The sequence below is a fragment of the Miscanthus floridulus genome, chromosome 9 (assembly GCF_019320115.1).
Source record: "Miscanthus floridulus cultivar M001 chromosome 9, ASM1932011v1, whole genome shotgun sequence".
Classification (NCBI taxonomy): domain Eukaryota; kingdom Viridiplantae; phylum Streptophyta; class Magnoliopsida; order Poales; family Poaceae; genus Miscanthus; species Miscanthus floridulus.
The window spans coordinates 69,527,531-69,808,139 of NC_089588.1; the positions used below are offsets into that span (position 1 = coordinate 69,527,531).

At 45.5% G+C, this 280,609-nt stretch overlaps 2 protein-coding genes, 1 long non-coding RNA gene, 1 other non-coding gene and 2 pseudogenes across 4 annotated transcripts; 4 read left to right on the forward strand and 2 right to left on the reverse strand.

Annotated features, from left to right (window-relative positions):
• Positions 1-19,221: 19,221 nt before the first annotated feature.
• Positions 19,222-35,245, forward strand: LOC136483774 (receptor protein kinase-like protein ZAR1; annotated as a pseudogene).
• Positions 35,246-72,946: 37,701 nt separating this feature from the next.
• On the reverse strand, positions 72,947-73,357 carry LOC136480055 (uncharacterized). Its single transcript, XM_066477726.1, has one exon. It carries the CDS (start codon positions 73,355-73,357, stop codon positions 72,947-72,949), a length of 411 nt encoding a protein of 136 aa, XP_066333823.1.
• An 18,158-nt stretch (positions 73,358-91,515) lies between these two features.
• Positions 91,516-230,720, forward strand: LOC136480057 (protein PEP-RELATED DEVELOPMENT ARRESTED 1 homolog, chloroplastic-like; annotated as a pseudogene).
• On the forward strand, positions 166,855-171,057 carry LOC136482109 (uncharacterized). Its single transcript, XR_010764967.1, has 4 exons — positions 166,855-168,298; positions 168,716-168,756; positions 168,837-168,937; positions 170,008-171,057. It is a non-coding gene; the product is annotated as an uncharacterized lncRNA (long non-coding RNA).
• On the reverse strand, positions 191,078-191,734 carry LOC136484405 (uncharacterized). Its single transcript, XM_066481621.1, has one exon. It carries the CDS (start codon positions 191,732-191,734, stop codon positions 191,078-191,080), a length of 657 nt encoding a protein of 218 aa, XP_066337718.1.
• Positions 217,409-217,517, forward strand: LOC136484493 (small nucleolar RNA R71). Its single transcript, XR_010766013.1, has one exon. It is a non-coding gene; the product is annotated as a small nucleolar RNA R71 (small nucleolar RNA).
• Positions 230,721-280,609: the final 49,889 nt, after the last annotated feature.

The window sequence follows — 280,609 nt, forward strand, 5'->3', positions numbered from 1 at the left end:
AAGAGGAAGCAAAACTGGGATGCATGGAAACAACTATCTACTTTAAAACCAGCAAAACACAAAATCATAGAATAATGGTAAACAAACAGTAAACAATCAAGCATGCAAACAAACCATGCATTTTGTTCCAGATGCAAATATCACCAAATATTATCATCCACTATAGTTTATCCTCTGGACTGTAGATTAATATTTACGACCACCTTAGCAACAACTATTCTCATCAATGTAGCTGCTTCTTTACAAAGTACGATGCACTTATAGCATTAAACTACACCCTATATGACATCGACCTAAACACAACATCTAAAAACAACGCAACAACGCGCAGGTCATGTACGCTTGAAGTACTTCTCATAGACCTGAGGGAAAAAATTATCAATACAATACATGATGGAACTGTAACACCCTAAAAATTTCAATTTTGAAAATAGGATTAAAATGAGTTATTTGTGAATTTTTGTGCATATGAAATATAGGAAAAAGAATATTTTTCATTTTATTAAAATTCATCATAAGGAACAGCAACATGGATGTGCATACATGCCGGTGCATTTGATTTATTTGGTCGAGTGGTTTTGATTGAAATTCAAAATGGTTTAAATTGCTTTTGGAAATGAGTTTGAAAATGGCTTTGAAATAAAAGAAAAGAAAATTAGAGAATAAAAGAATTTAAAAATTTGTAAAATTTATTTTTGGAAAACTTACCAAAACTTCTCATTTTTATTTAAATTGAAAAGTGTATTTTGAACCATATTCGAATTTGATTTGGTTTACATTTGAATTTGGTTTTGAAAACAAAATAGAAAAGGATTTGGAAAATGGAAAACCTCTCTCTTCCCAATCTCTCCCGCTCGGCCCACTTCCCTGTTTTTCCCGTTCGGCCTAGCTCTCTTTCTTTCTCGCACAGCCCAGCAAGCCGCGCCTCCTTCCCACCGCAGTCGCTGCCAGGCGGGGCCTGCTGTTAGCGGGGGCATCTTCAACCTCTCGTGCTCTACATGGACTCCGCCGCCGCCGAGAGCCCCATGCCGCCACGACACCGCCTTGCCGTGCCGCCCACGTCACTCCGCCCCGATAAAAGCCAGAGACTCTGCGTCGCATCGCCCTCGCATAGCTCTAGCGCAAGTCACCGCCTCCACCCGAGCTCATAGCGCCGCCGCTGCTGCGAAACCTAGCGCCACCGTACGCCGTCACCCCGCCAAGCCACGCGTTGTCTCTGTGCATCCTCTGCCATCGAGAGTACCATAGGTGAGCTCGCCATCATCCCCTCGCTCGCCCGGTGCCCTTGTTTCATGCAATCATGAACCATAGACCGTTTTCCAAGAACGTCGATGAGCTCGGTCTCCATCGGCCATGTCCACCGCTGTCTCCTCTTCCTGTTCTGGCGCCGGCCATGTCTTCTCTCTCATCAATTTGTTTCCGGCCATCCGATCTGAGATCAACAGCCTAGATTAGAAGATACCCCTTCGCGGGTCGTTTGCTAAAGAGTCCTCCATGTTTTTAAGTATATAAACCGTCGTCCCTGATTTTATTCTAAATAGCCCCTGCCCTTTCTCCTATTAGTGCCCGCGGTCCACTGGCAGATTTAAAAATTAGGTTTTATTTATTTTATTTCGAAAAATAAGTTTCATCTATTTACAAAATTGCCACTATCATTGTTTTAGCCATATCTTCTCTGTTTTAACTCCGATTTGACCCGTTCAAGTTGCGTTAGATTCGTAACGACATAATCTATGCATTAGTATCAATGTCTTCCATGTCATGAGCTCTGGAATTTCATGGTTTAAATCATAATTTGATTAATAACTATGCAACTAGATTTATAAATAAAATATGCTTTATTCTACTCTCATTTTCAGATTTAAATCTAAATTTGACTTAATACCATTTAGATAATTCTTTGGAGTATCTTATATATGTTTTATAATTAAAATAAATGGAGTTTGTAGTTTTTCATATTCTCGAATAAAAGCAAATCTATCGGTAGTTGTACCTTGTTCACCGTAGCTCCGATTAGCGTGCCTCTCGTGACTTTGTGTTCGTAGCGATGCGTAGAATCATGTTTCAAACTCTTTGACTTATTTTTCTATGATTGATGTACTGTTTTAATTTAGATCTATTGTTTGCTTCATGTATGATTGCATGGATGCTTGTGTGGTGCTTTAAGATCATGTCCAGTCGGTTAGCTTTGCGTTGGTGATATAAAAGAAGTTGGTGATCCATAAGTTCTTTGGAGGCTACGAATCAATAGAAGAAGGATTTGAGTTTAAGGCAAGTATAGCATGGGATCTTCCTTGTTGTCCTATACACCTTTAATCATTTAATTCATACTGCATGTGTCTACCTTGACTGCCACTAAGGATTTCCTAGTACTTTGTTACCTTATACCTTGTCACCGATGGGGTATTGCATTGGGTAGTATGATGTTAGTGCTCAATTAGAGACCGTGATCTTGTAACTTAACTAATGGTATATGCAATAAACACTAAAAGATGTTTTTTAGCAACATGGAATCAGGGGGCTAGAGTATTGGGTTGTTTTTATGGTGCTCTAGATTCCTCTCCCTAAGGACTTATCTGTAAGCGAACATCTAGGACTTACAATACAGCTGTGAGGGCTACATGGCTCTGGTTTAGCTTAGTATGAGGACCTTTTCTAGCTTGTTAGAGGTTACCTTTATGGCATAAGAATGGCTTGACGAATCGGGTATAGGACAACCTCTACTCTTATGTGTTTAGGCTGCGTGTCATTGTGCCATTCGATAGGGGGGTTCCTATATCTATTTGCTGAGTGAATCTAATGGCCCTAACTTGTTAGATGAACCTTTGAAAGGCTTCATAGTAAACCCCTATTGACCTTCCTTGGAAGTGGGTCAAGAGATTAGCTACCTTAGGCGAAAGGGTATATCACGACTCATAATGAAAGTGTACAACCTCTGCAGAGTATAAAACTGGTATATCAGCCGTGCTCACGGTCATGAGCGGCCTTGGACCCTTACGGAATAGATGATGAACACTAATGATACGGATGATGAAGATGCTCATTAATGATTACTGTTTATGCTATTCATTATTCATGTTTACCTGATCATGTGTTATATGGGCTTCTGAATAAACTTGTTGCCACCCAATTGCTAAAAGATGACTCATTAAAAGCTAATCGCAGTTACACCAGTGTCAGCCTTTTGAGCCTCATGAACCCCATGTTATATTTGTTGAGTACGATATGTACTTACGCTTGCTTTATTTTTCACATATTTGAAAAAAATCCCAGATAGGTACCAGATTGCTAGAGTTTGGAGGAATTAGGCTTGCGATCAACCAGTCAGTTGTCCCTGTGGAAGTGGAGCATTACTCAAGACACGAACATAAAAGCTACTCACTTACTCATGCAGATGGAACAGCTCGTGAACAGTGATGCTGGCCACAAAAGTGTGCCCACCGTGGCTGGGGGATGTCTCTGACATATCATCAAAGTTTACAAACTGGCCAACCTCAGCACCAGAGACATGTGCGTAGAAGATGCAAAACAAATGCAGGAATGTGAAATAAGGAAATCAATTCAGAAGATCTTGTACAAATAAGCAAGTACAGGTCATAAGATTTTGACATAGAGGAAAATAAGGTGTCCAGGTCAACTTACCAACTAAAATGGCTCTTGTGCTCCTTTGGGAAACTGAAATTAAGTCCTATTTAAGAAGAGAATCAGAAGCATGTGTCATTAGAACATAGAGGACATTCAGCAAAGTATACCATGTTCAAACTAATAAAAATGGTAATGCACGTAAGATCACTCACCAGATCAGACCGTCCTCTTTAGAACAACAAGAAGGAGCTCAACAACCCTCATGCTTTGCCTTGTCTTCGCAAACAAAGGTTACAACACTGACACATACAGGACAAAAAAAAGAAACTAAAAAGAGGAAGCAAAACTGGGATGCATGGAAACAACTATCTACTTTAAAACCAGCAAAACACAAAATCTTAGAATAATGGTAAATAAACAGTAAACAATCAAGCATGCAAACAAACCATGCATCTTGTTCCAAATGCAACTAGCACTAAATATTATCATCCACTGTAGTTTATCCTCTAGACTGTAGATTAATATTTACAACAACTTTAGCAACAACTATTCTCATCAACGTAGCTGCTTCTTTACAAAGTACGATGCACTTGTAGCATTAAACTACACCCTATATGACATCAACCTAAACACGACATCTAAAAATAACGCAACAACGCGCAGGTCATGTACTCTTGAAGTACTTCTCATAGACCTGAGGGGAAAAAATTATCAATACAATACATGATGGAACAAATACAATAAGTGGCATTGGAACTAGTATTACCTCAGCATCATATTCCTTGACTTTAGACAGACCATCATCTGAACTATTGAAATAATTGAATATCATCTCATTAACATACTTGATACGAACATGCGGAATATCAGCTTCACAATACTTCTCCATCATTGACACACTCGGGTCCCAGAGCTCAAGATTCTTCATCGCAAAGATACCACTATCATTGCTAAAGCTGAATCAAGATTTGAGAAAGACAAGATAGAATACTATAAGGACCACAAAAAACAACTTCATCTATAAAAATCAAAAAGACTGCATTTAACCTACTCCTCGGACTGCTGAGGTACATCTACAAAGACAACGTCATATCTATGGAAACCCATGTCAATATGGACAACTTCTACCCACAGCGTCTAAAAGTTTGGTACCTAAAAAATAAGGTAGAGAAAATAAATTAGAATACAAATACATACATTTTCTTATTCGAACAAAAATGTACATTGCATTCAAACAAAAATGATGCGAGTCTATATGCTGCTGCTACTTACAAATTCATCACGGAAAGCTTTATGGAAATCTGAGTCTGCTCCAAAACGCAGTGTGCAAGAATCCATGATTAAGAACTTTCTTCGATTAAAATACACAACAACCACATACCAATGATCATGGAACAGAATTGGAAAATAAAGCTGACAAAATAACACACAATGAAAAAGAGGAGATTATTAGTAGAAGTGCAGTGCAAATAGCATATATGCTAAAACTTAGAAAATAAAAATAAAAACATGGGTTACTCACATATTGGTTGTTTGCTAATGGCCTTGCACGAGCAGCACCCCTAAAGCATTTCAAAGCATTATCATATAGCTCCTGCTCCTTGCTATCATTAGGACCATGATTTCCAATAAAATAGTCCTACACAAATAGATTGGTCAATATTATTTCATATAGTTACCGCATATAATTGAAAGAAAAAGAAATAAATCATACTTACACTAACTTTAGAGAAGAAAAAATGTTTGTATGAATTCTTGGGGGTGTTTCATATGGAATAACAATCTGCATAAAGCATTCACTACAAAGTAATGAACCTTTCCATCAGGTTTAAGAGAACTTGCAAGTGCACTTATTTTCACAATCACATGCCCATAATTGATTACTGAGACACTGAAACAAAAAGAAAAAATAATCATAAAGATCAAAACAACATGAATACCAAATTTAGATATACTTGATTAAAGTGTACTCACAAGTGGTGAAAAAGCTAAAGGAGGTTATAAAGATTCAAAGACTTACTCTGAATGTTTGCTATCAGCCATCCTCAGAACAACATCATACACGCCAGCTACCTTTCTCGACACTTGTATCTACGAATGAGGAACCATATAAGGACTCAACTAGTACTTGCTTGGCAACACAAACCTCCTTGGATGATGCACAACTAACTTCAGACAAGAAGAAAACCATTTATCTTCATTTGACAAAGACTTAGAGCTTCTTGATAAACCATAGGTTCCATTACTTTTTAGATACAAGTAACTCCCACCAACCGCTGAACATTTGGTTGCAATGGAAGAGGTGTTGCAACAGGTTCCTACAAAAAAGTAGGACAAAAAGACACATAAAATTGTTCAAAAATCTAAAAAAAATAACAAGGCTCATAATATTTCATCGTATTCTGCAACTACCTCACTAGCAATCACATGAAAAACAATCAAATAGAGATAGAAAGAAGGGGACAGAAGAAAATGCTTCAATTGCCTTTGTTCTGAATATATACAACACAAGACAAATAGTTCAAAAATGATAAGATTATGAGGTCCAAGTTACAATATCAAGTTTTTCTCTAGAAGGAGTTAATACAGCTAGAGGAATAGCAGCAGTTGAAACTTCAGCAACAGTTGGAGCTTGAGCAGTAGTTGAAGCTTATGGAGAATGTTCTAATCATAAAAAATTACCATGTTAGTGACAGAAAAAGAGATCACAAGATATTGAACAAAACAAACATTGACCTAAGATAATAAAGAAGCTTACAGTTTCAACATTGTCTTGTCTTTCTCCCTCTCCACTTTTTTCAAACTCATCAGTTTCTTGATTCCTAACATTACCACCTCCACATGATGGATCAGACCTCACCGGGTTAACAAAGACCCAGCCATCTCCATTTGATCCTTCCCAGAATATGTGCTTAATGTTGGTTCTAGATTGAACCTATGAAAAATTGCAAGTGAATCAGGTTATAATAGAAAGAACAAGGCAAACACAACTATAAGTAAGGGCAAAACATACATTTATAGGGACACCTCCATCGCATATATTAGCACCACGATTCTGATCTAAAGTAGAAGTTCTGTTCACCTGTAGCAACAAAAAAATGTATATGCATACAGTACGATGATTTGCCATGGAAAGAAGACAAAATGGGGAAAACATGTACCACATGATTAACTTCTTGATGCATGAGTGGATACAGCAAGTGGAATCACATAATTTGCTCTCTCATCAGGACAAGTTGTACCCGATACTGTACCAACAGGACGCCTCAGTTTAGGATCTTCAACATAATTACCTAAATTATCCTCATCATCTAACAATCTAAAAGAGGGTACACTAGGACTATTGAAGTAGGGAGTCTTTTTAGTACAAGGTTTCTCAATAGGTGCTTTGCCTGCTTAATCAAACAGCAAAAATGGTAAAGAAGATTTAAGCTTATAGGTGACAAGAATGGATATTGCACATATCAAATACCAAAATTGCATTAACTAAAATGTGCAATTCACTGCTAACAAATATGCAATCTAGAAATAGATACTAACCGGTACGATCCAAAGCGGGAGGTGCATTTTCAGCCAATTGATTCTCTTTAGAATGGTAGGGATTATCTTTGGACTCTAAGACATGCAAATCATGAACAGAAGAAGTTTCAACATTCTTCACTGCATCTGATTTCGCATTGTCTATGGACTAAAAACAAAAAAGAAAAATGGTTAACAAATAACACTGAAAAAGGCTACCAGATCCAAATGCAAACAATGGTGACCAGTAACCAAGGGGAAAAAGCCAAGATATACATCCACCATAGGTGCGCTAACAGAGAAAGGAAGTGTTGAAGATCAAAAAGGGGAAACTGCGAAGAGATCTATAACTTACAATTCCCTTTAATGATGTAGATACGGTCTCATGTGCTCGTTCTGCATAATTCTCACTCTGGTTAGCAGAACCACTAGGATTTATTCTGCTGGGCTCTTCTCCTGCACAAAAATCATGCTAAAACATATGTTTCATTTATATCAAAGATTTCGTACACATATTTTTAAAGAGCAGGATAAACCTGGGATGTTGTCAATCTTATCCATTGAGGGTCCAGCAACTGCACTAGTTATTTCCCCTGCCTAAAAAATGGCATACAGATGCAATAAGTCCAGCAACTCCACTAGTGATTTCAATAGCAGGAAAAAAGCACTTTAGCTCAAATAAAAACAGTCATCAAACAAGTTAAGCATTACAAAAAATAGAGGCATATCATACCATCGATAGAGCAGAGGTAGTAACGGGTGGCTGATACTCTGGAGTACGTGCAATGAAGAAAGAAACATCAAGTATTTCGACACCCTATGACAGTAATATAAAATTGGATTCATGTCAAACACAACACAAATGTTGCAAGGATTACAAGATTCCTAGCAATTTGGAAATTCTTCTACAGAGATCCACAAAAATTTCATTTCAATGAAAAATCAATTATAGCAGTACCACTATGGTGAACAATTATAGCACAGTAGTGAAAAAAATTCAAGAGTGAAGTATACTAAGGCCCCGTTTAGATGCAAGCCAAAAACCAAAAATTTTCAAGATTCCCCGTCACATCAAATCTTGCGGCACATGCATGAAGTACTAAATGTAGACGAAAAAAAACTAATTACACAGTTAGCCGAGAAATCGTGAGACGAATCTTTTAAGCCTAAATAGTCCATAATTGGACAATTTTTGTCAAATAAAAACGAAAGTGCTACAGTAGCCAAAAGCCAAAAATTTTCGAAACTAAACGGGCCTTAAGAACTACACTGAATCATACCAACGTACCTCCAGTTGCCTAAATTTCACAAAATACATTATTCAAGGAAATCAATTACAACTGTAATCAATATTAAATACAAAGAAACAAAATCATCATAACAAAAATTTGAATACACAAGGAAAAATCAGTGTATTGGCACAAAAAATAAGTAAAAAAGTTCAAGATTTATTAGCACAAATCACAAGAGACAATTCTTTTCTATGGAAGGACAAGGACAAATAAGATATGTGTGATGGCACAAATCACAATTAACAAAGCTCAACATGTGTCTTAGCACAAATCACAATACATTTTTTCCTATAGAAGGACAAGGAAAAATACTTGGAATGGGCAAACACAAATCACAATATACCTGAGCATCATCATTCTTTCTGCAGCCCAAAGGCGATTTGCCAAGATGTTGAGACAGACCACGTCGAGTCCTAGAAGCTACACCATCGGTGCTGGGAGATTGTGATGCAATGTTTCTCCTCTTCCTCTTCCTTGTGCCTGAATCTACACCATAAAAACAATCATAAGAGTATGATCAACAGAAACATAGAAAACTCAATGTTGTGCTGAAACAATGTTACAGAACACTTCATCTACCTTCAACTGATGAGTTATTAGAAGGAATAACTTTAGTTGCCTGTGAAACCGCACAATTCTCACTAGCAGAACCATTATATGTACCATGTGAATCAACTCTCTCAGTCACAGAAAATTTGTCATCAGCAATGTTAGTAGGACCAGATATTATGGGATCCACAACCTACTCATTGACTATAGTAGTAGCAGGCATTGTGGGAGCCACATCTTCCCCAATATTAGTAGTTGAACCAGCAGGCATTGGAATTCTAGCTCCTTGACCCATTGGTTCATAATCTTCATCACGCATTGGGGCTGCATGATCATCAAACATTGGTTGAGAATCTTCCTCACTAACATTAGCTGTAGAAGGGATTCTGCCATTAGAGTTCCTAGGTGTTGGATCATCCCAAACTCCATTACCATGGCGCTCGTACATTTCCTTGAACATTGAGATGACAAGTTTATTAGGGCTCCTAAAACCATTTGATGTGTGATGCTCTTGGAAAATATCACACTGAGCATCTTTATCCTGTCAAATTCATAGTACCCATATCAATCATGTAACCCAACACCCATTACAAAAAGAAGCAGCAACTAAACATATATTCATTAAGAAAAAAGCAAGTTAGGGAATGCTCATCAACATAATGAACAAGGCACCTACTTGTGGAGAAAGAAAATAGCAATCAGTATCTAGAGACTTCCTAAAAGAAGCACAAGCATCATCCGGTAACAATGATTTAGCATAACATGTTTCTTCAATAGATTTCAGCTACAAAAAACATATATTACAGTCAGCAAGGGACTCAGTAAGCTGAAGATGACCAAAAACAACAAAAAACACTCATAAGACCTCAAACACTTACCGGACGCTTTCCATACTTATCACTAGAAACACAATCATATGAAGAGTAATCTTTGATCATCAAACCTTTTCAACAAAGAATTCTTGGCAAATTTTGGGGGACAGGCTTACGAGATCCAAAGTTAACAAAATCTAGAAAATAAGCCTACAAACAAGTTACAAATACATCAGTAAATAAAATACATGTACATGACTGTGGGGGTATGGCCCCCAAGACATGGGCTGCGCCCCCAGGGGTGGCCCGGCGCACAAGGTTAAGGCGTGCACTACGCTACTTGGCGTGCACCGCAAGACATTGTATAGTACTAAATAGGCTACTTTACTTGTAACCCTACCTCCTCCAGAGTATATAAGGAGAGGTAGGGGTCCCCTAGCGGATAGGATCTATCAGATCGGATCTACATACAGATCAATACAATAACCAAAGACACAGGACATAGGGTATTACGTCGATCAGATGGCCCGAACCTGTCTAAATCGCTGTCTCTACGCCTTGTGTCACCATCCGGTTCCTGATCACGTGCACCCCCACCGACAAATCTACCATCGCGGGATACCCCTCGGTGGACTGCCGAGCATATTCTGTCGACAGTTGGCGCGCTAGGTAGGGGTGTGCGCTTGATCCATGGTGAGCCAGATGGTCCTCAAATCAACAACGCGTTCTCGTCGTCAATCTCGTGGAGATCCATGCCGGTCCACGACGACGATTCATCGCTGCTACACCAGCCCCTACGATAGCAGATCCGATCTCGGAACCACCTCCGAGGTCGCCTTCACCAACAACTCACCGCCCGCCAGGTGTTCGCCGTCAACGCCGACCAGATAATGCCATACGTCGCCGACCAGACGCTCCGTCCAAAGCTAAGTCACGCTTTAATATTCTTCTAAATATTCTCCAATCTTCATATATCGCCGCAATGTTTCTCCGAACTGTTTTCTCCATATTTGCTCTCCAAACGATTTTTCTAACCCTCGAACAGTCATGTTGATGCTTGGATGCCTCCAGAGACGGCCCTGTCTCTGGCTCCTCCCTACACATATACGAGCGTCTGCCCTCTGTGTTATGGGTGGTCGACAGCGGCTCCTTGGTCATGCATGTTCCTCCTACACGTGCACGGGCTCCGCGCTCGACGTTATGGACTATGGGCTAGCTAGGGCTGGAGACTCAGCTACACACTAACTGTTCGGGCGTTTATATTAAACATAAATATATTTTCGCTCCAACTGATCGCCGAACTGCATACACCGTTTCATCACCATTGCTGATTTTTCTCCGGAGTTTATTTATTTGTGCATCAAGTACTACCCGTTCTACATGTTTGTATTGCAGGATCATCGTCTAGGTGATCGAATCACCTAGTGCTCGGGCTTCTCCACCAATCAACTGGTTGGACCGCTTGGTTCATGGACTCCATCGCCGACCAGTTGATCGGACTGTTCGCTGGTCATTTCTACTCAATGTTCACTTCACCGCCGACCAGTTGACCAGACTATTCACCGCTCGTGCTTCATCGCCAGCTACGCCGGTTACTCCTCAGCGCTCGAATTCTTCGTGCTTGAGGACTAAGTGAGCACACTTCACCGCACGGACGTCATCAGCTACGTCGGTGCTTGAACCTCGCCGCCTACACCGAGGACTCCTCGGTGCTCGCACATCGTCGTCTACGCCGGGGACTCCTCGGTGCTCGGACATCGCCGCCTATGCCAGGGACTCCTCGGTGCTCGGACATCGCCGCCTACGCTGGGGACTCCTCGGTGCTCGGTCGTCGCTAGTGACGCCGGGGACTCCTCGCTCCTTGGTGCTCTGTCATCGCCAGCGACTCCTCGCTCCTCGGTGCTCGGACATCGCCGCCTACGTCGGGGACTCCTCGCTCCTCGGTGCTCGGTCATCGCCAGCGACGTTGGGGACTCCTCACTCCTCGGTGCTCGGACATCGCCAGCTTCACCGGGGACTCCTCGGTGCTCGGACATCACCGCCTACGCCGAGGACTCCTCACTCCATGGTGCTCGGACATCGCCGGCGACACCGGGGACTCCTCGGTGCTTGGTCATTGCCAGCGACACCGGGGACTCCTCGCTCCTCGGTGCTCAGTCATTGCCGCCTATGTCGGGGACTCCTCACTCCTCACTCCTCGGTGCTCGGTCATCGCCAGCGACGCCGGGGACTCCTTGCTCCTCACTCCTCGGTGCTCGGACATCGCCGCCTACACCGGGGACTCCTCGATGCTCGGTCATCGTCAGCGACGCTGGAGACTCCTCGCTCCTCAGTGCTCGGTCATCGCCGCCTACGCCGGGGACTCCTCGCTCCTAGGTTCTCGGTCATCGCCAGCTACGTCGGGGACTCCTCGATGCTCGGATCTTGTTACGTCTCGTCGGTGTGCTATCAAGCTGCTCTATGCTATTCAGATTAGGCTGCTGATCTTGGGCAGCACGTCTAGGGTCTTGATACGCACATGTCGGACAACGTCGGCAAGCTTTCAGACTTCTTTTTCTTTGACCCTGCTACCAGATTCATTCTTCATCTTCTAGCAGGATCGAGGACTAAGTGGGCACACTTCACCTTGCGGTGAATGTGCTTGTTCTCATCTCGAGGCTACGCCCGGGGACTGGCTGCCTGCTCGGCTGGTCTTCTACTTTCTGACCCTGGCACCACATGACTACGTCACCTACTGTCAGGCTCAGGGACTAGCTGTCGGGGTATGGCCCCCAAGACATGGGTTGCGCCCCTAGGGGTGGCCCGGCCCACAAGGTTAAAGCATGCACGGAGCTGCTCGGCGTGCACCGCAAGACATTGTATAGTACCAAATAGGCTACTTTACTTGTAACCCTACCTCCTCCAGAGTATATAAGGAGAGGTAGGGGTCCCCTAGCGGATAGGATCTATCAGATCGGATCTACATACAGATCAATACAATACACCAAAGACACAGGACGTAGAGTATTATGTCGATCAGACGGCCCAAACCTGTCTAAATCGCTGTCTCTACGCCTTGTGTCACCATCCGGTTCATGATCACGCGCACCCCCACCGACAAATCTACCATCGCGGGATACCCCTCAGTGGACTGTCGAGCATATTCTGTCGATAATGACAAAGGAATGAGTAGGAAAGAAAAGAGGAATGGGACAAGACTTACTGCAAAGAAGTATCGGCAGCCACCGATTGTTTGTCTTTTCTTTTTCCTGTAGGTCGAAATTGACGACCACAACCATTGAAAACAAACTTCGACCAGTCCTAATCTTTCACACTTTTCACATCAATCAAAGCTCCTAAGTACTTGGGGGCTAGGAAGAATACTTGAATTTAGGCAGAGGAAACTAGACAAAGCAACAACCTTGAAGTACCGAAAGACGTCATCATCGAACAAATTCCCATGTAACAACTTGTCACCAAAGGTCTTCGTGATAGGAAGAGAAGTCTTTTTTATTTCTTTAAGGAATCTGGACTTTGTAGAATCATCATAATGCTGGTTGATGTCTTCACCACCAATCGGGATCCCTAAGAATTGGTGGACTGACTGTGCAGAAAAAGGGATGATTTTCCCCCAAATAACTATATCACCACAGTTTAAATCAGCTTGATTGGCGAGCCATTGCGCAAATGCTTTAGGTGCATAGCAACCATCATATTCAAGTAAGATCCCAAACCCATGATCTCTGGTAATCTTATTTTTAGACTCATCCAACTCTCTTACTATGCCTCCAAAATACTTGCTATTACACCTACTGCTTGCTGAAGTTGATGGACTATCACCTACAGTTCCTTTTCCTTTGGCACTGGCTTTATCATTTCAAATATTGTGAAAACCGATGGAAAATTAGTTTCTAGTTACAAAAAAAAATTAATTCATTAAACATGGTGTCAAAGAAAGGCACTTGCTACTGAATTTACCTTTCCAGTATGCCTCTGATCTCTAGAGCGTTCTAACTTCTTTTTCTTCTTAAGATACTGAGCAAACTGAAAATAACAATATACAAAAAGATTAAAAAATTCAATACAAACAGCTATGCACAAGTAAACACATAATAATCCATGCATCTTACTACTGCTGCTGCTGCTGATTAGTTAATTAGTTCATAAAAAAAGTGCCATGGACTGATTGGAGTAAATTAACAACTGGATAAATGATACGTTAAGTAGATACACAAGACATAGAGAAAGTAACAGAGTAGCATAGGACTAGCATTAATTCTTCAGAAATTATTATATATTAATTGACTCAAGAAGGTTTGTATATTTTAACAATGATGAAGGCGTCACTCATTAAATACTAGTAGTAGCCTCCAAAAACTGGTGGCAAGTCATGACTGAACCAGCTGATACATGGCCTACTTCCATCTCTTAAATTATTTTAACAAACAATAACTGGCATTGATCAAAAGTAAAAACTCCTACACAAGAATAAGAACACATACACTTGATATGCACACAAGAATAAGAACAAATACAATTGGTATGCACAAAAAAGTTTCAGAACATACTCCTTTTATTTGCTCGAAAGCTTTCATAAGATCTACAAGATCAACATTATCCTCTGACAAATTTGGATCCTAAAAAGGGAACAAGATATATCATTTTATAATAAGCAACTACATAAACAACAAAAAATCAAGAAAACTTATTACCTTGCCCATATCAAGAGAAGCAGAGTTGTTATCTTCGCCAGAGTTGATATCATACTCTTCTTCACTTTGACCATTTGCAGATTCATCATCAGAAGGCAACTCGACATCATCCATTGCTATAAAACAAAAAATAATAAAGGTCAATCATATAGTGTTTGAAAAAAAAAGATGCAAGCTGATTGGATGACTCCACTCCAACCTCACTGTAATAATGAGATGCAGGTGAAGAAAATTATGCAGCTCAAAAAACTTATGAAGGACTGCTGAAGCAACAACATATTCACAATTAAATTCATACCAGTTCACATATTACTAAACACAAAAAGATAAACTGAGACCAACTAGAACATAGAAATGAATGCTCAGTGAAGAACACTGCTGCTAGGAGATCAGAGAGAGCAAGCAAACGCCATGTCCTCATATTCACAATTTTAGTTTCTGAATAATATTTCAGGCATTTCAGAGCAGTACAACAAAAACTAAATAGCCCAAATACAGATCGAAAAGGGATCAAGTACACACCTTCAATAGCGCACGACGGGGCAGCGTGAGTTTTTTTGGACCAATCGAGGCATCGCCAATGAAATCGCTTTGGGCAGGACAGGAGCAAACAAGCACTTAACCTGGTTAGAGGGAAATATATATATATATATATATATATATATATATATATATATATATATATATATATATATATATATATATAAGTGTCAGATGTTGCACATGTTAAACAATAAAATTGCAGAAATCAAACTGTGCAATTTACTACTAGTAAATGTGCAATGAAGAGATGCATACTAAACATAGCTTTATTGTACAGTATATGCAACACACAGTTCAAAGATATGAGCTCCTACTATCCAGATAGCAATGAAACTATCAATCAGAAGGATACAACTAGTCCAACCAAATTGTAGATTGAAAAAATGATATTGCACCAAGACACAAAAACCAAAATCACTCCAATCTATAGTACTTCTGAAGCAACACATAAAATGCAGATAGTGTTCACACTGCACTTCACCTACTCCATCACTCTAATAAATTATGAGTGGCCTGACCAATCCTAATTCCATTTTGACCAAATAGCCTACTGCCCTGCCTCCACCTTCAGAGCAACGAACAAATAATGACAACTGTCTTCTGAATCATCTCAAAAAGTCAAGCTCTGCAAACAACTGCTCTGAACTAGATTACTGAAACATACATGGAGCAGCAATGTTATAGTTTCTGAAGAATTTTTCAGACATTTCAGAGCAACACAGAAAGACAAACCATGGTAACACTGACAACAAATGTGGTCCTCAATAAACGATACCTAAGAACAACCAAAACGAGATCTAGCAGAAGAACAAGTAATGCATCAAAACGAGATACAGACACAAGCACCTGACTAACATGAAAAGGAGGACAACCTCACCCACAGCTCGCCGGAATGCTGGCCGAAGAAGCTTCGCCCCACCCACTGCCTGCAAGTGGCGCCACGGCACAATGGGAAGCGAAGTGCAAGGAAAATGCCCCCACCCACAACTCCGCCCCACCCGTTGCCTGCCGAGAACAACATCGGCCGCACCCGCTGCCTGCCCGACAACCTCCGCCCCACCCACCGCCTACGCGCGGCGCAAAAGCAAAACAATGGCGAGGAAACTGCCAGTGCCACCGCGCGATGCGGAGAGGATTGGGCTACAACCTAATCCTCAACCACATCCACTGCCGCAACCAAATTGACACCCACAACCCAAAAAACCCCAAATCCAAACCAAATCGGAACAGAATCAGTGAGAGGGAGGCGGCGCACAGAAACGGCAAGGGGCGAAGCACAAAGATCGCCTCTCAAATCGCCCCGATGGCGAGACAATCGACGCGGAAGAACACCTCTCCTCTTCCCTCAACACAGCACACAACAACGAAATCTACACCACCACCATGAAACGGAACCGAATATGCACCTTTGTCAGGAGTCCGCGACGGAGAAGAACGAGTTCGCTGTAGCACAACCTCTGGATCCAAAATTGCCTCTCAGATCGTCCCGGGAGCGCATGGGGAAGACTAAGCGAACTGGCGAAGAAGACTGAGCGGTGTTCAGTGGAGAAATGAACCGGCGCGATTTCCTATTCAAAACAGTGAAGGCACTACACCACAGTGGGCGACACCGACAAGATGACCCCACAAGGCAGAGACACAAAAAAAAATTATGTGCAAGGATGAGGAGAAACACGTGTACTCTATAGCAATCTCGTTAACCTTTCCTTCGGCTGCCTCTCCCCGGCTGCGGCATTCCTTCCTCCCTCGCCTGCCGTTTCCAAGTTCCTTGTCACGCATGCAACCCTGTGTAACCAACTTCGTTCCGCGGCCCCACCAACCATAACCACCTTCTCGAAAACGAAAGGGTAGCTATCTAGTAGCAGTGCCATTGCTGCCGCTTCCGCCAGCACCCGTCGCTGGCACACCAGCTCTGTTTGCCAATGCTACTGCCACCAACCCCTCTCCAACTGTGCCACGTGATGGGCCCTCGTGTCAGTGGGAAGAAAGGAAGAAGGAAAGAAAGCAATCATATTCATGGAGTTGCAGGTAGCGGCATGCAGTGGTAGATGCACAGTGGTGCGTGTGTGAGCAACATTTGTTTTTTTTTTTTTTGCTTAATTAATCACCCGACATGATTTATCAATGCCACTCGGACCCGCGTATTCTTTTCCATAAGAGAAGGAACTAAACACTATATTTTAGTTCCAATTAGTCTATTTTAACCAAACACCAGGGACTATGAACTAAAGTGTAGTAGTCTCTTGAGGGGCTGTTAATTGGGACTAAATAGCCCATACCCTTTCCTCGCAATCTCCCTCCTCCCTGTAGTCCTTTTTAATCCCTGGAAACACACACTTCCTGTTTTAGTCTAGAGTGAAATACACTGGCGGCCCTTTAACTTATCGGCCTGTGTCAATCCGGTCCACGAACTTACAAACGTGGAAAATAGACCCCTGAACTTGTCAAGTTGTTCACCGCAGGTCCATTTCCCATCCGGCGCGGCCTCCAGACGACGTGGCAGTGCCAGCGTGGCGGACGAAGCACGTGAGCTGCACGTTTCAATGGGCCTGCCATGCTCGCTTGCCGGTTGCGTAACACCCGCTCGGCCACGCCGGTCGTGTCGCGCCGCTCGTCTGCCGGCACCGCGTGCGCTCGGCCACGGCACCACACTCACCCGCTGGCTCCATGTGCTCCTTGCCGGAGCCGCCGCGCCGCCCGCCGGGGCTGCCACGCTCGCTCGCCGACACCGTGTGCGCTCCTCCGCAGCACGGCGCTCGCCCGCTGGGCGCTAGCTCCGCGCGCTTGCGTGCTTGCTGCCGCGTGCGCTTGCTGGAGCCGCCGTGCTGGCCCGCAGGTGCCGCCACGCTCGCCCAAGGCTTAGCAGCGCTCGGTGCGGCGGCGCGACGACAGACCAGCGACTACAGCATGGTAGGGGTTCGGCTAAGGACTCAAGTGGCACCAGGAGCTCACCATGGCGTCAGGGCACTTCTTGGTTGAAGCGGGGGCGGAGCGGACGTGCCTGCCGGCATCGGCAGCGAGAACGGCGGCAAGAACCGGCGGTGACGACTCATTCCGGCGTGTCCTATGGGGGAACAAGGAAACGGACAGGCCGATGAGCATAACCACCTAGCAAGGAAGCCAAAATAAAAACTAAGAGGGAAGGAGATGCAGCGAGACGAGCTGGCCACGGCGGAGCTATCCACGGTGGCCATGTCGGCTCGGCCGCGACGGAAATGGCGCGCGCGGCCGAATTAGTCTGCGAGGAGCGACGCGAGCAGGTCAATGAGGTGCGCGAGGAGCAGGCGAAGTCATGGCGTGAGCTATTGGGCGGGGGTGCTATGGTGGTGTTGAATTTTGCCGGCGACTGGAGCTCGGTCGGCGGCGACGTTTTGAGAGGAGAAAGAGGAGAGGTCGCCGGTGTCGCGTAAAAGAAGGCAAGGACGATTTCTCCAGCTGTGCCAGCTCGAGCTCAACATGCAAGCAGGTGCGTGCCCGCGCATGTTAAGGCGGCAAACGGAGGCGGCGGCCGTTGGCAAGCTGCTTGGTGGTAACTGTAGCAGCCAGACAACGCCTCTTCTACTCTCCATATCTCCCGATTTCTCTACTAAACACGATGAGATCCCTTAAACAAAGTTGTTCATCAACCAGTGCTGGCTGCCGCGTGCTTACTGCGGGCCAGCGCGGCGGCTCTGGCAAGCGCACGCGGCAACAAGCACGCGAGCGCGCGGAGCCAGCGCCCAACGGGCGAGCGCCGTGCCGCGGAGGAGCGCACACGGTGCCGGCGGGCGAGCGTGGCAGCCCCGGCGGGCGGCGCGGCGGCTCCGGCAAGCGCATGCGGCAGCGAGCACACGGAGCCAGCGGGCGAGCGCGGTGCCGCGACCGAGCGCACGTGGTGCCGGCAGGCGAGCGGCGTGGCCGAGCGGGTGTTGCGCGACCGGCAAGCGAGCGTGGCAGGCCTGTTGAAACGTGCGACTCACGTGCTTCGTCCGCCACGCTGGTACTGCCACGTCGCCTGGAGGCTGCACCGGATGGGAAATGGACCTGTGGTGAACAACTTGACAAGTTCAGGAATCTATTTTCCGTGTTTACAAGTTCGTGCACCGGATTGGCACCGACAAGTTAAAGGGCTGTATTTCATTCTTTAGTGTAAGAACACGCCCTAGATATGCTTCTTCCCCTACCTCACACTCTGTCACTCTGCCTGCATATCCATAGTGACACGATTATTATCGCACCTTCCCACTTCAGTTACCTGGCACAGCTCGGGCAGAGTAGGGAACCAATTGCAGAGACCAAGCATATCCATATCCAACGCAATTAAATGAGTGTGCTACACTCGCTCGGGATCCTACTCCTGCTCTCGGCGCCGGCGGTGGCGGCGACACTGTCGGCGGACGGGCTTTCGTTGCTGGCCTTCAAGTCGGCGGTGACCGAAGATCCGTCATCGGCTCTCTCGTCGTGGTCTGGCGCCGACGCGGACCCGTGCCGCTGGCTGGGCGTCACCTGCGTCAACACCTCATCCAGCGACGGACTGCGCGTCGTCGGGGTGGCCGTCGCCGGCAATAACCTATCCGGCTACATCCCCTCCGAGCTTGGGTCGCTCGCGTTCCTACGCCGGCTCAACCTCCACGGGAACCGCCTGTCGGGAACCGTCCCCGCCGCGCTCGCCAACGCCACCGCCCTGCGCTCCCTCTTCCTCTATGATAACCGACTCACTGGGCCGTTCCCGGCCTCGCTGTGCGGGATACCAAAGCTGCAGAACCTCGACCTGTCGCGGAACGCCATGACGGCGCGCTGCCGCCGGAGCTTGGGCGCTGCAAGCAGCTGGAGCGGCTACTTCTCGCCGAGAATGAGTTATCCGGCAACATACCGGCGGCTGTCTGGCAGGAGTTGGTGGGCCTGCAGATGCTGAACCTATCGTCCAACAACCTCACCGGCGTGATACCGAAAGACCTCGGCAAGCTCTCCGCGCTCGCCGTCACGCTTAACCTCTCCCACAACCACCTCTCCGGCGGGGTGCCCCTCGAGCTCGGTCGCCTCCCGACCACCGTCGCGCTCGACCTCCGCTTCAACAACCTCTCCGGCGAGATCCCGCAGTCTGGCTCCCTCGCCAGCCAGGGCCCCACCGCGTTCCTCAACAACCCGGGGCTCTGCGGCTTCCCGCTGCAGGTCCCCTGCCGCGCCGCTCCTCCGTCGTCGTCTTCGTCCCCAGCGCCTCCGTTGTCCTCTGCCGCCGCTTCCAACGGCGGCGCGGGTTGTGCACGGCAGCCGATCAAGACCAGCCTCATCGTGCTCATCTCGTTGGCCGACGCGGTGGCCGTCGCGTTGGTCGGTGTCATCGCGGTCTACGTGTAATGGAAGGTCTGGGACCGACGCCGGGCCGCCAATGACAAAGGCGACGACGAGTACGACGAGGAAGGGCGCGGCCTGTTCCCTTGCCCGTGCTGCATTCGTGCCGACGCGTGCGGCGACTTGTCCTCGGAGTGCTCCGAGCACGACGGGAAGTGCAATGGTGGCGGAGGAACAGGAGGAACCGGGGAGGCCGGTGACCTGGTGGCGATCGACAAGGGGTTCAGGATGGAGCTGGACGAGCTACTGAGGTCGTCGGCGTACGTGCTGGGCAAGGGCGGTAAGGGGATCGTGTACAACGTGGTGGTGGACAACGGCACGACGCCCGTGGCCGTGCGCCGGCTCGGCGGTGGCGCCGCGGCGCCCGAGCGGTATCCGGAGTTCGACGCGGAGGCGGGCGCCATCGGGCGCGTGCGCCACCCCAACATCGTAAGGCTGCGCGCTACTACTGGTCCGCCGACGAGAAGCTCGTGGTCACCGACTTCATCAACAACGGCAACCTCGCGACGGCGTTGCGCGGTGAGTGCCTACCCATCCTCTGCCAATGCCTTCGCGGTTACTAGCTTCTCTGGGCATTTCATATCCTCGGGCTCAGATGTCAAGGACACGGCTGGGCGTACCGGAAATACCAGTCCGGATGTGGACTCTAGTAGAACGTCGGTAGATCGTGCACATAATATGAACAAATCAAACCCAAGCGAGGTCGTTGGATTGTGGCTTCTTCGTTACCATCGATGGAGACGAATCCGTGGCCGAGGACGGGGTGGAACCGTGGAAGCGATCATGTCCTGTAGGACCCCAAGTCCCAAACAATTCACTGGAAGCTACTGTTTAGAGTGGCCCAAAGCCCCAGCTAGAAAGTGGTAGTCCCCACTCGACGCATTGGCCACGGAAGAAACGCATTGGTCCCATGCGCTCTGGCCGTTATAAGTTAGTTATTTGCTCTAAGCCACCTTCTCAATAGTGCTAGCTCATAGAAATGGCTCATAATATGATTAGACTCACGTGACATTCTCACATGATCTTAGAATGTGTGTATGAGACTAGCTCTTGATCAAAAGCTAGCTTTTCTCTCTTTTCTATTAAAATATGAAAAAAATACTAAAAGTCGGCTTATGAGTCAGCCATTGCGGATGCCCTTATATCCTACTCCATACAATTGTCACCTAGGTAAACCGGAGAGAGAACCGGATCAATGACTCATGTCCCCGTTTGTATCTATAGAGTTACTAATAGTTACTCTCTCCATTCCAGATTGATTTTTTTTATATATAGCTTTTGCTATGTACCTAAGTATACTTTGCACCTAAATACATAGTAAAAAACAATGTGTGTAAAAAAACAAAATATCTTATAATTTGAAACGGAGGGAGTAGCTGCTAATAATTAGCTTTTTAGATCCAAATGGATCTCATTAATAGTCTACCTAATTGTTATAGCTGAATACTCAACTAATACCTAGGTGAGCAAAACTAACCAATAGCAGTTAATTAGCAATTAGCTATTATTTAGGTGACTATTAGCAACTAATGGATCCAAATAGAACCTTAATCAATTGAATAACGTTAGCATAGGAACCTATGCAACATCTCTTTTTTTAATATAGACACTCAAAAAAAAGATTTTGTAACGTGTGAAATAATATCTAGTATCAAATTCTTGCACCCATTTATTATCCCTGAAAAAGGTACCTCTAAAACTTGGAATTGAATTGAACTAGAAAATCTAGGCAGGACCTTTTGTTTCGCATAGGGTGTTGGCAATGGGGGAGAGAGCGGATGGCATCGATTGTGCACATATGCCATCCGTTGGAAGGATGTCAGCAGAAATCGAGAGCGATGATAAGCTAGAACGGGTAACAAATGTTGTGTCGGTACCAACCAAATATAAAAGACAGTAGGGAGGGCTCACCTGTCAGTAATACGTCGAAAACTAATGGAGATGCGGTCTAAACATTTTCAATATTGTCCCAAAAGAAACTATCCTCTGAATCAGAATTAGGCATTGTACAATGAGGTGCCAAGCTAAACAATGTTAGAAGAAGACAAGACATTGAAAAAACCGAAATCCTCCAATAGCTACTGGAGAGGTAGGAAAGAGAAAACCCAGAGATAGAGAAATGTGGCTATGTTGTGTGGTGGGAAAAAAAAATTATTCGGTAATGGGTTCCACTTGTTCCTGTTGAAGAGGAGCTAAACAATTGCAGCATTTTTACTAAGTTTCAATAACAGAATACTCCGTATGTTAGTTCCTTGATGGATTGTACTCCTGCACCATCAGTACATGGCCTAACGATTAAGGGACAGGCACAGAGCCCTGCCGCGAATTGGCCATGGATTCGCCATAACGGTGCAGAGGCGAAACTGAGCTTAAAAAAAATCTTCTAAAACGACCAGCCGGGAGTGTCGATGCGGTTGTCCGTGCATCTGGCATGCCGTGCAAGGACCACAGTACTAAGCAGCAAATGTCACCTTTCTTGTCCCTGTCGTGCACGGTCATTAGCAAACGAATCCGAACAGTCTTTGGTCGATAGATGAGAATGTGGGAACCAGAGAATCAGGTATCACGTGAACTTGGTATCTGGACTTCTGGAGGATGTCCCTTTACCATGGTGCGGTAAATTGCAGTGCTCTACACACTCTACGAAACGAGCAAAACACCCAGAATTGCAGGGTTGGTCCGTCTGACTGAACCGGAACAGGGGAGGCCAAAAGGCCACCTCCCTCGGTGTTTCTGGCAAGAAACCATGTAGATACAGCAGGGTCATGGACTAACAGGTAGCTGCAACCATGTTGGCATGTTGCACGTCTAATAAAGCCTCTCAGAAGAGAGTCGGTAATTGGTAGAATGCGCGAACGAGAAGAGCGTCGGTAATTGGTATGCGCGGACGAGATTAGCGAGAGGAGAAAGGAGCTTGGACCGCGTGTACATTTTCTTTTAATTTAAAGCAACCAAGAGAAGATCTATCGGGCGTGTATATTAATAAAAAAGATGTTTTAACATTGCAAGTATTTGCAACAAAAATTGGAAAAGAACCACAACATAGTGCAGCGTCAAAAAGCCCGGAATGATCTGTTTTAGCAGTTTGCCGAGAAGCATGCATGTACTATCATATTGCATCGGTGGCCGATAGTTCTTCGGTTTTTTTCAGCTATGTACACAGTTCAAAGCTAACTCTGTTCAAATTCCGGGTGTTACGTAGTATGGATTATTAAATACTTCTATTCAATGATACTCCAAATATAGAGCCTGTTTGGAAGAGCATTTGGAGCAGTTTTTAGGAACAAGTCAGGAGAAACTATGCCAAACAGTTTATTCAAGAAAATCATAGACAAACATTTTTTATTCAAAGAATTATTTCTCTCAGAGAATCAATTTTCATAAATAATCTAGAGTATGAGGAGCTCGGGACCCGTAATTTTCTCTGAAATTTGTGGTGCAAAGCACTTCACGACCAGTCATGCTAGCAAATACGATGGTACGCTCCACCAAGTTTGAAATTTGGAATATCCACACCCTTTGCTGTGGCCGGCGGAAGCCATGTTTTAGACCAAAGGTATTCACCCAGCTTTACTAGAAAGCGTAACGAACACCATGGTCCAGCGCTGGGGCCTCCAGCTTACAATGACAGCATATTGAACAACTAGAAAAGCAACTCGACTTAGAGAGTAACTCAACAAAAGCTCAGCACACTCCGATTAACTCGACCAGACCTAACAAAGCAACCTGAGCAGATACATGACATCCAGGAGGGGGGTAAACTACACAGCAGTAGACGCTTGTGTTGAAAGCAGATTTAACATCTTCCGCCATTAGCTTCATCTTCGGCTTGAGGAGAGGGCGCCAGGTCTTGGATAACATCAGTTGTTCACCTGTGATCAACTTCTTTCGACTAAGGGGTAGTGGCGGAGCCTCACAGAGGCGAAACTGGACGTTGGCCCCCTTGCCTCTAACAAAAGAAGAGTGAAAGCTTACGAATCCCAGATGTTATTAAACTAACAATGTGATTTAGTGCAAGAAGGAAAGGCAGGGATGACAAAAAGACAGGAAATGTGAAGTGGTAGCCACATGCTGCTTCAGCTATGACTGAATGCAGGAGAAGAAGGCAGGCGATGGGAAGCCGTGCCTCCCTGCCACTACCAACTGCTACAGTAGCTTCTTTTAAAATTAGCCCCCTCAATTCTGGTTCACCCTCCGCCACTGCTAAGGGGGACTCCCAACTGAACAAGCCAAGATGGTCCGAGGCAAAGCTCGAACGGGTTCATGTTGTGGTCAATGCTCAGTGACAGACAACACTTGTCACTTTTCAACGAGCCTAAGAAATTCTAGTGAACCCAAACCTACACTAAGGATGTGTTTGGTTCCAAAGACATGGTGGGATGGGATTGCCCCGTTCCTGATTTTGGGGGTGGGATCATCCCATTTTAATGTTTGGTTAGGAGGATGGATTCGTCCCTGGCTTGTGTTTGGTTGGAGGGCATTAAAACACATTTCTTCCTCGTGTATAAGAAAAAGATGCTCGCGGCCGCTGCGCCTGAGGCCAGCGATCTCGAGGACGGTGAGCCCACGACATCGCTCCTGAGTCCGGTGAGCCCGCAGCCAACGTGCCCAAGGCCGGCGCTTCCGAGGTCAGCGAGCCCACGGCCATCGCTCCCAAGGTCGGCGAGCCCGCGGTCGTCGCTCCTGGGGCCGCCGTGCTAGAGGCCACCGCTCCCGAGGCCGGTGAGCCCAAGGTCGGCGCTCCCGCAGCCAAAGCGCATATGAGGCCGCCGAGGACGCTGCATATGAGGCCGCTGAAGGCTGCATTGCCACGTCCGAAGCCGGAGCGCTCGTTCTCACGCCGGAGCCGAGGCTGGTGCGCTCCCGTGGTCGCAGTGTCCGAGGCCGGCGAGCCTCGAGACTGGCTTCCTCACGCACTTCACTCGACTCGTCCCCGCTCGTTCCACTTTGTCCCTCCATATAATGAGAGAATATTCCCTCCATGAAAGGCTCCGTCCCTCTATGTCTCCCAACCAAACACTGGGACGAAGTATCTCTATCCTGCCCCAAACCAAACGCTACCAAAGTGTACACACCTTCAATTTAGGCTGAAATGAACTCTGCAATAGGATATATGGTTTGAGGAGCAGACGCCAAGAGAGGAGCGAAGCACATGGCCCGGGCTCTATATATATAGCATCCATTGGAAACATGGCAGAAAAAATCGAGAGGGGTGGTAAGCTGGACATGCAACAAAATATAGCATTGATGACAACCAAGGGACGTCCCTAGGCCTGTGGGGTAGTGCGACCGCTCGGGGCTTCGAAATCTTGTTAGAATTTGATATATCTAGTTATGTGTTGCAACCATCAGATCTCTAAAAGGATATTGTGAGCACAAAAGTTTATATCATATCAAGAATGATGTAGTCGAATCGCGTAGAAAATTCTTGACGACATTTGAAGCAACCACAACAATAGGTAAGGATTTGTCGAAGCTGACCGCAAATTATAAACACAACTCCAAATGAGTATAAGTGATTACCACTCTCACAACCCTATTTTTTGTGATTCTCTCACAACCCTCTATGATTCTTGTCCTATAGAAGAATGCATTGCAATAGAACTTCTAACCTAATCCTCTTGAACGCTCCTAATTGCTCTTTACAAGCCTTGGATGAGACCCTTGTGTTGGCTTGGTTGATACCTATGGCCTCTATCCCTTGTTATATAGTCCCCTTCAAAGCGTTCATACATGCAAATAGAAGTCCTATTTCTAGTAGGATTCTAGGTTCAAGTCCTAATAAAACTAGAAGTCATAGTAGTACACCTCTAGTGAGTCCTATTACAACTAAGATTTGAGTTACCATATAACAAATCTAATGGACCACATGCTAATATCTCCTACAACTAAAAAGAACAAAGTGTGGATATTTTTTGGTGCGACATTTGTTTTGGTTCGTCCGTCTGCCCACGCTTGCGATCCCACGACATCCCCCGCATGCTGTGTCTTTTGGTGCGGTTCTCCTTGATTGAATATTGCCTGTCATGTGATAGAGGAATCACGGTAAAATATGAAGTAGAAAATTATTGTGCTATCCATATACACATTGCATGTTTGCATGCACCAGCATACATGGCAACGAGCAAAAGGAAAGAGAATTAACACAGAAGGAAAGAGAATTAAGACAAAAGGAACCTCTTTGCATTTCTGAGAACCTTGACAAATCTGCCTACATTTAATTACTTCTCCTCTTTGCATTTGCAAAAGGGACAGCTTTTTCCCCCTTTCATTTGGTTTCACGCTCACGTGTTCCATCGCCCTCGCTTGCTGTTTCTTGCTGAAATTGCCCTTGGGTCTGTTCATTTTGAATCCTTTCTGATGAGGACATCGCCAAGATGGAGTCGAGGACGACTCCAATTCGAGAAGGGGAGGATGATGAGGACATCGCCACGCTAGACACACCGACGCCATGGTCTTCCCCAAGTTGCAATTCGTTCCCAACTCAGCTGCCACGTCACCCTCGGATTCAGCAGACACGTCGTCACTGTTTCGGTCATAACTTTCTCATATGACATCGAAACGGGCCGTTCTTGGATGCGTTGGAAAGGGGACGACGACGCCGTCGTTTTGGATCTGGTCCCAGCTCCAGAAGGTCCATGGATCATTCTGTGTGACCACGGCAAGGTGTTGCGTCACCTATTTGGGCCAACTTGGCCATGTATCGTGTCGGGCCTTAAGCCCAAGTTGTGGGCGCCCAACCCCTGGCCGTCCCCAACCCTAGGTCGAGTCTTAGACTATAAACACAGCCGCCGCCGCTGCTACACAATTGGGTTTTGTTTAGAGTTTAGTTTTTCATCGAGAAACTGAATCGTTCATTGTAACTGTGGTGACAAATTCTTTTACAGTGATCCAGGGCCCCCGTTCTTGATCTCCTCCACTGTGTCGATTAGTCCTTTGGAACCGAGTTCTTGAACCCTCTATTGATATTCGCGTCATTCATATTTGCAATTTCAGATTGCGTGTTTTACCTTCTTGCTTGTGCTCTTCGATTCGCTTGCAGGAAAAGCCTTCTTGGTGAGGTCAATCAAGTTGTGCTTGGTTGATAACCAACGGAGCAGTGGTGTAACGGTTGCAGGGTTCGAATCACGTCTGATTTGAAGCTGGATCGCCAACGTCGAGATCTCCACAAAATCGAACTTACCGGCTACCTCTCGGAAGATCGGGCCTGTACTCATCAATTGGTATCAGATATTTCAGGTTTACCGCGAGGTATAATCTCGTTTGCCTTAGATTCATATTTGTTCATTACCTAGAGTCCACAAAAAGCCCAAAAATATTTCAATTTCCGCTGTCCTATCGCCCTTTGTGCCTTTGCAATTTCGTTTCAGATTCGTGTTGTTGAGTTTGTGTCCGTGGTCGAGTCTTGTTGCTGGTTTAGGATTGTGTTCGTGGTCGTAGTTCAATCGCCCGTTGCTGTGATTTTTGTTTTCCGCCGCTATCCCATCCACTGTTTCCAAACAACAAGTCGAAGCCACCACATTACTCGACCCCGCTAGCCGCCTTGTGTAACTTCTCGCCGCCGCGCAAACCCTAGATAGGTTGCCAGCCGCTCTTATTTTGCCTGCATCGCAGCCCTCCTTACATCATTAGGCGAATACCTACTGCTGTTAGTCACAGTGGCGATCCTGTGATTGGTGTTAGAGTTTAGGGACGCTTTGCCCTAACTGCCGCCGCCGTGTTGTGCCTTCCGGAAAACATATCTTGAGATACCTTCGGTAAAACAGGCATAACTTTTCGCTCGTTTATCAGAAAAATCTGAAATTTTTTCAGCAGCTTCTTGACACCATTTGGAGCCGACCCAAACTTGGCTACGTCCTGTTTGGTTTCCTCAGAATTGCCAAAAAAATTCGGGAAAATATAGAAAAAATATTGTCAAAGTTTTTGCACGCTTTTCAGAGAACGTGCTGAATTTCTGTAGACCACATCCCACCTCAGTTGTAGGTGCCAATTTTTGTGGTTGCATCTTTTGTGATCCTTGTTCAGAGAAAAGTATAAAAAAATAGTAAGAAAAAAAAATTTGTTTCCTACTAGTGCCTTTTGGAAAAATCCGGGCAAAAATTCAGGAAAAAGGAGAAATCCGGGCTATTTGCTTGTTCTGTGAGTTCTTTCGATCGTCCTTTGTTTTTACCTTGTTGCGCTACGTCTCGACACATTTTAGCCAGCACCTGTGATTTGTACTTTGGATCCGGATTGAACAATCGTTACTCTGCACTCGTTAATTGCTAATCCTTGCTGTCATATTGTGTGCCTACCCATAGCTCGACATATTCTTCTGTCAGCACAGGTTCATCTTGCAACTGTTACCCACGCTCAATAACAGATTGCTTCGCCACTTTGGTTTTGCTCCTGTTTGGCGTTGGTAAGAATACAGGCAAGACGGTGGTAAGCCGCTTGTGATTTTGCATTCCACTTTCACCACCATCACCACCACTTGTTTCCTTTTAGTTGATAGGGATAATACTTTGGTGTTGTCTTTTTCTATCTTCTAACCATGGCAGGAACTCCGACGGACTTCAATGAGTGCGTGTCCAAGGGCGAGCTTGCAACGTTCATGACTGAACAACGCAATCTTATGACCGAGCTGACGCGCAACGTGAACAATCTGGTCACCCGCATTGAACAGCTTGAGCAACGCCCTCCACCTTATCGTGCTGATGATGAAGATGCGGATGCTTTTGGTGATGAAGATGCGTATGCTGACGGTGGTGCCCGTCGCCGCCTCAACTTCAATCGTCGCGGTATGGCAGGTAATAATCATGGTAATAATGATCCTTTTGCTAAAATTAAATTTAGTCTACCTCCTTTTGCTGGTAATGTTGATCCAGAGGCATATTTAGATTGGGAGCTTGCTGTTCAATAAAAATTTGATTCTCATAATGTTCCTGCTGAGCATAGAGTTAGACTTGCTACTAGTGAGTTTACTAATTTTGCTTTGTTCTGGTGGAGTGATCTTTGCAATGCCAATAATGCTGCTGCTGTGCCACAAACTTGGAATGTTTTAAAGCAACGTATGACATCTTGTTTTGTTCCTCCTTATTACCAACGTGATTTACGTTTGAAACTACAAACTTTAAAACAAGGTGATAAAGGAGTGGAAGCATACTATCAAGAATTGCTTATTGGTTTAGCACGTTGTGGTATAAATGAAGATGATCATGATGCTAGTGCTAGATTTTTTGGTGGTTTAAACCATGATATACAGAACATACTTGATTACAAAGAATGGCGCAATTTTTCCCAATTGTATCATCTTGCTATTAAGGCAGAACGAGAAGTACAGGGACGCAAACAACACCAGCCTTTCAGGTCTAACAATGGGAGGAATTTTCAACAGCGTTCCAAGCCGGAGACGCCCAAGCTTCCTGTTGCACCACAGCCATCTACACCTCCATTTTCTTCCGGGGTAAGTAAATTGTCTAATGTACAGTTTCCACAGCTGAAGAAAGGTGGCACTCCGGGTGCTTCTACTAGCTCCTCCTCGTCTAGCTCTAAAATCATTTGCCACCGATGCAAAGGCATGGGACATGTCATGAAGGAATGCCCCAGTCGTCGCGCTTTCATTGCTACCGAGGATGGATATGTAAGTGCTAGTGATGTTGAAGATGATTTAGCCCTTGCTGCTAACATTGATGCAGATCCCACCGAGGGCGATCAAGACAAGGAGGCCATCACCATTGACTCCGTGGCTGCTGCCGCGGACTACCCTAGCCTTCTTGTGCAGCGTGTGTTGAGTACACATGTGGGACATGAAGAAGAGATGAAGATCCAACGCCACAATTTGTTCCACATGTATCTCATTGTGCAGGGTTGTCGTGTTCTCACTATCATTGATAGCGGGAGTTGCAACAACTTGGTGAGTTTAGATTTGGTTGACAAGCTTGGCTTGACCATACGACAACATTCGTATCCATATAAACTTCAATGGTTCAATAATAGTGATAAGACTAAGGTAACTAAATCAGCACGCATTAGCTTTTTCACAGGCTCTTATCATGATACTGCTGATTTTGATGTTGTCCCTATGCAAGCTTGCTCCATTTTGTTAGGTCGCCCATGGGAATTTGATAATGATGCTTTACACCATGGTAGAACTAATACATACACTATCATACATAAGGACAAGAAAATTACATTGCTGCCTTTGTCTCCTACGGATATTATTAAACATGCTAATGAGATAAAAAATAAACCTCCAACAGACATTGCTAAAAATAATGGGATTAAGTTAAAAGGAGGTGCTTTTCTTGCTACAACTTCTGCTACTGCTGAGTTATGTGATAATCCTGATGCACCATGTTATACTATGTTTTGTCAACCTTTTATGTCTGGTGCATTGCCTGCTGTCACTAACCTTTTGCAGAAGTTCGTTGATGATGGGATGGAGTCGAGGACGACTCCAATTCTAGAAGGAGGGGATGATGAGGACATCGCCAAGATGGAGTCGAGGACGACTCCAATTCGAGAAGGGGAGGATGATGAGGACATCGCCACGCTGGACACACCGACACCATGGTCTTCCCCAAGTTGCAATTCGTTCCCAACTCAGCTGCCAAGTCACCCTCGGATTCAGCAGACACGCCGTCACTGTTTCGGTCATAACTTTCTCATACGACATCGAAACGGGCCGTTCTTGGATGTGTTGGAAAGGGGACGACGACGCCGTCGTTTTGGATCTGGTCCCAACTCCAGAAGGTCCGTGGATCATTCTGTGTGACCACGGTAAGGTGCTGCGTCACCTATTTGGGCCAACTTGGCCATGTATCGTGTCGGGCCTTAAGCCCAAGTTGTGGGCGCCCAACCCCTGGCCGTCCCCAACCCTAGGTCGAGTCTTAGACTATAAACACAGCCGCCGCCGCTGCTACACAATTGGGTTTTGTTTAGAGTTTAGTTTTCCATCGAGAAACTGAATCGTTCATTGTAACTGTGGTGACAAATCCTTTTACAGTGATCCAGGGCCCCCGTTCTTGATCTCCTCCACTGTGTCGATTAGTCCTTTGGAACCGAGTTCTTGAACCCTCTATTGATATTCGCGTCATTCATATTTGCAATTTCAGATTGCGTGTTTTACCTTCTTGCTTGTGCTCTTCGATTCGCTTGCAGGAAAAGCCTTCTTGGCGAGGTCAATCAAGTTGTGCTTGATTGATAACCAACGGAGCAGTGGTGTAACGGTTGCAGGGTTCGAATCGCGTCTGATTTGAAGCCGGATCGCTAACGTCGAGATCTCCACAAAATCGAACTTACCGGCTACCTCTCGGAAGATTGGGCCTATACTCATCACTTTCCTCATATTCTAATTAAACTACAAAATTTTGAATTAGGATACGAGGTAAGACATGCAAACAGATATTTCAAAACTACCTGTAGAGTCCAAAGAACTTAATAAATAAATCCTTCTGGAGGCAATGCAAATTCTCTCTAATCTTTCATTTGGTGTAGTTAGTGTTATCATAGTACCTGCATATATTCATGGGAAATAAATCGTGGACAAAACGTGAACACTTTTTGGTGCGACATTCTAACATGGGTCTATCGTCCTACCAATATCCTTGAGGCAGATCACATAAAGGATGAGAGTCCCTCTATGAGATTGCTCACAAGAGACTCAAACTTATATCTGATCATGGTAATGTTGAATTGCTTTGCATCAAAAGCATCGGCAATGATAAACGGAGACATATGTTTTAGTATGTATAGTGGAGGAAAACTCAACCTTGGCCTTCTCAGCAGCTTTTCTAAGCCTTTACAGTACTAACTTGTCCTTACTAAGATAGTCAAGAGGTGCACCATAAATTATGCACCACTAAGAAAAGTGTCACCATTGGTTGCCTTGACCTAAAAAATGTGTCGAAATTAAAAATTACTACACCTAATTCAATATTTTGGAACAGATACTCAAGTGGATACCTTATTCTATAATATATGTCTGTATGGAATAGTTCTAAAGCCACAAATATTTATACGGTGAGTGTAACATACTTTGTTTTAAAATTTTATGAGAGATTTTTTAAGACATGCAGTATTATCCATGTGGCAGACACTAATATTTACATATATACTCGAACCTGTGTGTACAGGATTATATGAAGATGCAGCAGAACTTATTCATGGATGTATTGGCGCATGAAAGAAATAGATATCGGAGAATTATTTCTGCCGATATAAAATATTATCTTAGCCATATCACGAAAAAGTCTATACAGTAGAGTTTGTGAGCCTACGACGCCGCGCTCTTTATGACTGTGTTAATTTCATGAACTTTGCTTTTTGAATTAAATGTCACTTTAACGTCGGTATTTAATTTAACAGTAGTGTTATCTTATCGTGCGATCCGTGTGTTTTTAGTACAAAAGATTTAGTTGTCCCGTAGCAACGCACGGACACGATACCTAGTAAGTACAATAAGTATAATATTATGTACTCTCTCCATCGTAAATTATAAGTCATTCTAACATGTTTTTGAGAGTCAAAGCATCTCAAGTTTGACCAAATTTTATATAATAAAATAATAACATTTATGATACCAAATAGATATCATTAGATTCTTCATTAGTTATATTTTCATAGTATACCTATGTGATGTCTTAAATATTTGTAAATCTCTCAATAATTTTGGTCAAATTTAAAATGTTTTAACTCTATAAAAAAAAGTTAAAATGACTTATAATTGAGAATATGGAAGTATTAGACTTTGTTTCAAGCATGCGTAAAGTTTAATAGGGCTATTCGTTTTCTTTAGGCAAAAGTTTAGTCCTGTCACATCGGATGTTTGATACTAATTTAGAGTATTAAACATAGAGTAATTATAAAACTAATTGCCTAGATTGAGGTTAATTTGCAAGACGAATCTATTAAGGCTAATTAGTCCATGATTTGATAATGTTGTGCTACAGTAAACCTGTGCTAATGATAAATTAATTAGGCTTAATGGATTCATCTCATAAATTAGTCACGACTTCTATAATTTGTTTAGTCGTCCTATAATTAACATCCAAACCTCACACGAACTAAACTTTAGCTCCTGGACACACAACCGATACATAGTCAATCATTCGCAGCCATCGGTGTTTTCTATGTCCGCGCATCGTGTTTCTGGGCTCTCGTGAACGTCGAATCCAGGAGACAGTTATTTGATGTCCAGTTCTAATTGATTGTTCGTCTTTCATGAGTGCATACGTATGCACTCATTATTTAGAGTTTCCAAATAGAAACCACCGATGGTATACCATTTTACATTTCTATACATTACATTATTTTCACGCTGTTTTTGTTTTTTATCATGTAGTTTAGGCTTTATTTAGAGTTTCCAAATTCCTTGGGACGTCACTCGTGACAGCCAAATAAAAAACGGACTGGGAGATCCACCTTTCGGACACAGAAAACCGGCCATCAGCGACGAGGGTGATCGAGTGAGAGAGAGACAGTAATCTTACCATGGTATTACCATGGTATGGCCTGGATTCAGCACACAGCTCGTACAGTGGTACTACGGGTATAGAAAACCGGCCAGCAGCGACGAGGGTGATGGAGCGAAAGCTTCCAAACCGACCATTCGGGAGCGTGCATGCGCTACGCGGTTGTCCGTGCGCTCCGCATGCAAATCCATCCCCCACCATCCCTCATCCCTGGACCACGGCGGTGACCGGTGAGGCAGCCTCCCTCGCTCCGCCTGCAAATGTTTGGGCGCTCTCGGCTTCAGTCCGCTGGGGCTCCCGAGGGTCCACTGGGCATTTGGTCCTCTCAGCCGTGCCTTGGCACAGTGTCAATGTCACCTTTGTACTAGTATCATGCAGAGCCATGGGTCAGTGAGCGTCTTTGGACAGGCTTTACCACTTTTCGGTCGGTCCACGAGGGTCAGACGCTGAGGGTTCAGTGTTTGTTGGGCTAGTAAAAAGATATATCTATAATCTGAAAGTAACAGCCAATAATTTTTTTTATACGAGCATGGTCTACATGTTCCCATATACTCTCTTTGTTTCAAATTATTAAATATTTTATTTTTTCTAGATATATTGTTGTTTTGTACCTAGAGATAATGTATCTAAATACATAGCAAACGATACTAATTAAAAAGTCAAAACATCTTATAATTTAGAACGGAGAGAGTACGCTAACATCTCCTTTTTTTAGAAAAAAAAACTGAGAGTTGTAATCAGATAACCATTGTGACATATGTTTTCGTGCAGGCCGGTCCGGGCAGCCAACCCTATCATGGACCCTACGACTGCGGATCGCCAAGGGTGCGGCGCGCGGGCTTGCGCACCTTCACGAGTGCAGCCCACGCCGGTTTGTCCATGGCGAGGTCAAGCCCTCCAACATCCTGCTGGATGCCGACTACAACGCGCTTGTCGCCGACTTCGGCCTCACTCGCCTCCTCACCATCGCCGGCTGCACCGATGTTTACTCCGTGGCGGGGTCCGGCGGCATCATGGGCGGCGCGCTGCCGTATGCTAGGCCCGCCGCTCTAATGGACAAGTCCAGCGCATATCGCGCCCCTGAGGCATGCGCGCTGGGGGGCTCACAACCGCCAAGCCAGAAGTCCGACGTGTACTCGTTCGGCGTCCTGCTACTCGAGTTGCTCACGGGGAAGTCGCCAGAGCATGCCTCACCGTCCGTATCGTCTTCGTCGGTGCCATCCCTGCCGGGTCACAATGGGCAGCGGGAGCTGGAGCAACAAGCTCCAGAGCTCTTGAGGTGGGTGTGGCAGGGGTTCGAGGACGTGCGGCCGCTATCGGAGTTGACTGATGCCACCTTCCTAAGGGCCGCCGCCGCACGGAAGGAGGTTGCGGCGTTCCACGTCGCGCTAGGGTGCGTTGAGGCAGACCCGGAGCGTCGACCACGGATGAAGGCCGTATCCGATAGCCTTGACAAGATTGTGGCTTGACTTTTCACTACTGGTCGAAAATGGTGATGATGATGGAGTTCTATATTTTTGCTCGTAATTATACCTACCATCGTTATTGCTTTTCTTTCTTTATTTTCATTTCCTCCCCTTGGATGCAAGGATGGTTGAAATATACGCTAGGGAACCAGGACCGGATTTGTTGCTTTGATATCCTCGATTTTGTGGAGTTGTATTCTTAGTTGACTACAACACGTGGGTGTTAATAACCAAAATTGTAAAAAATGTTAGATCTAGAATTCCCAACAAAAATAGGTTTAGCTGGTTTCCCAAATTAGCTACGTCGGTTTTGGCACTTAGGGCCTGTTTGGCACAGCTTACAACAGTTTCATGAGCTGTTGAACTGTTTTTTTTTTTTTTGCCAAACAGTCATTTTCAAAACAGCTTCATGGGTGAAGCTGTTTTTCTCCTCCCCTCACAAAGACATAAGTTGGGATGAAGCTGAAAATAGTAGCTTATCCTAGCTCTCTCCCTTCATGAGCTGTTTGTGAAGCTATTTGCCAAACACTTTTTCCAAAACAGCCCAGCTTCACTGAAAAGGCTACTTGTGAAGCTGTTTTAAAAAAAAACAGGTTCACTAGAATTTGAGTTGTGCTAAACAAACCATTAGTCAAAATGCATAACTGACTCTACCGTTACGTTCTTCTTGTTAAGGCGATCGAAAAAGATATGTAGATCATCCAATTTGGATTCCTATTTTTATTTATTTTGGGGAACAGATCTAGCAGAAACCGGCTAAGCTGGTTTTGAAAACTCATGCAAATTGAAGAGTGGACTTCACCATTGCATTTCTCTGGTTGAGATGATCGGAAAACACATAAATAGACCATTCAATTTAGAGTTTGGATGAGGAATTAGGGCCTCAAGAAGTTTTCACCCTGCACAAGCACAAACCGTCTAAGCCAGTTTCAGAATTCGCTTAAACCGGCTAAGCTAGTTTTGAAAACTCATCCAAATTGAAGAGTGGACTTCACCATTGCATTTCTCTAGTTGAGATGATCAGAAAACACATAAATAGACCATCCAATTTAGAGTTCGAATGAGGAATTACAGCCTCAAGAAGTTTTCACCCTTCAAACGCACAAATCGGCTAAGCTAGTTTTAGAATTCGGTTAACCGGTTTTCCTAGTCCGAGTCCAGTTCAATTCTAATTTGATGGGAACTCGCCTAATGTCATGGGAAACTTATAGATTTCATTCAAAAAAAGTTTTCTACTAGAATAAGATCATCCCTCTACATATACTAGAGAATGACAGCTGACTGAGACAATTCAACACACAATCGATCAAAAATTAATGTACTAGTCCTTTTCCTAACTTTTACTCATCCAACCTTCTATGGTCGGATTCGAGGTGGGCGTCCTCTAAAAGATATCGTTACTGTGATGATCGGTTGTTTGAGAGTAATAGAGAAAAACTAGACCAATGCAGGGATAACCTACCTTTAATGAACTTCCACCTTATTTCTTTGTATCTATTATTCATATCAACAATGATGTACCTTATTAAACTATTCAGGTGTTGTACGGTGGTGAAGCTACGTGAGTTTTGATGATTGGTTCGTGGATTGTAACTCTATTTTTCAGCGAAACCAACATTGTTTTCCTCTCACAGTATTTCAGCATAAGCATCAGCATAAGTTAAATTTCAGCGAAACGAATAGGGCCATGATGTCGTCTCCCGGGGATTATCGAGGCTGGTTTGCTTAAATCGGGTCAGTCGAAGTGAATGGACACTTGATTTAGGTAAATCAACACGATGGATCCCCCACACATTTCATCAATTGCATTTGCATTGTTATCTTTTTGCCTTGAATCTCCACAACAATACATCACTTTGGCTATTCATTTTAACACAATACGAAAAATCACAAGTTTGCCTTTATCATTGAATCATTGAGCACTTCAAATAATACAACATTTCGTATCTCAAGTGTATGTAATATTATCAATTACTTGTTCAACACTTAGTAAATTTGTATGTTTTCTTTTTTAAGAATTTATCTTAGTCAGCCTTCTGTGAAGGGTATGAACTTCCGGTCCAAATAAAAGTTTAGAGAGGTTGATTTTATTTTGATTTTGATATTAGAGTTCGCGAGGAACATAGATCCATTTAAGGGGCACCAAGAATGGAATGGATAAGTTCACCGTCCCTCCACCCAGAACCTCAGACTTTCCTTCCTCCCATCGCTTCGAGCTCATTTGGTAGAGCTCCGGCTCTAGCCAAAACAACTTTAGTTATGGCTTTCCCTGTAGAGCAGATTCAGATTTATTTGAGGAGCTAATGCTGTTTTTTTGACGGTTTGGCAAAACAGCTCAGCTCTTCCTCATGGTGAAAAGGATGAAAGGTCCAAAATGCTCTTTTTTTCTCACCTTCTATTTCTCTTTATTTATTTATTCTCTCTCTACCTTATCTCTACTATAATGGACCAATGAAAACTATACTAGGTCCCCTAAGAAAAACATCGCTCGCAGAGAGCCTTCAACCATCGTGCACATAGAAAATGTACACAGAAATTTGTCTCCATTAAGATCAAGGGCTAATAGAAGAAGTTTGATCACCCCAACCCCGCGCGCCCCTCCACCCACGCACGCAACTCAAACACGGGTTTGAAGTCTGCCCACCGCCACACCGTTTGCATTTTTTTCTTTGGGAAAGCCGTTTGCATCTAATACCGCCTGCTATCAGCATAAACATCACGCGATCAACACAGAGCCCACGATCAGCGCAAACATCACGCGACACCCACCCGAGTCCTCGCACGGCGTAGCCGCGACGACTCCCAGCCGCGATCAGCCGCTATCCAGTTCTTTGTCAGATCCTTCTCTATCGAGACGACCATCCTCTACGGCAGGTATGATGGCCCCTCTCTTGCCTTCCGCTGCTAGCCTGCTGCGACTGCACCTTCACCGTCCGCGGCCACGCTGTCCCGCGCCCCCGCCGCTGGCTTGCTGCGGCAGACGACAGCGCCGCCGTCGCCGAGGAGTAGGAGAGGACAGACGAGGGCTTGCGAGGTCGGGGGCGAGGACCTCGGCTCGGGTTTGCAACGATTCGCAAGTGCCTGGGTTCGCAATGATTCGCAAGTGCCCTGATGCGGTATGGTTGCACGACATCTGTTCGTGTGTAAAATTCCGTAACCTAGATCCTGATTCAGTCGCGGAGGCATGGGCGGGGTGTGCCATTCGGTTCGGGTTGTGTGGCAGGTTCACAAGTAAAATTTCTTGGCCGATCCACACACCTAGTGGCGGTGATTTGCCGAGAGCACCAATTGGGGAGGTTTCTACTTTCTAGGCGTGGCTTTCTTAGTCGTTGTTCCATGTGATTGGTTCAGTTCGTCACAACGACGCCCCCAAAGCCCTCTATCCAGACTCAGTTTGTTCTCAATTAAGTGGAGCAGGTGGCAAAGCAGGATGATGACCGTAAGCTGATCTGCTCCACCAAGTTTGATCGCATTTCCTACATGTATTTACAGTTTGATTACCTTATCTGGGTCTAATTCTTATTGCATTATGTGAATATGATTGTTTAATAATAAAGCTTTGTTCTGTGCTTCTGATGTTTCAAATTATGATCCAACCTGCTCAGCATCTTGTGCTCGTGCGTTATGATTAATAAAATGAACGAATACATTTGTTGCCGAACTTAGTAGCCTTTGCCTTTGGTGTTGGGAGCCTGCTGTCAGAAATATTGTTAGGGGACTTGGCAAAACAGTCCTGATTGGCTGATATCGGTGGACCGCATTGGCGTTGTGCGGAAGCGGTGTGGGGTGCGCACACGGCGAACGCGACACGGGCGGCGTGGTGTGTTTGGGCGGACGCCGCACGGCGGCGATGCACGTGGCGGTGGACCTCGACCGCGCGGGAGTGACTGAGTCCATCAAGGTTTGTAAGCATATCTCATCATGGAAGAATGATGAAGCCTGCACATTAATTTCGTTCTTTCAATGGCTATGGATTGATATCTAGACATTATTTTTTAGCCTTAAAGGTCTTTGTTCGATTTTGGTAATTGAGTGACAACCTAGGTGGACTAATTGTATTTAATGTGAGATACATAGGTGATTAGTCCACATGTACATGTGTGTGAGCAACATATGCCATAGAGGTGAAGATGGCTTGGATTTGTTGCAAGGCTCACACATGTGATGAAGGAGCTTATTGCATATGAGACATGACATGGAGTCATGTGATTAAGGTGGAGAAGATCAAGACAAGACTTGGCTAGACAGACCGGTTGCAAGAGTGAAGGGCAAGTTGAGTGATGACTTGGTGCCGATGGACCGATGCAATGGTGAAGAGCAAGATCGATGAACCAATACGGTCACGTGATGATATGAAGTGGATCATATCATTTGGTGTTTGGTAGGTGCATGTGTTGCATCGACATCGAAGGAGATGGAATGGAATGGAATGCGCAAGGCAAAGGTATATTTGTAGGGTATTTCATTTCACCGGTCAAAGGTTGCGTAGAGAAGTGCATGACCGGGTTTAGGATATATGGCCGTACTATTAAGAGGAATAAACTTGTTTGCATATCGGTCATCTAGTGCCACTTGAGCGATCTAACCTTGCATACGTGTTAGGATCGAGTGGCGTGGTGAATTGAGTGACTAATCCTTTGGGAAATGTTTGTGAAAAGATAACACATGTGCACAAGTTGCTGAACACTTGGTGGTGTTAGCTTATTTGCAAAGGTGTTGAAAAAGGTGAAGAAATGGAGTCGAAACCGGTCTCGGGGTGCTGCCCTGGGGGCACCGCCACCCCCTGTCCGGTGCACCACCACCCCTATGGCGGTACCCGGCTGAGGAGGCCGAGAGCAGCAAGTTGAGCCTGGCACCGCCAGTGGTGGTCCGGTGGCACCGCCTCCCCTAGGGCGGTGCCCACCTGGACTTGGCCGAGAAGGGCAGCGTGAGCGCGATCACCGGAGTGTTCGGTGTGCACCGCCACGACGAGGGCGGTGTAGCGCCTGGTCACCAACGCTGGTGGGGCAGTGCCACCGCCATAAAAGTCCAGAGAGGGGGTATTTCGGGTGACTGGCTGGGTGGTCACTGCCCTCCAAAGGGCGGTGCCACCGCCACCTTGTTCGGTGCCCCTGCGCTAGGCAAACTAGCCGTTGGGGGGCACCACCACCCCTAGGGCGGTGCCACCACTGCCATGTCCGGTGCCCTCGCAGAAAGGTGAACTTTGCTCCAATGGTTCTATTTGGCTTGGGGGCTATAAATAAAGGTGGACCTCGGGCATTGACTGGTTGAGCACCCTTGGGACTGAGTGTCCATGCTTGGGGAGTGCTTAGGAGCCCTCTAACTCACTTGTGCTTGATAGTGATCATCCGATCGAGTGAGTGAGCGATTCTAGTGCGATGGCTTCGTGAGGTTGCATCGTGTGGCATAGGTGATCGAGTTGCAAGCCGGTGGTGCTTGTTACTCTTGGAGGGTTGCCACCTCCTAGATGGCTTGGTGGCTTGTGACTTCGTTGAAGCACGCGACAAGACTGTGCGGTGCTCTGGTTGAGGATTTATGAGGGGGATTGTACTCACCCCGCGGGGATCATGAAGAGCAACTCTAGTTGAGTGTGTCATTGAGCTACCCTCACTTTATGGGTAGGTTCTTGCTGTGCCCGACGTGCGGGCTTGGCGGGTGATACCAATTAGCCACCGAACTACCAAGTGAGAGGTCGACACAACGGGGATGTAGCTTTGTGGCAACCAAGTGAACCTTAGGAGAAAATCACCTTGTCAACATTGTATTCATCATCTTCTCAGTGGTTTGCATTCCGTAAAACACAAGCTTGAATTACTTTTATATACATTATGCTTGTGTTGTTGCTCTTGTGATTAGTTTAGCTTTAATAGCTTGCTAGTTGCCTTCTTGCTTGTGTAGCATAAGAAGTAGCTCCCTTGAGTGGCTAATTTGGTTTTAATAACCTTGTTAGTCACATTGCTTAGTTTGTGTAGCAAAGTAATTTGTGTTCTATAATTTGGCTTGTGTAGCCTTATTATTAAGCATTGCTAGTAAGCTTAGGTGGCTTTGTGCTTTTGCTTACTAGATTGTGTAGGAGCTCCCTCGGTTGTGTGAAGTACTAGTTGCATAGGTTTTTTTGACCTTGCAAGCTACATTGGTTAGGTGAGCTCTAGCTAGCCTGGCACCTTAATTGCTTGTTTAGGATCTTTTCAAGGTGCTTAATAACTTAGATAGAGGGGTGTAGTCTTGGCTCGACCGATAGTTTTAATTTCGCACTTATATCTGTTAGCCGGTGCGATTAAGTTTTATAAAGGACTATTCACCCCCTCTAGTCCACCATCTCGACCCTACACGTGGTATCGGAGCTTGGTCTCTCATTTGTGGTCTTCACCGACCCGAGAGGATGGCAAGCTTCGGGCTAGATGAGTGTGATACACATTTTTGATGGCACACACTTTGCACGGTGGAAACACCATATGCTTGATCATTTTCGTGTAAAGGGACCTAAGTTTTGGTGGGTTGTCACAAGTGGTCTCACCCATATTTTGGACCATAAAAATCTAACCAAAGCTCAAAAGGATCTCTTTAAACTTGATTCCGATGCTTATTTATTTCTAATGGATGCTTTGAGCTTTGAGTTATTTTACAAGGTGAACCACAAAGGAACCGCCCATGAGTTGTGGGAATCAATCAAGCACACCTTCGATGACTCCTCCACATGGGACGATGGCAAATTCAAGGAGGATGAGCCCAAGGATGAGGTTACACATGAGTGTGTTGAGCATGACCACAATTTGGTGATTGTGGAAGATTGCTCCACCTCATGGTCAAGTGATGAGGATGATCGATCCACTACAAGTTCACTTGACAAGATTGATGATGATGCCTCAAGTGATGCTGATGATGATGGATCATGCTCGGATGACATTGCTACCACAGACTCTCCTACATCACCACATTGCTTCATGTCACAAGATGACACTAAGGTATCAAATACTAATGTGGTTGATCATGTTGATTCATATGATGAGCTTGTTAGTAGACTTGCTAGCATGACCATGTCTTTAGAAAATGAGAAAGCTAAAACATTGAAATTGGAAAATGAAAACTCATTTCTAAAGAACTCATGTGAAGAACATAAGAAATTACTTGATGTTCTTAAATCTTCACATGCTGAGCTAAAATTGACTCATGAGACACCACTTGCATCTCATAAAGAATTATTAGATCAATATACTTCTCTCATTAAAGTATTTACAAAGAAACTTAAAAATAGTGAGGGCTCATCACATGGGTCACATGATCAATCACATATTATTGCTAACTCTTGTGATGTAGGGAAGAAGTATGTATCCATCTCTTGTGATAATTTATTAGAAATGCCATGCTCTTCACATATAGATGCTTGTTCTACTTCCTTGTCTTGTGAGACTAACCTTTTGAAGGAGAACAATGACCTCAAGAATGAAGTGAAGAAATTGAGCAACAAGTTAGAGAGGTGCTACAACTCAAAAGTCACCTTTGAGCACATGTTGAAGACTCAAAGAAACTTCAGTGACAAGAGTGGCCTTGGCTTCAACAAGAAGATGACAAAGGGTGAAAGAAAAAGGGCAAAGAAGATGAAGAAGCAACTACAATTGAAGTTGTCTCACTTCATGTGCTACCAGTGTCATGAAGTGGGCCATCTTGCAAATGGTTGCCCAAACATTAAGAAGCTCAAGAAGATGAAGGAAGAAGAGAGGCTCAAGCTTGTGAAGTGCTTCAAGTGGCGCACTTGGGGTCACCTTATCTCAATGTGCCCAACCAAGCAATTGGTTAAGCAACAATAAGAGCCTCAACCAAAGCCACAAGATGAGCAAGAGAAAACACCCCAAGAGCAAATCAAGATCAACTATGAAGATGATGGTGACTTGATGATGATGAAGAAGAAAACAAGAAGGGGTGGAAAGGCAAGGCATCCAATGCAAAATCAAGATGCCAAGATGATGAGCAAGAATCAAGAAGAGAAGAATGTCTATGCTCACATCAAGTGCTTCAAGTGTGAAGATTTGTGACACTTTGCCTCGAAGTGTCCTACCAAGCTTGAGAAGAAGGCTCAAGCAACTCATGAGAGGCAAGGCAATGAGAAGCACCATATGAGGAAGGAAGAGAAGGCTCAATCAAAGAGAAAGTGCTACTCATGCCGAGGAAGGGGACACATGGCACATTCATATCCCCTAAGTGAGAATCCTAAGCCTATTTTAATTGATGCAAATATTATGCTTAGAAAGGATGTTAATGGTACCTCTATGGTTGCTATTACAAAACATCCCACTACTCATACTAAGGCTTTGCCTAAGTATGTTGCACCTAACTTGAGAGGACCCAAACTAGTTTGGGTACCATCAAAAAGTGGATGATTGTTTGTAGATACCATGGGCATTGGAGGCTTGGTTCAAGTGGTATTCATTGTGTTGATCATGTGAATGAGCTAAGTATTGATAAGTGATGATTATTATCCCAATGCCATGACAAGTTAGTGAAGTCCAAATATGCTACAACATACAAGTATCATTTATCTAGTTGCGATGATTCATTGATATATTTGATGGCTTGCAAAGATATGAGTTGAAGCTTGCTAATTGGATGATCATGAGCTAACCAAGGTATATCTCTTCTTGATCATTTCATTTGGGTGCATATGAGTCGATTGAATTGGATATACGTGCATTTGTTGCTTGCTATGAGATGATTGAATGGATTGAATGATTAGTAATCAAGTTTGATTAATTTGTGTTGGATAAATTTGTAAGATGACCTTTAGTAAGTGGATTAAATGGATATATATCTTGTGAAAGTATTTAAACAAGTTAGTTTCAAGCTTGATTCGCATTTGATGAAGTATAGATCAAGTGATTGAAATTTGTCCTATATTGCAAAATCTAAGTGAGCTGTGTTAGCCATGTTTGAGTGATAAAATCTATTTGGATTGGCTTGAAATTTGGTATACATGCTCTAGACTTATGGTATAAGATTCTGTACAAATTTTATGAGAATTGGATAAGAGATGCTTCGGTTTTGGAGAGGATATTGTCAGCTATAGTGCAGCAGTTTTCAGCATGTAGCAGTGGTGGAAGATTGAAATCTGGTAGCAATCTAGAAGTTAAATGGAGCTCAAATTTTTATAGACGATAGATGACTTAGTGAATCACGTCTCCACCAAATTTAGTGGTATTTGAATTTGTATATTGTGAGATATGGATTATTCTTTGAAGAGTACAAAATCTGCCAGAAAAGTGACATCTATTGGATTGATCAAGAGTCACTTTGATTAAAAGGTCCTCAAGTTGGAAACATATTTATAATTGATTGGGGTACCTAAGTTTAGTTTTGGATTAATCTAGAAGCATGACAAGTAAAGCGTACAAGACCATTTGATTGTGGAGTGTACCTAGCACATATTTGGTACTCAATTGAAGATCAAGACCAAACTCAAGATAAAGATGAAGTTTAAGTTCTAATGCTTGTTGGAAATCATTTGGTAGAAAAAAGGACTTAAACATATAGAAATAAAAGGACTTAAAGAAGGATTCAAAATTATTCATCAAGATAAGTCCATCACTTGGATCAATCAACAAGTCATTTCAAGTGAGTATTAAGGATGGTTCTTTGGAGAGATGTCACTTCTCCCTAATGTAGGGGCTTGCCGCCTATGTGTAGGTAAACCAAGTGTGGTACTTGGAAGGCTAATATGGAAGTGGTGATCCGAGGAACATTTGAGATGCTTAGTTGAAGCAATCAAAAGGATTGATTAAGAAAAGTAAGCAACACCCAAAAAAGAGCTAATCATGACAATTCAAGTGGCATTCTCATTCTTAGTTCTCTCATGCAATCATTGATAAAATGATAAAGCTAGCCAACCACAACAAGAAAGTGCACTTGATCACAAGTGGTTCTCAATTTATATGGGTGAAGAATGGACTCTATCTATGATGATTGGTCTTCACCTAGCTTATAATTGGACTTTACATTGCTATTGGAGTAATGAATTGGAATCTATGTGACTATCCTCTACTTCAACATAGCAAAGGTATCACTGTAATGTGTATGATCATTTTATCCCTTACTAGTATGCCGTTAGTGCATATAGTACATGCTTATGAGGATCATGCATGACAAATGAAAATGTTTAAATTCATAACCTACCACTATTGCTTGAATAATTAATTGATTTAGTGGTTAGTATATGAATTTGTTCATGAGCTAGTAAACCCATGTACTTGATTTAATTTGGATTGCTAACAAGTGACAAATATAACGTTGGCAAGATAACCCTGGTAAGAGGTGTGAAAAAGCTTGTCATTGGTTCAAACCGGACTTGGAAGCTTAGACAAATCAATTTAGTTCATATTAACTTAGAAGCTCATGATAAGTAACAAGAGTACAAGCACAAGACAACAATGCAAATGGATATCTTGTTTGATTGTTTCAAGTGGTATCTAGACAAAAGTATTTCATCAAATTCACAAGTGGTGTCTAGATCAACTTACAAATGATATCCTACATGTGGTACTCATGAACATAGCAAATGTTCAAGAAATGATTTTTATTGACAAATCAATTATACACGTGGTATCACATCTCTACATATGGTATTATTCATATAAGATGGTGCTTCCACAAGTGATCCTCCACTTTAAGTGATCATGAAATGAAGAATGCTTTCCTCATCTAGAAGAGCTCAAGATTATCAAAAGAATGACCCATGCATGGACATATGATGAGGACATCACTACTTCATCGCATACAAGCCAAGGAGAGGAGGAGGTCCAGTATGAGCGTCCAATTCATCTTTTTCATGGTGGAGGCCCAGTCCAACTGAAGTTGGAGGCCATCTCGGATTCCAGGACCAGTCTGCCTTAAACTGGTCACCCAGGATGCATCCGGACTCCGTTTTCGACGATCCACATATGGATGGAAAGCTAATTTGATAAGGAAGCCAATCCAAGTAGTTTCACATCAAAAGCTGTTAGGAATCAATGGGAATCGTGGTCACAAGTCAGCATCCAGAATCTACCAGGGTGCTGCGACACCGTCTTTTGGTCCGTTGGACCATGTATCGTGCTTGGGCCCATTAGGGGCGCATCCAGGGGTCTTGCACGACCCTAGAGTCTTCATAAACAGCTGCCACCCCTCCATTAGGGTTTGGGATTTGTTTAGTTCTTGATTTCCTCGTGAAACAGACATCGTTTTGCTGCAACTGTGCCGTCAAGGCTACTTGCTGTGAACCATGGCCCCAGTTCTTGATCTTGTTCGCCTGTGGCGATTAGTCCTTTTGAATAAAGACTTGAACTCCTTGTTTTTATAAGCCTCATATTTGTTTGCAATTTTAGATTGCGTTCATCCCATTCTTGCTTATGTTCTCGATTCGCTTGCAGGAAAGCCTTCTCGGCGAGGTCAATCGCGTTCGCGTGGTTGATAACCAATGGAGCAGTGGTGTAACGGTTGTGGGGGTCCGAATCAGTCTTGGTTCGAAGCCTAGATCATGAACGTCGAGTCTCCACCAATCGACACTATCATACCTATCAGAAGATCGGGCCTAGTCTACATCAAGTGGTATCAGAGACCTTGTTACTCGTTAGGTATAACTTTGTTTTCCCCTTTAGATTGTTTCTATTTTTGCATTACCTATATGTCCACTTGGTCCTACTCCTAGTGCTATGCCTCTTGTTGGTACTAACCTTTTGCAGGAGAAGGAGGATGAATTCCCAGCAGGGAAGCCACCATGGCAATCGCCTTTGCGAAGGATGGGGCGCCAAGATGAACGTCTTCTTCCGAAGCCATCGTTGCTGTCATCCAATGGAGGAGACGATCTACTTCAGTCAAGGACGACTTCAATTCAAGAAAGGGAGGATGATGAGGACATCACTACTTCGTCGCATACAAGCCAAGGAGAGGAGGAGGTCCAGTATGGGCGTCCAATTCATCTTTTTCATCGTGGAGGGCCAGTCCAGCTGAAGTTGGAGGCCATCTCGGGTTATAGGACCAGTCTGCCTTAAACTGGTCACCCAGGACGCATCCGGACTCCGTTTTCGACGATCCACATATGGATGGAAATATAATTTGATAAGGAAGCCAATACAAGTGGTCTCACGTCAAAATCTGTTCGGAATAAATGGGAATCGTGGTCACAATTCAGCATCTAGAATCTGCCAGGGTGCTGCGACACCGTCTTTTGGTCTGTTGAACCATGTATCATGTTTGGGCCCATTAGGGGCACGTCCAGGGGTCTTGCATGACCCTAGAGTCTTCATAAACAGCGACCACCCCTCCATTAGGGTTTGGGTTTTGTTTAGTTCTTGATTTCCTCGTGAAACAGAAATTGTTTTGCCACAACTGTGTCGCCAAGGCTGCTTGCTGTGAACCAGGGCCCCAGTTCTTGATCTTGTTCGCCTGTGACGATTAGTCCTTTCGAATAAAGACTTGAACTCCTTGTTTTTATAAGCCTCATATTTATTTGCAATTTCAGATTGCGTTCATCCCGTTCTTGCTTGTGTTCTCGATTCGCTTGCAGGAAAGCCTTCTCGGCGAGGTCAATTGCGTTCGCGTGGTTGATAACCAACGGAGCAGTGGTGTAATGGTTGCGGGGGTCCGAATCAATCTTGGTTCGAAGCCTAGATCGTGAACATCCCCCGCCAATCGATGCTATCATACCTATCGGAAGATCGGGCCTAGTCTACATCAACATAGGGGGAGGAGCCCCACTACAATTGGTATCAAGGTCACAAGATCCTACACATGGTGTCTAAAGAGCTATACAAGTGGTGTCATTCCAACATATGAAGTGGTGTCCATAAAAAATGCAAGATTCAAGTGTCAACCATCTATCCCTAAGTACCACCCCTTGTATTAAGTGATGCACACCTTTTATGGAAATTGATGACAAATGGGGGGAGATTGGTACAAAGATATGAAATATGCAAGCATTAGGGAGAAATTGGATTTGGACATGGACATAGACCAAGAGGGAACAACATTGAAGAATGAAGGAGGATAAACAATTCTTGGACAAGAGAAGCACACAAGTAGGGGGAGCAAGCTCATGAACTTTGATTGATTGCATTTCATATGTGCATATTCATGTGCTTGCTTGCATTGCATAAGTTTTTAAATTTGATATGCATGCTTGTGTGTTGTATGCTAGTTATAGAACATGAATGATAATTTGATAACTAGCATGCATAGGATGGTAGCTAGACTTGTGTGTTTTACAAGTGGTACTAGAACCTTACTTATAATGTTGATCTCATGGGATTTCTAGTGTTTTTGTTGTCTAGCTACTCATGATACTAAGGATGGTGTTAAAAGTGCAACTCCAATTGGTATCACGCTTCAAAGGTTAATCTATACACCTTATCATCACTTAGTAGTGGTAACACTCCCACAAATTTCATATTTATGCATGTGTGCAAACTTGAAACCAAATCATTTGAGCACATATGTAGGGGGAGTTATCACTATCAAGTCAGGTTTTATGATGCTTTGTCCAAATCTTAACATAGAGCTTAAATGTTGGATAAGTAGCATAATCCAAATCAAGATAGCAATTTACACTTGTGTGAAGTGCTAGCTTGAAATGAGCTTAAATTTCATATCTTTGTAGAGTTATCATCAATTACCAAAAAGGGAGAGATTGAAAGGTCCTTGTTTGGTTTTGGTAATTGAGTGACAACCTAGGTGGACTAATTTTGTTTAATGTGAGATACATAGGTGATTAGTCCACATGTACATGTGTGTGAGCAACATATGCCATAGAGGTGAAGATGGCTTGGATTTGTTGCAAGGCTCACACATGTGATGAAGGAGCTCATTGCATATGAGACATGACATGGAGTCATGTGATCAAGGTGGAGAAGAACAAGACAAGACTTGGCTCGATGGACCGGTTGCAAGAGTGAAGGGCAAGTTGAGTGATGACTTGGCGCCGATGGACCAAGGTAACGGTGAAGAGCAAGTGTAGTCAAGATTGATAAACCAATATGGTCACGTGATGGTATGAAGTGTATCATATCATTTGGTGTTTGGTTGGTACATGTGTTGCATCAACATCGAAGGGGATGGAATGGAATGCGCAAGGCAAAGGTATATTTTATAGGGCATTTCATTTCACCGGTCAAAGGTTGTGTAGAGAAGTGCATGACTGGGTTTAGGATATATGGCCGTACTATTAGGAGGAGCAAACTTGTTTGCATATCGGTCATCTAGTGCCACTTGAGCGATCTATCCTTGCATATGTGTTAGGATCGAGTGGCGTGGTGAATTGAGTGACTAATCCTTTCGGAAATGTTTGTGAAAAGCTAACACACGTGCACAAGTTGGTGAATACTTGGTGGTGTTAGCACATTTGCAAAGGTGTTCAAAAAGGTATAGAAATAGAGGCGAAACTAGGCTCGGGGTGCTGCCCTGGGGGCACCGCCACCCCTATGGTGGTGACCGGCTGAGGAGGCCGAGAGCAGCAAGTTGAGCCTAGCACCGCCACTCCTGGGCGGTGCCCACCTAGACTTTGCCGAGAAGGGCAGCGTGGGCGCGGTCACCGGAGTGTTCGGTGTGCACCGCCACAATGAGGGTGGTTGTGGGGGTATGGCCCCCGGTACCCACTGGACAAGACATGGGTCGCGCCCTAAGGTGGCACAGCCCACAAGATCAAGGCGTTTACTTCAAGACTACATGAAGATGTGATTTATTGTATAATACCAAATAGGATATTTTCCTTGTAACCCTATCCCTCTAGAGTATATAAGGAGAGGCAGGGGTCCCCTAGACGGGATATCGAATCTTATACACAATCAATACAAAATAACAAATCACAGGACATAGGATTTTATGTCACATTCACGGCCTAAACCTATATAAATCTTGTTTCTTGTGTCTCTGTTACCATTCGGTTCCTGATCAAGCGCACCCTCATTGATCATTTAATACTGTGGGTATACCCCTCGGTAGACTGCCAACTAGATTTCATCGACAATGACACGCTAGGTAGGGGTCGTGCATGCTGATCCATGGCAAACTAGATGGCGTACCTCAAGATCAGCATGACGTTCTCCGCAAAATCATTCTTCGGTTTTGCATGGGAACTTCTTCATTGTCATCTTTGGCGATTTGGCTTCTTGCGTACCTTGAGCTATAGAGCCCTAGGGCCCAGTGCGATCACCTCATCCTGCTCGTGGAGCACTCTGTGAAATCATCAATAGCGTCATCGACAAGCACCGTGTCCATGCTGAGCCTAATTCTGATACGCGGGCAATCTGCCTCGATCAAGTTCGATCCCAGCATCCAACCTCTGCTGACTCCAAGACCGATCAAGCCTAACTCCGACTAGTATGCAAGACCAGACTCTGTCCTAGGTCCTCACATCGCCGCAGCATGTGGCCAAGGAGGAGGCCTAGGCTACAGATCGGCAAATGCCTTGACAACTAAGTTTTGGCGTGGATTCTCCGATGACACGCACATGGCTCCAGGCAATCACCAAAGAAGGCAATAAGCATCGACCGAGCAAACAAGGATTTGCATGTATACATGAACAGATGCATCTATCAAGCATGCTAGCTAATCTTCGACAATCAAGAAAATGATTGCATGTATTCATGCATATACATCTATAGAGCCATGACGCACACACGTACAACATACGTGTGCATGCATCATGCCCAGTTTCTGCATTTGAGCTGAATACTATAGCAAGTATTGGAGCCGAGTATGTGACAACAAAGCTCTTCGATGTCGACATGATCGCCGAGATGATCTTCTGAGGCACGGATGCGGCGTCGGAACTCCATCGAGCGAGCCGCTAAGCGTGCCATCTGAGCCATCAAGCGAACCCCCAAGTCGTAAGTGAGCCGTCCACGCAACATCCACCTACTCAGAAATTGTGTCACGCCGACTACTCCGCTCGGTCATCTTTCAAAGTGCCAGTCAGCATCGCTTCTCCAATCAGTCAATGATCTCTCCGAATCTAGTCTGCCTAAGGCCAACCATCGACATAAGGACAACATCGCTCGAACTACTCGCTCCGACCGCCTGCTGCGTCGCAATTATGATCGCCGCATAGAATGCCGCTATGATGACCACAACCACCGCCATGACGATAGGCTAGAAAGCTTGAGGGTCGGGCAATTTCGTCGATGCCGACCATATAACGTCATACGCCACCGATCAGACGTTATGTCTAAAGATAAGTACCTTTTTATATATGAATATTTAATAAAGTTTTTGCCATGATATTTCTTCATACTATTCTCTACATGATTATTCTCTAAATGACTTTTCTCCATGCTAAACATCTTTAAGATGACGCATACTATCGCCATTCAAATCAGACTGTGCCCTCGCCTCAGTCAGATACGCTCAAGGGCTTTGCCTCCCCACGCGAATTGACCCCGTTAGGCTCCGATTACGCTCGTTTGCCTATGACTCCGCATAGCCGCTCGAGCCACCGAGCCACCGAGCTGCCCGAGCCGCTGAGCCGCTCGAGCTGCTGAGCCGCTCGAGTCGCCGAGCTGCTCGAGCCATCGAGCCGCCCGAGCCGCCTGAGCCGCCAAGCGAGCTGCTAAGCGAGCCGCCTGAGTCGTAAGCAAGCCGTGCCGCACCGTGATGATGACCACCACAAAGAACGGCATTGTGACAACAGCGACCGCCATCATGACGATAGGCCAAAAAAGCTCGAGGGTTGGGCAATTTCGTCATCATCGACCAGTCATGTTTTCATTTGTGTTATCTAGAAACAGCCCTGTCCTCGACTAAGCACCTAAATGTGCACGAGCAGTAGCGCCCTACGGCATGAGCGGGCGGCAGTGGCTCCTCGGTGATGACCATATTCCTAAGCGTGCACAAGAATCTTGGGATAGAATGCCCCACATGTCTTGTCGGTATAGTGCTAAGCACTCTCCATGTTCTCCATGTTTGCCACGGTATAGTGCTAAGCACTCTCCATGCTCTCCAATGTTCGGCACAGTTAAGTGCTAAGCACTCTCCAAATTTCTCCACGTTTAAGTGCTAAGCACTCTCCATGTTCACCATGGTATAGTGCTAAGCACTCTCCAAATCTCGCCACGGTATAGTGCTAAGCACTCTCCATGGTCTCCAATGTTCGCCACGGTTAAGTGCTAAGCACTCTCCAAATTTCACCACGGTTAAGTGCTAAGCACTCTCCATGTTCACCACGATATAGTGCTAATCACTCTCCATTCTCTCCAATGTTCACCACGGTTAAGTGCTAAGCACTCTCCAAATTTTGACACGGTTAAGTGCTAAGCACTCTCCATGTTCGCCACGGTATAGTGCTAAGCACTCTCCATGTTCGCCATGGTATAGTGCTAAGTACTCTCCAATTTCTCCATGGTATAGTGCTAAGCACTCTCCATGGTCACCAGAGTGTTCGGTGTGCACCGCCACAACGAGGGCGGTGCAGCGCCTGGTCACCGCCGCTGGTGGGGTGGTGCCACCGCCATGAAAGTCCAAAGAGGGGGTATTTTGGGTGACTATCTGGGTGGTCACAGCCCTCCCTAGGGCAGGGCCACCACCATGTCCAGTGCCCCTATGCTAGTCAAACTAGCCATTGGGGTGACCGTTGGGGGGCACCGCCACCCCTAGGGAGGTGCCACCACCACCATGTCTAGTGCCCTCGCATAAAGGTGAACTTTGCTCCAATGGCTCTATTTGGCTTGGGGGCTATAAATCGAGGTGGAGCTCGGGCATTTGGCTAGTTGAGCACCCTTGGGACTGAGTGTCCATGCTTGGGGAGTGCTTAGGAGCCCTCTAACTCACTTGTGCATGATAGTGATCATCCGATCGAGTGAGTGAGCGATTCTAGTGCAATTGCATCATGAGGTTACATCATGTGGCACTAGGTGATCGAGTTGCAAGCCGGTGGTGTGTTGGTATTTATTAAGTGCAAATAGAATATGAAGGATTCTGCAAGTGCACAGAACACCATTGTAGCATTTTACCGGAAGTATTCTAGGTATCGTTATTTATATTATACCACAAGGAAACAATGGAGTAAAGATTTATTTGATAACAAAGGAATGTCTACTAATCAACATACCCGCATAGCTAAAGTAAGGGTGAATGTAATGATAGGAATAAAGCATAATGACACTCAGGGGATAGATCACTAAGATAATGTAAACTAGTGAACTTGGGAGAACAACAGGTGAGGTAGATTCCTATGATATTCCTATTACATGGTCAAAGTATATATACATCCAACTATAGCTAAGACTAACTCTACTCTTGTGCACTTCAGGACGCCACTTAGACAGTAGAGCACCCACAATAGATAACTCTACTGATGCGACTATGGTCCTACAAGTTAAGAACCTGCTCAATTTGGAGTGAACTACAAAGGATAGACGGGGTTGTCACCTCCCACTGCTACCACCCAACTAGAGCACATGATGCACTCATAGGCAGAGCATCGTATAAGCACCTTGCTTACACGAGACTCGGCTACTTAGCCTAACCGGTAAACTAGCAGACTAAGCGCTCTATGAACCCAAACACAAAAGTAATGATAACCATAACAAAGCAAGATATATATTCAATGTAAGCATAGCCATGTAGATAGGAATATGACAAATTGATAATAAGTCTTACAAGATGTAGAAGTGAAGATACAAGGCTTTACCTAGCCTCCAAGACTGGATCCAGAACTTGAGCATGAGCCCAACTCGACCCGAACTCCTGAGCTACTAATCTACTACATTGGAGAGCTCTAGACCTAATCCTCCTAATGTGTGTTGATCTGAATGAGGGATATCAATTAGAGTTTTAGGGATACCTCCAGGGAGGGGGTAGGGGCTGCTATATATAGGCTTGAGCATCAATTCTAGACCCTTGAATCAAACCGACTTGAAAGAACGGTGGAGACGCAATCCTTAAGGCGGTGGAGAACCGACATAACAACGGGAGACTAACAGGTGGGCCTCAAGGGCTGGCTGGCCTATAGGTGGGGCCAGGTGGCGCCTCGCCCTTTGCTTCGGTGTGGTGTCTTCTTGAGTCTTTTGGAACCTTGTGGGGTTGTTTTCGCTATGGATAAGTGTGATTAAATCTGACATCTAGGTCCACCTTGATGGTTTTCTGGATAAACCCTGCTCAGAAATCATAGATTCACCAAAACTCATGGAATTTGTTAGTTTAAACCCCTAGACCTATGTTTGGTGATGGAATTAAGTATATATGCATGATATATGGACGATTTATGATTGATGTTAATGACCATCAGCAAGCTCCCCCACACTTAACCTTTGCTCATCTCTGAGCAAAGCTAAATTCAGCAATGGATCAGGAGTTGCTATAATGTTTTCACACCTCAAAAGTACACATGCGTTCAATTAGAAATTCTCCTCTAGATTAGAATAAACTGTTCTGACTTTCAAACTTACCCCTATTACCTTCAATCATGGGGCTTCTTAGCCTTCACTTGGGTCTTGAGCAATTGAAAGACAGAACAATCAAGTCGAGCACTATGTCTCAAGTTCTTTGTTCCACCATTGTTTCAGAGTTTTTATAAGTTTTCAAAATAAAACTCAGAGATTCCATTGTATGACACTCTCAAGTCTCTCAATATATGTGATATTTGTGGATCCTCACCAAGGCAATAAAGATGTTATGCCTTTTCTCTTCCTACTACTAAGGCTTATGTGGAGTCCTTGGTAGGGAGAAAGCTAGAGCATACTTCCAATGCATATATTGTAAAGTCAAACAACGGATCCAAAGGGAGTTGAGTCATACAATCAAATCAAGACATGCATGTGTGTGGATGTATGTGTGGTGGGTATATATATATGGTGGCTAACCTAATCCTACTTTGCTCCTTGAAAACATATCTCTCTTTTGAAACTTGGAAACATTTACTTGAGAGTAGGGGCTATCTTATTCATCTCTTTTTTAGGCGGGCATCTAAGTACCCATTATTTTAGATATCTCGGACACTTTTATGTCCATTTTTTTCAATTTTTTCTTTTCTTTTATGAATAACTTTTGCATAGCCCCCTGTCTCTTTTCTGCAACAAAACTTTTTGAGAGATAGCAATAAGAACTTGGAGCATTTATTTGAGGTATGGGAAAACCTATCAAGAATATTTTTGGTGTTTACTCCTAGTGTAGGAGTAAAACATTTTTGGGTGGATCTAAATGGAATGACATGTTTTTGCGCCTACTCCCAGTGTAGGAGTAGTGCATATGTGGGTGGTGTGCACGTGATCTTGATTTTAAGAGTATGACAAACCTCTCATAAGGGTCAACAAAGCTTGACAAAACTCAATGCAAAACAAGCAACATATATGTGGAAGTTTTCCTAGCCTAAATAACATGTATGGCTCTGGTGGGAATTCAAGCTTTGTCATACAGGAACTCATCATATCATTTTTATGTTCTCCAAAAGATAAATCTCTAGAACTTTAGTGCCACTTGGAACAAGATAGACAACAGCTCAGACCTTCTCATATCATATCCATCAATTACCTAGACTTAGATCAAGCATATGCTACCCACGAGTTTCAAGTTCAGAGTAAATCCTTATATCAAAACAATCTTATCCAAAACTTAGGAAAATTCAAGGCTAAAAACTAGGTACTTAAAAGGAATTACAACAGAGCAACTATTCATCATTTCCATTTTAAGAGATTATCTTAAGAGCCCCTTATTATTTAATTAGCTCTTAAAAGAAATTAAAGCAAACTAGACACTCTTTTTATTTTGTTTTCATTTTTTAGATCGCACATTATAACTATATATATATTTCCACAAAGATAACTTTTTATTTTGTTTTTAGTTATTCATCTTTTTTCTAATATATATATATATATAAAGCAAACTAAGAATAATAAAAGGAAAAGAAATACTCATCTAGATACACTGGGGATGCCTTTTCCCCCAAACTAGTTGTTGTCGTGGTTGCTCAACGAGGTGGCCGGATGTGGAGGTGCTGGAACAGAGCCTCCCAATTTTGATTTTGCTGTTGCTGTTGTTGCTAGAGGCTGGCCATCTTGTGTCCCATGCTTACCTGCCATTGTGCATGATTATGTAACGTACCTTGTATGGCAGTTGTCCTCTCATCAATGGTTGTGAGCCTATTGTCGATTCAGAATTTCCACTTGTAGAATTTGGAGGATTGACTCCCCCACACTTTACTCGAAGTGTGTTCTGCTCATAAAGACAAGGTAGAGATCAAATGCATGGGCTATGTTGGTGGGAAGACACCAACAGAACCAAAACCTTATTTATTCTTCTCCAGCCTTAGGCACATTGAATTATGATAAGATTGATGTTGTGTGCATTGTTCATTTATAACACGGGTGATAAGATTAGAAGGATGAGCATGAATGTAGCATTTTGACTATGACAAAAAGAGTGGAGTTGCTTAACCTATGGAAGGATTGTCCATCTTTATATAATGTCTCAAACTTTTCATGACTATGACTATCATCTTCCAAAGATAAGATATGAAACATTTTAGCTCATTTGGTTAAAACCGAGATCAAGAAAGTGGTGCTATGAACAAACTTAAGGAACAAGTCATGTTGAGTTAATCAGGTTGGATCAAGTAAAGTTGTAACTCAAACATGTTTGTGTCTTCATTTATGTGCATACCAAGATCAAGAGGAAAACAATGACCACTTACCTTAAGATGTTACCTTCATCATTGGAGCATGATGACACCATGTGATGAAGGGTAGACGACTTTCAGTGGTCCTTTCCTTCCTTGCATCTTGAGTTGTTCATGAGTATCTTGTCTGATATGTTGCACTCCTTCTTTCTCACTCTTCCATCATGCTATCTTTTGTTCTTTCTTGGCATTTTGATCGGACCTTCTGCTCCTCTCATTTCTTCGCTGCAAGAGATTAGTAGACAACATATACCCGAAGGAGTATACAAATGATTCAAAGCAAGGACAATGTTGTCATAGAGATGAAAGTCATCCTCTATGCTATAACAGAGTTGGTTTTAACATTTTAATTAGCATAGAATCTTTACCCCATGTTTTAAATAATGTGCCTTTATTGTTCACCACTACTTCAAATTTTCAATAAGGTTAAGGCAAAGATGTGTGAAATTGTTTTGAAGAATTCCTCAAACCTTGATTTGTTTCTACAAACAATCTCCTAACATTCCCTATCTGTATAACTGAATTCTATACAAGTATATTTTGATCCAATGATTATGTTCGAATAGTATTCCAAAGCATACTTATAACAGAACAAGGAAGCTTGAAAGGCTCAATAGATTTAAGTAGAAACAAGAATATGTATGGTGAACCAAAGGAGCATGATTATTTAAATTTTTACTTGTTAGAGATTTAACAAGTTGAGCTCATCATAAAGGTAGGGATGACCAACACAAATTAGCAACATGACATGCGATGATTTGAAGAACTCCATCCCCATACTTGAATTTTGCAGAATGTAGAATCAAGTTGGATGATAGAATTCTCCTGTGAATGTGATATACCCTATGTTTTCCTTCGTTTTATTGAAGTGATTAATGACAAACATACCTGAAGGAGGCTTATCCGATTTACCTATTGGCGAGAGCTCATAGTCCATTGAGCAGGACCTTTCCTTACATTAAGCTTTGTCTTTGCACCATCCGATGAGGATACGGACAATTGCATGCTTTTCTTCCATCAACCTTTGTTGTTTTTTGTTGCTTCTTGGTTGATGAGTTGGGGTCCATTGGAGACATAAACTCAAGTTCCTCCTTTGTTGTCTTTGTCCTCTAATGGCATGGTAGAGAGTTCTTCTTCTTTGTTTGTTAGTGATACGCCAGCCATCTTGATAGTCGAGGAAGGAACCTCATTGGAATTTGCATGAAAGCTTCATCTCCGATGACTTAGGGATGTCTTCTTTTGCCTATGGTTGTTCATGATTCCATGAGACATCGTCGATAGACCACCACTGATTGATGACATTTTGTTGACACAAGATTGTATGCCATGATGTAGTGGCATCTCGTTGTCCTGGTTCTTGCTGTCGACGTGTGAATCGATGTCACCAAAGATGATGGGAGCAGACATATTCTGGATAATACAAGTGGGTTGCATCCTGCTTCTCATCAACATCCAAGCTTGAAACTTAGGAAAGCTTAATGCTAGGTTGTCATTTGATGTTGCTCTTAGCCTATCAATTTGTTCATCCACTTTCCATAGCTGCAGTGGTGGTTTGGTAGGTTCATACCAAACATTGAATAGGCATAGCTTATTTTCATTCTTCTAGCAAAATGTTAATGGACACATACCCGAAGGAATACAATGAATTTGAAACACGGGCTGTTGTCCATGACTTCTGTAATTTTCCTCTATGCTAATGAAAGGATGGTTTTAGGATTACTTTAGCAAATATTTTATTCTTGTAGCAAATTTTATGTGGTTGCTGCATTCTAACATGGTTCAAGGCACAGGTAACTTGCAACAAAAGATAAGTGAATAAATTTTTGATACTCACAGTTCATCCTTCCATGAAGAATGAGTTGTGTCTTCTTTTGCATAGAGTTGTTGGAGTTCATCGCATGCCTTGATTCATCTTTGATGTGAATTCATCTCTTTCACTTACCCAGATTGATTTTTAGAGTTTTCTGCAGGGCTTAGTGAAAGCTCTAGTTTGGTTTTGGTGAATTGATGAAACCCTAAGTGCTAATCTAATTTATCTAAGTTATCATGAGATAGGTAGCACTATTCCAAGTGGCGGAGCAATGATGAAGATCATGATGATGGTGTGACCATGGTGATGATCAAGTGCTTGGACATGGAAAAGAAGAAAGAGAAAAACAAAAAGCTCAAGGTAAAGGTGAAATTTGATAGGAGCTTTTTGGTTTGGTGATCAAGACACTTAGTGAGTATGATCACATTTAGGATTGATAGCCGTACTATTAACATGGGTGAAACTCATATCGAAATGCGGTTATCAAAGTGCCACTAGATGTTCTAATTCATTACATATGCATTTAGATCTAGTGGAGTGCTAACACCCTTAAAAATGTTTATGAAAATATGCTAACACACATGCGCAAGGTGATACACTTGGTGGTTGGCACATTTGAGCAAGGGTAGAGGAGTTAGTGAAGTAAAGGAGGTGATTGTCACTGATTTTCAGTGACCGAATGCTGCTCTCGCAGTGACCGAACGCAGGGCTGTGAGTCCGGTCAGTAGAGGCCGAGGTAGTGTAACCTAGGGTATTGCACCGGACGCTGTGAAGGGTCCGATCGAGATGCACCGAATGCATCCGGTCATGATTTGGGTGCTCTAGAACCTCTCTGGAAGTGACCAGACTCTAGGCATAGATGTGTCCAGTCATATCAGTAGAACGTCCGATCACGGTGTAGCAGTGGCGCGCGCATGGCTAACTTGGCACCGGTGCATCCGGTCATGGACTGTGGTGCATCCGGTCATTCTTTAACATGCGTGAGGAAGTGAGTTGACCGTTGAAATTGTACGTGCGAGGTTGAACGCAGGGGACACGTGGACGACGATCAAGGACTGGACGCTGGGGCAGGTGTGTCCGGTCGATCTGTTCGACACGTCTAGTCACCTTGAGTTGGGCTACAGTGATAACCCAACGGCTCTATTTCGTAGGGGATTCTATTTAAGCCCCATGGCCGGCTCAAGCTCACCCTCTTAGCCATTTGCATTGATATAGCAACCTTGTGAGCTTAGTCAAAGCCCTCCCACTCATCTCCATCATAGATTTATCATCTTTGTGAGATTAGGAGTGAATCCAAGTGCATTGCTTGAGTGATTACATCTAGAGGCACTTGGTATTCATGTTTTGCTGCGGATTTTGCTTGTTACTCTTGGTGGTTGCCACCACCTAGATGGCTTGGTGCAGTGAGGATCATCGAGCGGAGGAAGGTGCTTGTCTTCGGCTCCGATCGTGGTGATTGTGAGGGGTTCTTGACCTTTCCTGGTGGAGAGCCAAAAGGTACTATAGTGGATTGCTCATGGCTTGTGTGATCCTCATCTTGTGTTGGTTGTGCGGCACCCTATTGAGGGTTTGGTGTGTGATGCCAATTAGCGCGTGAACCTCCAAGTGAGTGTATCACAACAACGGGGAGTTGCTTGCCGGCAAGCAAGTGAACCTCGGTGAAAAATCATTGTGTGACCTCTTGTCACTAAGACTCTATTATAATTGATTGGTTTCATCTTGTGATTGGCACATCTCTCTACATGGCGGTATAAACGTCTCAACCACTTGTGTATTTATATTCATAGTGTAGCAAAGCTCTTTAGTGTAATTTGTTTTGAGAGCTAGCTTGTGTCATATCTAGTGGTTAGTGAGTCTCTTTAGTTAGTCATTGAGAGCTCACTAACTTAGTGTAGTGACATAGCCTTTGTTTGTCTAGAGATCATAGAGACTAGAATTGTGGTAGGTGGCTTGCAATTTAGTAGGCTAGCGCAACATTTGCTTCGCCTCATAATTGTCTAACCATTTTGTTTAGTGGTTTTGTAGAAATTTTTATAGGCTATTCACCCCCCTTTAGTCATTAGGACCTTTCAAGTTGTATCAGAGCCATGGTCATCATGATTTGAGGCTTAACAACCTTCGGTGTCAAAATGGCTCAAATCAACAACACCAAGAAACCACCCCAATTTGATGGCTCCAACTATCCTTATTGGAAGGCTAAGATGACAACATATATCAAGTCAATCAATAGAAAGGTGTGGAGGGTGGTGGAGACCAAGATTGCGATTGCCGATGAAGAGGCTCCCACCGCCCCCGAAGAGATGCTACTCTAAAACAATGACATTGCTCTTAGTGCCATTCATGATGCTTTAGATGAGAGAACATTTGAGCAAATCAAGAACATTGAGATGGCTCATGAGGCATGGAAGAAGTTCGAGGAATCATTTGAGGGCACTCAAGCCATGAATGGTGCCAAGGAATACATCCTCAAGGAGAAGTTTGCTAGTTTCAAGATGAAGGATGATGAAAGTGTGCCGGAGATGTTCCATAGGCTTCAAGTGCTTGTCAATGATCTCAAAGCACTTAAAGAAGTGAAGGACAAAGATTTCTCCCATAAGTTCTTGAGATGCTTACCCGCAAGGTTTGGCATGTTGGTCACCTTGTTAGTGAGGAGTGGTTTGGACACCATGACACCAAACCAAATGTTAGGAGATGTGATGACCGATGACACTTATAGAGATGATGAAGAGAAGGAAGAAAAGAAGGAGAAGAAAGATGAGAAGAAGGATGACAAGAAGAAGAGTGTGGCATTCAAAACCATATCATCTAACGGGAAGGCCAAGCAAGATACATCAAGTGAAGATGATGGCTCATGGGATGATGATGATGATGAGAAGATGACTCTCTTTGTCAAGAGATTTAGCAAGTTCACGGTGAAGAAAGGCTACCGTGCAAGAAGAAAGAAGTCTTCATCTAAGAACAAAGAAGAGTCAAGGAGGTGCTTCAAGTGTGGAAGCAAGGATCATCTTGTTGCTCAATGCCCATACAATAGCGACAATGATGATGAGGACAAGAAGAGCAAGAAGAAGGACAAGAAGGAAAAGAAAGAGAAGAAGGACAAGATAACCTTTAAGAAGTAGAAGAAGGGTGGTTCATATGTGGTCACTTGGGATAGTGATGCTTCCTCAAGTGATGATGATGATGATAGTGATGATGACAAGACCACCAACAAGAAGGCTCTTGCAGACATTGCTATCAATGAGAAGCCTTCTCTCTTTGACACTCCATCATGCTTCATGACTAAGGCCACTATGGTACAATCCGATGATGAGTGTGATGATGAGGAACATGATAACGAAAATGAAAATGAAAGTGATAGTGATGATGATGAACCTACTAAAGATGAACTACTTGACATGTTAGATGATGCTAAGGAACATTTTGACATTAAGAGAAGGAAATGCAAAAGCATGCGTAAGGAACTAAAAGCCCTTAAGCAAGCCTTTGATGAGCTCAATGCATCTCATGAGAGTCTAAAGGAAGACCATGAGGAGCTTGGTAAGGTTCACAAGAAGTTTGAAAAAGCTCATTCCTCTCTACTTAATGAGTAAAATGAGAAGAAGCATGTTGTAACATGTGAAGTAGGCTTAACATGTGACATAATTGAAGAATCATCATATAAGCCTATCATTGTTGTTTCCACTAACCCTTCTTGTAGCACATCCACTTCTACCTCATCCAGTAGTGATGGTTTCACTTGTGATGCCTCACTAATGGTTGAGAATGAGACACTCAAGAAGGATGTAAAAGAGCTCAATCACACCTTGGCTAAAGCCTATGGTGGTGAGGATCACATGCTTATGTATTTGGGTAGCTAAAGAGCTTCTCTCTACAAAGAGGGATTGGGCTATACCCCCCAAGAAAGGCAAGGCAGCCTTTGCTCCTCACAAAACTAGTTTTGTGAAGAACAATAGTCGGTTTTGCACTAGTTGCAAGCAAGTTGGCCATGTAGAGCAAAAGTGCATGAAAAAGAAGCCTGAAGCCAATGTATCCTCTATTAAGCTTGATTCTTTCTATGTGCTTACCAAGGGTATAAATGGTGTGAAGGCTAAGTTCATTGGTGCACCATGGATGGGCTCAAAGAAAAAAGCCATTTGGGTGCCAAAGAGCCTAGTAACTAACCTTCAAGGACCCAAGCAAGTTTGGGTACCTAAAAGGAATTGATCTTCTTTTATAGGTCAATTACAAAGCTAGAGGAAGGCATTGGGTTCTTGATAGTGGGTGCACTCAACACATGACCAGTGATGCAAGAATGTTCAACTCAATCAATACCAAAGGCAATGATGGTTATGATAGTATTACATTTGGTGATAATGGCAAAGGCAAGGTCAAAGGGCTCGGTAAGATTGCAATATCCAATGACATGAGCATATCCAATGTATTGCTAGTTGAAAGCTTGAACTTTAATTTGCTATCTGTGGCTCAATTATGTGATCTTGGATTCAAATGCATATTTGGGGTAGATGATGTAGAGATCATAAGTGTAGATGGCTCTAATTTGATCTTCAGAGGCTTTAGATATGAGAATCTATACTTGGTTAATTTCAATGCTAGTAAAGCTCAATTGTCAACATGCTTGTTCACTAAGTCTAGTATGGATTGGTTATGGCATAGAAGGCTTGGTCATGTTGGAATGCAACAATTGAATAGATTGGTTAAGCATGACTTGGTTAGAGGCTTGAAAGATGTTGTGTTTGAGAAGGACAAGCTTGGTAGCTCTTGTCAAGCCAGCAAACAAGTTGGAAACACCCATCCAAAGAAAAGCATGATGAGCACTAGTAAAGCATTTGAGTTATTGCACATGGATTTGTTTGGGCCAACACAATACACTAGCATCGGTGAAAACAAATATGGCTTTGTGATAGTGGATGACTATACAAGATACACTTGGGTATTCTTTCTAGTGGACAGGAGTGATGTTGTTGGTGCAGAAAGTGACCAACACGTAAATATTTGTAGTTTTGCTGTACGTTGTGATCGGATGTGGCCTAGCACTCAATGACACAGTGTTTATACTGGTTTAGGCAATGCGCCCTACATCTAGTCTGAGTCGGTCGATGACTTTATTCCTGAGCCCAGGTGCTCGAAGTTTGCTATGGGGTTACAAATGAGAGGGAGAAAGATGGGGGGTGCAAGAGGTCCGATCGAACTCTGGTCTAAAGGGCCGAGAGTGATGGGAGCTCCGCTATGTGCTAAGTGTTTGAATGTCTATTGTTCATTGGAATCCTTGGTCATTCAGATCATTGGAGTGTGTTTTAGTTGTCGTGAGATTGATCTTGGAGTTTATCCATCCTCCATTGGGATAGAACGCATCCCCTTTTATAGATGAAGGAGACGGCCTTACAAGCAAGAGAGAGAAAGAGTATGTATGCTGGTAAGTCTTGTTGCCTACGCCGTTGGGTACAAGATGATTGTAGGCGCCTACAACACTATTGATGTCAGACGCATATGAGAGGTTTTACCGCATTCACCATATATGGTAAATGACGGCGCCCACAACACTATTGATGCTCAGAGGCATGTGGGGGGGTTTTACTGTGTTTGCCTAGTATGGGAATTGATGGTGCCCATAACACTATAGGGCAAAACATCGGCGCCCACAACACTGCTTGGGTTCTGACATGCCTAAAAGGTTGTAGGGCACCCTCCTAACATGTCCTGTCGGTACTGTCCTGCAGGTGTACAGGGTACGGTCCTTGGTATTGTGGTTGACTTGAGCACCATGTCTTACTTGCTCTGCCCGTTGCCTGGGTCCTTACCGAGCGGGCATCCCCAGTCGGTTGGTCCCCAGTTGGCTCTGACTGCGCCAGTCGGAGAAGAGTTGTAAGCAGAGGTTCGGTGCATCCCCGGTCGGAAAAGCGAGTCAGAGTCAGAAGCGGCGCCTTCCGATCGGAGAGGCGGGCCAGGAGTTGCGCATCATTCGCAATGTTGTCTGTCGGGTCGAGCTTTTGTTGGGAAGCAGGTCCATGAGGGACCCTGAGTTTATGAACCCGACAGGAGCCCCCGAGCCTCCGGGCGATTTGGGTATAATCGTCAGGGGGATTTTTGTCTTAACGGCGAGTGCGCGCGAGCGCACCCGCGGGTGTAGCCCCGAGCCCCCAGGCGATTCGGGTAGAATCGTCTAGCGGTTTTTCCGTGTTGCCAGCGGGGGAATTTTTGTTTTGACAGCGGGTGCGCGCGAGCGCACCTGTGGGTGTAGCCCTCGGGCGATTCGGTTAGAATCGTCTAGGGGGTTTTCTATCAGCGGGCGTGTGTGTGTGCACTTTGGTGAGCGTGGCCTCCTCTTTCTAGTTTCTGTCCCATCATTTCTAGGAGCATGGTCCCAGGTGTTTGGTCGTGGATGAGGGATCGGGTAAGTCAGAGTCATGGATCTAGGTGTCGGGCGCAATGAGGGATCGGGTGAGTGGCATCGCAGATCTAGGCGCTAGGCGCAATGAGGGATTGGGCGAGTTAGAGTCATGGACCCAGGCGCTTGGCGCAACAAGGGATCGGGCGAGACGGAGTCATGAACCCAGACGTCGGGCGTGCTGAGGGATCGAGCGAGACAGAGTCACGGATCCAGGCGTCGGGCGCAACAAGGGATCAGGCGAGTCGGAGTCATGGATCCAGGCGTCGAGCGCAATGAGGGATCGAGTGAGTCCGAGTCATAGATCTAGGCACTGGGCACAATGAGGGATTGGGCAAGTTGGAGTCATGGACCCAGGCGCTGGGCACAACGAGGGATCGGGCGAGATCGGGTGAGTCAAAGTCATGAATCCAGGTGCAGCTGAGGTCGTGCCGAGGTGTTGTGCATCTCGAGCCCTCGAGCTCCATTGGGCTCGGAAGGGGTTGTTTGAGTTTTGTGCATTACCCCATCCGCGGTTTCCACAACTGGAGGGGCTGAGCTAACATCCCTTGCCTCGATGGCTCGAGTGACGCGCTCGGTGAGCTCGCTAACGGGCACGTTCGAGTGAAATCTGGGTCCGTCATTCGCAAACGGGGTCAGCATAGCCCTCATGTGGCATTCCACTGCTCCTTAACCTGTGTCCTGGCAGATGCCTGGGTCATTCTAGAGACTGACCCGAGTGGCCCGCTGGCCTCCCCTCGATGGAAATTCTATGGGCATGGCTCGAGGTTAGGATCGAACAAGAAGGTTGAGATGACCCTATCTGCTTCAGAGTAGACTGGGCGAGGGCCGCTCGGGGCTCATCTGCATTTTCTCCCCTGGCTCTGTTTGACACGAAACAACCTCGAGCCCTTCGTGGGCCATCCTTCAAATCCTGGTCGGTCATTGCTCATGTTGAATGAGGCAACTGCCGCTTCGTGATGTAGCACAGAGCATTGTGATGCATTTGACTGCATATGTGATGCTTCAGATGTATGGGATGAATGATTGATTTGTAATGAGTGAAAGTGTGAATGCATGCATGAATGTATGAATGACAGCAGATGAATGAATGATCATATAATGAAATAGTGGGGGTTGGTAATGTTACCTTGATGACTCGAGTGACGGGGTTTGAAGGAGCTCCTATTATATATGTCCGACCAGGATCCACGCTCGTCGTTCGTGACATAGTCAGTATGGCCCACATGGGGCATCTCTCCACTCCTCACCTGTCTCTCGGCGTTTGCCTGAGCCGTCCGATCAACTCAGGAAGCCCATTGGTCTCTCCTGGGTGGAGATCCCGTAGTTGGGCCTTTCCAAGTCCCGCATCGGAAGGTGGAGGGCCGCCTGGGGGCGGTTGCGTCTTGTTTCCTGCACCCGGCATGCGGTAGTGGTGGGCCATGCCTAGGCCATGTCCTATATGACTAGGTGATGTCTTATCGGGCAGGGTGCGTCCCATTGGTTAGGGCATGTCCCATCGTATCCCATTCGCATTGAATGGGAGAAGGGAGAGGGTTTCTCACCCCAATCTTTCGCCTTTCCTCAACTGTTGTGCCTCCTCTTTAAATAGGGGAGGGAGAGGGTGTTCATCCTGTTCCTTCGCCTATTCCCCAACTGCCACCTTTCCTCCTTCTTCCTTCTCGCTAAGAGCGTTCGTGTGCCACGGTGGTTCCTAGGAGAAAAAGGGGAGAGCGAGGGAGAGGGGAAACTCACTAATCCATTCACGAATCCAGAGCGCAATGTCGAGCTGGAGGTCATCCATTGCGACCAAGTCGGTGCTGGCTGCCTTCGCTGAGATGGGGGTGCTGCCACCGAAGGAGGTGTGCACTAGAGGGCTCCTACGGGGGAGGCTTTTCCGTGACCTTGGGAGGGCAAGGTTGTCTCCTTCCTTGCTTTCCATGAGCGCATGTTAGGATACCCCATGCACTAGTTCCTACGCGGGCTCCTCAACAAGTGGGGCTTGGAGCTATAGCCCCTCAACCCAACTGGGGTGCTGCACATCACCGGCTTCGTCACCGTGTGCAAGGCCTTCCTCAGGATGGAGCCACATGTGGACTTCTTCCGGTGGCTATTCCCTAGGCAAGCCTTGTCGGAGGGGGACCCGCCTAGGACCGCGCCCGTGGGGGCTTCACGCTGCAGAAGAAGCCGAGTGCGTCGGGCACCTACCCCACGTACACCCCCTATGACTCCAATCGGGGGTGGCATGGGGAGTGGTTTTACATCAGGAACCCGGTGGAGGCGCTGTTCCCGCCATTCACCGGAAGGAGGCCAGAGAGGCGGGATAGCTGGTCGTGGGGGCCCGCCAGCGTTTAGCGGAACAAGTTGGAGACCATCAGGGTGAAGCTCCAAAAGTTGGTGTAGCAGGGCCTTGACGGGGTGCGGGTGTTCCACACCTTCTTCCAACATTGGGTCGCTCCACTAGTGGAAAGGGCGCAGCCGATGTGGTTGTACAATGGCCCTACAGACCCCGACCATGCGTCGCCGGAGGAGTTAGCGAAGGACAAAGTCTGGAGCTGACTTGATCGGGTGCTGCGACTGTGGCCCAAAGAGTCCCTCGATGGAAAGCCTGGAGCTCTTCACGCTTCGAAGCTGTCCAACCTAGTATGTTTTCCTCTCCCTATTTTGTGTCCCTTTTGATACTGCTCTCTTGTAATCCTGATTTCAAGTCATCCGTTTCATAGGGACTCAAACATTACAAGTCCTAGCCGCATCTTCCAAAGGGACCAGAGGGCATGGCTCGGCAAGTCACCCTAGAGGTGGCGGCATACGCCAAGAAGAAGAAGAGAGCTAAGAAGGCTCGGAGGAAGCACCAGAAGGAGGTGGATAGCGCCCAACGTGTGCGGGTCGGGGAGAATAGGAGTGACGTCGAGGCGGAGCTTGATTCGGAGGACCCCACGGAGGTGGGGGATGGTGCGAGTTCTTCTGAGGATGGTGGAGGCTAGGAAGCCATTGCGACCTCAGTAGTGCGTTGCAAGCCTGCGGCTGCATCTGCTAGCGGCGGGCGGGATGCAGAGAGGTGCGGCAATGTTCCTGCACCAAGGAAGCGTGCTATGAGCTCGGACGCCATCGGCAAGCGGGAGGCGAAGCGGACGAGGTCGCCACACTCTTCGGATGCGTCGCTGGCCTTGTCCCCACCTGCTGTGGGCGTGGCGGGGTAGGCTAGGCGATCGAAGGAGTAGGCTCGCACCCACGCATCGTCGGGGCCAGCGCTAGCGTGCAACCCACAATGATGGGATGCCCCGCTAGTTGCTCCAATCGGTGCGCCTCAGGCCAGAGGTCACGGCAATTTGTGGGCCGATCGGGTGCTGGCCGGATCGACTCCCCCCGGTCGAAGTGAGGGGGCGTGGGTCGCATCCCACGAGTGGTCCCCATCCGATAGGCCCATTGCTAGTGGGTCGGGGCGTCATAGCCCTACCACTTGCATCCTAGTATGTATTCTTTGTTTGTTCTTGATCTCATAGTTGAGTTTTTGGAGTGTGACTGACCTGTTCTTTTCGACAGCGACCATATGCTGATGAGACTGAGCATCGCCCCAACTTTTGTACAGGAGGAGTGGAGGCCCACCTTGCAGCATGCCATGTCGAGTGGCGGGGAGAGCAGGGTGGTTGTGGCGCATCCTTCCCCTTAGGGGGCAGTGCCTTCATAGCCGGTCGTAAGTACGGTGGCGGCGGTGGAGGTGATGGTGGAGGCTATGTCGGAGGTGACCCTCGCAATCCCTCCAGCACTGGCTATGGTGGAAGAGGAGAGGTAGACCAGGCTCCTTGCCTCACTGGGCGGAGGGCCGCATGACTCACTATAGAGTAACACCGCACACCCTAATCAGGGGGGTGACCTTCATTATATAGCCTAATAGGCTAGGGTTACAATGTACACAGGCCAATGGGCCATACGCCCAATATGGGCTTATTATATATTCTAACACCCTCCCTCAGTCTAAGCGGGAGTGTCACGAACACAAAGACTGGACCTAAAGTCAGTGAACAACTGTATAGGTAACCCTTTGGTCATAATGTCCGTGAACTGATGAGATGAAGGAACATGGAGCACCCGAACCTGTCCCAAAGCAACCTTCTCACGGACAAAGTGAATATCTATCTCAATATGCTTCGTGCGACGATGATGAACTGGATTGGCGGTCATGTAGACAGCACTAACATTGTCGCAGTAGATGGGTGCGTGGAGCTCCTGAAGTAACTAACGAAGCCAACAAGTCTCAGCCACAGCGTGTGCAACAGCACGATACTCAGCCTCCGCACTCGAACGAGAGACCGTAGTCTATCGTTTAGAGGACCAAGAGACTAAATTGTCGCCGAGGAAGACGTAGTACCCTGAAGTGGAGCGCCGAGAGTCGGGACAGCCAGCCCAATCAGCATCGGAGTAGGCAGTCAAGCTTGTGATGCTGCCAGTGCCGATGTGAAGCCCGGTGGACAGGGTGCCTTTAACATACCGCAGGACACGCTTGAGCATCGCAAGATGAGGCTCTCGCGGGTCGTGCATGAAGAGGCAAACCTGCTGAATGGCATAGGCAAGATCCGGACGAGTCAGCGTGAGGTACTGTAGAGCACCGGCGAGGCTGCGGTACTGAGTGACATCCGCCACCGGAGCGCCGTCCATAGCTGAGAGCTTGGCCTGAGTGTCAACAGGAGTCGCCGTAGAGTGAGACTCAGCCATGTCGGCGCGCTGGAGCAGGTCCACAGCGTACTGGCGCTGAGCCAAGAAGAGGCCAGCAGCAGAACGCGTGACAGAGATCCTGAGGAAGTGATGAAGGTCCCCGAGATCTGTCATGGCGAACTCGGAATGAAGGAGCTCGGTGATGCGATGAAGAAGCGTAGTTGACGAGGCTGTCAGAATGATGTCGTCGACGTAGAGCAGCAAGTAGGCAATGTCGGCACCCGCTTTGTAAACAAAGAGGGACGTGTCGGAGGTCAAAGCAGTGAAGCTGGACCGCCGAATGAAGCCGGAGAACCGCTGGTGCCACGCCCTAGGCGCCTGCTTGAGTCCATACAAGGACTTTTGCAGGAGACAGACGTGGTCGGGAGCCGCTGGGTCGACGAAGCCGGGCGGCTGCTGGCAGTAGACGGTCTCGTTCAGATGGCCATGAAGAAAGGCGTTCTTCATGTCCAGCTGATGGATCGGCCAGGAACGAGAGGCGGCGATGCTGAGGACGACCCGGATGGTGGCCGATTTGACAACCGGACTGAACGTCTCGTCGTAGTCGATGCCGTACTGCTGCGAGAACCCATGAATGACCCATCTGGCTTTATGACGAGCCAGAGAGCCATCAGCATGATACTTGTGCTTGAAGACCCACTTGCCGGTGATGACGTTGGCTCGAGGCGGTCGAGGAACGAGATGCCAGGTGCCATTGTCCATGAGCGCCTTGTATTCTTCAGCCATCACCGCACGCCAATTCGCATCGGCGAGCGCGGCGCGAGAGTTGCCTGGCAACGGAGAAGCCGGACCGGAGGCCGCTGCGGTGAAGCCATACCGCTGCATGGGCGGCGGCAGGGAACCTGTCTGGGAATGAGTCGCCCACGCAGGAGGCTCCTGCGGTGCTGGAGCCTGGGGCAGCACTGCCTGCTGCAGTGGGGCCGAAGGTGCCGCCGCTGCCTGCTGCAGTGGGATCGAAGGTGCCACCGGCGGTGGAGCTGAACGATGACCGTAGTGGATGCCGAACCGCTGCTGGGCAGGGGCAGGGGTGACAACACCTGCTGGCAGAGGAGGTGCTAGAGCCGCAGCCTGCCGAGGAGCTGAGGGCAGCCGGTGAGCAGCGCCATGCCACATGATGGCAGGGTCAAGTCCGACGGGATCGCCGGCATCACCAGCGTCGTCTGAGCCAGACGAGGCAGGCGCCACCGAGGTCCGCGAGTGCCGAACGTCTGAGGTAGACGGGGCCGGCGCGGGAAGTAAGTCCTGTAACAAAAAATCAAGAGAATCCGGTCGAGGCTTGGAGGCCGCAAACGGAAAGTGAGTCTCATCAAAGATGACGTGTCGCGAGATGATAATCTTGCGAGTGGAGAGGTCAAGACACCGGTAACCCTTCTGTGATGGAGGGTAACCGAGGAAGACACATGCCGTGGAGCGAGGAGACAGTTTGTGGCGAGTCGTGGCACTAAGGTTGGGGTAGCATAGGCAGCCAAAAACCCTAAAGATGGAGTAGTCTGGCATCTTGTGGTGGAGAAGATGATATGGTATACCGTTATTTTTGGACGAGGATGGCCGTCGGTTCGTGAGGAACACAGCGGTGGAGAGAGCTTCGATCCAATAGGATGGAGGCATGGCGGCATGAATTAGAAGCGTGCGAACACCATTGTTCAGAGTCCGGAGCATGCGCTCAGCCTTGCCATTCTGAGCGGATGTGTAGGGGCACGAGGTGCGAAGGAGAATGCCACGGCCAGCCAAGAAGGTGGCGGTGGCATTGTTGAGGAACTCGGTGCCATTATCTGCCTGAAAACAGTGGACAGAAAAACTGAACTGTGTGTGAGCGTAAGCAACAAATTGAACAATGTGTTCATGAACTTCAGATTTATGACGAAGAGGGAACGCCCAGCAATAATGTGTATAATCATCAACTAACACAAGATAAAATTTATAACCAGAAATACTCGCAACTGGAGAGGTCCAAACATCACAATGAACAAGTTCAAAAGGTGTTGATGTACTAGAGACCGAACTAGCAAAAGGCAGCCTAGCATGTTTACCGAGCTGGCAAGCATGACAAATGCGGCGAGCTGCTTTATTACACTAGATAGCTGATAGCTTATTTAGAGTAACGACGACAGCAGGGGTAGGATGACCAAGGCGGGAGTGCCATAGCTCCGGGGAGATGACAGCGATGTGACAGCGAGGTGGCATGCGATGTGGAATGGTGTAGAGGTCCCCATGGCTATTGCACCGAAGGAGGACTGTCTTGGTCTTGAGATCCTTAACAGAAAAACCAGAGGCGTCAAACTCAATTGAACAATTATTGTCGCGAGTAAGCTGTCGAACAGATAACAGGTTACGGGTGAGGTGCGGAGCGACAAGAACATTATCAAGATGAAAGGAACGATCAGCTATTTGTAAGGAAGATGTGCCACGACTAAAGACAGGAATAGATTGCCCGTTACCAACCGTAATGGAGGACGGTGGTGACGGGAGACGGGAAAGAAGTATACCGTCGTTGGAGGACATGTGGGATGTCGCTCCGCTGTCCATGACCCAGGGGGAAGACCCCTGAACCGCCATCTAATTGAGGGCGGCAATCAGGCTGGTCGCGTCCCAGGAGCCGTACCCGTACCCTGGCGACGCGGTGGAGTACTGGGCCGGCGCGAAGGCAGTGTGTGCCTGCGGAGGGGGGCGGCGGTGGAGGAGGCACGGATGGCGCGCCCCACTGCTGCTGCTGAGGAGGCCACTGCTGGATGGGCCAAGGGTTATAGCAGACCCAAGGACCAGCCGGCTGAGGAGCCTGACGTCCGCCTGGAGCGCCCTGGTTGGCGCCATGCTGCTGGTTGCGCCCGCCGCCTCCGTTGTTGCCGTTGCCGCCATGTCCTCCTTTGCCCTTGCCCCCCTTGCCCTTGCCGCCACCCCATGGTTGGATGACGCGGGAGTGGGCCGGCAGGATGGCGAAGTGCAAGAGGAGGTGGAGGAGGCGACGAGTGCTGATGCCGAAGCCTCCTTGCCCTCGGAGCTGAGGCGAAGCTCCTTGACACAGAGCATGTTGGTGGCAGCCTTGAAGTCCGGGAGCGGCGACGTGTTGGCGATGATGTCGGCGGTGGTGGCAAAGCGAGGATTGATGCCGCGCAGGAGGTTGAGCACAAGCTGCGTGGGAGAGATGGTGTGACCAACCTCCCACAGGGCATCAGCAGTATGCTTCATCTGCTAGGCATAGGCATCGACCGAGAGATCACCCTGTAGCATGCTGTGGAACTCCTGCCCAAGGATGACAGCGCGAGGCTCCTTGTTCGCTTGGAACAGGGCCTCGATGGAGACGTACAGGGCACGCGCGTCTTGATCAGGCTCCATGGCGAGGTTGAGGACGGTGTCGTCGCAGGAGCCGTACATCCAGCCACGGATGCAAGCGTTGGGCTGAGACCACGTGGGATCAGCCGGGCGTGCAGCCTCCGTGCCATCGATGTGGCCGAGCAGCCTGTACTTGGCGCAGAGGGCGGTGAAGAACGCCTTCCACTTGGAGTAATTGGGGCGCTCGAGGCTAAGGGTGATCGGGACGTGTTGCTTGACGTTGACAGCGGCATAGGCGGCGTAGAAGGCAGGGGCGATGCCGTCCCCCATGGCGCCGGAGGTTCCGGAGCCGAGAACACCGGAGGTAGCAGAGGAAAGCGTCGAGGACGTCATGACAAAGTCGACGCGCGCGGCCTGTTCGCTAGAAGCAGGGGCGCGGGTGGCAGCGGCCTGTGCGGTGCAACTCGCGTCGGGCGGCAGAGGCGGCGGCCTGCAGGTGCGTCGCACGGCTGAAGGCAGCAGCGAGCGGCGCGGCCTGAGCGACGCGGTGAATCACATGCGGAGGCGGCAGCGGCTGGAGCAGGCTAGCACGGCAGTGGCTGGAGGGGCGCGCGGGGCAGAGGCGGCGGCAGCCCTATGGTGCGGTTGCGCGTCCCCTCGAGAAGGAACACGGGCAGCGGAAAAGGAAAGGGAAGACCCGGGATCAGGCCCCCAGAACTCGTGATACCATGTAGAGTAACACCGCACACCCTAATCAGGGGGGTGACCTTCATTATATAGCCTAATAGGCTAGGGTTACAATGTACACAGGCCAATGGGCCATACGCCCAATATGGGCTTATTATATATTCTAACACTCACCCGCTTAGTCAGAGCCATAGGTGTCGGGGGGATGCGGCCAGGCCAGAGGCGGAGAGTCCATTAGCGGGTTGTGAAATTGAGGTAGTGGAGGTCTCCTCCAAAGGCGAAGCGAGTGATAGGGTGGAGCCGTCGGTGCCGTCGCAGGAGCTGGTGGTGGTCTAATCGTTGGTTGGGCCTTCCAGCGGGCTAGGGGCGACCAACTTGGTGTGGCCCTACCTTGAGGACCCAAAGAAGGTTCAGTTCGTCCTTCGAGATGAGCAGGAGGATTAGCTCTAGGAGAGGACTCGCTATGGAGTCCGATCTCGGCCAAACCAGGGTGAAGCTCGAGGAGGCCCTAGAGCGGGTCAAGTCTGTCTAGCAGGCGGTCATGGTCGACCTACCCCATGTCATAGAGGTCAGTTTTCTGCGGCCGTCCTTGACTCCTTGGTCTTTCGTTGGTTGCTTCAGCATGCTGCTTCTCGTTTTGCAAGGTCTAGAGGAGATGTCGAGCCGTAAGTCCCGTTTCCTCTGGATGGAGCATGCCCGGATGGAGCGGGAAGCCATGACATCATGGTGGGTCGCTGAGCTCGAGCATGAGCTGGAGTCCTCCTACTTTGAGTCCCAAGACCAAGCAGCGGAGGCGATCGAGGCGAGGGCGGTGGAGCTACTTGTGGTGGAGCGGGCGACCGCGACCGAGCGAGGGCTTGAGGCAGCAAAGGTCCGCCAGGCGGAGACTAAGGTGGCTCTCTAGAAGTCCTTGGCCTATACCGAGGCGGTGCTCTAGGGTTCCCTAGAGGTCGTAGAGTTGGAGCGAAAGGCCCTAGAGTTGGAGCGGAAGGCCCGATCGGAGGTCGATCAGGAAGTGCTCGCGCTCTGAGGCTGGGTGCTCGAGATGGAGGAGGCAAATGCTCGGCTACGCGAGCTGGTGACTCAGTAGGAGGAAGGGCTCTCCATCCTTGAGAACACCCACCTTGGTACGTACCTTTTCCACTTTTGGTTGATGTCTTTTTTCTTTTAACTTGCTTCTGAGCTCGTCATCCTTCTTCCAGAACTGGGTGGAAAGGTTGGGCTGCTGGAGCAAGGCCTGGAGACGGCCAGGGCGACAATTGGCTGGAATGCGGAGGCACTGGCCAAGTCCCATGAAGAGCGACATGCTCTCAAGGGGGAGCTTGACCAACTTCACAATGTCGCCCAGGTCGTCGTCTCAGAGGTCTTCGAGTTGGCGCCAAGTACCAGCATGCCCACCATCCAACTGGCAGAGGTGCCACATGAGGTTTGGGCCCTCATCTCCAATAGGATGTTCTATGGAATGTTAGGGGTGCTAACATCGATGGTGATGCACGACTCGGAGCTGGACTTCGCCGCTATCTGCAGCGGTTATGCCTATGGCTGGAGCCCGGAGGCCATCCATGAGCTCAGGGAAAGCTTGCTGCCACATACACAGTTGGTGCTGAGCAAGTCTCCATGCAGTGGGTGATGGATGTCCGCCATGTGAATGTGGCCGAAGGCGCGCACCAGGAGGATGTCGCCTAGACTGCGGATGGTGTAGGGCCTAGGTCAGAAGCGAACATCACCCCGCCTCAGTTCGCACCAAGTGTCACCCAGCCAGAGAGCGAGCAGCCCCTACCTTCACCGGTTGCGCCATCAGCCGATGCCGCTGGGCAGCCATAGTAGGAATTAGAGTAAAAGTAGTTTAGCAGATGTAAAAGTTAGGTTCATGGGGGAGCCCCCGTGTAAACATTTTTATGTATTTAATGAATACAATCCGTTTGTTTTTTGTGATGGAATCACTTCGTTCGGGGAAGCTTGTCCCATTCGTTCCTTATTTTTACCTTAGCATAATTTTGTTTTTTATTCTTTTTTTCGCACCTGCCTGTTCGTCCCATAGGCTGCAACCTTAAGAGCTTAGGCATGGCCCGTGAGGCTCAGCTGCTCGTAACCATAAGTAGAGGCGGGGTGCGATCGGTCAGAATATTTAAAGCAAAGCTACGTAAGGTAATTAAAGCAACGAACTACCCTTTCGTTCAGGTAGAAAGGTATTTTACCATATGATAGTAAACAAAAAGAGAGGTGGTACCACACCTCCATGGAGCCCCCAAGCGACCCGGGCCAAAAGTGTTTGGGGCCGGGGTGCTATGTAGGAGCGAATGTTGAATGAAAAAATGGTAAGACCTAATTTCTAAGGAAAGGAACGACGTAACTGTTCGATGTTCCAAGCGTTGGTGAGAACATCGATGTTGTCATCCTTCAGTCGGTAGGTGCCTGGTCAGATCACTTCGGTCACCGTATAGGGTCAGTCCCCTCTGCCTTAGTTTCCTCAAGTGGGCGGAAGGCAGTCAAAGAGGTTGGCTTGTTGCAGTCCGAGACTGCTGGGGTCGACAACTCCCCGAGCCACGGGAGCTCGGAAGAGTTGATGACGGCAGTGGTGAGCTCGTAATGCTCGTGGTCGCACATGAAGGCATGCAAGAAGGTGATACCCACATTGATGATGCCGTTTGGCCCCGACATCTATAGCTTTAGGTAGGTGTAGTTGGGGACCGCCATGAACTTGGCGTAGCATGGCCGCCCCAAGATGGTGTGGTAAGACCCCAGGAAGTCCACCACCTCAAAGGTGAGCACCTCTGAGCGAAAGTTGGCTCGGTCACCATATGTGATGGGTAGGTCGATCTGCTCGAGCAGGTATGCCTGCGCTCCTAGGATCATGCCGTGGAAGGGAGAGCTCGCCGGTTGGAGCTCCGACCGGGGGATACGCATGGCGTCGAGGGTGTCGATGTAGAGGATGTTGAGGCCGCTGCCATCGTCCATCAGCACCTTGGTGAGGAGCTTCTTGCGGACAATGGGGTCGACGACGAGTGGGTAGCGCCCTGATCTGGCAACATGGGATGTATGGTCCCTCTGATCAAAAGTGATTGGAGATTCTGACCAGCGAAGGAAGGAGGGGACGGCCGTTTCAGTGACGCACGCCTCTCGGTAGCGCACTTTGTGCTGGCGCTTGGAGTAGACGACATCAGATCCCCCGAAGATCATGATGCATTCCTTAGGGTTGGGTAAGCCGTCCCCATCCTTGCCCGCCGTGCCTCCTTTCTTGGCTGCTGTCTCCTTGCCCTTTCCTTCTTTTGGCCCGCCGGCCTGTTGCAAGAAGCGCTTGAGGAGCTCACAGTCCTTGTAGAGGTGCTTGACGGGGTAAGTGTGGTTAGTGCAGGGGCTATCCATGAGCTTGCCAAAGTGGTCAGGCAAGCTCGGCTAGGGCTACTTGCCCGCGCGATCAGCTACGGTGACCAACGTAGAGTTGGCCAGTCAGTGCCGATCCTTCTTATTCTTCTTTCCCCTCTGCATGGAGGGGCCCTCGTCTTGGTCCTCACGCTTGGCCTTGACCTTGTCCTGGCCTCCATTGAAGACCACTCTGACCGCCTCCTCGCCGGAGGCATGGTTTGTGGTGACGTTGAGCAGGTCACGGGTGGTTCAGGGCTTCAGGCAGCCAAGCTTGTGGATCAGGGACTCATAGGTCGTCCCGGAGAGGAATGCGCTGATGACGTCCATGTTGATGACATTAGGAAGGGAGTTGCACCGCTTCAAGAACCTATAGATGTAATCCCACAGGGACTCGTTGGGCTCCTGCTGGCAGCTCTTGAGGTCCCAGGAGTTCCCAAGGTGGACATAGGCCCCCTAGAAGTTCCCAACAAAGATCCTCTTGAGATTCGCCCAGTCGTGGATGCTATTGTGCGGGAGGAATTCAAGCCACACTCGAACATGTTCCCCCACGCAGATGGGGAGGTACTAAATGATGAAGTGATCATCATCCACTCCTTCGGCTCGGCAAGCGAGCCAAAAGTCTTTGAGCCATATTCTGGGGTTCGTCTCCCCGGTATAGTTGGCAATGTTGGTAGACGGTCAAAAGCACTGTGGGAATGGTGCTCTCTGAATGTGTTGGCCAAAGGCCCATGGTCCCAGGCCATCTGGGCTAGGACTCCGATTGTCCGATCGTCGACCATGCCTAGGGTGCGTCTCCCTGATTTCCTTAATGGTCTGGTCGAAGCCCGTGTCATCTGCTCTCACTATCACCCGATGGATGTCATCATCATGCTGAGCCTGGCATCGGTTGCTGATGACACTGCGAGCATCTTGGTTTGGCCCGAGGTGTTCATGCACAGGCGGTCGGTGTGGAGTGGGTGCCAGGTCAGGCTATGGCACAGCTGCGCCCTCTTGTGCCACGCTCGGTGGCTGTAGCGGTGAGCGGATGGAGCGATTCGTCTGGTGTGTCCCCACTCCCCTGGTGGGGAGAGAGGCTGTGAGTCGGTGTCGTGATGCGGAGCTCTTCGCCTGTTGAATGGCGGTGGTTTCCACTAGTGCCTGGAGGTTCCGATAGATCACCTGTTCCTAGGGGTTGTCCGGCTCGAGAAGGCCACGCAGAAGCATCACCGCCGCGGTGATGTTTTGGCCAGCCCGAGCAAACTATGGGTGATCATTCCCCTCATCCATGATGTTGCGCTGGACCTAGCGGGCGTGACCCTAGGTGCCACTCACCAGGTTACGCACGCGGAGCACATCATGGTGCGTCGAGCACGTTGGCACAGTTGGCGGCTAGTTCTGCCGCCTTTGTTGTAGCTCCTCGCCATGCGCCTAGGTCCAGAGGGGTGTGGGTCTGAAGAGACTCCACTACCACCAGTGGCTGTCCTAGAGCATCCACCATAGCGTACTCCCAGGACAGAGGGTGGCTAGGTGCCACGACATCGCCGATGTTGGAGCTGTCGCTCTCAACATCGTCATCTAGGAGGTCGTGAAAAGAGGCGAGAGCATAGCTCGCCATCCCCACAAATTTGGATGTGATAGGGGGTGGCGCCAGCATCCTTCGGAGTCCCCGAGCATATGCGTCTGCGGGGGACACGAGGCTGTAGGGGAACCGGTCACATGGCGGTCACGGTAGGGACAACGGGGTCCCTCCGGAGAATCAGTGAAAATAGTAAAAAGCGAGTAAAGAATAGTACGTACATTACTCATAGTGGGGTTTGAGCAGAGCGTATGCTCGGAACGAAGCGCAGGCACCTCGCCGTTGAAGTGACCGGGAGTCCCGGAGCCGACGGAGGATGCACCTCCTCTGACGGGTGCCGGAATAAGTGCCACCTCATGGAGGTGTAGTACGTCGAGCCAGTCAGCGATGAAGTCCAGGCTTCCAAAGAGGAAGGCCTGCGATGGCTCATAGATGGGTGGAACCCACATCCCAATAGGTGGGTGTGTGGGAAACTCTAGTGAGCCGAAGCGAGTCATATCACTTGAGCCCGCCATGGCGGAGGTGGCGGAAAAGTGGACCATCAGATGACCAAAAAGCATGAACGTACAGTGTCTTCCCACAGACGGCGCCAACTGTCGTTGCAGAAAGTGACCAACACATAAATATTTGTAGTTTTGCCATACGTTGTGATCGGATGTGGCCTAGCACTCAATGACACAGGTTTTATACTAGTTTAGGCAACATGCCCTACGTCTAGTCTGAGTCGATCAATGACTTTATTCCTGAGCCTAGGTGCTCAAAGTTTGCTGTGGGGTTACAAATAAGAGGGAGAAAGATGGGGGTGCAAGAGGTCCGGTCAGACTCTGGTCTGAAGGGCTGAGTGATGGGAGCTCTACTATGTGCTAAGTGTTTGAACGTCTGTTGTTTGTTGGAATCCTTGGTCATTCAGATCATTGGAGTGTGTTTCAGTTGTCATGAGATTGATCTTGGAGTTTATCCATCCTTCATTGGGAGAGAGCGCATGCCCTTTTATAGATGAAGGGTACGGCCTTACAAGCGAGAGAGAGAGTACGTATGCTGGTAAGTCTTGTTGCCCACGCCGTCGGGTACAAGATGATTGTAGGCGCCTACAATACTGTTGATGCCAGACGCATGTGGGAGGTTTTACCGCATTCATCGTGTATGGTAAATGACGGCGCCCACAATACTGTTGATGCTCAGAGGCATGTGGGAGGTTTTACTGTGTTTGCCTAGTATAGGAATTGATGGCGCCCATAACATTGTAGGGCAAAACGTCGGTGCCCACAACACTGCTTTGGTTCTGACATGCCTGGTAGGTTGCAGGGCACCCTCCTGACATGTCCTGTCGGTACTGTCCTGCAAGTGTACAGGGTACGGTCCTTGGTATTGTGGTTGACTTGAGCGCCCTATCTTACTTACTCCGCACATTGCCTGGGTCCTTACTGAGCGAGCGTCCTCGGTCGGTTGGTCCCCAGTCGGCTCCAACTATACCAGTCAGAGAAGAGTTGTAAGCAAAGGTTCGGTGCATCCCCGGTCGGAGACGTGGGTCGGAGTCGGAAGCGGCGTTGGCCAGGCCTTCCGGTCAGAGAGGCGGGCCAGAGTCAGAAGCGAGCGCTATTCCTCCTTGGCTAGGCCTTCTGGTCGGAGAGGCGGGCCAAAGTCGGAAGCGAGCGTTGTTCCTCCTCGGCCAGACCTTCCGATCAGAGAGGCGGGCCAGAGTTAGAAGCGGTCGCTGTTCCTCCTTGGCCAGACCTTCCGGTCAGAGATTAGATCACCCTTCTGGCCTATCGTTAGGTATTCGGGCCGGCCTAGGAGTTGCGCGTCGTTCACAATGTCATCTACTGGGCCAAGCTTTTGCTGGGAAGGAGGTCCATGAGGGACCCTGGGTTTATGAACCCGATAGATGTATTTGCAACATTCAAATCATTTGTCAAGGGCATACACAATGAGTTTGAAACAACCATCAAGAGGGTTAGAAGTGACAATGGTAGTGAGTTCAAGAACACTAGAATTGATGAGTTTTGTGATGAGTTTGGAATTAGACATCAACTCTCGGCCAAGTACACTCCACAATCAAATGACCTTTGTTGATAGATTATCATCGGCAGTCCTCCGAGGGGTATCCCATGAAGGTAGATTGATCGGTAGAGGAGCATGAGATCAAGAACAAGAAGGCAACAGAGACACATGAGTTAGATAGGTTTAGGCCATCAGTATGACGTAATACCCTACTCCTGTGGTCTGTTGGTTTGTATTAGCTATCGTATGATATGCCGTGATTTTAGAGGGGGTCCCTGCCCACCTTATATAGTCCAGGAGGTAGGGTTACAAGTCGGTTAGATCTAAGAGATAACCGGAAAGTAATAACTGATTACAGGAATCTTGGGATCATATATATCCTAACAGATCTCGTAGTATCTTCAAGATATCTTCCCGATGTCTTGCGGAAGGTGCCGAGCAGAGTCGTGCCTCGCAAGGCTTCTTCTTGTGGGCTGGGCCACCCCTAGGGGCACAGCCCATGTGGTCTGTCATGGGTATCCAGGGTTGTACCCCCCACAGCTAGTCCCCGAGCACCTTGTACCCATTGTGCAACGCCGCCTTGAGCTTGTCCGAGTAGTGTGAACCGTTGCAGAGCAAAACGACCTGTCATCGAGCAGCGTGAACCGTCGCCGAGCAGTGTGACCTGTCACCGAGCAGTGTGACCCAAGTACAGCTTGCCATAAGGATGTAAGGAGCTCAAGTATAGAATCGAAAATTTCTCTGCAGTGAACCAAGTGTGCCCACTTAGAGTCCGAACAAAATTGTAGGAGTCAATCTTCCTCTATAGGCATGCAGTCTTCAAGAAAAAATCCCGCACACTCACCATGAGGTGAAGTGTGCCCACTTAGTCCCCGAGCCTGACAGTAGATGATGCAGTCTTGTGGTGCTAGGCTCAGAAACTAGAAGAAAAGCAGAAAACCAGATGAGCAGGCAGCCAATCCCCATGCGTGGCCCAAAAAGAGACACAACACATTCACCGCAAGGTGAAGTGTGCCCACTTAGTCCCCGAGCCTGACAGTAGGTGACGCAGTCATGTGGTGCTAGGGTCAGAAACAGAAAACAACCTAAAATCAACAGAAAAGACCACCAGTCCCCGAGCTACATGCGGAGTTATAGGAGTTATCCAACCGTGGAGGAAAAACCGGAGTAATAGCTGGCCAGTGTCAGTTACTAAGCCTCAATAAATGGCGGAGAAGTCGGCGATATTTAGGCTAGGAGCAACTAAAGGCAGCCATAAATGAGCGCCGTGGGTTGCGGTTTGCGCCGAAGCCCATGTAACGGCCCATTTGGCGCATCGGAGAAATCGCAGCGGCGTAGATCACGGGAACGGTTTCCCAAAAACTCTTGAGTTATAAAGGTGGGGAAAGTGCTTTGTAACAGTACCACCGCCCCCATTCTCCCACCTTTGCCACTTCGCCATTTCATCTTCCATCTCAACCACCACACCTCCAGATGAAGAGCCTGCCATGATGAAGAGTGGATGCCATCGCGCACTAGAGAACCAGAGCTCAAAAGAATGGTGACGGCGGGCGTGCTTCCTTACCGCGTTACCGGCGGATGGCGTCTAGCCATTGGTGAGCCCTTTCCAATGCCTAACACCGATGAAGTTGTAGTCTTTGAAGATTATTTTTGGTGTGGATTGGGGTTCCCTGTTCATCCTTTCTTGTGAGATCTATTGGTATTTTGGTCGATCAGTCTGTGCAATCTCCACCCCAACACTATACTACACATCTGGATCTTTATTCACTTCTGTGAGGCGTTTCTTGGAATTCTTCCGCACTTCAACCTCTTTAGACATTTATTTTGGTTAAAGAAGAAAGGCGGCGGCGGCTCCAAGGTGGTCGGCGACGTATATCTGTAGCTCCGGGATGGAATGGCCAGCGATTATATCAGCATACCACTGAACACTTCCTTGAAAGGGTGGAATGCCAAGTGGTATTACATGAAACAGAACCACCTGGCCGTCCGCTGCGATGTCCACCATATCCCGGAGAACCAAAGAAGCTGGTCGGAGAGACCAAGGAGTGTCGATATGGAGCAAGTGAAGGAGCTCCTTGACTTGATTCAAAGGGTGGAGTTGAGAGGTGAACTTGTGGTAGCAAGCTTCATAGTACACCGTGTCTAGCCCTGCAAGGAAAGGGCCTACCCTGCTTTTGACTACAAGGGCGACGACGATGGAACTCGAGAGAGACCTGAACGGCTATCAAGGAAAGAAGTAATATGTCGCGCCACAGAACTATTCACCTCCAGCGCCTCATTTAGTTGGCCAAAAGAAACGAAGGCCTTCAACTGTACCAATCCGCCTCTTCAGGTAATAATCTTGCCCTGCATTGTTCAATTATCGATTCGCCGAGCAGGGAACTAACTTACTTATACAAAGATCCATTCACAGGACAGAGCAGTATACTTTCTGACATGCCGAGAGCTAAATGGCCGCCAGCGGTGGACGTCCGACCAACAGAAAACCCTGAAGAAAGTTCCATCGGTATCTCATCAGAATCCAGAGAGTCGGATGTTGATCATACGGCGCATCCCCCCCCCCCCGTTATCAGAGAAATCTCGGGGAAAACAGGCAGCGGTAGACAAGCCAGCCCGGAAGAAGAGGAAAACAGCGACGATCGCTCCCCGCAAACCGGGTAGTATATCACTGGGCGGCGACCAGACCAGCCATCCATGGAGGGCTGTGGTGATGGAGTGGTCTGATGATGATGATGATAATACAATTCCTCCTCCCCCAAGCGTGCAAACAACTTCACACAGAACACGCGTGGAGGAGCAACCAAAGGGAAGCGACGAAGTCCCCAAGCAGCAGGCGACAGGAGTCCCTGAGCATCAGACGATGGTGGTATAGGCTGAGGAAACATCGGAACAACAAGCAGAGCAGAGGCCAACTGTAGAGGAGGATAGACCTCCACCCGGTACTACGGAGGTCGACCCCACAGCCACACCCGGGGGCTCAAACAGGCCTCGACGATTCAAAAAAGCACACCGGCAGACCAAACGGTAAGTAACCTCGTATTGTTATTGTTTTGCTATTTGACCTCTGTTGTTTGGGCGATTGACCAAATGTTCTGATGCAGCGAAAGGCACATGGAGGATCCGAAGTCACCCGCCCAGACTGTCAAGCAGTCTCAAGCTGATCTAAGGCGGAGGAAGCGCCTGCTGCCCACATGTCAGGGTCCCCCAGTGCTCGGCGATTGGTGGAACAAACAACAACCGCTGCAGGTGGAACTGGAGACGGTGAGGGACCGACACCAGCAGAAGCCGGCTCAGCAACAATACCTAGAGCAACGTCGGGTAGCGCCGGACCCTCAGGAGCTGAAACTGTAGTATCCAGCGAGGCAGTAGAGTCTGGGTCGGTGAGACCAGGGGTGCCCGAGGAGCTAACAGTGTCCCCTGAGGGGTCGTGTGTCATGCTCGGACCCACTGTCCGGCCATAGAGCCCCCCTGCGGTGAGCCCTACTGCTGTGGAAGAGGAGGACGAGGTCGAGGAGATCGTTCGTGATGAGCCTCGAACCCAATCCGTTCAGATCATTCACAAGCACGGTGACGAAGTGGTAGTTGTCGAGGAAAAGGACACCCCTAGAGAAATGAGGAGGCTAAATCCGCCCTCGGCAGAGTAGTAAAACAAATTGAGGTTGATACTGAATCCCGAAAATTCTTCGTTGTCATTATTTATTTCCTTCTGTCATTGTCATTGTGCATTTCCAGGGGATAACTCGAACTACCGAGCACCATTACCAGTTAATTAAGAGGATGGAGCCCCTCGCCGAGGAGAACAAAAAACTCAAGGAGGCGATGAATCTTTCGGAGAAGAATATTCAAAGGGCCCAGCGCGAGCGAGACCTTGCCGAGTCCAACGCGCGGGACCTAGAATACCAGAAGGGGGTCCTATCTGGACTACTGGCGACTGCAAAAGAACAACTTCAGAGCAAGTCCGAGCAGCTGATCACTGTCTCTACACAACTTAAAGATGCTTCCGAGCAATTAGAAAAGCTACAAAAAGTCTCTGAGGAGAAGAGAGGTACGTTCGATCCAGAAAAATGCCTCACATAGTTGGATTCAATTTCTTTTATTGATGAATGATGTACTTGTAGAACAAGACGCAGAGCTCGGTCAACTACGCCAGTCCCTCGAGCAACTCTGGGAGGAGAAAGCGAAGGAGACAGAGTGAGCGAACAAACTGATCGAGGAGCTAGACGGTGAGTACCCCGTGGTCGGGTTTTCTGTTGAGGTTAATGTCTTTCCTGATGGATTTTGAAATGCATGCAGACTACCGTCAGAGGGTCAAGGCACAATTCAATGTCTTGGAGCAAGACGCCCGTACCCAGAGGAACAAATTTGACACCGTAGTTGCTGGAATCAAACCAGTGGTTGACTGCGTCGACCCAGAAATGGCACCCCGACTTGACGGTAGGAGGCAAGGGTCAGATACCATCATCCAGAGGTGCAAGGCAGCATGGGAGAATTTCAAGATCTTCAACCGCGATGCCATTATGACCGTTGCTACTCATGTCCTTGTGGTTGCTCGGTCCCACTACCCAACCATCGATGTTCAGTCGATAGGGGGCGGTTTCACCGAAGGACTGAGCGATGCGGAGACCCAGAAGCTGGAGGATGAGGTGGAGGACGCAGCGAAGAAACTGGCCGGTGACATAGATCTATTTGGTGAGACGGATGGCAGTGACATAGCCCAATGATCTGCTTGACTGACATCATCTGTAATTTCTGCGCAATGCAATTAGAACGCGCGAAAGCGCAAGAACACTTATATATATGATAAATGTTATAAAGTGCATGTGTATGCAGCTAGATTGTATTTCGGTGAGAAAATCTTCATAGTTATGACCATAAGATATTTATAGTAGAGTCCGAGCAGTTAGTTTGCTACTAACCCCCATGGCCTCAGCTAGCCCATAGTCCATGATGTCGAGCACGGAGCCCGATCACGTGTAGGGGGAACAGGCGTGACTAAGGAACCGTAGCCGACCACCCATAACGCAGAGCGCGGTGCCCGTTGCACTTGCAGGGAGAGATCAGAAACTAGGCCTTCCCCATAGAGAAAAAGCAAAACGTATGCTGCTCGGCAGTTATTGAAATGACTATAGATGGCATAAACGTCAACCGAGCAATAAATTCTACTCTAAGCTCTCGGCCTCAGATAGCCCATAGTCTATAACGTCGAGCACAGAGCCCGTGCACGTGAAAGAAAAATAGGCATGACCAAGGAACCACAGCCGACCACCCATAACGTAGAGCGCGGAGCCCGTGGCACGTGTAGGGAGAGATCGGAGGCTGGGTCTTCTCCGAAGAGAACAGAAAAGAAAGTAGGCTGCTCGCTGATCGGCAAAATATCTTTAAAGGTTTACATCGAATTATTCAGCGGTTTGGAGAAAAACATGTGGCGAGACACGTTGACGATTTGGAGGAGACGTGTTTGGAGAAAAAATATTCGACGTTTTTTGGCGAAAATGTGTCGGCGTTTTGGAGAAAACATTCGGCGTTTTTTTGGAGATAACCGTTCGGAGATTTTCGAGATTTGGAGAACTTTATTTGGCGAAATCGTGGTCGGTGATTTGGAGAAATCGTTTGGCGATTTGGAGAAAACCGCTCGGCGATTTTGGAGAAAACTGTTCGGCGATTTTGGAGAAAACCGCTCGGTGATTTTGGAGATCGTTATGGAGTATCATAATGCTTCGGCGACCGTACACGGAGATCGAAAGATAAAGGAGAAAAAATGGAGATAAATTATGGAGACCAAAACTTTATTCATCATAAAATGGAGAGTACATATCTGGAGCGTTTCAAGGGTAGAAACGTATAAGGTGCTCGATGTGTCATGAGTTTGGAACATCAATCCCATCTAAGTCACATAAGCGATAAGATCCTGGTTGAGTGACCTCTTTGACGACGTAGGGCCCTTCCCAAGGGGAAGACAGCTTGTGCAACCCTTCGGTCTTTTGTTTTCTACGGAGAACGAGGTCGCCGACGGTGAATGAATGACCTTTTACGTTGCGGTTATAGTACCTTCGTAGATCTTCTAGATAATTGGTTGTGCGGACGTAGGTGATCAGACGTTCTTCCTTGGCCCGGTCAATGTCCTCTGTCCGAACAGCCATGGCCTGCTCTTCAACATAATTTTCCACCCTGGGTGCTCGGAAGGCAACATCTGCTGGTAGTATGGCTTCCGAGTCGTAGACCAAAAAATATGGAGACACACCGGTACTGCGACTAGCTTGAGTGCGCAGTCCCTAGACCACAGCCGGTAGTTCTTTGAGCCATCTGCCCGGATGCTTTTCTTCTTTCTGATACAGCCTCTTTTTGAGGGCATCAAGGATCATACCATTAGCCCGCTCAACCTGGCCATTAGCTCTAGGATGAGCAACAGAAATGTATTTAACGAAGATGCACCGGTCTTCACAGAAGTCCCAAAAATGATGGGCGGTAAACATGGTTCCGAGGTCGGTGATAATGCTATTCGAGAGACCGAACCTGTGTATGATATCTTCAAAGAGGTCGACTGCTTTCTTTGCAGTAGTTAAAACAAGCAGTTTGTACTCGATCCACTTGGAGAACTTATCAATGGCGATGTATACATACCTGAAACCTCCTGGTGCTGGCTTGAAGGGCCCAATCATGTCCAGTCCCTAGCATGCGAAAGGCCAAGAAGCTGGGATGGTCTGCAATTCCTGTGCCGGTACATGTATTTGCTTAGCGAAGAACTGACATCCTTCACAGCGCCGGACAAGGTTTTCTGCGTCGGAGATGGCCGTGGGCCAGTAGAAGCCAGCTCGGAAAGCTTTGCCAACTAGATTTCTCAAGGCCGTGTGATTGCCATAGGAACCAGAATGAATTTCGTGAAGCAGCTTCACTCCTTTGTCTTGAGGGACGCACTTCTACAATACCCCTTCCTTGGCACTCTTCCTCATCAAGTTATCGTCTACCAACACGTAGTGCTTACTTCGGTGGATTAGGCATTCGGTGTCGGTCTTGTGGCGGGTACTTCAGAGTTGGTGAGGTACTTGATGAATTGCTCCCTCCAATCGGCGACCGGCGAAGGCACCGCGAGTACCAACTGCTCGGCAGGGGGAACCTCCTCAACTTCCTTTTCTTCTTTAATGGATGGCCCCAAGAGATCTTGCAAGAAGACCTCCGGTGGAACCACGGCACGAGATGATCCTATTTTTGAGAGTTGGTCGGCTGGTTGATTTTGATCTCGTACCACGTGGTGGTACTCGATACCGTAGAACTTCCCTTCAAGCTTCCTGATTTCGGCGCAGTATGCGTCCATCTTCTCACTAGAACAGGACCAGTCTTTGTTGAGCTGGTTGATAACCAGTGCAGAGTCTCTGTACACCATGAGGTGTTTGACGCTGAGCGCGATGGCTATATGAAGACCATGGAGACATGCTTCATATTCCGCGGTGTTGTTAGAGGGCGGGAAGTGTATCCGAAGAACGTAACGTAGCTTATCCTTGGTCAGCGTAATGAACAGAATGCCCGCACCGGCATCGTTGATGTTAAGGGTGCCGTCAAAGACATCACCCAGTGCTCGGGGCAAGCGGCGGCGATGGGCTCTTGGATCTCGGTCCATTCAGCGACGAAGTCAGCGAGCGCCTGCGACTTAATGGTAGGTCTACTTCTGAACTCAATGGAATAGGTGCCGAGCTCAATAGCCCACTTAATGATGTGGCCATTGGCTTCTTTGTTGTGAAGAATGTCCCCCAGGGGAAACTCAGTGACCACGACGATCTTGTAGTATTCGAAGTAATGCCGGAGCTTGCGCGACGTAATCAGAATTGCATATAACAGCTTTTGTACCTGAGGATAATGAGTTTTTGGCTCATTGAGTACTTCACTGATAAAGTAGACCGGACGTTGGACCCTGTAAGCGTGCCCGACTTCCTCGCATTCGACGATGATAGCTGTACTCACGACGCGAGAAGTGGCGATGATGTAGATGAGCAGAGTCTCATCTGGCCTTGGCGCTGTCAAGATCGGTGGCTTTGTCAAGAACAACTTGAGCTGCTCGAAAGCTGAGTCTGCCTCCTCCGACCAGGAAAAGTGCTCGGAGGCCTTGAGGAGCTTAAAGAAGGGTAACCCTTTTTCACCGAGGCGTGATATGAAGCGGCTTAAAGCAGCCATACAACCTGTAAGCTTTTGTATATCCTTGACACATGTTGGCTATTTCATATTGGTGATGGCGGAGACCTTGTCCGGATTAGGCTCGATGCCTTGAGCACTAACGATGTAGCCCAGCAGTATACCGGATGGAACTCCAAAGATGCACTTTGAAGGGTTCAGCTTCCATCGGTACTTGTTCAGATTGGCAAAGTTTCTTTGAGGTCGGCGATAAGGTTGTCGGATGTCTTGGTTTTGATGACCACATCATCGATGTATGCTTCGACGTTGCGGCCGATTTGCTATTCGTGGCACATCTGAATGGCCCTTTGATAGGTAGCCCCATCGTTCTTGAGTCCGAAGGACATAGTTTTGTAGCAGTATGCTCCGAAAGGTGTAATGAATGACGTCTTTATCTAGTCTTCTTCCTTGAGGGAGATCTGATGATAGCCAGAGTAACAGTCAAGAAAAGAGAGTAGTTAAGAGCCGGCGGTGGAGTCTACAACCTCGTCTATCTGAGGCAAGCCGAAGGGGTCTTTAGGGCAGTGTTTGTTAAGATCAGTATAATCAACGCACATTCTCCATTCTTTATTCTTTTTTTGAACGAGAACAGGGTTTGCTAACCAATCTGGATGATACACTTCTTTTATAAACCCAGCAGCTAAGAGTCGTTTTATTTCTACCCTAATAGCCTCCTTCTTGTCTGGCGCGAATCGGCGAAGTTTCTGCTTGATCGGTTTGGCGGTCGGTGAGACATTCAAGGAGTGCTTGATCTTCTCCCATGGTAAACCCGGCATGTCTGCAGGTTTCCAAGCAAACACATCGGCGTTGGCACGTAGGAAGGAGACGAGCGTGCTTTCCTATTTGGGGTCAAGGTGAGCCCCAATCTTCATGGTCTTCGAAGCGTCATTGAGGCCGAGGCCGACCTCCTTAATTTCCTTGGACTTGGCAGAGGAGTAGGGAAGCTCTAGCTCTAGAATCTCCATGTCATCGGTGGGTATTGTCTTGGCTTCGGCGACCACGCTATCCATCTGGAAGGAGAGGTCGGTGGCTTCGGCGAGGGCAAGACTCTCTGTCTCGCAAGCGTAGGTGACGGAAAGGTTGGACCACAGAGCCAGGACTCCTGTAGGTGAAGGCATCTTCAATACCAGATATGCGTCGTGCGGTACGGCCATGAATTTGGCCAGAGCTAGCCGGCCAAGTATGGCGTGGTAGGCGGTGTCGAAGCCGGCGATGTAGAAGTTGATATGCTCGATGCGGTAGTTGCTTGCCGTACCGAACTGTACTGGCAAGGTGATCTCTCCAAGTGGCTTGGATGCCCTTCTAGGTACCACGCCCCAGAAGGAGGAGTCTGAGGGTGGAGATATGATATCATGAGGCCCAACTCCCTTAGGGCTCCGGCGAAGAGTAGATTCAAAGCACTGCCACCGTCAACAAGGACTTTTCTGAATAGCACCTTCTGGATGGTTGCGTCGAGGACAAGGGGGAAACATCCTGTGTATGGTATGTCTGCCCACTGGTCGGCCCTGCTGAAGGTGATGGGGATCTCGGACCATGGGCGATAGCTAGGGTCGGCAGTAGTTTCTTCTGAAGCGACGGCGAGCACTCGTCGAGCGGCACGCTTTTGTTCCCTTCGACTCTCAATGGAGGCGAGGCCCCTGAAGATGGTGGCGACCACCTTGTCGTGGTCCTGAAAGGTGTTGTTGTTGTTCCTAGGCAGTCGCCGACCTCCTGTTCTGTTGTTGGCATCATCGTCGAGCCTCTTGTCCTGGAACTCCCTGGCTAGACCAATGTAGTCCTTCATCTTGTGTTTGCCGTTCTTGTGAAGAGGGAATGGGCCATCGAGTATCTTTTGGTACTACTCGTCGTAGTTACGCTTGGCGCAAGGTTGACTAGCGGCGGTGAAGATGTGTTCTAGCCGGCGGCGGTGATTTTGGCCAGGCCTTTGTCCTCCTGTTCGATCACGACCGCTATCGCGACGATAGCTGCAGTCGTCTGGGCGGCGGTCATTGTGACATCGGTCATCGGGGCGATCATCGTTTCATTGGGGTGGTCACTGAGTGCCTGCATCCTCGTTGAAGCACACCTCGGCTTCCTCTACACTGGCGTACTGGTTGGCGGTAGTTATCATTTCGCCGATACCGGTTGGTGGCTTACGGTTGAATTTTGAGCGAAGTTCGCGATGGTGGAGTCCTCGGATAAAGGTGGTGATGACTTCAGCTTCCGTGATGTTGGGGATAGAATTCCTCATCTCAGAGAAACACCAGATGTAGCTGCGGAGGAGCTCGGATGGCTTCTGGTTGATGCGGCTGAGATCATGCTTCATGCCGGGTCGAGTACACATGGCCATATAGTTGTCGGTGAAGACTTTCTTCAACTCTTCCCATGAGCCGATGGAGTCCGGCACAAGGCTGGTGAACCAGCTCATGGCGGGTGGCATGAGCATGACAGGGAGATAATTTGCCATAACGCCGGTGTCTCCTCCCGCGGCCTGGACGGCAATGGCATAAGCCTGCAGCCACTGAGTTGGGTTCATTCTTCCTTCGTAGGGCTCGACCCCGGTGATCTTAAAACCATGGGGCCATCGAAGCGTTCGGAGATCCTTTGTGAAAGACAAAGGCCCCTCAGGATTGTCGACACTGTAATCTACAGCGTTGTGGTCAGGGATAGGCTCGAGGGCTGAGTCCGGGTTGCCGTACTCCCTCTCGTAATCCTGGCGGCGACGTACTTCGTCTTCATGGCAACCAAAGCAACATTGCTCGATACGCCGCCGTGCATCCCGGAGGTTGCTGAGATCTACTCTAGCATCCTGTTCAACCTCCTAGTCGTGTTGGCGATGGTGTTCGGCGCGATGCCCCCTAGGTACCCCTTGGAGAGGTAATGACTGGTCGGCAAAACGGCTTTGACTTAGGCAGCGGTTGAACCTCGGCGCAGCTGATCGGTGAATCGTGCTCGTAGAGCACGAAGGTCTCTAGTCCTCGCGGATCTCATTGACCTGACAGTGAGCCACTTTAAGCATGGCGGCAATCTTGGTGAGTTCGGGCATTTGAGGGAAACGAGCGAGCTCGTTGGCGGCTACTGCCAAATTGGCGCTTGGAGTCTTGAAGACGTCGTGGCCGTCGACACGAAGAAATTCTTCGTCGAGGTCGTGGTAGAGCAGGAGCGATCTTCCTTGAGAGTCAAGCCGATTATTCCAAGTAGCCTCGGCCCTTGCGATGGCTGCCTCATTCTCTCGCTGCTGCGCGCGGTTGACGTTTCAGCTTTCCCAAGCAGCGCACTCCTCCTCGATTTCACCGTTCCGAGGAGGGCTGTCGATGTTGACGTTGAAGATTGCACCACCCCAGAAGGGTGGGAGGAGAAATTGATCGGAGAAGGTTTCTGCAATGGTCTCCATAGAGCCCTGAGACTTGGAGCCCGGAGTTTCTTCCGGGATGGTCTGGAGGTGCGCCCTAGGGCTCTGGCCTAAGTGTAGCATGTTGACAGTCGGTGGGAGCTAGACAGCGATCTGGTCGGCAAGTTTGCCCCCTAGGGCATGCTGGTAAGCGGCGACGGTGTTGGAGAATCCGAAAGGTAGGGCCATAGCCCTTGTAGTTTCCTGAGCACCCTCCGATAGATCTGGATCGGAGGGTGGTCGGCGCTGAACCAGAGTGTCCATTGCCGATTCGGCGACGGAGAGACAATCGGCGAGCTTCCGTCCGACCCGATCGATAGATTCGATCAGATCGTCGTTGTTGATCGGCCTCCTCTGGTAGCGAGGAAGTGGACGGCGAGTTGTTGCTGAAAGAGATCTCGGAATCACCTCCGAGATTGGATCTATAGTTGTAGGCGCAGGGGTGGCCGGCGCAGAAACAATATGCTCCGGCTCGAGGAGCTCTCCGACTCCGTCAGCGTTGATGACCCATGAGATGGATCCGACCGTGAAGATCTGGCCAGGCTATCGAAGGAATGAAGAGCCTATGGAAAAAGCCATCTTGTTTGACAAGGAAACAGCACGCACACCCCTACCTGGCGCGCCAACTGTCGACAGATTATCGTCGGTAGTCCTCTGAGGTGTATCCCATGAAGGTAGATTGATTGGCAGAGGAGCGTGAGATCAAGAACAAGAAGGCAATAGAGACACACGAGTTAGACAGGTTCAGGCCATCAGTATGACGTAATACCCTACTCCTGTGGTCTGTTGGTTTGTATTAGCTATCGTATGATATGCCGTGATTTTAGAGGGGGTCCCTGCCCGCCTTATATAGTTCGGGAGGTAGGGTTACAAGTCGGTTAGATCTAAGAGATAACCAGAAAGTAATAACTGATTACAGGAATCTTGGGATCATACATATCCTAACAGATCTCGTAGTATCTTCAAGATATCTTCCCGATGTCTTACGAAAGGTGCCGAGCAGAGTCATGCCTCGCAAGGCTTCTTCTTGTGGGCTGGGCCACCCTTAGGAGCGCAGCCCATGTGGTCTACCGTGGGTATCCGGGGTCGTACCCCCCATAGCCTTGTTGAGAGAAAGAATAGAACACTCATTGATATGGCAAGGTCTATGCTTAATGAGTACAATGTGAGTCAATCCTTTTGGGCCAAAGCTATCAACATGGCTTTCTTTTGTAGCAACCGCTTGTATTGTCACCCATTGAAAGAGAAGACACCCTATGAGCTCTTGAATGGTAGAAAACCCAACATTGCATATTTTTGGGTCTTTGGTTGTAAATGCTATATCTTAAAGAAAGGCACTAGATTAGGCAAGTTTGATAAGAAATGTGATGAAGGGTTCTTACTTGGATACTCCACTACTAGTAAAGCATATAGAGTTTGGAATTTGGAAAGTGGTACTCTTGAAGAAGTGCATGATGTTGAATTTGATGAAACCAAGGGTTCCCAACATGAGAATGAGAACTTGGAAGATGTTAGAGGTATTCAATTTTCAAATGCCAAGAAGAACATGGATGTTGGTGAATTAAGGACTAGACAAGTGAATGATGATGAAGATGATCAAGTGCAAGTGTTCTCTAACTCAAATGTGCAAGTTGATACTAATCAAGCAAGTACAAGTGGCTCTCATGATAATGAACAAGATCAAGTGGCTAGTACATCATCTCAACCCAATGATCAAGCAAGTGCAAGCAATCAAGTTCCAATACTCGAACCAACTAATATTGCAAGAGATCATCCATTGGACACTATAATTGGAGATATTTCTAGATGTGTGCAAACTAGATCAAGATTGGCATCATTTTGTGAGCATTTCTCATTTGTGTCATCCATCGAACCAAAGAAGATAGAAGAAGCATTAAAGGATGTTGATTGGGTGAATGCTATGCATGAAGAATTAAACAACTTCACAAGAAATCAAGTATGGGAATTAGTGGAAAGACCAAAGAACCACAAATGTGATTGGAACCAAATGGGTCTATAGAAACAAGCAAGATCAAGATGGGATAGTAGTAAGGAACAAAGCAAGATTGGTAGCACAAGGCTATACACAAGTTGAAGGTCTTGACTTTAGAGAAACATATGCCCCGGTTGCTAGATTGGAAGCAATTAGAATCTTGCTAGTCTATGCTTGTGCCCACAACATCAAGCTCTATCAAATGGATGTCAAGAGTGCATTTCTAAATGGCTACATCAATGAAGAAGTATATGTTGAGCAATCTCCCGGTTTTAAAGATGACAAGAAACCCAACCATGTGTACAAGTTGAAGAATGCATTGTATGGCTTGAAGCAAGCACCTAGAGCATGGTATGAGAGGTTGAGGGATTTCCTACTCTCTAAAGGGTTCATAATGGGCAAGGTTGACACCACTCTTTTCACCAAGAAGATTGGAAAGGACTTGCTTGTGTTGCAAATCTATGTTGATGACATCATATTTGGATCAACCAATCAAGACTTTTGTGAAGAGTTTGGAAAATTGATGGCTAATGAGTTTGAGATGTCCATGATTGGAGAGTTGAGTTACTTCCTTGGTCTTCAAATTTAGCAATTGAAGAATGGTACATTTGTGAGTCAAGGCAAGTACATAAAAGACATGCTTAAGAAGTTTGGCATGAATGAAGCAAAGGCCATTAACACACCAATGGGAACAAATGGCAATTTGGATAGTGATGCAAGTGGCAACATGGTGGATCAAAAGTTGTATCGGTCTATGATTGGAAGCCTACTCTATGTAACTGCATCAAGGCCAGATGTCATGTTTAGTGTGTGCATGTGTGCAAGATTTCAAGCCATTGGATGAGAAGAGGTTATGCAAGCTAAGGAATGAGTTGAACATATTGGATTTCTCAAATATGTGTTGATGCACCCCCACTTATATGACATGCCTCTCCTTCGAGCAATTCAAGGTAAAAGTTGATTGGCATGGCATACATCCTTTGCTAAGGACTTGTTTAGTGCATCTAGTCATTCCTCACATGTTATAGGCTCATTCATGAAAATCAAATGAATTTGATGCGTGTATGATACCACTATTGTTTCTATGCTTGACTTGATCTCGTGGTAGCATATGACATGTTTGTGGGCTTGTGAACCTAATATTTGATCTAGAAAATGAGCTATAAGTGTTTAACTCAACATGGTACAAGATAACCCTTGAAATGAGGTGTGAAGAAGCTTGTCCTTGGATCAAACCGAGTTAAAAATCTTTGGCAAGTGTTCTAGATTGGACCAGATTTGGTAAAATAATCCTCACCCCATTGATTGACATTGATAATCTTACCCTATCTAAAGTTGTACCTTTGTGGTCATTGATGACAAAGGGGGAGAAATTGCACAAAGATAGTGAAAAGTTGACAAAGGGGGAGAACTTTGACATAGGGGGAGAAATATGACAAAGTAAGGGGATCAATTAAAATTTTAAGCACACAAGTAGGGGGAGCAAGCTCATAAACTTGATTGACGCATTTGAGTGTGCATTTCATATGTTTGATTGCATGAAACAAGTTTTAAATTTAAAATTCCATGCTTGTGTGGTGTATGCTAGTTGTAGGTTTGAATGATGAAATAAAAAAACTAGCATGTTTAGGTTGAGTAACTAGACTTGTGTTTATAATGTAAAAACTAGACCCTTGCTTCTAATATTGATCTCACGGGGTATTCTAGTTTTGTGTATGTCTAGTTATTAATGGTGCTACGGATGGTATATTGGTGCACTCCGATTGGTATCGCGCTTCAAAGGTCCATCTCTTATACCTTAGCATCATTTGGTAGAAATTGACTCCTACATTTCCTATCTAAGCATATGTGCAAGCTTCAATCCAAACTCTTAGCACATGTAGGGGGAGCAATTGCTACCAATTAGGGTTCATGAAACTTATCCATATTCTTTTACACATGGTAAATATGCTTGGGCAAGCAACATGGATTCAATTAAAATTTAATTCATATCTTTGTGAAAGGGTTGTCATCAATTATAAAAAATGGGAAGATTGAAAGCTCTAGTTTGGTTTTGGTGAATTGATGAAACCCTAAGTGCTAATCTAATTTATCTAAGTGATCATGAGATAGGTAGCACTATTCCAAGTGGTGGAGCAATGATGAAGATCATGATGATGATGTGACCATCGTGATGATCAAGTGCTTGGACTTGGAAAAGAAGAAAGAGAAAAACAAAAAGCTCAAGGCAAAGGTTAAATTTGATAGGAGCTTTTTGGTTTGGTGATCAAGAGACTTTGTGAGTGTGATCACATTTAGGATCGATAGACATACTATTAAGAGGGGTGAAACTCGTATCGAAATGTGGTTATCAAAGTGCCACTAGATGCTCTAACTCATTGCATATGCATTTAGATCTAGTGGAGTGCTAACACCCTTGAAAATGTTTGTGAAAATATGCCAACACACATGCACAAGGTGATACACTTGGTGGTTGGCACATTTGAGCAAGGGTAGAGAAGTTAGTGAAGTAAAGGAGATGATTGTCACTGATTTTTGGTGACCGGGCGCTGCTCTCGCAGTGACCGAACGCAAGGTTGTGAGTCCGATCAGTAGAGGCCAAGGCAGTGTAACCTAGGGTATTGCACAGGATGCTATGAAGCGTCCGGTCGAGATGCACCGTACGTGTTTAGTCACAACTTGGCCCCTCTAGAACCTCTCTAAAAGTGACCGGATTCTAGGCGTAGATGCGTCCAGTCATCTCAGCAAAATGTCTGGTCACGGCGTAGCAGTGGCGCGCGCGCATGGCTGACTTGGCACTGGTGCGTCCGGTTGTAGACTATGGTGTGTCCGATTGTTCTTTCACACCCTCGAGGAAGCGAGTTGACCATTGAAATCATATGTGTGAGGTTGAATGCAGGGGACACGTGGACGACAATCAGGGACCAGACGCTGGGGCTGTTGCATCCGGTCAATCTGACAGGCGTGTCCGGTCGCCCCGAGTTGGGCTGCAGTGAGAGCCCAATGGCTCTATTTCGTGGGGGCTTCTATTTAAGCCCCATGGCCAGCTCAAGCTCACCCTCTTGGCCATTTGCATTGACATTGCAACCTTGTGAGCTTAGCCAAAGTCCTCCCACTCATCTCCATCATAGATTGATCATCTTTATGAGATTATGAGTGAATCCAAGTGCATTGCTTGAGTGATTGCATCTAGAGGCAATTGGTATTCATGTTTTGCTGCGGATTTCGCTTGTTACTTTGGTGGTTGCCGCCACCTAGACGGCTTGGTGCAGTGAGGATCATCGAGCAAAGGAAGGTGCTTGTCTCCGGCTCCGATCATGGTGATTGTAAGGGGTTCTTCACCTTTCCCGGTGGAGAGCCAAAAGATACTATAGTGGATTGATCATGGCTTGTGTGATCCTCATCTTGTGTTAGTTGTGCGGCACCCTATTGAGGGTTTGGCATGTGATGCCAATTAGCTAGTGAACCTCCAAGTGAGTGTATCGCCACAACGGGGAGTAGCTTGCCAGCAAGCAAGTGAACCTCAGTGAAAAATCATTGTGTCACCTCTTGTTACCAGGACTCTATTGTAATTGATTGGCTTCATCTTATGATTGGCACACCTATCTACATGGCGGTATAAACATCTCAACCACTTGTGTATTTGCATTCATAGTGTAGCTAAGCTCTTTAGTATAATTAGTTTTGAGAGCTAGCTTGTGTCGTATCTAGTGGTTAGTGAATGTCTTTAGTTAGTCATTGAGAGCTCACTAACTTAGTGTAGTGACATAGCCTTTGTGTGTCTAAAGATCATAGAGACTAGAATTATGGTAGGTGGCTTGCATTTTAGTAGGCTAGCGCAATATTTGCTTCGCCTCATAATTGTCTAACCATTTTGTTTAGTGTTGTTGTAGAAATTTTTATCGGCTATTCACCCCTCTCTAGCCATTAGGACCTTTCACTTAGTGTAACAAAATAACCAGTATCTACTACAACATATTCTTGGTTCAAAAATCAAACTAGACACCATGCCTAATTTAATTTAGGAAAGCATTTTAACCTAAGCACTACGCTTAATTTAAAAAGCCTTTGGTAGTAAAATCAACACTCCTAATCTAAGCACCATGCTTAATTTAAAAGATGTATGAGCACACTCCAAACCTTAAGCATACTATAGTAAACAAAGGTAGCATGAAAACACTATAGAGATGTATTAAATTTAGAGATGAAAGAGCGTGATCATGGTGAGATATTATTTTTATTAAAGATGCAAGTGGGATGGATATATGAATGGAACTAAACATGCTGTGGATTTGATATGAGAAAATTTAAACTAAATGAGATGGATGCATAGATTATTTAAAGTAAACATGCAGTGGAATACACAAATTAAAAGATAACTACTCATTATGTTTAAAGTCCATGAGCAAGACTATCTCAACTTTCTTGATCATACTTACCATGACTCACATAATGGAATTTGTGAGTGGTGCAGCATCTGTTTCCATCACTTGAGATGTGACTTGAATTCTTGTGACATCGACCTTTTTCTCCAATCTACACATGGTTAGAGAATATATATATATATATGTCTATACAAACCTATGAGATGGCAGGGTTCCAGTGTTGATGGATCTTGAATGTTCAGGCACCCTTGGGTTCTTCAATGTTTCTTCTTTTCTTGTGGAAGCTTGCCAAAAGGTCGAAACGGCGTTTGATGTCCTGTCTTATTCCATAATTCAACAGAAAAGGGGTAATCCTACTAAACCAAGTGGTATGTTAATGATCTAAATCTTTACACCAATTGTCTCCCCGGCAACGGCGCCAAAAATGTTGGTTAGTATTTATTAAGTGCAAATAGAATATGAAGGATTCCGCAAGTGCACAGAATACCATTATAGCATTTTATCGGAAGTATTCCAGGTATCATTATTTATATTTTACCACAAGGAAACAATGGAGTAAATATTTATTGGATAACAAAGGAATGTCTACTAATCAACATACCAGCATAGCTAAAGTAGGGGTGAATGTAATGATAGGAATAAACCATAATGACACTTAGGGGATAGATCACTAAGATAATATAAACTAGTCAACTCGGGAGAACAACGGGTGAGGTAGATTCCTATGACATAGTCAAAGTATATATACATCCAACTATAGCTAAGACTAACTCTACTCTTGTGCTCTTTGGGACACCGCTTAGACAGTAGAGCACCCACAATAGATAACTCTACTGACGCGACTATGGTCCTATAATTTAAGAACCTACTCAATTTAGAGTGGACTACAAAGGATACATAGGGATGTCACCTCCCGCTGCTACCACCCAACCAGAGAACAGGGTGTACTCACAGGTAGAGCATCGTATAAGCACCATGCTTACACGAGACTTGGCTACTCAACCTAACTTGTAAACTAGCATGCTAAACGCTCTATGAATCCGCACACAAAAGTAATGATAACCATAAATAAGCAATATATTTATTCAAAGTAATCGTAGCCATGTAGATAGGAATATGATAAATTGATAATAAGTCTTACAAGATATAGAAGTGAAGATACAAGGCTTTGCCTAGCCTCCAAGACCAGATCAGGAACTTGAGCATGAGCCCAACTCGACCCTCATTCCCGAGCTACTAATCTACTACATTGGAGAGCTCTAGACCTAATCCTCCTAATGTGTGTTGATCTAAATGAGGGATATGAATTAGGGTTTTAGGGATGCCTCCATGGAGGGGGGTAGGGGCTGCTATTTATAGGCTAGAGCATCAATTCTGGACCCTCGGATCAAACCAACTTGAAAGAACGGCGGAGATGCAATCCTTAAGGCGGTGGAGAAACGACATAACAACGGGGGATTGATAGGTGGGCCCTAGGGGCCGGTCGGCCTATAGGTGGGGCCGGTCGGCCCCACCTGGCGGCGCCTCACCCTCTGCTTCGGTGTGGTGTCTTCTCGAGTCTTCTAGAACCTTCTGGGATTGTTTTCGCTGTGGATAAGCGTAATTAAATCTGACATCTAAGTCCACCTTAATGGTTTTCTAGATAAACCCTGTAGAAATCACAGATTCATCAAAACTCGTGGAATTTGTTAGTTTGAACCCCTAGACCTATGTTTGGTGATGGAATTAAGTATATATGTAGGATATATGGATGGTTTATGATTGATGTTAATGACCATCAACATGGTGCTTGTTACTATTGAAGGTTGCCACCTCCTAGACGGCTTGGTGGCTTGTGACTCCGTTGAAGAACGCGAGAAGATTGTGTGGTGCTCTGGAGGAGCATTTGTGAGGGAGATTGTGCTCACCCCACGGGGATCGCGAAGAGCAACTCTAGTTGAGTGTGTCATTGAGCTACCCTCACTTTCGGGGTAGGTTCTTGCGGTGCCCGATGTGCAGGCTTGGCAGGTGATGCCAATTAGCTGCCGAACCACCAAGTGAGCGGTCGACACAATGGGGATGAAGCTTGGTGGCAACCAAGTGAACCTCATGAGAAAATCACCATGTCAACATTGTCTTCATCATCTTCTCGGTGGTTTGCATTCCGCGAAACACAAGCTTGAATTACTTTCATATTACATTGTGCTTGTGTAGTTGCTCTTGTGACTAGTTTAGCTTTAGTAGCTTGCTAGTTGCCTTCTTGCTTGTGTAGCATAAGAAGTAGCTCCCTTGAGTGGCTAATTTAGTTTTAGTAACATTGTTAGTCACATTGCTTAGTTTGTGTAGCTAAGTAATTTGCGCTCTATAATTTGGCTTGTGTAGCCTTGTTATTGAGCATTGCTAGTAAGCTTAGGTGGCTTTATGCTTTTGCTTACTAGATTGTGTAGGAGCTCCCTCGGTTGTGTGAAATACTAGTTTCATAGGTTTGTGTGACCATGCAAGCTAGATTGGTTAGGTGAGCTCTAGCTAGCCCGGCACCTTACTTGCTTGTGTAGGATCTTTTCAAGGTTCTTGATAACTTAGATAAAGGGGTGTATTATTGGCTAGACTCATAGTTTTAATCCCACACTTGTGTCGGTTAGCCGGCGCGATTAAGTTTTAGAAAGGACAATTCACCCCCCTCTAGTCCGCCATCTCGACCCTACACTTACCCGAATGAGACATAAAATTGGGTTCATTGTTGAGTTGGTTTGAGACATGATTGCTGTCTCATCAGGCCAAATCCTATGCTGTTGATATTTAAGTCCATCTAGGCAAAGTTGTGAAGCCTTGTGGCCAATGCCTAGCTTTGAATGCTAATGGACTGATGGCAAGTGTCTATGCCTCTCTTTAACTTCGATTTGATAGCAAGTGGCAATGCCCAACTCTCAATGCTAATGGACTGATAGTAAGTGGCATTTTTTCACCTGAGATTTTCCTTTCAGTATGCAAGAGTGTTAATATCACTGGTTTTACATAAAAAAAGTCATGGGAAATAATGGTAATCTGTAATGTGGTTATGTTAATCATTGTATTTGCATGTTGCTGGCTGCCAAAATAATGAAAAAAAGGCATGGCAGATCAGAAAGCAGAGCGCACTGCTTTAGGCGAAATAAAAAACAGCACACGTATGAGCGCTTCCTCAACTGTGATGGAATTGATGTCAACATTTTTGCTCAAAATCAAGATGCAAATGCTAACCTTATTTGTTGCTTTGCAGTTATTCTACCTCTATCTATCAAAAGATAAAAATCATGAGAGGCTCTTATGCTGTTTGAATAGGTATGTATAATGTGTAACAATAGATATAGAAATTCTGCATGTTTGATGTGCATATGTTACAGCCTTTCCGGATTAATTTATTAATTCCCAAGCACTAATATCTGCAGTTAACTTATATACTATATGCAATGGATATATTTCTCATTTTTTTGCATATACTAGCATTGCAAATAAGTTAGGCAAAGTATTCAGTATTAGCTAGCTGCAACTTGCAACTGTATCCTTGCCGCAAACGGATTGTAGCTTGTATGCATAAATCATTTCTCTTGGCTGATAACAGAGCACAAAATAACGGAATAATAAGGTGATTATATTAATTGCAGCTAACAGTTCCTGTTTTCGTGCCTGAATCTTAAACTTCAGTTTGGAATCTGTAATTTGGTGAATTGTTCCATTTAGCTATAATACTTCTTGTATGGTTCTGAACTATGTCCATTTTCCTGTAGCTCCAAGAACCATACAGAAGACAGTTCAGAACAAATAAGCTTGGTCTTTGTCTCCATCGACAGAATCAACAGAAGATATCTGAGCTAGCTGGGAGACTATGTTAAAGGCTGAAATAGTTGCTGGGAATTATCATAAGTCGTCAAATGTTTAGTGTAGTTTTGACGTGTTCTTGGGACACATGCATTTGTATGTCTGTGACGTGATTCCCTGTTATTCTACTCTGAAATCATCCATCATGCCACGAGAACTAATGGTTCGTGATGTCAGGAAAGTTGTCCTAATTGTTCAACTGCAACCTCGCAATTGTGTTCTTTTACACGAGAAAAAGTGGTGCTGCACTCAGCTTCCTATCACTTTGATTGTTTTCAGGGAAAAAATATGGTCCTCTAGTTATTTTCAGGTGTAGCACGGGCACGGTACTAGTTATCACAAATGCGCGTAGCACGCACCACCGCACATGGATATCTCGCACACCATGTTCATCTTCCCGCGACACCACATCCGCTTCCTCGCGCCACGCCGCACCGCGGCCATGGCTTCTTACCCTCCACGGTCGCGTCGTCACCCTGCCCACTAGTAGAGAAATGGGTTGTAGTCCCGGTTGGGAACTGGCTTTAGTCCCGGTTTCCCAACCGGGACTACGAATCCAGGACTAAAGGTCCTGACGTTTAGTCCCGGGTCACATAACCGGGACTAAAGGTCCATCCTCAGGAGAAAAATAAACGAAATTGTAGGGAGACCTCTCTTGCGATGTGTGAGATTCGAACCCAGGACCTCTTTCCTCGTGCATAAACTCCTTACCAATTCAGTTGTACACCACATGTGACAAGGTCCTGGACACTCTCCTTTTGAATTAACCTGTGGGGTACCTTTAGTCTCGGGTGGGAGACCTTTAATCCGGGTTGATGACACCAACCGGGACTAAAAGGTCACCCTTTAGTCCCGGTTGGTATTACCAACCAGGACTAAAAGGTCACCCTTTAGTCCCGGTTGGTATTACCAACCAGGACTAAAGGTTGAAGGACCTTTAGTCTGGGTTGGTAACACCAACCGGGACTAAAGGTGGCCTGCTGCGAAAGCATGCCAGGATAGGGGTCTTTAGTCCCTGTTGGTAGCTCCAAATGGGACTAATTCTTCCTTTACTCTCAGACGCAAAAAATACCGAGACTAAAGCCCAAAATCGAAGCGGATGAAAGGTCATTTCTCTACTAGTGGCCCCCGCATCTCCCCACCCGTGCCGCCACCTCCCCGCGCCTTGGCCGCTCTCCGCCCGCCTCTGCATCTCCCCGCCCTTCATAGCTCCTCGGACGACCACACCCGTGTTCTCGTGCTCACGCCGAGGGCAAACTCGCCCAGACCCACGTGGAGCCGAGACAAGCTCGATTTTTTAGCTCCATCCCTCATCTCCGCTCTCAGCGCAATTTACGGGACTTCTGCCGTGGAGCTGCTGTCCTTGGACCCATTTGGTAGTTGGAGCCGTAAAATAGCTCCCGGAGCTGGTCCGGGAGGGCTACCAAACGGCCCCTTCATTTCGAAGAGTCCATATTTCTCTCCCCTGACCGGTCGCTTGCCTGCACCATCGTCGCCTTCCCATGGAGGCCCTCATCCAACTAACTCCACGGGTCCCCTCGCGCTGCACCCTCACATGCCATGCAGCGGCGCCCAAAGTGCCCCTCCCCATCGCCTCGCTGGCCTCCCTCGGAGACAACCCTAGCAAGTGGGACCCTGCTGAGTGCGACGCCCTTCTCCGTGGTGGGGAGCAGGTCGCCTCCGTGCTGCAGGAGATGCTCACGCTGGTCAGGATGCCCTACCACCATTTCTTCAGTTGCTTCACATGCCCTACCACCGTTTCTTCGGTTGCTTCACTGAATCACTGACGGCCATTACTTGTATGAATTTATGAAATGAACATAGTACTTCATAGAATTGATTAGTTTCTCAGATTTCCAATCTTATTAATTAGGTCATTATTTATATTACAAAAAGGATAAGTTGTTCCGCAATGAACTGTTCCATTAGTTTGTTTCATGGCCAGATAGTATGCTAATGCTAATGGAGTTTGGTCCTCCTGGACTAATTGGCAAAGAGTTGTGAAAGCTTAGCCCATTGCTACAGTCAATTTATCCTTCATTTTCTTTCTCAGCTTATTAGTTTGTTCTAGATTATAATTAGCACTAAAATTGTCCAAGAACTATTATGGGGGGTCTTGAATGCCGAATGTGCTAAAGTGTTAATCTCATGTAGTTGCAGAATATAACTGCTATTCATGTGGTCTGACTAAATGGTTATACCTTATAATTGTATTATTGATATTGTTCTTGTATGTGGTTGGTCGTTGGTGTTTGTAGATGGTGGACATGGAGATGGATGGTGCATTTGAGCCCATTGCTGTGGAGCTGGTGGCACAGGGAGTTATTGGGAAGAGAGTCGACGAGATGGAGTCAGGCTTCCTTATGGAACTTGATTACATGATACAACTTGCACAAAAGGATGCAGATGATGAGGTACCTGATAGAGTCACTGCCTAACTCAGCCAAAGTACTTGTTTGCAACACATTATTTATTCTTCACTACGCGTCATTGTAGAGAGATAGCAGAACACCTCACACCCCTTTGGTTAGGCTTTCATATATATAGTCACAAGGACTTCAGTATAATTACAATTAGATCCCTAAATATATACATATCTAACACCCCCACCGTAGTAGCGAGAGGTTCACATACGCATAGACTAGACCGAAAATCAATAAATAACTATACAGGTAGGCCCTTAGTCATGATATTTGTGAACTGATGTGAGGACGACACATGGAGAACATGAACTTCACCAAGGGTGACCTTCTCGCGGACGAAGTGAATGTCGATCTCGATGTGCTTGGTCCGGCAGTGATGAGTGGGGTGAGATGTCATGTATACGTTGTCATAGAAGACAACCGTGGTGGAGAGTAGCGGTAGATGGAGCTCCCAGAGAAGATGGTGCAACCAGCAGCACTCGGCGAAGGCATGGGTGACGCCACGGTACTTTGCTTTAGTACTAGAGCGAGAGACAGTGGTCTGACACTTGGATGACCATGACACCAAGTTGTCGCCGAGGTAGAAATAGTAGCTTGATGTGGAGTGGTGGGAGTCGGGGCACCCTGCCTAGTCCACATCTGATGTGAGAGACTGGACATGACCAGTGTCAATGTGTAGACCAGCAGAAAGAGTGCCCTTGACGTGGCTCTCGGAGGTCATGCATGAAGAGGCACAACTGCTTGACCGCATAGGCCAGGTCGTGCAATAAGGTACTATAGTGCCCTGGTGAGGCTATCATACTCGTATGGGTCGATGACTAGGGCAGCATCTATAGCTGAGAGCTTGGACTTGGAGTCCACAGGCGTCGCGGTGGGATGGCACTCAAACATGGTAGCACGCTGGAGAAGCTCAATAGCATACTGGCGCTGTAGGAGGAACAATCCATCAGTGCAGTGTGTGACGGAGATGCCGAGGAAGTGATGGAGCGTTCCTAGGTCAGTCATCACGAACTCCAAGCTGAGGCACACAGTGTTCTGACATAGGTAAAATGAGGAGGCCATCAGGATGATGTCGTCAACGTAGAGCAACAAGTAGGCAATGTTGTCTCGATCTTTATAAATAAAGAGAGACGCATCACTTGCAGATGGCGTGAAGTCGAGTTGGCAAAGATATGGCAAACCGCTGGTGCCACGCATGGGGAGCTTGCTTTAGGCTGTAGAGGACTTCTGCCACAAAGAAACATGATTAGGTGTAGAGGGATCGACAAAGCTAGGAGGCTGCTGGCAGTAGATGATCTCTTCAAGACTGTCATGGAGAAAGACATTCTTGATGTCAAGTTGGTGAATTAGCCATGACCGCGAGGCAACGATGCTCAGGACGACGCGGATCGTGGCTGGTTTGACAACCGGGCTGAATGTCTCATCGTAGTCCATGCTGTCCTGCTAGGAGAAACCACAAATGACCCAGCAAGCCTTATGGCAAGTGACCTATTGGCGTGGTACTTATTGGATCCACTTGCCGATGACGACATTGGCGCGAGGAGGCCGGGGAACGAGGTGCCAGGTTCCGAAATCAATGAGTGGCCAATACACATCGGTCATGGCCGCACGCCATTGCGGCTCAGCCAGAGCACTGCGGTAGTTGGTAGGCAGGGGCGAGGCGATGGCTGTGGAGATGAAGGCACTGCTGTAGTCGACTGGCCGAATCTCGGATGGTGCCTGTCTGCATCCTCATCATAGCATGTCCCGCTGCCGGAGCAATAGGAGGCATAGGTGGTGCACTGGGGGCGCCAGTGGCGCACCTGGAGCCATGACCGCCAGTGGCGCCAAAGGTGCCGGTAGCGTGGTGGCAATGTTCAGTGATGGTGGGGCACCGCACCGCACGTAGACGCGTCCAAAATGACCCTGAGGTGCGGCGAGGGCAGTGTTGGCGGCATAAGTGGAGCGGGAGGACTATAGACGATCACCGTGGGGTCGTCTAGGGGAGAGGAGCCAGCCACGCCTGCTAGGCTGAGTAGGCGTGGCACCCATGAACAGTGGGGCGACCGTGTCGCTGTCATCGATGAGGAAGTCGAGCAAAGCTGGGGTAGACTGCAGAGTTAGTGGAGAAGGGAAACATCTCATCAAACCCAACATGGCCAGAAATGATGATGCAGCGTGATGAGAGATCAAGGCAATGATATCCTTTGTGGGAAGAAGGGTAGCCGAGGAATTCGCATGCAACGGACCATGGAGCGAGCTTATGTGCAGAAGTGGCACTAAGGTTTGGGTTGCATAGGCACACGAAGACATGAAGATGGGACAGGTCATGCTGCTAACCATAGAGGCAAAAGAAGGGGATCTCATTGCGTATGGCGGAGCATGGGCGACAATGAAGAAGATAGGTGGCTGTGGTGTGAGCTTTGGCTTGGTAGGCCGAAGGCATGGAAGAATGGAGAAGGAGAGTGCTCACTATATTGTTGATGGTGCACTGGTTGCGCTCGGCCTACGTGGGCTCCGTTTGGGAAGGCCAGGGCGTGATTCCCACACAAGAGAGACTATCGCAAGTGGACGAGTGATGCTTGGGCTCGTGAGGACAGCAGAAGGGAAGGAGCAGTTGGGAAGGGGGTGCGCACGTCAGCCACGCGTGCACGAGCGATGGAGACGTGGGCGTGGAAAACAATAGAGCTGCACTTGCACAAGGGAGATGTGGGCGTGTGGGACTGGGGAGGGGAGGAGTCAGCGTGCGCATGAGATGGCCGTGTGTGAGCAATGCGTGGGACCAGGGAGGGGGAAGAAGTTAGCCCGCACAGGAGATGGCCTCGCATGAATAGCTCGTGGGATCAGGGAGGGGGGAAGAAGTCCGCGTAGGAGAGAGAGGAGGTGGTCGCACGACAGAGGAACAGCGGCGTGAGGAGAGGATGACCGTTCGTGGGCAGGAGGCTGCGCGCACAGACAGAGGAAGAGGGGTGGGAGGGACTAGAGCAGCGGCTAGAAAAGGAACCCGGGCTTCTAGTATGATGTAGAGAGATAGCAGAGTACCTCACACCCCTTGGGTTGGGTGGCGGCTTTCATATATATATAGTCACAAGGACTTCAGTACAATTACAATTAGACCCCTATATATACATATCTAACAGTCATCCACTCATTTGCCTATCTTTATTAAATAGCAAAATTCAGCTATGTATTTTGTCTTTGCCATATTCTAAATATTTTTATACCTCCTCGCTAAAAAAATATTTTTATACCAATAAGGTATATCGATGTTTCTTTAACTGTAACAGAGAAATTAAATATTATTACTAGTGGGTCCAAAGTTGTTTATATTTATTCATGTTAAAGTTAGTACTAGTTACTTTAATTAGAAGATGCATAAGTCAAAGGGACCTTTCAGATTGCTGTGTTGATGTGATAGCCATAAAATCCATGTATGGTTTGAGACATTGTTGTCAGACTGAAGTGCTTACTAAATCCTGCTATATGCATATTTCCCCTTAGCTTATTCTACATGCTTTACATGATTGTCTTATGATGGCAGTGTAAGTCTCTTCTTGAGGTAATTAAGCAGACGGTGCTAGACCATCTGACAAAGAAATGTCCTCCACATGTAAGTGTTGTTTCAAGTGCCTAGTGTTATCTGCTTATATGTGTGTATGGATGTGGGCGTGTTTGTCTTCTGACTAGTTGTGGCAGAACCTCCTAAATTATAGGACCCACATGCACCTGTCACTGTCCAACGACCTCTGACGAATATGCATATGTTCCTGGTAACTTAAGAAGACTGTCGGGTGTCCTCGGGGAACCCCGAATCATCCATGATTTCCGAGTAGGATCACATTACAGAGTCATTGCAATATTACAACAGTTTATTCAAAAAGATACACCAGAGTAAAAACAGCGGAAGTCTTACAATAACTTAGTTTATAAAACATTAGTTTCAAACCTCACGACTAAGTTCGATGATTATTACAAAACAAAATAGTGGAGTGGAGTTATAATATAATACAAAGCACACAATAAAACTACCCTACCTAGGGGCCACCCATTCACTTCTCATTGTCAGATCGAACAATAGTCATGCAGCACGATCCAAAATAGATCTGCTCATGAGGCTCACCTGCAACAAGGTCAACGAACCCTGAGTACAAAAGTACTCAACAAGACTTAACCGAAATAAGAACTGATAAAATCAGGAATGCAGGCTCAGGGATTCAAGGTATGGCTTTAACAATAACCAAAGTTCTTTTGCGTAAAAGCTCTTTAACAAAATTCTTTATTTCAACATGTAAAACTTTATAAGTACCACATATGAATCTGCCATGATCCGTAATGAGATCATGAACTTCATATCAAGCTCTTTCTCAAACCTTACTCAAGTTCCAGTTATTATTTACGATGATGAACAGAGAAGTGAGTCTCCATAACCGAGGAGCAACGACGATTCGAACCGATTAAAACCCAGCTAGGAATTCTAGACCACACGACATATGCAGGTCCCTGACCTACATATACCAACCTACCCTCGGATCCTCTAAACTAGAATGGGTCCGCGCCACCCGAGAATACAGTACTCCACCAATCCAGCCCATTGCCACGTGGGTACACACTATTCCCGTCATCTCTCCACTCCCAGTGCGCGAGTAGCCATTCTCATAATAGAATAGCCAAGTTAAGGCTTATCGGAGTATGTGGTTAGTACTACAAATTCTCACCGCACACAGTTCAACAACGGACGGACCTTAACCGACACAGGCGGAAAGTACCCGCTAACAAGACTTCCATGTCTTGTGGCTCACACACACCGAGTCCGCCCGGTCTAGATTTATTACCCCACATGCTCATATCACATGATAACATAAGTAACCAAAGATCCATTTAAAACCTGCAGGTGACAGGTAATCACCCGACTTTGATCTGTCTAAGCATGGCTAAGCATAACTAGACATTTGCGACGTAAAACTGGTAACAAGGTAGATACGGAAAAACAATGTTGGTAATGCACCAATTAGGTTTTTACTTAACTCCTAATCACTTTAATGCAGTATAGAAAAGCAAAAGCAAAATCAATTTGTAAAACACAAGGTAGGGTTATATGCATCCGGGGCTTGCCTTCGTTGACGGAAAAGTTAGGTTCCTGCGACGTTCCACAAGTATCAGATCCGACCTCAATAGATGGATTAACCTCCTCTGCAACTTGATTAACTAACATGTGTTCACCTTCGTTCACTACATGTAGTAACAATGCCATGTTTAACATGATGCGGGATACGAAACATGATGCTCGATGATGGATGCAAAATTAACAATACAAAACATGAACTAAATCTTTTTCGTAACACATACATCAATTGCTAAGGATCATTATCAACTAATGACCCAAGGTTATCACTCAATCCAAAATTTCAAACAAAACCTAAATCATTAAAGGTTACTATTTGCTTTTATGAATTAATTATTTAATTCAAAATTATGGAACAAATCAACTTATTCTAATTGAGCTAAAAAATTTAGTAAAGATTCATCACATGATAAGTAAGTGGAAAAACAAATTTCATAATTTTTGGATAATTAATTGAGCCTAGAAAAATCATGGAAATCTATTTATTAATTAATTGAGCAATTTTCATCACTTTCAAAAAGTACTGAAAAACAATATTTCATATTTTTCTTGAATAATATACATCATAGAGAGGTCACACAAAAATTTTTATAATTTTTGGAGCTCTAAATAAATCTACACAAAAATAACAAATTATATCACTATTCATTTAAATCTAAAAAACAGAAAATTCATTTTGAACGCTGAGTCGCTGACAATGGACCCCACTTGTCATCTTCAACCTCCCGCGTTTGACTACGGCGACGACGACGCTGACCGACGCTAACTCGCCGATGGTGAGGCCAACGGCGATGGCCAAAGTACTGAAACAATCACCATGACTAGGTGCATCAATTGAAGGTACTAGCTTAAGCTATAACAGCATGATTCAAGACTGACGCCGGCCATGGCGGATGCGACAGCACGGCGGCGCTACGCCGGCAACAGGAGACCGGTAGCAGTCAAACAAAGGGTCCAGGAAGCATCAGTAGCTCACTCCGAACGTGTTGAAGCAAAGAGCGAGACCGGAGAAGCAACGGTGACGCGGGTCGACGTCCACGGTGATCACGGCGAAGCAAAGCTCATCGGTGGCGGTGTTCCGACGACTGCAGTGGGCAAAATGACCAAGCAACAAGGGATTTAGCACCACAGTATCGAGACGGAGCTGTAGGTACACAAAGCAAGGCCAACGGCTCACCGGAGGGTGCTGGCCACGGAGAGGCGCTTGCAAAGGAGAGGTTGCTGGCCGCGAGGAAGAAGGGCTGCTAGCGGCAGATCCTGGCGGAATCAGGCGACCACAGTTGGTTGTCTAGGTGTGCAAGGAACTAGCGAAGCTATTGAGCGCTTTGCTGCAATGGCATAGGTGCTAAATCGACGGCGAGGGCTCAACGGAGCAGCGGCGGTGGTGACTGGAAAGCAGAGGAGGAGAAAAGAATGATGGCGACTGTGTCTCGGCCTTTAAAGGACGACCAGGAAGCAAGAGGAAGCTATGACGACGCCTTCCGCGCGCCAGCATGAAGCTGAGGACAGCCATGCGCGTGCCTAGAACCGAGAAGAAGGTCGCCGGCGGTGTAGCTTAGGCGGTGAACACTGTTCCACTTAATTACAGACTTGCCATTTGTTTTCCAAACCAAATTACTCCCAAATTCATATAACAACTCAAAAATCTCCAAAAATAAAAGTTGTTCAAAATTCAAAGTTCTAGAACTTTGCTTTTATAACCATACCCAAATTCGGTCTACATTTTGAACTGCAAATTTGAATTCAAAAGGGGACACTTTAAGTACATTCCGCCTTTTCAAATTACTTCAATTTTTTCTAAACAACTTTGAAACTCCAAAAACAAACTTTGTATAACTTGACAAGCCCTACACTTTTGCTTTTATGCTCAACCCCAAAATGTACTTTGTTTTTTAAATGGGTTTTTCGGGTCAAAACTAATCGCTGGAAATCAGGGTTTTCAAAACTTCAAATCCAAACCAAACTTTGAACTCAATTCAAACCCTACAATTCAACACATACCACATAAATGTAAACTTGTTTTAGTGTATGCATATCAAAATTTTCACTAAATGCCAAATGCTTTGCAATGCATATGATGACATGGCAGGTTTTAGTATTTAAACACCCGAGGTGTTACAATCCTTCCCCCTAAAAGAAATCTTGCCCCGAGATTCAAAGCCATAGGGTAAGTAATGGAAAAGGAAATGTGTCACGAGAACACATACAAAATCTATCCATAAAATAGCTGAGGTCCCTTTACAAAACACAACTGGCAACAACTGAGCTCAACTAACATTACTCTATTCTATATTGAAGCAAGAAACTCTGGAAATTTTTCTAACAAGTAATCTTTGGATTCCCAAGTAGCTTCTTCTTCGGAATGTTGATTCCATTGTATCTTGTAGAACTTGATTGTCCTCCTTCGAGTAACACGGTCCTTCTGATCTAGAACTCGGATAGGATATTCGGAATAGGTCAAATCTGGTTCAAGTTCCACTCCTTCAACCTCAACATTCTGCTCAGGCACTCAGAGACACTTCTTTAATTGAGAAACATGGAACACATTATGTACAGCTGCTAGATGTTCTGGTAATTTCAAGTGATATGCCACTTTTCCATACCTCTCTAAAATTTGAAATGGTCCAATATATCGAGGTGCCAACTTGCCTTTAACACCAAAACGGGTAACTCCCTTCATTGGTGATACTTTCAGATATACAAAATCTCCCTTGTTAAACACCAATGGTCTACGTCATTTATCTGCGTAACTCTTTTGTCGAGACTGAGCTATCTTCAAATTACTTTGTATTTGCCTAACCTTGTCTTCTGTTTCTTTCACAAGGTCAACTCCAAAGAATCTTCTTTCTTCGGGCTCAGACCAACTCAGCGATGTTCTGCATCTACGACCATAGAGTGCTTCAAATGGAGCCATTCTAATGCTTTCCTGATAACTATTGTTGTATGAGAACTCGGCCAAAGGTAAGCATTCGTCCCACTTAGTGGAATAGTTAAGGACACAACACCTTAACATATCTTCAAGTACTTGATTGACTCTTTCAGTCTGTCCATCAGTCTGTGGATGATAAGCTATACTATACAGTAGTTTGGTACCCAATGAAGAATGCAACTGTTTCCAAAAACTAGAGACAAACTGTGTACCCCTATCGGACACAATAGTCTTGGGTACTCCATGGAGGCTCATGATTCGCTCTAAATACATCTTGACATACCGTATAGTGGGATATGTATTCTAGACTAGAAGAAAATATGCTGACTTGGTTAGTCGATCTACAATAACCCATATTGAGTCAAATCCCTTTGATGTCTTGGGTAGACCAACAATAAAGTCCATACTTATGTCCTCCCACTTCCAAGATGGAATAGGTAATGGTTGTAATTCACCAGCAGACCTCAAATGTATAGCTTTCACCTTTTGACAAGTATCACACTTTGCTATGTATCTAGCAATATCTATCTTCATTTTGGTCCACCAAAATCTTCGTTTCAAGTCATGGTACATCTTGTTACTTCCCGGATGGATAGATAACCTAGTAGCATGTGCGTCTTCTAGAATTGATTGTCGCAACTCTGGAACCTTGGGTACCACTAAGCGATTCTTGAACCATAACACACCTTCATCATCTACTTTGAAACATTTCGCTTTCCCATCCTTGATTCTTTCTTTGATATGGGCTATACCCTTGTTTTCTTTCTGAGCAGCAATAATCTGGTCTCGAATAGTGGCTTCAACAATTATATTAGTCAAACTACCTTGTTGAATTATTTCTACATTCAACTTCTCCATCTCTTGACATAAAGTCAAACCCATTGTTCTCACTGCCAGACAATTGCAATGGCTCTTTCGACTGAGGGCATCTGTAACTACATTTGCTTTACCAGGATGGTAATGTACTTCCAAGTCATAATCTTTAATCAATTCTAACCATCTTCTTTGTCGCATGTTCAAATCCGATTGAGTAAAGATATACTTTAAACTCTTGTGATCTGTATAAATATGGCATGTATTACCAAGCAGGTAATGCCGCCAAATCTTCAGAGCATGGACCACAGCTGCTAACTCTAGATCATGAGTCGGATAGTGCTCTTCATGTTGCTTAAGTTGCCTGGATGCATAGGCAATGACTCGGCCTTCTTGCATCAACACACATCCAATACCAATACCTGAAGCATCACAATAAACATCAAACGGCTATGACCAGACAAACTTGACTCGGTTCTTCAATAATTCAGTTATGGACTTTGATACTTTAGAGAAATCTGGAATAAACCGATGGTAATACCCCGCCAATCCCAGAAAACTCCGAACTTGATGAACTGTGGTTGGTGGTTTCCAATCAAGCACATCCTTCACTTTGCTTGGATCAACTGCAACGCCTTCAGCTGACAAGACATGTCCAAGAAATTGTACTTCCTTAAGCCAAAAATCACACTTGCTGAACTTGGCATATAGTTGATGTTCTCTCAAGCGGGTCAGAACAATTCTGAGATGTTTCGCATGTTCTTCCTTATTCTTGGAATATACTAGAATGTCATCAATAAACACCACTACAAACTTGTCTAGCTCAGGCATGAATACTGAATTCATCAGATACATGAAATGAGCTAGAGCATTTGTCAAACCAAAAGACATTACCAAGTATTCATATAATCCATATCTTGTGGTAAATGCCATTTTGGGAATATCTTCAGGCTTTATCTTGATTTGGTGATATCCTGACCTCAAATCTATCTTGGAGAAAACTTTGGCTCCGGCCAATTGATCAAAAAGCAAATCTATCCGAGGTAAGGGATACTTATTCTTGATGGTCACTTCATTCAATAGATGATAGTCGACACATAACCTCAGGGTCTCATCTTTCTTTTTCACAAAAATTGCCGGCCATCCCCAAGGTGATGAACTAGGTTGGATAAACCCCTTCTCAATCAATTCTTGTAACTGAGCCATCAACTCGGCCAATTCCTTAGGTGGCATCCTATAAGCTCTCTGAGAAATCAGAGCTGTTCCAGGTTGCAACTCTATGTTAAACTGGACATCCCTATCAGGTGGTAGACCGGGTAAATCTTTAGGAAACACATCTGGAAATTCACACACTACCAGGATATCTCTAATCTCTTTGACAGCAGTTGCACAAACCTTGCCCACAGATCTGCTTAAGGTTGGAAGTTGGATGAGAAGTTGAGAATTACTATCTGGTAAACTCACCCTTATAGTTCTATTCAAAGCATCTATAACAGCCTTATGCTGATACATCCAATTCATTCCCAAGATTACATCTATATCCTGATCCTTTAGGATAATCATGGTAGTGGGAAAAATATGCCCACCTAGGTTTATGGGTACCTGGTATACCATTTCCTTAGTACATAGACGTCCCCTGGGCGATTGTATAAAGAAATTTTCATTTGTTGCCCCAATTGAAATTTCATGCTTTACCACAAATGTTCTATTGATGAATGAATGAGATGCACCCGAATCAAAAAGTATAACTGCAGGGTGATTGGCAATAGGAAACATACCCATCATCACTGGCTCCCCTTCTAGAATTTCCCTAGCTTGAATATAGAACACCCGTCCTGTCTTCCTTTCATCTTTGCCTTTCTGAGCATTCTGATTGTTATTTTTGTTCTGTGCCTGACCCTGTTGTTGATTTACAGGGGCCTTCTGATAATTTTGATTAGCCTGCTTGGGATACGGACATTCCCTGGAGAAATGACCGGTCCTTCCACAATTGTAACACGGATAGTTGTGACCCTGGGACGTTGGAGCATTGCCACCAGGAGCATTGGTCTACTGTGAATTCGGGTAGGTTATAGCAGGATGGACATTTGACTGTTGCCTGGCTTGGAATTGCGGCGGACGATAAGGAGGACGATTATGATTTACTGGATGATAAACACCCTCTGCCTCTTTTGATTTCCCCCAAAAGATCCAGACGGCATACTCTTTTTCTTCTTGAGCTCCTTATGCTACCGATACTTTCCCTCTGAAGCAATTGCAATATTCACTACCTCATGATAAGTGACATTGGTACAAGTTGTCATCATAGTCTGCAATTTGGTATTCAGACCTCTCATGAACCATTTCTTTTTCTTGACATCTGTGTTGACATGTTTAGATGCATACTGCGACATATGATTGAATCTTCCCACATACTGCATAACCGTCTGATCCCATTGCTTCAAGGCAAGGAATTCATCTAGCTTCATAGCCATAACTCCCTCCGGGATATAATGAGCTCTGAAAGCAGTACGAAACTCTGTCCAAGTTAACGGAACACCTGTGGGTTGCATGGCCATAAGATTCGCATACCAAGCACCGGCTACACCTCTAAGTTGCTAGGCAGCAAAGAATGGTTTCTAAAACTCTGTGCATGGAATGAGATCAAATTTCTGCTCCATGGTTCGAAGCCAATCGTCAGCCTCCAATGGTTCATCTGCCTTGGTGAACACCGGTGGCCTTGTGTCTGTAAAATCAACATATGTAGCCTCCTGCCTGTTATGATGGCGACCACGGTTTCCTTGCATCTGATTCTAATTACTTTGAGCTATCTCATGAAGCAAACGAGAATTTTCAACCATCACATTGACAAGTGCGGCTATAGCATCAGCCAGATTTGTTGGAACTGGTGGCGGATCTGGAATACCATTCTCATCTTGTGAAGTACCAAGAATATACGAACCCCACATACGACGCATCTGCTCATAATAAACCAAACTTTACTCACAAGTCTTTATTAAATTGCAACAAAAGCTTACTTCAAACACATTACATAGGGTTTACTAATATAAACACAAACCCGCATGAACCTAAACAAAACTACTTAACTTAACTAGAACTAACTATTATACAACTCTACTCCTTTCCTTGATTACTTCAAACTTCAGGCTCGGTATCCATTCCAGAAATATTATCGCCTTCATTATCACTTTCATCAATCATTACTAATTCTTCAGGGCCTTCTTCTTCTTCCTCTTCTGATTCGACATCATCGGCAAGGATGACACTGGGGTCCATGGCATCAGCTTGGGGTTAATGATTTGGATCTAGGAGATTTCTTAGCCTATGAACTTCTTCATGTAGATAAGTATTATGTTCTTCTAAATCTTTTACATAGAATTCTAGCTCATGAGTTCTAGCTCTAGCTACATTTTCTCTATGCCAGGCTTCATTTCTCCCATCCACCATACGAACTAACATACTCTCACAATTCCTATGTGCGGTGGTGAGACGCCTCAATTGATCCTGTAGTTCTCCTACCTGGATAGCATCCAAAGTTTTGTCTCTTGTAGCCTATGCTAACTTAGCCGAAAGCCTCTATATCTCTGCCTGGGGATCAGGCCTAGAGCTGCTACTATTAGCACCGTCATTCCTAGGGGCAAGTTGGTGACGAGGAACTCCTTTGGGTCCAGTGGACTTACGGGGCGTCATCTTGGTACGAGCCATACTGTAGGAAGCCAATTTAATCCAAGTAAGACCATTTGATCAAAGTCTAAAGAGCAGCTAGGATGGATTACATTACTCAAACTAGACTCACTACTCAACCCAGACTTAGGGTGAAGGAAGTAACAAGTGAATTAATCATGATGCATGAATTGTTCTTACGAACAAAAACATCAAAGCTTATAATGCACAAAAACAACATTTGTTTTTATATAGGGCATAGTAAGATTACTACTCCACCACACAAAACCTTTTTAATCAAATAAGGAATGGTGAGAAAGAAATAAGATAAGTCAGAAGCAATTTGGACCAAATTAACAAGTTAAGTTCAGTCATCCCAAATTGTTTTGAAATTTTTTGTAAACCAATACGATAAAGACTTTGTAACGATCGCGCTCTGATACCATTCTATGGCAGAACCTCCTAAATTATAGGACCCACATGCACCTGTCACTGTCCAACGACCTCTGACGACTATGCATATATTCCTGGTAACTTAAGAAGACTGTCGGGTGTCCTCGGGAAACCCTGAATCATCCACGATTTCCAAGCAGGATCACATTACAGAGTCATTGCAGTATTACAACAGTTTATTCAAAAAGATACACCAGAGTAAAAACAACGAAAGTCTTATAATAACTTAGTTTATAAAACATTAGTTTCAAACCTCATGACTAAGTTCAATGATTATTACAAAACAAAATAGTGGAGTGGAGTTATAATATAATACAAAGCACACAATAAAACTGCCCTGCCCAAGGGCCACCCATTCACTTCTCATCGTCAGATCGAACAATAGTCATGCAGCACGATCCAAAATAGATCTACTCATGAGGCTCACCTACAACAAGGGTCAACGAACCCTAAGTACAAAAGTACTCAACAAGACTTAACCGAAATAAGAACTGATAAAATTAGGATTGGAGGCTCAGGGATTCAAGGTATGGCTTTAACAATAACCAAAGTTCTTTTGCGTAAAAGCTCTTTAACAAAATTCTTTATTTCAACATGTAAAACTTTATAAGTACCACATATGAATCTGCCATGATCCGTAATGAGATCATGAACTTCATATCAAGCTCTTTCTCAAACCTTACTCAAGTTCCAGTTATTATTTACGATGATGAACAGAGAAGTGAGTCTCCATAACCGAGGAGCAACGACAATTTGAACCGATTAAAACCCAGCTGGGAATTCTAGACCACATGACATATGCAGGTCCCTGACCTACATATACCAACCTACCCTCGGATCCTCTAAACTAGAACAGGTCCGCGCCACCCGAGAATACAGTACTCCACCAATCCAGCCCATTGCCACGTGGGTACACGCTATTCCCGCCATCTCTCCACTCCCAGTGCGCGAGTAGCCATTCTCATAATAGAATAGCTAAGTTAAGGCTTACCGGAGTATGTGGTTAGTACTACAAATTCTCACCGCACACAGTTCAACAACGGACGGACCTTAACCGACATAGGCGGAAAGTACCCGCTCACAAGACTTCCATGTCTTGTGGCTCACACACACCGAGTCTGCCCGGTCTAGATTTATTACTCCACATGCTCATATCACATGATAACATAAGTAACCAAAGATCCATTTAAAACCTGCAGGTGATAGGTAATCACCCGACTTTGATCTATCTAAGCATGGCTAAGCATAACTAGACATTTTGCGACGTAAAACTGCTAACAAGGTAGATACGGAAAAACAATGTTGGTAATGCACCAATTAGGTTTTTACTTAACTCCTAATCACTTTAATGCAGTAGAGAAAAGCAAAAGCAAAATCAATTTGTAAAACACAAGGTAGGGTTATATGCATCCAGGGCTTGCCTTAGTTGATGGAAAAGTTAGGTTCCTACGACGTTCCACAAGTATCAGATCCGACCTCAGCAGACGGATTAACCTCCTCCGCAACTTGATTAACTAACACGTGTTCACCTTCGTTCACTACACATAGTAACAATGCCATGTTTAACATGATGCGGGATACGAAACATGATGCTTGATGATGGATGCAAAATTAACAATTCGAATACAACTTTCCTTGGCGGTACAGTTGCAAGTCAAACGAACTAAATCTTTTTCGTAACACATACATCAATTGCCAAGGATCATTATCAACTAATGACCCAAGGTCATCACTCAATCCAAAATTTCAAACAAAACCTAAATCATTAAAGGTTACTATTTGCTTTTATGAATTAATTATTTAATTCAAAATTATGAAACAAATCAACTTATTCTAATTGAGCTAAAAAATTTTAGTAAAGATTCATCACATGATAAGTAAGTGGAAAAACAAATTTCATAATTTTTGGATAATTAATTGAGCCTAGAAAAATAATGGAAATCCATTTATTAATTAATTGAGCAATTTTCATCACATTCAAAAAGTACTAAAAAGCAATATTTCATATTTTGCTTAAATAATATACATCACAGAGAGGTCACAAAAAAAATTCATTATTTTTGGAGCTCTAAATAAATCTACACAAAAATAACAAATTATATCACTATTCATTTAAATCTAAAAAACAGAAAATTCATTTTGAACGCTGAGTCACTGACAACGGACCCCACTTGTCATCTTCAACCTCCCGCGTTTGACTACGGCGACGACGGCACTGACCGACGCTAACTCGTCGACGGTGAGGCCAATGGCGACGGCCAAAGTACCAAAACAATCACCATGACTAGGCGCATCGATTGAAGGCACTAGCTTAAGCTGTAACAGCATGATTCAAGACTAACGCCGGACATGGCGGATGCGACAGCACGGCGGTGCTATGTTGGCAACAGGAGACCGGTAGCAGTCAAACAAAGGGTCCAGGAAGCATTAGTAGCTCACCCCGAACGTGTTGAAGCAAAGAGCGAGACCGGAGAAGCAACGGTGACGCGGGTCGACGTCTACGGTGATCACGGCGAAGCAAAGCTCGTCGGTGGCGGTGTTCCGGCGACTGCAGTGGGCAAAATGACCAAGCAACAAGGGATTTAGCACCATGGCATCGAGACGGAGCTATAGGTACACAAAGCAAGGCCAATGGCTCACTGGAGGGCGCTGGCCACGGAGAGGCGCTTGTGAAGGAGAGGTTGCCGGCCGCGAGGAAGAAGGGCTGCTAGCGGCAGTTCCCGGCAGAATCAGGCGACCACAGTTGGTTGTCTAGGTGCGCAAGGAACTAGCAAAGCTATTGAGCGCTTTGCTGCGATGGCATAGGCGCTAAATCGACGGCGAGGGCTCAACGGAGCAGCGGCGGTGGTGACTGGAAAGCAGAGGAGAAAAGAACGACGGCGACTGCGTCTCGGCCTTTAAAGGACGACCAGGAAGTAAGAGGAAGCCACGACGACGCCTTCCCCATGCCAGCGCAAAGCTGAGGACGGCCACGCGCGCGCCTAGAACCAAGAAGAAGGTCGCCGGCGGTGTAGCTTAGGCGGTGAACACTGTTCCACTTAATTACAGAATTGCCATTCATTTTCAAAACCAAATTACTCCCAAATTCATGTAACAACTCAAAAATCTCCAAAAATAAAAGTTGTTCAAAATTCAAAGTTCTACAACTTTGCTTTTATAACCATACCCAAATTCGGTCTACATTTTGAACTGCAAATTTGAATTCAAAAGGGGACACTTTAAGTACATTCCGCCTTTTCAAATTACTTCAATTTTTTCTAAACAACTTTGAAACTCCAAAAACAAACTTTGTATAACTTGACAAGCCCTACACTTTTGCTTTTATGCTCAACCCCAAAATGTACTTTGTTTTTTAAATGGGTTTTTCGGGTCAAAACTAATCGCTGGAAATCAGGGTTTTCAAAACTTCAAATCCAAACCAAACTTTGAACTCAATTCAAACCCTACAATTCAACACATACCACATAAATGTAAACTTGTTTTAGTGTATGCATATCAAAATTTTCACTAAATGCCAAATGCTTTGCAATGCATATGATGACATGGCAGGTTTTAGTATTTAAACACCCGAGGTGTTACACTAGTGGTGTTGCATTTTACAAACCAGGTCCAGCTTGTTGGACTCCTTTGCTAGACTGAAAAGAAAGAGAGCAGGCATGAATTGTTGCGCCATGTAGCTACTGGTGGAGGTGTTTTTAAGAATGATAAAGGTCATAAGTGCCAAATTCCTAGAAAAAATCTTAGTGACATTGCAAATCAAGCAGATGATCTAGTAGAGGTAAGTTGAAAAGCATGAGTACACACATCCTTTACTAATGGCCTTCCATGAAATGAAAATAACACAATCTTTGTCCTACGTCTAATGGAGAGCCCAGGAGGGGGCCTAGGCCGGCTAGGTCTGGGCTGATCGTGCCACTAGGAGGGGGGCATGACCAGCGGAGGGGTGTCCTCCCGCCGCGCCGCCGACATCTAGATCTGGGAGGATAGGATTTTCTTGCATGGAGGAGAGGACAAGATTAGATTGCTTAGGGGCTAAGTCTCCCAAGACTATAAATATAGGGGCGATTTAACCTTTCAATCTTAAGCAATAGTAGAACTAGCCAAGGGCCTTCTATCCTCTCCTCTCCCTTCTAAGCCTTGGTCCTCTTCCCCTGCGCCTCTCTCCCTCCCCTCCATAGCTGACGCCTTTAGTCCCCCAAACCCTAGCCGCCGCCCTCAAGGGCCCCTCTCCCTGCTGTGCTCTAACACTAGTATCCAGAGACCAGATCGATCTGATGGCCACCACCACCATGATCATCGACCGTTCCCACAACATCATCGATCAATTGGCAAAACTGGATGACAAGTTCTTCGCCGGCTACACTAGCAGCAGCCTGCTGCTGCCCGACATTGCTGCACCCTTGTTGCTCGCTGCACCCCGCAGCAACCATGCAACAAGCAGCGTCGTCGCTAGCCTTGCTGATGGACAACGACACTCGCCTAAGCAACAACGAGCATGCATGTTCCAAAGAGGACCTCGACATTCGCAACACGACCAATCATTGGCAGACGATGTTTGACGAGTTCTTCGCTCACCTCAACAATTCTCCACCAATAGCAGATCCACGTAAACTAGAGATCCCCACTTGGAAGATCACGTACAAGGGAATTGGAGCAGCCATCTTCCTCAAGCCCTATCAATGATCAAGCGAAGCCGTGGCATGAGGACGCGCTGCCAGGAGAAGGGGGAAGAGATGTCATACATCTAATGGAGTGCCCAGGAGGGGCCCTAGGCCGGCTAGGACTGGGCTGACCACGCCACAAGGAAGGGGGCGCGACCAGCAGAGGGGCGGCCTCCCGCCGTGCCACCGACATCTAGATCCAGGAGGGTAGGATTTGCTTGCTTGGAGGAGAGGACAAGACTAGTTTGCTTAGGGCCTAAGTCTCCCAGGACTAAAAATACCGGTGCGATGTAACCTTTCAATCTTAAGCAATAGTAGAACAGGCCAAGGGCCTTCTATCCCCTCCTCTCCCTTCTAAGCCTCGGTCCTCTCCCCCTATGCCTCTCTCCCTCCCCTCCATAGCTAACGCCTCTAGTCCCCCATACCCTAGCCGCCGCACTCAAGGGCCCCTCTCCCTGCCGGGCTCTAACACTGGTATCCAGAGACCAAATCGATCTGATGGCCACCACCACCATGATCATCGACTGCGCCCACAACATCATCGATCAATTGGCGAAACTGGGCGACAAGTTCTTCGCCGGCAACACCAGCAGCAGCCCGCTGCTGCCCGACGCCGCTGTACCCTTGTTGCTCGCTGCACCCCGCAGCGATCATGCAACAAGCAGCATCGCCGCCAGACTTACCTACAACGGCCTCGCCACCAAGTTGATGGACAACGATGCTCGCCTAAGCAACAGCAAGCATGCACGTTCCAAAGAGGACCTCAACATCCGCAACACGACCAATTGTTGGAAGACAATGTTTGACGAGTTCTTCGCTCACCCCAACAATTCTCCACCAATAGCAGATCCACCTCAACCAGAGATCCCCACTCTGAATATCATGTACAAGGGAATTGGAGCAGCCGTCTTCCTCAAGCCCTATCAATGATTAAGTGAAGCTACAGCGCGAGGACGTGCTGCTAGGAGAAGGGGGGAGAGATGCCACACATCTAATGGAGGGCCCCGAAGGGGCCCTAGGCCGACTAGGGCTGGGCTGACCATGCCACTAGAAAGGGGGCACGACCAGCGGAGGGGCGGCCTCCTACTATGCCACCGACATCCAGATCTAGGAGGATTGGATTTGCTTGCTTTGAGGAGAGGACAAGATTAGATTGCTTAGGGGCTAAGTCTCCTAGAATTATAAATACAGGGGTGATGTAACCTTTCAATCTTAAGCAATAGTAGAACAGGCCAAGGGCCTTCTATCTCCTCCTCTCCCTTCTAAGCCTCGGTCCTCTTCCCCTGCGCCTCTCCCCGCCCCCCTCCATAGCTAATGCCTCTAGTCCCCCAAACCCTAGCTACCTCACTCAAGGGCCCCTTGTAACAAAATCGTCCAATTTATAAGAGCATAAGTACAATGGCAGCCGCGGAGCGGTCGTAGTTTCATACTTGCGCCCATATAAACCCGGTAGTGCGTCGAGTACCATGAAGGGTCTCGATTCGTCGCCAACATACAACCAAGATCGTACATGATTCAACATACATGCCACATGTTACATAGAGTTCACAAATACATTGCAATACATTAGAGTGCGATTGAAGTTATTACAAACCAAGTTCAAATAAAGTAGTAGCGGAAGCAAAGTAGTTTTTAAACCAACACCTCACACCATGGTTCAAATACTTGCTAGTCTATGATCACAACCCACAAAAGCATCATAGCTTAGATATATAAATGGAAGCACCTTGCCCGGGCCTACTCCTCATCCACCATGGGACAAAAATAGTTCTTACAGTAGCCATGATAAATAGTGTTATCTGCAACAAGTGGGAAATAAACCCTGAGTACAAGAAGGTACTCAGCTAGACTTACCCGTCATAAACAAAAAATTTAGTGACTCCAAGGATCATGCAAGGCTTTATAAGTGGAGCTAGCTTGACAATATTTTGCATAAAAAGCCACTAATTCAGCTATATATTTTATAATTCGGTCATCAAGTTAATTATAGCTATTCATCTCTAGATTAGCAACTAACCTGTGCCAAACATGTGGTATATCCATAGTGACAGAACAATAGTAACCATAGCAATTTATTATATCATTCTCAGAACCATTCTACTTGCCATTATCACTACGATAGAAGGAAGCTCAGTCAAGTTTCTCACTATCCGGGAGAGACGGCAATTCAAATCGAGTGTAACCAGCTGGGCAATATTCCTAACACAAACCTAGGTCTACCAGCCATGGTAGCCTTAGGTCACCTTTGGTACAACTCAGGTCCAATTCACGGGTTCGATCAGCGATGAATCCTTAGGGACACTACCGGATGCTAGGTCAATCAGGACTCTAACCTGCCCTTGGCCTCACACCGGCTCCCCGCACATCCTTACTACCTCCTCAAGTGTGTGCACTTTGACAGAACGAGGCCTAGCCTGAGTTGAGCTACTTGGCTTCACGGTCGGAACAAGCTATCCGGCTAGCTAAGTGAGAGGCATGCGTTCAAAATGATCGAGGACCAACAACGATGCGGTCCTTAATCAGCACAGACAAAATCACATGAGTCAACCCACAACATAGAATCCGTCCAGCCTCAATTAACAACCTCCCATGGTTCTTTTACACGATAGCAAATATAGCCAACCGTGGTTCAGTGTCCACCTATATCTCGCAGGTGACAGGAAATCACCAGACTTCTACCGAGCTAAGCATTGCTAAGCAGTTATTCGATCCTAGAGCTACATAGGATTCAAGGTATATTTCTAGACAAGGTAGTTCTATGCATCAAGTGTTTCCAATCAACTCTTATAACCTAATGCATCAAACATAAAGGACTCAAGTGATATTTTATATAACATAGGAGGCTTATAATGCACCGGGGCTTGCCTTTCAGGAAAAAAGTGGGTCGGTGGTCAGGGCACTCCAGAAGTTCCTCAGTATCTGGCTCCTCGCCTTCGGGAGCTGCTGGTTGTGGTGTCTCCTGATTCTCCTCCGCCTCTTCTTCGAATTCCAGTAGGGTAACTCCTTCGGGCGATCCTATATGTATGAGCATGGAATAAGATATCATGGGTGCATAGATAATGACATGAATGATATGATATGATAAAATGCAAACCCATAAGTGTCCTTAACAGTAATATATTAAAGTGATAACATGATACATTTTCTTTTACTGAGTATGTGCATATCTCTTCTCTAGTAATTGAACAAACACCTATTTAAAACATTTTCTGGACTACAAGACAACAGCCACTTGTTTTGACCATAACTAGAGTTATACACACCTGAACAATATGGTTGTGGAGTTTCTGGAAAGCCTATGAAATTGCCTACAACTTTATTTTAATTATCTTAAGGTGATTAAGTTGATATCCAGGTCAAACAATTCAATCTTCTAGATTTTTCCAGAGGACAAGCAAATCTGACAGCAAACTTCTAACAGCTAAAAAGCTTAAACCATTTAGCCTATAGCTATTAAATTTTAGGACAAGCAATATGAGTAAGTTGCCTACAACTTTGTTATTAAAAAGTTTAACAGGAAAAGTCACTATCATCACGAATTTGTCAACACAACAGAAACTACTCCTATAGCCATCTAGTTGAATTATAAAGCAATGATTAAGTAGCTGCCTATAACCAATCAATTCTAAGCACAACTACTAATATCAACAAATCATATGCATCACAAGCACCATATAAAACATCATGGTTAATCCCAAATAGTTTACTCATGTGCATTTATTAATTTCCTTATAAACAAGGTGATTTAAAGGATAAATATTTCCAGTGCTCAATAAATTCTAAAAAAATTATAGTAGCCTACATCTGACCCCAATAGTCTACTATACAAATTTCATGCCATTTGGTCAACCGGCCCACGCGTCAGTGAGATAGGAGCAGAGGATGGCTCTAACTGGCCAGAGCTCGGCGACGGCGAGCTCGCCGGTGGTAGCGTCTTCACCATCGTGACCTACTCGACATCCCATGTCAACTGGTGCCCTCGGTTGGCTCAGCGGTTTGCCGGAGCTACCTCGCCGGCGGCAATGGTGGCACAGTGGAGGTGCTTGGTGGCAGGATCATCGTCTTCGGCAACAACACAACTAGGCGAGCGATGCTACAACATCAGGGAGTCCTAGCGGAGCTCTAGGGTTAGGTCTAGGGCATGGTGAAGCGGCGGTGTGCTCTAGTGGCGAGCATGATGGTGCGGCAGCGCACAGAGCACAACGGTGGTGTCGCTGTTCCAACGAGACGGCGGTCGAAGGCAGGTCTCCATCTTCGGGGATGGTGCTAGGGTTCACGGCAATGTGGCAATGCACACTAGAGGGGGATGACAGGGTCTAGTCAGGGATTGCCATGGTGAGCTTGAGCTCACGGCCATGGTGGACGCACACGGTACGATCGCACATTCCCACGCGGCGACGGCGGTAGCGGTTAAACCGACTATGATGTGAGCTATTGGGACCTAAGACGACGACGGACTAGGGGAGAAAAAGGTAGGAGGAGTAGTGGATATGGCTGGCCATGGTGAGCTCAGAGTTCGACGGTGCTTTGTGGCCATGGCAGCGACGACGACGCACAATGTGGCTATACCTTGGCTCGAAAGGTGACAATGGTGGGTCAGGGAGGTAGAGGAGATGATGGTGTAGCTGTGAGCGTGATGAATTAGATGGAGGTGTAGCGATGACAGCGAGCGGGCATGATAGAGCTCGGCGGTGATGGCACTGCTCGGTTATGGGAGAGAGAGAGGGCGAGAGAGAGGCGAGGCAGAGAGAGTGAGTGCGAGAGAGTGAGCGAGAACGACGCGGCGCCCTCTTCTGCCCACTCTGACCTGACGCGCAGGGCCGGCGCTAGCATATGGACGCCAATTGGTGGCCACGGCCTATGGCCGGTCGGCCACGATGGCTGCTGCCCCGACCGGTTTAGACGGGTGAAGTAGCCGACTGACGAAGCGACTTCGTGCACCTGTAACTCCTAATCCGTGGCGATTTAGTGAAAATGGTATTAGTGAAAGTTGTTGAGCTATGTGAGATCTCCAACTTTGCTTTAAGAAGCATTGCCGAAATCTCTATGGTTTTCAAACTACAAAGCTCCAAGGTGGTGCACTTGAAACTGAAATCTACATTTTGACTTGGCAAAATTTCGAAGTCTGGAAACAGCATTTCATTGCTACTTTGGAGCTGTTTTTGACTATGTTAGGCATTGAATTAGCTCATGGACTTAAAACAAAGTTTGTTACCCATATCAAGAACTACAACTTTTATTAATGGTGCACTGCCATGCAAATACTCTAGGATATAGTTCAACTTTGGTCAAAGTAGGATCATGAAAAATGATATTATAAGTAAACTAGGACTTAGAAACAAAATTGGCCCATGTCATGAATACAAACATTGTTCCATTTACCATCCTAGACATGTCTATGGTGTTCTTGTGGCCTCACAACCATCTCTTGCATTGGTCACACATGATCACAAGCATATGCATGTATATAATCAACATCACATGTGATAATATGTAAAGAATAAGGTGAAATTCCATATGCTCATGCTCATGAATGCTTGGATGATGCTTGTGCTCATGAAATGCAAGTGCCCAATGGAATGATTAACAATAGGGTGTTACAGCCCCTCCCCCTTATAGAAATCTCACCCGAGATTTGAAAAAACTACCATTTTTCATAAAAGGAGGGATAAACCTCACGTAAATAATCCTCCCATTCCCACGTGGCATCTTGTTCACTGTGGTTATTCCACACCACTTTGTAGAACTTGATGACCCTACTCTGGGTCACTCTTTCCATTTCTTCCAACACTTGGATTTCTTTTTCTTCATAAGTCAAATCTAATTGGAGCTTAATATTGGCGGGATCAATGGCTTCATCAGGTATGTGAAGACACTTTTTAAGTTGAGAAACATGAAACACATTGAATATGGCTCGCATATCTAGAGGTAACTAGTGCTTGTAAGCTACCCTTCCACTTCGCTCAATGATCTTGTATGGGCCTACATATCTAGGTGCTAGTTTGCTTTTCACCCCAAACCATTGCACCTTTTTCATGGGTGATACCTTGAGGTATGCATAGTCACCTACCTCAAATTCAATTGGCCTTTTTCTCTTCTCAGCATAACTCTTTTGCCTAAACTAAGTGGCTTTCATATGTTGTTGGATAATACGCACTTGCTCTTTGGCTTTTGTGACAAAATACGACTGAGGTGCTAGTTTGCTTTTCACCCCAAACCATTGCACCTTTTTCATGGGTGATACCTTGAGGTATATGTAGTCACCTACCTCAAATTCGATAGGCCTTCTTCTCTTATCAGCATAACTCTTTTTGCTTAGACTGAGTGGCTTTCATATGTTGTTGGATAATACGCACTTGCTCTTTCGCTTCTATGACAAAATCAATGCCATAGTATCTCCTTTCTCTGGGCTCAACCCAATTCAAAGGAGTTCTACATTTTTGACCATATAAAGCCTTAAAAAGGAGCCATCTTGATGCTCTCTTGATAACTATTGTTGTAGGAAAACTCGGCTAAAGGTAGCCATTTTTCCCATGAACCCTTGGAAGATATCACACATGCTCTCAACATATCTTCTAAGATTTGATTTACTCACTTAGTCTGCCTAGAGTTCTGAGGGTGACATGCTGTCCTTCAAACGAGGTTGGTATCTAACTGCTTGTGCAAGTGCTCCCAAAACTGAGCAGTGAATTGAGATCCCCTATCTAACACAATTGTTCTTGGTACCCCATGCAAGTGTACTATCTGAGCTATGTATATTTCTACATACTGATGTGGTCGATAGTTGGTTCTTATAGGAATGAAGTGCATGGACTTGGTCAGACGGTCTACAATTACCCATATAGAGTCAAAACCCTTTTGAGTGGGTGTGAGTCCAACAATGAAATCCATGCTGATCTCCTCCTACTTCCATCCTAGAACAGACAAAGGTTGGAGCAATCCGGCAGGATTTAAATGATTAGCTTTGACTCTACTGCAATTATCACACCTAGCGACATAGGCGGCGATCTCTTTCTTCATCTTGGTCCACCAAAAAAGGGTTTTCAAATATTGATACATTTTGCTACTACCTAGATGGATGGACAACTTGGATGAATGAGCTTTATCTATAATTTGATTTCTAAGTTACGGTCCTTCGACACCACAAGTCGGTCCTTGAACCATAGCACACCTCTTTCATCTAACCTAAAATGTTTGGTTTCCTATTCTTTCATCTTTCTCTTGATGTGAAACACACTTGCATCTGTCTTCTATAGTTCAATGATTTTGCTCTCAAGTGAACAACTGACAGCGATGTTGTGTAGCACAACAGGATGCAATAGATTAAACCCATCTTCCAACAAGGCTTCTAAGGTGTTACAATGAGATTTCTGACTAAGTTCATCTGCTACAACATTGGCTTTTCCCAGATGAAAGTGCACTTCCAAATTATAGTCCTTAATCAGCTCTAACCATATACACTATCTCATGTTCAGTTCAGGTTGAGTGAAGATGCATTTGAGACTTTTGTGATCAGTGTATATGTGACATACATTCCCCAACAAATAATGTCTCCATATCTCCAATGCATGGACAACTACGGCAAGCTCTAAATCATGGGTAGGATAGTTGACTTCATGCCTTCTCAACTGCCAAGAAGCATATGCAATAACTCGACCTTCTTGCATAAGCACACACCCTAAACCTGTACCTGATGCATCACAGAACACATCGAAAGGCTTTTCAATGTCGGGTTGTGCCAGAACAGGAGCAGTGGTTAACAAGGTTCGCAGAGTGTGAAAAGCAGCCTCACACTCTAGAGTCCAATCAAACTTTTCATCCTTCTGAAGTAATCTGGTCATGGGCTTAACTATCTTGGAAAAATCTAGAATGAAACATCGATAATAACCTGCTAGCCCTAGAAAACTTCAAACTTCATGACCCGAAGTCGGGGCCTTCCAATCCATGACCTCTTGAACATTAGATGGATCTACAGAAATTCCATTTTCTGACAATACATGACCTAAGAAAGGTACTTTCCATAGCTAGAATTCACACTTGTTAAACTTTGCATACAATTTATGCTCTCTTAGCATAGACAAGACAACTCTCAGATGCTTTGCATGATCTACCTCATTCTCAGAGTAAATCAAGATATCATCGATAAATATGACCATGAACTTGTCAAGCTTGGGCATGAACACCGAATTCATCAGATACATGAAATAGGTAGGAAAATTTGTTAGTCCAAAAGACATGACCAAATACTCATACAAGCCATATCTAGTGGAGAAAGTTGTCTTAGGTATATCCTCTGGCCTGAGCTTAATCTAGTGGTAGCCTGATCTCAAATCGATCTTAGAGAATACTTTTGCTCTTGCTAATTGATCAAACAAAATATCAATATGAGGCAAAGGGTACTTGTTCTTAATGGTCACGGCATTAAGCGGCCTATAGTCCACACACATCCATAACAATTTGTCCTTTTTCTTAACAAACAAGGCTGGACAACCCCAGGGAGACGAACTAGGTCGAATGAGACCTTTGTCCAAAAGTTCTTGTAGTTGAATTTTAAGTCCTGCTTACTCATTGGGTGGCATCCTATAGGGTCTTCTTGAGATAGGTGCTATACCTGTCACTAACTCAATTCTAAATTCCACATCCCTATCAGGCGGCAAACTAGGCAATTCGTCTGGGAATACATTAGGGAACTCACAAACTACTGGAATATTATCATGGAACCGACCAATTTATAAGAGCACAAGTACAAAAACAATCACCGAAACGATCAAGTTCTCGAACTTGAGCTCATATAAACCCAGTAGTCAACTAAAACCACGAAGGATTTCAAACCAACTTGCATACAACCAAGATCACAGTAATTCAACATAACACATCGTACGTTACAACATTTCACAAACGGTTTGTAGATAGATTACAACACCTCAAAGTCATAGTTATTACAAACCAAGTCTTGTAAAGTACCAGAAGCAAATAGTTTAACTCACACACCCAAGTTCAAATACAAGTACCAGCTTGCTGATCACAACCCACAAAAGCATTCAGATAAGATAAACAGAGATCATGCCGTTGATCTAGTCTTCGTCACCCGTCGGGTGGAGACAATACTTATGGAAGCCCTGATATAGAAGGTCATCTGCAACAAGAGGGAAATAAACTCTGAGTACGAGAATGTACTCAGCCAGACTTACCCGTTGGAAACCAAAACAAATGACACCAAGGATCATGCATAGCTTAATTTAGTGGATCTGGCTGACATTTTCTTTTTGCGGAAAAGCATAAGTAATAATGATCAACTCTTAACCTGAACTAGCAGTGACTTTTAGCCATTAAACTGTCATCTATATTAGCACCTGTACTAAGCAATCATTTGATTAAGATGCAAACATTAATAACCATAGCAGGTATAAATCGTGGCAACATTATCGTCATCATCCATTTAACCATATCGTTAAATTAATTGAATCTACGTTGCCGCTGCTCAGTCAAGTTCTCACTATCCGGGAGAGACGGCGATTCGAATCGATTCCTATCTAGCTGGAGGGGTATTCGTAACACAAACCTTGCTTCCCCCATTAGGGTCGCAAACAAGTCACCTTTGGTATAATTCAGGAGTCGCGAGTCTGATCAGTGCTGCAAAATCAGAGAACCACTCTGCCATGAGTGCTCGGTGACTTAACCCACCCTTGGGCTTACGCCAATGGCTCTCCGCACATCCTTACTACCATCCAGATTGCGACCACTGCTCACATCCCCGGCCTGAATCGAGCTACTAGGCTTTGTGGTCGAAACGAGTTATCCAGCCAGCTAAATGTTAGGCTGCGTTCAACATGACATAAGAACACACAGCATATCAGTCCTTAAACGACACAGACAGAGTCACTATGTCCAAACCTACACAAGACTCTGCCCGGTCTTAATTCATTATTAACATGGTTCTTTTCTACGATAGCAAATATAGCCAACCATGATCCACCTCATCCTAAAGCTCGCAGGTGACAGGAATCACCCGACTTCTACTGAACTAAGCATGGCTAAGCATTTAGTCCGTTCCTGAACTTAATTAGGATTCAAGTGCGATATCTAGACAAGGATAGATATATAATGCAACAATTGGTTCCAACCAATTCTTGTACTTAATGCATCATCAATGAATAAAAGATACTCAAGATATTTGTAAAAACATGGGAGACTTAATATGCTTTGGGGCTTGCCTTTAAGGAAAGAGGACGGGTGGTGGTCAGGGCACTCGGGCAACTCCTCCTCGGCGGCTGCTTCGTCGATTGCCTGAACCTCGGGCTCCTCCTCCTGGCTTGCTCCCTCGAACTCTAGAAGCGTCACTCCCTCCGACACACCTATTGCATGTATGCGCAAGATAAATATCATGGATGCACATGAACGAAATTAGGAATGCTCGGGGAATGCACATGCTTACTGCAGTCCTCATTTTCCGAGTTAAGCTCTATTCAAATCACTTTAACTTACCAAGTTTATACAATCTAATGTACAATTGCTCATCTTCAGTTAAGGACCTAGCACCTGCACCTAAGCATGTTCTCAAGTTAGGCTAGCACCTAAACAATCAACAAGAACATCGCAACTGAGCATACACACAAACATTCGTATTTCAGCAAGACATGAACTTATATAGCTGTATAGTAAATTGATCATAACCGGAGATCTACAAATTGAAATGACAGGCAACAAGACAATTTGGAAAGCTTATGAAATTGCCTACAATTCATTTTCAAACCTCAAGGCATGATTCCAACCTTTACTAGGTCAAATTTATAGAACTATATGATCAGGTCCAAACAAGACAGAGAGCAAGCAAAACTGTGATCCAACTTTGAACGACTGTAGCTCCTAAACTTCTGGGTCAAATGCCACCAAATTTTGACAGGAGCTTGATACATAATTTATCTACAACTTTTGTATTCACCACTTTCCCATCAAACCAAAATATCATGGGGAACTTTGTAAGGTCCCGAGAACTGTCCAGAAAGACATAATGCAAGGAAATATTTATTAACTTATGTTGTAAACATATAATTGGACAAAACCAACTTTACTCACTTATCACACATATCACAAGAACACCAGAAAATAAAGTGTTCACTCCCAATTCATTTCTTTTAATGCATTTCTTAATTTATTTAATTAATTAAGAGGAATGATAATCATATATAAAAACTGCACCATTTAATCTACAAACATTACGGTAGGTACTACATGCCCCAAGTAGACTACTGTAAAAATTTCACATCATTTGAGCAAGTATAACATCCTACACAAAAATGATAAGGCATAAAGGCTTAAAATAACATAATTAGGAAACCCTAGTGAAAAGTATCAAGCAACAGATTTTATATTTTTCCTAGCATCCTTAAGGTACTAGGACAACCTCCAATAAATTTCATGGTCATTGGATTCATAGATAAATTAATAAATTCACACAAGGATCATTCAATAATAAAAGGAAAATCTATAATTCAAAAACCATACATGCAATGACTCTCAAATTTTCACCAGAGCTTCTACTCAGCAAGAAGAGCTCACCATCAAAATTTCATAATTTTGTAGCACAGGAACTCAAGATATAATTTAAACAAGTTTGCATTCATTTAAAACACATTTCAAGTTTCAATTTAATTCTTCCAAAAATTCCACTACAAGTGTTCATGTTATATTTTTCCTAAATACTACACTTCACCATGATCCTAACAAAATTGGAACCACCAAATTTGGATTTACAAAACTGGAGATACAATTTTTACAAAACAGCAATCAAATCTGAGTTATTTGAACTATCCTTTGAATACTCAGTCACTGTCTGGCGGGGTCCACTTGCCAGCTGGTCCCGCGCGTCAACAACACGAAAACAGGGGAGACGGCTTGCTCGATGCGAAACCGGTGGAGCTCGCCGACGGCAGCGTCTCCGGCGACGAGGACAGCACCAGCGTGACCGCCTCGACCTCCCGCGTTGATTGACACCCTAACCCCAAACTCTACCGACCCCTAAGTACCCCGACCACGGAGCTCGGCGGCTCGGCCATGGCGCACGGCGGCGCATGGCCGTGTTCCGGCCTGGCTAGACCGGCGTGGATAGTGACATCTTCACCCGATCATCAGTGCGTGACGAAGAAGGCTAGACGGGAGCTAGAGAAGGAAGAGAGGAGCGGTGCAGTGCTGGCCACGGAGAGCGCAACTCCAGCGAGGTCACTACCTTGGTTCACTGGCTCAATGGCGTGGTGGATGAGCTAGTGGAGGCTACAGCGGAGTTGTGGGTTAGCTGGAGGCGGCGATTTTGTGGTGGTGAGTGAGATAGGCGACGGCGTGTGCTCGGCGTCAATGGCGGAGGCAGTGCTGTCGCGGCGGACGCTGCACTGAGGCGAAGGAGAGGCGAAATGAACTGGGACGTTGGGAGGCTCACGAGCGCGTGTTGTTGCTTGATGTGGCGCGCGGCAGCCCATCGTGGCCTGGCCGGTCAGGACGTCGACGATGGGTGGCCTCCACGCGGCGGTGATGTCCTAAAGATGGTCGGCCACTGTAGCATCCATTTAGTTAAGCCATCTACGTCTGACAGTGCATATTCAACGTGTTGGAACTACCAAGCCGTTGATCATTAGCGAAAATCATCAAGATAAAAGTTGTAGCCCAATGTACCAGCTACAACTTCTATTAAAAGACCCAGACCTAATTCTTCAAGAATCATGAGTAAACTCATCGCCAAGTTGAGCAAATGAAACTGAAATGGGCTTTGTGACTTAGAAATTTTTCAGAGCCTCCAAATGGACCTCAAAACTGACTTGTGGGCCCTTTTGAGCATTTTCTACACATTTTCATGACTTGGTCTCTAAACAAAGTTTGTTCCTCATATAATTTGCTACAACTTTGCTTTAGGTTGCTCAGACATGCAAACACTATAAGCTATACTTTTTAAATAGTCAAACCAAGGAGCTCTAGAGGTCAACACTAGTCAAACCATGACTTGGAAACTTAATTAGGCAAAATGATCAACATGAACATTGTTCCTAATGACATTCTAAGTATAACTAGGTTGCTTGAGAGGACAATTAGCCACACCACACATTGGTCACACCCAATTCAAGCATCACATGTATTGAAACAAGGAAAAACAAGTGACTTTGTTACTTCTGTTTCAAAATCATGTTTAATGTGTTTTCATGAATTTGTAGCATTGTACTAGCTAACCATGCTTCACTAAAGTGAGTTGCACATGTTGCACTTGAGTGTTACACACTATTCATTTCCCTAAAACAATCACACATAGAATATAGTAATATGTTGCAATGTTTCAAAAGCTTGTTTCATACAATTCTAAGCTCATGAATGGATGAATGATGCTCATGTTTATGAAATGCAAGTGCAAATGTGGAAGCCAAACACCTAGGGTGTTACAAATATCATAGAGAGTAGTGGTTTGGATGGCACAAGACAAGTTTTGAAGATCAAAACTTCAGGGAAGTGGCACTAGGAAAGCACCATCCCCTTTTAGTTCCCTCAACATAATGGTTCGAGTGGATGTGTTGATAAGAACTCCATGCCCACTCATCCATTTCATTCCCAAAATCACATCTATGGCTAATCCTGACAATACTATGAGATCCATGGTATACTCCCTCTCTTGGATGGAGATAAGCATATCTCTAACTATTTGGTTTGTAGATATAGTAGCCCCAGCTGAACTTATACTATAACCACCCTTATCTACCTCAATTATCTTCTGATCATGCTTAGATGCAAATCTCTGGCTCATAAATGAATGCGAGGCTCCAGAATCAAATAAAACAATTGTGGGGTGTTTGTTAACAAGAAACATACTAGCGGTCACAACTTCCCCTGCGGGAATCTCCTCCATGGCTGTATAGTGCACATACCTAGGACGTGCCTTAGGATTGGCCTGCTTTGGATTACCCTGGTTTTGATTTCCATTCCTCTTGGGATAGGGGCACTCCTTGGCCCAGTGGCCCATCTGATTGTAGTTGAAGCACGGCTAGTAACTTCTTGGCCTTACTGAGCTTCCTTGGCCTGCGTTACCCTTGGGCAGGGTAATGGTGAATGCCTTGCGAAACACCTTCTGAGGTCGGCTAGCCTGGGCTTTCTGCTGAGGAGGCCTAATCTTAGGCGTTGGAGGATGGAATTATGGCCTTGCTACCATGGAAGCCCTTGACTGAGATGAGCCTGAGGCACCCACCTTAGCGGCTCGCTTGTGGCCTTTTGCTACTGCATGTAGGTTGTTCTGGTTCTCTTACGTGAGGGCATCACTGACAAATTCTATGTAGCACATCTAGAGTTGGCCATGGTTTTCATCAACTTGGTGCCAAGGCCTCTCTTGAAGCTTTCTACCTTTTTCTCTTCTGTATCCATGAATGCTGGTGCATATTTGGACAAGTTGTTGAATGCATGCATATACTCAGTGAGAGTATTTGTCCCCTGTGTCAGTTTCATAAACTCAGCGGCCTTCATCCACATCAGCCCCGGGGGTATATGATGCCCCCTAAAGGCTGTCTTGAATTGCTCACAGGTAACATTTGCTCTAGCAGATAAGGCAGACAAATAATGAGTCCACCAGATACCTGCAGGCCCTTGCAGTTGATGAGATGCATACTCGGCCTTCATCATTTTGGTGACCCTTAACAGACGGAACTGTTGTTCAATAGTGTTCAACCACTCATCAGCCTAGAGCGGTTCTTTTGCCTCTTTAAAGATAGGAGGCTTAGTCTCTAGAAAGTCCTTGAATGTACTGTATTGATTGGGTTCTGGTCCCTAATTTTGCTGGCGGACACGGGCTATGTTCTGCACAATAAGGCACAATGTTTCTTCCATTGTTCGCTAGCATCCCAAGAATTGTGTGAAAAAATCATTCACGGAGGGTGGCAGTGGTGGTGGTAGGTTGTCATCATTACCACCCTGACCGGTGCCAGCCCCTGTGAGAGTGCGAGTCATCTGCAAAATTGCATCAATAAGTGATTATAGGATGATGTCACGAATTGCAGAAGAATGTGTAATCATGCCAAACTGAATTTACTGGACAAAATTTAAATTCATACAATAAAATAGAGGCACAATTATTCATTCTCACAACATAACATCACCAATTTGATCACTTATCGTGCTTGCAACGCGTTAACATGCATGTCATATTTCTACCAGTAAAACAAAACTTGAATTTCATTAAAGTTTGTACCACAGTGGACCAACATGCACGGTTCCAATATTACATCGATGATACATTCAAAGATCAAAACTTAAGGTACATGTCCATTACATAAGATAGCGGAGGATAACATCTAGCGCACCAAACTAGTCACTAAAGCTGCTCTACACGTCAGCATGGTCACTATCGAGGTCGGATAGAACCTCGCCCTCATCCACAGGCACCAGTTCTTCTTCCTCCCAACCATTATTTCAACAAACTTTTCTGGATCTTCTTCTTCCTCATCAAGGATCCAGTTCAGTTGGTTGTTCAAAAAATGCACCTCATGCTGAAGATCAACCACCATGTTCTGGGTATGAGCAAGCTGATGGTGCAAATCCCATTCAAGACATGCCTGCTGCGTAGCCTCAGCTTCGACTCTATTACGTGCTGCTTCTACCAGGGCTACGTTGTTATTGGCTAACATCCGCTGGCACATAGTAGTGAAGGCCTCGGCACGAGCGGCCTCTAGTTGCTCCCGTAGTCCTACCAGCATAGCCTGATCATCAGCTCTTGCCACTTGATCCATAGCTCTCTGCTGATCGACCCATTCCATCTGAGTCTGGAGGGCTCCCAATGTGGTATAAGCTTCATCAGTGTCCCAACGAGCCTCCCTAGCTGCCTTCTTGTGCTTATGCACACGCTTCCTCAGCTTCCATTATGCAGCTTCGGCTCTCATGAGCCTATCCATACAAATGGTATAGGACTCCTGCCAAAAGTCCCGGGTGTCCTAACGAGCATAAAACATCTTCATCACAGCGAACATAGCACTCATAGTGGGACTAGAACTCTCTGCCCACTGATTTTGGTCTTAGATCAACGCATTGCGGTTACGTTGTGCCCATACTACTATAGACGAATCCACTTGAGGAAAAGTATTAGCTGCACTACCGGTCAACTCATCCCCATGCTGCTGACAAATCTGGCTCAGCACCTCAAAAGCAACTACTTGGGCACCTTCCCATGGAGTTTTTCCCTCAGAATCCGCCTTCCACTCCTGCCATAGGGGTGCTTGGGTACGAGCAGGTATGGTTTGCTGCACCTTATACCATGGCTGTCCTTCTAGATATCCCTCATTCCAGAAGTAGCGGGGCAGTTTGGTGTACCCCACAAAGAGCAGTACCCTCCAGAGTAGGGCAAGGGTATCGAAGATCTCTAGGAAAGTCTCACTCCTAGCTGATGCTGCCATCTGTACCAACAAGATATGGTGCAACTCTTTGTGAGAACAACGTTATAATAGAAAAGAGTTACTTAATGGAATAAGAAACTTATAAGGGGAGGAACAATGCAAGTATGTAATGAATGATTTATCATGATGCATGCACGTTCCATACGTCCTCACAAACTTAGAAAAATTGAAACGTCCAGCGACATACATAGTGGCATACATACGTTCTCTCATAAATAACGTAAGTAGTCGGGCTACACGTTTCGTTGTTAGCGTACCTGCACAAGAATTTCATTTCAGCCCAGCCCCATAATTGTACATGTAGAAATAAAAATCTCGGCTCTAGGTTGCAAGCTAAATACTTCCATATATATATCCATATATATATATATATATCCATATATATATATCCATATATATATATATATACTTCCGTATCAAAGCTACCTGAAAGTAAACACGTCCCATAAACACATATAAATGTGCCTATACAGCCGTATCAAAGCTAACCCACAATTAAATACCTTAGTATATATATGAGACATATATATACTTTAGTATCAAAGCTGCCTCTCCCTTTAGACCGCACGCTCACATCTTGCGGTCATGCCACTTATCATGTTACCTTGGGCATAGAGGCATTTGATCCATATATTACCACTCAAGTGAATGGCATCCATACAATAGCACGCCGTATGGATGATGAAAATAACCCCCCCCCCCCCATGCTAGTACTTATTTAGCCACCTAAAATCTTTAACTGGGCATAAAGGAAGTGATCACTGGCACACTTTAGATTCAAATTTCAGATTTGAACAACTATATATATATAGCTATAAGTTGCCAAAAACTAGTTTTGGAAAACAAAAACCTTTGTTTCAAATACACATGTGGCAATTAATGTTAAATCTTTCTCTGATACTAGTTGTAATAGAACCATCCAATTTATAAGAGCACAAGTACAATGGCAGCCACGGAGCGGTCGCACTTTCATACTTGAGCCCATATAAACTCGGTAGTCCATCGAGTACCATGAAGGGTCTCAATTCATTGCCAACATACAACCAAGATCGTACATGATTCAACATACATGCCACATGTTACATAGAGTTCACAAATACATTGCCATACATCAGAGTGTGATTGAAGTTATTACAAACCAAGTTCAAATAAAGTAGTAGCGGAAGTAGTTTTTAAACCAACACCTCACACCATGGTTCAAATACTTGTCAGTCTATGATCACAACCCACAAAAGCATCATAGCTTAGATATATAAATGGAAGCGCCTTGCCCGAGCCTACTCCCCATCCACCGCGGGACAGAAGCAGTTCTTATAGTAGCCATGATAAACAATGTTATCTGCAACGAGTGGGAAATAACCCTGAGTACAAGAAGATACTCAGCTAGACTTACCCATCATAAACCAAAAATTGAGTGACTCCAAGGATCATGCAAGGCTTTATAAGTGGAGCTAGCTTGACAACATTTTGCATAAAAGCCACTAATTTAGCTATACATTTTATAATTTGGTCATCAAGTTAATTATAGCTATTCATCTCTAGATTAGCAACTAACCTGTGCCAAACATGTGGTATATCTATAGTGACAGAACAATAGTAACCATAGCAATTTATTATATCATTCTCAGAACCATTCTACTTGCCATTATCACTACGATAGAAGGAAGCTCAGTCAAATTTCTCACTACCCGAGAGAGACAGTGATTCAAATCGATTGCAACCAGCTGGGTAGTATTCCTAACACAAACCCAGGTCTACCAGCCATGGTAGCCTTAGGTCACCTTGGGTACAACTCAGGTCCAATTCGTGGGTTTAATCAGCGCCGCATCCACAGGGACACTATCAGATGCCAGGTCGATCAGTACTCTAACCTGCCCTTGGCCTCACCTCGGCTCCCCGCACATCCTTACTACCTCTCGTGTGCACACTTTGACAAAATGAGGCCCGGCCTGAGTTGAGCTACTCGACTTCGCTGTCAAAACGAGTTATCCGGCCAGCTAAGTGTGAGGCATGCGTTCAAAATGACCGATGAACAACAACGATGTGGTCCTTAATCAGTGCAGACGGAATCACATGAGTTAACCCACAACATAGACTCCATCCGGCCATGATTTACAACCTCCCATGGTTCTTTTACACGATAGCAAATATAGCCAACCATGGTTCAGTGTCCACCTATATCTCATAGGTGACAGGAAATCACCCGGCTTCTACTGAGCTAAGCATTTATAAGGAGTTATTTGATCCTGGACCTACATAGGATTCAAGGTATATTTCTAGACAAGGTAGTTCTATGCATCAAGTGTTTCCAATCAACTCTTATAACCTAATGCATCAAACATAAAGGACTCAAGTGATATTTTATAAAACATAGGAGGCTTATACTGCACCGGGGCTTGCCTTTCAGGAAAGAAGTGGGTCGGTGGTCAGAGCACTCCAAAAGTTCCTCAGTATCTGGCTCCTCACCTTCGGGAGCTACTGGTTGTGGTGTCTCCTGATTCTCCTCCACCTCTTCTTCAAATTCCAGTAGAGTTACTCCTTCGGGCGATCCTATATGTATGAGCATAGAATAAGATATCATGGATGCATAGACAATGACATGAATGATATGATATGATAAAATACATACTCATAAGTGTCCTTAACAGTAATGTATTAAAAGTGATAACATGATAAATTTTCTTTTACTGAGTATGTGCATATCTCTTCTCTAGTAATTGAACAAACACCTATTTAAAACATTTTCTGGACTGCAAGACAACAGCCACTTGTTTTGACCATAACTGGAGTTATACACATCCAAACAATATGGTTGTGGAGTTTCTGGAAAGCTTATGAAATTGCCTACAACTTTATTTTAATTATATTAAGGTAATTCAGTAGATATCCAGGTCAAACAATTTAATCTTCCAGATTTGTCTAGAGGACAAACAAATCTGATAGTAGACTTCTAACAGCTATAAAGCTTAAACCATTTAGCCTATAGCTATGAAATTTTAGGACAAGCAATATGAGTAAGTTTCCTACAACTTTGTTATTAACAAGTTTAATAGGAAAAGTCACTATCATCACGAATTTGTCAACACAACAGAAACTACTCCTGCAGCCATCTAGTTGAATTATAAAGCAATGATTAAGTAGCTACCTATAACCAATCAATTTTAAGCACAACTACTAATATCCACAGATCATATGCATCACAAGCACCATAGAAAATATCATGGTTAAGACCAAATAGTTTACTTATGTGCATTTATTAATTTCCTTACATAATAAGGTGATTTAAAGGATAAATATTTCCAGTGCTCAATAAATTCTGAGAAAATTACAGTAGCCTACATCTGACCCAAATAGTCTACTATACAAATTTCATGCCATTTGGTCAATAGGCCCATGCGTCAGCAAGACAGGAGCAGAGGACGGCTCTGACCGGCCAAAGCTCGGTGACGGCGAGCTCGCCGGCGGTAGCGTATTCACCATCGTGACCTACTCGACATCCTGCGTCGACTGGTGCCCTTGGTTCGCTCAGCGGTTCACTAGACCTACCTCGTCGGTGACAATGGCGGCATGGTGGAGGTGCTCGATAGCGGGATCGTCATCTCTGGCAACAACACGGCTAGGCGAGCGATGCTACAGCATCAGGGAGTCCTAGCGGAGCTCTAGGATTAGGTCTAGGGCACGGTGAAGTGGCAGTGTGCTCCAGCTGCAAGCATGGTGGTGTGGCGGCACATAGAGCACTGCGGTGGTGTGCCGTTCTGACGAGATGGCGGTCGAAGGTAGGTCTCCGTCTTCAGGGATAGTTCTAGGGTTCACGGCAATGCGGCAACGCATGCTAGAGGGGAACGACGGGGTCTAATCAGGGATGGCCGCGGTGAGCTTGAGCTCACGGCCATGGCAAACGCGCACGGTGCGGTCGCACGTTCCTGTGCGGCGGCGGTGGTAGCGGTTAAACCAACTATGACTTGAGCTATTGGGACCTAAGACGATGACAGACTAGGGGAGAAAAAGGTTAGAGGAGCAGTGGATATGGCTAGCCAGGGCGAGCTCAGAGCTCGGCGACGCTCCATGGCCATGGCGGCGACGATGATGCACAATGTGCCTATACCTTGGCTCGAACGGTGACAATGGCGGGTCAGGGGAGGTAGAGGGGATGATGGTGGAGCTGTGAGCATGATGAATCAAATGGAGGTGCAATGATGATGGCGAGTGGGCACGGCAAAGCTCGGTGGCGATGGCGCTACTCGGCTATGGGAGAGAGAGAGCGAGAGCGAGGCGAGGCAGAGAGAGTGAGCTAGCGCGATGCGGCGCCCTTTTCTGCCCGCTTCGGCCTGATGCACGGCACCAGCACTGGCGTACGGACGCCAAGTGGCGGCGACGGCCTATGGCTGGTCATCCACAATGGCTGCTGCCCCGGCCAATTTAGACGGGTGAAGGAGCCGACTGACAGAGCGACTTTGTGCACATGTAACTCCTAATCCGTGGCAATTTAGTAAAAATGGTAGTAGTGAAAGTTGTAGAGCTATGTGAGATCTCCAACTTTGCTTTAAGAAGCATTGCCGAAATCGCTATGGTTTTCAAACTACAGAGCACCAAAGTGGTGCACTTGAAACTGAAATCTGCATTTTGACAGCAAAATTTCGAAGTCTAGAAACAACATTTCATTGCTACTTTGGAGCTATTTTCACTATGTTAGGCACTAAATTAGCTCATGGACCTAAAACAAAGTTTGTTACCCATATCAAGAACTACAATTTTTATTAAGGGTGCACTGCCATGCAAACAATCTTGGCTATAGTTCAACTTTGGTCAAAGTAGGATCATGAAAAATGATATTATGAGTAAAATAGGACTTAGAAGCAAAATTGGCCCATGTCATGAATACAAACATTGATCCATTTACCATCCTAGACATGTCTACGATGTTTTTGCGACCTCACAACCATCTCTTGCATTGGTCACACATGATCACAAGCATATGCATGTATATAATCAACATCACATGTGATAATATGTAAAGAATAAGATGAAATTCCATATGCTCATGCTCATGAATGCTTGGATGATGCTTGTGCTCATGAAATGCAAGTGCCAAATGCAATGCTTAACACAAGGGTATTACACCCCTCTCCCTGCCAGGCTCTAACACTGGTATCCGGAGACCAGATCGATCAGGTGGCCACCACCACCACGATCATTGACCACACCCACAGCATCATTGATCAATTGGCAAAACTAGGCGACAAGTTCTTCACGGGCAACACCAGCAGTAGCCCGCTGCTGCCCGACGCCACTGCACTCTTGTTGCTCACTGCACCCCGCAGCGACCATGCAACAAGCAGGGTCATCGCCAGCCTTACCTACAACGGCCTCGCCACCAAGCTGATGGACAACGACGCTAGCCTGAGCAAAAGCAAGCATGCATGTTCCAAATAGGACCTCGACATCTGCAACACAACCAAACATTGTAAGACGATGTTTGACGAGTTCTTCGCTCACCCTAACAATTCTCCACCAATAGCAGATCCACCTCAACCAGAGATCCCCACTCCGAAGATCACATAGAAGGGAATTGGAGCAACCGTCTTCCTCAAGCCCAATCAATGATCAAGCGAAGCTGCAGTGCGAGCACACGCTGCCAGGAGAAGGGGAAGAGATGGCATACGTCTAATGGAGGGCCCAAAAGGGGCCCGAGGCCAGCTAGGTCTGGGATGACCACGCCACTAGGAGGGGGGTGCGACAAGCGGAGGGGTGGCCTCCCGCCATGCCGCCGACATCCAGATCCGGGAGGATAGGATTTGCTTGCTTGGAGGAGAGGACAAGATTAGATTTCTTAGGCGCTAAGTCTCCCAGGACTATAAATACAGGGGCGATGTAACCTTTCAATCTTAAGCAATAGTAGAACATGCCAAGGGCCTTCTGTCGACAGAATATCGTCGGCAGTCCACTGAGGGGTATCCCGCGATGGTAGATTGATCGGCAGAGGAGCGTGTAATCAAGAACAAGAAGGCAACAGAGACACACGAGTTATACAGGTTCAAGCCGTCAGTATGATGTAATACCTTACTCCTGTGGTCTGTTGGTTTGTATTAGCTATCGTATGATTTGCCGTGATTTCGTAGGGGGTCCCTGCCCACCTTATATAGTCTGGGGGGCAAGGTTACAAGTCGGTTAGATCTGAGAGATAACCGGAAAGTAATAACAGATTACAAGAAACATGGGATCATACGTATCCTATCAGATCTCGTAACATCTTCAGGATATCCTCCTCGTGCCTTGAGGGAGTCGCCGAGCAGTATCGTGCCCCGCAAGACTCCTTCCCGTGGGCTGGGCCACCCCTGGAGGCATAGCCCATGTGGCCTGCCGTGGGTATCTGGGGTCATACCCCCCACAGCTAGTCCCCGAGCGCCTTGTACCCGTTGTGCAACGCCATCTTGAGCTTTTCCGAGCAGGTGCAAACCAAAATCGAGCTGTCCAAATCATGGTCCGACCACCATAACGAGTCGCCGAGCAGTTGTGAGCAGCTGTCGAGCAGCGTGCAGCATCGTCGAGCAGTGTGTTCCGAGCATGGCTTGTCATAAGGGTGTAAGGAGCTCAAGTCCAAAATTGAAAATTTCTGCATGGTAAAATGAAGTGTGCCCACTTAGAGTCCGACATCGAGGGTAAAGATACCTGATTTTATCTTTTAGAAGCTCGGAGTCTTTTAGAAGAAACAAACACATTCACCGCAAGGTGAAGTGTGCCCACTTAGTCCCCGAGCCTGACAGTAGGTGACGTAGTCACGTGGTGCCAGGCTCAGAAAATAGTGAACCAACCGAGCAGGTAGCCAGTTCCTGAGCGTAGCCTCGAGATGAAAAACGAACACATTCACCACAAGGTGAAGTGTGCCCACTTAGTCCCCGAGCTTGATAGTAGGTGACGTAGTCACGTGGTGCCAGGCTCAGAAATTAGTAAAACAACCAAGCAGGTAGCCAGTCCCCGTGTTTCTGGCATAGATATCTGATAAACCAAGACATGGTGAAAAAATTGGAGTAATGGCTGTACAATATCGGTTACTGAGCCTCATTAAATTGTGGAGAAAACGTAGAATAGGTGGCGGCGATAAATGAGCGACGTGGGCTACTGTGGCATGATAGCCCAAGCTGCGGCCCATTAAACCATTTTGTTGGAGTCGAAGTAGCGCTGATCGTGGGAACGGTTTCCCAAAAACCCTCAGATTCAAGGGAAAGTGGGGAAAGTGCTTTATAACCGCGCCGCCACACACATTGCCTCCTACCTCTGTCAATCCGCCCTGCTTCCTGCCTTCACACTCCCTGTGCCCCTCATTTCGCACCAACGCGAGCACTCGCCTCCAACCTAGGACCAATCTAGAGTAAATGGCATCGAAAAAAGGAGCCGCAAAGCCGAGGAAGGCGACCACCGGAGCTAGCCGCGACGAGGAATGGGTGCCATCGAAAACGGGGGTGGCGGATCTAAACAAGATGGTGGCGGCGGGCGTGCTGTCGGACCACCTTACTGCCGGATGGCGGCCGGCTATTGGTGAGCCCTTCCCAACATCTCATATTGATGAGGCTGTAGTATTTGAAGATTATTTTTTGCGAGGATTAGGGTTTCCGGTCCACCCCTTTTTGAGGGATCTTATGGAGTTTTGAGTGATTAGCCTCTGCAATCTGCACCCCAACACCATACTGCATGTGTCCATCTTTATCCATTTCTGTGAGGCATTTCTCGGTATTCTTCCCCACTTCAACCTCTTTAGGCATCTGTTCTGTCTGAAGAAGAAGGGGGCAGCGGTTCAAAGGTGGTCGGCGGTGTGTACCTGCAGCTCAGGGATGGGATGGCCAGAATGCCAGATGGTTCTATATCAAATAAAGTCACCCAATGATTCGATGCGACGTCCATCACATCCCGGTTAACCATAGTAACTGGTCGGAGAGACCCAACAACACTGACATGGAGCAAGTAATGGAACTTCTGGAATTGATTAAGGGCGTGGAGCTTAGGGGTGAACTGGTTGCAGCTAGCTTCATAGTGCGTCCCGTCCAACCCTGCAAAGAGAGGGCCCACCCGGCGTTCGACTTTAAAGGTGATAACAACGGTACCCGTGAAAGCACGGACCGCTTGACGAAGAAAGAAGTAATAGATCATGCCATGGATCTATTTACTTCCAATGTCTCATTCAGCTGGCCAAAAGGAACGAAGGCTTTCAACTGCGGCAATCCACCTCCTTAGGTAACCCTTTCACTTCGCATCGACCAGGCATCAATTGCCGAGCATAGGACTGACTTACTTATGAAAAGATCCATTCGCAGGATAGGGCAATATACTTTTCAAATGTGCCGAGAGCCGATTGGCCTAAAGGAGTAGACATTCGGCGGCCGCTATAGCCCGAAGAGGATGAGCCGAGCTCCTCATCGGATAGTCCATCCCTAGTGTCAGAGAAGGTCCATGGGAAAAGACCGGCAGTAGACGAGCCGGTCCAAAAAAGGAGAAAAACCGCAAGCTCTCATGCACACAAACCAGGCGGCATCTCTCTTAGAGAGGACCGAACAGTTCGGCCACGACGAACGGCTGTGCTGGAGTGGTCGGACGATGACGAGGACCATTCAGTGCTTCCGCCGAGCACGATGGAGGCATCGGCAGATGCTGACGCTCCCAAGCAGCAAGCATGGGAAAGATATGTTCGGGCAACGACGGAAGTCCCGGTGATGCAAACTACTGAAGTCCCCGAGCAACAAGAGGGGATAACCGCAGAACAACGTACAGGAGGGGGGCCCCCGGGCACCAGGAAGAGCGGCAGCCCGCTACAGAGGTGCAAGAGTCCTCCCATAAAGCAGACCAAGCAGCCGCGCCTGGGGGATGAGGCAGGCATCGCCGATTCAAGAAAATCAATCGGAAGACCAAACCATAAGTATATTTGCCTTGTAGTAATAATATTGTTCCTTGATTTCTCTTGGTTACTGAGAAGCCGTTATTACGCAGTGCGACGCCGAGGCCTGTGACCTCAGAAGAAAAAATGATGACTGCTACCGTCCAGGAGTCCCCGAGTGCTCGACGAACAGAGGACAGGCCAGCCGCCGCTGCCAGCAATCCTGGCAATGGTGAATCGTTGGCGCACACGACAGGCGCGTCGGCGACCGCAACCGAGGCTACGACTGAAAGAGTCAATACCTTGGAAGCAGAAACTGTAGCTGTTGTTGATGCGCCAGAGGCTAAGGATGCAACTCCCTCAACGGCCGAGGAGCAAACGTCGTCACCCGCAGGGATGTCAGGAGTGGTCAGAGCGGCAGTCCGACCACAGAGCCCCCTAGTGGTGCCTCAAGCGACGGTGGAGGAGGATGAGGTCGTGGAGATCAAGCGTGCCGCACCTAAACCCCAGTCCGTCCGGATTCTCCGAAAACACGGGGAAGAGGTGGTAGTCGTCGAGGAAGAAAACACCACCAGGGAAATAAAGAGGTTGAAATCCGCCGTTGCTGGAGTTATGACTCAAATCGAGGTGAGTACCGCGCCTATAACACCGATATATATTGTCGGAGATCAAGGTTTATCTCTTGCATTGTTAATCCATAGGGGATAGCTCGGATAGCCGACCAACGGCACCAACTGATGAAGAGGATGGAGCCCCTCACCGAGGAAAATAAGATACTCCGAGAGGCGTTAAGTCTTTCGGAGAAAAGTATTCAGAGGGCCCAGCGCGAGCGGGACCTTGTGGAGTCGAACTCGCGGGGCCTTGAACATCAGAAGGGGGTTCTGTCCGAGCGACTAACGGCTACGTCCGAGCAGCTGAAGAAGACATCCGAGCAGCTGGTGACTGTATCCGAGGAACTTAAAAATATGTCCGAGCAGTTATGCAAGAAAAACGGAGAACTCGATAGTAAAACCAAGCAGCTCGACCGAAAGTGCCAGCAGTTGGAGGATGTATCCAAGCTGAAATCCGGTATTCTTTTTCACATAATGCACTTTGCAGTTTTTGGTCGTTTTTTTATACTATTGTGCTTGCAGACCAAGATGCAGAACTCAACCAGCTTCGCCAGACCATCGAGCAAGTCCGACAAGAGAAAGCGAGAGAATCGGAGTGAGCAGATAAACTGGCCGAAGAATTGAAAGGTAGGTACCCCCTGATTGGAAGTGATGTCGTAATACTTTTTTGTCTTGACGAACCATTGTAATTCTTGTAGATTATCGACATAAAACCAAGGCGCAGTTCGATGTGCTGGTGCAGGAAACCAAAGTCCAGAAGGACAACTTCAGCACTATAACCACCGCAATAAAACTAGTACTCGACTGCGTCGACGTTGAACCGGCGCCCCGTCCAGACAGTAGGCAGCAAGGGCCAGACACCATCATTCAGAGATGCAAGGCAGCATGGGAGAACTTCAAAAACTTCAACCACGATGTCGTTTTGACCACCGCTACTCATGCCCTTGCAGTGGTTCAGTCCCATTATCCGTCTATCGACATCCAGTCGATAGGTGGTGGGTTCGCCGATGGGCTGAGCGACGCGCAAACCCAGCAGCTGGAGGATGATGTTGAGGAGGTAGCAAAAATGCTTGTCGGCGATATAGACCTGTTTGGCGAAACAGAAATTGTCGGCGAAGCTTAACAAACTGCCCGGATATTACCACCTATAACACTTGATTTATCTGGCAATGAAGAATCGTTGTATTATCAACTTGATGCAGTTATGCATAATTTAAGCAGTGTTCGATCAGTTAGTTTTTACAAAACTTGATGCGTTAGCTAGGCCGTAATCCGTAAAGCGTTACGCGGAGCCCATGCGTATGTTGGAAAAACAAGCGTTATCATAAGACCGTGGCCTACCGCCCAACACGCAGAGCGCCGAGCTCATAGTACGTTTGGTGGGATGTTAGAGCCTTGGTGTCCTCCGGAGTTACCAGTGCGAAAAAACGTGCTGCCCAGCAGCCAACTTGAGTAACTTGGCAAGAGAAATGGCTAAAGCGGCGTCCGAGCAGTTAGTTCATGCCTGAAATCTAGGCCTTGACTAGCCCATAGTCCATAACGTCGAGTGCAGAGGCCCTGACACGTGTAGGACGAACAGGCATGGCCAAGGAACCGCAGCCGACCAACCGTAACGCAGAGGGCGGAGCCCCTAATCACGTGTAGGATGTAGTCAGAGACTGGGTCTTCTCCATAGAAAACAGAAGGAAAAAAGTGTGCTGCTTGACGATCGGCAGGCTATGTTTCGAAATTTGGAACGCAAGATCGTCGTTGTTTTAGTAGAAAAACCTATGTGACCCGGAGGAAACATAGTAGGCGATTTTTGGAAAAATCATGTTCGGTGATTGGGAGTTAACGTGTTCGGTGAATTGGAGAAGTCGTGTTCGGCGATCGGGAGTTAACGTGTTCGGCGAATTGGAGAAGTCGTGTTCGGCGATCGGGAGTTAACGTGTTCGGCGAATTGGAGAAATCGTGTTCGGCGATTTTTGGAGTAATCGTTTTTGGCGATTTTTGGAGTCAACGTGTTCGGCGAATTGGAGGAATCGTTTTTGGCGATTTTTGGAGTCAACGTGTTTGGCGAATTGGAGGAATCGTTTTTGGCGATTTTTGGAGTCAACGTGTTCGGCGAATTGGAGGAATCGTGTTCGGCGATTTGTGGAGTAATCGTGTTCGGCGAATTGGGCGTGCTTGGCGAACGTGTTGGAGATCGACATGTCATGGCGTATAGCCCGATGGCGATAAGTGAAACTTATAATGGATGAAAAAATGGAGGAAAATTATGGAGACCAGAACTTTATTAATATGAAAGTAAAGAATACATATCTATGTTATTTCAAGGGTAGAAACATATAAGGTGCTCTATGTGCCAGGAGTTGGGAACATCGATTCCATCTAAGTCACATAAGCGATAAGACCCTGGCCGAGTAACACCTTTGACGACGTAAGGGCCCTCCCAGGGCGAAGACAGCTTGTGAAGCCCTTCGGTTTTTTGTTTCCGACGTAAGACGAGGTCGCCGATCGCGAACTAACAACCTTTGACGTTTCGGTTGTAATACCTCCGCAGACCTTCGTGGTACTTGGCTGTGCGAACACAAGTAATCAGACGTTCTTCCTCAGCCCGATCAATGTCTTCTATCCAAATTGCTGTGGCTTGCTCTTCATCATAATTTTCTACTCTAGGTGCTCGGAATGCAATATCCGCTGGGAGTATGGCCTCTGAGCCATAGACCATAAAATATGGAGATATGCCGGTACTGTGACTAGCTTGAGTGCGCAGTCCCCAGACCACAACTGGTAGTTCTTTGAGCCATCTTCCCGGATGCTTTTCTTCTCTTTGATAGAGCCTTTTTTTGAGGGCGTCGAGGATCATACCGTTAGCCTGCTCGACCTGGCCGTTGGCTCTAGGATGAGCAACGGAAACATATTTAACAGAGATGCACCTGTCTTCGCAGAAGTCCCAAAAATGGTGGCCGGTAAAAGTTGTCCCGAGGTCGGTGATGATGCTGTTCGGGAGACCGAATCTGTGTACGATGTCTTCAAAGAGCTCGACTGCTTTCTTAGCAGTAGCTGCGACGAGTGGTTTGTACTCGATCCACTTGGAGAACTTATCAATGGCGACGTACACATACCGAAAACCTCCTGGCGCTGGTTTGAAAGGCCTGATCATATCCAGTCCCTAGCATGTGAATGGCCAGGAAGCTGGAATGGACTGTAATTCTTGTGACGGCACATGTATTTGCTTGGCGAAAAACTGACACCCCTCACATCATCGAACGAGATCTTCTACATCGGTAATGGCCGTGGGCCAGTAGAAACCTGCCCAGAAAGCTTTGCCGACCAGTGTTCTTGAAGCCGCGTGATTGCCACAGGAACCAGAGTGAATTTCGGAAAGTAGCTTCACACCGTCGTCTTGGATGATGCACTTTTACAGTATTCCTTCCTTGGCACTTTTCCTCATCAGGCTACCGTCTACCAGCACATAATGCTTACTTCGGCGAATTAGTCATTCGGATTTGATTTTGTCGGCGGGTGTTTCGTCGCTGGAGAGGTATTTGATGAACTGTTCCCTCCAATCGGCGACCGGCAAAGGTACCGCGAGTACCAACTGCTCGGCTGGGGGTACTTCTACAACTTCCTTATCCTCTTTTATAGATGGTGCCAAGAGGTCTTAGATGAAAACCCCTAGCGGAGCCGCGGCTCGAGAAGATCCTATCTTTGATAGCTGGCCGGCTGGTTGGTTTTGATCCCGTAGCACGTGGTGGTACTCGATACCATAGAATTTCCCTTCAATTTTTCTAATTTCGGCGCAGTATGCGTCCATTTTCTCACTAGAACAGGACCAATCCTTATTGAGTTGGTTGATAACCAGCGCGGAATCCCCGTATACCATGAGGCGTTTGATGCCGAGCTCGATGGCTATACGAAGACCATGGAGACATGCTTCGTACTCCGCGGCGTTGTTGGAGGCCGGAAAATGTATGCGGAGAACATATCGGAGTTTGTCCTTTGTCGGCGTGATGAACAGAATACCCGCACCAGCACCATTGATGTTAAGGGCGCCGTCGAAGTACATCACCCAGTGCTCGGGGCAAGTGGCGGCAATGGGTTCTTGGATCTCGATCCACTTGGCGATGAAATCAGCAAGCGCCTGTGACTTAACGGTTGGTCTGCTTCTGAAATCAATGGAGTAAGTGCTAAGGTCCATGGCCCACTTGATGATATGACCATTGGCCTCTTTATTGCGGAGAATATCCCCCAGAGGGAACTCTGTGACCACGGCGATCTTGTAGTATTCGAAGTAATGTCGGAGCTTGCGTGAGGTAATCAAAATTGCATATAACATCTTTTGCACCTGAGAATAACGAGTTTTGGGCTCATTAAGTACCTCGCTGATGAAATAGACCGGGCATTGCACCTTGTAGGCGTGTCCGGCTTCCTCGCGTTCGACGACAATAGCCGTACTGACAACGCGAGAGGTGGCGGCGATGTAAACCAGCAGAGTTTCATCTGGTCGTGGTGCTGTCATGATTGGAGGTTTTGTTAGAAACAACTTGAGCTGCTCGAAAGCTGTATCTGCCTCCTCTGACCAAGAAAAAAGCTCGGAGGCCTTGAGGAGCTTGAAGAAAGGTAGCCCTTTTTCACCGAGATGCGAGATAAAATGGCTTAGCGCAGCCATGCAACCCGTAAGCTTCTATATATCTTTGACACACGTCGGCCGTTTCATGTTGGTGATGGCAGAGACCTTGTCAGGGTTTGGTTCGATGCCCCGAGCGCTGACGATGTAGCCGAGCAGGATACCGGATGGAACTCCAAAGATGCACTTTGAAGGGTTCAGCTTACATTGGTATTTGCTTAGGTTGGAGAAAGTTTCTTCAAGGTCGGTGATAAGATTGTCGGCAGTTCTAGTCTTGACGACCACGTGGTCGATGTAGGCTTCAATGTTGCGGCCGATCTATTGGTCGAGGCATGTCTGGATTGCCCTTTGGTAGGTCGCGCCGGCGTTCTTTAGTCCGAAGGACATAGTGGTGTAGCAGTATGCACCGAAAGGATTGATGAACGACGTTTTGACCTGGTCTTCTTCCTTGAGGGAGATCTAATGGTAGCCTGAGTAACAGTCAAGAAAGGAGAGCAACTCGCAGCCGGCGGTGGAGTCTACAACCTCGTCTATCCGAGGCAGGCCGAAGGGGTCTTTAGGGCAGTGTTTGTTAAGATCAGTATAATCAACACACATTCTCCATTCTTTATTCTTTTTCTTAACAAGAATAGGATTAGCTAACCAATCTGGATGATACACTTCTTTTATAAATCCGGTAGCTAAGAGCCGTTTTATTTCTACCCTAATAGCCTCTTTTTTGTCCGGCGCGAATCGGCGAAGTTTCTGCTTGATCGGTTTAGCGGTCGGTAAGACATTCAAGGAGTGCTCGATCTTCTCCCACGGTACCCCTGGCATATCTGCAGGTTTCCAAGCAAACACACCGGCGTTGGCACGTAGGAAGGAGACGAGCGCGCTTTCCTATTTGGGGTCAAGGTGAGCCCCAATTTTCATCGTCTTGGAAGGGTCATCGAGGCCGAGGCCGATCTCCTTAACTTCCTTGGACTTGGTGGAGGCACGGGGAGGCTCTGGGATCTCCATGTCGTCAGCAGATGCCGTCTTGGCTTCGGCGACCACGCTAGCCATCTGGATGGAGAGGTCGGTGGCTTCGGCGAGGGCGAGACTTTCTGTCTCACAGGCGTAGGCGACGGAGAGGTTGGCCCGCAGAGACATGACTCCTACAGGCGAAGGCATCTTCAACACCAAATACGCGTAGTGCGGAACGGCCATGAACTTGGTTAGAGCCGGACACCCTAGTATGGCATGGTAGGCGGTGTCGAAGTCGGCGACATAAAAGTTGATATGCTCCACTCGGTAGTTGGTTGCCATGCTGAACTGTACTGGTAGGGTAATTTCCCCAAGTGGTCTGGATGCCCTGCTAGGTACCACACCCCAGAAGGAGGAGTCTAAGGGCGTGAGGTCTGTTGTCCCGAGGCCGAGCTCCCTTAGGGCCCCGGCGAAGAGTAGATTCAAAGCGCTTCCACCGTCGACAAGGACTTTTCTGAAAAGCACCTTCTGGACAGTCGCGTCAAGGACGAGGGGAAAACGCCCTATGTAGGGTATGTTCGCCCACTGGTCGGCCCTGCTGAAGGTGATGGGGATTTTAGACCATGGGCGATAGCTAGGGTTGGCGGTAGTTTCCTCTGAAGCGATAGCGAGCACTCGTCGGGCGGCGAGCTTCCATTCCCTTCTGCTCTCGTTAGAGGTGAAACCCCTGAAGATGGTGGTGACCACCTTGTCATGGTCCTGGAAGGCATTGTTATTATCCCTAGGTGGTCAGCGTCCTCCATTCCCACCATTGTCGTCGTTGTACTTTTTCTCCTGGAACTCCTTAGCCAAACCAAGGCAATCTTTCATCTTGTGTTTGGCGTTCTTGTGCAGGGGGCACGGTCCGTCGAGGATCTTCTTATACTGCTCATCGTAGTTACGCTTTGCGCGCGGCTCATTGACGTTGGCAACAAAGTGATCTGGTCAGCGGCGGTGATTCTGACCAGGTTTGAATCCATCTGGCCGATCTCGTCCGCTGTCCCGATGGAAACTGTGATCATCGTAGCGGCGATCGTTGTACTGTCGATTGTCGTTGCGGTCGTCGTGGCGGTGAATGTTGTTCTGTCGGTCGTCGTTGCGGTCGTCGTGGCGGCGAGGCGGGCGATTAGTGCCCGTATCTTCATTAAAACGCACCTCCGCTTCCTCGGCGTCAGCGTACTGGTTGGCGGTTGTGATCATCTCGCCGATGCCGGTAGGTGCCTTTCTGTTGAACTTAGAACAGAGTTCATGGTGATGAAGTCCTCGGACGAAGGCGGTGATTACTTTGGCTTCCATGATGTTGGGAATAGAATTCCTCATCTCGGAGAAGCGTCTGATGTAGCTGCGGAGTAGTTCGGATGGCTTTTGGTTGATGCGGTTGAGATCGTGCTTGGTGCCCGGCCGCCTGCATGTGGCCATGTAGTTGTCGGTGAAGACTCTCTTTAGATCTTCCCAAGATCCGATGGAGTCTGGGGCAAGGCTTGTGAACCAGCTCATGCCGGCTGGTGTGAGCATGACGGGGAGATAATTCGCCATGACATTGGTGTCTCCTCCGGCAGCGCGGACGGCGGTGGCGTAAGCCTGCAGCCACTGAGTTGGGTTCATCCTTCCTTCGTAGGGCTCGACTCCGGTGATTTTGAAACCACAGGGCCACTGGAGCGTTCGAAGCACCCTGGTGAACGTAGGGGGGCCTTTCGGGTTGTCGGTGCCGATATCAGTAGTATTGCCGGCGATGATCGGCTCCAGAGCTGAGTCTGGGTTACCGTACTCTTGCTCGTAATCTTGGCGGTGTCGCACTTCATCTTCATGGCACCCGAAGCGGCGTTGATCGATACGCCGTCGTGCATCCCAAAGGTTACTGAGGTGCACTCGGGCATCTTGTTCGACCTCTTGGTCGTGCTGGCGATGATGCTCGGCGTGGTGGCCTCCGACTCCCCCCTAGGGAGGTAGTGATTGGTCGGCGAAATGGCTTTGACTGGGGCGGCGATTAGATCTAGGATCGGCTGATCAGCGAACCGCGCTTGTGGAGCATGATGGTCTCTGAACCTCTCGGATCTCATTAACTTGACAGTGTGCCGCTTTTAGCATAGCGGCGACCTTGGCAAGCTCGGGCGTCTGCGGGAGGTGTGCAAGTTCATTGGCGGCTACCGCCAGATTGGCGCTCAGAGTTTTGAAGACATCGTGGCCGTCGACACGGAGGAATTCTTCATTGAGGTTGCGATGGAGGGGCCTTCCTTGTGAGTCGAACTGGTTATCGCGAGCGGCCTCGGCCATCGCAATGGCACGTTCGTTATCACGGCGTTGCGCGCGGTTGGCATTCCTGTTTTCTCGGGTAGCGCGTTCCTCATTTGTTTTGCCGTTCCAAGGGGGCTTTCGATGCTGACGTTGAAGATTGCGCCATCTCGGAAAGGCGGGAGAGGGGGTTGGTCGGTGAAGGCCTTGGCGAGGGGTTCCATGGACCCTTGAGACTCGGAGTCTGGATTTTCCTCTAGGATGGTTTGGAGGGATGTTCCGGGACCCCGGCTGGCGTGCAGCATGTTGACGGTTGGTGGGAGCTGGTCGGCGAGCTGGTCAGCGAATTTGCCCCTCAGGGCTTTCTGATACGTAGCGGCGTTGTTGATGAGCCCGAAGGGTAGGGCGGCGAGCCCTGAAGTTTGCCGAGCATTGAACACCGATAGATCGGGATCGGAGGGTGCTCGGTGCTGAACAAGAGTGTCCAGAGCCGACTCAGCAATGGAGAGGCAATCGGTGAGTTTCAGGCCAACCCGATCGATAGACTCGATCAGATCGTCATTGTTGACATACCTCCTCTGGTAGCAAGGAAGCGAGCGGCGAGTGGCTGATGAAGTCGACCCTAGAAGTGGTTCCGAGATTGGATCTGCGGTTGCAGGTGCGAGGGTGGTCGGCACAGAACAGATCTACACCGGCTCGAGAAGCTCTCCGACTCCATCGGCGTTGATGACCCACGTGATGGATCCGACCATGAAGATCTGGTCGGGCTGTGGGAGGTTCGAAGAGCCTGCAGAAAAAACCATCATGTTCGACAAGGAAACAGCATGCACACCCCTACCTAGCGCGCCAACTGTCAACAGAATATCGTCGGCAGTCCACTGCGGGGTATCCCGCGATGGTAGATTGATCGGTAGAGGAGCGTGTAATCAAGAACAAGAAGGCAACAGAGACACACGAGTTATACAGGTTCAGGCCGTCAGTATGACGTAATACCTTACTCCTATGGTCTGTTGGTTTGTATTAGCTATCGTATGATTTGCCGTGATTTCGTAGGGGGTCCCTGCCCGCCTTATATAGTCTGGGGGGCAAGGTTACAAGTCGGTTAGATCTGAGAGATAACCGGAAAGTAATAACAGATTACAAGAAACATGGGATCGTACGTATCCTATCAGATCTCATAACATCTTTAGGATATCCTCCCCGTGCCTTGCGGGAGTCGCCGAGCAGTATCGTGCCCCGCAAGACTCCTTCCCATGGGCTGGGCCGCCCCTAGAGGCGTAGCCCATGTGGCCTGCCGTGGGTATCCGGGGTCGTACCCCCACCATCTTCTATCCCCTCCTCTCCCTTCTAAGCCTCGGTCCTCTTCCCCTGCTCCTCTCTCCCTCCCCTCCATAGCTAACGCCTCTAGTCCTCCAAACCCTAGCCGCAGCCCTCAAGGGCCCTTCTTCCTTCTGGGCTCTAACACTAGTATCCGGAGACCAGATCGATCCGATGGCCACCACCATGATCATCGATCGCACCCACAATATCATCGATCAACTTGTGAAACTAGGCGACAAGTTATTCGCTGGCAACACCAGCAGCAGCCCGCTGCTGCCCGACACCGCCGCACCCTTGTTCCTCGTTGCACCTTGCAGCGACCATGCAACAAGTAGGGTCACTGGTAGCCTTCCCTACAGTGACCTCGCCACCAAGCTGATGGACAACGATGCTCGCTTGAGCAACAACAAGCATGCACGTTCCAAAGAGGACCTCGACATCCACAACACGACCAATCGTTGGAAGATGATGTTTGACGAGTTCTTTGCTCTCCCCAACAATTCTCCACCAATAGCAGATCCACCTCAACAAGAGATCCCCACTCCAAAGATCACGTACAAGGGAATTGGAGCAGTCGTCTTCCTCAAGCCCTATCAACGATCAAGCAAAGTCGCAGCGCGAGCACACGTTGTCAGGAGAAGGGGGAAGAGATGTCATACATCTAATGGAGGTCCCAGAAGGGGACCGAGGCCGGCTAGGTCTAGGATGACCGCACCACTAGGAGGGGGCACGGCAAGAGGAGGGGCGGCTTCCCACCGTGCCACCGACATCTAAATCTAGGAGGATAGGATTTGCTTGCTTGGAGGAGAGGACAACATTAGATTGCTTAGGGTCTAAGTCTCCCAGGACTATAAATACAGGGGCGATGTAACCTTTCAATCTTAAGCAATAGTAGAATAGGCCAAGGGCCTTCTATCCCCTCCTCTCCCTTCTAAGCCTTGGTCCTCTTCCCCTGCGCCTCTCTCCCTCCCCTCCATAGCTGACGCCTGTAGTCCCCCAAACCCTAGCCACCACCCTCAAGGGCCCCTTCCCACCACTCCATGCCGACTACCAGCCAGCCCATCGGCCGTCATCCTCTCCAGTCGGCCACCTGACCAACCGCGCAATAGACACCTACTCATCTACCACCGCAGAGCATGGTCCTCTTGGCAACACCACTGGCTGCACCACCGCACCCCTTCAAGCGCCTTATTGCCGAGGAGATGGTAGAGCGCCACCGATCAGGGCTATACTTCAACTGACGAGCCCTTCATTCGCGGCCATAAGTGCAAGCATGTCTTTGACATCACGGCCATCAATGACTATGACACCAACGACGTCGATAACAATCTCATGATGTTAGGTATGACACAGTCCACTGCTCACAGCTGCTGCTTGATGTGCCTTGTAGGAGCAGTGCCAGGTACTGGTGCCCACATACTAGTCCATACGGGCGCCACGCACAACGTCATCGACATGAACTTCACTCGTCTCATCGGCCTCCTCGGGCAGCGCATCAACACCACGACCCTCGTTGGCAGTGGCAATGAAGTGTCATGCCAGGCTACATCCTTCAGCGTCCCACTCCGCGTTGACACAGAGACCTTCCAGAGCGACGCGTTCCTCCTCAACATCAGCAACAACGTCGACCTCATGTTCGACACCATGCTGGACTTGACGACGACGACACCTTCATGCTCCACCTCAACCATTGGGCGCCAGGCAGTAGGATCCATGGGAGGTCACGAACAATACAACTATTACCTCCACAGCTACATCGGAAACCTCCTCTACTGCCTTGAGTTCACCATAGACCGCATGAGGGACAACGTGATCCGAGCTGACCCAGTTCGCGGTCGCCTCCTCGTCCGCATGGAGGCCATTCTACCAGGACAAGCTTTTCCACCAAACGGCGTCAGCGATTGGGCCTTGCTTCAGCGCGAGGATGCGCTGAGTGGAGAAGGGGGGAGTGATGTCATACGCCTGATGGGCCCCCGCATCGGAACAAGGCCTTTGCTAAGGCACCCTGTTGGGCCCAAAGCAGACTCGGTACTGTTCCCCCGTGGTGCTGTAGGGCTGCCTCTATAGCCGCCGCTACCCCCAGCCCTAGCAACCCCAGCCAAGCGACGTCTTACAATCTTCATAACCTAATTCTTTGCAATGAAACAATTTCTTTTCCTTAAGTACGTTCAATGATAAGTTGATAGGAGGGGAGTAAAACCTAATTACAATGTAGACTAAGACACTCGGTACGCAGATATATACTCATACTAAAGAGTTCTGTCCTAGACCGGTTTAGACAGATGCCAGTTCATAGATGGACTTTGAGATCATATCACATGCTACATACTATTATCTTACAATTCTCATTCAATTTTGTGAATGAACAATATTGTTGGTGCATTGAGCATTGGCTTCAGATGCTATATGTTACTCCCTCTGTCCTAGAATATATCTTGTTTTAGACTTTTCTAGACAGAATAAGGAAAGCAATTAAATGTCTAAGTTTCCCTTCATTATCTTGGTCAAGTTACATGCGCCTAATAGCCATGTATCTGGTGGGCAGCGCTGCTTAGCATATTTGTTGAAACAAGGAAACCTGCATATTTGTTTGTGCGGCCTGCCATATTTGTGTTTGCAAGCTGAGAAGGAAAAGGCAAAGCGAGGGGTATTTATGAGAAACCACCCCTTGGAACCCCCATCAGAACTCAGATATAGATGTATTTTGGGACAAAGTTTGAGTTATAAATATCTAACTAGGTAGCGTGCCCGTGTGTTGCTACGGGACAACTAAATCTTTTGTACTAAAAACACACGGATCGCACGATAAGATAACATTACTATTAAATTAAATATCGACGTCAAAGTGACATTTAATTCAAAAAGCAAAGTTCGTGAAATTAACACAGTCACGGAGAGCGCGACGTCGCAGGCTTACAAACTCTACTGTATAGACTTTTTCGTGATACGCCTAAGATAATGTTTTATATCGGCAAAAAGAATTCTACGATATCCATTTCTTTCATGCGCCAATAAATCCATGAATAAGTTCCGCTGCATCTCCATATAATTATGTACACGCAGGTTCGAGTATATATGCAAATAGGTTCATGCCCGTGTGTTGCTACAGGACAGCTAAACTTTTGTACTAAAAACACACGGATCGCACGATAAGATAAGAATACTATAAAAGTATAAGACCGACGTTAAAGTGACATTTAATCCAAAGAGCTAAGTTCGTGAAATTTACACAGTCACAGAGAGCGTGGCGTCGCAGGCTCACAAACTCTATTGTGTAGATCTTTCTGTGATGCGGCTAAGATCATTTTTTATACCGGCAGGAAGAGATTTCCGATATCCATTTCTTTCATGCGCCAACAAATCCACGAATAAGTTCCACCACATCTCCATACCATCCTGTACATGGTGCTAGCAAGCAAATTAGCCACAACTTATGTAATTAGTTTTATAATTAGCTCATGTTTAGTCCTCCTAATTGATATCTAAAAATTCAATGTGACAGGGACTAAAATTTAGTTCTAGGATCCAAACACCCCCTGACTCTTGACTCCTGCTGGTTGCTCACTTGCACCACCATGCCTATATGTCTGCACGTATATACTTTAATGCCAGAACATCTAAGATGGTCTTTATTGTCCACCCTTTGAAAATATCATAACTTTAAGGTTGTCATTTGTGTATGCTGTAGAATTGGAATACTTTGCACTGATTCATGAGGGTGTCCAAGAGAGTAAAAAATTTTATGCCATAGCTTACCAATCAGACAGAGACGAACTTGATTGTTAAAATATTTTCAATACTGCTTTCATATACTCCCTCTGTCCCAAAATAGAATTCATTCTCGCTTCCCGAGAAGTTAACTTTTTTTAACTTCGACCAATTATATATAAAAGAATATTAATATTTATAATACATAATTAGTATCATTACATAGAACATTGAATATATTTTTATAATAAACTTATTTGAAGATATAAATGTTGCACGTATTTTTTACAAACCTAGTCAAAGTTGAGAAAGTTTGACCTGCACGCATCCCATAACGACTTATATTTTGGGGCAGAGGAAGTATATGCTAATGGGAGTAGTCAACTGGAAGTCATGATGAACACAACAATACTTTCATATTATATGCTAATGGGAGCATGAAGAAACACAGGGGAATGGACCTATATACTAATGGTGGGAATATTTGTTTAGGAAATTATAGAAGGTTCACCAGTCTCACCATGTATAACCTACATATCTTTTATTTGGCACCACTGATGTTCTCAAGGACAGTCACTTTTTAATTTCAGGTCTGCATGCTGGAAACACTAAAATTAAGGGCCAACCTCATTGAGTCGTCTTGCTTGATCTTTGCCAATTGTCTTGCTTGAGCTTTGCGAACAAATTATACCATTGGCAAAGACTAACACATAAAGAGATAGAAGTTGCAAAAATAAAGCTAGGTGGCCTACTATGCACCCAACCTAAATTTAATACCCTCCAAATTATGGATAATACCATATGAACTGTTGTAACCGACATGTTAACTCCATCATGTAGTACACCTAAGTATTGAACATGCACATGCATAGTTTTTTATCATAGAATATATTTTTGTCCTATGAGACAACATAATTTTTTTTCTAAGTGACAGCAGAGAGCCCCAAAATATTAGACAGAAACTCTCATTTTACAATCTCTGTATCTGCTAAAAATTTAACTAAGGTTTAGTTAATCCATGGAATAATTTGGATTGTGCCTTTTGTACTACCCCAACAATTCTTTTACCAAGCATATACAAAATTTAGTTAACTGCATTCGATCCACAATCAAAATTCATTACCTTGGTATCCGAGGATCATAATACAGAAGGTTTGCCGAGTGCCTGAGATTTGACACTTGGCAAACGCGTCGTGACCGTTTCCACTCCGTCACGTTACTTTTTCGCCGAGTGTCGGTTACAGCTCTCGGCAAAGTCTTTGCTGAGTGCCCGATAGAAAACACTCAGCAAAGAGCCGTTTGCCGGCACTATAGATGTCATGTGCTGTTTGTCGAGTGTTACACTCGGCAAATCCTTTGTCGGGTGTTTTGAGTGCCTGTGGCACACGGCAAAGCAACTGTTTCCAGTAGTGGTAGTGACCTGTAGCACAACTGGTAACCTGGCACGTCGACGATAATTGTGTAGGAAAAGTAAATTTGGCATTCTACATGCTATTAAGACATATCTTTGGCTTAACTGTAGTTGCTTTAGCTTTCTCCCACACAAATTCTTCAACAAGCTAAGGTGCACCAGAAGTCACTGCACCATAATCTGAAAGGAGCCGCAACATTTACACACAAAAAAAACAATTATCCTATTGAAACTAACAAATTATAAAATCTTGTGTTGAATTCTGTTGAATTACTCCATAAAAATCTCACACTGTGCTCTTGGATTGGTGCATATCAATGAAGATCTCTTCCCATGTTGCTTGGAAAGATAATCTATAGACTACACCAATAGGCAAAAAAATCCACAACTTAGAGATTCTGTTTTTTTTTTGTTCTCAAACAAGCATATTTAGTCCAATCACCTATGACTATTAGGACCTGTGATGTTCCAAACTTTTCAACTACCACTACTATTCTAGCTCCAGCCCTGCTTATTAGCTGTGAAAAGTTCTGAAGGTCTACCCTTCAGAAAACTGCAAATATGATAGAAATGCAGATTGCAACTGATATCTAGATGTGTCCACTCTTAGTGCCACAAATGTTGCTTAAGTTTCATCAACATGCTCTAATTTTCTTGTGTGAAGCTGACGATTTAGTTTTGCTATACTTAACTTTGCATAGCACTATGTTCCCTCCTCCCTCCCTCTCTCTCGTGATAGAAACTTAAACTGCAGTATGCGTAACTAAAGGTTTAGGTGCCTCTGCTGGATCAATTATTATTGGTTGAAAGGCTTTCATTGATGAGGCCTGATCAATTGTGTCTCAAGTATAAAGTTCAATGATTTCTTTACTAAGAGGAAAAAGAACTGCACAGATCAAGTAGCAAAGGAAATCTGAATAATATATACCTCCAGGCAAGGAAAGGAATGTATAAGATGTAAGATTCTTTGAAGAACAATAGTATTTTAAAAATTCATATTGTGTTTTGAATATTTCTGTCAGGCCAACAATCTCATCCTCGGATGAGTTTTCTTCGATGCAAATAAAAGACATGAATTAAAGTCTCTGATATAGCCTGGAAATAAACTGTTGAATGTTTCCTATACAGCTCTCTACCCTGCAAATAAAAGACAATATGCATAAGCTAGCAGTCAGTAGATCTCAAGGGGGCACACTGGCTAAAGGATGCAGCATTACGGCCATTACCTAGCCATGTACATGTTGGTGAGAATTTATATAAATATAAAGAATGAAAAAGACAACAAGAAAGATTGGCATTAGGCCAACTCCTTTTAATTCTTTACAAACACATCTGAAAGTTAACATGTGGGCTATGGGCATCAAATCAAAACAACAAAAAGAACATGGATTTCACCATAAGTAGTATTTGCCCTCTTTTTTTGAAAAAAGAAAGGTACTGCAGAGTTACAGGATTGTCAATCTTATCAACACCATCAATTTTTGGCAATTGTAGAACTCAACCAAGACACCCATTGAAGTGCTACATCCCTAGCTCGCAACCCAATTAAGAGTAAGTTCTCACAAGCCTAGCTCCCCAGCCATTATTAAACAACATGAAGGGCTCCGAAATGAAGACCATTATTTGAAAAAACAGTAAATGATAATCCTAATCAACTAATTATCTTAACTTCATTTTCTTGGCAAAAAAATAGTTTATGCAATTCAATAATAGTAAAAAACAGTTGGCTGCCGGAGACCTTGCGCATGGACATCTTGACATACAGATTCTCCAGCCCATCCAGCTCACCCTAGCATCCGCGGGGAGCACCTGAGCTGGTGCCACCACTTATTCCGCAACCGCCACCAGCTGTGGAGTCCTTGATTGATGAGTATCAATGCTGAACGAAAATGTATTGCACACTGTTTCAAGTATACAGACTCCTAATACTATTTATATTCATATTCGAATTATGAATATATGATGATTGATGATAGTGAAAAACTAAATTTATTGCATAACTGAACTGAATTTGCTGAACTCTAACAAACAACCATTAGTCTAAGAATTGAAACAAAAGGGCATTGGTGGCTACACTTACGTCAAGCAAGTCGGCGTCGATCCTAAACTTCCACAATAGCAGACCAATTCCGTCGCTTGAGTTGTCACCACTCAGGCCTTCTTGCCCAGCAGGATCGAACAAGAATACACCAGGAGCCATCTGTAGCAACGCACGGCTTAGTATAGTCCCTCGTAGCAGTGTATCGAGAAATAAATCAAATAATACACCAGAACCAGGATGTTTGCTAATGGATCTCGCTACGACATGACTCCCTCAACCTTGTTGCCGCTGGATCCTATGGACCTCGCCCCGGTGGAGAGGGCATTGCAGAGGAGGACGGCGCCTGGAGATCTTAATAGCAACGGTGATGATAGGGAGTGGTAGGATGTAGTCATATGAGCAGGTTACAATAGCACCTCGTTCACACAGGAACAAGATTAAATAAAATTTGCATAATCTCAAATATGCATCGATCATCTTATAGTAGTGTTTCTCATGATTATCATGAAATCATTGGCTGAGTAAGGAAATTGAAGGAAAAATTGTTATCATCCAGAATAAGATGAAATCGTAAACCGCACCTGATAAAGCAGTTGCAGTCGCCTTCTGTTAGCCCGACATCATTGAGGGCCTCTTCGTAGTCGTCCGACGGTGGTCGGCGTCGACGGCATGGCTGTCGGGTGAGGAGGGGGCGTTCCGACGACATCTGAGGGCCGGATTGGCGTCGTGGCGTCTGGCCGATGAGTGCCTGGCGTGCGGCGGCGGCGGGGGCGTTGTGGTGTCCAGCATCTTCTGCGGGGTGGCGTGGATTCGCGAGAGTGCACCATAGGAAGGACAGGAGAGGCGCATCGATGTTAGCCTGGCGTCGATCAACGATCCGGTTTACGTGGAGATGAAAGATATCTGACTGAGCGAGAGAGGGGCACCGCCTGATTGTTTCCTTCCATGCATGATTATTGTTTCCTTCCATGCATGTGGTCTTAGGTGATCGATTTGTTTCCTTCAAAGCAGGTGGGGATCGTAGGGATGGTAGTTTTTTTTCTATCGCGCGGGGTATCGTACGGCCGGAAGGGAGGAGCAACCAAAAAAAAATCACACCAAAAAATTGTCTTACTTTTGTTCTTTTTAGTTGTAGGCTAAGAGGAAAAAGAACTGCACAGATCAAGTAGCAAAGGAAATCTGAATAATATATACCTCCAGGCAAGGAAAGGAATGTATAAGATGTAAGATTCTTTGAAGAACGATAGTATTTTAAAAATTCATATCGTGTTTTGAATATTTCTATCAGGCCAACAATCTCATCCTCGGATGAGTTTTCTTCGATGCAAATAAAAGACATGAATTAAAGTCTCTGATATAGCTTGGAAATAAACTGTTGAATGTTTCCTGTACAGCTCTCTACCCTGCAAATAAAAGACACTATGCATAAGCTAGCAGTCAGTAGATCTCAAGGGGGCACACTGGCTAAAGGATGCAGCATTATGGCCATTACCTAGCCATGTACTTGTTGGTGAGAATTTATATAAATATAAAGAATGAAAAAGACGACAAGAAAGATGGGCATTAGGCCAACTTCTTTTAATTCTTTACAAACACATCTGAAAGTTAACATGTGGGCTGTGGGCATCAAATCAAAACAACAAAAAGAATATGGATTTGACCATAAGTAGCATTTGTCCTCCTTTTTTTGAAAAAAAAGAAAGGTACTACATAGTTACATGATTGCCAATCTTATCAACACCATCAAATTTTGGCAATTATAGAACTCAACTAAGACACCCATTGAAGTGCTACATCCCTAGCTCGCAACCCAATTAAGAGTAAGTTCTCGCAAGCCTAACTCCCCAGCCATTATTAAACTGCATGAAGGGCTTCAAAATGAAGACCACTATTTGAAAAAAGAGTAAATGATAATCCCAATCAACTAATTGTCTTAACTTCATTGTCTTTGCAAAAAAAAACAGTTTATGCAATTCAATAATAGTAAAAAATAATTGGCCGCTGGAGACCCTGCGTATGAATATCTTGACGTACAGATTCTCCAGCCCATCCAGCTCACCCTAGCATCCGCGGGGAGCACCTAAGCTGGTGCCACCACTTATTTCACGACCGCCACCAGCTGTAGAGTTCTTGATTGACGAGCATGAACGAAAATGTATTTCATAATGTTTCTCCTATAACTAAATAGAAAAAAGTATGGACAATTTTTGGTGGGACGTTTATTTTGGTTCATCCGTCGTCGGGCGATACCTCGCTCGCTTAGTCGCTCTGCCTTCACCCGTGCTAAAAAACGTTCCTCGCGGGCGTCGCCGTAGCTCCCTGATCTTGTCTCCTCGCGAGCCGGCGACCTCTCAGATCCGCCGGCCCCGTACCACCTCACGATGGCGTGACCCCTGCCCCCACGATGGCGCGACCCAGTCCGTCCCGCCCGACCGCGCCGCATCTGCCTTCTCCGCGACCGCGACGGCGCGACCGCCTCCGCGCTCCGGCCTCCACCGCCTGCGCCTGGGGGCTGGGGCTCCTTCTTGCGCGGCTGCGCCTGGGGCCGAGCCCAGCCGACCGACGGCCACAGCCAGGGACCCTCCGGTCGCCGCCCCCCCGCCTGGCCAGCTGCGGAGGCGCGGAGCTTTCCCAGCCGCCTGCGCTGCTGCGCCAGGGACGAGGCCAACCGGCCGGCAGGCCCTTCGGCCCTCCACTGCCCCTTTCCCTACCGGCTGCCAGCTGCCTCTTGGCTCCTACGGTCCTGCCTGCTCGGGCTCGGCTGCTCTCACACTGAATCCTATTCCTTCCCCATCCTCCCAGCGGCCGGTGGGTGGGACCAACAGGAGTCCCGGCGACCATGGTGGCGGCGCCCTTCCCCATCCCCTCCCGACGGTGGCCGTTGCGCCCTTCCCCATCCCGACGGCTTTGCGTGCGTGGGTGTCGGTGACGGGCAGCCGCCCTCGGGCTCTGGATCCGTGCAGGCCGGACACGACGGTGGCGGATTCCCTCGGCTACGTCCGCGTCATGAGGCCCTCGTCGCGCTCGTCGTCTCGCTGCCGCGTCGCGCTTCGCCGTCGTCTCGCTGGGCCTCAGCACAGCAGCAGCCGGTGTGCCAGATCCGGTGCCGTGTCGCGCGAGCCGACCGGAAGCCCGTTCCCCGTCGCACCGGAGCTCGGATACGGCGAATCGAGCGGCGCGGCCAGGCGCGCGCATTCGATCGCTGAGTCGCTGGGGCCTCGCTGTGCCGTCGCCTCGTCGTCGTCGCTGGCCGCTCGAGCTTCCCGCGCCGGCCCACGCTTCCGCCCCCCAGCGGTTCCCCGAGTCACGGAGAACCAACGCCCCAACGCCGCCGCCGTCCTCATCCGCTGCCCCCGTCGTCGCCCTTACCCCGCTAGGATCTTCACCCTGTGCTGCGTCCCGCACGCCATCCACTGCGTCGCGCGGGCGTCCTCCTTCAGCCACTTCCCTACCGCCGCACACTGCCCCGTCCAGTGCCTCCCCATCTCTTCCCCCACGCGCCTCCATCCACCAAGCCGGCAACCACCTCGCCACCTCCACTCGCCATCCACCGAGGACAAGAAGAGCAGAGGACGCCAAATCTGACCATGCCTCGCCTACTTCTCCCTCACCGGCACGGCGAGTGGGCCGGCTCGGACTGTGGCCGCGTCTGTGGTGGCCTTCGTCCGTCCATTCATGTGAGTACAACCTTTCTATGCTCTTGTGATTTTGCCTAAAATTGTATGGAAGTTACAACAGTATGGACCACTGCTTGTGTAATGCAATGCAGCATAGATCTTTGCAAGTTTGCATCTCCCTTACTTCCTCTGCTTGTTACATTTGTTGTTCAGTGAGCACATCTTTCTGTGTCCAAATATATATTTAACTGATGCAATCCATACCAAAGGGTACTGTTTGCTTGAGATTAGGAAGTTATTGGGCTGCATATGCATGGTCTGTCACTAAATACTTGCAAAATATCTCTGTAGTGATTGTGCTACTACTTGCACTGCTCAATTTACACCTAATATTGCCACCCTTTCAAAATAGGTGCAGAGTTCTAATTGTCAGTGTAGTTACCTCACTTAATAGAATTTTTAACAATGTCCTTGCAGGTTGTCGATACAGTTGATTAGGGACTGAAGCACTGCTGAATGTAAACCTGTTCGCACAGTTCACTTATCACCTCATTTTAAATAAGTATACTAATGAACCACCATGTTGTATCATTGACAGGTGATTCGACAGTCTCAACTGTTTTGAGAAACTTGGGTGTGGGATTAGGGCATTCTCTATTGGCTTACAAAGCTACCATACGTTGAATCAGCAAGGTTCAGGTAGGTTACCAAATAACTATTTCTTAGATGGATTATATTAGCTTTATGAGATATATAGAGGCTTCCTGTATTATAACCATTACCACTTGGCTTTATTTGTATATATGTCAGTTACACACTCTTATTTGACACACACACACACACACACACACATATATATATATATATATATATATATATATATATATATATATATATATATATATAGTTATTGCAGGCTTAGATCAACTATAAATTTGTTCAATCACTGGAAGAGACATCTACGCAGTATAAGGCTTTATGAGATAGAACTTCCAATTGGTTCTATGTCCACCTGTTTGAATTTATTAGTTGTAGTTTGAATTTATTAGATGTAGAGATAAGTCATAATTTGTCCTCTTCTTGGGTAACACTTCAGTTTGTTCTTTAAATAATGATTTCATAATTTGAGTGGAACTGTAGTGCTATATCTCGGTTTCATGTGGTATGACGAATTTATATTCTGTGTTGTTTTGAAATCTGCAGGTTAGATCTAGCTAAGCTAAGATAGTAGTATGTCAATTAGTAGGTTAGATTTCAGCACAGTCATCACGTGTTGTTCACTGGTGCTTATTGGAAATGGGCAGCACTTGTTCTTTAATTGCCTTTATCTTACCTTAACATGGCTACAACCTACAAGAATTCTCATGTCAGCAAGGTGTACATCAACTGAAATTAACATAAGAGCTCTTTGGTTTATGATTAACTAAAGCACTTAGATGAATATAAAAGAATTCAGTAAGTACCTGAATGGTTTCATACTAGCACTTAAATTAACATAAAATCGAGTTTATTTATGTCTTTCATATCACTACATAGTATATAATTTAGTTCATTTATATGCCTTCATCTAAAATATTTTTTTAGATGAAATGAATGTTTTTTACATAACTGTGCACTCCATCTTACTATATTGCAAGTACCTGTAACATTCTATTATAGCTGTTTTGATGCCTGGTCTGTTTCTTAATTGTTACTATCTTCTTAGCTATGACTTGTCCTTTTTAACTATTACTATCTCGAGTGTTTTCGATTTTAATATGGTTGTTCAGTGTTTCTGATTCAGAGACGGCTGCCTAATGGAAATGCTATCATGATTTTCTACATCAGCAACCAGCGCTTGGTTTGGTTCTGCACGAATGGTTAGGGATGGGTTAATTAAACAGTATGTGCTTGTCCTGGACTTGTGTGGGTTCAGTTCGGATCCTTTCTCACTAACAGGACTAGCTATGATTGCTTCCACGCCCTTGGTGCTACTGCTTGTGATTTGTCATGTGTTGATTAGCACCTTCAGCTCAGGCCTTAGGGATTGGGATAAATCGCTGGTTATCATGCTCCTTGTGTGCTGATTTGTTGCGTGGTTTGCTGCCCAAGGTGGAGGGTAACAGGTACGCCTTCACCTGGAACTTGTTAGGTACCCACTAGCCTCCTCTGCTTTTTGGTTAATGTCCATTTTTTGTTGCTTTTACACTGACTAACTGGATTGATTGGCTTGCCTCTTGCGCCTGGATTCTCGGCCAAATTCATCCCTCAAAACAGTTTGCTAGGAAAGCCTAGTCACAACTGAAAGACCTCATAGGGCACTCATTAGAAACGTGTCGTGTGTATGGTTAAACTCTTCTTAATTACAATGATACGCAAAGAAAAAAAATCCCTCAAATGCTCAAGTGCATCCAGGTGGCTTTGTTTTATCTTGCTTGCTTATCCTCTCCTATCCTGCAAGGTCACAGACTCACAACTTTGTTTCATATTTACAATGATCAAGATCAAATATACTGTTTTTTTAGAGGCAACTTGCAGGGTTCTGCTCAAGGTTTGTTTTGCTTTGGATATTTGCTGCTCATCGATCAGCTGACTGTTTCATTGCAGCTGCCCTATGCTTCACGTGGAGGCCTAGGTGCTGCACCAACGAACACACATCCGAATACATCCGGTTTTGGATATCTAATTTGTTTCAATAAAATAGAGAATATTGTTGTTTTGTGGAGAGGTCTAAAAAAGAACGGTAAATTTTATGAACTTTGCTTTTTGATTAAATGACACTTTAACGTTCGTATTTAATTTCACAGTATTGTTATCTTATTGTGTGATCCATGTATTTTTAATACAAAAGTTGAGTTGTCCCGTAGCGTTGGCACGTTACCTAGTCAAGTATACAGACTCCTAATACTATTTATATTCAGATTTGAATTATGAATATATGATGATTGATGATAGTGAAAAACTAAATTTATTGAACAACTGAACGCTGAACTAACAAACAACCGTTAGTTTGAGAATTGAAACAAAAGGGCAATGGCGGCTACACTTACGTCAAGCAAGTCGGTGTCGATCCTAAACCTCCACGATAGCAGACCAATTTTGTCGCCTGAGTTGTCGTCACTCAGGCTTTTTTGTCCAGCAGGATCGAATAAGAATACACCAGGAGCCATCTGCAGCAATGCACGGCTTAGTACAGTCCCTCATAGCAGTGTATCGAGAAATAAATCAAATAATACACCAGAACCAGAATGCTTGTTGATGGATCTCGCTACCACATGACTCCCTCAACCTTGTTGCTGCTGGATCCTATGGACCTCGCCCCGGTGGAGAGGGCATCATAGAGGAGGATGGTGCCGAAGATCTTAATAGCAACGGTGAGGATAGGGAGAGGTAGGATGTAGTCATATGAGCAGGTTCCAATAGCACCTCGTTCACACAAGAACATGATTAAATAAAATTTGCATAATCTCAAATATGCAGCGATCATCTTATAGTAGCATTTCTCATGATTATCATGAAATCATTGGCCGAGTAAGGAAATTGAAGGAAAAAAATGTTATCATCCAGAATAAGATGAAATCATAAACCACACCTGATAAAGTAGTTGCAGTCGCCTTCTGTTAGTGCGGCATCGTTGAGGGCCTCTTCGTAGTCGTCCGACGGCGGTCGGCGTCGACGGCATGGCTATCGGGTGAGGAGGGGGCGTTCCGACGACGTCTGAGGGCTAGATTAGCGTCGTGGCGTCCGGCTGACGAGTGCCTGGCGTGCGGCGGCGTTGAGGCGTTGTGGTGTCAGCGTCTTTTGTGAGGTGGCGTGGATTCGCGAGAGCGCACCACGGGAACGACAGGAGGGGCGCGTCGATGTTGGCCTGGCGTCGATCGACGATCCGGTTTATTTGGAGATGAAAGATATCTGACTGAGCGAGAGAGGGGCACCGCATGATTGTTTCCTTCCATGCATGATTATTGTTTTCTTCCATGTGGCCTTAGGTGATCGATTTGTTTCCTTCAAAGCAGGCGGGGATCATAGGGATGATAGTTTCTTTTTCTATCGCGCGGGGTATCGCACGGCCGGAAGAGGTGCGGCTCCAAAAAAAAGTCGTACAAAAAAATTGACTTACATTTGTTCTTTTTAGTTGTAGGAGATTCTGGGATCGATGGAGTACACTATTTTGGATCTCCGATGGTAGCATGCCTAAAATGAACTTAACACCCAGCCTCTTTGAAGTGGTCCTTGTGACCCAGATCATGTGGTGTAGTAGTGGACTACCCCTACATTGGAAATTCAAAACAAGTAATGCTAGTGGGCAGTGCCTCTTGGCTCCAATATCTCAGCTCCTGTTAACCCCTTTATGCAAAGTAGTACAGTGCAAAGAGTCAGTTCTTGACAGGGTGTTATATAAAGATACAAAGGAACACTTCTACGGTTTGCTCTTCAAGAAATAGACAATTGTCAAATTGAAAGCATTGGCTTCACAATGAAGCTGAGCATGTCAAATACGCTGGATATAACTGGAGTCTCCTACAACTAAAAAGACTAAAAGTAAGACTATTTTTTTGTGCGACTTTTTTTTGGGGTCGCTCCTCCCTTCCGGCCATGCGATACCCCACGCGATAGAAAAAGAAACTGCCATCCCTGTGATCCCCGCCTGCTTTGAAGGAAACAAATCGATCACCTGAGGCCACATGCATGGAAGAAAACAATAATCATGCATGAAAGGAAACAATTGGCAAAGATCAAGCAAGACTCCTCCCTTCCGGCCATGCGATACACCGCGCGATAGAAAAAGAAACTGACATCCCTGCTATCCCCGCCTACTTTGAAGAAAACAAATCAATCACCCAAGGCCACATGCATGGAAGGAAAAACAATAATCATGCATGGAAGAAAACAATTGGGAAAGATCAAGCAAGACGACTCAATGAGGTTGGCCCTTAATTTTAGTGTTTTCAGCATGCAGACCTGAAATAAAAAAGTGGCTGCTCCTTGAGAACATCAGTGGTGCTAAATAAAAGATATGCATGTTATACATGGTGAGACTGGTGAACCTTCTGTAATTTCCTAAACGAATATTCCCACCATTCGTATATAGGTCCATTCCCCTGCGTTTCTTCGTGCTCCAATTAGAATATAATATGAAAGTATTGTTGTGTTCATCACGACTTCCAGTTGACTACTCCCATTAGCATATACTTCCTCTGCCCCAAAATATAAGTCGTTATGGGATGCGTGCAGGTCAAACTTTCTCAACTTTGACTAGGTTTGTAAAATGTACGTGCAACATTTAACAATCAATTGGTCAACTTCTGAGGCCACATGCATGTAAAAAATACCTGTATTATAATTTGTCAAAGTTAAAAAAAAGTTAACTTCTCGGGAAGCGAGAATGAATTCTATTTTGGGACAGATGGAGTATATGAAAGCAGTGTTGAAAATATTTTAACAATCAAGTTCGTCTCTGTCTGATTAGTAAGCTTAGACATCATAATGGCATCAAAAATTTCGACTCTCATGGACACCATCATGGATCAGTGCAAAGCATCCCAATCCTAACATACACAAATGGCAACCTTAAAGACCATCTTAGACGTTCTGGTATTAGAGTATATACGTGCAGACACAGGCATGGTGGTGCAAGTGAGCAGCCAGCAGAAGTCGAGAGTTAGGGGGTGTTTAGATCCCAGGACTAAACTTTAGTCCCTGTCAAATTGAATTTTTAGATATCAATTAGGAGGACTAAACATGAGCTAATTATAAAACTAATTACATAAGTTGTGTCTAATTCGCTTGCTAGCGCCGTGTACATGATGGTATGGAGATGTGGTGGAACTTATTCGTAGATTTGTTGGCGCACGAAAGAAATGGATATCGGAAATCTCTTCCTACCGGTATAAAAAATGATCTTAGCCGCATCACGGAAAGATCTACACAATAGAGTTTGTGAGCCTGCGACGCCATGCTCTCTGTGACTGTAAATTTCACGAACTTAGATTTTTGGATTAAATGTCACTTTAACGTCTTTCATATACTTTTATAGTATTGTTATCTTATCGTACGATCCATGTGTTTTTAGTACAAAAGTTTAGTTGTCCCGTAGCAACGCACGGGCACGAACCTATTTACATATATACTCAAACCTGTGTGTACATGATTGTATGGAGATGCAGTGAAACTTATTCATGGATTTATTGGCGCATGAAAGAAATAGATATCGTAGAATTCTTTCTGCCGATATAAAATATTATCTTAGTCGTATCACGAAAAAGTCTATACAGTAGAGTTTGTGAGCCTGCGATGTCGCGCTCTCCGTGACTGTGTTAATTTCACGAACTTTTCTTTTTAAATTAAATGTCACTTTGACGTCGGTATTTAATTTAACAATATTGTTATCTTATTGTGCAATCCGTGTGTTTTTAGTACAAAAGATTTAGTTGTCCCGTAGCAACGCACGGGTACGCTACCTAGTATATATATAAAAAAAACTTGATCAACCTAAGAGGAACTAGGAGACATTTTATTAAGAGGAAAATATGCACCCAAATTTGCCTCGATGAGGACTTGAACCTGGATGGTCTAGGCATACACCCACACCCTTGACTAACTAAGCTAGCTCAGCTTTGTTATATATACAACTGGATTATATGTTTTATTTCAGTAGAAATTGTTATCACCCTAGATCATAGCGGTAAACACCACCAGGAAGATAGCTAGGCAGTTGGGAAGCTAAGCAAAGATCTAGACCCCAGGCCAATGAAATCTAACACCTAGGATCTTTTGCCTGGCTAGGCAAGTTTTGAGTCCTCCAAGCAAACAAAGGTGAAGCTGCGGGTGAGGAAGCTGTAGCGAGACATCAAGGATGGTACCGAGGATGAAGAAGAGGACTACGCGGCAATGGAGGCGATCCTATCCGCCGTGTCTCACGAGTATGTGGAGCCATTGGGGACCAAGGCTTTGCCAATGCTGCCTGGCACGCCCTTAACGCCATGCGCGTCGGCTCGGACCCTCAAAGAAGGTGAAGGCGCAACAGCTGCAGCGGGAGTACGAGGCAATGGCGTTTTGAGATGATGAGGCAGTGGAAGACTTCGCCCTCAGGTTGCAGTCTCTCACACTACTACACGAATTTTAACCGAGGCGGGCATTTTAGCTTAACTGAGATGGGCAAGCCATCCGCCTCGGCACGAAGGTCACGGTTAATCGTGGCCTTAACTGAGGCGGTTCAGTTAAAAGATTAACCGTGGTGGGCATCATAAGGTAACCGCCTTAGTTAATACATATTAACCGAGGCGGTTGTCGTAACACGCCCGCCTTGCTTAAGATTTTAACCGAGGCGGTTGAATAAAGACACCCGCCTCGGTTAAGATTTTAACCGAGGCGGTTTTTATTACTTGGCCGCCTCGGTTAATGATTTCTAGATTTAAAAAAAATTCTTTTCAAATTAGAATTTAAATTAGAATTTAAAATTTCCCTAATGAAAACATAGATAAAGTAGAAAATAGATGACAAACATATACTACATTCATTCTCATTCGACGAACCGACATTAAGTTATTACATTAGTGATGTCTTCATCATTGTTTCACAAACACAAACATTCGTACATCAGCAAATAAGGTCATTCATACATATCATTTTTTACTGAAAAAGAGGTCCGGCAGAATGTAATCCGAGATTCATAACTTGGTGCTCTAGTTTCTGATACTATCGAACTTCGGATCCCGCACTAATTCGTTTTCCCGGTTGAAGAACGTATTCCCTTCATGCGCGCTCTCTGTGACAAACTTACATATGTCTACTACTGCTTGTCTGATGTCTTGGTCAACCTTCTCCATTCGCCACCATTCTTGTGCTTTCTTGAGCTGCCGCCAGTTGCTGCTGAATTTGCTACAAGTCCTCAGGTACTCATAAACGTAGAATCCACATAGAACTGAGCCATAGGGTTGTTTAGCGCACTGCACGATGTATAATACACAATCATTAGAGAATATATAATAAACAATTAGTAGGAGTAGTAGAACTAGTAGTAGTGAGTAGAGTAGTAGTACTAGTAGAAGGAATAGTAGTAGTAGGAGTACTAGAGTAGAGTAGAGTAGTAGGTGTAGTATTAGGAGAAAAGCAGTAGTAGTAGAGTAGTAGTAGTATTAATACTTACTAGGAACTCATGTCTGAGTTTTAGTTTCATGCCATTCTTGATCTTCTTCTTCTCAGATCTCCGATCATAGCAATCGTGATCTTTCACGTACTTCTTATAAGCGCTATACGAAAAACCACTAGTGTCAACGATATTTTCAACAAGTATGTTGACTGTAAATGAATAAGTTCTGTCACTTACTATCTCAAATAGCTTTCAAATTGCTTGTACCCTGCTTTGTTTCTATCCTGCAAAGAGTCAAATATGCAGGCCCTTCCGTCCTGAGGATAGATTATAAATACAATCCAGTGGCCCATGATGCCCTGGCTGCACCATTCAAACAATACAGATTAGAAATGTTCAAATATGAGAAGTCATGATCCTAGTACCTATATATATATATATATATATATATATATATATATATATATATGCTCCAAGTATCTTTTAACTGAGTCGGGCAACCAGGCCGCCCGCCTCGGAGCTCCAAAGTGAAACGTTGCACAAAAGAAATCCTGTAGTCGTGTCATTAGCCAGCTGGTGGCGCTTGGCGTCACCATCATTGATGATGAAGAAGACGCTAAGTACCTGCGGGTGGTGGCCACCAGGTATCCACAGATCACCCTCTCGATAGAGACGCTGATCGACCTATCCACCCTCTCTCTCAAGGATGTGACAAGGCGGCTAACGGCGGTCGAGGACCGAGATAGTGAGAACGATTGCTAGTGGCAAATTGTTGCTGATAGAGGAGTGGGCGGCTTGTATGCATGAGCAGCAGTCCGAGGAAGGCTCCTCTAGCTGTGGTGGTGATGGGAAGTGCCACAGCAAGACCTCGCAGAAGAAGGACGGTGACAACACGTTGCGTCTGATCAACACGGATACTTGTCGACGATGCGGGAAGACATGGCATTGGGCTAGGGATTGTAAGAATCCCAAGGAGGAGTAGCCGCACCTCATGTAGGTGGACAACGAGGAGCCCACGCTCCTGATGGTGTAGTTCTATGCGTTGAACGACGCCGAGGAGGAGCTAGTGTTGAGAGAGGAGCTGAGGGCTGCAGAGCAAAGGAAGGTGAAGCAGAGCATCCTCCTCGACGAGTCACACACCCAAGTCCATATCAGAAGCGAGGGTAGCGGCGTGGAGTAGAGGTGGTACTTGGCCAGCAACCACATGACCTGCGACAAGGGCGTGTTCTCGGAGCTAGACGGTAGTGTTCTTGGCTCCATGAAGTTCTACAACGGCTTGTCATTGGACATCCGCGGCCTCGGACACTATCATCTTCTGGTGTCAGAATGGGGAGCACCACATGCAGATGGATGTGTACTATATCCCGAAGCTCCGAATGAGCATTGTCAGCATTAGGTAGTTGGATGAGCGCGGGTGTGAGGTCCTCATCAACAGTGGTGATCTACGCATCTGCGACCGAGTGTCATCTTCTCACCAATGTATAGCATTCTAGAAACCATCTGTACATGTTGGGTCTGAAGATCATGTAGCCAGTTTGCTTGGAGGCATGGCAAAACGAGGAGCCATGGCTATAGCACGCTCAGTTCGGACACTTAAGCTTGATGCACTTGGAAAGTTAGAGAAGATGGTGCGCGAGCTGCCGCACATCAAGTACACCGGTAAGCTGTGTGATAGTTGCTTGGTGGGCATGCAGAGGAGGCTGTCTTTCCCCAAGGCGGCCAAGTACCACACCGATGATGCACTAGAGCTCGTCCATGACAATCTCTATGGGCCAATCACTCTAGCCACACATGGAGGATGGTGGTACTTCCTGCTACTTGTTGACTTTTTGACAATTACAGATGGTTCATGTGGGTATAGCTCCTAACGAGCAAGGACGAGGTGGCGGCGATCAAGGCTTTCTAAGCTCGAGCAGAGGTGGAGTCTAGGAATAAGCTACATGTGCAGAGGACGGACCATGGTGGTGAGTTCACCTCAGTAGAATTCATGGAGTATTGCGCTGATCATGGCGTGGCACGCCATTTGACCGCGCTCATACTCGCCATAGCAGAACAACATCATGGAGCATCGGAACCGGACTATCGTTGGCATGGCGTGCAGCATGATGAAGGCGAAGTGCATGTCAGTGGAGTTCTAGGGGTAGGCAGTGAGCACGATGGTGTTCATTCTCAACCATGCATTGACGAAGAGCTTGAAGGGCATGATGGAATTTGAAGGTTGGTATAGGAGGGAGCCTGGCGTCTCATTTCTATGTTCAGGTGCATCGGCCACATCAAGGTGATGAAGCTGCACCTATCCATGCTAGAAGACAGGAGCACCATACGAGGCTGGTAGCAAGGCGTATCGGCTGTTTGACCCACGTGGAGGCAAGGTTGTCATCTCGGGTGATGTGGTGGTTGATGAGAAGGTGGTCCGGGATGAGGAGGATCTAGGCATAGGGGAAGCCAGCGGTGTTAGCTACACCTTTGTTGTTGAGCACTTGGTCATCCATGGCGATAGGGACGCAGGAGGAGTGGAGCCGGCTACGTACATGGCAAGTTAGTGGTAGTGGCGATTCCAGATGGCCCACCAAGTTCTGGCATGGTAGGCGTGGGTGAGCAGACTCCTCCGATGGTAGCACAGACACCTCCACCACTATCCCCTGCTCTGGCAGGGATAGGGGAACACCAACGCCGACCCTGGTCTAGTTCTTATTTCAACTAGTGACTTGGACTCGTATGTCGACGTGCACCACCAAGGCGAGGAGGGGTGTTTCCGCACCATGGATAACCTTGTTGGTGGCCTCTGTAGCTCCTGGCTTGGCAAGCAAGATACTCGATGACAAAGAGCTGCTTCTGATGAGCGTCGAGGAGCCACCCTTGTTCGCTGAAGCTGAATGCTATTCAAATTGGTGGCGGGCCATGCTCGAGGAGATGAACATGATCGAAGACAACGGGACTTGGGAGCTCATGGATTCGCCTCTCGGGTGTCGACAATTGGGCTCGAATGGGTGTACAAGGTGAAGCGAGACAAGCGCAGCGCCATTTCCAAGCTGAAGGCGCTGCTCATCGGCTAGGGGCTTCGTCCAGCGTGAAGGAGTTGACTTCGAGGAAGTCTTCAGTGCCGGTGGCACGAATGGAGCCCGTCCACCTCCTGCTGGCGCTAACGGCGGCAAAGGACTGGCGTGTCCATCACATGGACATGAGTCCGCCTTCCTCAATGGTGAGGTCTCAGAGATGGTCTTCGCCAAGAAAGCTCTAGGCTTCACCATCAAGGGACATGAACACAAGGTGCTACGGCTGTGCAAGGTCCTCTACGGGCTGTGGCAGGACCCGTGGGTGTGGATCACCAAGCTGGATGCCATGTTGGGCGAGCTTGGGTTCACCAGATGTGCCACAGAGCACACGCTCTACATGCAATGACGGGGGATGGAGGAGCTCATCGTTGGCGTGTACGTGGATGATCTGGTCATCAGTGGAGTGTAGGCAGAGGACATTGACGGCTTCAAGCATGAGATGGCGGCTCCATTCCACATGAGTGATCTCGGCTTGCTCTCCTACTACCTCGGCATCGAGGTGCGGACCACTTACATAGAGAAGCTGCTAGAGTAGAGTGGCATGGCAGATTGCATGCCGTGTGTGACTCTGATGGAGGAGCGGCTGAAGCTGACGAAGGCTAGCACAGTGGCGAATGTAGACGCGATAAGCTACCAGAGCATCGTCTAGTGGGCTGTGCTATCTTGTTCACATGTGGCCGACCATTGTGTTCGCCGTGGGCTGTGTGAGCAGGTTCATGGAGGATACGCTGGGAGGATGACTGGGCTACGGCAAAGCGGCTCCTGCGCTATATCAAGGGGACGATTGACCTAGGCATGGTCTTCCCTAAGGCTGGTAGGAATTGGGCTGTGACTCAATGGCTTCAGCGATGTGGACATGGTAGGCGACATCGATGGGTGGAAGAGCACCTCCAGCATGCTTGTTTTCCTTGGCTGGTGCTCGATCGCTTGGTAGTCGCATAAGCAGAAGGTGGTGGTGCTGTTGACATGCTGTCATAGTATATCGCAGTGGCCATAGTGGTGTGCCACATTGTATGGTTGCGCCGGCTGTTGGGAAAGCTCACTAGGTGAGGAAGCTGGTTTGCCAACTCCGATGGTAGACAAGCAGCCCGCCATCACCCTCGCCAAGAACCCGATGACTGAAGTAAGCATATCGACATCAAGTATCACTTCCTTTATGATTGTGTCGATGGAGGATAGATCGTCCTAGAGTTTGTCGAGACCGACCGATAGCTCGCGAACATTCTCACCAAGTCACTTTGGTCGTCTTTGGTTCTCTGAGCTGAGGGAGAAGATTGGCATGGTGGGACTCAATCTCAGGGTCTAGGTGCAGTAGGATTAGGGGAAGAATTGTAAGATAATCTGCTACCCTTGATTAGCCTTTTGCTGCAGCTGAGGGTTGGCACTGTGGTCAACTCTTCTTGTACCTTATGTACTGTTACTCTATTAGAAGTATGGAAATAGGCCAATATGGTAGTGGCATACATCAGCCATGTAGAGAGTAGTTGGGCTGAGGTCAGCCATACTCTAGTGTACCTTATAGAGGTACTAAACTTGTATATATACTAAGCGATTGCAATAGAGCACTAAACTTGTATATATACTAAGCGATTGCAATAGAGCAAACCAGCTCAGTTTGCCACACAATTAGTTTATAGCAGGTGCTTGTGCTCTGTTCTCATCCCTTTCTTCTACCTCTTAGCCATGGTGTGTGTGAGTGTGTTGGTGAGCTAGCTGCTCACATGTAGGGAAATCGAGGGTCAACAGTCATGTGATGTTGAAATGGTACAGGGCCGGTGCTACAATGGTTGTCACCCTCAGTCCTCCCTACTCTCACCATCTGCGTCATGGTGGCTTCTCAGCCATTGGGACAGGCAGTAGATACTTCCACAGTCTCCGCAATGCGACATGTACAGGCCAGGATTCCTAGGCCCATGAAGCACCCGACGATGCCTGGGGCAGCCCCATTGGCCAGGGTGTGGCGCCTAGGGCCACAAATGCCTAATGCTCCAAGGTGTCAATGTGCACTCATGGGCCACCACGTCGGCAAAACCAGGGTCGAAAACCATCTCATCAAGGGGTTATATACATGGTTAGGAGATGTTTGTGGGGCAGAATACATGGTTTTATAGTTCAGTTGGTGAAGTAGACACCAAGTCAAACATCAGGGGGTTATATATAGAGTTTTTCCTTGCATATTTTGCATCATCTGAAAATGCCCACAGTACTATTATTGGAAATTGAACTTTCTTGAGTGATTCATTCTTGCTGCTTCTAAGAATTCATTGAATGCCCGGTCTTTTATTTCTGGAGGGAGGGACAAATTGTGCTACTTGTCAACCAAACACTAAAATTCCCCTCTAGTCATAGGAAACATGTGGACTGTGTTACCAGTGTGTTCTAAACAACTTCAACTTACAAATATAGAATGCTAGGGCTGCGTCACTATTTTATAATTTTATCTCACACTGCTTAAAAGAGATGATCACACCTAGAGTGCTGGTATGCCTAGTTAGAATTGCAAAGCCCAAAGGATATTTGAAACTCCCAAATGGAACAGAGACAAGATGCTAGAGAGGTGAAGATCATTCCATATCGCTTTGCTTCTTGGAGATGATAAGAGTAGGCTGATAACTATTGAAAAAGAACTGCTTGTAGTAGTTAATTATTGTTGTTTTCATGTTGAAGAATTTTCATGAATCTTCTAATGTCTTGGTTATTATTACAGTCAATGGAATCTAGGGACACCATTCCTGATCGAAAAACTTCTTGCAAGACTAGTTATAGTAAGAGAAGAAGCTCGGAATATGATGGGAGGTGGCCTGTTAGATGAGAGAAATGATCGTGGTTTGACTACCCTCCCTGAGGCAAAGGTATCTTTAAACTTGGAAATCCTTATGTGAGATGGTAAACGTGTATTCCATGACTAATTGCAAAATATCAAATGGTCTTTAGTCTATTTGGATTACTTATATATGGTTGTTGAGATGTGATGAAGCGACATCATCAATTTGCTTGTCCGCATATATCTCAGTGTCTATAATATTATTTAGCAATTTGATGTTTAACAACTACATGAACTTTGCCATTTTATCACTATGAGGAGTTAATACATTTAAGGCTTTGTTCTCTTTTCTTCTTATTTATATGAACTCAGATTTGAGTGCCATCCATTATGAGTGCAAAACTGACTATTTTGATTTTCTTGTTTGCTGACCAAATATGATTTGAGTATGTTTTTTTATAATAAAGACCCAAATATATTAAAAATATGAAAGCTCGATACAAAGGCTTGGGAATTTTCTTCCCAAGAAACAAACTTTTAGCTCCCTAGCTACTGTTACGAATAAAGACAGACTCAACTAGCTAATAGAGAAGAATTACATCCAAAATCCAAAATAGATGTCATCGAAGCGTGCAACTCGAGCCTAGAACAATGTTGATGTAGAAAATGATCTCCTCCACAAGAGGGTACTGCCTTCACAACCCGTACTTCAGCAAATACCTCAAGTCTTCACGAAACAATACTTCAACTCTTCAAATATGAACCTTTGCTTTGGAGACTTTGAACTCGACTGAGAATAGAGATGTGTCAAATCAAACCAAAGGAAGTGCCGGCACACAGTAGGATAGAATGGTGATGACAACAAATAAATGATCATTGATGAAGAAGTGTAGCAAAATGGCTATGAAAGAGACCAAGATGTCGCATCAATGATGATGATTAGCTAAATCGACGGGACTCTGCTAACCAAAGCAAAACAATTGGTTGATCTGACAAAATTTGTGGATTGGGCTTGGATGGACACAAATGCAACAAATGCAATGGAAGATATGCCTCAATATACTAGCAGCATAAGATTGGAGACCATTTGCACCTAGCAGAACAGAGCAGAGGGCACCTAGAGGACCACTGCAGCACACAACAAACTAGGGCCACGATTGTGGACTCCAGGCCATGATGAGTGGCTGAGGCCATTAGGCGACTTCCACGATGAGTCTATTGACAGGCTTAGGGTGGATGAGGAGTCGCACGACCGTGCGAGCTCTCCGTGCTTGAAGACGACAGGCCGGGCAGACAAGTCCTTAGATGGGTGGATGGAGGCGGCGGCCACGGAAGATGCCGTGGTAGGAGACACGTGGACGAGGAGGGCCACACGAACGTTCGCTTGACCAGAAAATGCAGTGTTGTGGACGAGTGAGCAATGGCTCGATATGACTACGGGTGGGCATGGATGAGGAATCGCGATGATCCACATGGATGAAGGATGCACGGCCTTGGAGGCGTATAGCACGGACAAATGTCATGATGCGGCGATGGGCCACGTGAGCGGGCCCACGCTTGAGTGGACACGTGATGGGTGATGGCGCCAGAGCGGCTGTGGATGTCGACGACGTACAGATGGATGTCGAAGGACACGGATGGCACACTGCATACAGATGATGTATGGACTTGATACAGATGACCAAAGTCACGGATAGGGAATCTGCCCGACTGGCTGGTCCATGAAGGGCGGACTATGGGCAACACTAATGGCAAGATGCTGAAGATCCATGCGAGGAGGGGAAAAATGGATGAGGACTAGGCTGCCACCGGGAGTCGAGATAGATTCTCTTGCGGGAGCACAACGGGGAGGGTGGTGGCTGGATCTAAACCTAGAGCTTTGGTACATTGTTATGAATAAAGAGACTCAACTGGAAAATAACATTGAGGCCCAATAGAGACTATATATAGAGTACATAGCAGACACAAGAGGAAAACCCTAGACAAGGAGATTACATTAATACCATTGACCACTATACCTTAACAGCTAAAAAGATAGAGTCAGGACCTTCATTCAAACAAGGAGCACATAAGCCGATCCTCATTCTCACATTTGGTTAGTACAATTGGGGCTCCCTCAGAATCTTCTTTTTGATCGCCAGTTCACTCGCGACAATTCCTATTCTATTGAGCTTGACGCTTTGGGTTTTTCTATTAAGGACCAGCAGACGGGGTGTGCGATTCTTTGTTGCAATACTAGCAGGGGACCTCTATACCATTTCTCCATCGCCACCCTACAGTTGTAGCGTTGCCACTTTGTCCACACTCTAGCACCACCGCCTCGGCTATCCCGATCCTTCCACCCTCACAACACTCCACAACCTATCGGTCACCTCTGGTAATAAGCAGCCACAATTCTTAAGTCATGCCTGCCAGCTTAGCAAACACACTGGCTCCCCTTTAGCAGTTCCACTTTTGTCACTATTGCTCCTTGCTTTAATTCAGTGTGAATTATGTAATCTCTGGTGCTCAGTACTTTAGGTTTCAAATATTATCTGGTGTTGCTTGATGATTACTCCCATTTTTGCTAGTCTTTTCTCTTACGCCACAAATCTGATGTGCACCACCATATTGTTGAGCTTATTGCTTATGCCCACATGCAGTTTAGGATCATTCTAAGGTCCTTCCAAGCTGATACAACACTGAATTCGTAAACAATGCCACTATCGCATTCCTATCCAAGACATGACATTGCCTTGCATCTTTCGTGTCCCTACACCTCTCCACAAAATGGCAAAACTAAATGCATGCTCTACACTAATCAACAACATAGTTCACACCCTGCTGCTCCATGCGTCCTTGTCTCCCACCCTATTGGGCTAAAGCCCTCGCTACTGCCATATTCTTACTTAATAGGCGCCCTTCTTCGTCCATAGATCACAACATTCCCTACCACCTCCAGCATCAAAAGCTCCTGGATTACTCCTCTCTTCGTGTGTTCGGCTACCTCTGATATCTGAACCTTAGTGCCATGACACCCCACAAACTCTCTCCTCGCTTGACTCCGTGCGTGTTTCTTGGATACCCCTCCACTCACAAAGGGTATCAGCTGCCTAGACATGTCCACTCAGGCACATTATTGTCTCACACCATGCCATCTTCGATGAGTCTATGTTTCCATTTACTATGGCATCCCTCGGTGGCCTTTGTGTCGTCGTCACTGGATTTTTTGATATAGGGCCTCTCTCCACCAGTCGAAAGCTCTGCCTTCGAGCGTTGAGCGCGCATGCTCTTTTGGCTTGTTCAGTCTACTAGTGAGGTTGAGCATCCGGACCTCCAGGACCCGACGATCATCTATGTCGGCCCTCACCATGTGTCGCTGGGCACCCCTACGTCTACAAATAGGCCTCCTACTAACACTTCACCTACGGGCGAGCCTCCAGCTATCGTAGCCCCTCGTCATCCCCAATTGTCGTGCTACAATGGTGGAGTGCAACACCCTCATCGATAATAACATCCGCTCAGTGCGAATGTCATCATGGGAAAGTGGCCGTACAAGCACAAGTTCCATTGCAAAGGCTCCCTGGCTAGAAACAAGGCACGTTGGGTCATTCGTGGATTCTCCCAGTAGGTCAACGTCAACTATGATGAGACGTTTAGCAAGGTTATCAAAATAGCAATGATTGGCACCGTCCTCAGCCTCGTTGCATCATGTGTGTGGCCCATTCATCAGCTGGACATGAAGACGCCTTCCTCCATGACCAGCTAGAGGAGACCATCAACTCTCAGCAGTCGACAGGCTTTGTCAACCCTACAACATCTGACAACATCTGCCTCCAATAGAAGTCCTTGTATGGGCTCAAAAGACAGCCTAGGGCTTGGAACCCGTGCTTCACCATGTACATCTGTAGCCTTAGCTTCACTGCATCAGCCTGATGCCAGAGATCGTTGTTGGCATTTCTAAACACAATTACCAAGTATTGAGTTTTTAAGTCCATACCCAAGCAACGGCGCCAGAAATGCTTGTTGGTGTTTCTTAGTGCAATCACTAGCATTGGTGTTTCCTAGCAATGGAACCAGAAATGCCGTGACAATATTTTTGAATGCACATGCAGAAATATTCTGCAAGCGCACGAATATATCTTTATAGCATTTCACCCAGAAGTATTCAGGTATCATTCATTTATGTTTTCCCAAAGGAAGGCATGGTGTAAAAGTCTCTAGTAGGGATATGGTCAAGATAACATGACTGTATAATAGACCAAAGTTCATAACAAGGGGTAAGATATGATAAATATTCGATAGTGTGACACACACACTCAAGCCAATCTCAAGGACAAAGATAAAAAGAAAGAATAAAGAATAAAAGAATATACCTAAACTATAGCAGGCTTATCTTGTATAGCTATTCTAAAATGAGCAGATGATCATACAAATACATGAATTTCTAAGGGTAAAGATCCTAAGTTAAGATAGCTTTGGTGACTATAAACTTACTTTAGGCACCGGATTGCAACTGGCCAGCCAGTCGATGTCGGCCTGTAGCTCTATGTCAGTATCCGAATGTGGGGGATTAAGAAGGACGGACAGGGCTATCACCACCTGCCAGCCTACCCCTCAACCAGCAGGATACGAGGCAAACGAAGGTAACTTCTATCATAGACACCATGTCTACGCTATCAGTTACTACTCTAGCGGTGGTCAGGAACTTCTATGTCTTATTAGGAGTCCTCTTACTAGGGCATCCGCCATGGGGACAGGACGACTGAACCCACAAGAATATAATGACCAAAACTAATCTTAAAGTAGAACTCACTAACTCAATTTAGGTCTTGGTCTAAACATGTATGTATGAAAGATTAAGCATAAAGTTTCATATGCTAAATGAATAACATAAGAACTTTGCTCTAATTTCATAACATAACTATATGGATAAAATGAGAACAATAACATAAGGGAGCTCTTCATACTATTCATACCATGTTTGCCCCTAGAGGTTCAAGCTCTCCAATGAAGCTTGCCTTGCTCCAAATACTACTAAAAATTATAAAAGATACAAGTGGAGGGAGAGAACTCTAGTGTGGTGTGTGAGGTATGAGAGGCCTCCCTCGTCTTTTTATAGAACTAGAATGGTCGGTTTGGGTGTAGATAGATTAGGAAACCGCCTTGCACTATCTTTGCATACCGCCATGCAACTGCTAGAGAAGAGAGAGGCCGAGCGGGCTTGGGGGCGGTGCGGGTGCACTAGGGGTGCGGCCACACCCCTATTGTCCTGCCTTGCCACCGCCTTGCACATGTGGGCTCCTGGCTAGTCTTGGGTCTTTGCCACAATGGTGCTTGGCCCAGTTGGATCAGTTGGATGGGCCTTCTTCTATTTCCTTTGCGCGAATCTGCATTACGTTTGTCTGATGGTGCATTTTGACTATAATTCCCTTGTTTTCAACTATAAGTCCTGCAAAATAGTAATTCTCCAATACAAGTGGAACTATGTCAATAGTAAAGGTATATGTGTGTAAAAATATGTAGTTTCCTCCTTTTTGGATCATAGTTGGTGGTTGGATTTTATCGATAAGAACCACCAACAAAATCCCCCAAGCTTACACTTTGCTCGTCCTCGAGCAAAAGCTAAGACGTTGGTTGTTGATCAGGAGTTGCTACTATGCCGATTACATTTCAAAAGTGACATGCCTATAACAAAGTTTTCTTCCTTGATTTGAATGAATTGGCATTCTATCCACCCTTTATTATCTCGTTACCTGTGGGGCTTTTTGGCCTTCTTCAAGTCTTAGGTGGTTGCAAGATAGAACAGTTCACAGAAATGCTTATCATTAGTTCTTTGATCGACTTTCCTTCCGGAGGTTTTTGAAAGTTTTGTAAAATAAATATAAGTTCCTCAAATGATTCTCTCGATCGCTCAATGTATATGAAGATCCTTGCCAAGGCATTTGATGTTTGCCTTTCTTTTCATCCTACCTCTTAAGGCTTTTTGTGGAGTTTTGGGTAGGTATGAAAAGAGGCATACTTGCATCGCATAATGTTGCTAAGTGAAAAACCGGACCTAAGGAGATACAAGTCATACACTTTGATCAAGATTGTGCAAGTGTGTGAAATTTTAAAATCTTCCTAATTCTAAATATTTTTGGTACTCCTTTGAATCATGACTCTCTCTTTTTTAGAGGAATGCCTTTTATTTTAAAGTATGAGCTATCTTATTTCTTTCTTTTTCTTTTCTTTTTTTCTTCTTGATGCTCTTGGGCATGCATTTTTTTCCTCTCATGTTTTTAGTATAGATATTGTCTTTTCTTTTTTTTCTCTTTTTTAGCATAGCCCCTACTTACTTTTGGCGTAACTCACAGTGTTTATTTGGTGGAAATATGAATGGAGTATTTATTTGGTGGACCAAAAAACATGTTTTGCGTAACTCTCAGTGTAACAGTCCACATTTTATTTGTGGGTGTACAGTGAATCTTGATCATGGGTGCATGACGAGAATCTCAACAAGGGTCACAAACAATTTGACAAAGCTCAACATGATAACAAGCAGCATATGACTAAGGTTTTTCATTTGTATCATGTCATATGGCCTTGGTAGGAATTTTAATCATTGAGGAACTTTTAATTTTAGTATTTTGAAAATAAAACTCCAGGATGTCAAGTCTTTCTTAGAACAAAGTCATATCAAATTTCCGTTTGCACCATATCTTATCCCACAACAACTTAGACTACATTAAGCATTTGCAACCCACAAGTTTCAATTTTTTTAGGATGAGACATTTTTAGCTAATAAACTCAAATCTTGGGCAAAAGCTAAGTTATAAACTAGGCACATGTCAAAATATAAGATAAAGCAACTATTCATATGAGCTAACACATTTTTACATCACATGTGGAGTGGAATAACTATCATTGTTATTATTATTATTTTTATTATTATTATTATCATTATTATTTATTATTATTATTGTATTTTTTTAATCAAGGTTTACCAAACAAATTTTTATCTCTGTTGTCATCTCAAAGACTTACCCTCATGAAGTTGATAAATTCCTGCAAGGATTAGTCCATATGATCAACCAAAATCTACACTAGCAGTTTTGATTCAATGATCAAACTAGACACCATGTCTCATTTGATTAAGGTAGGCTAATTAATCTAAGCACCATGCTTAAATTAAAAGGCCTATAGAAGCATGATCATTACATCCAAACTTTAAACTAAGCACCATGCTTAATTTAAAAGATGTATAACCAACACTCCCAAACCAAAACATGTCGGTATAGAGAAAGGAAGCATTAAAGGATAAACAAGAATCATCCAACGGAGGTAAAATATGAAATGGTGAACAAGAGAATTACAAGTTTTGATTTATTCTTATCTTGTTTTATGCAAGGTAACAGAAAGTGGTGAGAGTGCAAGATACATGTTACCTTGTGGGGGTCCTCTCCCAAGCTAGCTCAAAGCCTCTGGTTCAGGATTGTACCCCGTGCATTTTTGGCTTTTCCTACATGGATAGGATATGGTAGATCATGAGTAAAAGATACAAGTGGAGGGAGAGAGAGCCCAAGTGTGGTGTGTGAGGTATGAGAGGCCTCCCTTATCTATTTACAGCACTAGAATGGTCAGTTTAGGTGTAGATAAATTATGAAACCGCCTTGGACCGTCTTTGCATGATGCCATTCAACCGCTAGAGAAGAGAGAGGCTGAGCGAACTTGGGGATGGTGCGGCCGCACCCCTGCTAGCCTGCCTCACCACCACCTTGCGCATGTGGGCTCCTGGCTGGTCCTAGGTCTTTGCCATGGCGGTGCTTGGCTTGGTTGAATCAGTTGGATGGGCCTTCTATTTCCTTTGCGCAAATCTGCATTACGCTTTGTCTGATGGCGCATTTTGACTTTAATTCCCTTGTATTCAACTATAAGTCCTTCAAAATAGTAATTCTCCAATACAAGTGGAACTATGTCAATAGTAAAAGTATATGTGTGTAAAAACATGTAGTTTTCTCCTTTTTGGATCATAGTTGGCGGTTGGATTTTGTCGATAAGCACCGCCAACAATCGCGTTGCGTATCTACCGCTCTACGTCGACAACATAGTCCTCATGGCATTGTCCCATGAGCTACTCTAGCACATCATTGTGCATCTTCACTCAGAGTTCACTATGATAGATCTCCGCGACCTACATTACTTCCTAAGTATTTTTGTGACACGTGACAATTCTAGGCTGTTCTTATCACAGCGTCAGTACGTCGTCGACCTCCCCTAGTGATGGGCACATGCCTATGCAACGCGTGTAGCAAGTTGTGTGGCCCGATCTTCTCGTAGGATCCACGAACTTGATAACTTGTCGCTGCGTGACCTGGTGAAGAGGCAGTGCACCGCGAGGCTGTCCACGTGACGAACTACCGAGACAATCACCCTTCCACGTACTGACGAAACAGCCCACGCCACCACACCCTATAGACGTGAAGGCACGAACTGGGTGAACCGCAGTTTGGCGTTCTACAACTCCCTCAGGAATCGAAAGAACAAGTGTTGCAAGCCTCTCAAGACTCACGCATAAACAAAACTCCACGAGTTTGTGTATTCTGAATTCAGCCAATAAAGATCCAACCTTTCATTGTCTAGTACAAGATCTATATAGAGATAGGCACGTTCAGCTTGGAGTAAATGGCAGCATGTGCATGCACCAGTGGATTTTGTGGCTGGTTCGCGTGTCTTTCAGCTTCTGATAGCAGTTACTAAAATGAACATAACTCTTTATTGGGAAGTCCAAATAATGAGCCGTTTGATGGGCTGGAAAGTAGACTTGAAGACGCTTCCATCCACATATAGAACACCATCTAACTCCTTGTATTCTGTCCATGGTGATGCTTGAAATTCGTGCCATGTATCAGTCATCTAGCTTCTGGTTGCATTTCCATGCAAAGGTGATGAACCACCATTTTATTCTTGCACACCATAGGCTTCTTGGTTCAAATGTCCAGAGGCTTGAATCCATCTTCATCCCATGCTGGTTCATACACTCCATCATTCCTAAGGACATTGGAACAAGAACTCAAAAGGATAGGCTCATTCAACATAAACTGATTATTAAACATAAGGTTAGCGTTCACCTGAGAATGAATTTCCTTCTCCAATTGTTTAGCTCTACTTCTTGTAATTGGACCAGCTATATCAAGTGGAGTTTCATTTGAAGATGAGTGAATGCTAGGAATGTCCTCATTAGCCTCCCCCTCTTGAGAAGGAGTCATCCTCGACTCAGGCTCACCAACAAATGGAAGCAAGTCTTTGACATTGAATGTTGTACTCACATTGGAATATTCAGGTGGCAGCTCAATTTTGTAAGCATTATCATTTATCTTGTGTAAAACCTTGAATGGACCATCACCCCTAGGAGACAACTTACTCTTGCGCTGTTGGGGAAATCGATCCTTGCATAGATGCAACCACACGAGGTCTCCAGGCTGGAATGTAACCTTCTTCTTACCTTTGTTCGCTTGCTTTGCATATTGTGCTGATTTCTTCTCGATATTCCTTATTGTCTCATCATGTAGCTTCTTGAGAAAATCCGATCCCTTTGCTGCATCCAAGTTAACTTGTTCCTGTAATGGTAAAGGCAAAAGATCCATGGGAGTATGCGGTTTAAACCCATAAACAATTTCAAATGGACAAAAGTTTGTTGTGGAATGGACTACCCTGTTATAAGCAAATTCAACATGTGGAAGGCAGTCTTCCCACTGCTTCAAATTCTTTTTCAACACAACACGCAACATGGTGGACAAGGTACGATTAACAACTTCAGTTTGCCCATCGGTTTGCGGATGACAAGTGGTGGAAAATAACAACTTCGTACCAAGTTTAGCCCATAATGTCTTCCAAAAATAGCTTAGAAATTTTGTATCCCGGTCTGAAACAATAGTCCTTGGTACTCCATGTAAACGAACGATCTCCCTGAAAAGCAAATCAACAACGTGTGAAGCATCGTTGTTCTTATGACATGGAATAAAATGTGCCATTTTAGAGAATCGGTCAACAACAACAAAGATAGAATCCCTCCCCCTCTGAGACCGAGGTAACCCCAAAATAAAATCCATGGATATATCTTCCCAAGGTACATTTGGAACTGGTAATGGAGTATAAAGACCATGGGGATTAAGGCAGGACTTAGCTTTCAAGCAGATTATGCAGCGTGCAACATGTCGCTGGACATCACGTCGCATATGTGGCCAAAAGAAATGATCGGAGAGCATGTCCAATGTATTTTTGACACCAAAATGACCAGCTAAGCCACCAGCATGTGCTTCCTGCAAAAGAACTTGACGAATCGAGCAGGCTGGAATGCATAGTTTGTTAGTCCGAAATAAAAAACCATCATGCACATAATACTTGTCCCAGCCTTTTCCAGCAATGCAATGAGAGAAAGGTTCTTTAAAATCAGAATCAGCTGCATAGAGTGTTTTAATGGATTCCAAACCAAGCACTTTTGTATCTAATTGTGTAACCAAACCACATCTCCATGATAAGGCATTGGCAACAATGTTATCTTTTCCACGCTTATGTTTTACAACATAGGGAAATGTTTCAATGAACTCAATCCATTTAGCATGTCTACGGTTCAGTTTGCCTTGACTTTTTAGATATTTCAAAGCTTCATGATCAGAATGGATGACAAATTCTTTAGGTAACAAATAATGTTGCCAAACTTCCAAAACTCAAACTAAGGCATAAAGCTCTTTATCATAGACAGAATAATTCAGATGTGGACCATTCAACTTTTCAGAAAAGTAGGCAACAGGTTTACCTTCTTGAAGTTGTACACCTCCTATGCCAATACCACTTGCATCACATTTGATCTCAAATGTCTTACCAAAATCAGGAAGTTGTAGCAGCGGTGCTTCACAAAGCTTTGTTTTCAGCTCATTGAAGGCTTGGTCTTGTTCATCACCCCACTTGAATGGAACATCCTTCTTTGTCAAATTGTTGAGGGGTGCAGCGATGGTGCTGAAATCTTTAACAAAACACCTGTAAAAACCTGCAAGACCATGAAAACTTCGAACTTGACTCACATTTGTAGGTGTAGGCCAATCCTTTATTGCTTTAATCTTTTCTTCATCAACTTGAATTCCATCTGCAGAAACAACAAATCCAAGAAAAACAACATGGTCTATGCAAAATGTTCATTTAGCAATGTTTCCATACAATTTGTCAGCTCTCAAAATAGTAAGAACTTGATGGATATGATCAAGGTGTTCATCAAATGATCTGCTATAGATCAGGATATCATCAAAATAAACAACAATAAATTTGCCAATGAAAGCTCTTAACACATGATTCATCAAATGCATAAAAGTTGAAGGAGCATTTGTCAAACCAAAGGGCATCACAAGCCATTCATAGAGACCAAATTTAGTTTTAAATGCTGTTTTCCATTCATCACCTATTTTCATTCGAATTTGATGATAACCACTATGTAAATCAATCTTGATGAAAATAATTGAACCACTCAACTCATCTAACATGTCATCAAGCCTTAGAATAGGGTGACGATATCGAATAGTTATAGCATTGATAGCATGACAATCAACACACATACGCCAAGAACCATCTTTCTTTGGAACTAACAAAATAGGAACATCACATGGTGATAAGGATTCACGAACATACCCTTTGTCCAAAAGCTCTTTTACCTGTTGCTGAATTTCCTTTGTTTCTTTGAGGTTTGTGCGGTATGCTGGACGGTTGGGAAGAGAAGCACCAGGGACCAAGTCAATTTGATGCTCAATGCCGCGAAGTGGGGGAAGTCCAGCTGGTAGCTCATCAGGAAAAACATCCTCAAAGTCCTGTAACAAATCAAGAACAACACTAGGCAACGAGCAAGGTAAGTCGTTAGTGGAAAGTAAAACCTCCTTGTACAACAGTACAAAGAATGGGGCTGTAGTGTTTATCACATCTCTCAAATCACTCCTGCTCACAAATAAGCACTCAGTTTGGTGTGGCTGTTTTACAGTTGAATGAGGCGTTATGTGGCTGGATGCTTTAGAACTATCTTCCTTACTAGTGTTGTGGGTCTCACTCAGTTTTCTTTTTTCAGATTCCTCTCTTTTCATGCGAGCCACATCTAAAACATGTATCTCCTCTGGAGATAATGGAACAAGAACCACCTTCTTGTCATTGGCAATGAAAGTGTATTTGTTAGACCGTCCAAAATGCACCGAATCCACATCAAATTGCCAGGGCCGACCAAGCAGCAAATGGCATGCTTGCATGGGGACAATATCACAATCAACCTCTCCATGATAATCACCAATGGAAAATGACAAACGAATCATGGCTAAAACCTTAACTGTCCTAGAATTATTCAACCATTGCATATGGTACGAATGTGGATGGCGACGTGGCTGCAAACCAAGCTTCTCAACAAGCAAAGCACTAACAATATTATTGCAGCTCCCACCATCTATGAAGAAACGGCACACTTGTCCTTTCACTTTGCATCGGGATTGAAACAAATTATGGCGTTGTCCTTGTTCAGCAGCAACAAACTAAGTGGAAAGAACTCTCCTAACCACCAAAGAGGAGATGGTGTATTCATTGTAGAAGGCTCCAAATCAGGAAAATTAGCAAGCAACTCATCAAAATCAGCACTAGTAATCTCGTCAGAAGATGGAGAAATAATATCTTGTAGCATGTTATTGTGAGCAAAAGTTGGAATAGGTTGAATGGCTAAACAATTCAGACCTAGCTCAAATGTACCATCCTCAGCTGAATACTCACAAGTATCAAGATTTAGATCTGCAAATACATTGTTAAACTCTTCATCCTCTTCACTTTGAGAATCATAAGAACCATCAGCAAGTGCAATAATGGTACGCCGATTGGGACATTCAGCTTGCTTATGTCCATGACCACCACACTTAAAACACTCAATCTTGCTTGTCTTCCGTTGGGCTGCTATAACAGAGGAGCTGGACTGATTGGAATTTACAGCTTTGCCTCTTGAATCAAAATGTTTGGCAGACGTTGAAATTGAACGAGAAGTTGCACGAGATGAAGGTGTGTGCACCTCTGACCCGTGCTGCTGTGAATGGCGCCATGGAGTAGAACTATGAGGAGCTAAAAATAAAGCACGGTTCTTATAAGATTCAGCAAGCTGCCGTTCTACCCTTTTTGCAAAATGTAGCAATTCATCCATAGTGTTGTAATTAGTCATGTCCACCTTGTCTGCGATTGGTTTATTAAGACCAACCAGAAATCGAGCCATCATTGATTCCTCATCTTCAGTGATACCAGTACGAAGTAGACACATTTCCATGTCCTAAAAATATTCATCCACACTACGATGACCTTGGACAAGACGTTTCAGCCTCAAATGTAGCTCACGAGAATAATGGGCAGGAATAAATCTCCACCTCATTTCTCGTTTCATGTCATCCCAAGTAATACGATCATGTCCAACACGGCGGAAATCAGCACACACTTGATTCCACCAAGTGATTGCATAACCTGTGAACTCAATTGCAGCAAGCTTTGCTTTCTTGACAGGAGGGTAAGTATAGAAATCGAAGATCTGATCAACCTTGGTCTCCCACTCAAAATAATCATCAGCACTTTCCTTTCCGTTAAATTTTGGAATAGACACTTTCACTTTGCTTAAACCATCATCATCACGACGATGATGGCGGTCACGATAACCATGATGGACACCATGCCGATGATCATCCATGTCGGACAACATATCATCATCACCATCATAATCTCTACCTCCAACTAGAACGCGCCGAGCACGACCAAAACCATGGCCAAACCCACCACGTCCATGTCCATGACCAGCGGCACGACGTGGTGCCTCGTTATCCTCATTGTCATCATCCTCATTTGGTGGTGGTTCTCTATGAGGCATGTTCAATTGGAGAGTTTGTAGTTGTTGCGTCAAATCATTCATTTGTGTACGCAGCTCCTGGAATTCCTCCACCGAAACAGCGGCACCATCTCCACGTCCTGCCATATTAGTAGAGGGGGAAAAAGGACAATATATATGTGGAATATATGTGGAATCACTCCCTCACCACTTGCGGAACAAGTTCTTTCTCTTCCTGGAAAGGGCAAGAACCGAGGCTGCAATCTGTAGTGGAAGAGTGAAGAGACTACGGTGCAACAGCTCACGGTGCTTTTAAGTGGAGCTTGGTGGGGTAATATGTAAATGGAATGCGCTGAAATGTAGTAATGCAAAACCGAATAATAATCCAAGAACTCAAGTCTAAGTTGCTGAATATAAAGGAAAAGATGCTCAAAGAAAGGAACAAGATGTAGGAAGTGGATAGATGAACACCAATTGCACCAACTGAAACTTGTTGCTGCCCAAACCCCTTTGTGGTGTGCTGAACACAATTCTCTTTTATTTCTGTTCTTTCCCTTTTTTTTGAACAAGAACTCATTGTTTTCAGTCCTTCTTTTGACCCATATACATCTTTTCTTTTAACCTTTGTGACAAACGCAGCACAACTTTCAACTAAAGGGGCACATAAGGATCAACTAAGATGGACGGCGCAGCACAAAAACAAGAAACTCGGGTGGGGAATTTGTGGCGGGTAGAAAACAAGGGTGGAACGGGTGGGGTTTTTTTTATTTATATATATGCAGCAAGCAATGACGATCAGAAGAAGGGTGGGATGGGTGGGTACAAGCAGCAAGTGATTTGATGATTAGAACAATGATAACAACTAGAATGATGTGGAAAAGAAAAATTCAGCAACTAGACAAATCTTAAAGGATTAAAACTCGATAAAGCAAACTACAAAATCAGTAGCACGTATGAATTTGGGCTGTAGGTTTTCTTTTTTGGCTATTAGTGGACAGTAGGTATATAAACTCTATCCTACCAAAAACAAGAACAATCCTAACGAGTAAACGGAGGCTCTGGTACCAGATGATGGGCACACGCCTATGCAACGCATGTAGCAAGTTGTGTGCCCCGATCTTCTCGTAGGATCCGTGAACTTGATAACTTGTCGCTGTGTGACCTGGTGAAGAGGCAGTGCACCGCGAGGCTGTCCACGCGATGAACTACTGAGACAATCACCCTTCCACATACCGACGAAACAGCCCACGCAATCATGCCCTATAGATGTGAAGGCACGAACTGGGTGAACCGCAGTTCGGCGTTCTACAACTCCCTCAGGAAACGAAAGAACAAGTGTTGCAAGCCTCTCAAGACTCACGCATAAACAAACCTCCATGAGTTTGTGTATTCTGAATTCAGCCAATCAAGATCCAACCTTTCATTGTCTAGTACAAGATCTATATAGAGATAGGGACGTTTAGCTTGGAGTAAATGGTAGCATGCGCATGCACCAGTGGATTTCGTGGCTGGTTCGCGCGTCTTTCAGCTTCTGATAGCAGTTACTAAAATGAACATAACTCTTTATTGGGAAGTCCAAATAATGAGCCGTTTGATGGGCTAGAAAGTAGACTTGAAGACGCTTCCATCCACATATAGAACACTGTCTAACTCCTTGTATTATGTCCGTGGTGATGCTTGGAATTCGTACCATGTATCAGTCATCTAGCTTCTGGTTGCATTTCCATGCAAAGGTGATGAACCACCATTTTATTCTTGCACACCATAGGCTTCTTGGTTCAAATGTCCAGAGGCTTGAATCCATCTTCATCCCATGCTGGTTCATACACTCCATCATTCCTAAGGACATTGGAACAAGAACTCAAAAGCATAGGCTCATTCAACATAAACTGATTATTAAACATAAGGTTAGCGTTCACCTGAGAATGAATTTCCTTCTCCAATTGTTTAGCTCTACTTCTTGTAATTGGACCAGCTATATCAAGTGGAGTTTCATTTGAAGATGAGTGAATGCTAGGAATGTCCTCATTACCTAGCGTGCTAGCATGTTGGAATGCCACCCCACTGCCACATCGTTGGATGCGCGGACTAAGCTATCTGCCATCGCTGATGCCCTAGTTGCTGACCCCTCACTGTATCGGAGCCTCGCTGGTGCTCTCCAATACCTCACTCTGATGTGGCCTAACTTGGCTTATGCTCTTTAGTAGGTCTGCTTGTTCATGCATGATCCGTGTGAGCTTCACCTCACCCTAGTCAAGCGTATCCTACTATACATCAAGTGCTCACTCTTCGCCGAGCTCTACCTAGGCACTGGCATCATCGACCAGATCACTGCCTACTCTGATGTAGACTAGCAGGCTGCCTCGACACACGTCAATTCACCTCCGGCTTGTGCATCTTTCTCGGCAACAATCTGATGTCTTGGTCCTCCAAACATCAAACCACGCTCTCTCGCTCTAGTGTTGAGGGGGAGTACTGCGTCGTTGCACATGTCGTGGTTGGGTGCTGTTGGCTATGCCAACTCCATGAGGTGCACATCTCGATTCCTTTGGTGATGGTTGTCTATTGCGACAATGTTAGTGTTGTCTACATGATAGCCGGGGTCAACCACTGTCACACAATGCATATTGAGGTCAACATTCACTTCATTTGTGAGAGTGCGTCATGTACCCTCGGTGCACCAGTTAGCAGACATCATGACCAAGGGTCTTCTTGTACAATTGTTTATTAACTTTCAGACCAGTATATGCTTTCGTGATCCTACCGCTATGAATGTGGGTGGCTATTAGGATAATTGTATAACCTAGCTTCTTGTACCACAAGTGGTACTCTACCTATACATGGCTATATATGTGAAAGGCACCCCCACAATGGGTGTGTGGTGATTCCCCCTATACCTTTCTACAGAAACAAGCAGTGCGGAGCTGAACTCCAACTGCTTCCATCAACACCTCCATGCCTTGATTTACCTCCTGAGAGAATATAACTCTAGGTGTAATACCAATCTTTGAGAAGCATCATGGAAGCTTGGATTTGGTGACCAAGTACTCAACATATTGCTCTTCGAACGTGTAAAACTTATCTAATTGGACCAACAAATACAAGAAGAGGACGAAGAGCTCAAATCTATGTGAGATAATTTGCTGCTCCCCCTCTCTTTGCTTTTGCTGCAGCAGCAGGGTTGGCACTAGGGCAATAGGCCATCACCTCTTAGTACCCGATCCTACACTAGATAAGTAGTGGTATACATCAGCCATGGTAGTTGTTGAGGCTGATCTCAGCAATTATTGATAGTATATGTAGTAGGTGCACTAGTGTACCATGTAGAGGTACTAGTATTGTGTATATAAGACTAGGAAATGCAATGAAGCAAATTAGTTCAGAGCAGCAAACATTCAGAGTTTTGGACTTGTGTACTGTTGTGCTCATGTGCTCTGTTCTCACCCCTTGTTCTACCTCTAGCCATGGTGTGTGAGTGTGTTGGTGAATTGATTACTCACCTGCTGTGCCAACAGGTGGTATTAGAGCCAGGTGTTGATCATGGGTGATGGCACAACATGACGAAACATGGACGACACACGGTGGTGGAGATAGGAATCCGCCACGGCAGTCTTGTTTGTCTGTGTGCTAGGAGATTGCCGTGTAGAGGACCATGTAGGAGCTTGGTGGGTCCAACTGGTCATTCCTCACCCGCACCAACTATGACAAGTGGGCAGTGCACATGAAAGTCAAGATCAGAGCGTGGAAGCTCTGAGGGGCCATCGAGGAGGGCGCTACAGATGAGGAGGAAAACTATGTGGCAATGGAGGCCATCCTCTCCTCCATGCCTCACGAGTACATGGAGTCCCTCAGCACCAAGGACTCCGCCAAGGCTACCAAGGATGCCCTCAAGGCATGCGGGTTGGGTCTAATTGCGCAAAGAAGGCGAAGGCACAACAACTACAATAGGAGTATGAGGCATTGACGTTCCATGATGGTGATGTAGTGGAGGACTTGGCGCTCTGACTACAATCCCTCGTTGCTCAGCTAGCGACACTAGGCATCACCATCACCGATGAGGAGGCGGTTGCCAAGTACCTGTGGGTCATGCCTACCAAGTATGCACAGATCTCACTCTATTGAGATGCTGATTGACCTAGCTACACTCTCCCTCAAGGATGCGACAGGGATCTTGAAGGCGGTGGAGGACCGCGTGGAGATGGCAACAACAATGGCTGACGGCAAGCTACTATTGACCTAGTGGGTGGCTCGGATGAGGGAGGGGTGGTCCGAGGAAGGCTCCTCTAGCCGCGGCAGCGATGGTAAGTGTTGCGGCAAGGCACCACAAAGGAAGAAGGACGGTGATCTAGCCGACAAGGAAACTTGTTGGCGCTGTGGGAAAACAGGGCACTGGGCCCAGGATTGCAAGAATCCCATGATGGAGAAGGAGGAGGCGCACCTTGTGTAGGTGGATGATGAGGAGCCTACTGTTAAATACTTCTTAATGACTATTGGAGGATTCCATAAGCCCATAGAACTAACGCGTAGCACTTCGCTCGGTGATTACTGAGTGTCAAATTTATATTTTTTTCCACAGGAAGATGGAAGGCTAGAATTTATATAGGACTAGGATTTGCTAAAGGTAGGTCTTAAGTTGATCCTAGGTAGGTGAACAATAGTGAAGGATGGGTGTGAACTACCTAAACTAACTACTAAATACAAGCTAACCAGAGATAGCTAGGTGAGAGAGCGAGCGATAATCTTTCTAGTAACTAAGGGTAAACAAATAACTAGGAGAAATGCGATAGTACTTCGGGGCACAACCCACCTACCAACTAGGAGAGTTAAATAGACAAGGTCTGCCACGAGCCCTATGATTTAATAACTAGACCTATCATGGTGGAATACAGAGGATGGACAAGGCTATCACCACTTGCCACCTACCATAATCTATCTAGAGGCCTAGCCATATCCATAGGTAATCTATAGCCTAAGCACCATGCTTAATCTATAAGCTTACTATTTTGATCCAAGCTTTGATGAAATCTGATCAAAGCACCCTTACCAGATGGTGGAACCGGTAGTAATGAAAGCCCGGCCCTTGGATGCACCGACTTTGCATCCAAGGGCGTGGCTCGCTCCTCCATGGCATTTGTGAAGGCAGCACATGGTGAATCTTGGCTGGTAAGTCGCTTGGAGAAGCTCCATGTCTATGAGAATGAGCCCATGGATCCATGGCCTCTCTATCGTGAAAATCAGTTGAAAGCGACTTAGATCAACGCTTCCTATTGGCTATGGAAGAGCTCCCACGGATCGGTGACAAGGCAATGTGCCCAGTTGGCACCAGCTGGGGCCAAGCAGCGACTAGGTGGTGCTGGGCTGCACTGGCCTGTGGGCCCAAGTGGCCCTACCACGTCTACTTGCTTCCTTGGTCCATGTTTGTCACTATTTTAGCCAAAATTTGCCATATTTCCTGCATACAAATAATTCTACAAGCACAAGTGGAACTAGGTGAAATTTAAACATAATTCATCACATGTAATGATGATTTACCTCACTTTACCATGCTTTTGGGTGGAATGTTGATGGTCAAAATAGGTGTTAGTGATCGTCAACACCTACCCTCCTAATAGCGGAGTTCTACGCGCTGAACGATGTCGAGGCAGAGCCGATGTTGAGGGAGGAGCTAAGGACTGTGGAGATGGGTAAGCAGAGCATCCTCCTAGACAAGTCGCATGCCCAAGTCTAGCTCGGACACATGGGTGGCGGCGTGGAATAGAGATGGTACCTAGACTCTAGTGCCAGCAACCACATGACTGGCTCTAGGGAGGCAAGTTGGAAGGCAGCGTGACTGGCTCGGTCAAGTTGGGTGATGGGTCGAAGGTGAAGATCCATGGCCATGGCACCGTCATCTTGATGGTCAAAATAGTGTTAATGACCGTCAACAAGCTCCCCTGAGCTACCCCTTTGCTGTCCTCAGCAAAGATGCGGGTTTAGCATGTAATAGGTTGTTGGATCAGGAGTTGCTACTATGTAATGCCCTGCAAAGACTTGTGTACAAACAAATACTATCTCTTGAGTTGAACATGTTAGCACTTAGAAATTTCACCATCAGTCTTAGCAACATGGAGCTTATGGCCTTCACCTTGATACAAGCAGTTGCAAGAATGTGTAGCTAGATAGATACTTTTTGCGTACTTTGATTTAGCTCAAACTTCCTAGAGGTTTTCACATGATTTGAAAAGAAATCTTGCCTAAGTTCCTCTGATGGTACACTCAAGTCACTCAATGGTGTTTGAAATCCTCACCAAGGCCATGAATTTTATCCTTAATTTCTATCCTAAAGCTTATGTGGAGCTCAAGGTAGGCGTAAAAGCATAGCTTACTTGAATTGAATCTATTGCTAAGTCAAACACTTGGATCACAAGGAGCAACAAGTCATACAAATTGATCAAGATGTGCATGTGTGTGGTATATTGGGTGGAAGTGGTACTCCTTTGAGAAGTTTCCCTTCTCTAGCTTCTTTTTGAGAGGGCATGGCTACTTTCTTTTTTTTCACTCTCTTTCTTCTTCTTCTTTTTTGAGCACTAGAGCTTTTTGCTCTTTTATTCTCTCTCATCTTTTTTCTATAGCCCAGGCCTCTCTTTTGATGTAAGATAGCATAGAGAGGTAACTTTGATTCTCATAGAGCAAATAATAAATGGAATGCATATGTGCATGCGTATCCCCAGTGTAGGAATAGCATAAACATGTGGGTGTACGTGATCTTGATCAAAAAGCATGAAAAGTTTCTCTACTCAGATCAACAAGGTTTGAAAAAACTCAAAACAAACAAGCAGGTTTTACGGTGGCTTTATCATGTATGAGTGGATATTTATTTGGCTCTGGTAGGAATTTATCACCATTGAGGAACTTCTAGCAAGAGAGCTTAGCATTTTGCAAAACTAAACTCTAGGTTGTTTTTACCATTCCTCAGATAGGTTTAAAGATTTACTCTAATCATGGCATACAACATATCTCACAAAAAGCCCATTCTTGGTTCTAGCATTTGCAACCCACGAAAGCAGTCAACTTAAGATGAACTCTAAGTTTATCATGCTCAAACCTTAAGAAGTATAAAGTTATATTACAAGCTTTTGCAAAGTATCATAGAGAAACTATTCATCATCTCCAAATAATTTATCATCATTTTATTAGAGCAGAGTTTCTCTTGAAATAATTTAAAGGCACTCCTCTCTACATTCTATGATCATGAATATTGAAATTTAAAGCAAACATGAATGTAAAGAGAGGGTTTAAGATTTTCATACCTAAGCGGGGAGAGACGTCTCCCCCAAGCTTGCCTTTTGCATAGGTTGGAATGTCTTCTGGTGGCTCTTTTGATTCATTTCTTTGTTGACTAACTAATACTACTAAAATGCATAAATAAATAGCTAAACCTATAACTACTAGATAACTTATTCAACAGGGATGCTACTGAATTTTATTCATTATTATTAAATATATATATATATATATATATATATTATATATCTTGCTCTAAATGCATATCTATCCTGTCAGGCATTGGCTACTATAGAACTTTATTTATTAACATAGAGTAGCTAAATGCAACTAACCTATCATGCAATGTAAAGCAAATTTATTGGAAATGAAATGCAACTAACGAAATGCGGTAAATAAATGCAAGGAATAGAAAACTTACCTTTTTGCGGGCTCAAGGTCATTCGTCCTTGGGCAGAGGTGTTTCCTCTTGTTCCACCTCGGAGGCCTTGTCAGGTTCAGGGGATGACAAGTTTGAGGATGGATCTTTCTTTTTACGCCATCTCTTTCTATTCTTCTTCTTCTTGATAGGATTCTCTAGCTCTTCAATCGGCTTTGGTTTCTTCATCTTGATTCTCTTCGGATGCTTCTTCTTTTCCTATTTCTCATCAAAGAGGGGTTGTCCTTAGGCAAAAGGAAATATTTCTTTTCTTCCAGCAAAGTGGAATTGGATTTGCCTAGAAGCCACATATATGAAAGCATTTGCTGTATTAAGGAAAGGACGACCAAGAATTAAAGGTGTATCCTCGACATTACCCATGTCTAAGATCATAAAATCTATAGGAATATAGGCACTCCTAACTTTAACTAATAAATCAATGGCTACTCCCTCGAGATAATGGGTAGATTGATCAGCTAACTGCACGTAAACTGTGGTTGATGCTAGGGGAGTATAAAACAACTTATCATAAGTTTCCTTAGACATGATGTTAATACTAGACCGAAGATCACAAATGGCATTATGAAAAGTGTGGGGGCCTATGGAGCAAGTAATGAATGGGTTCCCAGGATCACCTTTCTTAATAGGAAATCCCCAACCATTCTCAAACAAGTCATACCTTGCCGTGACAAGGTTGGCTGTCTCCATGGTTCCCTCAGGTTTGCCAGGAATTCTATCTTTTTCATAGAATGGGATAGCAACAACAATTTGAGATAATTGGATTTCTATCATCTTATTAAAACTAAGTTAATTCTTTAAGACATAAGAAAATTCATCCAATTTAGCATTTATATTTTCCAACATCTTGTCATGAGCATGTAGCTTCTTATTTATACTATCAGTCATTCTACCATTGCTATAAACAAGATCTTTCAAGAAAGCATAACTATTATTACCTTGATTATTCAAACAAGCAAAAGAGTAATAATTGTTACCTCCCTGGTTGTTGGAGCACTGATTCTAGCCTTGATGTTGTGGATAGAACCCGTTGTTGGTGTTTACAAAGTTGAGGTCCTCTTGGGTTTCTGTCGGCACAAAATTTCATCCCGTGCCAAGGGCACACGAGCAAGCCAGAAGGGTCTGCTCGATGGAGCTGTAGATCCACCTGGCTTTAATGCAGGGGTGGTCGATCCTGCGCACTCCTCCCGAGACGTGCGAATCAATTTGACCCTGCAATTAACAAGGAGAGAAAGCTAATCAGTAATTTAAGGCGGGACATGCCGGTGTTGCCAGACAGTCCCGAATGTGTGGCTCTGAGAGCCGATGTGGAAGGAGATCGACTAAATAGCCGATTCCAGCATACTCATAAGAATAAATCAGTTAAAACTCATGGAATTATGGAAGAAAAATCGGTTGTAATTCAGGATGAATATCGTTAAAACAAATACTGGTCAATGGCAATAGGATGTCAACAATAATCAGTTTATGCTAAGCCAATGACTGCAGGTAATCGAATCCCCTTTTTATATAAAAGAAATAGCTCATTATCATTTAACCATTTAATAGAGATAAGCCTAATGAACATATTAGATCTCATCTATCATTATAACCAGTGGGGCATGAGGCAAAATCATGTAGGCCATAGAAACAGCGATAAACTCGATGACCCTAACTTATTACTAATATCAGTGGAGCATGAGGCAGAATCATGCAGGTCATAATACAATAATAAGATCATGGGGCTAACACATCTTTCAACCTATCTTTACTCCAACGGTCTCATGATGTGAACTGTATGTGAAAGCACTCGATATCGGCTAAAATAGCCGATTTAGGCATAGCGCAAAGTTAAAGTCATGCCCTATCAGGAACAGATCTACCAGATAACGATCCCCACTCCACGGTGCTAATAGTGGGGTGTGAGGCAGAATCACATAGGTCATGATAACGGGCCATGGAACGGTTCTCATTAGCCAATAGATATATTCAAGACCAGACATGCCTTAACCGCACACTATGCGCGATCAAGATTGACATAAAACAACCGATAAAACACAACTCATCGTTTAAAGTGCAGATTAGATCAATTTAGATTAATAAACGATGGGCTAAACAAGATATAAGGCCGATCTAGATCAATCCCAATCAGGCGAAGTGATATTGTTGTAATTAAAAAATCAATGAAAGCAATAAGCAACATCGGTAACTTAATGAATCTACCCGAAGGACGCCACCCTTAGATAGAGCCAATAACTTGACCTTAATCTAGTTCGAGCAGTGGAGGTCGACCGGATCGATGCAGCCATACATGAACTAAATAAGAGTCGATAACTAGCTTATACCAGAGTTGTAGTGGAGGTCGACCGGATCGATGCAGCCGTACGAACAGAAGTATAAGCCATGATGATACTTACAGACAAGCCAGAGGTCGGCTAGCCCGATGCAGCCCTGCTCGTTGAAGAACTCGCCGAGATCTACTCTACTCCTACTCCTAAGGGGTGGTCGGAGCCAAAAAAAGTAAATGACTTGTATTTGATTGATTGTGTGTCCTTTACAATAGCCGGGGTCCAATATTTATACCCAGAGCCTAAACATGAATCCTACTCGAGCACGACTCGTTACAATCTTCGGCATAGAAGAAAACATTCCTAATTTAAGATAACTTGGACCCTAATCTTTCCCTTTTTGTAGAGTCCGATATGTAGTTTCCTGGCGCCAACCGTAGCTCATCATCGCTATCTGCTGACGTCATCCAAAGAGATCCGATTCTAGAGTCGTATCTAAATCAGCTGATATCGATCCTTATGCAATTGATTCCTTGATGGGCACAATTTTGGAAGCCTCTGAATTCCTGCGTTCTTCTCCCAAATTTTGTTGTAAACACATGCCCCCAATTTTGGGATAAAAGTGATTTTATTCCAAAATTCCTATTTATCCGTTTACCACACCACAACCGTTCTATTCCGAGATATACGCATGATTCCTAACTTCCCGGCCTGAGTTTTATATAATATCCCAACAATACCTCTTCCAATTCACTTGGCCTTTTTGCCTTTTCCCTTTTCCTTGAGCAAATCTTAATATCCGACGCCGTCACCGCCAAGGCCTCAAACCCTAGCAAATCCTCTGTTCTATCAAGCCGTTATTCAAGCATTCTTCATCAGGCTCAAATCTACTTTGGCTTTAATGGTGACCAGCGACCACGTCCCTGAGGTACGCTTTTCAACTTTCCCATTCTCCTAGTACCGGCCGCTACCCTGTATTTCTTTTCTCCTTAAATTTATTCCATCCGATTTCTAGGAAATGAGGAATGAAATCTTGATTCCATTAGGTGTTGCTTCCAATGTATATTTTCTTGGACCTATGGGTGATCCCTGACCCATCTGATTTCATCCGTCAAGAAACCAACCAAATCCCCTTCAAACAGTCTATAGTGGACTCGTCCTCCTGGAATATCAAAACCCCCTTCAGAAACTGGCCTAAAATGCCCAAGGGGTGGAGAAATTGGTTTCGCAGGGTATCCGAGAAAAAGGGCCGAGATTGGGAGGTGTATGATTTGAATCAATGTTTGACACTTTTATTGTCCAGGATGGAGAGGAACGATTCACTCTTGATCTCTGCATCCTATTTTTGGTCCAATGCCCTGAATGCTTTTGTCTTTGGTCATGGCCCAATGACTATTACCCTAGCTGATGTTTACATGTTGACCGGCCTTAGGATAACTGGGTCAGTGCATCCTTATGAGTACTTGAGTGCTAGTTCTAAGAAATTAGCCAAAATATCAGACTGCACAGGATGGGCATGTTACATTCTGAACCATATCAGAGATGAATCGACTGTTAGTGAAAGAGAATATGTGGCCTTTTTGAATATGTGGTTGGAGAGATTCGTCTTTTGTGGGTCATCTTGTGGTCGGACTTATAATCACAAACTCATGGCAGAGCATCTAGCAGTAGGCAAGGACATCCCTCTTGGAAAGTATCTGCTAGGAGCTGCTTATCATTTGATGTACCAGGTAGCCGCACAATTACTAAAGAATGAACCAGTGCATACCATCAGTGGCCCTTGGTGGTTGATACAAATGTGGCTCAACCTGTATATGCATAAGTTTATAAGGCCTGATCTCAGAAGCCTGAGTTTCCCTTCCTCCAACTTTGATGAGGAATATAGAGGTGAAGAAGGAAGAACTCGGCAGTGCATGAGCTATGGTGAGGCTGCATCGGCCATAACAATTGATTTTGATATTGGCCATCTCTTCAAGAAGTTTTACAGAGGGTTTGATGTAGACATCCTGACTTGGCTACCATACGAGGATGATGAAAATGATGAGCTGATCTTCCCATTCAAGTTTCGATTTGAGTCAGGCTATTCGGATGAGGCGGCGGCTGCAATTTTTAATTCCTTTATCAAGCCCTACGTTCTTTCTGCCGAATTTTGTCATGGTCATGGCAAAATGGCTATAGGCTCCTCCCTTCCAAGCAACCTCCCAACTTATGAGTTCTACAATCCATCTTTCATAGCTCGTTAGCTTGGCTTTGGCTAGCTCCCCCTCAATTATTCTTCAGAAACTTATTGAAGCCAAGAGAAGACATCAGTGAGGTGATGGAAGCCTCTAGAGTTTTTCAATTGGGATCAGGACCTTCCTTCCCTTTGTGTGCATGACTAGACCAGAGTTAGTTCCTCTTCCACTCTCTTCGACTCCAGGTGGCAAGAATGGCACTCCCACCTTTTCTGTGGGCTGGTCCATCCTTTGTGTATATCCCTGAATGGAGAATTTGCTTCTGACGAAGAGGTAACTTGCCATTTCTTTTCAAGAAAACTGCTCGATGAATTCCTCTACCAACTGTTCTAATTGACCTTTTCAAGATGCTGAATTTGATCCTCCGAGCTTGGATAGGAAGGGATGTCCTGTAGATTATCAAGCCACCGTGCCCAGTTTCAAGAATGGGATCGGCTATGCCTTCACTAAAAAATTGATGAAAACTCATGCTGCCTCCACTATTGTAACATATCATTCTTCAAAGCGCAAGACAGCTCAAGGGACAACCTAGTAAACCACTACTAGGAAGAGGCTCCATAGAATGAGACCGTCAGCTGCTCAGGTAAACAATTCATTTCCTTCCGACAATGATATTCAATTGCTAACCCCGTTCCTTCATAGTTATCGAGCATTATGTCCCAACCTGCTTTAGGTGCAGGACTGCTATCCCAGGCATTTGACTCAGCGCCAACTGAACCCCCATTGGCTGATCCTCAAAAAGAGCCGATTTCGGTTGAAATAACCGATGCTTCCGTAACAGCAGAAAATGTGAGTTTTATCCTTGATGCTTGTCAGAGCATTTTCTTTAACTTTTGATCTACTCGGTTTCCATCCTTCACCTAGATTCTTACCATGCTAGATACTTCCTGAGGAAACACCAACACAAGAGTAGGAGCCTGATAGTCCACTTAATGATCCTGTCTGCATTGAAGGTGATCATGTTGCCGTCGACACTCAGACTGTTGATTCCCCAACTCAGCATGCAACTGATGGTAAGGAAGTCATATGTCTCTTTTATTCTTCTACAATAATTATGAACTAAAATTTTCCTTGACATTGTAGATACCAATGTTGAAAGTTCAGAGCCGATTCAACCAGATGCTATTGGTGCATCACCAGTTGTTCCTCCTCTTCAGATAGAGGCTTCAGAGAAGGTACGGTATCTTCTTAACCATCCATTTTGTTATGAACTGACTCAAACCTCCTAATCGAGATTTCCTCATACATAGGCACTCAATCTCCCAGCTTTGAGCTATTCCTTTAATCTTGGGGAGTATCTTGATGAAGATGAAATCAGTTCGTCAGCCACCTTTTCCAAGGAAACCTTGTCAGAAGAGACCAAGAATCGGCTAAGAGATGTTCTGCCAATGTTTGAAAAGAATATAGACGATTCGGTCCAAGACACTGATCCAATACATAGAGTTTCCTTGTCCATTAAGGGTAATCCATCTCCAGCTCTTTCCAGAGTCTTGTATCCCTTATCTATCTTTGAAGATCAGGTCCTAAAGGTAACACAGGCTCAGAGGAATCTGTTTGATCATGAAACTTTATTGGCCAAGGGGAACTCTAACAGGCAAGAGGCTAAAGAGCTGACATAGTTGATTGATCATTTGAAGAATTCCTCTCTCAGTATTGACCAAGAATTGTCTTAACTGGAAGCTAGGCATGCAGAACTTGAGAAGGAGCAAGAAAACATGAAGGTTGCCATTGATCGTCATAAGTCCACCCTGGCTCAAATCCCCGAGGCCATCAAGCAAAAGAAATAGGAACTGCTAGCCAAAGTCAGAGAAGGCAGGGCCATCCGAAGTAGCTTTGAGAATATTCTTGGGTCAGCCGAAGGAGATAAGCAACAGATCGCAGAAGCTGATGCTATCTGGCTAGAAGTACTGAAAGCAATCTATGATGTTCTAGATTTGTAATTCATGTATCATATATCTTGTGTAGAATCAATGACTAGCTACATCCTCTGTTGTCTCATTATACTTCTTGTTTTCGGCTAAAGAGCCGATTTGAAAATAGCCGATTCCAGACTTCCATCCTTAATCCAATTAAGTCTGAAAACATGACCTTTATTATTAAGAGAACCCTTCGATCTTCTATCCTTAGTCACACGACGTCGTATATTCTCTTCGATATTAGTGAGGTGGCGCTTCGCCTTCTATTAATTGTGGTTGCCTTTTGCACGTCCTGAGGCATCCACCTCTTCGCTCTAGTGGCTTCAAATACTAGCCGAGGGCTACTGGCCTCGAACACATCCTGCACTCACAACTGCTCCTGTTCCTTTGCATATCTCCACCCTCGTAGAACTCTGTAGCGGCCTTCCTCCCTTCTTGTAGATCTGATCAACTTCATGGCCTAGTGAGGAGAACCATGGCAAGCATGCAACGGAGGAGGTTTTAGAGGAGAACATGCTAGTGAATCAGCGCCTTTGACGCATGAGGTGAGATTGACATCTTCTGCTTGTAATGATGAATTATTCTGATTTGTCAATAGATTCATTTTGAATGACAGTCTTTGTCCTCTTCCCAAGGCCTGTCAGCCCTCTGATGCTACATCTTCCACGCCGGCCTCGTTGTTGGATTCTTTCAACTCCTACAACAGCGACGATGCCCGGCGTTTCCTTCATCAGTGGAGGCTAGCTCAGAACCACTTTGCCGAGGTGACTTGGGAAAATGGCCAGCTCAAGATCCACCTCAGGATCTCTTAGGCTGCCCTTCATGCGGCCGAGGAGGAGGCCAGTGCCGTTCGAGTGCGGCTGGCCAAGTTTGACGCCACGGAGGCAGGTAAGATGAGTTCCATGAATGCTTCTATTATGATTTCCACTCTTTATCTTGATAGTTCTTCTATTTTCTGTGATCGTCAGCCCTGACAGTGCAGTTAGAGTCCCTCCAACTGGTGATAAACGTGGCCGTGGACACCATCAATGCTCGGGGTCCCCTCATCAAGGCTCAGCCTCCAAGACATCCTGGCCGCGTTCAGGAGATCACCATCCACGGCGTTCGTCACGGCGCGTCGGTGGCACTGACCGCGGTGCAAGTCTAGACTAGGTACGAGCTCCACGCCATGGAGACTGGTTTCCCAAAGGGCGTCGGCCCTAAGGAGCATGAGGATTTGCTGAGGAGTTTGTCGTAGCGGCGGAGGCCATAGTGGATATCACATCTGCTCAGGATGGGTGGACAAGGTCTTCGACTAGATTGTATTTAGGGCGAACTAATGAATGAAACCTTTTGTTCTTTCAATGAATAGGTCTTAGTGCAATGCCCCTGTATGTGCCATGAATGTCTTTGTTTTTTGTTTTTGCTCTAGAGGCGATACATATCGTATCGGCTTTTATATATTCGAAGATCTTTATTTTTGAACTAGAGGCAATACCTTTCTGGTACCGGCTATTAGAGCCGAAATTGTATCGGCTATCAAGTGTTGATCAAATGCTAGGATAATATCCCTTCAAATATATTTCATCGATCGCTATTGATAGGTTGCACCAGACCTTTTGAGACCAAAGGTTAAATGATCGATTGATCCAGGCCAAGCATCTCATTAATTGAAACAAAACCTCCTTTAATAGATCCATCAACTCTGAATTGCACTTATGATTCGACATAGCGTTCACAAACATTAGCCTAAGCCTATCTCTAGGACCACTACTTACTCCCTTAATCCAATGGCCGACGTGAAGCCATGATTATTTATCAAAACAAACTCTTAGAGCCGATTGCTTGAATTGGCTGTTGGCCTTCATTATTAATGCTAATGAAGCCTCCTTCCCATATCTTGCCAGAAAGGCATTCAAAGTCTCCTAGTTCCTAGAAGACTAGATCAGCTGTCGTGATACTCACAGACTCATCAACGCGAACCAGCTCGACATCTTCTCCATGCCATTGAATCAAACACTGATGCATGGTCGATGGCACACAATAGTTTGCATGAATCCAATCATGACCAAGGAGTAAACTGTATGACCCTTTTCCATCGATGACTGAAGAACGTGGTAAGTAGAGTCTTACTCCCTGATTGTTAGTTCAACAGTTCATTGCCCCCTCGGGTCTTAGACGTATTACCCCCTAAAGTCCCTAAGCATCATGTCGGTCTCAATCATATCTCCTAGTCCCTTGCCTAAGTTTACAAAAAGTGATGTAAGGACATGAGATTGATAGAAGCGCCTCCTGTCCACCAACATTTTATTCATCAGCTTCCCATCAATAAAACCTTTCACATATAAAGCCTTTAAATGTCGATGCTTGACTGGTTTATCAAATATTTTCTGCTGTATAATAGTCAACTTGGCAACTACCTCCTTATACTCCGATTCATCGAAATCCGAATAAACTTCTTGATCTGCCAGAGCTCTGAACTTGATGGCAATAGAAAAGCCATTGAATATTAGCCGATGGTTGCCTTTTATCGGCTATTTGCTTAGCACGCCATACTTGAGGTTTACCAAATGCTTGAGCCTGTTCCAACTCTCTGTTCCTTAGGCATTGCATCCCTTCTCTTCTGGCTTCTTGTCAAACCTCCTAGACACCATTGGCCTTCCTGCCAAACATATTCTTCTTCATTACTTTCTTCTTCATAATCAGCCCAGTTTGGATCAACAACTCGATTTCCAAGCCGATCACTGAACATTTCTATTTTTTAAGCTGCCAATCCATGTTATCCATGATGATACTCATCTCGAGCATGGATAGACCGGCGGTTGGTTTGAGATTACCTGAATTCCCAATATTGCTCGCTGCATTCTGGACAGTCATGTCTGGTAGGCAACTTCAAACCTTCGTTCCAGCATTGTCTGAAGAAAGGACAATTCCAATGTGATTCGGCTTGTTTCCTTTCATACCTCTATTTTTCTAGTTGACGCTGGTATTCTTGCTCCTCCAACCAACACTGATAATCCTTTTCTTTCTACCGCTGCCACTTATTCAATAGAATCCGAGATGTAACCCGCAGCTTTGTCGCCCCATCTTTTGATGTTTCCCTTAGCTCATATCGGCTATTTTGCTTGTCACGACGTCTTCTAATTTCTCTATACTCGTCAGCCGATATTTGCATCTCAGGATCGACTGTTCCTAGCTTCTCTTGATTTGATTGATGTTCAGGACCCTAGTCTTTCCTTTGAGCAGCCTAGCATCGACATGTTTTGATCTCCAGGGAAAGGATTATCATCAACTTTCATTTTCTAAGGCGTATCAAATTTGAGTCCTCCTTGCTAAATAGCTCTCTGTATATACTGTCAGAAAATTCTGCATTCATTAGTGGAATGAGAAGTAGCATTATGGAACTAACAGAACTTCTTATTCTTCAACTGATCAGGGGGCAACATAACATGATTATTAGGCAACTTGATTTGTCCCTTCTCAAGCAAGAAATCAAAGATCTTGTCTGATTTTGTGATGTCAAAGTCATAGCTCTCCTCGACTCCTCTTCCCTAAGGATTTGGCACTATTACTATTTTTTTGCCCCAATTCCATTCAGCCACGTAGCAACCTCTTCTTCTTCATCTTCATAGCCGTCATCGACTAAATATGGATTATAAGCCTCGGGCACTGTGGTACTTTTCTAGAATCGGGTATCTCTGTGCACATACTCTGGAATTGGCTATTGAGCGCCGCCACTCGTTGAGCTAATTAACCCAAGTTGTCAAATTCTTGTCCCAGCAGTTTTTCTTTCCATGTTGGCAGCATTCCTTGTATGGCCAAAGCAGCTAGCTGATCATCAGCCAAGTTTAATGAGAAGCACAAATTTCTGGTCTCTCAGAACCTTTGAAGAAACTCAGTGCCCTGATTCGTTAGTTTTCTGTCTTATAGATGTTCAAGTCAGGTAATCTTCTTTTCTCTAGTCCCAGTATAAAAATATGTATGAAATTTCTTCTCTAGGTCAGCCCAATTGGCTAATGGAATTGACTGGCAGTGATGAAAACCAAGTGAAGGCTGGCCCTGATAGGGACAAGGAGAAGAAACGAACTCGATGGGCCTCTTCAACGGATGCCTCGCCCAATTGTGTAAGATATTGATTGACATGTTCTATCGTGCTTGTGCTGTCTTGGCTAGTGAACTTGACAAACTCTGGGAGCCTATAATTTGTAGGAAGGGTGACCAAATCATACCATTCTGGATATGGGTGTTTGTACGAGAAGGACAGTCCTTTTGGCTTTAGACCGAACTGATTCTTCATCATCTCGGTCACTCTTAGCAATAACTCATCAGCATTTGAATTTGGATTTCTCTGCACCTGCTGACCCATCTATGGATTGAAATCCCATGTGCCTTGATACCCTAGATTTAGAATCATGTGAAGGGTGTTATAATCTGTGCCATAATGATACCCCTATGGAATCTCTATCTGTTGGGTCCTTTGCTGGTTTGTTGCTTGAAGTCTTTGATTATAGACATGAGGATCTATATCTCTACAGATCCTTTGAATTGATGGTGCTATTTTTTGAGCCGACGACGGTATGTGGTCTGATGTGCCAAAATCAATCATCTGGTTCTGACCTTGCTCCATCGGCTATTGCACATGTTGCACTGATGATCTAGGATTATACTGTATCTGATTTGTAGTAGTACCTTGAGCTTGCTCAGATGAACTTTGAACTACCTGGACATCATCATTAGTAGCTGGTGCTGCTCCTTGATGGCTAGTACCGGTTTGATTAGTCCCTTGAGTCGACGGATGTGGAATGTTGTAATAAGCCGGCACCATCTGATCAACAGGAAACCCATGAAACACCTCCTTCATGGTGTTGTTAATGTGTCCAAGAAAGCTTCATTATAGCTTGATATGGCATCACGAACAGATTTGTCTACAGCTTCCATGAAGAGACGCCTGTCTTTAGCTTCAACCGCATCTGTCTGCCTGTGTAATAGAACTCTTAGTAGTGGATATTTCTGAACAATTGTATTGTCACATGTTTTGGTGTAGAACAACAAACACTTGTTCTGAAATTCTTCTGTAGCTTTGCGGATGACATCTTTATCTCCATCAGGTAGGTCTTCATAAGGTACCATGAGGATGTCGTTGTTATTGTAAGCCGCCATGATGATTATGGTGTCCCACCAGGCATGCCAGAACGTGTGTTGGCATGAAATTTCGTCCCGTGCCGAGGGAACACGAGCAAGCCAGAAGGGTCTGCTCGATGGAGATGTAGATCCGCCTGGCTTCAATATAGGGGTGGTCGATCCTGCGCACTCCTCCCGAGACGTGCCAGTCAATTTGACCCTGCAATTGACAAGGAGAGAAAGCTAATCAGTAATTTAAGGCGGAATATGCCGGTGTTGCCAAACAGTCCCGAATGTGTGGCTCTAAGAGCCGATGTGGAAGGAGATCGACTAAATAGCCGATTCCAGCATACTCATAAGAATAAATCAGTTAAAACTCATGAATTATGGAAGAAAAATCGGTGGTAATTCAGGATGAATATCGTTAAAACAAATACTGGTCAATGGCAATAGGATGTCAACAATAATCAGTTTATGCTAAGCCAATGACTGCAGGTAACCAAATTCCCCTTTTTATATAAAAGAAACAGCTCATTATCATTTAACCATTTAATAGAGATAAGCCTAATGAACATATTAGATCTCATCTATCGTTATGACCAGTGGGGCATGAGATAGAATCATGCAGGCCATAGAAACAGCGATAAACTCGATGACCCTAACTTATTACTAATATCAGTGTGGCACGAGGCAGAATCATGTAGGCCATAATACAATAATAAGATCATGGGGCTAACACATCTTTCAACATATATTTACTTCAATGGTCTCATGATGTGAACTGTATGTGAAAGCACTCGATATCGGCTAAAACAGCCGATTCAGGCATAGCACACAGTTAAAGTCATGCCCAATCAGGAACAGATCTACCAGATAACGATCCCCACTCCACGGTGCTAACAGTGGGGTGTGAGGTAGAATCACACAGGTCATTATAACGGGCCATGGAACGGTTCTCGTTAGCCAATAGATCTATTCAAGACCAGACAAGCCTTAACCGCACACTATGCATGATCAAGATTGACATAAAACAGCCGATAAAACATAACCATCGTTTAAAGTGCAGATTAGATCAATTTAGATTAAAAGACGATGGGCTAAACAAGATATAAGGCCGATCTAGATCAATCCCAATCGGGCGAAGTGATATTGCTATAATTAAATAATCAATGAAAGCAATAAGCAACATTGGAAACTTAATGAATCTACCCAAAGGATGCCATCCTTAGATAGAGCCGATAACTTGACCTTAATCTAGTTCGAGCAGTGGAGGTCGACCGGATCGATGTAGCTGTACTTGAACTAAACAAGAGTCGATAACTAGCTTATACCAGAGTCGCAGTGGAGGTCGACCGGATCGATGCAGCCGTATGAACAGAAGTATAAGCCATGACGGTACTTACAGATAAGCCAGAGGTCGGCCAGACCGATGCAGCCCTACTCGCTGAAGAACTCACCGAGATCTACTCTACTCCTACTCCTAAGGTGTGGCCGGACCCAAAAAAAGTAAATGACTTGTATTTGATTGATTATGTGTCCTTTACAATAGCTGGGGTCCAATATTTATACCCGGAGCCTAAACATGAATCCTACTCGAGCACGACTCATTACAATCTTTGGCATAGAAGAAAACATTCCTAATTTAAGATAACTTGGACCCTAATCTTTCCCTTTTTGTAGAGTCCGATATGTAGTTTCCTAGTGCCAACCATAGCTCATCAATGCTATCTGTTGACGTCATCCAAAGAGATCCAATTCCAGAGTCATATCTGAATCAGCTGATATCGATCCTTATGCAATCGATTCCTTGATGGGCACAATTTTGGAAGCCTCCGAATTCCCGTGTTCTTCTCCCAAATTTTGGTGTAAACAGTTTTGGGACAGGAATTGCCTGAATGTCCAACATCTCCACAGACTTCTCAAGTCATGTGGGAATCCATAGCTTTGAGTGTCTCTTGGGCACTCACCTTCTCATAATGTTCTACTCGCTTCGCTAATAGATCCATCTTAGCTACAAGCATGTCAATTTCTTTAATTGAATGCATACCTCGTTTACAAGGTTGGAGTCGATCATCGCTCCATCCTTGGTTGGAGACCATCTTCTCGACCAGTGTCTTTGCATCTGCAATACTTAGCGAAAAGAATGTACCACCAGCAGCAGCATCTAAATGGCTCCTATCTAACAGCACTAATCCATAGTAGAAGTTCTAGATCAAAAGCCAGTCTTCCATGTCATGGTGTGGGAATGTAGAGACATACTCTTGCATTCGTTCCTAGGCTTTAGGAAATGATTCATCTCCTAGTTGTTGAAAACTAGAGATCTTATTACGCAGAACATTAGTCTTCCCCCATGGGGAAAAACTTAACTAGAAAAGCATTGGAACACTTATCCTAGGTATCTACAACGTTGCGGTTAGAGTAAAACCATTGCTTAGCCTTTCCTAACAAAGAGAAGGGGAAAAGGCGAAGACGTATAGCCTCTTGGCTCACTCCCTTAATGGTGAATATGATACAAATCTCCAAGAAATGTTGGAGGTGAGCAATTGCATCCTCGTGGGCTTTCCCACAGAATGGACTAGCTTGAACCATCATAATTAACGCTGGCTTTAGCTCAATGTTAGCGTCCCCATTGATAACATTGGGTTCGGTGGCTACATTAGTAGCCGAGGGTGTAGAAAAATCACGAATGGACTTACCGCCCATGGTCATGGAGGGTAGTGATAGGATATGAGGAAAACAAAGGATAAACTACTTAGGATAACTAAAAACAAGCTAGCTAACAAATTTAGCCTTATAAATTCGATGACAGTTGCCTTCCCCGGCAACGGCGCTAGAAATGCTTGTTGATACTTCTTAATGACTATTGGAGGATTCCGCAAGCGCACAGAACTATTGCATAGCACTTCACTCGGTGAGTACCTAGTGTTGAATTTATATTTTTTCCCACGGGAAGGCGGAAGGCTAGAATGTATATAGGACTAGGATTTGTTAAAGGTAGGTCTAAAGTTGATCCTAGGTAGGTGAACTATAGTGAAGGTTGGGTGTAAACTACCTCAACTAACTACTAAATACAAGCTAACCAGAGATAGCTAGGTGGGAGAACGAGCGATATATTTTTCTAGTAACTAAGGGTAAACAAATAATTAGGAGAAATGCGATATTACTTCGAGGCACATCCCGCCTACCAACTAGGAGAGTTAAATAGACAAGGTCTGCCATGAACCCTACGATTTAATAACTAGACCTATCATGGTGGAATACAGAGGATGGACAAGGTTGTCACCACTTGCCACCTACCACAATCTATCCAGAGGCCTAGCCATATCCATAGGTAATGTATAGCTTAATCACCATGCTTAATCTATAAACTTACTACTTCGATCCGAGCTCCGATGAAATGAGATCAAAGCACCCTAACCAGAGGGTGGAACCGGTACTAACGAAAGACTACTACTAATAAGATAACCTATGCTACTAATGCAAAACAATAAGCACCTAAGCTCACTAATGACGAACACTAATGACTAAGTACTTAAAGTAAAGCAAGCAATACTAGAATAAAGTACTAAAATAAATACTAAATAAAGTAATGCAGAAATGAAAGAATTACAAAGGAGCTATACCAGACCCAGAAGACCCGTCTGGACTCCGAGAAGCTCCGCTCTTGCTCTACTCTACTACTAGACTACTACTCTATAGCTAATGCTAAGCTAGAAAGCTAAGAGAATCTTGGAAAGCTAGAAACCGCCTTGGAGGAGCACTGGCTGCTCCTCCAAGGTGGTTTGTGGAGACAGCATGTGGTGAAACTTGGCCGGTAAGTCGGTTGGTGAAGCTCCATGTCTATGACAATGGGCCCATGTTTCCATGGCCTCTCCATCGTCACCATCGTTTGAAACCGACTTAGATCAATGCTTCCTATTGGCTGTGGAAGAGCTCCCACGAATCGGTGACGTGGCAACGTGCCAAGTTAGCACCAGGTGTGGATAGGCGGTGCTTAGGTGGTGCTGGCCTATGGACCCAGGTGGCCCTGCCATGTCCACTTGCTTCCTTGGTCCATGTTTGTCACTATTTTAGCCAAAATTTGCCATATTTCCTGTATACAAATAATTCTACAAGCACAAGTGGAACTAGGTGAAATTTAAACATAATTCTTCACATGTGATGATGATTTACCTCACTTTACCATGCTTTTGGGTGGAATGTTGATGGTCAAAATAGGTGTTAGTGACTGTCAGCACCTACCCTCCTAATAGTGGAGTTCTACACGCTGAACGACATTGAAGTAGAGCCAGTGTCGAGGGAGGAGCTGAGGACTACGGAGCAAGGTAAGCAGAGCGTCCTCCTAGACAAGTCACATGCCCAAGTCCAGCTTGGATGCATGGGCGGTGGTGTGGAGCAGAGATGGTACGTGGACTTTGGTGCCAGCAAACACATGACTGGCTCCAGGGAGGCAAGTTGGAAGGCAGCATGATCGACTCGGTCAAGTTCGGCGATGGGTCGAAGGTGAAGATCCGTGGCCGCGGCACCATCATCTTCTGGTGCTAGAATAGAGAACACCACGTGCTGCATCCATCAGCTACGCTCGAGCATCGTCCGCATCGGTCAGCTGGACAAGAATGGCTGTGAGGTGCTCATCAACAGCATCGTGCTACGGATTCAGGATCGAGAGTGCTAGCTTCTCGCCAAGGTACAATGCTCATGAAATCGTCTCTACATGCTTGATTTGGAGGTGGAGCAGCCGGTGTGCCTAGCGGCATGGCACATCAAGGAGCCATGGCTATGGTATGCCTAGTTAGGCCACTTGCGATGCACTTGTGCGTCTAGAGAAGATGGTGCTCGGACTGCCACACATTAAGCATGCTAATGAGTTGTGTGACAGCTGCCTGGTGAGAAAGTAGAGGAGGCTACCCTTCCACAAGGTGGCCTAGTGTCATGCTTGGGACATGCTAGAGCTCATCCGTGGTGATCTCCATGGGCCACTCGCACCGGCTACGCATGGCAGGCAGCGCTTTTTCCTGCTACATGTGGCTATAGCTCCTGACGAGAGAGCAAAAGTCTAGGAAGCAGCTACAGGTTCTGTGGACCAATCGTGGTGGTGAGTTCACCTCTATGGAATTTGCGACGTACTATGCAGATCAAAGCATGGCGCGCCATCTCTCTATGCCATTCACTGTAGTAGAATGGAGTCGTAGAGCAATAAAACCTAATGGTGGTGGGCATGGCACGCAGTATGATGAAGGCCATGCACCTGCCAATAGAGTTCTGGTAGGAGGTAGTGAGCATGGCGGTGTTCATCATCAACTGCATGCCCACAAAGAGCTTGAAGGACATGACACCATTCGAAGCTTGGTTCGAGATGAAGCCTAATGTCTCCTTCATGCGGACATTTGGGTGTGTCGGCCATGTCAAGAAGACAAAGCCCATCCTCACCAAGCTTGAAGATAGGAGCACATCGATGGTGCTCCTAGGCTACAAGGAGGGTAGCAAGGCATATCGGCTCTATGATCCACATGGAGACAAGGTGTTGGTCTCTTGAGATGTAGTGTTTGACGAAATGGTAGCCTGGGATTTGGAGGATCCGGGCACGAGGGAAACCAGTGGTGTCGGAGGCACTTTCATAGTCAAGCACTTGGTCATCCATGGCGGTGGAGATGCTGGAGCTGAGGAGCTATCAAGTCCAGCTATGGCGGGCTCGGACAAGTAGTCTCCACCAGTAGCCGTGTAGACACCACCATCCCATCTCTAGCAGGACAGGGGACCCCTCCACAGATGTCGGTGGAGTTAGCCACTCCACTGAGCGATCTGGGTGCGCACGTGGACGTGCACCACAACAGTGAGGTGCGCTTCTACACCTTGGATGACCTCATTGGTGGCTCGGCTACTCTAGGCTTGGCCAGCAAAATCCTCGATGATGAAGAGCTGCTGCTGGTGAGAGCGAAAGAGACACCCACATTTGTAGAGGCCAAGAAGGACACAAACTGGCGGTAGGCAATGATTGAGGAGATGAAGGCGATCGGCGACAACCAGATGTTGGAACTCATTGACCCTCATTTTCGGATGCCATCCAATCGGGCTAAAGTGGGTCTACAAGGTCAGTCCAGACAAGCATGGAGCAATCGTCAAGCACAAATGACGCCTCATCTCCCGGGGTTTCGTCCAACATGAAGGAATCGACTTTGAGGAAGTCTTCATGCCAGTGCCGTAGATGGAGTCTTTTCACCTACTGCTATCTCTAGCAGTGGCGAAGGTTTGGTGCATCCACCATTTGGATGTGAAGTCAGCCTTCATCAATGGCGAGCTAGTGGAGATAGTCTTTGTCAAGCAAGCTCTGGGTTTCACCGTCAAGGGAGCAAAACACAAGGTGCTTGGGCTGTGCAAAGCCCTTTACGGGCTATGGCAGGCCCTGTGGGCATGGAACACAAGCTCAACACCATGCTAAGTGAGCTTGGGTTCACGTGCTACGCAACAGAGCACATGCTCTACACATGACGACGGGGAAGGCGGAACTCATCGTTGGCGTGTACGTGGATGACCTGATCATCACTGGTGTGTGAGTAGAGAACATCGATGGCTTCAAGCATGTGATGATGGCTTGGTTCCACATGAGTGATGTTGGCCAGCTCTCCTACTACCTGGCATCGAGGTGAAGCAGGGGAGCAGCTCCATCTCCATGGGTAGCATGCCTACATGGAGAAGTTATTAGAGCAGAGCGGCATGGCTGACTGCAAGCCTTGTGTGACTTCAATGGAGGAGTGGCTGAAGCTATCGAAGAACACACCGCAATGAAGGTGGATGAACAAGCTACCGGAGCATCATCGGCAGGCTACGGTACCTGACTCACACATGGCCCAACATCGCGTTTGCTATGGGTATGTGAGTCGATTCTCGAAGGATCCCCAGGAGGATCACTGAGCTGTGGTAAAGCGGCTACTGCGCTACATCAAGGGGACGGCAGACTAGGGCATCATTTTCCCCAAGATCTGTGCAATTGGGCTATGGCTCTAAGAGTTTCAACGATGCAGGCATGGCGGGCAAAAGAGCACCTTCGGTATGCTCATCTTCCTCGCCTCATCCCCAATCGCCTAGCAATCCTTGAAGCAAAAGGTGGTGGCGTTGTCTACATGCGAGGCGTAGTACGTTGCGGCGGCCACAGCAGCGTGCTAGGCTGTCTGGTTGCTGGGCAAGCTAACCGGTGAGGCCCAGCTTTGATGGTTGACAGTCAGCTTGCCATCGCCCTCACCAAGAATCCTGTCCTCCATGACTAGAGCAAACACATCAACGTCAAATACCACTTCAGGATTGCATTGATGGAGGACAAATCATCCTCAAGTTTGTCAAACCGGCCGATAGCTGATGGACATCCTCACCAAGTTGCTCAGGCATCTTTGGTTCACTGAGCTAAAGAAGATGATTGGCATGGTGGAGGTCAAGTCATCGGTTCAGCAGCAAGATTAGGGGAAGAACTATGAGAAAATCTGCTGCTCCCCCTCTCTATGAGTCAATATGGCATACGAATAGTAGATTGATTTAATGTGAACAAGAGGATACAACATATATATGCAAGGATTGGTGTAGGGTTTACAGAACACACACAATAACGGAGATCCTTGCCTAAACTGGGAGATCAACTACTATAATACCAAAGGCAGTCCGGCCACCAGGTGTGGGAGCCTAGGCCCATGGCCAGCCCTATAGGTGCTAGTCTAATAGCCCCCACAGTCGAATCATCAGCCACTCTGCATGTTTAGACTGGACTTGGACTCTGTGAACACTAAAGAGGGAAGCCCCTTAGTGAAGATGTCTGCATACTGTGAAGTGGTGGGAACATGCAGGACACGAATATCGCCAATGGCAATGCCCTCCCGGATGAAGTGAAGATCGATCTCAATGTGCTTAGTTTGTTGATGCTAAACTAGGTTGGAGGACATGTAGATTGCATTGATGTTGTTGTAGTACACCAATGTGGCACGCCGGAGGGGAGCATGGAGCTCCAGAAGAAGCTGGCGGAGCCAAGTGGCCTCAGTAACCTCATTGGCCACCGTGCGATACTCGGCTTCAGCGCTGGATCTTGACATCGTGTTCTAGTGCTTGGAGGACCAAGAGATGAGGTTGTTGCCAAGAAATAAAGCATAGCTCGAGGTGGACTTGTGGGTGTCCAGACAACTAGCCCAATCAGCGTCAGTGTAGACAACAAGATCAGTCAAAGTAGATGATTGCAGCAGGAGACCAAGGTGGAGAGTTCCTCAAACATAGCAAAGGATCCACTTGAGGGCTGCAAGGTGAGGCTCATGGGGTTCATTCATATGGAGGCACACTTGCTCCACAGCATAAGCAATATCTAGCCTGGTGAACATCAAGTACTATAAGGCTCCAACAAGACTGCGAAAATCTAAGGCGTCAGACACAGGGGCGCTGTCGGCTATAGCAACCTTTGGGTTGGTGTCGACTGGAGTGGAGCATGGCGTGCACTCTACCATCTCAGCGCGATCAAGAATATCAAGCATGTACTGCCGCTAAGAAAGGAGAAGTCCATCACCACATCGCTAAACATGCATACCAAGGAAGTGATGCATTTCACCAAGGTCTTTCATGGAGATCTCTTGCTGAAGAGCTAAGATGATCTGCCATAGGTAGGCAGTATCTGATCCGAGACGGTAGACAAAGAGTGGGGTGTCCGACTTGGCTTCAACAAACCCAAGGGATAGGAAGTATGTAGCCATCCGACTATACCAGGCACCAGGGGCCTACTTGAGGCCATATAGGGACTTGTTTAGGCAACAAACAAAGTTTGGATGACTAGAATCCTCAAACCCAGATGGCTGCTAACAATACACTGTCTTGGTCAGGTTGCCATGTAGAAAGGCGTTCTTCACATCAAGCTGATGAATAGGTTATCGATGAGAGAGAGCCAGGGAGAGCACCGTGTGAACAATAGTAGGCTTCACCATAGGACTGAAGGTCTCATCAAAGTCCACACCCGACCACAGGGTGAAGCCACGGAGAACCTAGCACGCCTTGTACCTTTCTAGAGAGCCATTAGACTAAAACTTGTGCTTGAAGATCCACTTGCCAGTGACAATGTTGGCCCAAGGGGGGGCGAGGCAGAAGGTCCCAAGTGTGATTCTGCAGAAGAGCACAGTGTTCCCCTTCCATAGCCGATTGCCAATTGGGGTTAGCTAGAGCACTACAGAATTTCTATGGCACCTGTGTTAGAGGTGCAGCGTGGAACACAGCAGGCATCCAAAACTCGCTCTTCGAACCTGTGGCCATGGTGTGCTGATTGGTCACTAGAGGGACCACAACAGCACCCTTGGGCAGTGGAGGAGTGGGGGCTGGTGGAGGCGGTGTGGCTAGTGCAGGAGGCTAGGGCCGGCGTGTGTAGTGCTAGGCAAAGAATGCTCTAGCCAAAGAGGCGGAAACCTGGGTGGGGCCCATGGGGTGGTGATGCCTATGATGGGAGACCTGCAGGAGACATCAATGCCTCTCGAAGTGCAGGCGAGATGTACAGTTGGCAAGTAGTGCTATCCCCACCACTAGCCGTGGTGGGCGCAGACGGGTTGGGCACAGGAGAACCGTCAGTGGCCACGTGTAGCACGGGCAGAGGGTCTGCCATGATCCTTGGTGAGCGCAACATAGGAGGGATGTAGAGCATGGGCATGAGCACTGGTCGATCAGCAGGCGCTGCTGCTAGTGTGGGCAGCACAAGCACAGTCACTAAACGACCGGCATGGGCGCTTCTGGTGGCAGTAGTAGGGAGCGCCCCAGGCATAGCCGCTGAGGGGCCGACAGGGGCACTGGTGGTAGCTCCGTGAGAGGTACCTATAGACAGAAACCTATGTGACGGCCCAATAGGAATAGGCACAATGTCAGTAGCATCAAGAAACTTGAAGTCCATGGGAATGTGAGGACCATCATGCTCGACAAAAGGAAAAGCATTTTCATCGAAGATGACATGCTTGGAGATGATGACTCTGTTTGGAAGAGAGATCAAGGCAGCGGTATCCTTTGTGATGAGCAGAGTAGCCAAGGAAGATGCATAGGATGGACCTAGGAGCGAGTTTGTGTGGAGCGCTAGTGAACAAGTTTGGGTAACATTTGCAACCAAAGACTCGTAGGTGATCATATGTTGGAGGCTTGCCGAAGAGGGCAAGGTGAGGCATGGAAAGTTGGAGAGTCTTGGTGGGCAAGATGTTAATCAAGGAGGTCACCGTGGAGAGGGCCTCGACCCAATAAGAGGGAGGCATGGACGCCTAAAAAGCAGGGAGTGAACAACATTGTTTATGGAATGAATAATGCATTTGGCTTTACCGTTTTGAGGCAAAGTGTAGGGGCAAGACATGCGAAGGTGGATGCCTTGGTTGAGGAAGAAGTTATAGGTGCTAGAGTTGTCAAACTCTTTCCCGTTATCGCACTGGACAACCTTGATGGAGACACCAAATTGAGTGGAGGCATAGGCGATGAAGTGAGTGAGAGTACTGAAAGTGTCAGATTTAAGGTGCAGAGGAAAAGTCCACAAATAATGAGTGCAATCATCAAGTATAACCAGATAATATTTGTATCTAGAAATGCTGATAGCTAGGGATGTCCACAAATCACAAAGAATAAGATCAAACTTGCTAGACGCACGAGAGGTGCACACATTTAAGGGCAGATGAACATGACGCCCTAACTGACAGGCATGACATAAGCCTGAACAATCCTCAATCTAACAAGAGACACTAGACGCAAGCTTCGATAACACCTCATGACCAGGGTGGCCGAGACGCCGATGGCACAGTGGAGAGGTAGCCCAAGCCACAAGGGAGTGTGCTATAGGAAGCCATAGAGGGTATAGCGGTCTGGAGCTATTGCACCTAACGATCTCGGTCTGGGACGGAAGAGCCTTCACAGAACAACCAGCAGGGTCAAACTCAACAGAGCAATTATTGTCGGTAGTAAATTAGCGAACAAAGATGAGATTCTTAATAAGTTGTGGTGACACATGGACATTATTAAGAAGTAAAGCGTGTGGAAACTCTATGTTTCCAATAGCAGTGACCGGAAGAATAGAGCCATTACCGACAATAGTAGATGAAGGAGTAGGATATCGCGGGAAACAAACATGTGAAAGAGAGGTGGACTGAGAGGTCATATGTGAAGTAGCACCTGAGTCGAAGTACCACTCGTTGGCCAAAGGAGGAGTCAATGACATCATGCTGAAGGCGGAGGTGAGGGTCGAAGGATCCCATGAAGAGAGGCCGGTCATAGGGTTGTAGTAGCCTGGCGTGACCCACTGACCAGTGCCGTCGATGGTGGCAGGTGCAGCAGCAGGTTGCTGCTGAGTGATGAGTGTCTGCTGCTGCTGCTGAGTGATGAAGGCCTACTACTATAGGGCAAGGTGGGCCTACTACTGTGGATGTAGAGAGATGGGTGCCAATGGAGGACGTGGGCCACCCAGCCATATCTGGATTGACCCCATCCAGGGATTATAGGGGGCGGGCCAGCTCCTGGCGCTGGCCTGCTGCTGCAAAGTGGTAGCCTACTGCTGTGGCGTGCCAGCAGGGGGCGCCGACCTTGGCCGACAGCGGGCACACTACCACTACCACCCTTGCCGCCACCGCCACACTTGGTGCGGTGATTGTTGGAGGACTTGGAGCCCCCACCAGCACCCCTAGAGCTCGTGCTGGATAACACAGGGGCAAGGCTGGGAGAGCTCGATGTGGTGGAGGTGGTGAGAGCGGTGGCAGGGGCATCCTTCTAGTTCTCTAGGGTGAGCTCCTCAAGGATGAGGTCGTCATGGGCCTCCAGGAAGGAGGGGAAGGGCTGGGCACGACGGAGGAGGGCCTCGACATGTCTAAAGTGCTCATTGAGGCCGCAGACGATGTTGAGGACGAGGGTGCGATCAGTGATGACCTCACCAAGTGCCATGAGATCGTTGGCCATCTTCTTTGGGTGGTAGCAGTAATCAGTGATGGAGATGTCGCCTTGGATGAAGTTGCGAAACCATGTCTCAAGATGGATGGTGTGCGCCTCCCTGTTGCCGAGGAACTGAGACTCTATAGTGAGCCAGGTGTGCCTAGCAGTGGAGCCCTAGGTGGAGATGATCTCGGTGAGATTGTAGGTGAGTGTGGTGACGATCTAGGACTTGACACAATCCATCCGAGCCGAGTCAGGGGAGACAGGGACCAGAGGAGCCTGGCAAACGTGGTCCTAAAGAGAGAACTTGCCGAGGATGAGCATGAATTGATCACGCCAACGGTTGAAGTTACTGGAGTTGACGTCGAGGACGATGGTTACATGATTCTGGATGTTGTTGACAGCGACCGCCTGGGCATGGAGCTGCAGGAGGGCAATAGCCTCATGAAGAAGCATGGCGGTGTGGAGGTCAGTGGTCAGCGCTGGTGCACCTCCTAACACGGCGACGGAGGTTCCCGGAGTGGCAATGGCAGTAGCGGCCGTGCGTTCCTTGGTTGCGCGCGCCAAGGCATCGCTGGCACGCTGGGCAGCGACATCACGATCCTTGGCAGCGGTCGCGGCCTCCTCCTTGGCCTGGAGGGCGCGCGCCAAGGCAGCATCGCACGCGTCCTGGCGCTCGCGTTCAGGGCACTGAGCGCCGGTGGCGGCCTCGTTAGCCTGGTCACCGGTGAGCCCAGTAGAGGAGGTGTCGACATCCCCAGACTTGGGGGTAGATGGAGGTGTTGTAGGCATGGCGACGCTGCACGGTGAGAGGGGCAGCGCGCGAGTAGGTAGGGCAGCGGAAGAAAAGACCTAACCTAGGCTGCTGATACCATGTGAGTCAATATGGCACATGAATAGTAGATTGATTTAATGTGTACAAGGGGGTACAACATCTATAGGCAAGGATCGGTGTAGGGTTTATAGAACACACCCAATCAATAGACATCCTTGCCTAATCTGGGAGATCAACTACTATAATACCAAAGGCAGCCCAGCCACCCGGCGTGGGCGCCTAGGCCCATGGCCAGCCCTATAGGCGCTAGTCTAACACACTCTTTGCTTTTGCTGCAACAGTAGGGTTGGCACTCGGTCAGCTCTGCTGACTACTGTTGAGGTATGGCAATAGGCCATCACCTCTTAGTACTAGATTGTACACTAGATAAGTAGTGGCATACCTCAGCCATGGTAGTTGTTGAGGCTGATCTCAGCCATGTATTAGTAGTACATGTAGTAGGTGTACTAGTATACCACGTAGAGGTACTAGTAATGTGTATATAAGACTAGGAAATGCAATGAAGAAAATCAGTTCAGAGCAGCAAACATTCAGAGTTTCAGTGTGCTCGTGTGCTCCGTTCTCACCCCTTCTTCTACCTCTAGCCATGGTGTGTGTGAGTGTGCTGGTGAGCTGATTACTCACCTGTGCAGGGGATTTCTGTTCCAACAATCTACAAACTTACATGCTCAAATAGTAGACACTTGTAGAACCTCTGCCCTAAGCTCTGCAGCTTGCTCGATACCCGGCCACAAAGGTTGCACTGCACCAATGGAAGGTTCCCTTGAGCATCTCTGAATGCCGAAAGAGAGGGCGGGCCTGATGCTGACGCAGATTGAGAACTCGCCGCCATCCTCCACCTCTACTGGCCCTCTAGTGGCTAGGGTTTCAACAAGGACCGGATGAGAGGAATTAGAGAAGGACGAAGAGTGAGTGGTTTTAGGAGGAAGAAGACAGCGTGAGAAAGGGAGAACGACCGGCTAGGGTTAATGGGTTTGGTCAGACCGCGTTGGCCGAGCTAGGGGCAAAATCGTCCACTCAAAGAATCTTCTTCCTCCAGAAACAATGAAAATCATATTCTATTGCGTGAGGTGTGTTACAAAACAAACGTGATCCAATAATGGTACTCAACAAATTTTGATGTTGGTAGTGTGATGTAGATAAAACCATGTTTTTCCAATGTCCCATAGCAAAATTTGCCTTGTTTCTAAAACTAGCGAGGGGAACAAGGGGAAAGAAGTTGAGGCCAGCCCCTCTCCCACCAACCAGCAAGGTTGCCGAAGATGGGGGAGGGAACGGGCCAGATCTGGGTGGCCCAAGTGAATTGAGGAAGAAGGTTGAGTCTCCCAATCACTCTCCATTTGTTGCTTGCCTGATTTGTGTATGCTTGTTACATGGTGTCATCTACAATGAACGAGAATTGAGATCAGCCAGTTGTGAATTTAGTGGGTCACATAGCTAGTGATGTTAGTGATAGAGTCCCCGTAGCAGGTGTCCTGTCAATCAACCAGGGATATTTTGTTCTTAGAGAAATTGGCAAGAAAGATGCAAGAAATTGGCAACTGAAAAACAGAAGTTTGCACTAAAGACTTGTGGGTAATGGCAAGTGAAGTTAAAACTTATTCTATAATTAGAAGGAAGGCTGTTTTTTACTGGCTGAAAAATATGCTCGAACTATAGACGATTTATCGAGATCATTCATTTATATGTCATTGAATTCAAGGTATTCTCTCACGTTAAATTGGCAGGTAAACTTTTTGAGCAAGCTCGTTGCTCTTAAACCTGGGAAGGCATTGGAAAGGATGATAAAGGATGTTATGAATGGCAGAGGGGAAGCTGCTGATAACATTGAACCAAGTGCTGCTTCGCATTCTGAACAGGAGAGTCTAACTGGAGTATTAGGAAGGGTGAGTTTTGAGCTCAAATTGGTTCATTAGTATGTTCAGAAATTAGCAGATATTTTGCATTAATAAGTATTCGCTGCACATCCTTATGTGACCTCTAGGGAAGTGTATCTGGCCACAAGCCACGGCCAGTCTGCCCTGGAATGTTCCTTGAGACTGTTTCCAAGGTATTGATCTCATCTTTCATTTTATATACAACACATTCACTTTTTTTAGCATGACATAGCGTTTTCCTTTTGTCTACAATTTTGTGGCATGGCTGTAAGGTCCTGGGTGGTGTATATGCATGTAACACATCTGGCGTTACAGCTCAACATCTGGAATGGGTGAGCACCTTACTGGTCCATTCTTTGGCTGATCTCTTGGCTTACAATCTACTCATGTATGCCAATCATCATGGGCATGGTTTGACCGTATTTTCTCATTTTAGGTACATCAAACAACACTCAAAATTCTTCAGGAAATGGCCTTCTAGCATTGTTATCAGGGTTCACTAATAGTTTGTGAACATAAGGAGTATATAGCTGCACATCTGTAGCTATTGAAGGTACATGATATCAGATAGCCTTGGGTGCACCAAGGTATGTACTGTTTTCTACTTACCGGATTTACTGGTCCTACCGGTCCCGCTGTGGTTGTTATTAGAGACCTTTTTTAAGTGGTCACATATCTTTTTGTTGAGAAGTGGAGTGGAAGAAACGATAAGGTTATCTAAAGGCCATAGATCACTCGTGGGAAGAATGTTGTCGCGTTGTGCAGTCTAGAAGTAACTTACAGGCTTGGAAGTGGTAATGTGGTATAACCAAGTGGTTACCCTTGCCAATTGACTAAATTTAAGTACTAGACTCATAACAGATTTGAGGTGTAATACCATTATTGACATTAGTTTTTGTTCCTTGGCAATCTGTAATTTTATGTTTTCACACATTGTTCCAGACTTCTGGTTGTTTATTCGTCATAGGTGATATACGGTTAGAAGAAGCTGCAATTAAGAGTGGTATCTTGGAATACAATAAAATGTGGCTACAGTAGTCTGAATATAACCCCAGGTCTTTTCTCCAGTTGGCAACAGGCAAATGATGGGGGAAATATTTGTGTGGGTGGGGGTGGGGAGACCACATATTCCGTACAAACATAGAAACTAATTCAGAGAAATGCACTTACGTAACTCAAGATTTTGTAACTTGGCATATCTACGGTTGATCCATATATGTACACACGAAAATGTTGGGATGCAAAATCAGTTTGGAAAATTTCATATGAAAATGACAAATTCACTTAGTATGTGCACAAAAGACAAAATTCTAGAAATTTTGTCTTCTAGTAGACATGCACTTGAAATTTATTATTTTCGTATGAATTTTTTAAAATGATTTTGAATCTCAAATATTTCGTATGGGTATATGGGTGAACTATAGATGTGCCAAGTTTAAAAAAAATTTGAGTCATGGAAATGCATTTTTTTTAATTTGTTTTCATCTTTTCACCACATATTTTCCTAGTACGATGGTCCTTTGGTTGTGACTGCGAAAATACTTATGCATGACTTGAGTAAACTGATTTTTCATCATTTTAAATTAGTTTTGCAAAACTACCTGTATGTTACTAAAATTATTAAAAAAATTCAGTTGTAAGATTTCATTGACATACATCTTGACACGCACGTGAGAGATAAATGGCCTATGAATTATGAAACCTGGTAACGAATGCCGGAGAAAATATGGAAATTTAAAATGTACTCCATATTCAAATTAAATTTTGTATGGCATGGATTTTAATCGCTGATATGTTTAAAAATGAATGCATTTGCATAGGAACGATCAAGGATCGCGAGAAACTAAACACCAACTCACACAAGCACTGCTAAGTCACCGTTTTAAAAAAAATGAAAATAGTTTCGACCTCTGCGACTGCAAACACTTAAGTTCATACATGGTTTTTAGCTTACTAGAAAGTAGAAAAGAAAGCGCGCTTCGCGGCGCCCTACCACAGATGGTGAAGCAGTGCTATAAAGTACATAAAGGAACTCAGAGTCAGTTAGTGTCAATAACACTAATTACAGGTTCTTGCAATCCATAGAGATCTATTCATAGATCACATGCAAGACCAGAATTCATTACTGTTAACAGTTATTTGTCTGTTGTTAGGAATCTGGTCCAAATTTCCATACGAAACACTAAAACAATTCATTATGTGCTAATATGAAACAGGAAGCATACAGTTCACAACATGCAGCTATGCTGCTCACCCAGATATCCAGATCATACATAAACAAAAAGGTAGCCCAGTCAGTTCACACTTGGTGGCTTTCGTCACAGACAAGCGAAGCAATGGAGTGACGAATCCAGTCATTCAGTGGAAGCCTCAATAGAAGAAACTATTAGCTGATCGGAATAGTATACAGAGAAGTATCATGAGATTTTAAAACTCATCGAGGACAGTAGAGCTGACAATTCTAGTCCAAGAAGACTCATGCATTCTATCCGAACTGGTTCTATGCCAAGATCCTTTCTAGTCCCAACTAAACGCTAATCTAACTCAAGAATACTCCAGTTTGCTGATTGATTTATCAAAACCGGCATGGGTACATCCTCCTGTGTGACATCAGGAACGAAAGAACCTGCATGAAGAGAGAAGAAACAGACCAAGTGATGTCCATTCTCCACGGCGAGGTTCCGTATCCTGCAGGTCATGTTCTCCAACAGCCTGTGGGGTTGGGGATTACTGGGTTGCGCACATTGCCTTGATGTGATGGGAGCTGACAATGGCGAAGTGGTCTTGGATGGCTCAACTGCAGTGCAGGAGTGACATGACAATAAAGGTGCTACACACTAATATTATGGTTTTGTAAGTTGTAACTCTTCAGTTCAGACAAGCCACCAGGAAGGACACAGCTAATGAATCCTGCAATTCTATTGTTTGAACTTCAGCACATAATCTTTAGCCACAGTCTCTAAATAGGAGGCATTGAGAACAAAGAAATTCTTGGAGCTATCGTTTTCCTCTAGCATTAATATAATTCATTGGTGTTAAGAAAAACCTCTTGGGGGAAGGTTGGCTAGAGATTGCTTGGAAAAATACCAGCCCCCTTCGGTCCATAATGAGATGGGACTAATTCTATTTTTATTAGACTCTAGACACATTTGTGCATGCTAACTCAATTCTGGACCGATCAAAACGGCAATAAAAAATCATGTAAGAAAGAAAAGATACACAGATCACACACTACAGGCAGAGTTACCATTTAAAATCGACTATTAGAATCTTGGCAATCAATTAAAAAGCAAGCCGTTCAGGTATGCCAAGCTTTGAACGCAGGGGCCTTTGAAAATAATGGCATCACAGATGGACTGAAGAAAAAACAATGTTGTATTTAGGCACCTGAATATTTATACATCATCTATCTATTTTCTTCTTAACAATAAAATATAGAGGGCATTATTTAGTTGTCATGTAATCACTAATCAGACCTTGCTTCTAAACTTGGAGCACACACCACCTGCGTAGAAGCACAAAAGTAAATAAAAAATCAATAGCTAGATGTCATGTAATCACTAATCAAATCTTGCAAAGTGGTAAAACACACAGAACATTCTGATTGGAAAGACATTTTTACATGCCTCAAAGTTATGCAACCATAACCATATAAGCTTAGCATCGTGTGTGAACCAAGCTTTAGGATCAGACTCTGTAGCAATAACCTATCAAGATTAGCACAAAAAGGTATCACAAACATTACATGAGGGTCTCACAAAGAAACAATATCAGTCCCACCCATGTTGTATAATAAAAACTAATAAAAAGATCACCAAAACACTAATGGTCATCCAAATGCAAGAATTTAGGCATCCATCGCTATTCTAGTAAAGTAGCAGATGAATTACTATTTTTGTAGCTATGGTGACAGGGCCTCTACCAAATTACTAATATTAATGTTATCTCAAATAACTATGATTAGCCTCCTTGGGAATCGCAATGACATTTGGTAGGACATGGAACTTATACAGCCACTTGATCTAGGATATATTAAGTGCGTATTTTCACATTTACCGACAATAATAATATGTAGACACTAAGTTATGAAATCAAGCTTGTTAAGGGCGTCGAGGTCATTGGTAACTCGACCGCGGCTATGGAATTCGTAGCCCCGATCGCTAGGGTTGGGGCGAGGTTTTTCCCCTCGGCGCCCTATTTTGGAGAAGAGGGAGATTAGGGAATGGAGATAACTGATATTGATTAAGAGTCTTATCACACGACGACAACAAGTAAATAGGACCTTCCCTCTAACAACCCTAGAAGGAAACAACTAAAAATAAGGCCTAGATAAGCCACCCTAACAAACTAGGCGCGTAGGCGTGGTGACTGTGCGCACTATGACAGTACTGGCACGGCGTTCGTGGCCCTAGGCACGTCCCTGACGTGGGTCCAACGCGTGTAGTGGTGGCCCCACATGACATCTCTCCCCCCTCGGTGAGCAGCTCATCCTCGAGCTAGAAGGATCGATGAAGTTGTCGACGTCCTCCCAACTTGTCGACGACGTGGGCTCGACCTTCCACTGGATGAGGACCTTGCGAACGTCGCGGGCAAGGCAGGCATGGATGACGCGTTCTAGTTCCGGGACAATGGAGCCGTTGTTGATGGCCGGTAGAGGCGGTGGTGCGTCGGCGGGGTGCCAATGAACTTTTTGAGGAGGCCCACATGGAAGACTCATGGAGATGGTCACGGGCTGGCAGGGCAAGGCACACGATGACATTGTTGATCAGCTTAGTGATGCGATACGGGCCATAGAAGCAGGGCTTGAGCTTTCCTTTGGTTGTTGTGGGCAGGGAGGCAGGGGCGCGGTGGCGGAGACGCAGCCAGACCCACCCACCTACGATGTAGGTGACGGCACGGTGAAGTTTGTCATAGTGGCGCTTCTACACTGCTTGCACTTGGTCCAAGCGATAGCGAACGTCTGCCAGAAACTCATCCCTGTTTGCCATGTTCTCGGCCACTGCAGCAACCCACGTCTAGCGGGGCTCGTAGGAGCTAATAGACGGAGGATCATGCCCGTAGACCATCCAAAATAGAGTGTCATAGAGTGAGGACTGGTAAGTGGTGTTGTAGATGTACTCGACCCAAGCAAGCCACCGGTCGCCGGTGAAACAACGCAAGTACATGAGGATGACGTGGTTGGTCACCCCCCTCTAGGCACCGGACTGGGGATGGAACGCTGTCGTCATGTGCAGCTTGGCACCCATGAAGCGCATGAGCTCCCACCAAAAGGAGGAGGTGAAGACAAGGTTGCGGTTGAAGACCATGGACTGGGGTGCATGCCTTGTAGACGGACCACATCGGTGAAGAATGCCTATGCCACTAATTATGTCATGTTTGGATAAGCCAAGGAATGAAGTGGCAATACTTACTGAAACGGTCCACCACCGTCAAGATCATTGATTTGCCCCCAACACGAGGCAGGGCTTTGATGAAGTCGAGGCCTATGTCAGCTCACATCGACGTTGGTGCTGACGGTTGCATGAGCAGTGGCGGGAGTTGTATGCCACCATGCGTCGATGATGGACCACGGCGCGGCACGCTGGTCCACAGTGATCTCATCCCACAGAGGGCCACTAGTGCTGGATCCATGGCTTGTGCTTGGCGGAGGTGCTCGATGAGGTTGAAGTGGGGACCCGAGATGGCAAGAAGAGCGCCATCATCCGTGTCCCACCAGGAGAGGGCAACAACTACGGTGTTCGTGGTGCTAGGCTTGTATTTGACCGCAAAGTCGAACCCCAGCAGCATGCCCACCAAATGATGTTGTAGGATCATAGCCGGGCAAGGATGAAGGGTTGGGTGAAGTCGGGGAGGACCATCACTAGTGCTGTCATGATCGTTGTGGTAGAACCACCCAAATTATATGGCCCACATGTATCTGTTATTGTGTCACAGACTTCTGATTGTAGCACACGTAAGCCATACAATCCGGCTAGTCTGTCGGGCGTCCTCGAGAAACCCGAATCATCTACTTTTTCTTTTCGAGCAGGATACATTATAGAAAGCATTATAGTATTACAACAGTTTATACAATTACATCAGAATAAACGGAGGAAGACTTACAAACTATAATTTTACAAATCATTCATTGAGTTATTACAATTCATAAATTTTTAGCCAACAAGGCAGTAGGGTAGCATGATAGGTATCACTTTGGTAACAAACAAGAGAGATTCACCCTGCCCAAGGATGCACAACAAACTTCTCTACTACTAGCTCTCCTCCTGTAACAAAGGGTTAACAAACCCTGAGTACAAAGGTACTCAACAAGACTTAACCGATGAAAAGGAAAGACTCCAAGGATATGCAGGCTTAAGGGGAATCAAGGTAAGTACACCATCGTACGGCATCCCAGATGTTTTTGTAGGGTGGGTACACTCTACTCTCACCATCTCTCCACTCCCAATGCACGGTTGTCCTTTCTCATAATAGAATAGCTGAGGTGTTAGGCTTATCAGAGTATGTGGCCAGTGCTACAAAGTCTCAAACACAAGCAAGCCTACAACAAATGGTCCTCAATCGACATAGGTGGGACACTACGTCAAGACTCAATTCTTGACGCAAGCAAAGAGTCTGCCTGGTCTCAAATTAAATTCATGATCATTATTATATCACAGGGAATTCCCTGGGTAAGAACATTTGGAACCAACTTGTTGCTCAACTCGTATATACTAAGCATGGCTAAGCATCACTAACCTACTATTATAAATAGGGTGACAAGGATGGGTATAGAAATATCAAGGCAGACATGCAGCAGTTGGTATTCAAACAACTCCTATTTTACTTAAGTGCATCAAGCATAAGACTTAAGTGAATAACGTTTATAAAACACAAGGGAAGGGGTTATGCTCCGGGGCTTGCCTTCGATGTTGGGGTTGTCATGCACTTCATAAAACCACATATAAGATAACCAATTGCACTGATAAGAAATCCACTTCTGGGACTTGCTCAACAACGGGATTCCACTCTCGATCGCTAAACATAAGTGAATATGCATGCTTTAGAATGATGATGTACTTAACATGGATTATGATGACCAAGCATTTGAGTGCAACTTTTCTTCACGGTACAAATGAAGTTAACAAATAAAAGCAATTTTAGTTATTAGCATTGTCAAGTTGATTATGAGCACAACCAATAAGTAATTAATTTGCCAAGGAACATCAGAGGTGTTTGTGTCCCAAGGTCTACAATCAATCTGAATCACATTCAAGTCATTTTATGATTTATCCTAATTATTTTAGCACTTATTAATTAATTGATTAAAGGCATGTAATTGAGTGGGTAATTAAAAATTATCAAAACAACACCAAACTCTTTGTGGAGGTAGGTTATTGCACATAACATTTACACAAAAAGGTCCATGATTGAATGATATTTATTTTAGCCTATAAAAATCATGGAAGGTGCATTTATTTAATTAAAAGAGGTAATTTTTAAGCATGCACAATCTACTGATTTTCATCATTTCATATTTTTTCTAGATATAGCACATCATGAAGAGGCTACACAAAAATTTTCATGATTTTATCACATTCTTATATTTTTCTATGAAATAAACAAGAATCAGATCAATTTAATCATTTTCGGAAAATAAAAAACTGTTGGAAAACATTTTTCACCCGAACCCCCCATACCCATTGTCACTGACAGAGAGCCCCGGTCAACTTCGGCGGCCTCCCCGTGCTGACCGGCGGGTTCTCGCCACCGGCGAGGCCTCCGACAACACAGCTAGGACCTACGTGCTCAGGAGGACGCCGCACATTGATCTACGGTGCTAAACAAACAGCTAGGGTTACGAGGCGAGCTCGACACTGGCCATGGCAGCCACAGCGGAGTGGCGGCAATGCGCCGGGCATGGCGAGGCGGTAGAAGTAAATCAAAGGTAATAACCGATAGCCTTAGGAGCTCACCACGGACAAGTTCGACCACTCGGTTGAGGTGGAGACGTGACGGAGAAAGCTGCTGGCGTCAAGGGTGGACGCGGCGGTGTGGACATGACGGCGAGGCAATGTTCTGGTGAAATATGTCGAAGAATCGATCAACGGTCATGCGGGTGAGCACCACGGTCTCACGGTGATCACAAAAGGGTAGCTGATTGAGCGAGAGGCTCACCGGAGTGAATAACTCTGGTGGTGCGAGACGAGGCGAGTAGGTCTAAGAGGAGCGCAAGGACGTGGCGAGGTTATGTGCATGAGCAATTGCGCTGAGGTGGAGCGGGCACAGTGAATTGCGCCGGTAGGGAGAGATGCTCGACAGCGGCGGTGAGAATCGAGAGGAAGAAAAACGGCAACGGGCTTGGCGGTATAAGGCGAGGGCGAGGCAGGAGCGATCGACAGCAGCTGCTTGGACACCTCCACACAAGCAGCTGTGTGCCATGGATGAGATGCGGCGTGTAACACCCTAGATTTTAAGCATGCATTTCTCATTGGCATTGCATGAGCACAAGCATCATTGATCATTCATGAGCATGAGCATCTCAAATTTTTTTCTCTATGATTGCTTATATCACATGTGTTTGTTACTAAATGCTTTACATATGCTAGGATTTACATGTGACCATTGTATAAAATGTTTGTGGAACCTTAGGAGTACCTTAAACATGTTTAGAATATCACATGGAACAACTTTGGTATTCATGACTTGGACCCATTTGGCCTCTAAGTCATGGTTATAGTGTAGGCTTTCATTTTCAAGTTGTATGATTGACCTAAGTTGAGCTATACTCTAGAGACTTTGCATGGTAGTGCACCCTTAAACAAAGTTGTAGTACTAGACTAGAGTAACAACTTTTATTTTTGGGTCAAGACCTAATTCGGTGCTTGACATGCTCAAAAATAGTCCATAAGTAGCCTTGAAATGTTGTTGCCACACTTAGAAAATTTGGCTGTGTTAACTGTAGTTTCAGTTTTATTGTACCCTACTTTGAAGCTTTGCAATTTGAAAACCATGGAAAATTAGAAGAAACTTTCTAAATCAACATTGTAGATATCGTGTAGCTCTACAATTCTTGTCAAATAAGTTTTTGCAAAGGACGAACGGTTTAGGAGTAACGATTGCGTGAATCGCTCTGTCAGTCGTGTTCGTTAGAGTCTGATGTCATTCGACACCGGTGTCAATGGCCGACCGGGGGCAGGCCAGGCGCGCCGTGTGGTAGCTGTACGTCGACGCTGGCTCGGACGGTCAGGCCAGCGCGGGGGGTAAAGGTGTGCGCCTCTGTTGCTCGCCCCATTTTGCTCTCGCACCCCGCTCTCTCTCTCGCCCACGCCAGAGCAAAGCGGAGCACCACGCCATCGCTCCGCCGTGCTCGCTCGCTGCCATCATAGCTCCACTGTTAGATTCCTCATGCCAACAGCTCCACCACCTCCACCTCTACCTCCCTGAACCACTAATACTCTTGCCTTGGTAAGGCCCCATTTTGCCTCACCGCCACCGCACCATCATCGGAGCATCATCGCGCTCTCGGCTCAGCATAGCCATGCCATTCCACCACACCTCCTGTCCTCCTCTTATATGGTCTATAGCTACTTTGTGGTCCATATGCTTAGGTAGGAACTAGGTTAGATGCTACTGCGCGGTCGAGCGAGAACACACCGCCGCTCCCGCCATGGCCGCCATGGCCGTGAGCTTGAGCTCGCCGCGGCCAGCCATCTCAGGGTCACTCTAGTCCCTGCTCTTAGTCGTCTCTACATGGCCTTGTGACCTAGATCCAGTAGGCTAGATAGAGACTCCTCCCTCACCACCGGCTAGCCGAAACGGAGAGCCCCGCCACAGCGCACCGTACTCCACCGCATGGCCATGCACGTGGCCAAGTTTTTCCACTGCTCCAACACGGCCTAATCCTTGTCGTAGTGCTACGCTAGGTCACCAGGAAGGAGTAGCCATCATCACCGGCACATGCCTTGGTTGGAGATGGCTGCTACACCACTACACAGCTCCACCGTGCCGCCATTGCCGCCGGTGAGCCATCTTCGGTGAACCTTAGGTCGCGTAGTCACCACCAATCGATGCGGCTTGATGAGAGGAACACGTTGGTGTCACAGTCGTCTCGGATAATCTTGCCGCCAGTGAGATAGGGCTGGCCGAAGCACCTCCTCTACTCCGGAGTCGCTGACGTGTGGGTCCTACTGACCAGCGGGCTCCATCTGTCAGTTTGTGTATTATTTGATTTTATGATTTGTTTTCATAGATTTGAATGCATGTTTCAAAAATTCATATCTAGAGCTAGGAGTGTCCAAATGGGGTGAACCAAATTTTAATGGATTCATCATGAAGTGTAGTATTTGATAAAAATATGAAATACACTATTTCTGGTATTTTTGGGAGAATTAAATGGAGCTAAATAAGTGCTTTTAAATTGTTTGCAAACTTGTAAAACACATAACTTGAGCTAGGGAAGTGACCACGTTTGTGAAAGGCAAGCTCCGAAGCATTCTAAGTCTCCCATGTTTTACAAGATATTACTTGAGTCATTTATGTTTGATGCATTAGGTTATAAGAGTTGATTGGAACCACTTGTTGCATATACTTTCCTTATTTAGAAATATCTATCTTGAATCCTATGTAGGTCCAGGATCGAACTTCATGCTTAGCCATGCTTAGACCGATAGAAGTCAGGTGATTTTCTGTCACCTACGAGCTATAGGTGGTGACTTGATCACGGTTGGCTATATTGTGCTATCGTGGAACATAACCTGGTGATGTTGAACAATTGGAGACTAGGTGGAATCTTATATGTTAGGTGTGGTGACTTATAGTGATTCCGTCTATGTCGTTTAAGGACCGGCCATTAGAGGCCCTCTTGTCATGTTGAACGCATGCCTCTCACATAGTTGGCCGAATTAGTCATTCCGACCATGAAGCCGAGTAGCTCAACTCAGGCCGGGGACATGAGCAGTTAAAGTGCACACCCTGGAGGCAGTAAGGATGTGCGGAGAGCCAATGGCATGAGTCCAAGGGTGGGTTTGAGTCCTGAGCCTCCTGGCATATTGGTAGTATCTTTGAGGGTGGGACGCTTGTCTTACCCACGATTTGGACCTAAGTTGTACTAAAGGTGACCCAATGTGACCCTGATAGGGGAAGTATGGGTGTGTGTTAGGAATAATTCCCTAGCTAGGTAGGAATTGATTCGAATCGCCGTCTCTCCCGGATAGTGAGAAATTGACATTAGCCCCCTTCATCGTAGTAATTGATGAAAGTGTTGGTTATGTGGGTTATGAAAATGCTCAACTTGATATGGTTACTATTGTGATGATTTAATGGTACACCACATGTTTGGCATAGGATAGATGCTAATCTAGAATGGAACAGGAATAATAAACTTGTTATTCAAAAGTTAAAAGATACTACATAAATATTGGTTTGTAGGCAAAGGCTATCAACCAGCTCCACTTATAAGCCTTGCATGATCCTTGGTGTCTCTTATTTTGGTTTATGATGGGTAAGTCTAGCTGGGTACCTTCTCGTACTCAGGGTTTATTTCCCTATTGTTGCAGATAACGTGATGTACCACGGCTACTGTAAGCACTGCTTTGCTCCTGTAGTGGATGAGGAATAAGACCATGGGCATGGTCATGGGAGGTGAACCCAAACCCTAGCGCCTCTCTTCCTTCCCTCCCTCTCTCCAGTCATGCCGTTGCCAGAGCGGGCCACCGGCATGGCCATGCGGCTTGCCGGGAGGGCGGTGGCGAGGCTCTTCTTCGCGGTGGGAGCTACGACGGTCGAGGACGAGCTCGCATGCGGCTTCCGGAGGCTCGGCGAGGTCGTTGAGGCTGGGGGCGGCACCGGCATCTTCGGCGGCGGTCTCCTCACGTCGATGACCGGATCCGGTGGTCCAAGGACCGGATCCACGCGGATCTCCAGTAGGCAGTGCCTAGGTGGGCGCTTGGCATCGGTGGCGGCGGCCTAGGTTGCCGGATCCGCGGGGTTTGGGGTGTTGCGCCCAGGGGCACGTGCGGTGGTGGCTGCGTCGGCCTGGGGCGGGCCTCTTCCTCTTCCTCGCGCTCAGCAGTGTTGGCGGCGTGCACTGTAGCGGGGCGGCAAGGCGTGCCCTCACGCGAGCCACGTGGGGCTCGGCGGGGCTACTGGCTGCGGCTACGGTGGCGCTGCCAGTGCCCGTGTAGGCGTCGGGCAGTGGCGGGGACTCCTCCTCCGCTTCCCCCTTTCCTCCTCAACCTTGGCGTGGAGGCGGCGCCTGCTGGGGACACTGGATCTGGCACCACAGCCACATCTGGTGCCCCCGGGGCAGGGGGGCGGCGCCCATGGTGGGGCATGCGCCTGATGGTGGCTGGCGGAGGTTGGCGGCGCCGACGGCGGGTGCCTGTGCCGGCGACGGTAGCTGGCGACGGCTTCGGCGTGCGGCAGGGTGATGCGCGTGGTAGGGTAAGTCCTGTGTGGCTGCTGTGAGCAGCCGGCGCATCGATGCCCCTCTAGAGAAGCCTACGGTCCAGCATCTTGGCTCGATGTATGTGCTAGGGGCCCGCGACGGCGACGCCTGTGGGTGCCGTTTTCCTTGTTGGGGGCGTCGTGTTCTTATGCCCCCAGCCATGTCTTCCACGGGTGAAAACCCGGTCCTTTCCTGGACAAGCGACGGCGACGCTTTCGACGTCGTACCCTTCCTGAAGGTGTCGCTGTGGAAATTCATCTCAGTCAGGATGTCTCCTTCGGCGGATGTCCTTCGCCTCCCGGCGCCCGGTTGATGCGAGATAGCGAGTTCTGCATCGCGAAGTCGAAGCTGCTGCATCAGGGGATGTAGCTTGGCAACGATGACGCGTGTTGAAACATCTTTCTCCGATGGCTGGGTTTTCAGCTTTAGAGGATCGGCAATCGCCGCGGGCAGGGCGTGGGATGTTGGCGGGAAGTCGGAGCTGCTCTTCGCGGGGCCATTCAACTCGACAATGATGACCTGCTGCAGCCTACTGCTTTGGGACCGTTGGTCTGACATCTTATGATGGGTTGTTGGTGTTTTGCCATGGGAAGTCGAAGCTGCTAGCTGCTTTGCAACTATGCTCGGTAACGATGACTCATGGTAGTGTGTACTCTATCGCGTTGCGTGGGTGGGTAACCTTTCGTGGTGTTTGGCACCACGCTTGGCTACCTTTTGCTTGTATATAAACTTCATTCGTCTTAATTGAAAGACAGAGCTCCTGCCATTGTTTTCAAAAATTCTATATATCATCTCACCCTTGTGCTTTTCGTTGGAGATGACTGTGAAAACTAGCTATGTATCTAAACTACTGTTGATGTCGTTCAGAACTATGTTGCTTTTGCTACTGTAAAACTGATGTTGTAATAACTATGTTGGAACTCTGATATATGACAAACTATTTGTGAACTTGTTGAAACATGTGGCTTGTATGTTGAATCATGTACGATCTTGGCTTATACGTTGGTTGATTCGAGATCCTTCGTGATACTCAATAGACTACCGGATTTATATGGGCTCAAGTGTCATGGTTTGACTACCTCGGTGGTTGCTATTGTACTTGTGCTCTTATAAATTGGATGGTTCTGTTACAGCTGGCATCGGAGCAGGATTCAACACTAAACTTGTCACATGTGTAATTGAAACAAAGGTTTTTGTTTTATAAACTTAATTTCTACAACTATAGTAATAAGTTTAGAGTGTTGAAGATTGAACATAAAACTATAGTGTGCTAGTGGTCATCTCCTTTATGCCCAGTTAAGGACTATTAGGTGGCTATTTAAGTACTAACACAGGGGGGTTTTACTTTCGTTGTCCATACAGTGTGCTATTGTATGGGTGCCACTCACTTGAGTGGTAATGTATAGATCAAATGCCTCTATGCCAGGTAAGAAGGTAAGTCGATGAGTGGCATGACCACAAGAAGTGAGTGTGCGGTCAGGGAGAGCTAGCTATGATATGGTTGTATATGCATGCTTGCATGTGTGTATGGTGCATATTTAATTATGGGTAGTGTAATTGATCATCGGGTAGCTTTGATACAGAAGTATATATATATGGGATATATATATGGAAGTATTTAGTTTACTGCTTTCATATATATCTTGCTATCCTTGATATTCAACTTAGAGCCCAGATTTACCTTTCTGTACATATAACTGTTGGGTTGGGCTAAAATGAATCTTCTACAGGTACACTAACAATGAGACGTGTAGCTCGTTTAGTTACGATTATATTGAGAGAATGTATGTATGCCACCGCGTATGTCATTAGGATTTATTTCTCTAAGTTTGTAAGGATGTACGGAATGAGCATACATCATGATACATCATTCATTCATGTCATTGCATTGTTCCTCCCCCTTGCAAGATCTTATTGTTAAGTAACTCTTTTCTATAATCGCGTTGTCTCACTAAATTGTAACATTTTGCTACAGATGGTAGCCCTAGCAGCCACTGTTGCAAGCGACACCTTTTTGGCACTATTTGGGACTCCCACTTTACTTTGGAGGGTACTACACTCTGTTGGGTATGCTGAACCGCCTCGCTATTTTTGGAGTGAAGTGGTAACTAAGGGACAACGGTGGTATGACGTGCGGGTCACTGTCGCTGCCCGTGTGGAGAACCCTCAGTGGCAAGGATGGAGTATCGAGTCAGATGGACAGACCCCTTGGGAGGGTGCCCAAGTGGGCACTTTTGAAGTTCTCAGCGAAATCTGTCAGGAATTCGGTGATGAGCTTGTCAATGGGCCCGTTGGATCTTTCCCTCGGGTGGATGCATCATAGACCGCTTGGACCCAGCCAGGTGGTAATGCTTTGGTAAGAGACCGGGATGAAAGAGCCGGAAGTAGTAATGCTACCATGAGTGACATGTACATAGTTATGAGGATGTTTTACTCTTGCCAAGATAGCTACATCAGCTGTATGCAAGAGCTCCAAAGAGCATAGGCTGCACAGCGCAGGATGCGAGGACGTGTGCGTAGGCACCAAAGGGCAGTTAGAGCAGCTCAGAATGACATAGGTAATTATATGATAGCCTTGGAAGCTTGTCGGGGGTAGTTTGTCCATGCTGTTGCTGAAAGAGATGCAACTAGGGCTGAGTTACTAGACGTCCGTGTAGAGAGGGACGAGGTCATTCGCCTTGCTGAGACAAGGGAGGCAGCTAGGATCTGGATTGTGTTCTAGGCTGCTAGGTAGGCAATGGAGTTTGATCATAGAGAGCAAGAACTCATACGCTAGATTGAGGAGCTTCAGCTAGATGTTCATCATCTCAATAACATGGTGAACCCAATTCTTCCTCCAGCTCTAGCGGTGGAAGAAGATCCCAATGTGTTGATTACTAAGGATGATGGTATGGAGGTGGACACCGAGGATGAGCCTGAAGAGGAGGAGATTGAGCCTTTTGAGGACGACCATGGTGATGGTGTGTTCGACATCGACAGCGACCACCCCGAGGAGTAGCTTAGCTATAGTATCTAGCTAGATGTGATAGCTCTCTATCTTCGATCCTTATGTAATGAACTCGTAATGTAGGTTTCGATTTCATGATGTACCCCTTTGATGTTATCAGAACCGTGCATGTAATACATGTTGTGATTGCACTTTTTAATGAATTCCCAGTTGTTTTTGACAAGAAAATTTTGGCATGTACAAAATGCGTTGCGAGAACGATAAGTGGTCCTATTGGTGATGTTATGTTGTGGAAATGAATTATTGTGCCTCTATGTTATTATATGAATTTGAGATTCTCTCCAGTAATTATAGTATGGCATGATTATACAATTCTTCTGCAGTCTCTTGACATCATCCAATAATCACTTGTTGTTGCAATTTTGCAGATGACTAGTACTCGCGGAGGGGCCAGTACCAGTCGTGAGGGTGATGATGATCTCCCACCACCACCATACCCCACGCCAGCGGAAATGATGGCCCAGCTCCTAGAGACCCAACGGTCAATGGGGGAAATACTGTGTAGGCTTGCGCAGAACACGGATCATGGACGGGGACGAGATCAACACCAGGGACCCGAACCAAATCAGTACAGTGAATTCAAGGACTTTTTGGACACTAAACCTCCTATCTTTAAGGAGGCAGAGGAGCCATTGCAAGCCAATGAATGGCTCAATACCATTGAGCAGAAGTTTCATCTCTTGAGAGTTATAGAGCATATGAAGGCTGATTATGCCTCACATTAGTTGCATGGTCTAGCAAGCATTTGGTGGACTCATTACCTATCTATCGTCCCTGCTAATGCTCAGATTACATGGAATGAGTTCAAAGCTGCTTTTAGGGGCATCATATTCCCCTAGGTCTTATGAGCATGAAACATAAAGAGTTTATGAGGCTTACTCAGGGCACCAAAAGTCTCACTGAGTACTTGCATGCCTTCAATAAGCTCTCTAGGTATGCGCCTGAGTTTGTGAATATCGATGCTAAGAAGATTGTAAGCTTCAAGAGAGGACTAGGTCCAAAGTTGATGAAGACTCCAGCAAATAACAAGAGTGAGACCTACAATGAATTTGTGAGTGATGTGCTCACATAAGAGAATCATAAAAATATTTATGCTGCATCCAAGAGCCTCAAGAGGGCCTTTGAAGCCAGTGCATCTCAGCAGAGAGCTCTAGTGGTGGCAAGAACCCAATACCACCCACCTGTTCCAACATACCAGCCACCTCAGAAGAAGGCCCAGCCAAGCCAATCAAATAAAGGGTATCGTCGGGCATACTCTATTGCTCTACCGCCTAAGGGTGGTGCAGGACAAGGTAACTCAAAGGCTCTGCCTAACAATCAACCATGCTTCAATTGCAACAAGACTGATCATTGGGCAAGGGAGTGCCCTTACCCCAAGAAGAACAATCAGAAGCCAGTAGCTGCAAATGCACGCCCGAGGTATATGCATTACACCACTATGGAAGAGATTCCCTCTGGCGAGGTTGTCATAGCCGGTATGTTTCTTGTGAACCATAACCCTGTAGTTGTTCTATTTGATTCTAGGGCTTCACATTCATTCATGAGTCCAACATTTGCATCCAAGTATGATCAGAAAATATTTGTAGTAGACAAAGGTGGTTATTGTATAAGTGTAGCCGGGAATAACATTTCTACCAATCAGATAGTTAAAGATGTACTTATCTAAATAAGTGAACGAGAGTATACTACAAATTTAGTGATATTACCGGGATTGGGTATAGATGTGATCTTTGATATGAATTGGATGAAAAACCATGGTGTCCTTATCGATACATCGACTAGAACCATTATGTTGAGAGACCCTAGGAATAACGATGCTTTTCTAGTACCCCTTTCTAGGGAGTTTGATCTCCAAAATCTGGCCAATGCTATCTAGCCTATGGCCCTTGCTGAAATTCCTATAGTATGTGAATTTCTGGATGTCTTTCTAGATGAACTGCCTGGGTTACCACCTGACAGGGATATTGAGTTCAAGATTGAGTTAATACCAGGTACAACACCCATCTCTCGAAGATCTTATTGAATGCCACCAAATGAGTTAGCGGAATTGAAGATCCGATTACAAGAGCTCTTAGAAAAGGGTCTCATTCGCCCTAGTTCGTCACCATGGGGTTGTCCAACCATATTTGTAAAAAAGGACAAGTCTTTGCGGATGTGTGTGGACTATCGACCCCTCAATGTTGTTACTATCAAGAACAAATATCATTTGCCTCACATTGATATCTTATTTGATCAATTGGCAAAAGCAAAAGTGTTCTCTAAGATTGATTTGAGGTCAGGTTATCACCAAATCAAGATTAGGCCTAAGGGCATACCTAAGATGGCTTTTTCCACTAGGTATGGCCTTTATGAGTATTTAATCATGTCCTTTGGGTTGACCAATGCTCCAGCCTATTTCATGTATTTAATGAACTTGGTATTCATGCCTGAGCTTGATAAGTTTGTGGTCGTGTTTATCGATGATAACTTGATCTATTATGAGAATGCAGAAGATCACGCAGAGCACTTGAGAGTGGTGTTGTCTAGGCTGAGAGAGCAAAAGTTATATTCTAAATTTAGTAAATGTGAATTCTGGTTGAGGAAAGTACCTTTCCTAGGCCATGTTTTATCTAAAGATGGAATCTCGATGGACCCATCCAAGGTGCAGGAGGTTCTTGATTGGAAAGCTTCAACCTCCGTTCATGAGGTTCGGAGTTTTCTTGGCTTAGCAGGATATTACCGTTGGTTTATTTCGGATTTCTCCAAAATTGCCAAGCCCATGACTAGGTTTCTTCAAAAGGATGAGAAATTTATATGGACACCAGAGTGTGAGGCAGCTTTTCACACTTAACGAACATTGCTAACTACCGCTCCTATTTTAGCACAGCCTAACATTGAGAAACCTTTTGATGTGTTTTGCGACGCATCGGGTACCGGTTTGGGGTGTGTTCTAATATAGGAAGGACGAGTCATTGCTTATGCCTTGCGGTAACTGAGAAAGCATGAAGTCAATTAACCAACCCATGATTTAGAATGAGCAACAGTTGTCCATGCTCTTAAAATTTGGAGACATTGCCTGCTTGGTAATGTTTACCATATCTACACCGATCACAAGAGCCTCAAGTACATTTTCACCCAACCTAAATTGAACATGAGGCAGAGAAGATGGTTGGAATTGATCAAGGATTACAACCTAGAAGTATATTATCATCCGGGAAAAGCCAATGTGGTTGCAAACGCTTTAAGCCGAAAGTATCAATGTAATCCCTTGTTGGAAGATGGTTTCAACTTATTGCATCCGACGGTCTTACACAATATCACTGTTAGTTGCTCTCTTGAGTATAAAATCATTGAGCTCCAAAAGACCGATGAGGGCATATTCTATATCAAAAGAAAGATGGAAGAGGTAGAAACCAAGCATTTTTGGCTAGATGAGAGGGTTGTGATGTGGTTTAAGGATCAGCCTATAGTGCCGATAGATAGAGAATTGAGAAACCAAATTCTAGAGGAAGCACACTCTTCCAATTTATCCATTCACCTAGGTAGCAGTAAGATGTACCAAGACCTGAAAACACGCTTTTGGTTGACAAAAATGAAGAAAGAAATTGCAGCATTTGTTGCTAGATGCGATAATTGCTGTCGGGTCAAGGCCATCTATTTGAAGCCGGCTGGACTACTTCAGCCACTGTCTATCCCAAGTTGGAAATGGGATGACATCAGAGTGGATTTTATAGTTGGGCTTCCAACCACTGAAAAGGGTCATGATTCCATATGGATAATTGTTGACCGCTTGACTAAATCTGCACATTTCCTCCCTGTTAAGGAAAGATATCAATGCCATAAGTATGTAGAGTTATACATTGCCCAAATTGTACGATTGCATGGTGTGCCTAAAAGTATTGTGTTAGATCGAGGACCATAGTTTGTTAATCATTTTTGGGAACATCTGCATAAGCAGCTAGGTACCTAATTGATTCGTAGCTCTGCTTACCACCCTCAGACAGCTAGTCAGACTGAGTGAGTGAATCAAATTCTGGAGGATATGTTGAGAGCTTGTGTGATTTCTTCTATGGGTTCATGGGAGAAATGGCTACCTTTGGCCGAATTCTCCTACAACAATAGCTATCAAGAAAGCATCAAGATGGCTCCTTTTGAAGCTTTGTATGGTCGAAAGTGTAGGACTCCTCTGAATTGGATTGAGCCTGGTGAAAGAAGGTATTATGGGATTGACTTTGTCAAAGAAGCTAAAGAACAAGTTCGAATCATTCAACAACATATTGAAGCTGCTCAATCGAGACAAAAGAGTTATGCAGATAAAAGGAGAAGTCCCATTGCATTTGAAGTTGGGGATTTTGTATATCTGAAGGTTTCTCCCATGAAGAAAGTGCAATGGTTTGGTGTGAAGCGAAAGCTTGCACCTAGATATGTAGGCCCATACAAGATCATTGGACGAAGGGGACCAGTAGCCTACAAACTCTAGTTACCTCCAAAAATGAGAGCTATATTCAATGTTTTCCATGTCTCCCAACTCAAGAAATGTCTTCGTGTGCCCGAAGAAGCTATTGAACCCGCTAGTGTTAAGATTCAGTCGAATTTAACCTACGAAGAAAGACCTATTCGAGTGCTTGAGACAATGGAAAGACTGACCCATAGCAAGTCATTAAATTCTACAAGGTGGTATGGAATAACCATTGTGAGCAAGACACTACGTGGGAGCGAGAGGATTATCTTCGTGAGGTCTATCCGATTTTCTACAAGAGATGGTTAGTCGTGCAAATCTCAGGATGAGATTTCTTTATGGGGGGAAGGGCTGTAACACCCTAGATGTTAAGCATGCATTTGGCATTGACATTGCATGAGCACAAGCATCATTGATCATTCATGAGCATGAGCATCTCAAATTTTATCTCTATGATTGCTTATATCACATGTGTTTGTTACTAAATGCTTTACATATGCTAGGATTTACATGTGACCAATGTATAAAATGTTTGTGGGACCTTAGGAGTACCTTAAACATGTTTAGAATGTCACATGGAACAACTTTGGTATTCATGACTTGGACCCATTTGGCCTCTAAGTCATGGTTATAGTGTAGGCTTTCATTTTCAAGTTGTATGATTGACCTAAGTTGAACTATACTCTAGAGACTTTGCATGGCAGTGCACCCTTAAACAAAGTTGTAGTACTTGACTAGAGTAACAACTTTTATTTTTGGGTCAAGACCTAATTCGGTGCATAGCATGCTCAAAAATAGTCCACAAGTAGCCTTGAAATGTTGTTGCCAAACTTAGAAAATTTGGCTAAGTGTTAACTGTAGTTTCAGTTTCATTGTACCCTACTTTGAAGCTTTGCAATTTCAAAACCATGGCTAATTAGAGGAAACTTTCTAATTCAAAATTGTAGATATCGTGTAGCTCTACAATTCTTGTCAAAGAAGTTTTTGCAAAGGACGAACGGTTTAGGAGTAATGATTGCGTCAAGTCGCTCTGCCAGTCACGTTCGTCAGAGTCTAATGTCGTTCGATGCTAGTGTCAGTGGACAACCAGGGCAGGATAGGCATGCCGTGTGGTGGCCATATGCCAGTGCCATCCTAGCCAGCCAGGCCAGTGTGGGGGGTAAAGGCGTGCACCTCTGTTGCTTGCCCCATTTCGCTCTCGCACCCCGCTCTCTCTCGCCCACGGTAGGGCAAAGCGGAGCACCGTGCTGCCATGCCATCGCCCTCGCTCCACTGTGCCCGCTCGCCACCATCACAGCTCCACCACTTGATTCCTCATGTCAACAACTCTGCCACATCCACCTCTACCTCCTCGAACCACTACTACCTCACGTCGTGCCTTGGTAAGGCCCCATTTCGCCACGCTGCCACCACGCCATCACTGGAGCGCTGCCGTGCTCTCGGCTCACCGTAGCTACACCATTCCACTGAACCTCCTGTCCTCCTCTTCTCTAGTCTATAGTCGCTTTATGGTCCATATGCTTAGGCAGGAACTAGGTTAGACGCTTTGTGCAGTCGAGCGAGAACACACCACAGCTCGCGTCGTGGCCGCCATGGCCATGAGCTTGAGCTCGCCGCGGCCAGCCATCTTGGGGTCACTCCAATCCCCACTCTTAGTTGTCTCTACATGGCCTTATGACCAAGATCCAGTAGGCTAGACGGAGACTCCTCCCTCACCACCGGCTAGCCAGAACGGAGAGCCCCACCACAGCGCAGCATACGCCGCAGCATGGCCATGCACGTGGCCAAGCTTTTCCACTGCGCCACCACGGCCTAATCCTCGTCGTAGTGCTACCCTAGGTCACCAGGAAGGAGTAGCCATCCTCATCGGCGCATACCATGGTCAAAGATGGCCAGCGCGCCACTACACAGCTCCGTCGTGCCGCCATTGCCACTGGCGAACCATCTCCGGTGAACCTTAGGTAGCATAGTCACCACCTATCGACGCAGCTTGATCAGAGGAACACGTTGGTGTCACAGTCGTCGCCGGTAATCTCGCCGCCGGTGAGATAGGGCTGGCCGAAGCACCTCCTCTCCTCTAGAGTCACTGACGTGTGGGTCCTACTAACTACCAGGCCCCATCCGTCAGTCTGTGTATTATTTGATTTTCTGATTTGTTTTCACATATTTGAATGCATGTTTCAAAAATTCATATCTAGAGCTAGGAGTGTCCAAATGGGGTGAACCAAATTTTGTTGGATTCATCATGAAGTGTAGTATTTGATAAAAAATATAAAATGCACTATTTCTAGTATTTTTCTAGGAGAATTAAATGGAGTTAAATAAGTGCTTTTAAATTGTTTGCAATCTTGTAAAATACATAACTTGAGCTAGGGAAGTGATAAAATTGTGATTCCAATTTTGCTGATCTTGTGTTGACATGCTCTAGCTAGGAAAAATACTAAACTTGCAGTAAACTTGATTGGAGTAGGGTCTTTCTATTTATCTTTTAATAAATGGTGTTTTTTGAGGAAATTCATAAGGATAAAAATAAATAACATATTGCCATACAAATTTTTGTATAGTGTTAATGGGTTTTAGGGAAGCTAAGAAAAATATGTAATCTATTGCTTGACACTTTTCAATAGACTAAACTATTTTTGCTAAAGTAAACCTTAGCAACTTGTCATTTTTTAATAGAGGGCTATACTTATCCAATTAGCATGAAATTTGTACATTAGACTTTTAGGGTCATATGTATGCTACTGTAATTTTCTCTGAATTTATGGAACACCATAAATATTTATCTCATAAATCACCTTATTATGTAAAGAAATTAATAAAGGCATCTAAATACATTAGTTTGGCATAAATATAATGTTTTCTGTGGCCCTTGTGATGCATATGCTCTTCTGATAATGGTAGTTGTGCTTGAAGTTTATTGGTTATAAGCAGCTACTTAATTATTGCTTTATAATTCCGCTAGATGGCTGCATGAGTAAGGGCAATGGTGTCTAGGAGGTTTGACAAGAAGCCAGAAAAGAAGGGTACAACCCTTAAGGAACAGAGAGCTTGAACAGGCTCAGGCATCTGGTAGACCTCAAGTGTGGCTTGCTAAACAAACAACCGATAGGGGTCAACCATCGGCTAATATTCAAATGGCTTTTCTGTTGTCGTTAGAATTCAGAGCTCCAGCAAATCAAGAAGTCTATTCAGATTTTGTTGAATCGGAGTATGAGGGGATAGTTGCCAAGCTGACAGTTATATAGCAAGCTATATTCAATAGGCCAGTCAAGCATCGGCACTTAAAAGCTTTATATGTAAAAGGTTTCGTTGATGGGAAGCCGATGAGCAAAATGTTGGTGGATGGAGGTGCTTCTGTTAATCTTATGCCTTATACTACTTTTCACAAGCTTGGCAAGGGACCAGGAGATTTGATTGAGAGCAACATGATGCTTAAGGATTTTGGGGGTAATGCATCCAAGACCAAGGGGCAATAAACGTCTAATTGACAATCGAAAGTATGACTTTGCTCACCACATTCTTTATCATTGATGGGAAAGGTTCATACAGTTTACTCCTTGGTCATGATTGGATTCATGCAAATTGTTGTGTACCATCGACTATGCATCAATGCTTGATTCAATGGCATGGAGATGATGTTGAGCTGGTTCATACTAATGATTCTGTGAGTATAGCAACAGCTGACCCAATGTATTGGAAATTGGAAGACTTTGAGTGTTTTTCTGGCAAGCTATGGGAAGGAGGCTTCATTAAAATCAATGGTGAAAGCCAATAGTAGATCAAGCAGTTGGCTCTAAGAGTTTGTTTTAATGGATAATCTAATAGATGATACAGATGGTAAACTAGGACATGGCTTTTTGTCGGCTGATGAATTAGAAGAGATAGATATTGGTTCTAGAGATAGGCCTAGGCCGACGTATGTAAGTGCTAAGTTGGATCCTGAGTATAAGTAAGAGTTGGTGGATTTATTGAATGAATTTAGAGATTGTTTTGCTTGGGAATACTATGAGATGCCTAGTCTAGATCGATTAATTGTTGAACATCAGTTGTCAATCAAACCTAGATATCGGCCATTTAAACGAGCTCCAAGGAGATTTAACCCAAATGTTCTTGATGATATAAAAAAGGAGACTGAAAGATTACTAGAAGCAAAATTTATCTGACCATGCCAATATATAGAGTGGATATCGAATGTTGTTCCTGTGTATAAGAAAAATGGAAAGTTAAGAGTTTGCATCGATTTTAGAGATCTGAACAAGGCTACACCCATGGATGGTTATCCGATGCCGATAGCCGATATGTTCGTAGATGCAGCAGCCAGGCACAAGGTTATTAGTTTTATGGACAGCAATGCAGGATACAATCAAATTTTTATGGCTGAGGAGGACATAGCAAAAATAGCTTTTAGGTGCCCTGGCGCAATCGGTTTATTTGAATGGGTTGTGATGACCTTTGGTTTGAAGAATGCTGGTGTAACTTATCAGAGGGCGATGAATTATATTTTTCATAAGTTGATCGGCATGATTGTTGAAATCTACATTGATCATGTGATGGTAAAATCTAAAGGGTACAAGTAACATCTAACTGATTTGCGGGAGACTTTGGAGTGCACAAGAAAACATAGTTTAAAGATGAATCCCAATAAGTGTGCCTTTGGAGTATCAGCTGAACAATTTTTGGGTTTTATGGTCCACGAGAGAGGAATCAAAATTGGTCAAAAAAGTATGAAAGCAATTGATGAGGCAATGCCCCCGACTATTAAAACAGAGTTACAATCTTTGCTTGGTAACATTAATTTTATCAGGAGGTTTATTTCAAATTTGTCAGAAAAGGTTCTGCCATTTTCTCTCTTGTTGAAGTTGAAAAATGATCAAGAATTTAAATGGGATGACGTGTAACAAAAGGAGTTTGAGGAGATAAAAGAATATGAAATGTCCACCCGTGTTGGTCCCTCCTCAGCAAGGTAAGCCTTTTAAGTTGTACATGTCGGCCAATGACCAAACGATTGGATCGGCCTTAATACAAGAGTTTGAAGGAAAACAATGAGTTGTTTTCTATCTAAGCATAAGGCTTTTGGATCGAGAAATAAGATATTCTCCTATTGAAAAGTTGTGCTTGTGCTTATTTTCTCTTGCATTAAGTTGCGACATTACTTGTTATCGGCTGAGTGTACAGTTGTTTACAAGGCTGATGTGATCAAGCACATGCTATCAATGCCAATATTAAATGGGAGAATGGGGAAGTGGATTCTTGCATTGTTAGAATTTGACTTGAGGTATGAATTGGCTAAAGCAGTCAAAGGGCAAGTAATGGCCGATTTTGTCACTCAGCATCATAAACCAATATTGGCTATGTAGAGCTGATACCTTGGATGCTATTCTTTGATGGATCATCATGCAAGCAAGGTGGTGGCATTGGTATTGTTATTGTTTCACCTCAGGGGGGGGCAAGTTTTGAGTTTGCTTTTCCAACTAAACCAATGACTACCAACAATTAAGCACAATATGAAGCTATTCTTAAGGGACTTCAACTTCTTCATGAAGTAAAGGCCGAGTCAATTGAAGTATTTGGAGATTCACAGTTAATTATTAATTAGTTGATCGGCCTATATGAATGTAAAGATGATATTCTGAGGCAATACTATGATCAATGCCAGAGGTTACTCAGGGAGTTTCCTCATATTTCTTGTCAGCATATTCTGAGAGCACAGAATTAAGAGGCTAATCGGTTGGCTCAAAGTGCATTAGGTTATTGAGTGTTTCAAGAGATCTTAAGTAGTGAAACCATGACTAATGATTGGAGAGTGGAAATAACCGATTACCTTAAGAATTCATCACAGAAGGTTACCAGGAAACTAAGGTATAAATTAGCTAAGTATGTTTTGCTAGATGATCAGCTATATTACAAGATAGTCGATGGGGTGTTGCTTAAATGCTTAAATCAAGAAGAAGCTAAAGTGTTGATGGGTGAAGTACAAGAAGGGATATGTGGAGCTCATCAATTGACTTATAAGATGAAATGGATTATTCATAGGACTGGGTATTTCTGGCCAACAATACTAGAAGATTGTTTTGAATATTATAAGGGATGTTAGGATTGTCAATGTTTTGGTAATATTCAGAAATCGCCTGCATCAGCTATGAATCCAATAATCAAACCATGGCCATTTTGAGGTTGGGGAATTGATTTAATTGGCTAGATTTTTCCACCTTCAAGTAAAGGACATAAGTCTATATTGGTAGCAACAGATTACTTCACTAAGTGGGTTGAGGCAATTCCTTTGAAGACGGTAACCTCAAAGAACATGGTTGATTTTGTCAAGGAGCATATTGTGTATCGTTTTGGAATTCCTCAAACCATCACTACTGATCAAGGCACAATGTTCACATCAGAAGAGTTCGGAGATTTTGCTGTCAGTATGGGAATTAAGTTAATAAATTCTTCTCCTTACTATGCTCAGGCTAATGGTCAGGCAGAGGCATCCAATCTAATTATGACTAAGCTGATCAAGAAAAAGATTGAAGAATAGCCAAGGAAGTGGTATTCAACGCTTAATGAGGCATTATGGGCATATAGGATGGCCTATCATGGATCGATTAAAGCGTTACCTTATGAACTTGTGTATGGTCATAATGCAGTCCTTCCTTGGGAGACTCAAACTGGATCGAGGCGTGTCACATTACAAAATGATTTGTCAGCCGAAGTTTACAAAAATCTTATGATGGATGACTTAGAAGATTTAAGTTGCCATCGGCTGCGTGCTCTTGAGAATATCAAAGCCAATAAGCTAAGGATACTGAAGTATTACAATAAGAAGGTCAAGAGCAAACAATTTTCTGAAGGAGACTTGGTCTAGAAGGTGAAATTACCGATCGGGTCAAGAGATAGCAAGTTCGGCAAGTGGTCGCCTAATTGGGAAGGACCTTATCGGATTAAACATTGTGCACCTGGCAATGCTTATATTTTAGAAACACTAGGAGGAGGAGAGGAGTCCGACAGAGCAATCAATGGAAAGTATATGAAGAAATATTATCCTAGCATTTGGGTTAATACTTGATAGCCGATTTGTTTAGTCATCGGCTCTAATAGCCGGTACCAGAAGGGTATCGCCTCTAGTTCAAAAATAGCCCCAAAGGGGTAAAAGCCGATACGATATGTATCGTCTATAGAGCTTGCCATAAGAGTCATTTTTAGATTTAATCGAGTCAGATTGAATCACAAGTCGAAATTGGCTGATATGAAATGGCTATTCTACTGAGCCTCGAGAAGACACGCAACAGGCCAGATAACTACACTCCTTACAAACTGGTATATGGGTATGCAACCATTCTTACTTAGAAAAATTAGAATAGCATTATGGCATATTAAGAGTTGAAAGAACTTAACAGCCGATGATTACAAGGTTTTGATTGTGATCGACTTCTGGCTTTTGCAAAACATGAGTACAGGGCGAAAGGGGAGTCACTTTAAATGAAAGAATTGTTTGATAGCTTCTCCTATCACAAACTAAGGACCGAGGAACACTTTGTTCACTATGTCTTCGTCCTAGGAAGCGAGGGCTATAGAGTTGGTGGCGTTGAAGAAGTCCTTGACCAGGCGCTCATGGTCCTCAGGGTGTTTGGTGGCTGGGAAACCATGGGAAAGAAGATGAAGCTCGTGACTAGAGCAGGCTTATACAATAGCCAATGCCATGCCAGCACCATGATGAACACCATGAAGGGCAACTTCTCTGACGTGGTTTGGGACATCATATAGACAAACCACCAGCATGGCACCCCTGGCATTGACGAATCATGTCGCATACTCTGTAGCTGATTGAAGGCTTTCCAACTGAGCCGATAGGTCTAAAAGAATTCAAAGGAGGGATAATCAAGATCTTGAAGATAAGACTAAGAAAATAGAAAATTGTGGTGGATGTCTCACCCATGATTCTAGCCGCGGCCTCGGCCAGCAACGCTTGAGTGGAGTCGGCCCTATGTTCCGAGATGGTGAGAGCGTCCTGCAGCGCGTTCGGATGAAGGTCCATCCGCCCAAGATCATGGTTGCATCCTCCTGATGACGAAGATGCTGGCATGGTGGCGCAGACTCATCAAGGGCCTCTTCAGCAGACCTCTTGCTGATCTCCATGTCTTCGAGCCTATTGAATAGCAAATCGCACCAAAGACACAGAAGGTTTGGGACGAAGCAGGTTGTTTTTCGATCCACAGCCATGGCTCATATATATAGCCTGGGAGGTGAGTAGATAGGCTTCATCAGGGTTATGGAATTAAAGTCAATTATGGAAATGGATCAACACTCTGGAAATTCAAGGAACGGTTCATGAAAAAAAACAACAGATTCGAACTTATTGCTTCCCATAATTACAAGATACCATGATACAAAAGGGTTACATTAACCGACGATCAACCCACTAAGACTTTCTTAGATTGAAGGGAGTCCGGATCCCCACAAGGCCAAAGGTTATCATGGACCGAGTCATATCAGCCCGCTGATGAAAATAGCATCAGGAGAGGAAAGGCCACCTGCTAAAAAGATGCCCATATATCCAACCGATTTTTCGGTGGTTGGGAAACCATGGGGAAGAAGTCTATGGTTTCCCCCCATGAGCATTTGATGGAGTGAACAAGGGGAAGGTGTCCACACATTTTAACCCTTAAAAACACTAGAACAGCTCTGCACTAATGGTGAGAAGACTCAGGTGATATCACAAGAATTCTTCTAGCCACAGCAGCTGATCCTCTTGCTCGACAAGGCACTGAAATGAGCGACACAATCACCCTATGCACAAGAATTCTTCTAACCACTCAAGACCCTCACAGTGAGGGATTAGACCATGGAGGGTCTAGCAGAGCCAAGGGCACTCGAGGAGGCAAGCAGAAGAGAAACATAACTGAGTTGTTGGGTTGCTCTCGCCAGAGTCGGATACACATTTATAGTCGGTCTGGAAGGATGGATCCAAGCACCTATGAAGCAATAGTGCTCTCGTGAAGCTTTGAAGTATGGGCTCATAAGCAGGCAAGGACATTGGTGAAGGTGACGGGTAGTAGGCCCCAGATCAAGATTCTCTACCCGTGACTACGGACCCATCGGGGGTACAGACGTGGTAATTTTGGAATAAAATTATTTTTTATCCCAAAATTGGGGGGGCATGTGTTTACACCAAAATTTGGAAAAGAAGAACACAGGAACTTGAAGCTTCCAAGATTGTGTCATCAAGGAATCGATTGCATAAGGATCGATATTAGCTGATTCAGATGCGGTACTAGGATCAGCTCTCTTCGGATGACATCAGCAGATAACGTCAATGAGCTACGGTTGGCGTCTGGAAAAACATGTCGGACTCTACAAAAAGGGAAAGATTAGGGTCCAAGTTATCTTAAGTTAGGAATGTTTTCTCCTGTACCAAAGATTGTAATGAGTCGTATTTGAGTAGGATTCATGCTTAAGTTCATGGTATAAATATTGGACCCCGGCTATTATAAAGGATATACAATCAATCAATACCAATTACTTTTTTCGGCTTCATGCCAACCTTAGGAGTAGGAGTACTATAGATCTCAGCGAGTTCTTCAACAAGCAGGGCTACATCGATTCAGTCGACCTTCGTCTTGTCTGTTAGTACCGTCATGGCTTATACTTCTGTTTGTAAGGCTGCATCAGTCTGGCCGACCTCTTATGAGCTCTAGTATAAGCTAGTTATCGACTCTTATCTAGTTCAGGTACGGCTGCATCGGTTAAGTTCGACCTCCACTTCTCGAATTAGCTTAAGGTCAAGTTATCGGCTCTACCTAAGGGTGACGTCCTTCGGGTAGATTCATTAAGTTACCGGTCTTGCTGATGTTTTTGTTGTCATTAGTTTTCAACAATATCAACCTGCCTCGATCGAGATTGATCTAGATCGGCCTCACATCCTTTTAATACATCATTTATTTTGCTATATTGTGTTAATTTTCACTTCAAACGATGGATTATGTTTTATCGGCCGTTCTACTTCGATCTTGATCGTCCATAGTACGCGGTCAAGGCATGATTGATCTTGAGAAGGTTTACTAGCTAGTTGAATCTAGTCTATAGCTCGCTATTATGGCTGTAACGATCCGGTCGATCCCCACTGGTAGTACTTTAGAACGGAGTATGCTAGCTGGTAGATTTGCTTTCGACCAGGCGTGACCTTGGCTATTTGCTATGCCCACGTCGGCTAAATAGTCGATCGCCCATACTTTAATGCTTACAGTGTGTCTTCATGATTCCGTTAAATGTGAATAAATCTATTTATTTTAAAGGTTTGATTTGTTGTCTTTATCATGGCTACCATCGATCTGGTCGAACCCCACTGTTAAGGATAACAGGTTAGGTCTGATGAGTTTATAGATCTGTCCATATTGAATAGTTGATTGTTCACATGTTGTAATTCCTTTTCTACCTGAATCGGTTGTTTTAGCCGATTCGCCTGTGCTTTCATAGATATGGCATGCTTTCATCATCAAACAGTCGATTGCTCGCATGGCATATCCCTTTTCACCGGATTCATTGGCTCTACACCACGTATCAATCAAAATCTAATTTAGCCAGTGATGTATCTTTGACGCATACATGCTGATAGCTCAAGGGAAAGGATCATTAAAACTAGGTGTATTGTATTCGTTACTATAAAATCAATCATGACACATGATCTTTGCAGTCCTAAACAACCAATTTCTTCTCGTATCAGCTGTTTAGTCGATTTTCCTGTCTGGCTGCTCCCAAAGCGGCACACTTGGAACTGTCTGGGCAAAACCAACATGTTCCACCCTAAATTACTGATAAACTTTCTCTCCTTTTCAATTGCAGGTCAAATTGACCGGCATGCCTTAGGGAATTCATAGGATCGGCTACTCCTGCGTTGAGGCCAAGTAGATCTCTGGGCCTACTCCGAGCAGATCCTTCTAGCTTGCTGTGTGCCAGGTGCATCAACACATTTTTTGCGTCGACAGCACCTCATCTAGGAGCTCATCGATGACTAGAATAGGGAAGGCGTCCTTTTGAATGATGGTGTTGAGGGCCCTGTAGTCAGCGTAGAATCACCATGAGCCGTCGGCCTTCTTGACAAGAAGTACTGGTGAGAAGGCAGATGAGCTACGGCAGATCAGTCCTTGGTCTAGCATGGAGGCACACTAATGCTCTAGTTCATCCTTGTGGGTCACCGGGTAGCGGTAGGGCCTGACGGTGACTGGTTGTGCCCCCTAGACCAGGGTGATGTGGTCACAGGAGCGCGGCCATGGGTGGCCGTGGGGCTTGTCGAAGATGGAGGAGAACTCGGCAAGCATATCATCTAGGAGGTTATCATCGGTGCACACCTAGAGGGCCAGGCTGGCAGACCTGCTATGCTGCGCCAGCTCACGTGGTGGTCCCGATGCTAGAAGGACATGGTGAGGGCGCTAAAATCCCATAGGATGGGCCCCAACAAGGCAAGCTAATGGGTGTCTAGGATGACGTTGTAGCTGGCGAGAGGAAGAGCTAAGAGGTCCACCTTGAAGGCCTCGCCAGTGATGGAGAAGGGTGTCCCGCGGAACACGCCCAGGTAGGTGATGTGCTCACCATCAGCCACGATCACCTTCATGGTGCCACGACATTCTAGTTGGAGCGAGGTGCCCCACGCCGCCTCCTTGAAGATAAAATTGTGTGTGGAGCCTGAGTCGAGGAGTGAGAGCAGGGTGACGCCACCGAGCTGGATGTGAATTGTTGGTATTTATTAACGTGTCACTTGTTTTAGTAGCCACCTAATGTTGTTGATATTCCTTAGCATCACTTTTACTAAGTTGTCATCCCTAGCAAGGAAGCCAGAAATGTTTGTTGGTACTACCTAGTGCCACTTCTAGAATGACACTAAGAAGTACTTTAGTATTTCATGTGCCTAGAAAGAATATATAATAAGATGAAAGGGATCTGCAAGCGCAGAGATAATATACCATTGTAGCACTTCACCCGGGAGTATTCCAGGTATCGTTATTTATATTTTTATTGCAGGAAAGGATGGGCAGTTGGAATATATTGATAACTTATACACATAATGGAGAAATAAACCATAACCAAACTTCTACTCATAATAGGGGTTAGTCAAAAGATAAATATATATGAATAGTAAGTAATAACTAATCATTGATCACTCAGAGTACTCCTTTCTATGGCATTAGCATGGCTAAGTAGAATATTATAGGAATAAGTCCTAAGTCATTCTTAATTACAACTCCAAGCATACGTTGATTAGTGCAATTACACTTAGTAATCATGGTTAATATCAACTTCATATCTACACATAAGGGATATTACTAAGGAAGATTAAGAATAGAGCTTGTCTTCCTTCGTAACTAGATCCTACTTGTCCTATATTCGGGGAGTGGACTACAAAGGACTCAACAGGAGTGTCACATCCGTGATCTACCACATGGCTCAAAATACAGGGTGTATCCGTAGGTAAACAACGTATAAGCACCACGCTTACACAATGTCGACCACTCACCCCTGGATCCAAAGAGCGAGCGCTATACGAACTTATGCATGAACATGATGATAATCTAACTATACTAAGCATATAATAAAAGTAGACGATGAACATTATAACTAGGAACATGAATGATATGAAGAACAATGTCATAACAATTGTAGCAAACATATAAAAGTAATGAGAGATACAAAAGAGAGGGGGTACAAAAGCTATACCAAGCCGCGCTCTTGACATGATCAGGAATCCAAGTGAAGCTTGCCTCCCTCTAGACCTAACCTAGCGAGCTATGCCCTAGAATATGATGGAGCTCTGAGGATGATTAGGGTTTCTGTCTTCTCAAATGACTTGATGACTGGGGATCTCTCCTGGGGGGTTGCAAGGGCTGATATATATATAGGCCAGAGCGTCAATCCTGAGCCCTTGGATCAAACCGACTTGAATAAATGGCATAGATGCAATTGTGGAGGCGGTGGAGAACCGACATAATGAGACAGAGGCTGATGGGTGGGGGCCTAGACCAACCGACCTATAGGTGGGACTGGTCGGTCCCACTTGGCGCCCCCCTCACCCTCTACTTTGGTGTGGTGTCCTCTAGAACCTTCTAGAGCTATTTATGCGATGATTAAGTGCGATTAATTCTGACATCTAGGTCCACCTTGACAGTTTTCTAGATAAACCCTGCAGAAAATACAGATTCACCAAAACTTATGGAATTTATTAGTTTAAACCCCTAAACCTATGTTGGTGATTGTATTCATACATGTTATATTGATGGTTTATAATGTCTGTTATCTACCGTTAACATGCATCTACATGGTCTCGCTGGTGTGGACCCCGGCGATGGCGTGGAGGGAAATGTGAGGTTCCCTATCTGCCATGGTGCCATCGACTGACGCCTCCTCGTCGTTGTCTATGCTGTCTAGTAGAAGAGGTGATGGCCGATCTTGTTATGGATGTTCTTGAACTTCTTGTTACAATTGTAATAGAGGCTGAGGTGGCGCCGTTCATCCATCTCAGTCTGGGACAGGTGCTTGACCAGGCGGCCCTCCACGGTGAACATTGCCAGTGCCAGAGGTGTGGTGTTGGGTGTCGGCAGGGCTAGGCATGGTGGCGGCGCCGGCAGTAGGCCATGGCCTTGAGCGCGTAGGGCCGGTAGAGGCGTGTTGACGACCGCGTACTGATCCCATAGCTCGAGCTTGCGGGCCAAGCTCATCGTGATGGCAAGGAAGTGCGGATTGTGGACTTCCACATGGAGGCTGAAGGGCAGCAAGAGACCGATAGTGAAGAGCTGTACCCGCTGGGCGTTAGTGAGCGTGCCCGCACGAGGTAGTTGCGCCTCGAAGCGGTCTTGGTACTCTACGACGGAGCCTGTGTACTTGGACGCCACCAACTCACCGAGGGGATTGGAGCGCAGGGGTGGACCATAGCGGAGGTGAAGGAGCTTGGTGAAGCTCTGCCATGATGGCATACCCTCATCCTGTTGGACTTGGATGTACCACATTTGTGCCCCCTCGTCGAGGTTTGTACGACGTCATCCACACAACCTCCTCCTCCATGACTCGTTGTTGATAAAAGTAGGACTCACAACAATTGATGAAGGCGAGGGGGTCGGACTTGCCGTCAAACTTCAGAACGTCCATCTTCTGGAACCATGGGGGACGATCATTATGGTACTTGCATGACATGGGCTTGGCACCCGACGACGGCGGCGGCGGTGGACGCGATGCATCTAGGCGCTGGATCGCCTGGGAGTTGCTCTTGACGGCGGACTACAAGGAGTTGAGGTCTTGGTGAGGGCATCGAGCGTGGCCTTCACATCGGTGTTGTTGGAGCCTTTTGTCGCCCATGACGGACACGTGGTGCGGGGTGGGCGGGGCGGAAGCTAAGTGTGGCACTGGCGATGGTGTGGTCGGCGGCTGTGGCGAGGAACGCCTAGAACGTGAGAGCGTCGATGTCGTAGGTAACTCGACTGTAGCTACAGAGTTTGTAGCCCCGATCATTAGGGTTGGGGCGATGTTTTTCCCCTTGATGCCCTATTTTGGAGAAGAGGGAGAGTAGGGAATGGAGATAATTGATATTGCCTCGATCATAAGAGTCTGATCACAGATGACAGCAAGTAAATATGACATTTCCTCTAACAACCCTAGAAGGAAACAGCTAAAATTAAGGCTAGATTGGCCATGCTAACAAACTGGCCGCATAGGCTGCTGTCCCGGCGCGTCCCTGGCGTGGGTCTGGCATGTGTAGTGGCGGGCCCACATGACAAAGCCGCATATGGAGTGAGGTGGTAACTTGGTATTTATTGCAAACTTCAAATGCTATAAATGCTACATGTTTAGTAACACCTTTGATTTTATTCTATTTATATTGGCAAAATATAAAAATTATGTGATAGCATATAGGAAAGAAGAAAGCAAATAACAGGATGTCTCGACCTTGTTGGAATTGCTTAATCTATTTGACAAAGAAACCAAAAAATGTCACCTGTAAAGTAACCTAGATACTCACCAAGCCTCAATTGAGTTGTTTATACTAAGAGGATGGCTGGAGAGTGTATCCATACCCAATGCAATGCATTCACTGACAGAAACACAATCGTAATCACTGATTCTGCAAGTGCGGTTTTACTTAAAATTCAAGATTTCATGGCCTGCAAACTACATATAAGAATCGTCCTAATTAACAAATAGTGTATGTTGTCCTTTTCCATAGGAAAAGAAGAGCTGCAGAACATTTTCCATTCCAGCTTCACGACATGTACATTACTACTCAAGTATTGTCCGCACCTGAATCTAAAGTAGCTGTTGAAGCATTTAAGTCACACAAAAAAAGCATTGGAACTCTAACCTATTAGAAAGGTACATGATAAAACTCTATTAGCAGAGAAACTTGTGAGTCATGAGTGAACAACCTTGCCTTCTTAGTTTTTTTAAGAGTTTTACCTCATCTTTTATTGAAAGCATAGAACTGTAGCAAATACTGGGGTTACCAGTTACATCGACAGAACTCACACAAAAGAACCACACTCCTTAACTCCTCTCAAGCCTATTACAGCATTACATTTCGACGACATCAGACATTAGAATAGCATTCAGCCTGAATCCTTTGATCCAGGACATAATAGCATTCTTCAGTTGTGTGACACGATCCTGATCCTTCTCCTTCAGATTAACGCTCCATTTCTACATGGAGAGCACAATGTAGATGACATCGGTGGGACTCTTAGGAAACTTCTTGGAGATAGCCATCTCGTTTCTTGAAGTCCACAGAGCCCAAGTGAACCCTGCAAACAAAAAATGATTAACCTAGATGGCAGGGGACCCTTGCCCATCAACCAAGTCATGGTGAAATCACTCAAGGAAGAAGGAACAGAACTCAATTGGAAAAAACCTCATTGATGACACTCCACACAAATTTCGCCAAGTGACACTGGACAAAGATATGGTCAATGGACTCAAAACATCCACACACACAACAGGTTTTCTTCCCTTTCCAACCCTTCTTCACCAAGTTTACAGCTACTTGTAGCTTATTGTTGAACATTTGCCAGAGGAAAACCTTGATTTTCAGTGGTACCTTGCTCCTCCAGATACAACCAGCAGCTGTACTAGAGACCCCCCCGTCAGTAATAAATCTACAAAGAGATTTAGTGGAATACTGTTGTTTATTATCTAAAGCCCATATCACAGAATCTGCTTTATTATCAGTCAGGGCAATATCGTTTAGGTTTTCAAGAAGGCCTAACCATCTGCCATATTCCTGAATAGACAAGCATCTCTTAAAGTCTATCACCCATGCTCCATCCTCCCAACAATCAGCAACAAAACAGGCAGGTTCCCTGGCCATCTTATATAGATCATCATATAGTAATTTCAATGGCACATTATTCAGCCAACAGTCATCGCAGAATTTATAGTGTTTACCATTTCCTACTTTGAACACAGACCCCCATTTGAACAAGTGCTTGACCTTATGCAAACCTTTCCAGAATTGTGACCCCCTAGTCACTTTTGAAGCAAAGAAACCATTCTCAACCATGTATTTGGCCTTAAGGATTTTAAACCAAAGTTCATCAGGCTCTTGAAAGATTTTCCATATCCATTTAACTAAAAGGCATTCATTCATAATAGTTCTATTGATAATCCCTAAACCCCCCTAGTCTTTGGGCCTACTGACCATTTCCCACTTGGCCATATGATATCTAAATTTACCTTCAGCACCTTGCTAAAGGAACTTAGCCCTTATACTATTCATTGACTTATGAACTCCTTTGAGCAAATAGAAACAACTACTGAGACAGGAATTTGTCAGTATTTGCCTACCCCCAGAAGTAAGAAACCTCCCTTTCCAGGGATCCAATCGTTTAGTCATTTTCTGAGGTATAGGCAAAAAAGCTCCTATGCTTAAATGTTTATAACTGATTTGGATCCCAAGGTATTTCATTGGAAAACTACCCAACACACAATTGAGCATGTTAGCCATCATCTCTTTCTCCCCTTGAGAAGTCCCAAACACATACACCTCACTCTTGTGATAATTGATTTTCAACCCAGTTAACCACTCAAAATAGTATAAGATGAGCTTGAGATTTGTAATGGAAGAGACAGATGCTTCTACCATGATAACTGCGTCATCTGCATACTGGATGTGGGAAATACCCCCAAGAATCAAATCAGTTAACACCCCTTTAATATGACCTTTGTCAATAGCTGTTTGTAACATCACTCCTAAGGCATCAGCTACCAAATTAAAGAGCAGAGGGGACAGAGGGTCCCCTTACCTCAAACCCCTATAGGTTCTGAAATAATTGCTTCTTTCACCATTCACATTAATACATACTCTCCCATCCCTAACAGTCTTCATCCTCCCTAGCAAAGTCTTGACCAACAGACTGGTTCATAAGGCATCAGCTACCAAAAATTTTTGGAACATTGCATACTCTTGTAACCAACAGACTGGTTACAAGAGATCCACTGCTGAGGAAACCCTTTTCCTTCCATGACATGTTCTAAAAAGTCCCATCTAACTCGGTCATATGCTTTCTCAAAGTCAATCTTCAAGATTAGGCCCCTTGCCTTTGATCTGTGTAATTCATGTAACACTTCATGTAGAATCACCACTCCCTCAAGTATGTTCCTCCCCTTAAGAAAGCCTGTTTGATTCTTCCCAATTATTTTCTTAGCTACAGGAATGTTGATCAAGACTTTGGTAAACCACTTAAAATCTATATTTAGGAGGCATATGGTTCTATACTGTTTAATGGTGTTGGCCTCCTTAATTTTAGGTATCAAGGTTATCACCCCATAGTTAAGTCTCTTAATGTCCAACTGGCCCTTCCGAAAATCTTGGAACATTGCATATAAGTCCCCCTTTATGGTCTCCCAACATGTTTTAAAGAAGGTGACTCCATATCCATTTGGCCCAGGTGCTAAGTTCTCTTTCATGTCCATTACAGTTGCCTTAATCTCCTCCATGGAGAATGACTTAATTAGTTCTACTTTATCCTCTTCTGACACTTTAAGATCATTGGGCCAAAAGCCTTTTCCTAAGTGAAATGAACAAGATTCATTATGTCCAAAGAGTTGCTTGTAATAATCAACAATGTGATTAGTAATTTCACTCTGCCCTGTAGTCTCCCCCATTTTCAGAATCAAGGAAGGCAATAGAATTCTTCCTTTTTCTCCCATTCACAAACTGATGAAAGAAGTGGGTATTTGCATCCCCTTGCAAAATCCAGTTCTTGCCAGCCCTTTGCCTCCATTGAATTTCATCCCATCTAAGTATTTGTTCCAGCTTGTCCTCTAATTCAATTCTTTCTTCCCACTCTTCCTAAGATAGTAATCTGCTTTCTGTAGCTTTGTCAATATCTTCAATTCTCTTAGTAATACTTAACTTGATCCGCTTTTGCTCTCCTATATCTTTCAGATTCCATCCTCTCAAGTATTGTCTTAGGCTTTGAAGGTGCCCATGCCATAAATTAAGAGAATATTTCTGATTAAGCTGCTGGGCTTTAAATTCCTCCCATTTTCCTTTAATCATGTCCCCAAAATTGTCATGTTGAAACCATCTTGCTTGGAAATAGAAGTATTTAGATCTGGACTACCTCTGCTCTCCAGTGTCTAGCACCAAGCGAAAGTGATCAGACCCCACTCTGGCCTTGAACCAAGCATAACTTGTGGCATAGTGGTAGTCCCAATTAGTAGAAACCAATATACGGTCTAGATTTACCAGAATGGGATCCTCCTGTCGGTTTGACCAAGAAAACTTGACACCATTGATGTACAAATCTCTTAACCGTAAGTCACGAATAAAACTGTTGAACATATCCATCAATTTGGGGTCACCCTGACCTTTATTCCTTTCCTTGTTATTCCTAATCAGATCAAAATCACCCCCAGAATAAAAGGTAAGCTCTCATTCTCACAGAAAGTATAAAGCTATTTAATAAAGTCCCTAGAGATATCATGATGGGCAGGCCCATGCACATTTAACACCCAGAACCTGAAATTTATTTCCCTATTCCTAATCAAAACCCCCACAAAAAATTGCTCTAAGATAGAATGTTCTATCTCAAAACCTTCTATATTAACACTTGTGAGTAAACCACCAAAATGCCCCCTAGCAGGTACCCATATCTAGTCAAACTCCTTGTTACCAGACATCTCCTACAGTTCCCAATCCTCAAAGTCCTGTTTAATAGTCTCTTGAAGAGCTACCAAATCCAAACTTTCTTGAAGCACATGCTCCTTCACCAGATCTCTCCTATTTGACTTTCCAAGCCCTCTAACATTCCAAAATAAGAGTCTCATAATGAACTATTATTAGGGGTACTCTCTACCAATTCTGGCTCACTCTCATTAGTTCCTCCTCCCTTGCAAAAACTAATGGACTTGAGTCTCACTTCATTCGTTATGACCACCATAGTCAGCTCATCCAAATCTTTATCATTCTATGGTTTGTCTCTCTCTTTCTATTTTTCCAAAAAAACTTTATAATTGGCCTCAGCCAAAACTGCCCTAGCTATTTCTTCTACCCTAAAAACATCTAATTGTTCATCTACATTCTCTCCCTCAATATTCAAATCATTTATAACAGCATGCAGGAATTCAGTAGGAGTATCATTCAGGACTGTAAAAGGGTTTGAGGATGAAGAAATACCTAAAATATTGTTCTTAGCAATGGCTCTGGAGGTGGCCTTTTCAGCAATTAGCACGCCATCCCTTGACATCCTCTTGTTGGCTCTGGTGGCCACCACCACTTGCCTTGGTTTCTTCTTCCTTGTCTTCTTGTTGGATGAGATCTGCCATCCTTGACTGTCCTTCTCCATGTCTGAATCTTTACTCATAACTGACATATTCTCCAGCAAGTCTTCCTCAGCCCCAGAATGACTTAACTGCATATCCATCATTTGATCTAAAGACTGACCATGCCCCTGCATGTTTGTTACCCTGTATCAGATTCCCTTCAGTAGACATATTGACCGTCAAAGTCTCCTCCTAGGTTAGACCCTCAACATTCTCTTCTTCCTCAGGCAAGGTCAAAGATGGCCATTTGGCTTTTTCCATTAGATATGGGCCATCCCTTACATAAACCAAAATATGAGAATCATTAGGAATTAGTAGTTCATTTTTCTCCAGATCTAACTGGATAATGTTGGACTTAGGCAAGGAGTTGTCTTTAGTGACCTGCACCTGATCAACGTGTCCACCATCCCTATGGCTGGATGAAAAGTAGCAATATGACATATATTAGACACCAGGTCTCCTCCTTTCTTGCCTATCTGACCTAGTCCTTCCTCCATTGATCCCTCATGACTGGAGTCCATCTCCTTGTTAATTTTCCCAAATCTCTCAAATTTGCCAGAGCCCTTCCTAGAATAATCCCCCCTTGGATGATTGTCCTTGTCTCTATTGTTCTTGTCATCTGATCTGCCAGGACCAGGTGGACGACTACCACCACTTTTAGAGGAGCCTATTGTTTTCCTTCCACTTCAAAGCCAATGAAAGTTCCAATCCCATTGAAAAAGAACTCAATTGAGCCTTTAATATGTGGTAGAACCGCCTGAGCTAATGCCCTCCCAAGAGTACCTGTCTACCATTAAACACCAAGTACCCAGGGGAACGCACTAATTCAGATTGTTCCGTCGAGCACACCCAACGGGAGAACTCAAAAATCCACATTTTCATCAGGATCATAAATGAGAGGATAAAGCTTACAGCATTCTTAGCCATTTCTTACATCACTTTCTTACAACATTAGAGTACTTAAACAAGTTGAATGCAACAGCGAAAATTAAGCATATCATCAGAGTTACAACAGAAACAAAGATTTATCTAATGACATGGTGAAGCATTAATGTAGTGGACATTTCTATACAAGATATGCTAGTAGATTTTACATCTTTTCTTATGAAAACCTTTAGTGAGGGTTATAAATAAACACTACGATCACAGTATGAAAGGAATCCTCTCTGAGCCCAACAGAAAGTTTCCACACACAAGAGTTAGCTCTAGTATCCACCTGTCACCTGCAATAGGGGGAATAAAACCCTGAGTACTCGATTGTACTCAGCAAGACTTACCCGACAGGAGAAAAATAAAAGACTTCAAGGATATGCAAGGCTTATTTGGCTTGCTGGTTTATTGCATTTGCCGAAAGCATTACTAATGGTGCATCCTTATGTTCAAAGTTTTTAGCAGTTATTTTTAACTAATTAGCTAATCATTCTAAGTAACCACCTAAGCTACTTTCAAGCATGTGGTAAGTAATCAGAACCATTTTACCATCTTTCATATTCCAGTTCTTACTATGGTGCTAGACCATAGCCAAGTCATTATCGTCTCATAGAAACGGTGATTCACGAATCAATATATCCCAGCTGGGTACCCCGAAACACACGCATCGCTTGTGCCCCAAGCACAAACAAAACTAACCCGTTCCACTCCTGTCACGGGGTCTAGGTCCCATCCAAACTTGGACTCCAAGCCCCCAACACCTTAGACCTGGTCTCAGTATGATGCTTAGACCTCCACTTAGTACCCACCCCTAAAAGCCGGTCCAGAAAGAGCCAAAACCCATGACAAGAGAGTAACAAGTCTTTCCGCTCCCATAAGCAAGTATGTGATCTGGATATAAGTCTGTGACCTGACTCTCATCCACAGCAACGGACGGTCCTCAATTAACTCAGGCGGGACAAATGCAACTAGAGCCTTGCTCAGATGCCTAACCAAGTCCAAATCCAATGACAATCCCGTCCAGTCTTCAATTATCATCCATATATATATCATGTGATAGTAATATGAAAATAACAACAATAATATATTTCCTATCTCTTGCGAGTGACAGGTAATCACTCGACTTCTATCAGGGTCCTATAGCATAGCAGCTACATGATCCTACCATACTAGTAAGACTCATAGGATAAGAATATATGTATGCAAGTGGGTGTCATTCAACAACTTAAAACTTAATGCACAAGCATAAATTAAAGTGCAGAATAAAAGGGGTTATGCACTGGGGCTTGCCTGGGTAAGATATAACTAAAAGTTAGCACTCCATCGTGGTGGCACGATCATCAAGGCACCATCTTTTCTGCTTCTCCGGTCTGACTCCACAATCCATCCTTATTCCTATTATGATATACGTGGATGCAACGCAGAGACGTAATTAATCAACGGCAACCGCAACTCTCAAAATACGTTTATGCCTCTCACGCTAATGAGCTAGCTCTAATGACTAACGTACTAGGCCACGTATCCATGTTGTCGAATAAGGTGTTATTTCCCAACAAGTGTTTTAGCTTTAGACTTTCAAGGTGTTTCTTTATTTCATTGATTTAATATATATATATATATATATATATATATATATATATTCAAACTAGGGCTCCTTAGCTATCTTAGCAAGCCACTTATTATGGAGCCACAAAAATTACAGTGAGCACCAAATAATATTAAGAATTTACTATGAAATTTTTAGAGCCAACACTATTACCAATTTATTACAAAAATTCCTACAAGTTTATATCTTAGCAATATTAAGCATCTCAATTCAATTAGATAACTCCAGAAAATACTATGAAACTATGTGAACAAGATATACTAACATGTAGATCATGATTTTAGGAACCTAACAAAATTAGTTTCATAATTTTGAGACACCGATATGATTTTATATTAAGTCTACAAGTTTAGCTCAGAAATAAATTAGAAAAGCATTAACCAATTCCTAAGAAAAAGAAAAACAATTTTAGACGCGTGGCCCTCGCGGACGCGGCCCATGCTTGAGATGGCCCACGGCGAGGGAAGCCCACGCGCGATGGCGCTTTTGTAAAAGAGACCTCGAGCTTATCCTGAATTACACCTAAACCCACAACACTATTCATTTGTCTCTCTGACGAATTCATTTAACCCCCCTGACTTTACTCGAATTTCCTCACGCATGCCTCGATGACTCTATGCATGGCGACACGGTGGGCGATGGCACGGGGCGGTTATGCTGGCCACCATAGGCTTGTGCAGGCCCTGCTGATGGGCCAACCTCCACTTACGGCCCTAGCGCCTATACTAAGCGGCGGTGAGATGCAGCAGGACGCATCGGAGTGGTCGGCCATGGTGCGCGGTCATCTGCTACGGCGGCGCAGCCATTCCGGAGAGCTATGGTGCTAATGGAGTAGTAGAGGTAGCAGAAAAGCATCAGGGCTTACCATAGACCTGGCTGAGGTGATGGTTCGGTCGAAGACTGCCTGAGCAGGGCTACCCGTGTGTGATTGAACGGTGAGGCGGCGTACCACGGTGGACACAGCCGCGTCAACGGCACCAGGGTGGCAGTAGCGGTAAGGCTAAGGGGCGCAGAAGGAAGAGGAGTTCTAGGCTTAACTAGTAGTGTAGCCGATTAGCTCTAGATGGTTGGCTGGAGGGCTACCATTGGCACCTACCGATCACAGCCTTATTGGCCCAAATTGGAGCTTGGTTGGGTGTGATTTAAGGCAGGGTGGGGGAGGGCGAAAAGACGACGTAATGGCGGAGCAAGAGACATGACGAATCGAGTGAAGGTGACCTCTCCAAGCCGAATTGGTGGGCGGGGTCCATCGGTCAGGATGGTAGAAAAGGGAGGGGGTAGGTTAGAGCTTGGCTCGTCCTTGCCTTGGTGGAACGCGAGCGGAGCCATCAGTACGTCATGCGTGCAGCCGCTATGGACAAAACGTGTGCGTCCATGGTTGGGCATGGCATGTGCGGCCGTAGTGCCATAAATGGCGAGGCGACGACATCGATAGCGGGGGCAAGGCCACAAGCGTGGTGGCGAGCAGGACAGCAGCAACATCGTAGCGTGAGGCAGGGAGGACAACGGCAGCAGTAGTGCGGCGATGAATGGGGCAGCCACGCGGTAGGGCAGCAACACCCGAGGGGCATGGGGCTAGCGACTGGCCGTGCAGGCGGCCCACGGCCAGTAGCGGGCGCTGCGGCCAAAGACGGCTAGGCCACGACCAAGCCGAGGGTGGCCCTAGCCCACTAGCGCGTGGCCATGCGCGCGTGGCTCGGCCGAACGTGACCATGGCGAGCACCGGAACACGGTGACCTCGCACTCCAGGCCGAGCGACCAGAAACGTGTTGCGCACAAATTTTAAAGCGAAGCAAAGGCTGCTGATCAGCACGACCGGGGTTCAACCAAGTCCACTAACCCTAAGCCGATACTAACAGTGACCTAGCAAAGCAATTGTCACGACCAGAGAGCAACCAGAGAGGGAGATAAAAGGATGCCAACATGAGTTCATCATGCTGAACGCCAGTTCGCGAACATTGCGCTAATAACATGGTCTACAGCTCGTTTTAACAAAGTTCGGGCAATTTTTGCAACGCCAACGCAAAACCAAACTAGTCCATGAACTACACCATGTCAAGATACTCGTTATGGTGCAATCAATAGTACAAAAATATGGACCTAGTGTTTAAGACATTTAATCAACATTAAAATGCTGAAATGGCATCGTCATAGGTTTTAAGACAAGTCATTTTAGTTCTAGAAGCTGAAATTGAATTCCACATTCAATTCTCGAGCTATCAAAAATACTATTGAACAATATCTATTCACCAAAACAAAAGTTGCATTTTCATCTACTAAACTTGTACTTCAAATTTTATTTAAGTACTAAATACAAGTTATATTTTATTTTTGCTTATAAAAATTGTTTTTCATGCTTAGTCAAATAGGACAAGCCACTCACTATTTATTTGCTATAATTTCTATCAGGCGTTTTAAGCACTTTCTTCATACTTTTCCAAAACAAACCCTAAACAACTTTTGTTCCCAAGATTATTTAAAAGCTTTTAAGTACCAAAGAAAAATTGATTAGCAACACTTATTTGATTCTTTTATTCACAAAAGTAAGTCACACCAGGTTCACCTTACCATTTCATGTGAGAATTTATTTTAAAATCCTAGAAAATGCATACGCTATGGTTTAGGCCTTAACCTCAGTGCTAACTAAGTCCGTAACACCAGGGGTGTTACAACCTTCTGCCTTAAAAGAATCTCGTCTTGAGATTTAGAGCAAGAATCAGGAAGGGAGGCGCAATTACATTCCATAGATCTGAACTTACATGGGAGATTGCACAACTTCAAATACTAAACCACTCAAGGATTTAGAGATACACAGTTAAGAACAAACCCAGTACAACCAAAAGCTTAATCCAGAAGTCGAACTAGATAGGGACAATGGAAAAACAACAAGAAAATGATCACCCAAAACATGGCATATGTCCAATAGATCTAGAAACACGAGAGTGAGAACTCGATCATCGTGAACCCTAAAACCAAAACTAACCAGAGATGGACTTGAACTTCTTCGACAAATACCAGATCCCTTCTTCTTCTCAGATTACACAATCACCTCTGACTGGCGACCCTAGTTCTATGAACGATGGTTGGATCTCGCAGCTTCGCCTTCAACTGCTTCTTTCCATCTTGGTTGCTTCTCGAGCTACTCCAACCTGTGCACTGATGGAGGGGATTGACTCTACGAGCTCTACTTCAGATTTGGGGGTGAAGGGAAGGTGCACAAGGCAGCATCTTATAGGTTGGTGGACGGAGGTGGTGGTGCAGCGCACCAGGAAGTGGAGGCAGCGTGGAAGGGAAACACTAGTGGGTCATGAGGTGGGGGGAGCGTCGGCCATGTGTGCTCCCTTCATGAGCTTGAGTGGAGTGAGGAAAAGGAGGGGAGAGGGGGTTCGCTCGACGAGGAGGCATGCAAACGATCGCGTCCCCAAAAGAAAGGAGGGGGGGTCTGGTACGGGGCGAGGGCGAGAGTCGAGAGCCTACAGGGTGCGGGAAAAGAAGGGAAAGCGCACTACGTGAGTGAACGAGGCAAGTGTGGCATAATGCCATGGCCAAACGAGAGCGAGGACGCAAGTGGGTCCTGGTACAGATGGCGTCCACATGGCACATAGCGTCAGTAACCCGACGTGCGTAGCGTGGTCAAACCGAACACATGTGGCAGAACCGCCCGAAATAACACGCTTTCGGAGGCGCTCATCTTCCACTAGAAACTAAGCACCTTGTAAGTAAGCTACCTCGGACCGTTCCGTCGAGCACACCCCAAGGGAGAACTAAAAACAATCCATGTTTTACACCTATAATCCAATAATGAGTACGAGCTTACAATACTTAGTCCATTTCATGCAACAAGAGTTCTTGGAAATTATTTATTACAATACCAGAGTTCAGAGTGCGATAATTAAATAGCGGAATGAAAATAAACATCTAGTGGAAACGATACAAGCATCTGTCTGTGCCCACTAGAAGAATCCTCCACACAAGAGCTACTCCTCAAGCTGCACCTACAAAAGGGGTAAAATAAACCCTGAGTACACAATGTACTCACAAGACTTACCCGACTAGTGGGAATAATTTCCTGACTCTCAAGGATATGATAGGCAATATGGGTTTGCTATTTTCTTTTTGTTTGCGGAAAGCATTACTCATAGTTCATCCTTACAGTCAAGTTTTATTAGCTGTCATGATTACTTCATTAGCTAACCATTCTAGGTAAGCACATATCATACTTTCAAGCAAGGGTTGAGCAATCAGAACCATTTCACCATCTTTCATCTTCCAGTTCTTACTATGGTGCTAGACCATAGCCAAGTCGTACTATCTCACAGAAATGGTGATTCACGAACCAATGCATCCTAGCTGGGTACCCCAAAACACACGCCCCGTTTGTACCCCAGGCACAAACAAGACCAACCCATTCCACTCCTGTCACGGGGTCCAGATCTGCGTCCAAACTTGGACTCCAAACCCCCACACTTGAGACCCGGTCTCAACATGGTTCTTAGACCTCCAACTTTCCCCGCCACCAATCAGTCGGTCCGAAAAGAGCCGGAACCCATGACAAAAGCGTAATGAGCCTTCCCACTCCCATAAGCAAGTATAAGCTCAGGATAATAAGTCTGTGACCTAACTACCATCCACAACAGCGAACGGTCCTCAATTGACACGAACAGGGAAAACAATGTAACCAAGCTAAGCCCCGTTGGCCGCGAGACACAACATGTTACACCCACCAATACCCATACCATATTCCTGGGTTGTCTCCATTTTTTCTTTCATCATTTTATTATGAGAGTAATAATAATCCCCTATTGTGAGCAACGGTAGGTTACTCACGCTACCGATGACCTAAGCATAGCATCTACTTGAACCTCCACTAGTAAGACTCTTAGGACATGTATATCTATGCATGTGGTTTCCATAAAATTCCTGTAACATAAATGCACAACACAAATATATACTGTGAATTGTAAAATAAAGGTTATGCATTAGGGCTTGCCTTGGGCAGGCGCGGTGTCAGCTGAGTCAGTCAGTGGCGGCTCTGGGACCTCCTCCTACATGAGAATCTCATCCTCATACTCCTCGATGATCTCCTCGAACTCGTGATCGCCGGTGGTCACGATCTCCGCCAACTCGTTCTCTACATGCTTACGATGATGATGCAACACTTAGCATTTAGGCAACAGCAACTCTTAAACTAAGAATACGCATACTAACCTACTAAGCTAGCTCTAATGACTAAGGTGCTAAGCTAACTACCATCTTCATCAAGCAAAGTGTTGGGTTCAACTAACAAACCCTTAGCTTGGCAATTTAAGGATATATCTTTATTTCTACTAGTGATTTAATGTATATTGAAACGAAGAGCATTTAACTACCCTAATGCTTAGTCTATTCTAAAGCTACAAAAATTACAGTGAGCACATAATAATACAATGAAGCTACCATAAAAATTTAGGACTAAAGCTATCACCAATTTACCACAAAAATTCCTACAATAATTAACTTAATATTATTAAGCATTCTCAAATGATTTAAAAGCTCCTAATGTCAACACATATAAACATGAACTAAATACACCAACAAATAGATCACAATTTTAGGAACCTAACAAAATTTGTTTCACCATTTTTGGACACCTACGTGATTTTATATTAATTACAAAAGATCAGCTCAGAAATTAAATTAGAAAACTATTTCTAATTCCTTATGAAAACGAAAAGCGAATCTCCCGCGCAGCCCACGTGACGTGGCCCACAGCGGGAAAGCCCACGCGACCCACGTGACACCGGCCCATGCGCGAGATGTCCCACGGTGGGAGAATCCCGCACACGCTGGCACTTTTGTAAAATAGACCTCGCACTTCTCCCGAATTACAACTAAGTCCTAACGCTATTTCCCCTTCTCACAAGACTTCTCATTTAACCCCCTAGCTTTCCTAGAATTCCCCCACGCGCACCCCTGGCTAACCCATGCCCGGTGGCATGGCGAGCGGTGGCACGGGGTGGCCACGCCGGCCACCAGAGACCCGCACTGGCTCGTCGGTCAGGTCGACACTCGACTATGGTCCAACTGCCTACACCGAGCAGCAACGCGGGGCGGTGGGACGCACTAGAGCGAGTTGCGGCCATAATGACTAGCGTGGACCTAGCCGAGGTGACGGTGAACTAGGGCACCTAAGGACCTAACTGGCTAGCAAGTGAGCATCAGTAGACTAGCGTGGACCTAGCCGAGGTGACGGTTGGAGAAGAGGGTGATGGAGAAGGGCTGGCCACGTGTGGGCGAGCCGTGCGGCGGTGCACCGCGGTGGCACAGTCATGTCAGCGATGACGGGGAGGCTGTAGTAATTTAGCTAAGGCACATAGGGTGAAGAGGGAGTCAAGGCGATGCTAGTGGTGCAAGTAAATTGGTTCAGCGTGGACGGAAGGAGGGCTGCCCTCGACCATGGCCGAGTGCGGCCATAATGGCACGGCTGTAGGAAAAACTCCAAATTGGAGCTTGGCCTTACACGGTTCAAGGCTAGGTGGGGTCGGGCAGCGAGAGGACGTAATGCTGAAACGGTGGATGCACTGAATTGAATGGAGGTGATCGCTCGCTGGGTAATTTGATGGCGCGGCTCGACGGTGACAGCAGAGAGAGAAAGAGAGAAAGAGAGAGATAGGGCATGGTAGGTGGGCTCAGCTCGACCTCACCTTGGTGGGATGCGATCGGCGTGATCATGGAGGCCCACATGCAGGCATTGTGGACAAGCACGTGCGTCCACGACCGGGCATGGCCCGCGCGGCTGCAGTGCCATAAATGGCAAGGCGACATCAATCTCCACCTCATGTGCATGGCTACGGCGAGCACCAAACTGGGCTAGCAGTGGGGTAGGGGTGTCGAGGGAGGCACGAACATGACGGTGGGGCAATGGCACCTACAACGATTGTGTCACGGCACAGGGCGGGTCGGTGGTACAGCGGGACAGCCCACGTGCGTGCAATGGTAAGACAAGCAGTAGCAGCTCAGCACGGTGCCACGGTGATAGCAACCTCACATGGCAACGGCATCGCGGTGATGAATGGGGCGGTAGCGCAGGCAGGGCAGCAGGGCGTGGGGCCAGCGGCTCGCTACGGCCGGCCTCGGCCAAGCCTAGGTGGGATCGACCGACCTAGCGTGGCGGCACGAAGTGACCATGCGGGACATGGCCATGTGTGTGGCGTGGGGTGGCCGCGCGGTGACCGCGTGCACGGCGCCAAACATACCGAGGATGTGTCGTGCACAAATTTTAAAGCGTTGATACAAACTAAACTAATGAAGTTGGAGCTAAACCGCCTTCACTATGCTAAAGAGAGTACATCAAACAACCATAAGGAACAAAAACATAGCACTGACCTTTAGCTAAATTTTTTGAAATTAATTCACCAACATGGCATTGTCACACTGTTTTCAAACTTAAAATTCTTCCAAGTCTTGAGCTAACTTTGATTTTAAGTTCCATTTCCAAGCCATTAAAAATACTAGCTAGTCATATTATTTTTCTACAGCAAAAGTTGCATTATCATCTACAAAGTTTGTACCTCAAACTTTATTTAAGTATCACACACATGTTCTATTGTATTTTTGCTAAATAAAAATTGGTTTTCAACCATACTTGATATACATGAGCTATTGAATCAACTTTCATTTAACATTTTTTATTGGTCATTTTAAGTTACAAGAAATTTATCTACACATTCTATCACATGCATTATTGCATAAACATGATGCGCATGACATGGTTTGGTAATTTGTTTAGGGCGTAACACCGAGGGTGTTACAGCTCTCCCCCCTTAAATAAAATCTCATCCCGAGATTTCTTGTGTGTGCCTAGTGTGGGAAAAGGGATAAGAAATAAACTTTTACTTAACCCATTACCTCGATACTTTGGGGAAAAGATGGGGATAATGCTCCAGAATATAACTCTCTAGTTTCCAAGTTGCTTCGTCCTCCGAATGATTTTGCCACTAGACTTTATAGAATTTTACCACTTTGTCCCTAGTGACTCTCTCTTTTTCATCCATGATTTTGATGGGATGCTCAATATAAGAAAAATTAGGTTGGAGAGGGAGTCCTTCAATTTCCACCACTTCATCAGGAACTCGCAAACACTTTTTTAGCTAGGAGACATGGAAAACATTATGGACTGCTGATAAAATATCCGGGAGTTGGAGACGATAAGTGACAGAACCACACCGCTCCAAAATTTTATAAGGTCCAACATAATGAGGAGCTAACTTTCCACGGACTCCAAACCAATGTACACCTCTCATCGGGGATACCTTTAGGTACACATGGTCACCAACTTCAAATTGCAAAGGTCTTCTCCTCTGGTCCACATAAGCTTTCTGATGGTTCTGAGCCGCTTTCAAATGACTCTGAATAACACTGACCTGTTCTCTTGCCTCTTTGATAAAATCAGGTCCAAAGTACCCACGGTCGCCCACTTCCACCCGGTTAAGTGGTGTTCTACATTTCTTACCATATAGGGCCTCGAACGGTGCCATTCGAATGCTCTCATGATAGCTAATGTTATAAGAAAACTCAGCTAAAGTTAGGCATTCGTCCCACTCTTCTAGATAAGAAATGGCACAAGCTCTCAACATGTCTTCAAGTAC

Bases quoted from the DNA above. Each gene is read 5' to 3' on its own strand.
- LOC136480055 (XM_066477726.1), bottom strand. From the start codon at position 73,357: ATGGGGGACGGCATCGCCCCTGCCTTCTACGCCGCCTATGCCGCTGTC.
- LOC136484405 (XM_066481621.1), bottom strand. From the start codon at position 191,734: ATGGATCTTTTGCCTTTACCATTACAGGAACAAGTTAACTTGGATGCA.